The sequence below is a fragment of the Psittacula echo genome, assembly GCF_963264785.1.
Source record: "Psittacula echo genome assembly, chromosome: 3".
Lineage (NCBI taxonomy): Eukaryota > Metazoa > Chordata > Aves > Psittaciformes > Psittacidae > Psittacula > Psittacula echo.
In genome coordinates, this window is record NC_137736.1 from 55,489,649 (window position 1) to 55,778,006 (window position 288,358).

Below are 288,358 nucleotides of genomic sequence, written 5' to 3' on the forward strand. Positions count from 1 at the left end.
TCCTTACATATAAGTAATAATAAACCATTTTAATGAAAAGTTCATAGGAAGCCTTATCGTATTCCCATCTTCATACAGACTTTGCTTGTGCAGGGTACTGTGCAAGCCTCATTTTCTCTGATGAACAGTGCAGATCTGCAGCAGTGCATCTGCCTAACAAATGCTCCCTGAGGAATCGTGAAGATCCTGACTGTGTTTGCGCAGGCATCTTGTTAACTTGCACACATCGTCTGTGCCCTCAGTGACCAATTCATGGCCATAACCTGCTTTCAGCTTGGTCGAAGCTGCAGAAGCAGGCGTCTGGCTCTGGAGGTCTGCCCCACAGTCTTCCTACTGTGGACAGGAAGCTATCTGTCACACATGGTCATTAGCTACTTGTCCCTCCCCAGCCTGGTAACGGGACCTAAGAAACAAGACATGCCTTTGAATTGCCTTTGAGCCAAAGTGAGAAGATGGATAACAAAGTGCAGAGTGTTCCTGGCTTTGCTAAAAATGTTTTGCTTACCAAATGGCGTGGCCTTGATGGGCTGAGAGACCTTTAGCAGAGAGGAACTGTGGAACAGGAAATCTGGGCTAGTTTCGCTGTGCATGTCAGGCTGCAGCCAAAACCAGAGTAGCTGTGCTAACATGTGAAGAGTCATCTGATAAAAGGCTGCTGCCAAAGAGGCACAACTCAGAGGAGGAATAGCCTCAATACATTTTTTTTCTTGGTTTTGGTTCCAGAAGATGCCTCTATCTCATGACTAATAATATTCAATCATCGTGCTATAATTAAGGGCTTTTCGTGTAATCAGCTGTAGAACTGGTTACTTTGGGCTATACCCTGCTCATGCAGAGCTTCCTGGCAAAATTCCCACTGACATCAGTAAGAGAAGGATCGGACCTTTCCTCAGCAGTTTGCCACTATTGTTTGACAATACCACGCTTTTCATATGGCTCACAGTGGAGACTAAATATTTAGACTGTTTTGGAACATTAAAATGGCAGTGTGGAGATAACACGCTCTTTCTCAGAAGACTGAGTTTGTTCTGGTCATTATTGCTTCCAAAGAGTACAACACCAAAGCAAGGGAGGAAAAGGTATGAAAAAGATTTTATCTAAGAGGCTGAAAATGATAGACTCCCAAGGCATGAAAAATAGGAAGGAAGATGAAAGATTTTATATTGCAGATGATATAGCAACATTCACTTGCTTTTGTTACAGTAAAAACACAATCAAGCGATCAAACCCACTAGATCTTCAAAAGATAATACACCCACAGGTTTAATAATTATTTATAAAAAATGTACTTCACCCTTTTTGCCAGGTTTTGCCGTTAACTCTGATGAGACCAGGATTCCTAGGAGATTACTAGGAGCTGAAAAAGCATTGGACATTTATAGGCATAGTCAGAACATAGAAGACATGAGCTCTATAAGCTCTTGTTTGTAAAGGTTAAGAGCTTGCTTTTCAAAGTACTGAATGTGTGTAATTCATTTTGACTTGAGCTGGAGTTCAGGGCATGCAGCAGTGTTAGAGAACAAACCTTAATTTCCTGTCACAAGGGCCAAGTGTCTCTATTCGCATATTCTCGCTTTTCATAATTTGCTCTGCAGTAGCAATTAAGGGATACCGTTATAGACAATGATCCCATTGTACTAGAAATAACAGTGGTTCATTACTCCAGAGGCCTTCAACTTTGAAGCCAAGGCAATTACTGGAGACAGTTTACTGAAAAGAAAAGTGAAGAGCAAATTCCAGCAGTGCCTGTCTTAGGGCACTGAGCGCAGGTGCCTGGATGTGGAGTCTGCTCTCTTGAAACCCTCTGCCTGGTGAACATGCAGGCAGGTCACTCAAGGCAGAGGTGTCTTGAGTGTTGCACGAGGAGACACTACAGCTTTCCCTCTAGGGACCATGTGGGTCAGGGCTGGGGAGCCCAGCTTGCTCATGAGGGGTCAGGGTGAGCACCGCACTGTGGAACTGTGGCTCTCGCCACAGGTTGGGTAAGAGACATATCATTGCCAAACGTTATTTCTCCCTTCTTCTGGCAATGCTTTTGATGCAGTTCCCTGTCAGAAGGATAACAGCAGATTATTCTGTGCTGCAGCTTGAGTTGTCAGTGAGCTAGGTATCTGTGAGCTGGTTGCCTCCTCATTCAGATGAGGCATTCCCCATGAGGGCGTCACAGAAGATACCCTGCACCGGTACACAGTTTCCAGCCATGGAGGTGATGAAGGGGTTACAGAGATGGGTCAGGGAGTGTGGGAGCACGTTTCTACCTCCCAGTGTAAGTATTGCTATACTGCTTGTATATTTCCAGTGTCTTAAACACATTTCTTAAGGATTGTGCTTCACAAATGCTTTCAAAAAGGTCTAATCTTAAGTAATAGTTACAAATAAGGTGGATGGCATGGATTTTTATGGCTATGTCTGCACTAGCTCAGCAGAAACAAACTGAAGGAGAAAGGAGCTGGTACTCCCAAGGAGTTTTACTTTGGCCCAGTTTGATAGCATAGACTGAATACCTGCACACCCTAGGAGTGCCTCATGGAAGGCCTCTTCTACTGAAGCGTAAATGGCTGCAGGGTACATTCCAGGCAGGCTGCTGGAAGGACAAACAGAAACTCACCCTCAAGAATAGCACTCCTTGATCAGAACTAAGACTCATGAAGGTGTACCACCTGCCAACTATACTCCCAAGTGCATGAATTGTGTGGTCAGAAACGCACTGAAAATCTGTTTTTATGCCTGGCACTTCAGCTGGCCAGTCTTTTCTGTGAGCTGATGCGCTGAGCCATTTACAAGAGGCACGACAGTCTGAAGCACAGTGTAAGACCCAGGGCTACACTCTAATCCTAGGTCTGCCCTTAAATGTGCACCTCTCTTTGTCCAGCTTTTTATCTGTTTCCTTGTATTGCTTGAATTTTATAAGGATTCAATTTTGCACCTAAGTCCAGAGATGTGAAGGTTTCCATATAAGTAGGCACTGTAAAAAAAAAATCCAAATACAGTAATAAAGCTACTTTGTCATCACACTAATGTAAAGGAAGAGAGAAAGAAAGAAAGAAGGGAAGGAAGGAAGCAAGAAGGAAAGACAAACCGTATGATCAGGATATTGTCAAATAGAAGAAGTGGTGAAAGGTGTCAAAACTTTACTGCTAGTAAAACTGCTAGTAAACTGCTAGTAAACTAAAACTGCTAGTAAAACAGCTGTGTTTGAAAAAGTATACTGTCAGCAAAAAAGTCTTGTTTTTTTTTTTCCAAAATGCAAACATTTCCACAGTGCTGAAAATCTCACCCCCAAATCCTTGTTTAACCTCAGACTACTGAGCTTTGTGAATTGGAAGTGTTTAACTTTCCTATTCCTTTCATGTTGACTTTGTAATCATGTTGACTTTGTAATCATACTGGAATAGCAAATTAAATATTACAATATGTTCTTACTAGATGCTGCAGATACTGATATATGTAGGACAGTGCTTTGACAGAATCATAGAATCATAGAATAGTTAGGGTTGGAAAGGACCTTAAGATCATCAAGTTCCAACCCCCCTGCCGTGGGCAGGGACACCCCACACTAAACCATGCCACCCAAGGCCTCATCCAACCTGGCTTTGAACACCGCCAGGGATGGAGCACTCACAACCTCCCTGGGCAACCCATTCCAGTGCCTCACCACCCCCTCAGTAAAGAATTTCTTCCTTATATCCAATCTAAACTTCCCCTGTTTCAGTTTGAACCCGTTACCCCTTGTCCTGTCACTACAGTCCCTGATGAAGAGTCCCTCCCCAGCATCCTTGTAGGCCCCCCCTTCAGATACTGGAAGGCTGCTATGAGGTCTCCACGCAGCCTTCTCTTCTCCAGGCTGAACAGCCCCAACTTTCTCAGCCTGTCTCCATACGGGAGGTGCTCCAGTCCCCTGATCATCCTCGTGGCCCTCCTCTGGACTTGTTCCAACAGTTCCATGTCCTTTTTATGTTGAGGACACCAGAACTGCACACAATACTCCAAGTGAGGTCTCACGAGGGCAGAGTAGAGGGGCAGGATCACCTCCTTTGACCTGCTGGTCACGCGCCTCTTGATGCAGCCCAGGATACAGTTGGCTTTCTGGGCTGCGAGCGCACACTGAAGCCAGCTCATGTTCATTTTCTCATCGACCAACACCCCCAAGTCCTTCTCTGCAGGGCTGCTCTGAATCTCTTCTCTGCCCAAACTGTAGCTGTGCCTGGGATTGCTCCGACCCAGGTGTGGAACCTTGCACTTGGCATGGTTAAACTTCATAAGGTTGGCATGTATAAACTTCATGAGGTTGGCATCTATATTTGATACCTAAGAACCACAATTTTTCACATTTTTTTGAGAGGAATTTAATTTTTTAAATTCTGATTCAGCATGAAAACAAATGTTGAAATGCTAATGCTGAAATTCTTACGAGCTGTAATTATAATTATCCTAAATAATTTTGTGTCTGAAGCCAAACAGAGCAATGGCAGCTAGACTATGCAAGCCTATATATTGTAGTCTATTGATATTCATAGCTTATGCTTTTCATTTGAGCAATTTTCCTTACGTTTTATTTTCTTCTTGTGCATGTGACTTATACAAGGCACATTTATTCTAAAACAGCTTTCAGTCATTTCAATCTTTTTCGCCATTGTTTCTAACATCAGACATCTCAGCACTGGGGTCTTAGCAAAGCATAAAATGTGTTGTCTAATCTTATAAGCTAACATTTGTTTGGTCTGTTTCCTTCTTGGTTAGGTTATGAGAGCAGAGAAAAACAGACTATTGATATTCAAAGAAAACTGTGTGGGAAGTTTAAGATTTTTCCAGTAAACTGTTCAAGTATGAGCTCAAAGCCTTGTATGCAAGATTTTTTTTCTTCAGTATTGCCTCTCTTTGCATGACAATGTCCAGAGATATTCACATCCCCAGGTGAGAGCTGAGAGATTTAAGGGGAAGAACACACCATCTGGAACATTTATTTTTTCACCTTATACATTTACAAAGTGATTTAGCCGTACCTGCCAGCTCCTCAGCTTGGCTCAGGCTTACAAGTCAAGTTGACTGGCATTTTTCTAGCTGCTGTCCCATGGGATTTACAGTTCTGCAAGCCAAATCTGCCTTCCAGTTACACCTCTGCAACCCCGCTGACAGTTAATGGCATTGTATGAGGGTAACTTGAGGATATCACTTGGCCTGCAGTTATGTGGAATTACATGATGCTTTTATTTCAGTTTTTCTTCCTCAGGTCACTTTCTAGAGCAAAACCACAGCTTAATGACAGGGCAAGAAGCAAGGCCTTTTCACTAAGGTCAATGGACAGAAACATGTTTGTGTTGGGAAGTGATTTTGGCTGCTGTTTGGTTTTCTGTTTGTCATCTATTGTTCCAGTCCTGAAAGGGTGCTGGGCATTTCTAGATAGCACTCCCTCACCAGCCACCCTTCTTCAATGTTCTTGAATAATCTGCGCAGCTCTGCCCTTTTTTTCCCATTTTGCTGTTGGGTAATGTGGCCAAAGAGAACCAAAGCCTACTGAGATGTCTTTCACTGGACTTGCTGGGCTTTGAGTCCTGCCCTTTATGTGTTACCAGGGAAAAATCTCAGCCTGAGCATTTCACGTACTTCTTGTAAAGATACTAAGAGCTCCAGGTCAGATTTTGACAGAAGGTTTGCAGTCTGGCCGTAGCACCAGGACTTTCATGGTGCTGGCAGTATGGGCCATGAGACTGTGCAGCCCCTCTCCTTCCTTGAGCCAGACTTTATCACTGCTAGGGTTTTACCTGTCTGTGACACAGAAAATGACAGCTGAAGCTGAATCTTTATTTAAGCCTTTAACTTTTCATGTTGCTTGATTATACCATCTGAGGAAAGTGATTTATGATATTGGCTTTGCCCTCTTTGCTCTGCTAGGAAATGAAGCAATGCCTGACAGGGGGTATCCATCTTCATTGCTGCTAGTTTGATTGGAATTGGTAGATACTAAAGATGGAAGAGACAGTAATGATGCCTTTCAGAATATTAGGAGATGAAGAAATAGGCTTGAGGAATTGGCAGATTATCAGAGGGGAAAAAATTAATCAGAAAAAAAATCTCTGTTAGGAAACCAATGTTTGTTTGCTGATGCTGCTAATTAGTCCATCAGGGTTTTGTCATGTAATTGTCACTGATCTTAACAAATACATTAATTTTGAGATACATACTAGGGCTTATTTCTTAATTTGAATATTTTCAATGATTTTATTCTATAAGCAAATAAAAAAGGACACTGACAAATAGGCAAAGCCTAAAATTTTGCAAATCCACTAAGTAACACAAAGTTACTATGGGAGAATTTCTGTGCTTTCCAGATGGCCAGTGATACTGCCAGAGCTGGCTGGCAATCAGGAGTGCTTGGTATGCTGGTAGGGACCCTCCTCCCTCCCCAGCCAGCCCCTTGTAAGAGTCCCTGCGTGGAGACATGGAGCATGGGTTCAGGTTTCTCTGTAGAGATGTCAGAGGCATCAGCCTTATGCCTGAAGTGCAGGTAGAAGACAAAGAAAGATAAACAAAAACCTTGCAGGGAGCGGGTTGAAGCAAGGAAACAGTATAATAAATAAATGACTGGGTAGATGAGGTGCATGCTTCTTTCTCATTTCCAAGCCCTGCCTAGGAAGGCTGGTAAATAAAACCAGTCCATCCATGGAGCGAATCCTAGGCAAGAAAATGAGTTAAATGTGCGGCAGAGCTTGGAGCTGTTGGAAGGAGGCTGCATGAGCCATCGCTACCTGATTGCTCATTTTCCCCTGAAATAAATATTTCCTATCATCATTAATGCTAATTTCTGGAGATGCTGGACAGAGGTGATTAAATGACGTCATCTACCTGGACTTGTGCAAAGTGTTCGACACTGTCCCACATGACATCCTTGTCTCTAAATTGGAGAGACATCAATTTGATGGGTGGACCACTCGGTGGATAAAGAACTGGCTGGATGGCCGCATGCAAAGAGTTGTGGTCAATGGCTCCATGCCCGGCTGGAGATCGGTAACGAGTGGTGTCCCTCAGGGATCGGTGTTGGGACCGGTCTTGTTCAACATCTTTGTCAGTGACTTAGGCAGTGGGATTGAGTGTGCCCTCAGCAAGTTTGCTGATGACACCAAGCTGTGTGGTTTGGTTGATACGCTGGAGGGAAGAGATGCCATCCAGAGGGACCTCGACACGCTTGTGAGGTGGGCTGATGCCAACCTGATGAAGTTTAACCATGCCAAGTGCAAGGTCCTGCACCTGGGTCAGAGCAATCCCAGGCACAGCTACAGTTTGGGCAGAGAAGAGATTCACAGCAGCCCTGCAGAGAGGGACTTGGGGGTGTTGGTCGATGAGAAAATGAACATGAGCTGGCTTCAGTGTGCACTCGCAGCCCAGAAAGCCAACCGTATCCTGGGCTGCATCAAGAGGAGCGTGACCAGCAGGTCGAAGGAGGTGATCCTGCCCCTCTGCTCTGCTCTCGTGAGACCTCACTTGGAGTATTGTGTGCAGTTCTGGTGTCCTCAACATAAAAAGGACATGGAACTGTTGGAACAAGTCCTGAGGAGGGCCACGAGGATGATCAGGGGACTGGAGCACCTCCCATATGGAGACAGGCTGAGAAAGTTGGGGCTGTTCAGCCTGGAGAAGAGAAGGCTGCGTGGAGACCTCATAGCAGCCTTCCAGTATCTGAAGGGGGGGCCTACAAGGATGCTGGGGAGGGACTCTTCATCAGGGACTGTAGTGACAGGACAAGGGGTAACGGGTTCAAACTGAAACAGGGGAAGTTTAGATTGGATCTAAGGAAGAAATTCTTTACTGTTAGGGTGGTGAGGCACTGGAATGGGTTGCCCAGGGAGGTTGTGAGTGCTCCATCCCTGGCGGTGTTCAAAGCCAGGTTGGATGAGGCCTTGGGTGGCATGGTTTAGTGTGGGGTGTCCCTGCCCATGGCAAGGGGGTTGGAACTAGATGATCTTAAGGTCCTTTCCAACCCTAACTATTCTATGATTCTATGACCCCACGCTTCAGATACATGTGGTTTTTAGTCACTAATATTCTGCATTAGTTTTTGATTAGTGACTACCAGTTATCAAGAAATGTATCTTCAGGGTAGTGAAACCTATTCTCTTCTCTCTTGTAAATGTGGAATAAACTTGAAGTCAGTAGTATGCCACTGATGCGTAGCAAGCTTAATTGAAGGTAAAATGATTTCTATTTGTAGGCACAATGCTAATACTGAAAGAAGAGCAAAGTTCCCCTTTGTGCAGGAGGCCTGAATGCACCAAAAAAAAATCATCTCTTGAACACTCAAAATGATATACTTCTTGGTCGTCTCTAAAGGGGAATTTCACTCAAAGGACACAAACCTGCCACATATAAATTCATGCAATTGATTGGCTTTTCTGGTGGTAGTATCTATAAATGGAAACTGTTTGGTCTGGGAAAAAAAAAAAGGCCAACAAGCTGAAGTATATGTATTAAGTAGCACCATCATCCACTGCAACAATCAGAAAAAATAGCTTGAGGTTATTAAGGGAAAATAATTGAAACTATCAGCCTACTGCATAGCAAAAAAGCAAACAATACAATAGGTTGCAATAGATTCCTCTAAGTAAGCAAGAAACAGCAGAGAGCAAATCTGATTCTTAGTATATGGAAAAATACATTTTTCTGGGAAAAAAAGAAGCTACTCAATAAATATACTCAATAAATATACTCAACAGGTGTATTTATTTTAACATATAACATAGCTTGCATTTTATGCATCAATGTGTACATCAAACATTTGCTTTTAGAAAATTATATTGATTTTTTAATTTTTCTTAGAAAAAACATTGTAATACATACTATGAGCATAGAGAATGACACAGCAAAACCAAGATAGAATTAATCAGTGTGGTTTCCCCCCCTCAGCAGGAGTAAATCATTATAACTATAAATCTAACAAGTTATTACAGGGCTCAAACAGCCCTGAAAATTCCAAGTAGCAGCAGCAGGTAATTAAAGAGGAAAAGCTGAGATGAAGTTTTATATTTAAATTGCTTCAAGAATTCATTGCAAATACCTTTATTTTCTTTCTTTTTCCCCTCTTTCACTCCTCCTCTCAAGTGGCAAACAGTAGTAATCAGAAAAAGAAAGTGCAGAAAAGAATATTACTTACAAATATGTCCTTATCATCATAGCGGCCTCATTGCTGATGCAGTCCTGGAGTATGGCTGGAGAATGGCACAGATGGAGAACTGTTGTGTGCTGAGGAGAGAGCAGATGCTATCGAAGGCATTTTGTGGCATTAGATAAGGTTCTGGCTCATCTCCATCAGCAGTACCGATCTCGTTACGCTCAGCATGTGAAGAGATCTCACCCTCTAAAGCCAGGGCTGGATGGCTGTAGTGAGGTGTGCCAGTGCTGGAGGCCAAGAACAGCCAAGAGGGCCTGGGAGCAGAATTTTAGGAAAACATGTAGTGCAGTTGTCATCTGTATTTTCATATGATCTCACAGTTAAAAACAGGGAAGAGCACGGCATGGTATGACTGGCCAATTCTGTGCAGGCCTTAACAAGAACACCTTTTGCCCGTGGCTCACTTAATACTCAGACTTCAGTCTCTTGTCTAGTTTACACTTGCATTTTCGTGCTGTAAATATATGAAATACTCTTTATACCGACACCTCTTTCAGTATATATCAGTCTCAGTTAAATTAATAGACACTCCATAGTACAGTTTGAACAGAAGTTGTCTAAATAAAAGTTAACAGATTGTGTTGTATTGTGAGCTCCCTCTGAAGAGACATAAAAGATCTTTTAAAGTAAACAGGAAAAGACTAAGACAGAAAAAGTAGCATATAAAATAATAAGTGGTTTAAAGATCGACTGGGAATTTTGCTTTCCTGCCTCACAGTATAGAAATAAGGGCTATACAATGAAATTAGAAGGTGGTAAATTATAAAACGTTAAAATGATTTGTCACACAATGTACATACTCATATACATGAAATGCAGCACAATCAGAAGAGGCTTAATAAAATTAATAGTCATTTGGAGAATCATCTACATATAAAATATATCTAAAGAGACAGTGGCAGCAAGACAGAAAATGAATATGAAATTGTCAGAATTTTTGTCTTAACAAGCATTACTAAATGTCAGTATAAAAGGTGGAGATAAGGAAAGTGGAGATTACCATGTAGGAGGTTGTCTGCTGAGATTTTAAACTTCCCTCTGAGATACCTGGTACCGGTAATTTTAACAGATACGTACAAATCTGTGCTGATCTTCTGTCTCATCCAGTGCGGCTGTTCAGTGCTTGATCCCATTCTGGAACTACAGATCACACATTCATTCACACGCATTTCTGAAGCTGAGTAAAATTTTCTTTCATAACATCATGATTTAAATTGACCTTTTGATTAGAACAGGAATAGTTAATAATTAGAGGGAAAACTAGACCTGCATGCAAAAAAAAGCCATTTCCTTGGGCCTAGCTACAGGCAAATGTATGCCCTTTTCTGTAAATAAATCTGTATTTTGATTAAGCAGTCATGTTCTATTTCAGTTTTTACTCTCCCTATTTAATCAACAACAGCAAGAGAGAGAGAATCAGATCCTTGATTGCTATTCATGGCTTATTGTAAAGCGTTGCTTGCAAGACAGTGCAAAACAAGTGTATGATTGATACTGCGACAAACAAAACCCAAGGAAAGCCGAATGCAAAATGTAGTTTTTACCTTGATTCCTGCTTGAATAAAAAAGAAAAAAAAATTAATCACAGTGAATTGGCTGGAAATAATCTCATTATTAGGAAGCAAAACCTCAATAAAACACAAGCTGGCCACAAGACAGGGGTGCAGGTCCTGACAGGCAAGTTGCAGGAAACCCCCTTGTTTTGCAATTAGAAACCCAGTCAGCAAAATCATAAGCATAAAGCTTCTCATCCTGTGCATGGTGTAGGGGTTTGGTTGCTTACTTTTCTTCAATCTGAAAGAGCAGCAAAGGCTCCTGGTTTTACACTTCTGATTGATAAAAACCTGTTTGCTAATGCTTGCAACTTGAGCATGTGGTTACCAGGAGAATGTGCTCTCCACCTATAAGTTTTGTGCAACAAGTGCATGTTATAGCCACTATAACTCTTTTATTCAAAGCAATAATGACGCTGTAATGTGATTTATATAGAAAAAGATCCCTACTCTTTTGAGGAAAATAAACCAAGCCCTTCAAACACTTCCCTATTAAGTCTTGGATGCAGGAAATGCCAACCACCTTCCACATGCTTAATGAAATTTCAAAATGTTATTTTATCTGTCTGTACACGTAAACATTATAATGCATATGTATATTCTGTTTTTTATTATGGGAAGTTGTCTACACTTCCCATAATCTAGACCTCAGATAAATCTGCTTGAAAGGGAAGTCAGGGCACAGGAAAACATCTTCTAACTGAGACTGTAGAATAAAATACTCTGCAGTGCTAATAAAGCAATTTACCTTAAACTCGCCAGCTAACAGTCAGTAACATGGAGTGGATCATGGGGTGATGTTCTATTTTCAAGTTTCTAGAAAAAAAAATACCAAACAGCCAGGTTTTAAGAAGCAGCTTTAAAGATTACAACTCATCACTTGAATTATTGGTTGGATTAAGGCCTTTTACTACCTATGCACCTTTATAATCTCATGCTTGTACTTAAAAGTATACTCTTACACAAAAAAAAAAGAAAACCCTAAGTAACAGAAAATAAATATATGTATCTAACATGTATACAAGCAGTGATAGCTGAAGCCTTTATGTTAGGCTTATCAGAATTAAATACTGAATGAAAACGGCTGATACTACTGAAACAGCAGCAGCAGATTAGAAAACAATACAAACCCAAGACTGATCTGGACTCTGTAATGCACCGTTTCTAACCTTACCTTGTGAAAATCCAAACATTATCTATCAATCAGGCTTGAGCAGTCTTGACGCTCAGGGCAGCCGGAGGACTGAGAAATACCCACTTTGTTACATAGCTGAAAGTCTCTAGTGAAGGATTTTTAAAATTGGCCGATCCTTCACTCTGTACTGTCTCAGCAGACTGGGATGTGATGATGATGTTGAATTAAAGTGCTTTCTTAATTGACTTGGAAATTAAACTATCCTAACTGATGTATTATATAGAATCAAAATAGTTTATAATCTCAGAAAAATATGGAAAGTAGTATCACACGTATAAGCAGAATCAGACACAGAATCATAGTATATCTCAAGCAGGAAGGGACCCATAAGGATCATTGAGTCCAAGTCCCTGCTCCTCACAGGAGTACCTAAAACTAAACCGTAGGACTAAGAGCATTGTCAAAATGCTCCTTGAACTCTGAGAGGCTTGGTGCTGTGACCACTTCCCTGGGGACCCTGTTCCAGTGACGGATCAAATCTGAAAGTGGATTTTTAACAACTGGATAAGCCCTTGGCTTTCTCCAGCCTTTCAGTTATTATTTTTATCAGCAGAATTAATTGTCTTTGATAATTTTTAGTATACATATTTTAGGGGCTCAAACTACAATTCCGGAACATTTCATGCTTCCTCACAGCTAAATGTTAAGAGGAGAAAGTCTAAGGTCGGGGCCCAGCTGCATCTTCTCTGTAGTTGTTCTTAAGGCAATTCAGCATGATCACGCTATGATTTGCTTTTATACTGAAAAAAATGAGATGAATAATGGAAAATAAAGCTCAGTGTTTACAGGGACTTGGATCACCCCAAGGATAAGGAAGGAGATTTTTCAGATACCTCCTTCTCTTAACTCATCTATGTCACATACAAATTCGTTGTCAAGAATAGCAGGACCTCTTTATTCGTTTGATTAACTTCTCCCTTTAAATTAAAAAATGTTGAGTCTGTTCATTTCTTGGCCTTGCTAGCTTTTTACACAGTTGCTTTGTGCTTAGTAAATTAATGTAATGCTATAGAATAGCCAAAGTCCAAACCATTACTGCACAAGCCAAACAAACAAGTTATACAATGCTGCAATCATTCATTTGTTAAAGTAAGTGGAAAATTCAAGGCGTACGTAATCTTTTTGGACAACTGACAGGCAGGTGTGATCAAATGGATGGGAAATCCAGTGATTGTAGGTAGATAGAGAGACAGGTTTGTCTGGGTGATTAGAAAGTAAAGTGAGATGGAATTGGGAAAAATGGGAGAGAGTGTCAGCTGTCTCAGGACAAAGAGAAGTTACAGTGCAGAGACAGCTGGGGGGTTTAGAGGAACCAGCTGCAGCAGTAGTGTCTAGGGAGACTCAGGAGCCAGCACACATTGACAAAGAGGAGAGCAAAGCTGTTGTGCCAGAAAAGTGATAAAAGCAAGTGCAGAGCAGGCTTAATGAACTGCCAGATCCTCCCCAGTTCTCAATAATTCCCCAATACATTCAATATAGAAGGGAGAAAGGCTTCAGGCACCTCCCAGCTCAGGTCACTGTACACATCCCTCCTGTTTGTGGTCTACATTCTACACACCCCATGAGCACGCCTTTAAGCAGCTCCAGCCCTGTTGCAGGCTAAATGGTTTTACTGCAAGTGAGCTTTTCAGCTCCACTTGCTTTCAGACATGCTGACCCTACAGACCAGAAAATTGCCCATCTTCATCCTTCCTGCTGCATGCCATGATCTGGGTCAACAGTGAGCTGAACCGTTTTTCATCAAGGTTAAACCAAAGCCAGCCCACCTCTAGCCTTTCTCACAACTCCTATCTTCTGTCATCTGCATTAGTTCCTTTGCTCAGCATTTGCATAGTGTTTGGCCTGATCTTGCCTCCAGCTTGTTCTACTCATCTCTTTACCCATCATTGCATTTGCTCTCATATGCCACAGCCTAGAGACAGGCAGTCGGGAACACCCCAGACAGTCTTTAACAACAACAACAGAAATAAGAGATGCTCTTCCCATGCTGAAGTCACAGAGCGCTGCAGGCAGGACCTACCCCCAAGGAGCCCAGGAAATATGTGCAGTTAAGCACAAAACCAGCATGGGTCCTAAAGACAACATGTATTAGCTCCAATCTAAGAAGTCACTTGGTGAAACAGGAATACATGAGGAAAAGCATCTTCACACTGGCGTGAGGCACACAGACTGTCCGGGGCACAAAGCCAGGTCACTTCAAGCTGTATGAAAAAGTTGTAACAGGCAAGAATTGCCCTCATTTAAGTAGCATGAGTGTTTAAAATGTCAGCCACAGCCATGACTACACATTCATTTCTGTATGGCACAGTCCTTGACATTGCATCCATTTCTGTACTGCTCTGAAGATCCTGATATCCAAACTCCACCTCCCAGCTTCCTTGACCTGGCCACCCATATGTCACCAGTGTGAGGAGACCCTGCTTATGGCATGGAGTCACCTGCTTATCCATAATGTGTGGGATCTAATTCAGCTTGCATGCCCAAAACTAGGGCTCCCACATCTTTGCAGGATTCGATCCCACTGCTTCCCAAGTCCAGCTGGCTGGTTGTGTGACAGCAGTGAGTGCAGTCTTCAGGGAAGTGTCTGCAGACAGCATGGATGAGACCAGTGAACTCTGTTACTGAACCTTGAATACCAACAGCAGTGGTGTTGTCATAGCCCCGTTTGGCTAAGAGGACAGGCAGGGTTACGTGTGCCTGAAAGCTTGCCTGCTTTGTTCTTCCCACAGACTTTTTCTTGCGTACACATTGCTGTACATGGTACTCAAGTATTCTTGCAAGCAGATGTAACAGAAATACAGGTGCAAATTAACTCATGATATCCAGTTTGTGAGGAGTGGTTCTGCTTTTTTATTTCCTTCACATGAGAACGGTGCTAGCAGAGTTTCTGATGAAAGACGTGTTTATCTTACAGCACAGCTAAGAGATCAAAGACACATGGAGGAGCTGGTGTCATGGAAAACACTTGCTTTGGACCGTAATCATCTCCTTGGCTGTTTGCTGAACCCTAACAAAATCCTCTTGGCTGTGGGTTGGGCAGTGTTGCACAGGGTATGCCACAGGTGCTTGCAGACATCACTATACAAACACTGAAACAATCACATGGCAATTATTGACAGTAGATATTTTTTTAAACACAAATAAACTAACTGTCAACAAATCCATTTCTGTAGTGGGCTTAATTAATCCTTTTTTCTCAATAGCATTATTTTATCAGGGTTGGAATACTGCCAGCCTACCTCGCATGTTTAAATCTGTCTGAAATTCCCCTGCTCCTTTCCCACCTTGACTAACAGAAATAACACCATGCCATTTTGGTGCAACAGCTTTTCCCTTACCCCATCCAAGACATTAAGGAACATATTAGTCAGGGTTGCATGTGGTATGGAAGCTTCTCACCCTGCTCTTGTTTTGCTCTGATTTCAGTCACTTTGTTTTGCTCTTGTTTTAGTGTGGGTTTGTTTCTTTTCCTCTGTTTTGTAAATATGGTGGGTCTTATCCCCTGAGTGCTTAGCAGCATCCTTTGTGCACAGCACCTTGTCAAAGGGCTTTTGAAACTTCATCAACGTTAAACAATCAGTTTATCTACTTATGGATGTTTTCACATGAAGTCCTGGAACTGTGTGAGAACTGACTCCTCACTACTGAAATAATGCTGGTTAGTCCCTGCTACATCTAGCATTTCCAGATGGTTTGTTATTCTTTCAGCCAATTCACCAAGACAGGTGATGAGTACAGTTTACAGGCTGCTAATGCCCCTACTTAATTCTAAATAGATTCACTATTTTGAAGTGTTCGATGACAGAAGGATTTTCTTAACAAAAGCCTGTGTGTGTTTTTCAGGCAGCTCACCTGCTTTATACTTGTGTTCCTGAAGAAGGTTTGTATGTAAATCCACGGTTGGGGATCTTATTTTTATTTTTGCAAACCCAGCCCCAACTACTCTTGCTCCAGGTTTTCCAGACCAGATAGATACATCCTGAAAGTGTGGCATACGCTGAATACTCAGATGCGCAAATACAATAGCTGCTGCAGGGACAATCACTTTGAAAAAACTCAGAGGCAGTAATAAGCACACTATGCCTGTTGCCTGATAGCTGAATGGTGTGACCATTTAGTTGAAGAGAGGAAGCTGTCCCTATTCCAGGACTCTATTTGCGATTATTAGTAGATATTTCACCCTGTTCTTCTCTAGCTTAAAAAGCGTAGGCTTTTCAGGGGACACGAACTGGAACTCTGTCCCCTTGTTCCCATGAACTTAAATACTAGGCTGAAAAACATCAGATTTCTTTTCTGTAATATGTTCCTGGGCTTTCCATCCTTCTTGAGTACAGCCATACTGGCAAGGGTCAGTTTTTCCCAATGAGATTATTTTCTTGAGAAGTGAAATATCTGAAGAAGACTGACATGGATCAAAAGCCATCCGCCTTCATGGGCAAATGCTGTAGCACTGTTTCTGTTACATGGAAGGTCGGTATTACACCCATCTTCTATCTCTCCCAGCATTACTAAAGAATAAATGTATCCTGTGAGATGACAGCTCACAGCAGAGTAAGCCTGCTGTCAGCCCCGGGGACTTCCTACTGCATTGCTTGCAGATACCTCTCCCCTTGGCAAAGTTTCTTTCCCCTTCCAGATAATTGATCCTCGCCAAGCTACTACGGAGAGTGCCCAAGAGCTTACTCTTCCATAGGGTCCTGCTGTGCTTACATGAGCTGATGCCTCATTTTGGGGTACCTAAACTCACTTTCTTTTTTCATAGAGGGGGAAAAAAAGCATATGCAGCCTGTCAGGATTGTCTGCAAATGCTCAGAACCCCACATGAATTCCAGATGCAATCCCAACTGACTGTTTCCCAGCACTGCCTAATCTTGTGAGCACCCGCCTCCTGAACCTGAAAGCTCCTCGAGCATTTAACTTTATTCACCCACACATGTTAAGGAGATACTGTTTTGGGAAGATAGGCACTTATCTCTTGCCTCAAGTCCCACTGCAATCCAGCTTAGGAAGACAGGCATTTAAATCCTTTTTAGAAGCCTGAAAAATTAGCAGCAGTCAGAATTATGTCTGGCTTCTTCCGGCGTGGGCCATCAGCTTTAGCATACGTGCAAAATGCAGAGTGCACGTCTTAAGCTAAGCAGGAGAGTGGAAGTGTTCATTTTACTGTTTGACAGGGATTGATGTGACACTGTTGACATCTTACGAGACTGCAGCAATTATTACACCACGCTTGGGCAAAAAGCATTGCCCTCTCCTACTGAACTTCTTGGACCGCTGTGTGGTGACTACTAGGAGTTGTTGGCTCCAGTTCTCGTCTCCAGGGGAGCAAAACCAAGGGGAGCAAATTCACACACCTGGAAAAGATGTCTTGTACAGGAGATTGTCATGGAACAAGCAAGCAAAATAGGGCATAATTTCATAACCCTCCACGCCAGGCCTGAGAGCATCTGAAGTGCAAGGCTAACCTTGGGTTTGCTTTTGTCTGCTCTGATGTGGCTCTGTGCCTCGCACGTTCCAGGCTGCACAGGCTCTCAGCTGCAATACCTACCGTCCCTGCTACCCGATGGTTGCTGATTATGCCATTCTGCTGAGCAGTTTGAGCTCAGGGCTTAATTAGAATCTAGAAACATCACCTACTTCCTTTCTTATGGCTTTATGCATCTTTATGCAAAATGTGGGTGAAAGCACTGTGATCATCTACTGCTTCATTAGTGCCAGTCCTGCAGGAGGGACAGAGAAGCTGGATCATGTGTAGATGGAGAGTTTCCGACTTTCCAAGAGGATATCTGTGTTCTAACTACAGGCCGGTTTTGCCCACTGGAGCTGTGAGTTCTCTTGCAATTGATGGAAAGAAGGAAGCACTGTAAGCACCTCAGAGGAAGCAATCATCTTCTGCAGGTCTTCAGAAGTGCCCCTCTCTGTCCACTGCCTGTACAGAAAAGCTGCAGCAATTAGATTACTCCTTTTGTCCCTTCCAGGGCTTCAGACAACTACAATTTCATTGAGGTAGTAACATCTCAGTGAGGGATCTAAAGTAGGTGGACGAAATTCCAGCCCAAATATTCAAGACCTCACAGTTAATGATTGCAAGAAAAACAAAGTATCACTCAGAAGATGGTGACTACTGAAAACCAAAAATAAAGGAAGTATCATGTAAAATTTTGATATATTGTATTTGAAAAGAATCAGACGTACAGGCTTTTGTTAATATTTTCATTTTTCCTCCATGCCTCATCAGCTTTTAGAAGAAATAATTTAATCTAGGGTTAAAACAAATTTTCTTCATCCTTTCTGTGAATCCGTACTCAGGAACCATGGAGGGCTAAAAATCAGTTAAACACCTTGAGAAAAAATAGCAGGACCACTAAGATCCTAATGTTAACCTATTGTTTGTTCCCCACTTAGTCTAATTCTTTGGATAGCGTAGTGTGAAAAAAGACAGAGTATTTATTGCTGTAGCTTGAATATGCATCAATCGATTTTATTATACTAGAAACCCTGAGAAAGCATAATATATTTATATACAGATCGTGTAAATACACTGTAGGCAAGTTCCACAGTTTAATGTTGCAAAGTGCTTTCATTAATGCTGTAGTTCTGAGAAAAGGTTGTAAGAGAACATAAAGGAGTCAATATTTGATTTTTACTGAGATAAGTTGAAAGCATAATTCACCTTTACTAAACGTCAGTTCTTCTTTCATGTCTTTTATGTGATGCTCTTTCTACCACTCCATGCATGGCTGAGAATGATATACATTAAGAATGAATCCTTCATTGATGTGACTTCGTGATGTTCTGTTTATTATTTATGTTTTCATAATTTCATGTGTGAATAAAAAACCCTGTAATTCACCGGAGATACATACAGTTAAATGGTTGGGCTTGTCCTGGAGCAATTGCACACTATGGTTTTACTTGATGTGTATTTCCGACAGAACAGAGAAAGTCAGTTCTGCTGAGCAATCTGATCTGGCATTGAAAAAGTATATTGTTAATTTTATTTTTTCTAGAAAGCTTTTTTTTTTTTTTTTTTTTTTTTAAAGAGGAGGATATTACATTTCAAATGCTCTTCCAAACTTCATATGGCTCCCCATCATCCTCAAAATGTTACCAAAGGGCCTTATATTGAATATAGAGGTCAACCTCTCCTCTTGTGAAAGGACTATTTTTTTTGTTTTGTATTGATATTGAGGCTCATCTGCCATTACAAAACCCGGCGGTTTGTGAATGAAAACCACAATGTCAGGGCTAAGCGCTCTTTTTCCTGTAGCTGAAAACTGCTGCCTACCAGAAGGACTGGTAGGTAGGCACTACTCTGTTCCAAGTAGTTGGAATCTTAAAAATAAGGCTGAGAATTTATAACTTGACAAAACTTTAGATGTAAACCATATTACACAGTAGGTATCACTGTAAAGAATGTGTTCGTCAGGCTTGTATAAAATTCAGGCTGTTGATTCAGGAAGGCTTTGAGCATAAAGCTGCATTTGGAGAAATGTCACTATCCCTGGAAGTGTTCACCAACAGTGCAGATCAGTGACATTGTTTAGTGGTGACGTTGGCAATCCTGGGGTAGAGGTTGGACTTGATGAACTTACAGGTCTTTTCCAACAAAGCTGATTCTATGAATCTAAATTGTATCTGCAACTGCCAGAGCCGCGACCTCGAAGGGGTGGAAGCCTGACGGATGCCCGAGGTGGCAGGGATCGTGCCGAGGCAGAGCGACGCCCATGGGATTCAGCAGCAGGAGCGGCCCTTCACCTGTGCCGGAGAGAACGGAAATCATGAGACAGCTCAGTGATCCCCTTCAGCCACGGGGTCTGAGACAGAGCCTCACCCCCGCGCGGCGCTCCGGCTGCCGGTAGCTGTAACAGCCGCGGCAGCCAGCGCCGCTGCGCCCAGACCGGCGGCCTCACGGGCGGCTGTCACACCGCCTCCCCGCTGCTGACTCACACCGTCGCGCGGCTCCCCTCACCCCGTCCCCAGCTCCCCGGGCGCTGCGGCGGGGGCCGAGCCGCCGCCCCGCCGTTGCCAGCGGCCGGTCTCCCCGCCGCCGCCCCTTCCCTCCCCGCGCCGGCCGCGGCCCTTCCCCCGCCGCACATGCCCAGAAGGGCAGGAGCCGCGGCGCACCCGGACGCTGCTCTGACAGCGGCGGCGCTTTCCCTTCCGCTGGGCGGGGGCCGCGCCGCCCCCCCCCCGGCCCTGCCCGGCCCGGCGGCGGCGGCCAGCCACCGCGCCGCTCACAGGCCGCCTGCTCGCCTGCCGAGCTCCTTCCGCACCTCGCCCCGAGCCGGCCGCCGCGGGGCGGGAGGCGGCCATGTCGCTATTGTCTGCGCCGGTGCCCTTGCTCCGGGTGTATTGGATCGGCCTCCTCGTCATCCTCCACCAGCTGCGCCACCGCCTCTTCCCGCGTTGCCCCCCGGCCCCAGGTGAGTACCGCAGCCGACGCCGCGGGAAGGGGCGGCTGCGGGACTGGGGGCGCCGGGCCCCTCTGCAGAGAAGGGAAAGTTTGCCGTGCCTTGCACCGCAGGGAGGGCGGCAGCGCCGGGGCCCAGGGAGCACGGGGCCGCAACCCGGCGGCCCAGCGGGGGCCGTCAGACGGCCAGCACGGGAAAGGATAGGATACGACAGGACGGCTGCGACCTTGGCCGCATCGGCAGGTATGCCCGTTCGCTCCACTTCCTTCGCAGCGGGGCAGAGGCTGAAGCAGCGCGGCAGCCCCACATCAGGCACCGCCACCGGGCTCCTCCCCATTTCCCCTCTGAGGGCCGGGCCAGGCCCACCGCGCCGCCGGAGGGCAGCGGCCCGGAGGGGAGCCGCGGCTGGCGGAGCGCCCTCCCCGCCCCCGCCGAGCCGGGCCCCGCCCTCGCCGCCGCCGGCGGGCGGCGGGTTCGGGCCCCGTCCGGCCCCCGGGCCGCGGCCGCCCAGGACGCGGGGCGGGGCGGGGGGCTGGGCCCGGGACGGGCGGCTGGCTGTACGCCGGCCTTACTGCGGCCTTGGGAGGTGGCGTGGGGGCTCTGCGGGCCGGGGGTCCCCGCTTCTCCTCTCCCTCTTTTGCGCTTTCTGACAGTTTCGCCTCAGACCTAGGCTCAGAGCCGCGCGGGCGCAGCCTCCCTCTGCCCAGGTAGGTGCTTGGAAAGCAGGTAGCAGCCGGCAGCCTCCTGCCGGCTCGGCAGCGGAGCTGGGCTCGCCTGCCGCCGACGACTGTTGTGCCCCCGCCGCGCGAACAGCCCCGGCCCCACAGACCGTGGGCTGTTCGGGAGCGGAACATAACCCGCGCTCCGAAAGCTTAGGCTTTAGCAGCGTCTGTCACTCGCTGACAGCCTTTGAGCTGAGAAGAGAATGACACCTGTAGTTTTCTCCAAGGGACTTCAGATTAGTCATTTTTTGGAGAAGTCATGGTTTGCGCTTTTCCGATTTGGGTCAACAGCATGGTTAATAGTGACTAGGGGAAACTTTGAGTTTGACAGAGAACAGAGTTCTGAATTTCCTCTTTCCTCGCATTACTCTTCAAGACTTTAAAATGCTTCTGAGTTTATAAACTTAGAGCAAACTGTGAGTCTGAACGGACGTGTAGGGTATCATCAGAGCTGAGCATACAACTCCATGCAAGTCAGTGCCTTTAACTTTCTCTGCTCAGCAGCAAGTGAAACTTTGTGGCTCTGACAGTAGTTTTAACCAGAACAGTTAAAAAAACCCAACAAACCCTATATTGAGAAGGCATAGTGTTTTGGTAAGAAGATAGGGCAGATGAGGAAATTGTTTTAGAGAATATCTGAAGTGGCAGGGAGATGGGACAAGCACACCACATAGTAAGAGTGTATTAGTATATTTCATCACATGTGGCATCCTTGGGTAGCATTTTGTCTACTCTTTATTAATTCCGACCCTTCTGCAATAGGCTGGGATCCTTCTTTCTCATTCCCGAAAGACAGTGACAGAATCCCCAAACAGATGAGAGCGCCTTGGTGACCGAAAAGGCAGATATGCATACAGTTTGAAGTCATCTGAGCATTTTTCTAGCATTAGTTTTTCTTGGCAGAGCAAAGCTGGGTATTGTGCCTGGGGAGTGTAACACTTTCCAAATCTTTTTTGAACGGCAGAGAAGCAGCATGACGAAAATGTGACACAACTGTTTTGTTGCAGTCTGTTCTTTGCTGCTATTCCAAAAAGTAAAAGTGTTGAATTTGGAAATGCTGGAGGAAGGCAGTGAAGATCAACCTGGAAATGTCAGCTGCCTAAGTAGGACCACGACAGATTTGACAGATGTAAAGTTTTCTTTCATCCCTAACTCATGGTGGTTTCTTCCAAGGACTGTTAGTTTCCTCCTCAGATAGCTGTTTGCGCGCATTTGCCTTTTGGCAGTTACCTGCTGCCTCGCTTCAATACGCTGTGTCCAGCTGTTGCTTAGAAAAGTGAATCAGCTTGTCAACGGGAACTTTTTTACCCAGATTAACCCTGTTTCCATAATAACTTCAAAATAGTGACTGCAGTGCAACAAAAAGCAAAAGTGTCGGTTAGAACATGCTTTATTAAAGCTTGGATCAGTAAAATACTCTTGCTGTAGAAAAACACGAAGTGACTTTTCCAGACAGTAATCTAGTAAGGTAGTAAGGTGCTTAAGTAATCCAGAAAGGTGCTCAGGTTCAAAGTTTTCTACATCTTTTCAAGGGGCTGTCTGTAACTCTCACAAGAACGGGTGCTTTATTGCCAGGGTGCCTTCCCAGGGAGAGCCTGGATGGGGGCAGTGGGGCTGGGAAGGGTAGGACAACCTCTGATAATCTGTTTCCCTGGCCCCAGTCCCCCTGTCAAGAGTTCCCACTCTTCATGTGGCTGTGGTGCAGCTCTCCCCTGGACGGTTTAGAACAGAGGCTCGTCCTTGAGCTCCATGGGTAAGCAAAGGGATCTGGAGTCAGTGCAGCCTTTCTGCCTCTGAATTTTCCAAGAAATGCTTGCTTTCTTGGACTTGCGGAAAAGAAGTGTTCAGGATTTCAATCCAAGTAAACCAAACTAATTTTGTTTTCTTTTTCTTTACCGTAACTTAGAGTTGCATGCTCTTGGCATGTGTGCTTTCACATGGCTTTTAAAAGTGACCATCTGTTCTGTCACATCCTGCTGGGGTTCCTCTTAATTTTTATAGATGAGATCAAGACAGGTTTGGATGGGGAGAGGGAAAGGGCAGTTTGAGCTCTGAAATCTAGATCCCATGCAAAAACTTGGTAATTGTTTTGAGCTGCAAACTGAAAAGATGCTAAAATTTGCTATTGAAGTGAGCCTTCCTCCCCAGTCCCAGTACAGAGTGGGGAGGCTGGCCTGAAATTCTGATCTTGGAGCGCAGGAAAGGGAGATACAGAGCTGCGAGGATAAACAGGGCACACTGAGTGGTTGCTTTGCTAACTGAAAAATCAGTGTGCAGAGGTAAAGGGGAACTTATGTTTAACTTATGTTAGAACATTTTTCCAAGTACTAGTTGCATAAATGTTATAACTGCTAATATGCAGTGTGAAGTTTGTTAGCGTTCAGTGATCTAAACAATTAAAAGTCTTATTAGAAATTACTTCTTGGATGGGTTTTTTTACAGTGCTTACTCTTAATTAATTGGAAGGGGGGGAAAAAACCCTTCATGACTTAAGGTCTTGGTATAAGTACCTTTTAAAAAAGAAAAATCAAATCAGTGGATTGATTAAAGACAAACTAGTCTTAATTGTGACACCAGGATATTAAGACTGGAAATCCGGTCACTGAAATCATGAAAGTCATCCTACCAATAACAAAAAAAGTTTAAATAATATACTACTACTGCTACTATCTTTTGATGTTTTAAAAGCCTATGAAGAAATTTATTTGGCATTTTCTTCCTGCATTTTCTCTTCTACTGTATGTGTTTCATTGAAATTTGATAGGGAACTACTAAATGCTGAATATTTTCTAGTTTAATCTGGTGCCTGTGATGTGTAGAAAAATGGCTCTGAAAAAGGTGGTAGTGTGGCTGAAGTTCAGAAGACCTTAAAGATGACCCCTGTTCATCTTAAAAGTGGTTGAAATTTCATATGTTTTCATTTGGTCCCAATTTCTAGTTATTCAGTATCATGATTTGTTCTGAGCTTCTTTACAATTAATCGTGAAATACTAATTTGGGAACATGAACCTCTTAATTTTGATTCATGTACTGAGGGCTTTTACTTTATATGAGCAAAGCATAATGATAGACCGAGCACTTCCTGCTCAAAGCTGTGTGAGCTCTAGGTTGTAAAACATCCAGAGGTGGGTAGAGAACCAACCAGGTAGGAAGGATTGATGGCAGGCAAAAATAAAGTAGCATCTAACAATTAATCCCTCCTTCCCCCCTGCCATGCACCTTCCTAAGAGAGTTCTTTAGGTAATTTCAGAAGTGAGGAAACACTCGTTTTGGTTGCGGGTTCACTGGATGAGGCAAGGGATGCGTGACAGTGATACCTGCCGTGTAATTAGAGAGGGTGCCATGGCTGTGCCTGCACGAGGGGGCAGAGCAAAGGTTGCAGGGTGGCTGCACACCCCACGTTTCCTCACATCCCCATGCTTTCTTTCACAATAAGAGTAACTCTTACGTGGGGAGACATGTGTTTGCATTAGGAGAGTTAGAGGGGTGTGGGAGGTGAGAGGTGAGGCAGCACAGGCCACTCCATGGAGGAAGGCAGCGGTGAGATAGTAGGGCCAGGAGACCTGGGCCCTTCCTCCTCCCCCTGTGGCAGCTGAGTCTGCAGTGAGGCGAGCAGGGGATCCTGTCTGCAGGCTTTTAAAAGCCTCAGCCCTGCTACTAGTTGGTGGTATTGGCCAGCTGCATGGAGAAGGTGAGGAAAAGAGCAGCTTCTCTGAAGGTGTGCTCTGTTTCAATGTGGGTGGGAATTCCAGGGAGAAAGGAAAAGGCACGTTGGTAGCCTGGAGGCTTCCGTGTGTGGAAGGGTTTTCAGCAAACTAAAGTGGCACTTTTTTTTTTTTTCATCATAGAAAGCTCACCAAGCTTTAAGAGACCATTTCCATCAGCTGCCCTTGTAACAAGCTGCGACACTCCCCACAGGCAATGAGGTGTTTCATTCCCAATGGATTTCCTTCTGTGAGGTGCTGGTGTCTTCAGTTTGGCTCAGGATTGAAGCTGCTCTAGTTTTGCCAAGCCAACGCTATGAGCACTGTTTCACTGAAAGAGGAAAAAAAAATACCTCTTCTTAAAGAAAAATGAGAGATGTGGGCTTTTTCCTTCTGTTTTTTTTCTTTGTGTGTGTTTTTTTTTTTTTTTAACCTCATAATGCCAGTTATGCTGTGTAACACTTGAGGACAGGCAGGGACGATTAGCAGTTTATATTCCAAACTATTTTGACAGCTGAAGTGTGGTTTACAGCATTATAATAAAGGTTGTGTTACACTGCCATATCCCTAACTGTGGCAATGCTATTCTGTGCCACTGTTACCAAGTGCCAGATCCATTTCAACATGATGGCAGAGCTGAAACATACATAAGAATAAAGGGTGGGGTGAGTCTGTAACACTCCCTTTCTCTAAAATAACTTGTATTTTATCAGTCTTTGATGAACTTTTTATGATCCAAGGTGTGTCATGCTAATTTTAAATCTTAAAGTGGGATCAACTCCTTTATAACAGTGCCTTCCTCCTTGCTTTCAGGAATTGACACATAAATGCAAAGAAAACAGTAAGATGTAATGAAATAACCAAGAGCCTCTCTATTTCCTTGAGACACCATATCATGAATTGAAATAGAGGGATGTGAAAGTAATAATAATGCATACTGATACAATATGTGTCTTGTCAGTACACAGTGATGCTATTGCAGGGTTACATCATTATACATTACACCGCTTTGTCTTTCAAAATCATAATTTTTTGTGGGATTGCAAGCCTTGGTGCTGTTGATATGCGCCATCTCTTTGGAATCACACAGCATTACCATGTTGAATCAATAGTTTATCCTGGCCACTTAAAAGTTGAATGAATCACAGTATAGGGCATGCAAGGAGTGAGAATATTGTCCCCCATAGGGGACTAAAAAAAAGGAAAACAGAAGTCTACTCCCAGAAGTAAATCTTCAGATCCAATAAGGTACTTGCTCTGCACTTCTCATTCTGCTTCTAAGCCAACAGCTGTGTTTAAATAAGTATGTTTAGCCTTGGCAAACCGATCTTTGTTTTTTCATTCAAGACATTCAAAAAGTGCTTCAAAATACCAGCCTTAGCTCAGAGAGGAAAGATGTTTTCTTGGGAATGTTCATCAACAGCAGAAAGCACACCGGAGAAGCTTGTACACATACATTTTTGAGCTATTCCTTTGCAGCAGTGTGAAAGTCAGTTTTTCCCTCCCACAGCCAGCCAGGTTGCCAACTGGGGATTTCCGGGCTTGGGTGCAAGTGCAGCTCCTGACCAGCAGAGAAGGAGCAATGCTATCACTTTTAGGATTGCTGTAAGCATGTTCCTGATATTCGTGTCCTGCTCTCTTCCCCTAGATTTTTGTGGAGGAGGTTGCATCTGTGTTTAACTTGTGGCTTCCTTCTCCCTCCCAGTCCTTGCCAGGCTCCTGGTGAAGGGCTTCTTGCTGTCAACAGTGGCTCAGCTGGTGGTGTGGAAGAAATGAGGAATCATCAGTGTGCAGCCATGCTGTGCTGTGGCTTGGCTCTTTGGTGTAGCAAAATCAGCTCCAGTGGGTGCCAGCTGCCAGCAATGTGCATAGAGACACTCTGGGCCTCAAGTAGTGCTTGCATATGACTGCACAAGAAGCATTTTCCTGTGCACATACTGAGGTACAGATTGCCAGGTCTTGCCTTATCGCCACACTCATCTCTAAAGTGTCACCCCTTCCTGACTTCTGTAGCCTTTTGAAGAAAATACAGCAAAATTATTTTCCAGCTGATGTGGATAATAACATTTATTAGTGTTTCCATGTCTGCTTTTCCTGTAATTATAATGCACTGTTATTCCAGGAACCACAATTGTGAACTAGTAGTTCAGGAGATGGCTTTGATTTCAGAAAGAGGACAGGAAAGGTGTCAGATGTGTATTGTTGATCTGCATGTAGGTTCACATTCCTTTTCCTTTTATTTTAGTCAGAAAACATCTTTACATTTCAGAAGAGCAGATAAATGCCATAATTTACATCACAGATTTTTTTAATTAAGTATTTTTTTTTTTAAAGCAAATGCTGGAATAGTTAGATCGAGCTAACAAAACTTCTTTCAGAATAAACAAACAATAAACCCTTTGCTCCTTCAGTATCAGCTTTCAGTTGAAATAAATGTTATAAGTGAAGCTCAGTAACACTTGGGCAAGAGGATGTTTGTCTAGCCTTAACTATTACTGAAGAGGCAGGAAAACGCTGTAGCAGGTGACCTCTTTGTGTGACAGTAATGTATCAGCTCTGTGGTGTAACTGTGTAATTCCAGAAATGGGACTTACTGAGGTCTTCTAGCTCAGTTTCACAGCAGAATGCGAGGCATTAAAATCCTTTTTATTTTTTGACATTCTGATTGGCTTCTCGTAGATCACACTTCCTGCAAATCTCATCTTTAAATTTGCAAATGTAATTAGTAAGGTAGGTTTCTTGATACGTTCACAGAAGCATTGATTTCACATAGTTAAGCGTGGTCAAACTTGTGCTTTCTCATTGTATCTTTATCTTACTGCCTTTATCAGGTACTCATTAATGAGTGAAGGATCAAAAGGTGGGACGGTGGCCAAGAAGCAATGGAGAATAAAAGTTTAGAAGGTTCCCCATCAGACCTAAAGTTAGTGGCTCACCCGAGAGCAAAGAGTAAAGTGTGGAAGTACTTTGGGTTTGATACCAATGCAGAAGGATGCATATTGCAGTGGAAGAAGATCTACTGCCGTATTTGCATGGCACAGATCGCCTATTCAGGAAACACGTCCAACCTTTCCTACCACCTTGAGAAAAACCACCCTGACGAATTCTGTGAGTTTGTGAAAAGCAACACTGAGCAGATGAGGGAAGCCTTTGCCACCGCCTTTTCAAAAATCAAGCCAGAGTCATCACAGCAGGTTGTTCAAGATAGTCTCATCATGAAGACCTACCAGAACTATGAAAACAAAAAGCATCAGGAACTGACATCCGCAGTCATCAGCTTAATTTGCGAGGGCATGTATCCGGCCTCTATCGTTGATGAGCCCACCTTCAAGGCCCTCTTGAGAACAGCAGACCCCAGGTATGAGCTTCCAAGCCGGAAGTACTTCTGTGCAAAAGCTATTCCTGAAAAATACAATGCCATTAGAGAAATTGTGCTGAAAGAGCTCACTGAGGTTCTGTGGTGTGGCATATCCACGGACATGTGGAGGAGCGAAAACCAGAACAGGTCGTACGTAACGGTCGCTGTTCACTTTCTCAGCAGCAGTCCTGCCAACTGCCTGGCTGTGAACTCACGGTGTTTAAAAACATTTGAAGTACCGGAGGAGAATACTGCAGAGACTATTACACGAGTCCTTTATGAAACGTTCATTGAGTGGGGGATCAATACAAAAGTCTTTGGTGCTACAACAGATTACAGTAAAGACATTGTGAAGGCTTGTTCTCTCCTAGATATTCCCATACAGATGCCTTGTTTGGGGCACACTTTTAATGCAGGAATACAACAAGCTTTTCAGCTCCCCAAACTCTGCAGCCTTCTTGCCAGGTGCCGAAAACTGGTGGAGTATTTTCAGCAGTCTGCAGTCGCAATGTACATGCTGAGTGAGAAGCAGAAGCAGCAGAACGTTCTCCACTGCATGCTGGTAAGTGACCGTGTTTCCTGGTGGGGAAGCACGCTCGCTATGCTGCAGCGCCTCAAGGAGCAGCAGTTTGTCATTGCGGCTGTTCTCGTGGAGGACAGCAACAACCACCACCTCATGCTGGAATCCAGTGAGTGGAATACAATCGAAGGGTTGGTGGAGCTGCTGCAGCCTTTCAAGCAGGTTGCGGAGATGATGTCTGCTTCAAAGTACCCGACAATAAGTATGGTGAAGCCACTTCTCCACATGCTTCTAAATACTACCCTGAACATCAAAGAGAATGATTTGAAAGAAATCAGCATGGCAAAGGAGGTGATTGCTAAAGAGCTGTCAACCACCTACCAGCACACGCCTGAGATAGACATGTTTCTCAACGTTGCAACTTTCTTGGATCCCCGCTACAAAAAACTGCCTTTTCTTTCAGCCTTTGAACGGCAGCAGGTTGAAAACAGAGTGGTGGAAGAAGCAAAAAGCCTTCTGGAGAAAGTAAAAGAAAATACTTTCAGGACTGAAGAGAAGTTCTTTGCTGTTTCGGAAGAGCCCCCTGTGAAAAAAATCATCATCTCCTCTACTCCTCCTCCTACAAGTGTCATCAACAACATGCTGGCAGAGATCTTTTGCCAGACGGGAGGCGTGGAAGACCAGGAGGAATGGCATGCTCAGATCGTTGAGGAATTGAGCAACTTCAAGTCACAAAAGGTCCTGGGTTTGAATGAAGACCCGCTAAAGTGGTGGTCTGACAGACTAGCGCTGTTTCCAGTTTTACCAAAGGTTCTTCAAAAATACTGGTGTATTCTGGCCACACGGGTCTTCCCTGAACGCCTTTTTGGTTCTTCTGCTAATGTTGTAAGTGCAAAGAGAAACCGGTTAGCCCCAGCTCATGTGGATGAGCAGATCTTTTTGTACGAAAACAGTCGGAATGGGTCCGAGGCAGAACTGGAGGATGAAGACGAAGGAGAGTGGGGTTTGGAACAGGAACAGATTTTTAATTTAAATGACTCGGTAAATGTAAACAACAATTTCTTTAATATCCGAGACAGTGGGTTTGTTTAACAGGACTGCTGCAGTACATTTAATAGCAAAGAAAATAAGGTATTTGTCTTAAGTTGCCAAAAATACTTTGGTTTTATGCTATGAATGCTGTAAATATTGAACAGTTGTAACAAACTTGATTTAGCTTCCATTGTCTTATGTTTTTCCCACTGTCTTAAAACATGAATGACTTATGATTAAACAGCACTGAAATGAATGAGGAAATAAATTCTGCAAAGACTGTGATTTGTGACTGTGGCCCAGATTTCAGAAAGCACTTATCCATGTGCTTCCTTTCCACTTGCTTCAGTGGGAGACAAGCACATGATTATGTGCTTTCTATCATAAAAATGTTTTCCTGAATTAGGACCCTGAGCAAGGGCGTTTTTAAGATTTATGCCTCCATTTGTAAATCCTGTGTGACTCAGGATATTAGCTTTAAATACTGGATTTTAAAACATTTTTAAAATCCATAAATCTGAGCAGTGAATATTTTTAGAGTGTATCAATGCTATGGAATGAAAAAAGATCTTGAGCCTGATTTTCTTTTTCACTACCTCATGTCTTAGGCCTGGTCTATGCTAGAAAAGTTCAGCTGGTATCATTCTGTCAATTAGGAGACTGATGTATTATTATTTTAACTGTTACTGTGCTGGCATAGGCTGTAGTGTGGATGCACTTATACTGGGATAATTTATTTTCCTTTCCAGTGTGGTATAAATGGTATAAACACTTGTAAACTGGTATTGCTGCGTCCACATTAGTCTGGTTTTACCATTTAACTGCAGCAGCTAAATGGCAAAATCTTTTTTTTTTTTTTTTTTTTTTAATATCTAGGCAAGCCCTGATTGTAGCCTCTCATGCTTTTACAAAGCAGTAACAAAGTGTGCAGGGTCGAGGTGGCGTTGTGTTACCTTTGCTTTGTGCCTACATTATGGCTAATGCCATGTGGTGCAAAGCAGGCAAGGCATCAGCCCCGTCAGGTCAAGGGGGAGAGGGAAGGAAGGAGAGGGCAGAGAGACGTGTACGGGCCATGGGTCTTAACAGTCTGTCTATGTTATAAAGTCCTTAACCTCTTAATTTAAATGGGGACTTTGCCCAGGGTAGCTAGAAAATTTTGTTGGCATGAAAAGCAAAATAAAAAGCTTTAATATTCTGTAAATATATTTAAAAGAAGGGGACCCCTCTGTTTCCCCACATGTATTTAGTCAGTCTTTAAAATTGTTTCTTATTACATTAGCACCTAAAAACTCTTCTTTTTTTTTTTAACTTCTGTCTCTTTTTGATTCAGTTTGTAGAGTGGACTTTAGTCCTGTCCAGTCTAATGTTTGACTAGTTTCAGATTAATTGTTGTGTATTGTAATCTCTCGCTTTGTGTCTCTACACCTGAGTGTTTTAAGCCCTTTTGAGAACTTGGCAAACAAGAAAAAATTAAAAAAACTGGTACCAAATTCCCCATCTCTTATGAAATACTGCACGTCATAAACAGGATTAGAATTCATGGTTGGCACAGAGTGGGATGGCAGCCAGCATTTTTCCCTGAGGTGCAAAGGAGGACTCTTGGTATTGTCTAGTTACAGTCAAGGTTTGCTTGGGATTTTACTTTTGTTACTGGTGTCTCACCCCCCCCCACCGAACCCCCCCCCCCGCTTTAGTCTATGGCACTGTTGAGCACAATCTTTCTGGAGAGAGGCCTGTTGAAGACTGGCCCTTGCTGTTCTGGAGGAAGTTGAGGGGTTTTGTCACAGTGATACCCGTGGACATCTGGTTGTGGAAAGAGCCCAGCCAGGAGGACCATACAAACATGCGAATTGTGGTGGAATTGAATCTATTGCCAAACTGCTTGTTTATGTTTTGGTTTAATAGTTTCTGGAAGCTGAAGACCTCTGTGTTCTTTGTAGGTGGACGGAAGGGGCGGGTGGGTGGGGAGGAAGGACAGGGTTTAGAGTAAATGCGTGAAGTAAATAGCAGTGAAATACCTGGCACATTTAAGCCCAGTAAAAATGCACTTAACAGGTGGTGTGGCCTGTGTTGGGCTGTCAGTAAGCCTGGGTTTTCACACTCCAGTTCTGTGAAAATTAATTTGCACTTTTACAAAGTACATGCAAAGTTCATCCCGTTGAATGTTGCTACTTGCCATGTCCACTGAAGAGGTGTATGTGATTGCCCAAGCTGCAAAACACAGGGTTGGCCTAAACTCCCACAGGTATGCAGGCTATCTGCGAGGGTAGTGAAACCAAATTATGGAAGGGAGTGAGGTACAGCAGGTCCCTTATTGATGTTACCTGAGCTCCTGTGACACGTCCGCACTCTGCCAGGAAGACCCCTTGGGTTTTACATTCATTGAGTGCCAGCTGGTGTTGATTGCGTCCTCTTTTACCACCTCTACCTGCTACCGCAACTGCTGGCCCTTGGGGAGCTGTGCAAATGCTAGCACAAGGTATGCAGATCCCTTCTTACACGAGCATAATTCAAAGCCATGCCCTGGCAACCAAGGCAGAGAGCACTGAGCACCAGTCCCCTGGTCTGTGTTCATTCTGCCCGCTTTGACAGCGTTTGTCTCCTGTTTCCATCTTTGTTCTTCTAGGGCTAAATGTATGCAGTGTTGCAGGCAGTTTTACTGCACTTTTTCAATGCACTACTCTCTTCCTTCCAACTTCTTTTTAGTTTTTGGTATCCAAAATAAAACTGTAGTTGGTTCAATTGATATGTTTCAGCATTCTTTTAAAAAAGGAGAAGGAAAAAAGAAAAGAAAAAAAAAGAAGAACAAAGCCATTGTTAGTCCTACCCATTGTTTGTGAGATTTTTATTTAATGTTCTAAACCTGGAATATTGTTAAATAAACCAGAAAAATAAGTTAGTTACTAGATTATTTGTCTGATGTGTGTTCGTATCGGTAGCACTTTACCACTTTGAACTCTTCCGCAACAAGGGGAGGTTACATTCTAAGGTTTTGAAGCTATGCATTTATTTTCCTTTGATCCTGTAAGTTATTAAGAAACCCATGCTGTACAAATCTTTTGGATTAAAAAAGAAAAAAAATGAACAATGTCAGAAGTTTAGATGGTTTCTCTCACTTAAATATGTGTGGTGTTTGTCATTTAATGACACGATTTTCTGTTGTTTTGCTGGGTGGAGAACCAAAGTTGCAAAGCTGTTTTAAATATTGCTACAACGTGAGTTAAATCCTGGCACTATTGCCAAGGGTGGGCCCAGAACACATTTCCAAATTACGCTATTAATTCAGATTCATGTTTGTGTTTCTTGACAGCTCTTTTGAATCCATAGCCTAATGTTTCCTTTTTGGTACAGCTAAAACATCTTTTTGGAGGGGCAATAGAGGAACTTCAGCTTTTGAGTGTTTTTATGCTGGGAAAGTGAATTTTTAAACAGGCTCTCAAAGTACGTTCTTGATGTCAAAAGAAGAAGAATTGCCTTTTGCCACCGGCTAAGTATTTCCAATTCAGGATTAAAATTCAGTGAGCTAGGCAAGGTTTCCTAGGGTTAACAATGTAACTTAAGGCAATTTTGTGTGACTGACCAACCTTTGCAAGCATTTCACCTCTCACATCAGGTATTACTGTGAGGACAAAAGGAAAACCCCGAACCAAACTGAAGCTGAAGAGGTGAATTACTCCAGCAAACCATATGTGAGATGCCTCGGTTTAAATGAAGGGAATAAAGTTCTGGGATATTTGGAAAGGACATATTATTTTAAATTTCTGTCACTGCAGTGCATTAGATTAATTTGGAGGGTTTTCTTTAACTAATGTCATGATGTTCCAGTTAGCTTTATGGGAGCATTTGTACGCAGGGACACAGGGATATTAAAAGCCAAAGAAATACTAGCTGGCAATTTGTATTTTGTAGGACTTTTGAAAAAAGTTAAAGGTGATGTGGAGTTCCTGATTTTGTGATTTTCATGTGATAGCTTAAAAAGAAGGGGCGGCCTCAGGACCTCGTTTCTGGAGGAGGGGACGTGTATGGATTTGAACCCAGAAGTAGTGTATTTTACATATTCCATGACAATTGGGTAGAAGAAACTTTATGTTGGAAAAACTGCATTTTAGTCTCTGCACACCATAGTCCTTTTGGTGGTTTCCATTTCTGAAGTTCTGGTGATCCTGTTTCTGGTGATGCAGTGTTATCTATCCAGTGTGGGCTGTCTTTTTGGCTGTGCTGAGGAGACTGTCTTATATTGGCTCCTGGTCTGTTAATGTTTTGTGTCTTTTTTTCTTTCTCTTTTTTTTACCCCATGCCAAGACTATATGGTCTACCTCACCATATTTCCTCCAAATTACTAGCCTTCTGCTACATTCAGGGTGTGTTTTATTTTTAGGGGGTGTAGGGAAATTATGGAAATTGGGCTAGCTTTCTTAACAGTATTTGGTGCTGTGGAGAGAAAAGGCACAGTGTAATTTTACATCAGCTTAAAAGCACGTCAGTAAAGCATGTCTAATGACTTGATACTATTTAAACTGGAATTTCAGAACATTACTACAGTTGCTGTATAATGCTGTCATTTTTACATGCAAATGCATTCCCTTGAGGTTGAACAAGAAAAATCTATTAAATAGATTTTTTCTACTTCTACAGTAATTTTCAGTGCCCCTGCAGTTGGGTTAAAATATCACAAGGGAATTGACTTTACTGCAAAAAAACCAAAACACTGTCTGTAAGCTTACCTGGTTTTGTAAAAGCCTTTTTAGTGATAAAATTTGATTTACAGTTTTTTAGAAATGCAAAGGCTGTTGGAGAAACTATTTTCAAATGAGAGGCCCTCAGACTCCTAAGTGTTAACATTATGCTTTTTGAGCATTTTTATTGACATTTCCACACAGGGTGGTATTGATTTCCCTTGCTGCCAGAAGAAAACATAAAGTGTTCACAAAAGCAGTCCTGCCATTTGCAATGCGTTGAAGTGGTGATCAGATGTACCTTTTTGAGAGGTGCTGAAAAGGTTGTTACCTTCTACACATGTGTGCTGGTTTCCATGCATTACAAATAGTCCTTACTTCCAGTGACTTGAATTTGCAAAATCCTTACTCCTCTGTCCTGCCTCTTCTTTCTGGCTCTGCCTGGGCAGAGCACTGGGTGGGAGAACAGCAGGGAGAAGTCCTGCGCACCAGTGTGTTTTTCTTCCCTTACAGAGAGGCTGTTATTTGAGAGCAGGTAAACTCGGTTTAAAGACTTTAAACTAGGTCCTTGTTCTGGCCCACTGGGGCTACAGCACCTATGTCATGCTGCAAAAAGGCAGAGCCAGTGATTCCTCCCCCTAGAGTGTTGTACATTGCTCACTTGAATACATTGCTTAATTGGACCAAAATCACCTGCTTAAGGGGTCAACACAGCTAGAAAAATATGATCTGAGTGAAAGGCATAATAAGCAGTAATAGTCCTTATTGCGTTCAAGCCCAGGTTGGACAGGGCCTTGAGCAACCTCATCTAGTGGGAGGTGTTGGAACTAGATGATCTTAAGGTCCCTTCCAACCCAAACCATTCTGTGATTCTGGGGTAGAAGCAGATTGTGCTGCTCTGGTTGGTTGGGTTTTTAAGAAATATCTTAACATACCAGTTTGCGCTGTAGGCTGAAGCTGTGCCTGGGAAATTTTGTCCTTATTCAAGTAGTTAAGTGCTTAATACTGACACAGAAGAGCAGTGTTCTTTGGCATTCAAATAAAGATTTTTATATAGAGGGTAAAGCTACAGTTCCTATTCAATAGCTATTTTGGGGCTAACATTTACAGTAGTTTTACTGGTATAAATACCATTGGCCAGAGTTACGCACACATTCAGAAGCAATAGGTTAGCCTTGTTTTAAAAAGAGGCAGGAGAGGATACTTTCATTTGGAATAAATTAAGAAATGTCTATTTTAACATTCTTCGGTAGAAGACTAATTAAAATGCATCTCTAAATGTTTGTGGTAGTAAAATAATTTATGTAGATATATCTATAGAGAGTTAATCCCTTTGGTTAACTTAGTACACTGAAAGTATGAGTGTATTTGTCCATGTCTCCATGTGCATGATGTCATGTTCAACAGCGATTCCCCAGACAATGCAGAATAAGGTAATCTTTAAAAAGGCAGTGTCTTTGATTGCATACACTTTTCTGAGAATGTTGTTGTCCCAAGTATTTGCAATCAGGAATGAGGAATGAATAATCTTTTATTTCTCAATGGATGCTGCTTTGCTTTGAAATTTGAGACACTTTGTGTCTCTGTATATCACTGTCTTTATAGACACTGTAATTGAAAGGGTTTGATTCTTTTTTTTTCCTTTTTTTTTTTTTTTTTAATGTGCTTTTTCAGCATGAGTCATCAGTGAGGTTTACAGTGTTAGGAATTTACAGTCATAACAAGGAAGATGTCAAATCAGCATCAGGAAAGCTCATGCCAGAAACATCCCATCCCATGTCATGAATGCTGTGCTCCAAGGGAAACCTTCGTCTTCTCAAACATGGCTTTCTGATGTGTGCGCGAGAAAGAGAAAAATGGAGCGCTTTTGCGAACAGTGATAGCTCTGGTTTATAGGTGGTAGTCCAGTTCGCTGTGAGTTTGTGCTCTGGGATGCACTCAGTGGTTTGGCACCAAATTTCAGTTTCTTGAGCATGCAGCAGAACTTAATATGAACAGAAGGAATTTAAAAACAATTAAATCTGCAAAAATCAGTTACTTCATTGATGAGGCCAACTAGGAAGTGGTTCCATCTCGGAAAAATACAGAAATTGTAATAGGAGCCTGGAATTCCTGTCTGAAATCCTGACACTATTTAAAAATACTAAATGGCTAACTTCCCTGTAATCTGACATTTCATAACTCTAAACAACAGCTGTTTTACACACTTCTTCGGTGTCTTCATGCTGCCAGCAGTGAGCTCTTTTTGCTTCAAAACCCTGTACTCCCAGATGTCCAGGCAGCAGTTTTAGGTAATAAGGTAATGGAGAAGAAGGGAAGAACAAGCCCTTACTGTAATCTGTCCTCTAGTGTGCAGGAGCCTGGGCTGGAATGGCCGTTTCTGAATGATTTTTTGACACGGTCTCTGGTCTACTACAGATGCCCATTCATATGCAATACAGGAACTTGCCACTGATCATAAATCTGGCAGGTCCCAATGGAATGAGTGCTGTGGTGAGAAAGAGCCAGTCTTGTGGATGAGTGAAGCCTTCTATGTGTGGTATGTATCTCTTTTTGTCCCCGGTTTTAAGCCCTTTTTATTTCCTTTGCTGGTAGTGTTTCCTTTGCTGGTAGTATTTCCTTTGCTGTGTTATTTGCTGTGTGGGTTTTGCATTCAAAGTGTAAGAACAGGAGAACGTTACCTGTGTGCTTTCAAGACACAGTGAAAGTAGGCAGAGGTTCACCTTCGCTGTTTGCATGAGCACTAGGTTGAGAATGATGTTTAATTTATCCTGTAGGGTCGTGAACACGAGACTGGCATTGCTGCTAGAAGATTTCTGCATGCCTGATCAGAGAAGTGAGCTGAGAAAAGAGCAATCTTATGCATGTTGTATCAGAAGGTATGATGCAATCCCCATGTGAACTTAAAACAAAGAACTTAAAATAGAGCTACACATGAAGTAGTTCTGTAGTCCTGCAAACAGACTAACCACCTTGTTCATGCCCTGCGCACTCCACCCCACCACCCCTTCATTACTTCGGCTGATATTTACAAAAGATTTCACAGTTCTTTTTGGACAGATAAATTCACAGATAATACAAGAAACAATTTGTCATTTGTGAAACTATTGCATATACTTTTTGTGCTTTTTTTGGCAATGCATATTAGAGCTGATGGAAGATAAAGTTATTTTTTTAACCCAGAGATGGGATCCACACTCATCTAAAGTAGGTTGTCATACACAGAGACTGATATGCTCTTCCTGCAGGTCTGTCTGCAGCGCTGGTCTATTGGCTGTACTTCTACCCTTTCTCTAGGCTGCTTTGGAAAGTTGCTGTGCTCTGCAGAGGGGAATAAAGATTCCTCCGGAGTGTTTCCCCAGTGTTTTAGTGTTGCTGGGACTGCTTTCTGGTCTGCACATGCCTGAAGGAAGGGATAGGCTAGGGCTTTTCCCATGATCCCACTTATTCCCTTGGCGGGTTGACCACCTGAGAAGAGGATTGGGTGGAAGGTAATCCTGCTGGGTGATAAGTTTGCAAACACCGAGACTACAGAATGATTATTTCATTTTATATTTATTTTTAGGATAAGATTAAATTGATACAAAATGTGGCCTAAAAAAGAGACTTAAGACCTTTTGCACTAGCTCCTTGAGACAGATGTCCACATATAGATTTAGGGATTTAATATCTGAAAGCTATCCATTTTGCATGCTTTGCCTTCAGAACCACTAGAAATGTGAGCATCACAAGTGTATATCTCTATCTTTTAAATAAATTTTGAGGTGGGCTGTGTCTGCGATGCTTTTTTAAATACAAACCACAAGTTTTCATTTTCCATGTATCCATTTTCTCTTCCATTGTGCTTCAAAGGTTAGTATTCATAACATCATTCTGTCTCAAGTGAGCTATTCAGACACTTCAGGTCGCAAGCACAGGTGATGTTCAGAAGTAAAAGAAATGTTTTCCCCCCTGACTCATAGGCTAGAAGTCTTAATTACTCCGTTGCTGAGGGAGGCAAATGCAACTGTGTTTTTCCAAAATAAGGGAGAACATGAAATGTAAATAATTACATTTTTTTTTAGTTAAAATTCTGAGAATAAAAGCCTTAAGTGTAAGCACTCCATTTTTGCCCTGTTACCTGCATCATAGCCGTATGCTCTCGACCTATGGTATTCTGTTGAACATATAAGTGAAATCTTCTATTTAATCATTATTTTACTTGTGAGGATGTTTCAGTTTACATGATTTAATCTTAAGAATCTTAAAATCAGGAGTTTCAGCAGATGTGAATGAGCATTTCTGTTGCTTGGTCCTTCCTTGAAAACCAGGAACTTTTGCTCCTTGTTAATGTAGAACAAAGAAGGCTAATTTCCTAAGTCCAATATTGTAAGTGGAAGAGTGGGTGTTTGCTTCATTCTCATGTAGCTGAAGCACTGATGGATTTCGGAGCCGGGTGATGGGCTTGCTTGTGTTGGTAGGGCATCTGGGTCTAAAGATGGACAGATGGTACCTTGCAAAGGATACATGGCCTTTGCTTCCATGTCATTCCTATGCCAATAAATGTGATCCTTCATCCCAAGAACTAGCTGGTCATGCAATTAGGAACTTCTGCATTCAGTCAGTGTCTCTGCCTTTTTGAGGGCTGTTTGGAGCAGGATCTGCTTGTTTAGGTGATGGAGCAAACTCTGTTAGCATTAGAGACACTGCAACTCAAGAAAATGAGCTATAAAATGTAATTGTTCCTTTACATCGTAAAAAGAGTTGTTTATCCAAGTTCCGCGCAGTCACGCTGAAGGCACTGGAGATTGTAGAAGTTAAGCCGAGGAACGTAGAGCTTTACTGCAGGGCACTGGCGTAAGTGGAGGTCTTGAGTCACGCAGGAACTCGTGTGGACTCTACCATGAGTCTTCCTTGTGTGGGACAAGTTGCACAACCAGAAATCTTATTTGGCTTAGATGGTGAGCACTGAAACAACCTCAAAAAGTTTTGCAAGGCTGGAAGGCAGGAGGAAGTGTCCATGGACCCTGTGATGTTATTTTTAGAGATTTTTTTGTAGTTGAGTCATAATATGTCAGTTTGCTTAGACCATGCAGATACTGTTCCACCACAAAGGCTTTACACAGGCCTCCCTTGCTCAGTGCTGGAGTAGCATTGAAGTTACACGGGCACTTATGTATAATGTTGATTCAGCTCAGTTATGGTAAAGCTTTTAGTGCGTTGAGCAAATAGAGTCTTATGAAATATTTTGATAATCTGTGTCACCAAGATTATGTGCCATGCCTTGCAGACAGGGCAAGATTCAAGATTTGGCCAGTTAATGGTATAATGGTATAATTACGACATAAAAATGTCATATATATACACACACAGAGCCCTATCTTGGTGTTCTCAGAACCTGTTGCCTGCCAGTTTCAGGCTTTCCATCCTTGCAGTTTCTAAATTACAGATGTCATTACAGACACATTGATTTTGGGTTCGTGGCTTTATCATAGAGTATGAATGACTGTATTAAAGCTGCAGATGTGATGGATTATGGGAAGGTTTAAATAGGGTTATTGCCAGCAAGGAAAGAAAATATTTAACAGCTACTATTCCCAGAGCAAATAACAAAAAAAGCAGTGACATTTTGCTTCATGTCAGGGTTGCTTTTAAGAAAAAAGAAAGTGCCATAGTTTTGTAATAAAATTACAACATTTGCTTTCTGTACACAATATTTGTGCTATGCTAGGAGAGGTTTGATGCTTCACAGCAAATTCATTTGGTAAAGAAAACTACATCCCCCGTTCTACCCAAAACACCCTCTGACTTGTATAAGGCTGAGTAAGAATGCTTTGCACTGATGCGCTCCTGCTTTTTGTAGTGTGACTGTTTCCCGCCAGAGTCTGCTTTCTGAGACATGGACATTTTGCCATCTGAGGGAATGTATAACCGTGATTGTTAACATTGCTCAATATTTTAAATTAGCCTTGAGAAAACAAAAAAGGAAAGTTTGACCTAAAAAATGCACTGAACTTGTTTCTGAAGGAGGACCTTGAGGGAACTGTTAAAACCCTTTTTTTTTCTTGTTGACACATTGGTAACATGGTGATGTAACTAAACATTTCCGACTCTATGAGGAAATACTCATCTCCTGTAAGCTCTGCGCTGGGTTATCCTCTGTGACATTAGCTTCACCAGCATGAGAAAACGAAGTCACACCACACTAAAGCAAAGTTCGGTCACCTCCTGACCTCGCATTTCACACCCGCGTTTCTCACATGCACAAACCAGGGATTTGAAGTTAATGAGCCTTGTGAGTGTTCAATGAATTTGGGATTAAGTTTTTAATCTTCTGTGCTGCAGGCAAGGGTTTGATTGCCACCTCTGGCTTCCTGGGCATGGTGTGCTGTAGTGGGAAGAGGGTGATGCTGTGTGTTAGCTATTTGTACCAAAACAACTGATGCTAGAGCCCATATGCCAAATGCCTTAAAGAGCCAACCCAGAAGATGCTCTCTGCCCTAGGCAGGTTATTTTTAAAAGAGAAACAGATAGTTCTGTATAACAGTATTTTAACAAACTTGTCAATTTAAGAAGTTACAGATGAGTTGGCATCAGACCTTGTTCTCAAAAAAAGTTCAGTGATACTATTGCAAATGGCTTATAAAGTATGCAGCAGTCTGCGTATTACACCGAATGAAAGCAATTTTCTAAATACAACTTCACTGACACTACACTTTCTGCAAATCAGGACTGAGAGAGTGAAGAGATGAGTTTCTAAGTTTTCTACTGACTGCATCCCAGTGAACAGAGTGCCTGCAGAGCAGTAAGTGCTGGCTTTTTGGCAATTGGATATAACCTGGTTCACTGGAAATGAAATGCTTGTGCTATGAAATGTTTTTGCAATGAAATACTTCTTGCAGCAGATACACAAGAGCTTCTTGGATGTATTTTTTTCAAAATAACATCTTGTTAATGAATAAAGCCATCCAGTGTGAATACAGATATAATCTAATCTGCTTGCTGGAGTGCTTTCATGCTAATTAATGCCACCACCTATATCCCAGTCTTACTTGTGCATTCATAACTGGATTTGCTGCATTGCACAGCATGCAATTTTAACATTAGATAGTCTGTTGGAAATTAGTAAGAAAAAGGTCAAGAAATGCAAAAGCCATATTCTCTTGATGATGCTGTATTTCCTAATTATAAAGTACAGATATTTAAAGAGCAACTAACCTGAGTCAGAAGGAAGTTTCAAGAGCTGTAGACACTGCGATTAAAAGTGACTAGGAGAGTTCTTTGCACTTGGTTGTAGGCACATAACTTAATTCCTCCTGTAGTTTCTCGTGTGTTCACTTTTGTAGCTGATCTTTTAAATTCATTACATGTAATGACCCAGCATGGCAAGTACGAAAGGGACATTTGAAGATACAGGGAAGAGCTTGTAAAACAGCAAAATAGGTGGGCAACATAGCAGCTTGGGTTTGAGTTATGCTAGAGTGGCATATGGTCTTATTTGTTTATGCACTAATTTAATGACATTTAGTGGGGGTTTTACTATTAAGTGTAGCATATCTTCTATCCATCTTTTCCACCTCCATTTTTAAAGTCATGTAAAGAAACATATTTTTCTCAATATTTGTTCATTAAAACTAGTCATGAAATATTCTAGAGAGGCACAGGTGGAAGCCATATTTTTTTCCCAGCCTTCCAATCCAATTTTTGAAGTATTATTTTTCTTCCTTAAAAGAAAAAGCATGTGCATACCTATATATGTATGCAGAAGTTCATTGTAATTCTGCAATGAGGTCCAGTTTATTCAGTTCAGATTCTTCCAAGCTGCTACTCTCTGCTGCAAAGGACAAAGTCATCTTTACAAATGTTCTCCATCTGACAGCTGGCACATGGTTTTGCTGAGGTCTATAGTGTTGTGGACTGATGGTGGTAGCCACAGGAGCCACCATGGCCACCACATGGCCAGTGTGGCTGTTCTGCTGGCAACATCTCTGTGTGCATGATCTGTTGCTTCCAAATGCACTGTGTAAGAGTGAGTTTGCAAGGTGCTTCTCTGGCTTTGGTGGTGGTGGTTTGGAAGGGGAGATGCTGAGACTTCTTTGTCGTGGTGTGTGGAACAGGAAAAGGATCCAGAAAGTGCAGGGCTGGCAAAATGTCTATGCTCCCTGGAGAAATGTCACTGCCATCACAAGATTGTAGGTGGTGTGGTCCTGGTGAGTTGTTCTGGGTGTCCCTTTTCATATTGACATTGCTTCTGTCTGCCTCAGGTTTGGCTGTAACTACTGCTTTTTTACGTGAACACTTGTCTTCTCCAGGCTAAACCTGCATTGGGCTGGCTTTGCTAGTGTACTGCAGTGCTGGGCAAAGCACTCCTATGTAAAGATGCCACATACATCACCCGGGCAACCCTTGCAGGAGCTTATTCAGTACAACACTGTTTTCCTGTTTCCCCAGGTGAAAGAGGGAATGCCGGTAGCTGTGTCTGGGGCAGAGCGTGAGCTTTTGCTGGTACTGCAGCACTGGTCACAGACTGCATCAGGACACAGACACGTTAGACAGATGCCTTAGCGTGCCTTGGGAGGGAGGCGGTACTGTGGCCAAAATGAAGGTGTTGTAACCCTCAGCACTGATGGGTTCTTTGTATGGAAAGGTGCGAAGCTTCAAATGCCATAAACCAAAATAAATGCTGAGGTAAGGACTCTAGTAGCTGCTTACAGAGACAGGAGGGGCTCACTTTGGTCTCCCTGCAAGGAGCTGCACACCTTTTACCTTCTGTATCAGCACCATTTCTTCTCAGAGAGGTCCTAACTGGTGGCAAAGCCCCACTTAGAGAACCAAGTGTGAGTGTGCTGGCATTTCAGGCTGTGTGTTACAGACGGCTGACGGAGGTGTAAGGCTGGAGTCTGGAACTGCGACTGCATTTTGGGGTTGCATCTTCCAAACCACCAAGAAGTCGACACGCAGCATAAGGCGTGTGTTTGAAATGCAGGCCTTGTGTGCTCGTGGAAAAAGCCCTAGAGAAAGGAATATCAGAAACAGCAGAGAGCTGCTGAACAAGCCAGTGCAAGCTCTTCGGCTTTTATTCCTCAAGCTGGTTTTTTCCTCCCCTTGATATGTTTAAATTGCTAAATTCCTCTATGCTTCTCAAACAAAAAAGCTTAATTCAAATTATTTTAATTGTTTAGCATCAAACAGAAATTTAACGTAGGAGTAACTTTTTTCTGTTTAATGTGAGGTGTAGTGTGAATGCTGTAGATAGGTAACTGCCATCCATCAGCTTGGCAAGGTCCATCCTGCAGGCCTATCAGCTGCATTGGGAGTTGTTTATCAGCTTGGTGTGGTGAAAATGAGACTGTAAGACCTGTCATAATAAACAAAGTATCTTTTTCCCAAGAAAGGAAAGGAGTCATGCCATAAAAGAATATTTCACACCAAATGGGCTGCTACAAAGCAATGCAGTGATTTGAGCTAGATCCTCTGGTCGAATGAAACAGAAAGCAGGCATGAAACCTCTTTGTGCTAGCACTGATGCTTGAAAAGTGCTGGTATTTCTGCCTGAGGTTGTTAGAAGGACTGACAGGGTGCATTGTGATGTATCAGCCTGTTTGAACTGCTGGTGAGATTGAATAGTTGGGAAGTGAGGTCATGGCCTGGCCATGCAGAAGGACCAGTGTGGTCCCTGCAGCCTTTGCCTCCCTGCTTAGAAGCAGGATGTTTGGGAGGTTTCAGTCAACAAAGACAAGTGTTTCTGTATGAAACGAGCTTTTCTCTTAAAAATTTTGAAAACTATTTATCAGAGGTACAAAATGTAGGAATGAAAATAAGACGTTTGTGTCATAGTCCTGACGCGTTATCAGTAACGGGACTCATTTTATGATTAGTTGCATTTCTTCAGAGGAGCGTGTGATACTCTGTAATTGAAACATTAATAGCAGATAATGATGCTATGGAATGATGACCTTTTGTATGGAGACACACTTTGAGAGTTTTTAATCTGTGTGGTAACTCTGCATATAAAAAATTTTTTATAATTTTGATGAAGAGCAATTATAAAGCTTGCACAGTAGCTGCTTTTTTAAGTTAACTAATTCCCTGAGTTCTGGGGATCTGCATTAGATTAATGGCCTATAAAATTTCATTCAAAAGTAAGTCTTTCACTGAGGAATAAAAACATCTAATCTTTAAAAAAAAATCTTTCCTAACAATTTGCTGTGTCTGTTGCAAAGCAGCTGACTTCCTTGTGAAAACTTTGGTGCATGTTTTATGAGGAACAAGAAAGATGAAAATTGAAAGAAAGTGTGTGAGTATGATATCACTTCAGCATGTGTTCAGAAAGAGGGGTCTGTAAAGAAATCAGTCTTTTCCTAGAAAAGAACTGTCTTGAGAGAGTTAGGAAATTATGTATGGTATAGTTGAGACCTTTCTGTACTTGCGCTTTTATTTTCCATTTGAAACCCTGACCTGCTAGTGTTAGCAAAGAGAAGAATGAATGAAACTCCATCTTGAGAAAACAAATCATAGAATCATAGAGTCATAGAATAGTTAGGGTTGGAAAGGACCTTAAGATCATCTAGTTCCAACCCCCCTGCCATGGGCAGGGACACCCCACACTAAACCATGTCACCCAAGGCCTCATCCAACCTGGCCTTGAACACTGCCAAGGATGGAACATTCACAACCTCCCTGGGCAACCCATTCCAGTGCCTCACCACCCTCTCAGTAAAGAATTTCTTCCTTATATCCAATCTAAACTTCCCCTGTTTCAGTTTGAACCCGCTACCCCTTGTCCTGTCACTACAGTCCCTGATGAAGAGTCCATCCCCAGCATCCTTGTAGGCCCCCTTCAGATACTGGAAGGCTGCTATGAGGTCTCCACGCAGCCTTCTCTTCTCCAGGCTGAACAGCCCCAACTTTCTCAGCCTGTCTCCATACGGGAGGTGCTCCAGTCCCCTGATCATCCTCGTGGCCCTCCTCTGGACTTGTTCCAACAGTTCCATGTCCTTTTTATGTTGAGGACACCAGAACTGCACACAATACTCCAAGTGAGGTTTCACGAGAGCAGAGCAGAGGGGCAGGATCACCTCCTTCGACCTGCTGGTCACGCTCTTTTTGATGCAGCCCAGGATACGGTTGGCTTTCTGGGCTGCGAGCGCACACTGAAGCCGGCTCATGTTCATTTTCTCATCGACCAACACCCCCAAGTCCTTCTCTGCAGGGCTGCTCTGAATCTCTTCTCTGTCCAACCTGTAGCTGTGCCTGGGATTGCTCCGACCCAGGTGTAGGACCTTGCACTTGGCATGGTTAAACTTCATAAGGTTGGCATCAGCCCATCTCACAAGCGTGTCGAGGTCCCTCTGGATGGCATCCCTTCCCTCCGGCATATCAACCGAACCACACAGCTTGGTGTCATCGGCAAACTTGCTGAGGGCGCACTCAATCCCACTGTCCATGTCACCGACAAAGATGTTGAACAAGACCGGTCCCAACACCGATCCCTGAGGGACACCACTCGTTACCGGTCTCCAGCCGGGCATGGAGCCATTGACCACAACTCTTTGCGTGCGGCCATCCAGCCAGTTCTTTATCCACCGAGTGGTGCACCCATCAAATTGATGTCTCTCCAATTTAGAGACAAGGATGTCATGTGGGACAGTGTTGAACACAATGTAGCTGTCTTGAAGACAAAACATGTACATGCCCTTTGTACTTTCTCATTTCAAGTTAGAATGGATTTTTAAGCAGTTTTGTGTGCAGAAAATAGTTTCATCCAGAGGCTCAGGGGGCTTTAGTGAAACTCCCATCTTTATAAAGGAAATAATGAACACTCCCCCTAATGCTATCTTCCATCATGAATTTGTGCTTCTGGAGGCTGGATTGTGGCCCTGGGAGGTGGCATGTGGCAGTGGAGCACTGAACAGCTCACAGCCCTGGACCACTGGGGCATCAAGCTCAGGCATCACCCCAGGCTGGGCAGCTACCTCTATGTTGAGGCTATTTTCCATCTTTCTTATTAAGCCAGTAACACCTGAAGGTTATCTCACATTAATGTCGATGCTGTAATGACTTCTGATCGTTAGTTGCTTCTGAAGACTTTAATAATATGGAAATGTGATTTTTAACATTTTGTATTTTAATTAATTGCAGATATCTCAGGGTAGCTTTAAGTAACGATTGGTTCATGTGCTGCGCTTCCTGTTAACAAAATTTTTCCCAATAATCTCTAATCACCTTGTACCGCTCTTCCTGATTCTAATTACTGGAGCTTTATATATAATAATAATAATCACTTCAGTTCACAAGTGATTACACCGTTTTCTGAAGTGAGGTACTCCAGAAACTTTCAAATACCTTTTAAGTTCTGTATATCAACTCATGACTTCTGCTTGCTTCTTTGTGTTAGATGGAAATACTGTCACGCTGAAGCCATGGGAGGCAAAGGGGTCTGTTAAGTGGCAGCAGAGCATTTTGTCGGCTGGAAGATTCAGATCTGAATGTGACCTTCATCTGGATGCTCTTAATCTTGATTGGGATATGGAAATTACATTCTGTGTCTCTGGAAAGAGAGGAGATGCAGTTTAAACTACTCTTAATGATCTTGCCGACTTGGTTTTTTCCTTCCCCCCCTTCCCTCTGAATCTAATATAGTAAGGGAATATTTAAAGAATCGACTTTTCTGATTGCCCGGCTGTATCTCTCCGTCTGCTCTCTGAGCAAGGAAGTGATGGAATGATTAATTCAATCTTTTAATAGCATGTGGTCAGAGTAAGACGTGTTGAAATTTACAAGCAGTAAAAGTAGAAGCTGTAAAGATAATATTGGGGTTGTGGTGCAATATCCTGTTTTGTCTAGGAATATGCTAATACTGCAGATACTGTCTTGAAAATTAAAAATAAAACATTTGGTCTTTTGAAAAGTAGAGCTCATAGTGCAAAGTATAAATTGTTTTCTGTTGGCTTTTTAAGTCCTGGGGTGCGATGCTAAAAAGCAGATAGCCATGTTTTGCTTTTTATTTGGGTTTCCAGTTTGACCAGAAGTAAAGAGATCAGTCTTTGCTTCAGTTTCTGCATATGAAAGAGCTGATGAATCATAGAACTATAGAATGAAAAAGACCTTTAAGATCATCTACACATCTTTTAAATACCTCCAGGGGTGGTGACTCAACCGCTTTCCTGGGCAGCCTGGTCCAATGCTTGACTACCCTTTTGGTGAAAAGATTTTTCCTAATACCCAATCTAAACCTCCCTTGAAGCAGCTTGAGGCCATTTCCTCTTGTCTTAGTGCTTGTTACATGGGAGAAGAGACCAACCCCCATCTCACTACAACCTCCTTTCAGATAGCTGTAGGGAGCAATAAGGACCCCCTGAAGCTGCTTTTCTCAAGACTAAACACCCCAGTTCCCTCAGTTGTTCCTCATAAGACTTGTGCTCCAGACTCTTCACCAGCTTCATTGCCCTTCTCTGGGCCCACTCCAGCACCTCAATGTCTCTCTTGTAGTGAGGGGCCCAGAACTGAACACAAGATTCAAGGTGTAGCCTTACCAGTGCCCGGTACAGGGGGATGATCCCTGCCCTACTTCTGTTGGCCACATCATTGCTGATACAGGCCAGGATGCTGTTGGCCTTCTTGGCCGCCTGGGCACAAGTTGGCTCATGTTCAGCTGGCTGCTGACCAACAACCCTGGGTCCTTTTCCACTGAGCAGCTTTCCAGTTTGGAGAGTGGACAATCTTTGGTTCTTGATACAGAATGAAAAAAAAAATGTCTGATGTCTCTTAACTTCTGCAGGATGGGAAGATTCATTCTGCAGGTACTAGACTATGCAGAGCAATTTCCATTACCCCAATTTAAATCTCCTGGGATGAGCTCCTCTTTTTCATCTCTTATTTCACAACAGGAAAAAAATATAATTACAAGGTGACATGACTTGAAGAGCATTGGGAAGTTTTACATAAAATGACATTGCCTGAGGTATTGCGCAGTTACATTTGCCCAGAGGGAGGGAGTATGGGAGTAAGTATCTGTAAATCTGTTCAAAAGATAAGCAGATGCTTCTTTTTTTGATTTAAAGATACACCTGTATATGACTTCCCTATCTTAACTGTGACTGGAGTGAAAGAGAAGAAAGCCACAGAGTAAGATTTAATAGGTAAATATATAAAAAGAATGAAAGATAAGCAGGGAAGAGAATACATGGCAAATGGAAATAGGTCCTTCTTTATTCTTGTGATAGTATTTTCCCATGTAAGAAGTCATATGGGTAAATGGATCCTTTAAATATATGCATATGTAGGGAATAGTTACGTTCTTCTTGGAGCTAGTGTTAAGCTTCTCCTGGTATTTTTAACAAATCCAGTAATCAGGCTGTGGCTATCCAGTATATAGGGAGTTATTGTGATTTCTTCATATTATGGCAACAACCGTCTTGCCCTTATTTCACAGATGCCTGTGTTACATTTTTGAGAAGTGCTTTTATGAGTGAAGCCAGGACTGCTCATGAATAGATCACTTCGACTGAGCCAAACAAGCACCATGCCCTTCAACTGCTGCTCCTTTCAGAGTGCAGTGATGTCCCACGTGCACTGTTATACAGTATGAGAGCTGTATGGCAGCAAAGCCCTCCCTTCCAAGTGAAGGTGGCCTTCCATGGCCTCATCCGAGTCCCTAGTTGGCATCTGTCCCCAAGGCAAAATGATTGCTTAGTGGAGCAAAATATGCCATGTGTGGTGCAAGGCTAGTGAGTAGTCCAGTGCCAAATACTCTTTCACAAGTTTGTCAATATGTGGTATCAGCCTTTGGCTGAAATACTCTTGTTCCTTGAGACTAGTGTTTCTCCAGCAAAAAATCTGGCTCAAACCAGGAATAACAAGGATGTTTAAGGTAAGGACTAGCCTGTGATGGCAGAAATTGCTTGATGCCTGTTTGGAACTTGGAGAGTTGTAATTTCACTAATAAAATTTGTACTTGTAGATCTAAGGCAACTTTTCCATCTCTTATTTCTTCCTGCCTCTCTGTCTTCCTTCTCCTGCCTCATCCCCTCCCAGGGTTTGAATGCTCTCCTATTCCTACACATTCGGTAGGGAGCCTTGCTCCCGGAGCAGGCTGTGGGCAAACATGGATTCCTGATGAATTTTTAGCAGATTTTAATAGTGCACTGTGGTATTTCCCAACTGTCTGATTTGTGTAATGATGTGTTCAATCTATCCATTTGGCATTCGTAAAAATTAGATTCAAATCTCTTACCTTTAGATGAGTTTTGGCTAAAGGAACAAAGTACCTGAGAATGGCAAACATGGCTAGAAGTGAGATTTAGGACTTGGGAACTGCACCCTCCCTTCTACTTTTGCTTTCTTTTACCCTAGGGCAGCTCCATATTTGTTGGGATCAAATTTCCTAATATCTCTCTATCAAAATCAGCCTGAACTTATATTGTAAAAAGCTCTGATATATGGTTCATCAAACTGTTTTTCAGTGCAGCCTTGTTTCCCATTATCTTAGAGAAAGCCAATTCAGAAATGGAAAGAAAACTTCCCAAATTAACCATCCTCTTCAGTTTGCTCCATTCTCAGCCTCTTCCTTCTTGTGGGGGCAACATTCAGCTGCTTTTGGTGTGATCAATGAGCCTGATGCAGAAGGTCTATGTAGTCAGAGCGAAGACAGCATAAATCAGTTTAGAAAATTGCCATCTATATTGTTTCTGTTATCTTTTTCTCTGTGCAGCCTTTCTGCCAAGTCTAGCAGCGTCACAAAATCCAGGTTCAATATTACTGAGGATCCTGTTTGACAAAGAAACCAAAACCACTCAGGCTCCAATTGAAAGATGTGTGAAAATGCAACTTCCCTTGGCTCGTAAACAAGGCAGGACTTCTTAACTTGCAAGCACTCCAGTCATACACTCTAGAAAACAGGGGAATGAAAATATGTGTGCAAGTGCAGAGAAAATGTGATTTTTTTTGTTACTTTGGCAATAGCTGTCGCTTACCTTTGTACCAATCTGTGGTTACAGTACCTTGACTTACACCATCTTCCCCCCCTCAAGAAACCATGGTTAATTTGAATCTGTATGTAGCAGGAGACAAAGGTGTCTGTGCTGGTTTCCTTGGTGGACCTTTTTTGCCTTGAGGACAACGTGGCAATGTCCTCAACAAATGGTCCATGCAGAGATTTATGATTATTATTAATTGATATTAATTTGTTTGGAGATGTCAGCTAAATACTTGCAAGTAGGGGGGAAGGTGAAGGCAGGGGAAACGGGTTTGAAGCACTCTAAAATGACCTTTTCTTGACCAAAAAAACTTCTTCCTGTGTCTTTGAGAGTCTAACACTCACTTCTGCTTCCCTTCCCATACCCTACCTTCAACACACACTTCTCCCTTTATCTATATTTATCCTGTCTTTCCAAGAATCACTAGAAGAAATACAGGTAGGTGTGTCATGCAAATGGAATTTCTAGTGCAGCTTCCCACCCCCCTTGCCATTGTTGCTAGAGAGATCTCTTATCAAAGGACTTTGATTTCTGAGTGCCAACAAATGTTGCTCTAAAAAGCTGACTTATTTAGGGTATTGTTATTTTTCTTTAGGCCTCTCCGCCCTCACCCCCCAAAAGAAAGTTTCTTTCAGTACTATAATGATGGCATCATAACTTTCTTCTTACTACCGCACCAGTTTGTCTTGCATTTTTCATAAAATGTGGGTTCGTTTCACTATAGTTAAGTCTTGCTGTGGATACGGAGGCTCCAAGCTTGTGATATTGAACTCTCATAATGGTTGTTGCTGTGTAATTCCTCCCAAGGCTCCCCAATGTGTTCATGAGATGAAAAACAAGGGGAGGAGGAGCTATTCTGCTTATTAATCCTTTGTGGTACAGCTTTTCCATGTGTTAAATGAGATCTCTGGGGATGAGTCCTGGAATCAGTTTTGGGAAATTGTATCTCTGGCTTCTGTGAAGGGCTTGTCATCTTGCTTGCAAATGTTACCATTTCGTATTTCTAAGCAAGCTGGCCTGCTTGTCAATAAGCTAAACAAATGTTATAAACTTACAGCAGGATTAAATTGGGGTAGGGTTTATTTTAGTTATTTTTACTGGCAATTAAAAAAAACTTCATTAGTCTGGCTCAGCAGATGTTTGCAGCTAACCCTGAAGTGATACCACTTGTTCCGTTGTTGAAGAGGTCAGAAAAGGATGGGGATGCACATTAGCTCCTTAGCTGGGTGAGCACGCTGCTTTTCTGGTTGGTGTAGCTGCTGACTCTTCTGCTTTTGTGTCATTTGCTGCCTTGCTACACCTGGCCATTTGTCCAGGCTTGCTGGGTATGTGGTGCCTTGGCTTGAGTTACGGCACTGGTTGGGTTCTCAGGTGTCCAGGCAGCCCAGATAACCTGCTGCTACTAGTCCAGGGACTGCCCATGCTGTGTGTGTGCGAGAGCTCTGCTGTATTGTGGAAACGTCTGCTTCAAAGGGCAGGGCTGTGCACACATTCCCATGTTGGATATCCCAGCCTGAAATACAAGGGATGGAGCTATGAATCTCATAGGTATTTTGTAGCTATTCTGTGAATTTCCATCATTGGTAAGTTACTGTTTGTTGGCTCATTGTCATGCAGCATTTTAGGATCCGTGTGCGCCTCATGCAGTGGTTAAACAAGAAACTTGGTCTTACAGATGCCAGGGGTTTGCTGTGGTTTAGTGAGCCATTGTTAACAATCCATCTTCCCTATTGGTGGCTGTGTGGGAGGCTTCTTAAATTAGGTCTTCCCTTGGCTGCTGAAATTCTTACAGCCATCTGGCTGCAGCTGTTCCATTAATAGCACCTCGAGATCCTATGTGTTTGTAGGGTAAGGGACAGATTTCCATGGTTTGTTTCTCCTGCTGTTCTGGTTCTTCAACACCTTTCACTTCCCATGAGTAACTCCAGGGACAGCCTGTCTCCAGTACCTCCATTTCCTCATGATTACTGATTTTCACTTCTGCAGAAGTAAAGTAAGACAAAAACCAGGAGGCTTATTGCCGGGCTGGTGCAGAATTCCAGTTGTGCTTGGAAATAGATGCTCTCCCTGACAAAATAAATCTTCCTTATACAATGCATCCATTGAGTCAAGGTACGCTGGAGCAGTTGGTCATGTGCCAGTGGATCTGCATGTGTGCATGACAGTTGTTCAGCAGCAGAAGGTCTGATGACCTCAGCTGTTGAAACCAGCAGGATACCTTTTCACAGAAGGACAAGTCAGGCTGGTTACCACCTACCTGTTTTCCATACTGAAAGGCCTTCAATCTTGACTGCATATCGATATTCCTTAGGAACATGGTAGGAAGCAGCACAGGCAAAAAAGATTTTGGTGTGCAAATTTGGGAAGGCCATTTGCATTTGAAAGATCATCTGCACAGGCTTTGGACATACAACCTTTCTGCTGGTGAAGGTAAAGAAAACAAATAGAAAGATTGCCTGGTTTATTCCTCAGGACTTGAGTGCCCGAAATTGTCTTCTATTAGGATAGTCCTGGAGTGACTTTTTGAGTCTGGACCCTGTTTGCTTGCCAAAACAGAAGTTTATGGAGATGTTGCTTTAAGGCTCACACAAAAGGCTACTTCTGAAAGCTGCATGGATCCTCCAGCGGTCTACTGATTGCCTCTCAGAGTAGCAAATGAATTACTTTTGTATGTCTGCTTTGAAAGGGATCTTAATATCTATAATCTCAGTATTACCACAGTATAAATCAGGGAAAAAGAGCCAAGAGTATTTTGGGACAGGAAAAATGACTCAGTAATTCAATGGTAGACAGAGCTATATGAATTCTTTAGCTAACTAGAAGAACTCGATTGTGCCTTGTCCTATGGCATTCGATGAGGACTGACAATTACAGTTTGCCCTCTTTTTCTCACTCAGTGTTGCTATACAGGAACAGCTCCAAACTTGGCTCTTGTTATTCTATCATCAAACTATATTCATTGGGGCTGCTTTTTTTTTTTTTTTCTCTCTCTCTATTTTTTTTTTCCATCTGTGGTTCTGCCAGTTCCCTTCGGGTGTCAAATTTGCATGCAAATTATTCAGCTATAGGAGGAGGGAAAAAAAATCTGTTAGGATTTGTCTGCTGAGGTCTCTTCAGCACAAATAGCACCAAAGTCTCAGCACCGAGTGCCCAGTTCAGGAGGTGCTAGCAGGTCCCAGCGTGGCATCTCTTGGGTGGCCCCTCTGACCAGCTCTTCAGATGCCTTTGGTGGTGCTCATCTTTCTTGCCTGGAGACTGATTCAGATAATCCAATTCTGCCTTTTGCCTTTAATGTCATAAAAAGAGGGTTTAATGAAGAGACTAATATAAAGATATTATATTTTAATGTCCACAACTCGTAATGTTCCACAATGCAGATGTTCAATTTATAGGGTAGGAGATGCAGCTTTGAAAAAAATTGCATGGAATTTTAATTTCTTTTAATAAACTTTTAATACTTCTTTTTTTGTTGTTTTTTGGCCTCAAGCTGTGTTGTACAGATCACAGAATACCAAAGCAAGCAACTGTAAGGGGAGTTCTGAGGTTTTTATTGTCTGTGTTCATACTCAATGCATTTCTGCGAAGAAGAAAGTTTAACACCTCTGTTTTGATTTGGCTACTTTACTTATGCCCATCCCTACCCCGGAGCTGAGATTTTGCCAGCAGCAACTGGTCATTGATATGGCAGTGGTCGTTGATACGGGTCTTCAGTCTGTTTTATTTCTCTGTGGTCTTGGCAGTTGCAGAGACAGCTTGACTGCTGACAGTATTTTCAAAAACTACAGAATTGCCTTAAATTCTTAGTGGCTTTGTGTAAAGATGTCTCTGTACATGGAAGCTATTTCAGATTAAGTAGAAGTATATTTAAAAAGGCAATAATTATTTTAAAATAGCTTCATATCTGGACATATTTATTACAGAATAAATCTGCCTTATTTTTCTGCTTCAGCTTAACCCGTTTGCAAACTAGACAGGCTTATTTCTTCCAAATACATTTGAATGCAGGTAGAACCTGCAGCCTGGGAGTAGCCTCTCTCAGACTTTGGCCTGATAAAGCAGCATCGAAGGGCTGCAGGCTGGTTTCTTTGAACACAAAGGGAAATTAACAGCTAGTGCTTGGTCAGGGGAATTTCATTAGCACCACGGCTGTACAGTTCTCATGTCCCACAGTGAGATCATTGGCATTATGCCTCTGTAGCTGAGATCAGTATCTACCTACTTACCAGGAGCAGATGCAGAGAGGGAGCTGGGGTGTTTTAAACGAGGTGCAAGAAGCGCCAGAGGGAGCCTCCCCAGTGTTGCAGAGCCGGTGGGTCCCCACTGCCTCCTACCTGGGAGCTCCCAGCCTCCAGCCATGCTCCACTCAACCTCTTGCACCAAATAAACCAGTATCTGCTGGAAATCCGGGCTGAGCCCGGGTCTGCTTTGAAAGTTTGATGTTGGGCTTCATCATGGGAGAGGTGTTTTCACACTGAAAAGGTGGGTGTTTCACAAACTCTACCCAGAGTTGGAGTTCTAGTGAGAACAGGGCACCGGTAAACTGCCTTTCACTGTGGTTGTCACTGGCTTACACAGCCAGCCTGGATTAGATCCTGCCACTTTTATTGATGTAAGAACTAGCAGTGAGAATCATGAAGGTTCATTTTACATTAAGGTATCTGTCTTGCTGGAAACAGTGCACCTTTTCTGATGCTTAGAATTAATTTAAGAGTAGTAAAAATAAAAACTAAGAATTAACTGAGGGTTGGGTTTTTTTGGTTGGTTGGTTTTTGTCTCTCCCCCCAAAAAAAAGATGTTTTCCTTTTTGTGTTTCTCGCTGTGGCTGAAGCGAGCCGATATACTGAGATGTGACATGCAGTGTTGTGTCTATTCAAAATCATGCTATGTGGAAGCTGTGGACTGTAAATAAAATATGTTGTAAGTAAAATAGATACTGACCATTTTCCATGTGTCTGCAGCACTCATTTCTCCCTACCTGGGTGCTTGCTTAGGTCCTTGGAGCTAGCTGCTCAAACAGCTGTTTTAAAACTCTGTAATGCAAGATCTCAGTGAGTGCATTTCTGCAGTGGAGTCTGGCCATCTGTCATGCTCTTCGTTGCAGGTTGTTAATGTACATGATTTGAGTGGCCACTGGGACCAGAAATTATCCTTTTCTTTACAGCTCCCATGGACAGGATAGGACCGGGCATTTTCTTTCACTGTCGTCTGCTAAGCACTATTTCATTGCAGTGATACCTGTTATCGCTTCGCTTTTCTGACTTCCCCTTTTTCCTTCATGTTATTTTCCCTTCCCCAGTCCTGACTTCTTTTTCTCATTTTCTTGCATTCGTTTTCTTCTATGCAAATTAATTTTGCACTGAAATGTCGCTTCTTATTCAATAGGTAGGTAGAGTGGTGCAGAAATGGAAATGAGTGGCAGCACCTGTATGCAACATGTGAAATCCAAATGTCAGGTTGGCGATGTGATGAGAGGGGAGGAAACAAGAGGAGGAGAGAGTGCTCAGCCCAAAGGAAAGCAATTTCTCTTAAGGAATTCTTTTTGTTGGGGTATGTTTTTTTCAGCTGTATAGAAATAAACAAAAATTGAAATGACTTTGTTTCATTTTTTCTATGGTTTCTATGCCCAAGTGCCCAGGTGAAATGGGATGAAAGATAAATGGGGAGGGAGGACACTGGGGAGGAAGCAAATTGTGCAAGTGTTACCACGTCAGCAGAATTTTCAATGTAGTTTATGATTGGATTAATTAAATTTTAAAATAAAATTACTTAGTGGACTTTAGCTGATGTTTTTGCCTTCTAGATGACATTTTCTTTACAAGGACATATGTAGTTGCCACATGCAAAGTTCACACATATATCTGATGTGGCCAGAAACGGCCTTTCATGCTTTAACACCAAGGCAATGCCAGTGCTCCTTGTGTGGATTTAAAGCTGTTCCACCCCTCAGGAGAAGCCTCAGAATATCTCTTGCAGCATGGACTCAGCTGAATGAAGAGATATTTGTTTTGCAAGAGTTCATTTTTCAGAGTCTTGAACTTTTTGAGCTAACTAAACCTCAAAAAGCTGTTTGTTTCAGTTTATCTGCCATCTTGCAAAGAGTATTGCCCTCTTCCTGGTTGAGGCCTGTCTCCTCTCAGCACATCTTTGGTACAAGGCAGTGGGTTCGTATTTTCATATGGTCTAAAATGCTGAACAGTGGGCACATACTGCTTCCCCTTTACATGAATGCTGTGATAAACACATAAATGTATTGGCTTTCGCGAATCATAAGTGTGGTTATGTGGATATAACTGTAGGAGTTCACAATAACAGAAACAAAGCTCGCTAAAGACACAAGATTAGACAAGAAGTTAAAGAAAGACCGGAACTCTTGAGCAAAACGGAGTCACATAGCAAAAGAAATTGTAAAGGTAAAAGAAAGAAATGGGGGGGGTGGGGTGGTGGTATAAGAAAAGCTAGTGCCTGGAAAATACGGAGTTAATGTACTTTTTAGCTTAACTTAGGTTGTGGAAAGAGAACAATGTTTATGTTTTAAGTCTGTGGAATTTAGTGGCCCCACTAAACATGAGTTAATTGTTTCACACTAGTTTTCTAAAGTATCTTTAGCTTCAAAGAACAATGTTTGTGTTGTAGGTCTGTGTTGAGATAACAGGACTTAGTGACCCCACTAAACCTAAATGAGTTATTTTCACACCATCCTTCTACTTTTCAGTTAGTTTAGAGACAGAGCCTCCTAAACATCTGCTAGCTCGGGATACTCCTTTTCTGCCCATCCTGCAATAAATGTTGCAGGAAGGTCACACTGTTTTTCAAATCTTTGCTAGTTATCAGAAGAATTGTAGATATGACTGGTTTCAGCTGATTTGTGATTACTGGGGCGTCCAACTGTGCCAAAGGTGAAAAGTACACTGTGAGAAAGACTGCTTACTTCATCTTGAAGACCCCTACTCACAAGAGGAAGACTGCTTACTTCATCCTCAAGACCTCTGCCCGCAATCACCGGAGAGCAGTGCGCAGACGCCAAGAGGAGGAGACTTAAAGTATATAAACCTGTAACAAATACTAATCACTTGCACCTCTGGCTACGGTCATGAGCTTTTGCTTTATTGACTTCGTCCCTCAATAAAACCTTGTTATCTTGTTTAGAGGAGTGAGTTCATATTTAACAATGCAAATCATTCAGGCAGTGATTTTTCACTCCGTGGTTGAAAGGAATTGAGATTATATGTCCTTGCCAAATTTCAAGTGTATCTGGTCACGATGAAGCACAAGGGCTCTTCACGTAGAAATGACAACAACTTGTTTTACACTAAGAACATCCTCTTCAAAATCTTTTATTTCCTGTCTGCATTTTCAAAATCTGCAAAAACTTTTTTTTTCTTTCTTTTTTTTTTTTTTTCCTCCTTCACTGACAGAGGACAGACCAGGAAAACATAATCTAAAAATGCCAAGACTGATAAAGTAATAAGCAATTAAAAATACTACCCAGAGCGGACAATTTACCCAAGTAATTACTGTCAGGTCTAGCTTCAATTTCTAGGTTTAACTCTTGAAGAAAATTAGGACATTTTACTTTGAGTTTGTTACGAGAAATATTTTTGGTGGAAATTGCAGCACTGCTTATAACCAAACTGATGTTCTTTAACAAAGCTCTCAGTGATGTTTTATTTAGCTCGAATTATATATATTAGGACACCTACATGCGTGAATATTGCTGTAATAGGAATGTAATAGGAATAACTTTCAAATACTTGCAAACAATTCTCACTGCATGGATGGGAAGAATCCTGTTGTTACCTGAAGAAAACAGAAATTCATGTTGAATCGTGCTGGAAAGAACTATGTATTTCAAAAAGGTAAAATCTGGGTCCTTTTTGAAGTTGCTGTGAAGAAAGCAGCTTGTATCAGCACTAGTTCTGTGTTTTATAAAACAATATAAAATATGAGCTAGTGTTGTACAACAAAGCAATCCCCTAAAAACCTAGAAATCAAAATAGAAAGTCCTTTGATAGATGAAAGCTGACATCTTTTTAACATTTGTTATTTATAACATTGCCTATGGACAACGCACCACGGTAAAGTGAAATACTCGGCGCCGTTTTCCTTGTCCAAATACCTAGCAGCTTCTTCTAAAAAGCAAACAGAAATTCACCTTGGACACCTGAAAACAGTGCTTCACATGAAAGATTCACCCCCTCATCAGAAGATCATTTTTGATATTTGACCTAATTCATGCCTCCCCCGAGCAGTTATATTGAAATGCTTTTGCTCTCCTCTTACGGGGGTGCTGCCTCAGTCTTGGAGGGATGCATTGGGCAGCCTGCAGTCGGGATGGTGGCCATTCTGCCAGGACTGTCCCAGCCGCTTTATAGCTCACTTGGGGGTCCAAGGGCTGGTTGGGGATTCAGGACACATAAGCTATAGCCCCTAGCAGAGGGAGCTTGGGGAGTGTGCCCTGCCCACTGGCTGTGTGTTGCCCTGGGCCAGGGGGTGCTTGTTGGGACACTGGGGATGCTAGCTTTTGTGGGAGAGAGCTGAGGTGGTTGGGAAAAGCAGATGGGGTTTTTCATGCAAAAAATTGCCCCCTCCTTTCTCTGGGGACCAGGACTGAACTTGGTGATCCTAAAGGTCTTTTCCAACCCAGTTGATTCCATTATTCTATGATTTTCTACAGAGAGAGCGCTCAGTTACGCAGGTAAATTACAGCATTTGGCTCCTGCCCTTTAGATACATCATCTTTGACTGAGCTCTTTGCTGTTTCTCCTGTGTTACTGGTAGATGCCTCTCCTGCATCTTTCCTCATTCAAGAAGTTTTCAGGGTATCATGCTGCTGATTGAGGTTGTTTCCCTGTGCTCATGGAGTAAACCATCTCTGAGCTGACTTGTATCAGCAGTCACCTTGCTCTGTACCAAAATTAAGGTGAACATTTTAAAGGGCATGTTACTGCAGGATGATGAAATTCATGCAAATAGAAACAAGAAACTTTCTGATCTGAGTGTTTGTCTTTCGTGTTGTCTTTCCCAAACTCGAGTCTTTCCTGAACTGTTAATACTGGAACATCATAGTGCAGTAAATAATGGCGGATGCTCACTAGTTTTTATTTCTATGCAGAGTTTCTTTCTGACATTGTTTACTAGCCCGGCTTGAGTGGTCTGCTAAGTGTATGCCTCTTTAAAATACATCTTAGCTTCTTTATAGTGTTACTATTGTGAACTAACTTGTGTTATTTCTTTTTCTTCATACAGTTTTCCCTACGCAAAATGGAAAGGTTGCTATAGTGACTGGAGGTGCTAAAGGAATTGGTTACCAAACTGTGAAGCATTTGGCAAGGCTTGGCATGCACGTTATAATAGGTAAAGTAATTGGTTTATTAATATATTTTTTGTTTCAGAAAGTAACTTTTTTTCTCTTAGGAAGTATTTTCTTTCCAGCATAAGTAAAGATATGGCAGGGTAAGTGAGGGATTTGCTAGCATTTAGATCAAATAAAGATTTGATTTATGTTTTGTTTTGCAAGGTCTTGAAGAAAAGTAGATGGTTTTTGTTGTTTGCTTTTTTTTCCCTGCTGAACTTGGAAGAGATGGACTACATTACTTATATAAGAAGTAAGCAATAAGGTCATGAAAAAAATCTTTAAAATATGGGTATTTAAAAAATATTTATTATCTTGTTACTGAGGATGGACTACAGTGTTAGGGTCCATATGTTCATTAAGAGGAAAACTAATGAAAGCCTTGAATATTCCAGTCGTAGTGGGGGATGATTTGTGTTATAAGAGCAGAAGAAGCCCTGAGAATTTCTTCCATGTACAAATTGAACATTTACATCTCAGTTTGTCACTGTTGGTGGCCTTTGTAGGGAAGGCAAGGAAATAAATACCCTTGGCAGTTAATTTGTGTCAGTCTGAGGTGGGCTGGACAACTCAACCTTCTGGGGGTGCCTGTTTCTCTCCATTGATAATAATGAGTTTATAAGGTGACTATGTTAGACCGAGACATCTGAAGTTACATTAGGTGAGTTTCTGTAGAAGCTCCAAAAATGTCCTGAGTGCACAATTTCTTCTCTGTATTACAGACAGTATTCGTGAGACTTTTTCCCTGTTTTTTAAAGCTTTCTATACTATATATATATGCACTAAAATATCTAGTAAGTCTGCATGTAACATCTTGAATACTCACATTTAAAATGCTACCTTTTGCTGTCTTCATCTTTCTTTAACTAGATTTTTACCTAAAACATTGTAATGTTTGCACTGTAAGGTCACTGACGGTTGGTATTTCATAAAGCATTAGCAAGCTGGTGATGCTGTTTTATTTAGCTTTTATACAGAATTTATACAGAATGTGCTCTCTCTAAGGTTTTGTATACATGTCTTTAAAAAAAACCACTACACACCAAACAAGAAACAAGAGCACAGTGCACATGTATTTTTAGTCTAGTGCATCAGTAACTCTAATGGAGTTGCCCTGGAATTATACAGATGTAATGCAAAATGCCACTTGTTTTAATAGATGTGTCAAAACCAAGCATCTACAAAATGAAAGCAGATGCTGCTCTATGTAGCTAGATGCTAGATGTAGCTAACGTAGTTAGATGTAGCTAATGATGTCAGTATTAATATTTCACTAAAGAAGTGTCTTCTCATGTTTAAGGTGGACTGCAAAAATGTACTTGTTGGGAAAACAAAAAGGCCAATTTTCTTCTCTTTGCATATGGTCATGGGAGCATAGAACACTGCTGCTTTTTTTAACACTTCTTTTATACCAGTTAGGGTTTAGGGTATTTCATGTTACAAAATCAAATGTGAGATCTTTAGGAAAGGAAAAGTGACATTTAATTACAAAATCTCTGAATAAGCTGATATTTTTTTTTCTACTCACTATCACCCCTGCATAGATCACATTCACTCATACTCACACCTATACTCCCTTGTGTGCAGCATGGGAAAAGGTACAACAGCTACCGAGTTCTTATCCTGTCTCTGAGGTTCTTCCTGATTGGAAATGGCAGGCTAGTTTATGGACAGATTTTTTATAGTTTTTAGGAGTCATCAGCTCTTGGTGTATTTTTCCCTATCTGGAGTATGTAGGCTATGTCTGTAGCCTATTTTCTGGGTGGTTTAACAGGAAAAGTAATGGCATGGGTGATATTCCAGAACCTGGATGTTATCCTCTGGGTGGCAGAGCGCATAGTCATCTGCTGACAAGCCCTCCATTCTGTAGCCTGAAAACATGTCCTTTATTTTCAATAAGGGGCATTCTTTTAGCTCTTTGCTCTGCTTTTTCTTCTGGTGCTTACAGATACACACACTTCCATTCACTCTTCAATTGTACCAACCTTAATATTTGCATTACAGATCTCTACAGATGTCGATTGCTGAAACTAATTATGGGAAGCACTTGATGAGTAAGATTTTCAACTGATTCAATTTTTCCAGGCAAACTCTGACCTAAACACTGAGACCTGTGAGTCACAGCCATCTTCTTTGCCTGTGAAATTCTTCAGAGCAAAGAAGCCCTGTCAGTAGAATGGATAGTCTCAGGCTTTGTTCCAGTTGCAAGATTAAAAGAGTCTCAAAAGCACATTAAATGCAATGACCTTCCATCCTTGTTGCTAACTGTTGGCCTTAAGTGTCCAGAGTATGCTTAAAATACCTGCTGGCACATTGGCATGCATTAACACATTCAGCTTGAGGCCATGCAAACAAAGATTTAAGCCTCAAATAAGACAGGAAGTGTTCGCAAGCTTTCTACCCTAGAAGCGTTTTCACCCTGTGTTTGTATATAGACATGAACTTATGTGAAAGCGTGGATGTTAGGAGAATTTGGGCTTGCAAGGGAGACTAGCGTCGCTCATAGTCAGTCTTGGCCATTTGCTGAGTGTTTCTTTCTCACTAAAGGGACTTTAGCAATAAAGAATGATATCCCTGCATCAGGCAAATGAGTCAGACCTGAATGTCTGATGTGAAGATGATTCACCATCTATGATGTCAAAGTCCATTTGACATTTTAGAGGAGTAAATGTTTGAAGTAACTTACTTTTAAATCCAGTCTGCCAATGGAATGAGGAAAAGAGCCAAATAAAAAGCATGTTACCTTGTGGAACATGAATGGGCAGTGTATGAAAAGGCAGTGTGCTCACTTTTTTAGCAAGCAGTTGCACAGTGCTTTTACAGCTTCTTTGTTTCCAGTCCCAGCACTGGTGCGTAAGATACCATTCTTGCACCTCTGCGAGTTCTGCTTGCCCTGCCTTCAGCCTGTCGCTGGGAAAAAGGTTGGCATGAATGCTGAAATGATGAAAGTAATTTTCTAGGGGTTTGTTTGAGGTATTTCATTGAGACTTTTTGTCAGGCTGTGGTAACATTATGGGCAGTCAGAAAGACCTTTGCTTTAGGAAAATCTTATGATATACAGTTGGACCCCTGATAGAGAAAGCTACTGCCAGTGGTGAGTCTTTGGAGTCAAGCCACACGAGGAGCTCCTGCTCCCTCCTGTTCAATTTACTACTTGATAAATAATCTTGCAATTTTATTTTCAGAGAGAGAAGGTAAATGACACACAGGTTTTGGTGCCTACTGGCTAGTGACTGATATTGAAGATGGTGTTTTGTGTGGACTTATAAGTAAATATGACATTGAAAATCAAGAGATCCTTCTCATAAAACCCAGTAGGTTCAGCTCTGGTTCACAGTGCTGGCCACAGTTTTGTGAGTCTGAATTTAAACTGATTAGAAGTGTAAACTCTTCATATTCCTTCCATCCTTCATCACTGGGGTTTAATTTTAAGAGGATTCTGTGAGTGCATGTTAAAATTGTTGACTCTAAAAAACAAAGCTTCTGTTTGTTTTTTTCTTTTTTTTTCTTCTCAGTACATTAATAAAGAAGTCTGGAAAAAATGTCTGAGAATATCTAATATTGGAGCTTTGATAATACTGTCTGATAATGGTGAATGAAAAATGCCAGCTTGACAGTGTTACACATACGCTGCTTGTTATAAAACACCAGGTTCAGGACAGTGTAATCAATTTTTTTGTCTGAGTATATCAGCGTCACGATTTTCTAAGACAGGCTCACATTCTGAAGGAAGCAGTGCCATTATATGTATATATATGTATATACATATTCAAGTGACTTATTTGAGACATGCAGTTTTGGCATAACTAAATGTAGTTCCGTCACCAGAGTCAGCACTGCTGTGTGACCTCTGTAAGCCCTGCAGGAGACCAACAGTAGATATTTCTGTCATCTCTTTCATTCACATTAGTTTCCAATTTTCAAGCTGGACTCTCCGCACTATAAATCAGACAATTCTTATATTGTTTAATACTACAAAGTGAGTTTAGAAGGATAATTAAGCCCTATCAAGATGGTGCAATTGTTCATTGTCAAAGACAGTTTGATTTAATTTCAATTACTGACAATTTATCTGAGACACTTTAATAGTTTTTCTCACTGTACATAGATGTGTGAGATGCTTGAGTTATATTTTTTCTAGAAAAGTATTTATCTTCATAATTTAAGCTTTGTTAGGTCTGAATGAGTCATAGAGTTATTCAGGAGGTGTCAAAATGTTACCAGCCTTTTAAAACTGGGTGATGATTTCCTTTTGCTGGTACGAACATTAAGAAAATGCATGCAGGTTGTCTTATAATTGTCATTTGGGTCAGTTTTTAACGTATCAGTACACTGTAATCAGGGTTATGAGAACTCTGCTTACAGTGCTGTTTGTTATTTAGACACTATGCATGCACACACAGCCACACGCAGCATTCCAAATCTGTTAGAATTTTGTCACTCTAGTCCCTAATTTCTGCTCTAAGGAGCTTGGAAGAACTGGAAAAAATAAGAGAAGGACAGTGAGGAGGGTGAGATGGCCCTGTGCAAGGTGGGGCTGGTGGGGCTAATAAACAGAGGTTCTTCAACTTGGAAGCAGATGACTGAGGTGTGATGTTACGAATGGTATAAAGAAAGCGGATGAGAAGTGGTTATTCCCTGTCTTATTGTACACAAAATATAGAACATCAAACAAATTAAAACAAATACATTAAAAACAAACAAACAAAAGCAAAACCAACCCAAACCCAAATGAAAACAAACTACTGAAGTACAACATTTTCATGTAATTGTGTCATTAAGTCACAGAGCCTGTTGTCCCAGACCCCTTTGGCAGCCAAGCGCTTGAATGAATTGGAAGTTCAATTAGATGAAGCAGTGGAGGATAGGTTCATTGAGAGGCTAGGTATGACTTTTGATTCAGGAAATCTCTGCAACTTCTTGCTACTGGCAGGGGGGGTGTATTGGAAAATGCCACTCCTATGCTTAATGCTGTCACACCTTCCCTTTAAGCACCTGCTCCAGGTTATTGTTGGGAACAGGGCACTTGTATAGGTGTATCTTGGGTTTGATAAACAGGGTCATTCTCAACTTCTCGTTGGAACAAGTGGGTTGCCAAAACCTAGGGCAAGAATGATAATTTATTTTCTCTTTGCAAACTGACAAAAGATGTGTGGTATCTGTAGATATAAAGAAGCTCTGTATCACTTTCTCAGTTTTTTTTATACCAGGTCACATCCTTATACCTAGCTTTATTGCATAACTAATGGCTTGAAAGTTTTATAGATAAACCCCAAGATTTATATTTCTTTTGTTCTAAACAAGGGTTTTTTTCTTCTTTTTTATTGAAGACATTACAGATTTCTTTAGAAAATACTCGTTGTACTGAGTTCAAATTTCTCATCCTCAGAGCTTTCTGGGAGCGGTCATTCTTCTCTCAGACATATGCTATTTGTTGTGCCACACGCACTCGCAAAATCATAATCCTCATAACACCAACTGATGGGATTTTGGTTTTCTCTTGAGGCTTTGGGTGCCTTTGCAAGTCCTGTCTTCAGGCTGGCATACCGATGAAATCAGTTCCCCTTCAATTGTAATGAGGATTATGCTACGCTGAGGAGGTACCTTAATTCAGATTTCCAGTTGGAGTCTCCTTTATATTCTGTTGCATAAAGACACCTAACCATTACCCTCTGCAACTCCTTAATCAAATGGTATAAATTTATACAGGATTTATTATCATACCACCAAGCTTCTCCTGGTAATGCACCTATGCATTAGCATTTATAGGCATCAGTTCTAAGCTTGTGTTACTTTAAGTGATCAGGGAGAGTGGGGAATGCCATGGGGCAGGCTGTGAACCCTGGAAAGTGGTTCATCATTTCAGAGATTGCCTGATATGTAATTATAGCTAAATAAGTCAAGAGATGAGTGTTTGTCTCAGGTAGAGTTCCCCAGGTGAATGAGGGGGTTGCACTTGCCAGAGGCTGGGGAGAGGGAGGGACTGGGAGGCAATGTGCCTGCACGGCTGACCTGCCACCAGGCAGATCACCCCGTCCTCCCTTTCCTGGGTCACCTGTAGTGTGGTTTATTGCAGCTGAGGGGTGCTTCAGTGCTCAGTGTGGCTCTTGGGTTCCAGGCTGGAGGGGTTGTGTTTGTCTCTGGACGATTGCAACCTGACTGGTTTGCATCTTCTTGGTGTTCTTTACTGTGAGGGTGGTGAGACACTGGCAAAGGTTGCACAGAGAAGCTGTGGCTGCCCCATTCCTGGCAGTGTTCAAGGCCAGGCTGGAGGGGGCTTTGAGCAACCTGGTCTAGTGGAAGGTGTCCCTGCCCATGGTAGGGGGTTGGAACTGGATGAACTTTAAGGTCTTTTCAAATCCAAACGATTCTGTGATTCTATGGTCTCAAAAAGGTTTTATTTGTGTTTCGCTTTTATGTTATTTAGCTGAAAGTCAGGAAATTCTCCACCTGCTACCTTTGGTAAGCTAAGGCTTTTTGGATTTGTGGGTTTATTCTCTCCAGACAACCTGCAGCTTTGCAGGCTGTATCATTCTTCATAGACTGTTATAAATTTCTTTATAATGCCCTGCAGTATGTTCCCTTGAAACATCAAGATTGCAAATCCTTATTTTTGCAAAACAGCAATTGGAAAAGATCTTGATTTTTTTATCAGGAAATTTTGAGCATGAGTATCAATTACTCTTTTGGAGAGATTTTCACATTCAAAGAAACGAAAAATGCTGTATAAAGAATGCAACACAGATGTATCAGGACCCCTTAACTAGTGATAGTGTGAATGTTTCCCAGCTGTGCTGGATTTCTAGGAGCTGTGTTTTTGCCATCCTTATTCAGGGTGAGCAATCCTCTGTGATAATTCTGTTGAAATCCCTGAAATAACGTTCAGAGTTAGGATCTACTTAAGTGATTAAGACGGCAGAGCCTGACCTTTAGGGTAAGATCCAAAGCCTATTGCTGCTGCTAAGAATTTTTCTGTATACTTTTGTGGTGGCTTTAGATTGACATGCTTTGATGTGCGGTGTTTGTGTAGATGAATGTTGAAGAGGAGAGTCAATGTTTTTCACTAAAAGCTCTATTGAATCTATTTTCCATCTTTTTGTTTGTTTGTTTTCAACATGAGTTTCAGGATTTTACTAAGAATTAGGTTTTTTTCATGCCATTAAAATGACATTTTATGCAAGTGCATCCCTTCAGACTTGAATGTTATTAGTTTTATTTTCAGAATTGATTGTATTCAGTAATGTTATTGAATCAGTCTCACCTTACTTTTTCACTATTCTGTAGGGACTAAAAAGAAAAACATCAGAGAGGGCACTGAACAGCTTGCATAAACAGTTCTTGAGACAACTGTATCTATTTTGTGTACCCAATAGACACTTTAAAGTAGCAGGAAAAGCAAGATTATTATGGTTGTGGGTACTTTGATGATCTAAACTCTCAAGACATTGAATCCCTTTTTCTCAAAGGTTTTGTTCAGATTCCCTTACTGCATAAAACACATGGTCTGTCTTCCCATTCCTATTTATCCATCCAAACCACTTGAATCCAGAGTAGGCAAATCTTATGCTACAGATGCTATAGCATTTAAAATTGGTAAATTCTGGCGTTTTGAACCTACGAAAATTATGGTGAATCGTTGTCAAAAATCCAGTCCGAGGAGTCTCCTGTGCATCACGAAGTTTTTTAAAGAATCACTACAAATGTGCTATTGAGGATCTAAACCAGCTGATGGTGGTAAGAATTTAATCCTCGTATAGTAAACTGTCCCCTTCCTTAGTTTTGAGTTCTGTGCTCCAGTGTACTTGAAGGTTGTGCCATTTTGACCCATCTTCATCAAGAAGACACAAACTATTTTTCATTTTTCCCAACCTAAACCTGATTGTGTTAGTTTGGTGACTTAAAAGTATTTTTTTTTTAATTTTTAATAAAAAAGAGGGTTTTTTTTAATTTTGAATAAAAGGAGGTTGTTCTTTTTCATGCCTGCCACTCACTTTTCATAGAGGATCCCAGATGGATGTACCAGAAGAGAGGCAGTACAACAGTGCAATGTCCGTTTCTTCTCCCACCCATCCTCAGCAAGGGGATGCTGGTTTCCTTAAGCTAACTTAGAAGCATAGATTACTCTCACAGTCTTATGGTATCTTTCTAATATATGTGTCTTTGAACTTTATGTAAGGATTTTGGTCATATGTTCAGTGTTCAGTGTCATTTGTTCATTTATTCTTTCTTACAGGATTTTCTTTGAAAGAAGTATTTCAAAAGCCTCTATTACCATAGCAGCTTTCACTGAGGCTGTTTCAATTCTGAGATACTCCAGGTTTCAAAATCTACTTTTCAAACTCTCTTGAATCAGTCTGGAAACAGACAACTGAAGTGACTGTTCAGCAAAATAATTATTTTTTCCCAGTGGTCTAGAGTGAAAAATATGCTCTTTTGGAAAGCACTGAGCTTTAATGAATAACAATTTATAAACAGCAAAATAAAACAAATTAAAATTTGTTCTGAACACAAGCTCTTTTAAAAGAACAAATTAAGTGAGCATACTGAGAGTTAAATCAAGACACTGGAGGCTTTAATAAGCCCATTGTCTGCATCAAGAGCACTGAATGAAAGAGGAATCAAGTAAGACCTTCTGTCCTGGGTTCAGCAGTAGCAGTCATTTTTCCTCCTTCTTAGTAGCTGCTGCAGCACTGTGTTTTTGACTTTCAGCCTGGGAACAAAGCTGATAACACCGATGTTTAGACTGACCAAGGACTTTGTGAGTCTCATGCTCTGCCAGGGAGGAGGAGAAGGTGGGAGGAAGCAGGGACAGGACACCTGACCCAAACTAGCCAAAGAGGTATTCCATACCACAGCACGTCATGCCCAGGAGGTAGAACTGAGAGTTCCCAGAAGGGCGAGATCACTGCGGGGTGGGGGTGAGGTACCGGTCGGTGAGCGGTTGTATTCTCTTCCCTTGTTATTTCCTTTATCATTATTATTATTGGTGGTAGCAGTAGTGATTTGTGTTATACCTTAGTTATTAAACTGTTCTTATCTCAACCCATGGGAGTTGCATTCTTTTGATTCTCCTCCCCGTCCCTCCAGAAGCGGAGGGAAGAAAGGTGGGGGGGGCAGTAGACTGCGTGGTTCTGATTTACGGCCTGGGCTTAAACCACGACACCTTCATAGAATTGGCACTTAAGTGTTTTTGTTTCTACGCTAACTCTATCTGGTGTAATAGCACACTGAGCTTGAAATCTTACTCTAGTACATCACTTGAGGTGAAACAATGAGGAAAACTGATCTCTTGCCCACAAACCCCTGTGCACAAATTTCCCCAGAAATGGCAGTTTCACTGGAAGGTTTGTTTGTGGATGCTGCATCTATATGTAGAAATTAGCATCAAGCTGAATGTTTCTGTTCTGTACAAGCCTGGATGGATTTAAAGGGGAAAATAAACAACAGCAAGAGAAAATACTGCAAATGTCTCCTTGGTATTGGTTGGTTGGTTGCTTGGTTGGTTGGTTGGTTGGTTGGTTGGTTTGGGGAGTTTTGTGTGTTTGGTTGGGGTTTTTTTTCCTTTTCTTTCTTTCTTGGTCAGTCTGACCAACATAATTCCCTAGTTAATGGAATTCATAGAGAACAGTTATAGACAGTATGAGTCTAGGTTTTATGTGAGGATTATTTTCTGTCCAGTATCTGAAATGTTGAATGTCTTTATTTTGGCTACATTTATGCAAATATTGAGTGTTCTTGCATATCATGAAAACAAAGACGTGTTGCAAATCATCTTTTTTTTACTGCAGAAGCAGAGCAAAAACTCCATCCTCAAAAGAATATTAACCTATCTCCTCAAAGTGGTCAGGTTGTCCCAGAAATCTCCATTCACTGCTCTGAGCCTTTATCTAGTGCAACTAATGGATGGCATGATCCATCTCAAAGGGCTTATTCCCACTTTTTGAATATATTCTCTGTGAAATCGAATTAATCCAGTTTAATAGCCCTATAAGGCATGTTCTAACATCTTAAAGCAAATACAAGCAGATACCAACTACTATGAGCAGGAAGCTGAACTAGACCTCCTGAGGTCCCTTCCAAATTCAGCTTACTCTGTGATGTGATTCTTTCCTTCTCTTAGATAGAGCTGATTCACTGTTACTAAAAAAAAAAAAAGTGAGAAAAAATGTGGAAAACCTGAAATTGCAGCTGCATAGCTAACAAGTGAATGAGAGGACAGAACGCTTGTAAAGTGGCATAAGATAAAGCCTGTATAGAAACTGTCCTGGTTTCTGCTTGGATAGTTAATATTTTCTTAGTAGCTGATACGGTGTCATAAAATCATAGAATACCAGGTTGGAAGGGACCTTTATATGTTCCAGCCTTTATAGGCAAGCATCACCTAGACTAGATGTCCGAGCATGCTGTCGAGCCAAATCTTGAAAGTGTCCGGGGTTGGCTTCAGTCTGAGAACAATGCTGATAACACACTGATGTTTCAGTTGTTGCTAAGTATGCTTACCCCAATCAAGGACTTTTCAGTCTCTCATGCTCTGCCATTGAGGAGGGGTACAGGAAGTGGGGACAGGAAGCAGAGACAGGATACCTGACCAAAATTAGCCAAAGGGGTATTCCATACCACCGCATGTCATGCCCAGTATATAAACTGGGGGGAGTTGGCCAGCACAGACTGATCACTGCTCGGGTCAGGCTGAGCATTGGCCAGTGGATGGTGAGCAGTTGTACTGTGCATCACTTGTGTTTCTTGGGTTTTATTTATCTCTCTCTTTTTCCTCTTGTTATTATTGTAATATTTTATTTTTATTTACATTATTAAACCCTGTTTTTATCTCAACCTGAGGGTTTTAACTTTATCCAATTCTCTCCCCATCCCACAGTGGGTTGAGAGGAGTGAGTGAGCAGCTGCATGGTACTTAGTTACTGGCTGGGGTTAAACTATGACAGAAACCAAGGCAGGGTTTATATAATCAGGAAAAGAAAAAGGCACCTTCATGAAGTTCATAAGAGGTATCACTCTTTATATTGAATTTGGATAATAAACAATAGGTATTTTGATGTGTCATGCTATGGAAAATGTTTGTGGATGGATAAATAGAATGTGAAACTTCTTTTTAAAAAGTTAACTTGTACTACCAAGCACAGTATTTTGTTTGTGCTTCTGTTTTTTCCTTTGATATAAGTTATTATAAAAATGGCCAAACAAATGTCACCATTCACCTAAGCTGAATGTCACAAAAGCTGGTCCTATCTTATATAAATAAATGAGATAAGGAAGCAGAACTCGTGTGAACAGGAGTGCATTTGTACAGCCTTTGTCAAAACCTCTTCTACCTGACAGTGCCTTTTCACCTAAAACTTCATACTGGTTTTACTCTGTGGTTAGCACTTCATAGCAGCATGCTTATATTTGCTGTCCTTAGGTTGATTGCATCACTGATTTTCCATTTTCTGTATTCTAACAGCTGGAAACAGTGAGAGTGAGGGCCAAGAAGCAGTGAGGAAAATACAAGAAGAAACTTTGTCTGGAAAAGGTACCATACTTTATCCTTTTCTTTAAGGAACACTTTATTCCTCTCTTTCAGCTGGCACCTTTTCTTACATTATCCCGCTTTCTGTATTGTTAAAACATCTTTTACTTTGGGGAAGCTAATCCTTAAAGTAAACCTGACACAAAGGGTAAAATGAGTGGGATGTATTTAAAAAACGTTTTCAGTTTTGTTTGACTTCTTCACCGTGTGTCATTGCAAAAGGGCTGCCTGCAAGTTACAGGCTGCCTGCATGTGTGTATGGGCACAATGATTTAATAGCTGGGCAGAAAATCAGAATACTAGTCATTTCTGCTAAGGAGAGGATGAGAGTAGGTAAGAGTGGGTGTGCTCTTTTTCATTGCTGGTCTTGCCTCCATTGTGTATAATCCCATAAGAAAGTGTTTGGATTTTCTTTTTTGGAGGGAGGGTGGTAAAACGTTTCTAAAAGAACAACATTGCCCAATTGGGATATTTGACACATGTTGAGAGCTTATAATCCTTCACAAAATGAAACTGTTTTCTTAAAAATAGCTGGGTCTTTCATATCAAGCCAAAATTCCTATATTTTTGCAGTTCTTCCATTTGTTCTCTTAATCCCATGAGCAGTCATGTTGGGGAGGCATAAGGAGAGCGTAGCTTGATAACTATGAGAAAAGGCATATTGCGCATTATCTGATGTGTGATTATAATTTGCAGTTTATGGTGGAGGTTAGTGCATCTAATGTTTCCATCTCAGATTCACTGGGTGTAGTTCCTATTAGCGTATGATGATTCACTGATGCCACTTTGATGTATCATTTCTTGGCAAAATAATAAGGCAGTGCTGTTAGTCCATCCTGTTTAGGATCTTCATGGCTTCTTCTGAGATCTGATTCTGGTTTTGTGCCTCTAATAATTACTGTTATGATGATCAAAATATGTTAATTATTGTATTAAAACCCCCTTTCATTAAGATTTATCTTTTGACTTAAATGTGCACCCATCATAGCCTCAGGATACATGTATGCTAGTTAAAAGCATCATAAATTAAGGTATAGTCAGAAGGATCATGAAAGGAAAAAGGTAATTATTACATTGTTTAAGTCTTTTGCTGGAAGTTTCTGTACAGAGACCAAAACCATTTGGAGTTAATTATCTCACGTGACATGCATGAAGCTGAATAAAGCAGGGTCTGTCTTATTTTCTCATAGCCATGTGATCACAGGCTTTTCTAGCACCCTGGTCTTGGTTTTTCTGCTCTAACTCTCAGTTATAAACTTTGTCAAGATACAGCTGGCAGTTTGAGGAAGCTGAAAGTGTATCTGAAGTTGACTGAAGTTTATTATAATGACTGAGGCTTTAGTAGTCTCAGGTCCTGGTAGATTTGGCCCTAAAACAAATGGAAAGAGAGTTTCAAGAATTTCCTTAAAACAAATTTCAAGAATTGTTTCCTGATTGAGGGATGTTTGTACTTACAAATGCATTGTCCTGTACAAAGGACTCACTTGAGTCTGAGCAGCAGTCCTGTGTGAAGAAAACTGCTTACAGAAACTGTTCCTATCTGAAATACTGGACTCTTGAAGGAGAGCTACAATATAGTTGTCCTTCCTTTACTCTGGACAAACTATATGAGTGGGTGCCAACAGTTTGCTATACAGACCTCAGATCTCTAGTAACAAAGAAAATCTCCTTGTTTGTTAGCAGGTTAGACAGCAAAAGGGAGCAAGAGACCTCGTCCTCTTCTTGTTTCCTGGCTGAGCCATAGAATCATAGAATAGTTAGGGTTGGAAAGGACCTTAAGATCATCTAGTTCCAACCCCCATGCCGTGGGCAGGGACACCGCATACATTGCACAAACGTCCCTAGAAACAGCTCTGGGAAAAGGCCAGGCTTGTTGAATGCACAATGTAATGTAATTGCAGAGTTTTTAAGGCAATATGGTCCTTCTTTGTCTTGGCCACTGTCTGTCTGGGGTTCTGTCTGCTATCTAAGGATAAGTAGTTTTGCTTGACATAATGTACACTTCTGGGACATGTGAGTTTCAAAGCGGGTACATAAGTGATTCTTACGAAGCAGCTGATGAGCTGTTAACAGTTTCAGAGGAGAATAACGACTAATAATCAAAAGGCTATGCATACAGGTGATGCTTTTTTTTTTTGCAGCAGCAGCATAGCAAGACATGAAGAAATGGCTGACAACATTTTTGAATACAGGGTGGCAGGAAACTTCTTTTCCCGTGCTGGAGGCATTCAAACCAGCGTCAATGCCAAAAGATGGTAGGGTATTGGAGAGGAAAGCAGTTGCAGCCATCTCCCTACAAGGCAGTTATGCTAAAGGACACAAAAAAATCTAAGCAATGTGTCACATCACCTCCTCTTACCACCCATCCTCTCTCATAGTGCTATGCCACAAACCTCTTTGGTTCCTCTCCTTCCTGATTCCAGACTGTTTAGGTGTCCTTCTTGGTTTTGGGTGTCTGTGCTGAGTTACCTGTTGCTAAGTGTAAAGAGTGAAGAAGGACATGGGTTCATAAGAGTGGAAGAGAATAAATTGTAGGTAACTGGGGAAATGATGGATCCAGTTCACTCGAACATCAGAACTTCTTCCATGATAAAGCACTCAAAGCCCTCAGATATTCAGAGCAGACCAGAAGAAGTGCTGCATTGTCATTGAAATTATCAAATGGCCACTATTTCCAAAAGACCAAGGGCAACAGATTACTACGCTCTGAATCATAAAGCTGGGAGAAGCCAGAATGATGTGGGCATTTATCTTGCTTCCATTTGTTAAATTGGGAACTTGTGTTGTTAATAGTAGCAATTATATGGCTGGGAAAATTGTTGATGGCTAGAGATTGCCACAGAGATATTCTAATTGTGTAAGTCTCTGTAATTCACCCAGGGTGTGTCTATGCTAGTGTGTTCATTAGTTAGATCAGGAGAGTGCTTTCCAGGCAATGCTCAACGGTTGCCTGCTTGCTGAGCACAGGTTCGCATCAGGAAGGGCACGGCAAGTCCTGACCTGGGTTCTGTTTAGACAGAACTAGCCTGAGAGGTGACCTGCCGCAGGCTGACTTCTATTGATCAATTGGGAAGTTTCTGTGATAAACTCAACTTTCAATGATACTACAAAAAATCTTTCTGTGTACATAATATAGCTTATCTCCTCAGTTACCCTCAGTTTACATCTCTGCAAATGAAAGCTGGTTTTAACCCAATGATTACAAGCATACAAATGTTGGAAACTAATATATAAACATGAATGAAAGCTACATTCATTCCAGCATAAACTCATGAATGCCATTGGAATCAGCAATTAGCAAAAGTTTATGCATAAATATCACTTAGCATAGTACTGAGGAAAGGCTCTCACAAGAGCAGTGTAGGAGCTGGAGTTGCAGCTACACTCAAAGGAGAAAAAAATTAAAAGTTAGTGAGAAAACAGGGTGTAAAAGTCATATTAAGCACAGACCTCTTCAAAAGGAGAAGCTTGTGTTTAATTTCACCCAATGTTTTTGTGGCAATTCAAATAAAACCACAATTATAAAACTAAGCACTAAATCCACAGCATTCATGAGGCTTCCATTTGAAGCCAGGTGAGAAAGGAAGGAGAGACTTTCTCCCTCGGAGTCAGAGGAATGCAGAGGTTAGCACGGTGGCAACCAAATCGTGTCATTTACAGTCTGACCCACATCAAGACAGCGTGGGCCAAGCAGTAGGAGGAATAACAGCACCTTAGAAACACTGCAATTCGCGTACATTCAACAAGCCTGGCTTTTTCCCAGAGCTTTCTCTTGGGACGGTTGTGCTACGTGTTCCTCAGCCAGGGAATAAGGAGATAACAAGGTTGTTTGCTCCCTTTTGCAGTATAACCTGCTAACGAGCAAGATCTTCCTTGTTATTAGAGGTCTGAGATCGAAGAGTTTACCCAAAGAAGGGGTGATCTAGCTGATAGGTACCAAGTGTAATTGCAGAATAATTCATGGGTGATAACTCCACTAATGCTGGCTGCATATCAGGCACCAATTTTAACAGAACAATTCACGTTTCTCTGCTCTGTACCACACTGTCATTGGCTTTCCCTGCAGGCTAGAGTAAACCAGCTGCTGAGAGTTCCCAAACTCCCAAACTTTTAGATTTGCTTTGGATCAAGAGTCAGTGGTGATATTCCCAGCACATGGGCCAGCATTGTGAAAGCTATTCAGCAAAGCCAGTGCCTTCTTAAAATGTTCCAAATTGTCTCCTCGGACTTTTTTTTTCTGACATGGTGTCCTGGGTTCAGCAGCAGCAGTCAGTTTTTCTCCTTCTTAGTAGCTGTTGCAGCGCTGTGGTTTTGACTTTCGGCCTGGGAACAAAGCTGATAACACTGATGTTTAGACTGACCAAGGACTTTGTGTGTCTCATGCTCTGCCAGGGAGGAGGGGGGGCTGGGAGGAAGCAGGGACAGGACACCTGACCCAAACTAGCCAAAGAGGTATTCCATACCACAGCACGTCATGCTGGGGGATGTAACTGGGAGCTACCCGGAAGGGCACGTCCTCTTTTGGGTTGGGCTCTCTTTTCCGGCGAGCGGTATCATATTCTCTTCCCTTGTTATTTCTCTTATCATTATTATTATTGGTGGCAGCAGTAGTGATTTGTGTTATACCTGAGTTACTGGACTGTTCTTATCTCAACCCATGGGAGTTACATTCTTTCGATTCTCCTCCCCATCCCTCTGGGGAGTGTGGGGGGGGAAGTAGACTGCGTGGTTCTAATTTACAGCCGGGGCTTAAACCATGACACATGGTATGTCAAAGGTGTTGTTACAGAAATGATCACCCAAATGGTCAAAAATAGTAGAAAATATTTGTGGTGGAGAAGTGTTTTCTATATGTGTACGTATGTATGTGTGGGTTTATCCTTGCTTGGGTCAGACTTGCTTTCATGGTGTAGTTTTGAGGTGTAAAAGCGTAACATCCTGAGCTTGTGGCAAGACCTGGCATGGCTTCTTTGTTTTACCACATCCTGCCATTGGCGTATCCTTTCTTTAGCACTGCTAATGCTGAAAGACCCATAGAATTGGTTTAAAGAGTTTCCTAGAAATAATAGTGCAGTTTCCATCTACACGGCTTCTTTTTTCATGCTGGTGTGTTATTTCCAGTGCTTAGGTTTGGCAGGTCAGGGAGGTCAGGGACTGCCCTCAGAGTTGTTCAACTGAATGCCAGGCTTATGAAGACATCTTGAAAGACAGGGTGGTGATATGGGTGAGGAGTAAAGAGGTCTCAATCTGACAGTGTGCCACTTCGCAGGTCTCTGCATGGAACTGCAGAGCACTTCTGCTTTGTCTCTTGGTGATGGGTATAAGAACCTTGCCTGAACATTAAGATTTCTTTTCCTTCTGTAGCCTCAACTATGATTATATCAGGTATATTCAAGCCCTATGAAAATATTTGAATCTTGAAAAATATTGGATGTGTTAATCTAAGTCTATAAGGACTGGATCCTCCACATGCTCAAGGGATGGAAGACCCCTTTCTAGAGTCTAAGAAAGTAATGCAGGGGCTAATACAGTTTCTCTGTGCTCATAGCACTTACGCTCAGCCCTCTTATAAAATCATTTAGGTGATAGTTTGCAAATCAATTGTCCTACTTTTCTGTTGATTTTACGTAATAATTTGATGCAAAAACATGGTTAAATTCATTAAGCCTGCTTACTCATGGTTTTTTTATTCTCCTTTTGACTTTCAGGGTAACATGTTGCAAGATTTTTTCCCCTTGGTGCTTATAGACATTTAAAACAATAGAGAATCCCTAATTTTTTGTGTATCTTATGACACCTTAGAAATTGAGTTGTCATGTTAACAAGGTGGTAATTCAGGCATTAAGAGCAATATGAATGTGGTTCACAGAGTTAAAGATGAGCTGCAGATCTGGATAGTGAGATAAAGTCCTTCCAATATAAAATGTATTCATAATGAGGCACAAGCTCTGCCTGTTGTTTTCCTGAATTCCCATTTCCACTGGAAATGTGAAATGTACTTCATTAACAGGCTGTGTCACTAGGAAACATGATTTTCTCATATTTAAATTATTTCTAATTGAAATTTAGAGACAAAGAAGTGCACAGGTGTAGCTGTAGGCAGAATAACAAAATCCTTTTGGATGTCTTGAAGTGATTCTCTGACTGTAAATCACCAAAGCTGTGTGTGACTAATGGAACGGGAGCTCCGAGGTTAGGATTTTGCTGATTGGGGTGCTCTATTGCAGGCAATCGGGAGAAAGGGAATTTCAAAATTAAATTGCCTCAGCAAGGCCTGAAAATCTCCCATTTCACCCTTTCACATGATTTTAATCCTCTTTGATGTACCTATAGAGCCATGATGTCAAGCAGTGGCTGGATAAAGGTGCTCCTGGGTTTGACACCTCCCATAGCATGCCATTATTTTTTCTGGCTCTAGCAGTAGTTGCAAACAGGTTGCGTGAGCTATTTCCAGACCTTGTCTGCTCTCAAGGAAACGACCAGCGAACACTGAAAGACGAAGCCAAGAAGAAGGCAATTTGTTTTCTCTCTGGAATGCTTTCATATCTCCCTTCCAAGATCTACTTTATATAGTCCTAACTTCTGTGGGTTACATGTAGGGCTTTAGAAGTTAAATTGCTTATAACGAGTGTTGTATTTTCTGTGGAAATGCTATTGGCTTCTTCACTAGGGATCCAGCTACTGGGAGCAAGGAGAACTTGTGGCCTGGAGTAGACATGGGAAAAGCAGAGCCTGTATTTGAAGCACTTAACAGGCTGTGTGCATAACCTGGATGTGAACTGACAGATTGTGGTCTACTTGAGCACACAGGCAGTGCTCGTCTTTCCTTGCCAGCTCCATCCTTGTGGCAGTATGGCGAGGCTCCAGAGGGAGAACACCAGAGAGGAGCCTCTGCACCTCTGAAGGGCCAACACTAGTGTGTCCATGCTTAACTTGTGTTTTGAGGGCCAATTTTCAATGGCAAAGAACCAAAGCTCTGACTAGATATCCCAGTTCTTAAACGAGATGTGGTGCCCAGTGACAGGATCAGAGGCAATGAGCACAAACTGAAATGGAAGAAATCCCATTTAAAATTAGGAAAATTCTTTCTTTTTTAGCATAAGGGCTATTGGATATTGGCACAATTTGCTGAGTTTGTAGAGTCTCCATCCTGAGAGATACTCAAAAGGCATCTGGACAGAGGCTGGGACTGTACAATCTCCAGAGCTGTCTTCCAGCCTCAGCCACCCTGTAACTGTGAGTCTGTGAAATTTTAACAGCCAAATCCACATGAAACCATGAAACATGTCCAGCCATACTGTAACATACACAGATTCCTGTGTATGACTGCGTAAGACTGCTGTCTCCTCAAGGAATTGTATTGGTTCATACACTGCCCATAAAAAGACTCTTAGGCACAGAATGTGATGAAAACAGCAATAATTTGTCCATAATGCAGTCTTAGGAGATGGGTATTTGAGAAGAATTTTGGAGCCATGTAAAAGAAACCCCATTCTATGGAAACAAAGGGATGGATTGTAGGAACACTGAGCAATAATCTGTGTGAAAAGGCCAGAAAATATTGCCTGTAAATCTGGATCAGCTTGCCCTTCTTGTTATTTTTATCTAGGCAGGGCATATGCTAATATGTTTTATATTGAGACCTAGATTTTAAAATCTAAGTTTCAAATAAATGTTTTCAAAATTACTTGATGACATCTCTGCCACATTTCCACAATCTGAATGGAAATTAGCAAACAAATGTGTACTTTGAAATCCTTCTCACCCTATTTAAAGGCTTGCAGGAAACATATAGTGCCAGAGCATTTTTTATAGTCTTTTCTGGTACTTGGTGCTAGAAAATCTTGCTTGTAAGAAGAAATAGATATACTCCTAAGGAGACTGGTAAACTCTTGAATTAAGCAAAACATCTAACATGAGAAACATTAGATGTCTGATAATCATGTCTGGATTTGGATATTTTTTTTAATTGAGACTATTTCTGGACAAGGTGATGTGAACGATTTCCACATGATAGAGGTCAGCTGTGTTTTAGTCCTTATTTAGACTTAACACTATGTCTGCCACTGTCTCCTCTGACTAAGATTACTGCTGATTTCAGGCTGCTTGGAAGGAGTAGCTCTACACGACTGATGTGACTTGAGGAGACAAAATAAATCAAATCATCTTTACAACATTTAGTTTGACCTAGTTGAAAAATAATCCTTGCCTCCCAAGCACATAAAATGTGTGGGACTGTGGTGGGAGAGATATCTCCATGGCTCTGGGCAAGATTTGCTGTTGTTCTACATTCCCTCTTATTCTACTCCAGTCACACTTATGCTCATGCACTTGAGCTTTTTTCAGTAATTTACAGCTACTAAGCTTCCTGGAACATGGATCTCATTTAAATTGTACAGTGTCTGTAATTCCGTCTCCTTCAGAACTTGATGGCATATCAGGGGGGAAAAAAAGAAGATATATGCATGTATTAGAGGAAAAAATAATATAAGGGAAAAAAACCCAGTTTCTCCTGTTCAAAACTTTGTCATGACTGCTGGGGCTTCTGAACTGGTAGTTTGTGAAAAGTTCGTTTTGCAGTCTTTCCCCTGCAGGCTTTCCCCTAGATTATATTTTACACTTGAAAGTCAATCCATGCAAAAATCCCATTTTTATATTATTATAAAAATTTTATAAAATATATATAAAAATAAAGCTCTAATTGGAAAAATTTTCATGATGACAGGACGTTTCCTAAAGAGTGGTGGGTGTGTCTATTGGCAAAAGAGAGAGAGAAACACTGCACTTAATGGCTGCAAAATAAAGCAGGGAAAGCGTTCCTGCCTGTAGAATGGATTAACTCCAAATGTGGTAGTTTGTGTTCAGATCAATCCAGAAAAAAGGCTTTTCATCCAACTCACGCTGGGTTTCTTATGACCCAGACTGCAGTACTATCAAAGATAATATTTGTTTTCAAATCTAGACCTTAAAATCTTCTTGAATCAATAAGCTTCTGCTTATCAATGCTTTGTGTTGATTTGCAAATCCATGCTATATAGGAATTTCTTTCTTTTTAGAGAGAATTTTGCAAAGATTTTGTTTAAAAACAGATTTATTTTTTTTTTAAATTGCCAGAAAATTGAAATGTCTTATGGAAAACACTTCTTTCATGTGAGCCCGAGCCTATCTTCCATCAGTCTGTTTTGGGATTTTTGTGCTTTGAGATGATGCAAAATTTAATCTTCAGTCCCAGTTTAAATGCAGTCTTCAAATTTCCTTCAAGACCGTGTTTCTGTATGCAGAATTCAAAGCACATCTCCAGTGTCATGAAGGCCTTATGCTTTGTAAACATAGGCCATAGATAATAGAGAAAGATATCAAAAAGTGTGTTTATTTGGTATATAACTGTTTCATGTCTTACAAGGCTGATGTAGTGAGCAGTTCTCCTGAGAATCTTACTCAGGCTTATCCTCCAGATAAGATGACCTCAAATGGCTGGCTGAAGACTGCTATCTTAGAAGATATATGAAATGATATTTTAGTCTGGAATCATAATCCTATAGTTACCTTGACAACTACCAGTGATACATACCTACATTGTGTTTGCCTCTCCAGATGCACTTTCAGCTGGTGCTGCAGACAGAATATAGATTTTTCTCTCTTTTTTTTATTTGCTTGAATTATATCTTTAGAAACATGCTATTCAGAAAGCAGTATCTTTTTCTGTGTCCTCTCAGTGGCATAAAATAGTGATTTGCCTTTGGTTGCAAAAGAGAACAGTTTGTGGCAGCATTCATGTATTATACTGCTGAACAGTGACTTTTTGTATAAATCTCAGATTCAAATCTGTGTGTTAGTGTTAACCAAGCTGGTAATATGTAGAGATTAAGTCTGAATAAGTCTTGAGTTTCAAGTAATGAAAATGACATCATTGAGGTTATAATTCTGCGTGTTCCCTCTTCAAGTGTCATGCATGAACAGAGCATACGGTGTATACTGCATGGTGGAAGAAGAGCATGCCAGAGGAAGGGCATCAGAGAGTAGCAACTTGTGAGCAGAGCAGAGCTGCCTGGACCCTTTTTTCATCTAAATGCAGTCAAAAGTAGAGAATTTAGACTCGTTTGCGTTTACTGGTGGGAATTTGGGCCCCAAGGTGCATTAGGGACCCAGTAACTCTGCTAAGTCAAACTGGCTATTCTAGCTGTGTATGTGTATGGAGGCGGGTAGGACAACGTAGCTGCAACAGCTCCGGGGAGCTGGCTGGAGCTGAGCTGAGAAGTCCTTCATCCCCTCTGAATTCCCAGGTCTGCCTTCTGCCTCCTCATGGGCCGGCTGTCCAGGCAGGTGCTGAGGGTACACAGCCTTTAGAGGGTGTCTGCAGTGCAGATGTTACCTAGTCATTTTTTTGTTTAAATGAAGAACTCCTCTTCAGGTGATGTAAATTGCTGGCACCAAAGTTAACTTCACGAGGCTAGTTCAGAAATACTGTTCTTAGGCTGTGCGAAAATCTAGCACCTGTATCTGTTCTGCTGACAGGCAGGGTACACCACAAAGTGACCACACACTAGCTGTATAATATGCAGAGTTTAATAAACAAGCACACTAAAGCAAATAAGCACACTAAAGCAATCACACTAATGTAAGTTAGGTAAGTGTCCATATATAGTGAATAAGTACAATAAAGCAAATCAGGGATATATAAGCAAAGTACTGAAGGAAGTTAGCAATGCAGTAAATCATTACTGCATAGAAAGAACAGAGATTAAGAAGAAATACATCACCAATTACCACTGAATCATCATCCAGGCACAGACTTCCAGCTGGGAAGCCCTGCTGTAGCTGATACCAGGAATCCCAGGTAATTAGGAAAATTCCTACACGGTGAGTCCACCCATAGGTGAGGCTTCTGTCATGGCCACAAGAGGGTCCCGCTTTTACACCCTTATCAAAACAACTGGCTTTATGCCAGATCTCTAATTGTTTACTCATGGGACTGTGCAGTTTCTCATGATCTTGCCGTTGTCCACTCTGAGTCATAGAACAGCTGCACACCTATGTTTTCCTGTCTCTTTCTGACAAACAGTCACAATGAACATAAACATATATAGTCTACCGAATACTGTGGCAGGCAACATTCTTTATTATGTCTCTCAGTCATGAGAGGGAATCAACTCTCAGGTAGGTTCCCATCCATTACAATATCCTTAGTCTGTTGAATATAATTTTACCTTCTTATCTGAAGATAACATGTTGAAATAAAGCCATGCTTTTGTACTTCCGAAGTGTTTGTATGGTGGCTATTTTCAGAAGCTGGATGTTAAAGTGCTAATCCTTCACTTAAGCTAGAGGAATTCTACCCACCAGCCCCAAGTTTGGGGAATTTGTAAGGCAGCAAAGTGAGCCCTGGATGAGGGATTTAATTAATTTCCTTCAGCCCATGGTAAGAAGCATATGCTGTGGGGAGTTTGGATCCAGTGCAGCATGGTGATCTGGGGGGGACAGTTGTGTAAGGAGCAGGTTGGAGCTGAAAGGAAAGAGGCATTATGAGTCTGTTCCCTGTCCTGTGCAGCCCAGCAGGGACTGACCTGAGTGGTGCTCGCCCTGCTGCCTGGCTTCACTAACCCTTTCCGCAAGCTGCCATCATAACCACCCAGAGAGACCTTTTGAAACACACCATCTCCTGGTAGTCACAGAGGATAACAATTAGTGCTGGTTTTCTTTCAGTTTCCTTTTAGCACCAGGCAAGATTATATGTAACTGATGATATAAGGAGAATTCGATCTCAAAGGGATTGTATAAATTTACACTACCGACAGTAAACTGTTCATTGACTTGAAAAATACTCTAAATGGTCCTTTTTATTTTTAAAACAATATGATAGTTTCTCTTTTTTGCCAGGTTAATTTCAGATTTTGTAGATTAATTTCAGATAGTAATTTTTCTATATAGTTTACTGTTTAATTTTGTAGTGGTTTAAGCCCAGCCTGTCACTCAGAAACCACGCAGCCGTTCGCTCACTCCCCCCTTTCCTCCCCCCACTCCTGGAGGGATGGGGAGGAGAATTGAAAGAATGTAACTCCCACGGGTTGAGATAAGAGCAGTCCAGTAACTAAGGTATAACACAAACCACTGCTGCTGCCACCAATAATAATAATGATAAGGGAAATAACAAGGGAAGAGAATACAACCGCTCACCATCCATTGACCAATACCTAGCCCGACCCAAGCAGTGATCTAGCCCTTCCAGGTAACTGCCCCCAGTTTATATACTGGGCATGGCATGCTGTGGTATGGAATACCTCTTTGGTTAGTTTGGGTCAGGTGTCCTGTCTCTGCTTCCTCCCGTCTTCCCCTCCTCCCTGGCAGAACATGAGACTCAGAAAGTCCTTGGTCAGAGTAAACATTACTGAGCAACAACTAAAACATTGGTGTTATCAGCACTGTTCCGAAGCTGAAAGTCAAAAACACAGCACTGCACCAGCTACTAAGAAAGAGAAAAATGACTGCTACTGCTGGACCCAGGAAAAAGTTAAATAAAAATCCTACTAAAATCATCCTACTGCAATGGATACTGTAAAAAGGAATATATATATATGTGTTCAAAGAGCAACTGGACAGGTAAAATGGGAGAAAACAGGTAAAAAAAAAGGAAAATAGAGGGGACAGAGTGATGGAAGGAAAAATTGCAACATAAATACCACATTCCATATTACATTTTGGTTTTGAATAATTGTATTTTTTGAATAGTTACATTTTTTTTAGTTTAGTTTTAAGTTTTGTCCCAAATACACAGTTGAGACACTCATGCAAGTTAATAAGCCGGATGAAACTGAGAGATACTAAAGAGTGAGAGGAAAGGGAGACTAAAGAGAAAAGCAACACAAGGAGTAGAAAAGGGTGAAGAAGCATGTGAAGGGAGAGGGAAAAGAACCTGAAAAGAGGTTGCAGCCACATAAGTTTGAAGGACAATAAGATTATATCCGAAAAATACGATGCGCAGGGGCTGGCTGGTTGTTTACTGTATATGCTTAAGCAGACTTTGAGTAGATGAGTCCCTGAGGAAAGAACTAGAATGACTCCATACTTCAGGATTTTGCTGTTGGGAATTGCATTCTTTGCACTAACATGGTAGAGGAACTCTTGGAGAGTCACGTCCCACTTACCAGTGGCGCAGCTTTCACAGCCGTGCCTGTTTCCAGGGCATGAGCTGGGCTAGCACAGTGCACGCAAGGCAAACGCTTTGCTTTCAGTCTTGTTTATATCCCCCAGGCACTATGGAAGAGGGTATTGGCTCTGTTCTAGCCTTCAGATTATGTATTTTCCTCTATCAAGAAAAACTGGTATTTTCCTTTCCTTTCTGTGTACTTTATTTCCTTGTCTTCTTCGAAGGTCTTCCAAAGCATTCAGCATTCCTGGCATCGTTATGTTTCCATTTCTGTCTCTCTCCCTCTTCTCCCTTTCTCTTTTCCTGTTTCTTTTTCCTTTCTTCCCTCCCTCCTTTTCTCTCTCCTTCTTTATCCCTGTCCGTCTCTCTTTTATTTTTTAAGGAATGAGAAATAGAGCTTTGTAACATGATCTTGCTGTATAAGATAGTATTTGTGTTCTCATAGGAGTTGCTTTCCATTCGCTGGTTTGTGTACTGCAAGCAAGCAGTATGTATCAGTGGGAACAACCTGTACTTTTATTGTGCCTTTTCATTTTCAACTTCTGAAATTATCCCAGGTTAATGGTGCTTGCAGAGTCAGAAAAAGTGGTACATTTTTTAAAGGAACAGTGTTATTTGCTATTTTGCATATTTCATCCACTATGCTAAGTTTTGTTTAGTTTCTCTTTAGCCGGCTTCTGAGATGGAGACATAAACCTACTGCCCAACCAGGAAAAACAAGCTCCTTCATGGATTTTATATAGGATTGGAAGAGTACACATGCATGATATGGGTTCAATGGTATTTTTTCTCTGGCAGCTATTCTGTTACATTAGTTTCAAAGCTGTCAATTTAAAACACACAAGATAAGAGTGACATGTCCACTGGGTGTTTGTGTCCTAGGACAAGGTATCATGCCAGCCCTGGGAAAAGCCTAAAAGATAAATTACATTATTATTCAGCTGAAAAACAGAAAAATAATGGCGGAATCATTTAGCTCATCTCTTGGGATGAATGGGGTGAAATAACTCCTGATGGGTGAAACCAGGACAATGACCGTGCTCTTCTTGCTGCGCCATTTTGTCCCAGTGTCTTTCTGGCTTCTCCATTGCCAGTGAACCGTCACTCCGTCCTTTTCCCCAGCCTTTCTTCTAACTGTTTCTGGATTCCTTTTATTTAATATCTCAGAGCTGAGCTGGATTGCCAAAGGCAAGCCAGAAATAGGTGTCAGTGAGTAAACACAGCAATTTAAAGGTATGAACTTAACCCTAAGTTATCCCTCTATGTCTTTTCATCACTGCCTCAAACCAGTTCCTTGGCAATATGGATCTCTTTTCCTTTGATAAGAGAGCTCTTTGCTCATCCCTTGACATCTGTCTGGACTGGCACTAATACAGGCAGGCATTTTCTTCTCTAAGTTATCAGGGAGAGCCCTTGAGCAGTGCTGCAAAAATGTAGAAGCAGGAAGGCTGGCTTGACTGGAGGCCTTGTGTTTTGAAGCCCCTGAACCCTGTGTGTGCTGGCTGTGCTTGGAGAAGCTGCACTCTGCACAGATTGCTGTGTGAGAGCTGCGCTCTGCAGCTGCCGAGGAAATGCTGATGTATGCATTGCCTAGCCCAAGTGCAGCCAGGTGGCTATGTTAACAGCTGATGATAAAGGCCATCGGTTTAGGTAGAGGGTGTCCCAGCTCCCAGAAAGGCTGAAGCATCTTAAAAGAGCAGAGGACTGGCAGAAGGAGTCTTAAGAACCTCCTCAAAGCCTTGATTCTGGACCTCTAGAGGCAGTTGTGGCTCTGTGCCATGGGACAGAGGTCCCCCCTGCTACCTGGGGACTGGAGACTCACACCACTCAATGTATTTTGTAAAATCAGATGATTACAGATCACCACTACTGAAGTTTTGAAGCCCAGTTCATTCTCTCCCCTCTGTGGCAGGTACTGGTGTATGCATTTGAAGTGCTTCTTTCAGCATTGACCCTGTTCTCAAGCACTGTTAAAATCTGGGAAGGTCTTTTGATGATTTTATGTTCATGCTGAACATGAACAGCAAACAGGTAGAAACCTGTGAAACCACTCTGGAATGCTAGGAAGACAGAACGAAAAAAATTCCTTCCTGTCACAGTTCCTTTCTTAAGAAAGTTGACCTGTATCCCTCCCTGCTAGGGGACAAGCAGCTCAAAAGTACCTCCTTAGAAAGTGAACATTAAAGGAAGGTAAATATAATATTATGACCAGAGCAGAACTTGGTATTTATGCACGACTGAGAAGAAATATCAAGAATTCTGTACCTAACAGTTTGTACAATTACAGTCGATAAACACGAATCACAAAGCTACTTGATTATTGCATCCAAATATTTCTAACCCTTTTTTGGGGGAACTGCTATAGCCTTCTAAGTAATAGCTTTTGGGGCTGTCATTTCATCTCCTCTTGAAAACAATGGTAAACTTTCCATTGACTTGAACACAGTCAGGGATTCTACCCCATAATTTCTAACAGTGCAATGTATTTTGTTTCTTTCTGTGAATTGCCTTAACTAGAAGTTTGCCACAGATTTATCAGTAAAGTGACAATTTCAACAATTCACCTGGACAATTACTCAGAGGTAGTCCAGGCAGGCAGGAATTTTGGTCCCAGCTGGCCATCAATTTGTGCTGCGGGGTATAGAGACTCATGGCTCTTCAGATCTGAATCACAACAGGGGTGCATTCAGGTGCTGTTCCCATCCATATATGCTAAAAACCCCACACAAGATGTATCTTTTTCTTCAGTCAATAAGAAATGCAATTCAGCTACACATTTTAAAATGCATACCTTGTAACATTTTTGGTTTCAATGAATTTACATATGAATAGCAAGGAATTTTTGAATCTAAACCCTCACTCAGCCTGAATAGCACCAAATAGTGGTGTGATTTCTGTGTATGCTAAAGTTCATATACTCTAATCAGTCTGACTGCTTGGAAAACACCACATAGCACTGGGCTCAAATTTGCAGAATAACCGGTAAAGGTCAGCCATTAGCTGAATTCAGTCACCTTTCATCTACACATTGCCTGACAAAGAGCTGTATCTTGCATTCCCAGTGCAGTGAGACTGAACCAGGCTTTTTTGTACTAAGAATGAATTCAAAGCAAAAATGCATGGTAGTTACAGACAAGAAGATCTTAGTTGCTTTATACTACCCCCCCTCTCCCCTCCCCACACACCCAATTGCAGACATTTTGCAGCCTTTCCGTTAATGAGCTTCTTATTTTGAAGAGGTCACACTCATCCAGAATGTTATTTATTTTTCTCTGGTCTTGTGCAACACCGTACACTTATCTGCAGTCATTCCTCTGCTAAGTGTTGCTTAATGGTGCACTTTTGCTTGGTCTTTCAGGAAATTCCTAATGATCCTCCCAAGCCTTGCTGCAGCTAAATGCTTCTGTGTTGTCAGCAGCTTTCACCACCTGTCTATTCAGCCTGATTTACAGAAAATTCATAACACCTGACACCTATCACTTGTTTGGGTACAAAGCAAATGAACCTGTGTTTCTCTGGGGTGTGCTCAGAATTAATAGCAGGCAGAGGCAAAGACTGTGCTCCTGATGAATAGGGTTATTAGCCAGCTCTTAGACTCAGGGAAGAGTTCTCCTTAGGGCCCAAACAATCCTGACACTGAAAGCTTAGGAAGGTTTTATTTTGTTGGGGCTTCTTTTTCCAGTGGTACGTGTGCAGAACAGCAAATGCTCAAATGAAACAAACAAGTGTGATTTGGAAATGGCCAGTGCCTTTGCCTCAAATCAAACCCATCTTTAATAGTTGTACTGAACTTTGTGGAACTGAAGAGCATAGCTTCTGCATTCCAAAAGCAAGGCACTGAAGATACCAAGAAGGTAGTACATTAGGGATGCAAGCTGCTGCTGTGTAGCATCTTTGGACAGAGGGTATTTTATTCAGGAGCCCTCCTGTGTTACCTACCTCAGTATGTGTGTGTCAAGTTCAGTAAGAAGATGGAAAATGAAGTGGTTAGATGCAGAGCAATGGGAGTGCTGTGCAGACTGATCAGATACATTGTCTGGAAAGTAAGGCTATTTTTAAGTGAACACAGTAAGGAAATATGTGGGGAAAAGATGGATAAATCAGGATAATATTTTTTTCCTTTTTGTTGGAGTTAAAGAAGGAGTCAGGGAAACATGGATTGCCAGCAAGATCATCTGGAAGGCTTTGTAAAGGTGTTTGTGAACACGGTGACATGTGTCTTTAACCTAGATATGTTGAACTGAAAGAGACGCAGATACTTGCATGAACTTAGAAAACTAGATAAATGCAAGATTTTTGAGTTGCTCTTTCATGAGAATTTGATTTTTATCTCACAAGGGAGATTTTCTAGAAACAGACCCAAGCCTTGAGAGGCAGTACTGATGGAAAAGCTAGCAATAGCTGAATGGCTGGGATGCCAACTGCAGCTGGAGTGCTGCTGGCTATATTGAACATGTTAACGGTATAAACACAGATCCTTCACCTTTTTTAGTATGGTAAATGAACAATAATTTGTATTGAATCTCCATATTCAGCCTCAAGAGTGTTTTAAATTGTTGACTAAAAGGTCACTTCAGTGTCCTGCTGCGTTTTGTGAAGGACTCAGAAAGAAGAGTGGGTGAGATACAGGATCAGTTTCTAAAGATGGGCAAATGTTGGACTTCTTAACTACAGTCACTTCAGCCTCTGAATTCATGAGTATGTTTTATTCTTTGGATTTTTTTTTAATATACCGTTTATTGTTACAGTGGAGATCTAAAAGCTTCATTCCATTATGTGACTCAGAACTATACTCAGAACTATAAATCAAGATTTATTTTGGATAGAAATTAATATTTTCTTATGTAAGCTGAAAGTAAAGATTCATGAAGTTAATAATGTTTTGTTTCTGCAGTAACATGGCAGTAACAGCTTGTCTTTGGGAATTTCAGCCTTTCCAAATTCAATTTCAGCAGCCTGATGTATTTACTTACCTGTTTTAATTAAGAATTGGCAGGAATAAAATAAAAAAAAAAATTGACTTCTTTCTGAGCTGATAGGATCTTAATTGAGAATGCCTGGCTCTCACATTGTCATTGATCACTTATTTTTGTGAATTATATCAGGGCATGCCTAAGGAATATGTAATAAACCCCTGAGGCAATATCTAGCAGAAGGAGCTGAGAGAGCCCAGGTGTTTTAACACAGTGGCTTGAAAAGGCTCCAAAAATAGTATGTGGTTTTGGAATCCTTGGAAGAGGCAGGGGACAGCTTTCCAAACACCTGGACTCATTGATCCACCTGTAGGATAAGCTGTTCCTCCCTGAGACGTTGCAGCATATTAACCGTCTTTGCCATGCTTGAACAATGCCCGTTTCTTTGTTGTGAAGCTGTGAAAGAAAGATGCAATGTTTCTACACAACCGTGTTCCCCAGAAAACTTAGTCTTCTCTACCTTGTTTCCTTTAGATTTGCAGAAAACCTTTAAAAGGCAGTTGTCTGGAGGACATGGGAAATAAGAGGCTTTAATGTGCTTGAGAGCTTCTATGTCATTATATATACTACCTCCAATGACACACACAGAGGGAAAAGTACAGATACTTACCTAAGTAATGGTTTGATTTTCAACTCAAATGTAGTTCCTAAGTGTGCAATAGTAATAGATAAGGTGACATTAAAATACATAGTAACAGAAGTGGGGATTTAGCGTCATTTTTACTGCTTTCTCACTCAGCAATACCTAATAAATAAATTGTGACAGGATACTGAGCCATGTAAAGACAAGTAGCCTAAAAGACCAATGGGTACAGCTGTGTAGGAAGGGAAAAATTGGCATCAGCAAAGAGTCGGAAAAAAATGCATGTGTCAGTGAAATAGTTTCATAATAAATGCATGGTTTGAGCTGTTTCTTTCAACTTTCATCTACATCATAAACAAACTAATAAATGTTAAGAGTATTTAAGAAAAAAAAAGTCGTTAAAATATCCTGAAAAACTTTAACCCAGTGAGATGCAAGGTAAGACAAGATTTCAGCAGATCTTTCTGAAAAATAGAAATAACTAAAAAAAAAGCCCCAAAAATTTGTCTGATGCAGCTTAGGAAGAATCTGTCATGGGCATTGTTAAGTGGTTATTTGTTACCACTCTTAAAAATTCGCCTGCTGTTGCCGGGCCTAGCTTCAGCTTTTGCAGTGCCTAACTTCCATTTCTGAATCGTGTTGTTCTTTTATCTCCTAGATCAAAGCACCTTCGACCTATTTAGGAATATTCACACGGTATTAGACTCAGTTAAGGTGCCTTTTGTGTAGTACCTGCCCATGTTGGGATTTTGGGTGATAAATCCACTTGGTCTTTTTGAGGCTGAGAAATGTAATCTGTCCCAAATTTTTTTTGGAGAGCTATGTGTAAACTAACTGACCTTGGAGGTGCTTCTGCCTGGTGGCATCCTCACCCCATACTGAGATGAGACAGAGGCGCACGTCAGTGCTGACTGTTGCTTTTGTTTTTGCAGGGAAGAAATCCGGATACTCTGGAAGGTTAAGTTTTACTGAATTCTGGATAATTAGGAAAATGGACAGTGTGCTTCCACCAAATTACTTGAATTGGAAGGCGTCATCAAGTCCAACCTATTAGGTGTTTTTTTTTAATTGTTCTACAGGAAACAGGGTAGGATAATTAATATATATTTATATATAATATAAAGGTAGGATAATTAATATATATTGTATGAAATATTGTTGAGATCCGTGTTTTTCTGAAATGTCAAGCTGGTAATGGAGGAGGAAAAATATTGAATATCAGTATTGTGATAGTTGGGGTTTTCTAGGACTAGCAAGGTGGTTTTAGAGGGAAATATATGTTCTAGAGGTTTGTACAAGGCATCTCGTCCACCCTCTGCCTCAAAACCACAGTCTCATATGGTGTAAAGACTAAACAAGATCTTCCAGATACAGCTTTTAGGTACTTTGTTCCCAAGACTTCAGGAGAGAGATAGCATGGATCTCCTTCCCAGACTCTATGCCATTCATTTAGCAACAGGTCCTTTTGAGAGGGAGGAACTCAAGCGTATTTCATGCAATTTTTATTCCTTAAAAGAAGCAGGGACTTTCATTACTCAGCATGGTATCTCCTTTATAAGAGTCAGTCCTTTGGGATAGCTAATGCTGAGCACACTGTGGTTCAGTCTGTCTAACCTCATCTACACTGTTGCTTAAACTCAGTGACTGAGAACGCCTTGTGGACTGCGTTGAGTAACTTGTGGTTTTCTCACTTGCTCAAATGTCTCTGAGGCATAGCTTGGACAGTTAGCATCTCTAAACCACCGGTGGCTGGGAGCTTATGGGAAATGCTGCAGGAAGCAGCAATAACTTTATCTGGGAGTTAGGACCTGCAGTGAAGCTCTAAACTTTTACACTTTATAGTTGTGTCTTGAGGCCAGGCATGAACAACTGCTAATTTTCCCCCTTTAGTGCCTCTGTATGTGTACTGTTGTTTAAGCTACAGACAGAGTAAAATCTTTGAACTCCCAAACTCCTTCTTGATGTGCCAAATAGTAGCTAGTCATCAATGAGTTACTTTTCTATAGGACTTTAGATTAGTGCTTGTAGGTAAACTGAAGAAGAAAGGCAAAAATCTTAGGATTTACTTTTGTGGTTGATCTGTTCATCTACATGTTATCTATGAATATGCCTAGTCATACCTTATGTATCAATATATTGTGTGCTTGCTTTGGGCAGTGGGATTTTCCTTACTGTCTCAAGAAGAAGCTTTCACCTCTGTGAAAGACTGCTGGGGTGATGACCATGGCTCCATGTGGGTATAATATCTATACATATTAGGTACAGCCATTCATTCTATAATCTTCAAAAATGTGATTTCCAGGCTAGCACAACACTGTAAGTTCTCTGACACCAAGAGCAAAGGCCAAGTCTTTGTTTCCTGAAATCACAGAATCCCAGAATGGTTAGGGTTGGAAAGGACATTAAGATCATCCAGTTCCAACCCCCTGCCATGGACAGGGACACCTTCCACTAGACCTGGTTGCTCAAAGCCCCATCCAGTCTGGCCTTGAACACTTCAGCAATGGGGCAGCCACAGCTTCTCTGGGCAACCTGTGCCAGGGCCTCACCACCCTCATAGTGAAGAATTTCTTCCTTATACCTAAGCTGAATCTCCCCTGTTTAAGTTTGAACCCATTACACTTTGTCCTATAACTGCAATCCCTGATGAAGAGTCCCCTTCCAACATCCTTGTAGGCCCCTTCGGATATTCAAAAAAATGTAAGTTTTGTCTGTTCTGCAGAGGTTTTCACAGTGCTGTGTGTCTCTCTACTTACTGGTGAGGTGCCTGCAAGCAGCATCAGTGTAACATAGATATGCTTCATCTTTCTCACTCCCTATTTTATGCAGATGCTTCATGGAGGACCCTTTGCAGAAATATTCCTTCCTACATAAAGGTTGCAGTCTGCCACCACCATGAGCAGTGCCTTCATCTGTGTGTAGTTCAGCTGAAGCCATCTTTAAGCCAGACAGAAAAATAAATCGCTCATAGTGCGAAGAGCTCTTCAGCATGATCCAGATTGCCTCAGTGTAGCCCCTTGGGACTATTCATGCACCGAGATGCTTTTCACTGTGAATAGGAGTGACAAAATCTGGCCCAGAGTTAGTTTGCTAAAATGTAAATTTAGAAACTGCCACAGAAACATGTGCAGGGGCACAGAAATCTTTTTTTCCACTCATAATCATCCCAGCTAGGTTTTTTTCTTAGAGGGTGACTGTGGCAGTTCTAAGCTTCATAACGTTGTGGGTTGACAAGGGGAAACATTGCTGATCCAGCTCAGAGAAGCAGGCAATTTGCTTCTATAAAATTACTCTTAGTAAAGCTTTTGGGAGTTTGTGTCAGGCATGTCTGAATCATATCTCAAATGTTCTCAGTCATGAGAGGAAGAGGGGGTCATATGAGGATGAAAAGCTATATAGACGTACAGAGTAACCTCTGATGAAGTGCACAAGCCATAGAAAGGGAAGCTGTCTGCAGCTCTGTGCAGTAATCTGGAAGCACTGACTGCTAGTGTTACTGTATTTCATAGAGATTCTGAAAACAATCAAACCCAGAACGCATGCCTTTGCATTACTATATAGGTGCCGAACACCTGGTACCTAGTGTGGAAGGATGATCCAGGCCCCCTTTTGTACAAGGGGCATAGCCTTGGCAGGCTGGTTTCACCTTCCAGGGCTCTGCTCATTGCACATTGTGTATTCTCAGGCAGGTCACCTTCCTGCTTGCGCTTCTCTCCATGCCAAGTAAGTGCTTGTGAGCAGGCAGAAGAAATTAGGCTGAGATTTTCTGCAAGTGGAGAGTTGGATTCCCTTGTCATAATGCTTGAAGCCACTGACTCAGCCTTAAAAAACAGGCACTCATCCCCGCAGCATGAATTAGCCATGGTAATCTTTGAAAGTGGGGCATTACATAACACAACTGGTGGTCAAATGTGGTCACACAGTGTAGCTTTTAGCAATATTAGTGTGTTTCTCTAATAGTTTCATTGTGTTACACTCATTTTCCAGGGCTTATTTCACTTTTCATTTGTGTACTGTGTTCAGGCAGTGCATAGGTGATCAATCTTCATTTTTGCCTGCAACAAAATTTCTTTAGAAATACCTCTAATGTTGGGGGAGAGAAATGAATTTTGTTGTCGTCGTTGTTAGCCTCACATAATTCTTCATTTCTTTACCCCCTTTTTTTATTATTATTAGTAGTAGTATTTTTCTTTTTAATGCCAGTTACAGATCCCAGATGTCAAATGGCAGCAGCAGCTGACTGCATGGCAGATCCCTTAGGCTGCAGCTGGGTAAGCACTCCTGGACTTATTCTAGCTGTGTCATATAGATGGTCTGCAGATTATTTCTCTGAACTGTCATGCTCTTCAAATGCCTCTAGGTTTTTTCTTCCCTTCTCTTACTCTGGTAATACATGGGGGCTGAAAATTCACTCTTGGAGAAATCTCTCATGTATTGTGTACAAGGTCTGTGGATCAAAAAGGTGGCCATGTGTGCATTATTCCTTTTACATAGCTAAATGATTCAATTAATAAATAATACCAAATATTCCCAATAAATACAGTATTAGATTAGGGCTGACTCTGTCCTTGCATACCCTGTATCTAGGACAATAGCACTCTTGTATGAAAATGAAAGGAGAAACATTAATTCAGAAAGTCTGATTTCTCTTTTTAAAATTATATGCCCAAATGAACTTAGTGTCCAAATTGCTTGAATGGTACTTTTCTGTTCATGAAGTCAATGTGAAGTAGACTGATTGGATGTGAATGACAGAATAGAGCTTCAGATTTCAACAAAAGAAACAAGCTGAAATTAGATTAAATTTTCGGTAGAAGACTGCATGCACAATATACTGTATTATCTGCAGAGGAGAGTTACAAGCAAATTAAAATCTATTCTTTGCCATGCTGGATGTATTTTCAGAATCACTTGTGCTAGTGAATTTTCTTTACTAGTTGTGCTGTACTTTTCTTTTAACCAAATCCTTTCAGTAATGTGCTGCAGAGCTGCCAAAATTGCCTCTAACATTAATGAAATCATAACAAAGTTATGCTTTTGCTTTTAATTGCAACATAAGTTTTGTTAAAGCAGTATAATTTGAAAGTAAAGTATAGTTTAGGTATTCTTATTAAACGTGACTATTCTTACTCAGGATCAATAGCACCCCGATAGCTGAATGATTTCATCGCAGATTCTTGAGGCATATACTTAAAGGCAATTATTTCTAAATATCATTTACTAATAATTTACCTCTCCAGTACTGTCAAGGGTATTAACCTACTTGAAATAGCTTATTCCAGAAACAGAATTTCTGGTTGACTCATCCCTTTTCTTTCCTTTTGGGTAGCATCAAGAAAACAGGTTTCACCAAGCGAGACAAATACGCATTCTCTATTTTAATCTCACTTTTGTTTTCCTAGAATATTACCTGCAGCTAAAATGGAGGTGATTGCTGTAGGCATTTGAGTCCCATTCCTATTGTATCTTTTAAGAATTATTGATTGTGCTTGCAGACACAGAGCGCAGAATCCAGCTCAGAGCTCAGGGAAATTGCAGAAATGCCATGCAGAAGTAACAGTAAGCCCACAGAATTTTCACATCAGTAAAAGCAACTCCACTGTAATTTATTTTAAATCTGAAGTAGTGTTACGTGTTTCTGCTTTAGTCACTGAATTACGTTGCGTGTGCATTATCTCTGAGTTGCGCACTCATATAGCCTTCACTTACGTGTCTTCCTCCAGCTGCGCCTGCGTAACTCTTTGTTCATCTTGCTACTTTCTACTCCCAACTTTCAGCTTTCTCGACACGATTCAAATTTTTAGCTCTCCAAAAGACATTGCAGGCTGGGTGTCAGTACACGCCATTCTCACTAAGTTAATAATTCTTCTCTTGCTAGAGCAAAGATGCTTTTATTCTCCCGTCCTAAAGGAAATGTGAGGTATTGAGCAATGTTGATTCTTACTCTTGATGAAATCATGTGCAGTAGGCCTGCTGTGCTACTTCCTAATAAGAGACAAGTCTGAGTGCATTCTTGATTTCTCTTCCTTGCTAGTCCAAAACAAAATCTGTTTTTCTCTTGTCTCCCCAGCAGCTTTTCTTCCTCTGTTACAATTCTGAAGGAGGCACTTGATGCAATTGTTCAGATCCTTTAATCTCATTTTTGTTCTTGTCAGTAGAGTTCCTGCTGGTCCTTTGTTGTGCTTCCAGTTGGTTGGATTTCTCATTCTCCGTCTCACATGACTGACTGACAAGACAGAGTGGTGAAACATCTCAACTGCTCTGAAACAGACTATTTGAAGCCTACAGAAACATTATCTGGTAAATGTTTCTCCACGCTCTGTTTCATGTCTTTCAGCAGGAGGCTTTGTTCCAAAAGGTCTTCCAAAATATCTATCTTATTTTGGGATATTTTATCAGTTTCTTTCTGATTTGGCTACATTTAGGAGGTGCACTTATATCTGAAAACACATTCTAGAAGCTTTTTCAACAGTTGAAGTATTCTGCTTAGAAATTGGGTGATAGGAAACTTCTCTGTTCTTTTTTGTTCCCCTCCCCCCAATCCCTCTTGTTTTTTCACCTGCTTCAGATATCAGTCATTTTGTCTCCACACCTTACACTTCATCTTGCTTTCAGCTTCTCTGAATTGCAGACCATCACCGCCATCTTTTTTCACCCAAGTTTCTGATCGTATTTGCCTCTGCTTTAAGCTTTTGTGATATAAATTGTTCTGTTAATTCCTTTCAATGATCGTTTCTTCCATCTGCCTGCTTCATCTTCTCCTTCTATTCAACTCTTTCCTTAAGCCCTAGTTTCTTACATCATGTTATGTTACCTAGCCTTAGTCGAGCTCAGTAAGCACAACTTCCCCTGTGATTTCAGTGGTCCTGATCACTGTCCTTTCTTTTTCATTTTGTTTCTCTAAAGCCTCCCACTGAAGTAAGTGTACTTTTAGTTATTGACTTAAGCACAAAGAATGTCAAGCTCCACATGCATCACTGCAAGACTGTTATATATGTGATACTGAACTAATTTGTGCTTTGCTTTGTAAATAGTTCTGATCAAGCAGGCTAATTCTGTCCTGAACTTACTCATGAAAACTCAGTACCAAGAGGATAGATCACCTTATGTCAGTGAAAATTTATAAAATAATGAAAATGTATAACATAAAGCTTATTTTTTTTTACCATGAAGCATCACTGTAACCCCATGAAATATTAGTGAGAATTTGAATTTTATTATGAAAGAAATTATGGTATGCCAGAGATGCAGGATTGGCAGTTTAGATGTGATCTATAAACTGTTGAAATAATTCTTCTGAAATAATTCCCTACCACTTCTAGCTAGAAATGTGGAGGAGATCAGACCTGGGGAACATGTAGGACAAACTGTGGTATTCCTGCTTTTGTGTTGTCACATGAAGGAAGATGGTGGTTTGCATTAAATGCTTGCAGAGAGATAAGTGAGTTCTTCTGCCTGTGAATGTGTATTTGTTTAATGATGCCAATAATGCACAAAATCATAAAAGAAATGGCATAGAATTTTCTGTTTGAAGAGGAAATGTAAGTCACAGTAAGAAAAAAAGCCAGGTAAGAAGACACATGTCAGTAAGAAACAGCATTGAGCTTACTGATGTATTCTTTTCTCAGTGAGAAAAAGCTACTTTTCCCTTTAAATCTTCTTTAAGATAGGGCTTAAAGGAAAACATATCAAGTAAAAACATAGTACTTCTATTCAAGTGATAACAACTGTATTTAAACACTGTATTAAAAAGCTTGAATTGGGAAGATACTGTGGTGCCATGGTGTGGCATGTCTGTTTCCATAAAATAGATTTTAACCTGGGTTTGTGCCTTAGATAATGCATCGCACCTCTTCAGCTTGTTGCAGAGTTCAGCCCGTGTGTACCTGAAACGTTCTCTTTTCATGGTCTATGGATGTATTTCATGTAGTAGATCATGATGAAATACTGCTCTAACCACAAAACCAAAAGTATCTGCAGCTCAAGAGAGTATCTCTTGACTGATGAGGGGAAAAGAAAATAAAGAAAGTATTACAATATTTCTGTACATGACAGAACCAGTCATTCATGTGGCAGATACCACATTATTTATTCAATGTATATTTTGATTGCCTGGTGGGGTTCAGGAATCCTGTGAGTGACATTACCTGGGCAACAACTGACTGCTGCATCATAATTCTCCACAAGGATAAAGCCACAAAGCAAGGAAAAGCCTGAAGTTAATTTGAATAAAAGATAGAGAGAGGCATGTACTCGGGAGCTGCATTCTGTGACAGAGTCTTAATGTTGTGGAAAAATGCTAATTTAATCTGTTCAGTAATGTTGGTGAGCTTTCTAATGTCATTCAATATCGCTTTATGTTAGCATTTTATCCATTTGAATTCTCTTCATACATAATTATATATTTTCAGGTTCTTTGGTCAGAGAGGTGACACAAATAGAGTGGGAATATGAATGACTGCAAGATGTACTGTGCACAGTAAATGATGATGTCAGCCATTTTTAAAAAGATGATAAATATGAAAACCCCTAGGCAAACTGGTTTTTCTATTCTAAATTCTGAGATGATTCTGCATGAAACCACAGTGTTGTATTGTAATTGCTTTCCTTTTCCTGTATTTTCCTTTTTAATTTTTCAGGAAACGATAAATCCAGTTACTGATTTCATATTTAATAATTTTCATAGAGATCAAAATCCCTTGGAATATGAAGTACTCTTTAGTATGTACTTTGTAATTAGCTGTAAAAATTTACATAATGAATTAAGTAGTTCATTTATGAATGTGATCTGTGTCTGTGTATATGAACCATGGACCCATGCCGTATGCCTGTGATAAGAAATTCTCAGTTAATCAATTCCTGTTCTGGAGCCTTCGAGCCTTCCAGTTAGCTCTAGTCAATCATCTGGACAAATTTACCATGGTTAAGAGGTTTCTAAGTGCTACAAATTAAAATATCATTTTTCTTTTGCATGTACTGTCCATACTCACAACTACTAGGGCAAAAATACAAAACTGTCTTGTCAAAAATGTAATGCAGAATACTCTGAGTACATTCATGCCCAGGTATGGTATAATCTAAGGAGAACAGTATTTCTCATTTTGAAATTGTTGCCTCCAAATCTGTGTATCTGAGTTTTTTTAACTTTTATGGTGTTAAGCAGCATTCAGTACTCACAGGCCACAGTGTGATAGTGGTTGCCTCACAAGCAAATTGGAGCCATCACAGTTGTTTCCTGCAACTGACAACTCAGTGGAAAAAGCCTGTAGCGTCTGAGATGGCACAGTTCGAGGATGACACAGTTGTTGACCAGCTTACATGGGCAACTTCTCCAAGTTGTACTGGAGTGGAAAGAAAATACATGGAGGGAATAGTTTTTATTACAGGTAGTTTCCACTGACTAACGATATTATTCTAAATCTTCCTTTAGAGCCGTATTTACTTACATCTTAGGAGCTTCTGAAGTACTTAGGGCTTTCTAGAAGGGGAAGTGAAAGAAACCACCCTGTCATTTGAAAAGCCCAGGTGAACATCAAGTCACTATAACTGTGGTTCCTCCTGTCCTGCAAAGGGTGATGTCATCAGATAACCACAAAAACTCTGCTAGGTAGCAAAGTAAGACTAAAAGTTATGGGCGTAGGAGTGAAAAGTCCACAGTGAATTCCTGTTGTAGTGGATTTGCTTCTCTGAGCACTGGGCCTGAAACTGAGGCTATGCCCTGCCCTGCCTAAACAGCACAAACAAGGCCTTATTTCTCTCATTTAGAAGATGGGTGTTCTTTATTAAGGCATGTTTGCTCATCTTAATAAGCTGTGTGAATCTGTTTAAGTAGGAAGGCTTGACTTGAATTGATTTGCTTTGTTTAAACATGCTCTAGCTTTTGCTCATGTATATAGCTCATAAAAAAGAAACCTGTTTGAGTTTAGTGCAGTATCCCATGGTGATTACTTAGATGTGCTGTCATAGCCAAGAGCTTTGAGTCTAGGATTTTGTTGGCAACAGTGCAGCTGCAGTAATTACAATGATATGGAAAACTGAACCACAGCTTGAAAACCAAAAAGACTATTGCAACTCTTACAGTTCAGAGACTTCTGAGTAATGTCCATTCAATATATGTAGGTAAAATTCATGATGCTTTATTATTTTAAGTAATTAATGTGGATCAAATCTATTTCAGAAGGCATCCTCTGGTTTAAGCATGCAGGTAGGAGGTTTATTTGGCTGTTTTGTTTAACCAACCACTTAAGGGTCAAGTAGAATTTTTAGTGAAATTAATTTTGGCTAGTTAGTGTTTACAAAAGCCTTTGAAGATATTTATTGCCATATATTTGTTAGATTTTATTCATACAGGTTGAGGAACGACATCCTTTTGTCTCATAAGCAACTTCTCTTTGAAAAGTATTTCAACAACTTTTTTGACCTGTCAGCAGTATTTTTTTCTTGATCAGAGCCTACGAAGGCAGATTTATGGCTTGGATTTCCAATAGTTTTTGCCAGAGCAAGATACTGAATCCCCCTGAACGCCATGTGCCATGAATTCCAATCCTGCATGTTGACTAAAGCTGTCAAATGTAATACTAAAGTGTGAATTTGGCATTAAGAACATTGGCCATGATTCACTCAGTGGGGATAAGAAAAAGTTTTTGACCCGGCTCTGGTTGGAAGGCAGAGTGTTGTATTCAGCACCTTCTCTGAGGGTGAATTCAGATTTCTTAGTTGGGATTTCTTTCAATAGAAAAGCAGTTAATTTGCTTAATTCAAACGTTTTAGTTGTAGGATATTATTTGCCTACCTCTTAAATAGTTCTTCTTATTCCTGTGGTGACAACTAGAAGTTGAAAACATCAGCCTTCCGTTAGGAAGTCTGCCTGTGAGTTTACCAAACTTGATTCCATTTCTGCAATTTATACTCCGCTCTTACTATAAATACTTATTTAATACTTGGTTTGGATGGTGTTGACTTTGAGACAATGCTGGCAGTGCAGGAGAAATTAATATCATTTGAAAACTGGATCTTTTTGTGGTTGGTTGTAATGTATGAACAGAAGAAAACTGATGTGCAGTGGTAATCTGCAATCTTATGAAGGAAGCAGTTGAAAAGCAAAACGAAGACTGAGAATGCATCTTTTCTGGCAGAAATGCGGCTTCTATGGCTGGTATGTTTTTCTTCACACAACTGTATATTTGATGTAATTAAAGAATAAAAAGAATCAAAAATGACATTGCTGAATAACTTCTGGTAATTAGCTTAAACAGAGACAGATTTATGGAGGTGCATGCTATTTTGAGCAACCAGTAATTGTATTATCTACACCTCAGAGATGAACTTTGTCTTCTGTTTAACAGCAGGTTCCCCATCCTGCCTAACTAGGTTGTTCAGTAACCTTGAAGAGATGGTTTTCTGCTTTTGAGAGAATGTTTGAAAGCTGTGGATATGATTTTTGTGTATTTGGGCAATCAATCAATTTTATTGCTTGGCTTCTTTCCCAGCTCCTGGTTCTTTTTACTACTTAATTTTGCATCGAACAAGCAAATAAGTGTTCTAATCATATATAAAGAGAACTGTTTTCATGGTTGTGTTTTGAATTCTTAACAACAGCTTAAAGTGTTACAGCCATATCCTGTCAGCATATTGTGGCAAGTCTTGTGAATTAATTTTGGTAACGAGTATGAGGAAAATGCCACTAAAACCCTGCAGTAGAGCTCTGACATTTTTCATTGCTATTTCCTTGTAGTTCTCATCTAACAAGGATCTGTTTTCGTAGCAAATTAGTTTCTCCCTCTGTTTCATAACAGAGCAGCATTTCCAAAAAGTGTTGGTTTGATCTGCGCTACAGCTTCTGCTGGTCTTCCACAGTTTGTGTATCTTAAGGGCAAAGGAGGCTGTTGACATGTTTGATACCTACTGACGCAAGGAGCAAAGGGTCCTTCACAGCAGAAAGAGGGTGCTTGGTCTATGCAGCACCTGGCAAACGGGTGAGCAGTGCGGGATGCAGCTGCGCAGGGCAGTGCAGCAGGCTCATGTTCCCAAGCAGACAGTGAGCATCTTCAGTATGGGCTGAGACTTCCCCAGGGAGAAACCATGCAATATATGGTATCCCTAGCCTCACTAGGCCAGGTGTGGAAGGAGGTATCATCCAGGTGCTCCAAACTCCAATTTGGTACAGCCCCCTGAGACACCTCCCCAGAGCAGCTAATGCTGGTTTGTTTGCCATTTGAATCTGTCACCTCCTCTTCATTTCAGTTGCTTCTTGTGTTCTTTGTGCTTGATTCCATGCCAAGGTCTATTACTTGGAAAAGCTCAATAAAAATCTGATCAGCTGCTTCTGAGCTGCATGGATGGTGTTGGTGCAAAATGCTAGTGAGGAAATAGTCTCTCCTGATGTTTCACTGGAAGTGGTTGGCTCCTGGGGGGACAGGAAGGTGGCTCCAGTTGGCAGAGTTACAGTTTGGCCTTGAAAAGAAAGAAAAAAATCTCATCCCCCCAATGTTAAATTGCTTGCTTTGCATTAGAATAATTTCACTGGTAACCTTAATAAATTGGGATAGCCCATAGGTTACACAAAAGTAAAGTAGGCAACTCAAGGACTTGTCTTAATTCTTTTTCTATGTACACCTGTTAATTGTATGCATCGATCTCTTTTTTCCTAGAAAACAAAAACCCAACCCTAAAACAGTATCAGATAAAAAAAAAACAAAAAAAAACCTGAAACAAAAAATGACCCAGAGATTAAGGACATAAAGAACGCATTCATTGAGCATTGCTGTGCAAAATCAAAAGAATGAGCAGCACATTAAAAACCTTAACTGTGAATATAAATACCTTTTAATGGCATTCTGAAAATCAGATGTGATGCAACAAAATATATATGTGTGTACATGCGTGTGTACATACATGTAAGTTATTGGAGAAAACTGGGGAAAGTGTAAGGGTGGATCAAGGAAATGACTGAACAACTGGAGAAAGTGCCTTAGAGGGAAACTTAGGTGTTACTCAAGTACGTGCCAAGTGTATTTGCTTATGCACAGCTCTATATCAAATTCCAGACCAGAGCCAGCTTGCAGCCTGCTAGTTTATACCCCAGGCAAAAAATCTCTGTTCAGTTTTTGTCTGACCCTGTAGATTTTTCCTGGACTAGCACAGTCCATTTTCATAAATTTTAAGTGAAGAAATGCAAAAGCTACTAAAACTAAAGGTCTGTAGCAGCAGCAGCAGTAGAGGAAAAAAAACCAAAAGGTGTAACAAAAGCAGTTATAGTATCATAGAATCATAGAATAGTTAGGGTTGGAAAGGACCTTAAGATCGTCAAGTTCCAACCCCCCTGCCATGGGCAGGGACACGTCACACTAAACCATGTCACCCAAGACCTCAAGTTCCAACCTGGCCTGGAACACCGCCAAGGATGGAGCATTCACAACTTCCCTGGGCAACCCATTCCAGTGCCTCAACAACCTTACAGTAAATAACTTCTTCCTTATATCCAATCTAAACTTCCCCTGTTTAAGTTTTAACCCGCTACCCCTTGTCCTGTCACTACAGTCCCTGATGAAGAGTCCCTCCCCAGCATCCTTGTAGGCCCCCTTCAGATCCTGGAAGGCTGCTATGAGGTCTCCACGCAGCCTTCTCTTCTCCAGGCTGAACAGCCCCAACTTTCTCAGCCTGTCTTCATACAGGAGCTGCTCCAGTCCCCTGATCATCCTCGTGGCCCTCCTCTGGACTTGTTCCAACAGCTCCATGTCATTTTTATGTTGAGGAAACCAGAACTGTACAAGTACTCAAACCTGTCTCACGAGAGCTGAAAACTAACAAGGCCTAATACAACATTTCTAATGGTTATAACGTGGTTCTATGATGTGTGGTGTCCTGTGAAGACTATAATTAGATTTCAAAACCTGGGGCGGGGAGGGTATTATCTCACCTATGTCCCTCAGTTAAAGGCAGGCAAAGTCAAACGAGAAATCAGCTTTAATAACTAAGGTGATAAGACATTAAATAGAATAAATAGAATAAGAATTTACAGAAGAAATGGATTTTTCATCTTGTCTAGGCTTAGTTCAAAATAGCCTATGTTTCTGAAAGAGGACTTCTAGTTCTGAAATGTAAACTAATGAGCTTACTCAGTCTCTGAGAGAGCTGTTATGATGGGAATAAGAAAATAGGTAGATGGGTCAGTGACTTTTTAGGAAAAGAACAAAACCTGGGATGGATGAGCAGGTAAATCAGTTTAATTTTTCAGCATTGTAGTAGAAGTAGAATGACAGCCACAAAGCATGCAGTCTCTCATGGATAATTTTCATTATATCTACAGCCACTTTTACAGGAAGCAGTAACATCAGTAGCTATCACTCTTCAAGATATCTCTGACAAATGTAAAACTGGGTAACTTACTTTCGTAGTACTAACAAATTCTACATAACTTCTAGAAATTACGATCAAAAAAAGAAGGAATAGAAATGTTTTTATTTTCTTTATTTTCTACCATCTAGGTAAATATTCAGATTCCCATAGTGAAGGAAGGTCACCTTCCAGAACTTCCTTTGAAAGAACCCACAGTCTTCTTTTGACCACCAGGAAAACAAAGTGCCTGGTGTGATTGGGTGTGTAGACTTCTCTTTAGAGAACAAAGTGGGGGTCTCTTCCAGATTTCCTTGCCATTTTTCTTATCCTGTCCATATCTGTGCATTCTATCCTGTAAAATATCTGTTCATTTTTGTACAGAGTTAGGCCCTCACTGTCTGCATTGGGAATGTACTCCAAATGAAATAGAGTGGGAGACAGAAGCTATCTAATGCTAATACCCCACTGACTTATACCTATTAATAAGCAAGTCAATTCCTGCTTTTATACAACTCTAAGAAGGACCAAAAGCATTTTGGTTTGGTTTTATCGTTAAGGTTCTGATGATAAATGTGTTAAATACTGTGTTCAGACCATTATATACAAGACTTGCAGTTAATGTATAATTAACTAATTTTCAAGCAACTTCTGCTTGCTTCCTGTATGCATTTCATTAAAATGCTTTCCAACATATTGTAATTTCATTAAGGGCAAAATAGAAAACAAAAAGCACACATAGCCTACTTGCTGTTCATCTAAACATGCCACGCATTTTCAAATTCATAAGCATTGTACCAGAGTAAAAATATGTTTACAAGTGGCAGCACTGGTGTATAGTGAGTCCTGTAAGATATCAGGATTGATCCATAAGCTTTCAGGATGGAGGGTTAGAACAAGCTTGTCTCTCCTGACCAGCAGTCACAGGTTTGGTGGGATGCAGATGACCTCTTTAATGTTCCACCGACTGCTGTGAGATCCCCTAGGTCTGGCAAATGCTGGAGAAGGAATGTATAGTAAGATGTTGGATCTAGATGATCTTTAAGTTCCCTTTCCAGCCCGAACCATTCTATATGTGTTTAAATAATAGAACAGAGACTGGGTCCAAAAGAGGGTCATCTGATCTCACAGGTAGCTGGAGGAAGTAGGACACAAGCTAGCAAGCTGTTGGTGCAGATGTAGCCGTCAGTCATCAGCCATCAATTACCCACCACAGGTAAGACCAAGCAATCTCTTGCACAGAGCACCAGTGCAGGAACTGAGCACTGGGGAAAAAAAAATACTTCAGTAGCAGGTGCAAAATATGAAGGAATAATAACAGAGAAGCTTTGAACTGCCAATTCACATTGTAAATGAGAGTGTGGTAGAGAAAGATGTGATGAAACACTATAAAAAGGTATCAATGGAAATTGTGATAGGACATACATGTTGGTAGGACAATGTACAATAATAAAAAAGAAATACTAAAAAAAAAAAAAGTAGTAATTTCATATAGGCTTGTGTTAATGTGGTTTACCAAAAAGGAATGCAGGAATAATATCAAATATTAAAGAGGTTTGCAGTCAGGAGAGTGAAGTTTATTCTTACGGCTACGTAGTTCCGGGACCGAGTCTGCTGCCAGGAACTTGGCTAGGCCAGAGCTGTTACAGCCCTGCAGCGTGCCAGCTGTGGCTGGGACAGTGCATCTAGGGCACTTTGATTCCTCTAATTAGAATGCAAGTAAAATGCAAGAGACACAGCCCTTTGAGAGCTAGGTACTGTTTACATGACAAAGCTTGAAAGAAATTTTAAAATCATTTATTACCATTTAAATAAAAAGAAGAAAAAAAAACCCCAAACAACCCATACAAGGCAACAACCAAACAGATAAAGAAGGAAACCTCTATTACACACAAATCCAGGCCAAAAGAAAAAAATCACAAACCCTAACCCCACCCCTCTGTGTGGTTGTCGTTTCCAATAGTTCCTCATGGCCGCTGAAGCATTTTCAGGAAAAGTTTTCAAAACTTTTTTGTCTAATATATCTTCTTCCAACTAATTCAAGTCCAAGTAACGGGTGCTGTTGTAGATTTGCATTGTTGTAGCATATTTTATATTGTCAAAGCTGTCTTCATTTTTGTTTGCATTCTTGACATGTTTTATCTGTTGTGTTTTTTTCTTGGTTTTAATTTTGTTTTTTTCCATTTGGTAAGATCAGCAACCATTACCTCAAAATACTGCCCTTTTTACTGCCCTCCCCTTTTGCTTCCTATATTCCTCCAAAGAAGAAAGGGTAGCATGTTAAAAAAGTCACTGTGATGTTTGGTACTGACTTTCTCTATATGCCCTGTATGGAGGACAAAGAGCATTATTTAAATGTGAACTTTTCTAAGCCTGTCATAGTTGATTTTTTTTCCCTGGGTTTGTGTGATGAGACTTAAAAGAATTTTAATAGCAGATTTTCCAGCATGGCTCAGTTGAATGTCTTGATATTAAATTTTAATAATTTCAAATGAAGCTCTGTGTGGTGCAGTGGAATTCAGCAGAAGTGTGCTGTGCTAATAAGCTGCAAACTGTTAATACTGAGATCCTTTTTTGTCTGTCTCTCTGGTAGCAAAAGGCTTCCCTGAGCCATAACATAAAATAAGTTTTGAGCTATAAACTTGAAGTTCATCTGTTAAAAATAACTGAGGGAAAGGAGGACATCAGTGGATTCACTGTTATTAGGATGACTAAAGGTGACAAAGATAAGCCACTGCTATAGCAGCTTAGGCTTTCATATATCTGTGAAAAAGATAAATGATCCTAAGATGTATTTGGTGGTTAGGATATTAGGAAATATCAGTTACAATTTATGTTGAATTCCATCTAAAATACAGAGTACTGTCCTGCTCTTCATATCCAATAAAGGGGACACAAACTGAATTAGAGAAAGCTTTCTGAGGTAAACAAAGAGTCTGCTTTAACAAAAAGAGACTAAATGAGCTTGGCTGGTTTTGTCAAAAAATAATTAAACATGGCAGAGGATACTCTTGCTGCTTGTGGATATGTCAATGCAGCAAATAATAAAGTACAAATAAATTTACAGTAAGACAATTTCAAAAGGCAGTGAGTTATAAACTAGCCATAAATAGGTTTTGATTAGAAGTTAGTTTCCCAGCAGCTGGAGAAGCGAGATTATTGATCAGGCTTTTCATAGTTACCAGAGAAAAGACATATTTCACATAGAAGCTGATGAATTTATGAAGGGATATTACATAGTGCATGTGGATATAGCTATGATTTGTGAAAGCCTGATTACTCCATGCTTCCTAACTTTAACTGCAAATAGGCTGGTTGTACATAACCCTATGCAGTAAAATAAAAATGAGGGTCTTCCAGCTCTTTTGCCCTCTTTTCCACAAACCCAGACAAAACCATAAGGATTAGATAACAACTTCTGTTGTTTATTATTGAAGTGATTTCTATAGCTCCACCAAGATTGGGGCTCCTTTATGTAAAAAGAAGGTGATTAAAGAACTTTCAATAAATAATTTACCACTAATTAAAGTAAGTCAACCATTAAATTAATTTAGAAAATTGCCATTGTATTTTCACTCTTAAGAGTTCATGATAATTATTTGTCACAGATCAATTTTTGCGTTTCAATAGAGAAAGAATTAATTACAAATGTATATAATTATTTTGCTGTATTTTACCCTTCTTGATAAACTCTAGCAATTTTGCTTACAAACCCATTTGAAAACTTCAGTTCAAGCAGCTCTGAAACACTTGTAAAGCACTGAATACTTTCCCCAGCTAATCCTACATTTTAATGGATTGAGGACCGAGACTGCTAGAATAAATTTGATAAGTGGCCAGGAAATAACTCATAGGTTACAGAGAAGTCTTCTGCATGGTGTGATGAATTTTTAATGCTTTTCTAAAATTCATTATGGCTTTTCCCACTGCATTCTTTTCAGGTGCATCGCGTAATGTGATATGAACTCTGAATTAGACATTTTTCAGTTCCACGCATTGTTGTGGATCTGTTAGTCTTGCCATTTGTTATCATCATGGACCAAGTGTTCCTATCTGTCAGACCATCCCTGTACACATTGGTATGCTCTCCACCTTGCCTCACAGAAACACAGAGTTGTGAACACATAACTGAAAGTCACAGCACGTGCTACACTAATGTGTTGTTATTTGCCTGCTTTGATGTTCTCGCACATAATAGCTCATCCTTTTGCTTCAAAGGGATCACACTAAACTGTAACTGCAGTAAGAGCCTATGGGAATCTCACTATTTGTAGAAAACAATCACACCTTTTTCTATGGCCCTTCTAATCTTATGACGTTTTAAATATATAAGCCTTGTTGCATGGTAATCTTTTTTGACTCACATGCCTACTTAGATCAGGGTTTTTCATGATGAGTGGCTTTTCTAGAATTGTGTCTTATAAGGCTCTGCAGCCTGTTTTTCTTTCTGAGTGAATGGAGCAAGATCTGCTCAAAATGTGAAACTTAAAAGTTTTGATCACTTGGGCTATATTAGAGCTTTTCATAGTGTTTGTAGAAGAAGTTGAGTGATGATGAGAAAAGTACATTTTAAAACCTTATTTATTTGTGTCCTAAGGGAATTAGGTCGGAATATCCATGTATGTTCCAGTGTACTTCTAACGTTCCACTAAACCAGGCATTGTGTTTGATCTGCATTTGATTTTGGAGCTCCATTGTTAGAACATTATATTAAGCCATTGGCTTTTCATTCCAGATTAAAGTTTCCTTCTTCCACCTTGTGTGTTCTTTTGCAAAGGACCTTAGCTTTTTACTCACGGTGCGTTGCAGAATTAATACCACTTGTACTGACTTTCTTTTTCTTTTACAAAGAGTATCTCTAAACATTCTTGGATTCCAAGTCTGGCTGTTACTGCTGGGTGGCTTTATCACAAGCTGACCACAGTATAACAGAAGTATTCAGATAACCTCTGAGAGAGCACAAAAGATACATTCTTTGAATTCAGTTAGTACCAGCTGTAAGTTTCTCTCTCGTGTCAATCATCAGTTTCGTTACTTCCCAACAAATATCTTGGTCTCATTTCCCCTCATGTAATTAAAACCAAAACTTATAGTTTCAAGTGACAGATTAGATGTTTCTGCCAGAAATTAATGCACAACACATATTCTTCTTAAGGTGTATATTTCCAGTCACTAGAAGAATTGCTCCCACTATTTTGTAAGTACATCTTCTTCACCCTCCTTTCAGTGAAAAACTCCAGAAGACAGAGTTCAGTTGGAAGGAGGGATGTGTAATTTATGCCCTCCTTTACCTGAGCAAAACCAGATTTTAAAAGGGACTGAAAGAATGCAAGAATGCAGCTGCAGTAGAGGGAAACAGAGAAGTGACACAAACTAGGAAAGATGTAGTGCTGGATTTCTGCTTCAGGTTCTGAAGTATTACAGAAAACGCACCATGATCCTCCTCCAAGGAAAAAAAGGAGCAGCACAAACTGGCCCTTCCTAAGAGTGGATTCCCTTCAGGTGCAAAGCTTGGTAGTCAGGAAACCAAGGGCAAAGGGGAATAAGAAGCTGCTCTCTTTGTGAGCAAACTGTCAATCTGGAAGAGCATGGAAAGACTCCCTGCTCTTGACATGGAGTACAAATGTCTTTTACTCAGCTTCATGGGTGAAACATAGCCTGTAACTTTTAAAATGTCATCAGCAGTCACTCACACCTTGATTGCACTCTGTTTGGCTTGCAATGGCTTCTGTTCACTCCAACTGAGGTAAAAAAGTTATTGGCTGGATATTGCAGCCACAGTTGTCAGTAATAAAATAGGTGTCAGTGTTGGTAATTCTGGGGAAGAAAATCTTTGCTAATGTGCTATTTGCACACACAGGTTTTATTTTGAGAGAGTTTTGAAAACAGTCCTACATTAAAGTAGTGTAAAATCATAGCTGTGAGTCATAGTTTATGCAAAGACAATGTAGCGTCTGTTTATGTTGAGAAAATATATCTTAAAAGAGCAATGATCAAAACCGGGTTGATTAGAGCTAAAGAATGTAGTAATCTGGAACAATGCAAGTCAAGCATTTTAAAGCGTTTGTTTTCTACTAGAAATTTAAATCTCCTAAAAAGCATTGCCAAGCTGTAGCAAGTCCTTTATTCCACAAAAACAAAATTACGTGGAAAGTGCATATTGCCTTCCAGCAAAATTACATTCCAGGTTGCCCAAATGTCTTAAATTATTCTCTGTTCTCTCTGGCTCGGGCTTCCCTTTCTTCCTCATTGACTTAGTTGTGCCAACAGCAAAAAGATGTTTTCAGAGAACAAGAATGCAGTTGTTTCCAAAATAGGGACAGGAAATATTCGCTATCAATTTACCTCATGACATTCAGAACAGTTTAATAGAGGATGGGTGTTAGGAGCCTGAAGTCTTTCTGCTTCTCCTCGTTCTGTTTGGGAAGGTATTTTAAGACAGAAATAAAGGCTGAATACTGTGGCAAGTCAGCCATGCAGACTGTTTGGATGTGTATTATAGATACCTATGCCTATCAAAAAGGAGCCAATTAGAACTTTTTCATTGTGAATTCGAGAAACTTTGAAGGTAGATTATTACAGATATACTGAACTGTTCAGATAAAGACAGATGAAATTCTGCCTGGATAATATCAAGTGGATCTCTGCTTAAGAAATACCAATAAATTTGCCATTTATGAATCTAAATATTTATCCAAGGAGATAAAGAAGGGAACAAAGAAATTCTCTAGTGGTGTCATGAACAACTCTCTACCCCGTTGGTTATACACAAGATAACCACCATTGTCCTCCTTTGTCACCAGAGGACAGGAAGATGCAACCGTGGCCACACAGGTTTTCCATGTATCAAGATGACTAGCCTTGTGGAGAAGTAGCATCTTTGTTTCTTGCTAGCTTCTCTCTGCTGTAACTCATTGAGAAATTATGTTTGACTCAGGAATGAGTAACTGCAGGGTCAGGTCCTGTATCATGCGGGAGTTCAGAAAGATGGTCTTGCCAGTGCTGATCTGTGAAACATCAAGCATGGGTCAAGGCTTCATCTTCTTGGCAAGAGCTCTGTGCTACAAATGTGGGCATACTTCAGCCATTCCCATGTTTTCTTTCCACCTCACTGTCTGTAGGCTATGTTGAGCTTTATAGAAAGTTTTTAGGGTAATTTCTAACTAAAATACAATCATCCCTCTTTAATTCAGTTCAAGATTTGTATTGTTTCCAGGCTCTCTGGAGAGGGGATAATGCTTCCCATCTCTTCCATGCAGCAGCACCTTGCATTGCTGTGTTATGCCTGCAGCCTGTGGAGAGCTGCTGCCAGCAGCTGGAAGTAGAATGGAATATATTTCTCAGGGAAGCAGAACTTGATTGTTTGCTGTAAGCAGAAACCTCCTGAAAGGTTTCTTCTAGAAAGCATGAAGGCTGGGAGGAGAGGGTAAGTGAAGATGAGGGAAGTGAAGCGAGTGTGTATGAATGATAACTGGATGGGGATTAGTTCCTCCTTTGATGATTTTGAAGGCTGGGCAAACTAAATACTTAGTTTCCTGCATCCATTAAAGCTGTTGGGACAAACAATATGAGAAGTCGAGTACAGGGTGGAGAGGTCCCTTGGGACACTACCCTAATGTTTTTGAGAGGCTGATATTTGGAGGGTGTTTCCAATCCAAACACCATTTGTCTATTAAAGCTGTTTCAGAGCACAAGTGACATCTGGACATTTGCCTCTTTGCATCCACTAGCTACCACCACTGTTACAGTGCAGATGGCAATATGTCTGCCTTGGGGTATAACTCATAACAGGGAGTGAAGGTCTGCAGTTGCCAGAAATTGAATTACCAACAGCTAAGGGTTTGAAAAAGTGGAAAAATTAAACAGAGATAAATCACAGAGCATTGGTGGCTGCCATCCAAGTAGTCTGAAAGAACCAAACAACAAAGCAGTCACGCTGCTAACCCAAATATATAATTTACCCTTACATTAGCACTCTACCTGGCCATTAAAAATGTGGTTTCCAGAATTCTATTCACAACTAACCGAATTTACTTTGGCCACAAAAATAGTGATTGAGAGGCTCTATGTCACTTCTATGAAATAACTGGAGGAAGCACATGGCCCCTGTGCCAGCATGGGATGCCAGGGATGAGTGGTCGTAGAATCATAGAATCCAAGAATCAGCTAGGTTGGAAAAGAGCTTTAAGATCATAGAGTTAAACCGTTACCCCAGGGCTGCCAAGTCCACTACTAAACCATGTCACTGAGGGCCTTGGCTATGCGGTTTCTGAACACTTCCAGGGATAGTGATTCCACCACTTCCCTGGGCAGCCTGTGCCAATGCCTGACCACCCTTTCGGTGAGGAAATTCTTCCTAATATCCAGTCTAAACCTCCCATTGTGCAGCTTGAGGCTGTTTCCTCTTGTCCTATCACTTGTTACTTGGGAGAAGAGACCAGCCACCTCCATCCTCTCCATCCTCCTTTCGGGTAGTTGTAGAGAGCAATAAAGTGCCCCACTTTCCCGGTTGCTCCGAGTCTCACTGCAGCCCTGCTCTCCACTTTCTCCCAGGAAGAGCTGACACATTTTTCCAGGCGGGCGCTGGCTCTTCTGCACTGCCCGTTCCAGGATGAGGGAAAAAAGGGGAGGCGGGAAGGACACCCACCACCCTACCCAGCACCAGGGTAGGTTGTACAATGCACACCATGGTGTTAGAGGGCATATTCAGCCCTCTACAAATGTGACTTGAGCTCAGCCCTAAACAGAGACTTAAGGAGGCACTATAGTGGGTGAGAATCTGCTAAAAACAGGCAGTGTGGTTTTTATATGTTGCGGCATGCTGCACCAAGATTTTGCTTCAGAGCCTTTTGATCTTGCAGCGCTGCTAATCTGGGGCTCTGCAGCAATTCAAAAAGGTAGAATTCAGATCCAGACCTGCTGTTAAAGGTAGTCTGCTAGAATAGCATGCTTGATTGTGTTGAAGTTATTATCTGGTTTCTTTCCCAGTATGTGAGGGCGGTTATCTTTCCCAAAAATGCTAGTTTGGCATTAAGCAGAAATCAAAAACCTTTGAAAGTCCTCAGATCCAGTGTCTGGCCAGTTGCAGTTCTCTACTTCTGTTCTTCATAGTGTCAGGATCACAGATGTCACCATCTTAGAAACAATAATCTCTGGTGGGGAGAATTCATGGTTTTTTCAAGAACCAAATGCCGCTAATATATCAGAACATGTAAGAAAAATCATTTCATACATTATTAATTTCCTGCAGAGGATGAAAAATTTAAGAGAGTTTTGTCTTTCTGAGTTTATTTTTCTTAGGAAAATTTAAGAAAATCCAGTTTGCCTATAATTTGAGTTGTATTTGGGTATGAACAGACTAACAAGAATCTGTTTTCTTCCTACCCTCTCTTAAAGGCTTGTCCTTGAAGGGTATGCACCAAAGGAAAAACAATGCTGTGACTATTGACTCAAGAAAGACCCTTCTACCTACTGCTAACCACTAACCCACTAACCAGAGAGCAGCGGTACACAGAAATAGATTCATGCACTGGTATACTCTTAGCAATGCTACACATCTCTTTACACGAATTCAGCAAGCTCAGCTGCCATGATTGTAGTACAGCTGACACGTTGCTCCGTCCCTCGCACCCCTTCTGCAGGTGAGAAATTCAGACGTAGAGGAGTATCTCACCAACACTTCTGTAAAATTAGTTTAGCTGATGAAAGTATCTCCAGGAAGTCCAAATTTTGAATGGGAATGCAAAGACTTACCTGTACAGGTAGTTCTGTCTCTAGAGCTGGAGTAAAGGGAAGTGGCAAAGTCTGTTATGCACAAGCCAGATTTTTGAACAGGGCAAAGGCTCAAATATCCATTTTTTGTTCACCTGGAACCTTCCCCAGGCTGTACCTTTAGAAAAAAAAAAAAAAAAAAAAAGTTTGTTGTTTTCTTGGAAGAAAGGGTTTATGCAGTTAAAAATACCTGTTTCTTTCCTAACTAGTCACCAAATGAGAGTATATGCTTTCCAGCTGGACATAGCCTTCCCTAACATTCTTTTTCTAATGAAAGGGGGAATTTCCACAAGCTGTCTAATGAAAATGCTTATCAGCATGATTCAATACTGGAAAATACATAGGATGCACATTCCTAAGAGGAAGAATTACTCATATGTTCAAAAATAAGTTTGCTTTCAAGATGAATGAAAGTAACAGAAGCATCAAATGTTGTGATGGAGGAGAAGAGCCCTGTGGCTCATTGCTCAGCAGCTCTGGCTTGCATTGTCTGAAATTCCAGGTCGGCATTAGCCGGGAACTGCTATGAAAGATAATTGCTTTAAAGCCCCATCACTGAATAGGGACACTACATTAGAGTGATCATGCTAAAAGTTCTGGAGGACCAGCAAGGGAGGTGAGATGAGAAGAACAGCAAAGTAACAAAACAGGATTGGGGTCGGGAGGAGAGATCTGTAGTTTCCTAAAGATGAATCCATCTCAAAGAAGAAAAAACCGAACTTTTCTGATGTTAATACATCCCTAGAAATAATATGAAATACCTATTTGTATTGAAGTAAAAGAGAAAGGAGGTTGCATCCAGTGTACAGGGCAGCCTGTGAAGCAGCAATCAAGAGGCTCTATCGGTATTCTATTCGTCTGCACTTCTTTTTCCTATCACTTTTCTTGCTAGTAAGATCTCTGCCACAGATTAGTAGCTGCAAGAGCTGTGTGATTTATAGAGCAGCAGCAAAACTGCCAGTTCTCACCTGGGATGTGTAGCTATACTGTCGTTATTTTAGAAATGATAATGTCTTGCAGTTTGCTTAAGCTCAGTCTCAGTTATGTGCATGTATAGACATAGCAATACCAAACCCAACCACTACAATGATCTTTACCTTCTTTGACTGTCAGGATGTGTGCATCAATTAGATTGTGCAACTCTATCTCAGTTTTTCTGCTGAGAAGTCACAGTTATTTCAGAGACATTCACAATACGAAAAGAATTTAAACACTCCCTGCAAGACTCCTTATCTTTTTCCAGCATGAATTTTCTTTGTGCTATCCAGCTGTCTGTGAGCCTTTGGCAAGATCCTCCTGGACGTTCTCACTCTCTTCTTCCCCCTCTCCTCATCCCCCCAAATCTTAAGTATGGTGAATAACATTGAGTCATCTGTGTGCATGCCCAATTCTCTCATTTTTCTCTCATTCTCTGTTTGTTCATTATCAGCTGAAACTGAACACTGGGATTCAAATCACCTAATTTTTGAGGTTTATAATGCAGAGGTTTAAATCTGAGTCAGTGTCCCCAAGCTCCTTTGTAGGACATGATTCATCTCATCTTAGACTAGATTAGTGAAAGAGGTGAGATGAATCCCATCTTAGATGCCCTCTACAGATCTAAGCTTGCTTAAGCATGAAAGCAAAACAGCCTAATGTCAGATCTGGAAGAAAGGACAAAGTAAGCCTATGCATCCTGATTCTTGGATGAGTGGGAAAAGACAATGACATTGCTACTCAAGGTTATTTATGTTTCCTTAAGTAATCCATATAAGATACCAGGTATCGCTTGACATGAGCCAGGAGAGGCAGTTGCACCAGCAGACCTGTACGGATGAAGAGGGGCAGGGATGTGAGGGGACAGCAGCCACCCTGCCGGGTGATCAGAAACCAGGTTACCTATGACTACTTGGCCTTAAAGCTGTACAACTGGTGGAAGGGGCAGCCCTAACCTCCCGCATCGCTCACCCCGGCTGCCTGCCCCACTGCCTCCCCTCCATCAGCTCTGTGGCCTCTGCTGCCACAGGAAAAGAGTGTGACTCGCTGATCGATGTGAAGGCTGTTTCCAAAAAGAAAGAGGAAAAGGAGGAAAAAAAGTCTTTTGAAGCTGGGTCTGAGAGCTGCTCAACCTTGCCGCATGGGTGCTAGAACTGACACAGGGTGAAAAAGCAGAAAACTTCTGGGGAAAAGAAAGGTAGTCTTTGCAGAAGTATGTGTTATGGATAGTTCTCATGACTATAGCAAAAGTTGTTGTATTCTGGACAACTCAAAGTTATTCTTGCCTGGAGCTTGGACGTATTATTCCCTTCTTCTTTGTTTTGTTTCCTTTGACTCTGCAAGGTTTTTGTCCTTGAAGTAGTACAAAGCAGAGACACTATCAACCTCTCTGTGTTACCTCAGAGGGTGTGGAGCAGAATATTTGCTGAGGTGTTTTCATGGCAATACCAAAGCTTATTACAAATGTAAGTCTTTGCAGTGGAGGTTTTTATTTTGGTGGTTTTGAAATGGAAAGCAGCTGTACGCAGAAAATGCATTCTCTTTTCGGAAATGTAGCCAATGAGAGAGTTGTTTCACCATCATGTAATGATTCTCTGGTATTAAATCTGGCTATGAATTGAAAGTTGATTTCAAGTATGAAATATCTAGACAGTGTACTGAGAAACGGTCCTGCTGGAACTTTTGTTGGGTTTGGGTTTGGTTTTTTTTTTCCTAGATCTCCAAGTATGTATTTGATACTGGCTTATGGAAAGCAGCTGCTGCATGGCAGACTAGGACATGCTGGTTTTGACTGAAACCTTTGATATTTGCCATAAAATAGCCCAGAAGGTCTTAATCTATTTTTAAAAATCAGTAATAGAAAGGTAAATTTTTTAAAGACTGAAGGTTACAAGCCACTTCCCATCTCTTGAAAATTACATCAATGAGAGGACAGAAAAAGCCAGACCTGCACTGACAGACAAGAAGTTCTGGGCCACTGGGAATTGGGCTGCTATCAGCTCTGACCTATTTCAGTCCACAAGCAGGCTAATTGAATTTGGAGGTTCTTAACTGTAGCAACTAAAACCAAAAAAATCCGTTCTATGGATAAATGTGAGAGCTTCTTTTCTTTTCTTTTTTTTTTTTTTTTTATTTTATAAGGTGACAAAAGTAGAATTTCATGTTAAAAAACAAATAAATTAGGGAGGCAAGCAAGATTTAGGGGTGTAAAGATATGAGCAAGGTAGCTAATTTGAAACTAAATTGAATTTGGTAGCTTGGAGAAAATCTTTTGAATAAAGAAACTATATTTGCTTTTGCACAGTAAGCTGTTCATATAGGAAAGAAATTCTACAATTCAAGAGAGGAACAGCTCAAGATGAGTTCTGATGCATGTTTTGGTCAGGGTGCATGTCTAATAAAATATTCTGAAGGGTAAAGCTGCCAGTAAAAGATCACTGGGCCTTTTCTTGTCCTCTCTGGGACTCTTCCATATGCATGTGTGTGTCCTTGATCATCAAATTATACAAGTGATTCAATATCTTAACTTTTAAGCTATGCAACCCAAGATGCATTGGGAATGTGCAAGTCCAGAGCAGAGAAACTGGAAATAAATGATAGCTCCATATACTTTGCAGAACTGCAGCAGTTTAAATCAGTTGAGGACTCAGCTTCATTTCTAGGAAGACTCATGCTCCTAGCTTGCTCTGAAGTACATTTTCATTTTGTTGTCTTGTGAAAGCCTTGCTGACTTTTATATTCTTTAATAGCTTGACTATGTATTACTTCCAAAAAGCTCTTTACCTAAGTTTCATTCCTGATGGAAAGTGTCAATATGAGAATATGGTAATGTGTTTGTCACATATGTGCTTTATATTTTGAGGTTTTAAATGAGATGTAAGTCACAGTGTAGAGCTAAGCCACTATAAAAAGTAAATGTCAACCAAGAAGCAAAAGAAACATATCTGAAATTCACAAAATATAGCAATGAAACTTAATATAAAAATCTGTTCACCAGCAAGGAAGAAGAAAATACATCTAAAAGTAAATAGAATCATAGAATAGTTTGAGTTGAAAGGGACCTTTAAAGGCCATCTATCTCTGCCTCCTGCACCTGCAATGAGGGTAATAATTGTAATGAGGATATTCTAAGCAATTTTCTTTTCTGTTCATAAATGAATCTTCGGATGCTCACTGTGAATTCTGTCCCCATGAGGCAGAAGGAATTTACCTGGACCTGTCCTCTTGTTTCTGGTCCCCCTAGAGGGAAGAAAACATACTTAGCTGGGAATGGGATGAAGGTTGCCTTCCTTAACACTCAAAAAGAGATATGAAAAGCATTTCCACTGCAACATGTTTGGGTTTTTTTCCAAATATCAACCCTAGGGTGAAGCTGGTGTGGTCATGTCATTTCGCACCATTTCTCTACAGGGCTCTAAATGGCCCTTACGAAGATCCAAAATCATATTTCCTTTCAACCTATATGAAGGCACACCCTTACATACGAAAAATAATGACAGAAGAGGTTCCCCAAGCTGTTGTTTAGTGGGGTAAAAACAAAGTCTTCCCATACCAACAAGGCAGGATATTAGAGGACATTGTCTCTCTGCAGCCAGGAACCTGGGTGATGAATACCTGAACTCATGAGGAGGAGATGGAATCTAATTTCCAGCAAGCGTATGAGGATATGTATCTGTTATTGTATTTGCTATTCTTAAAAAAATAAAGCGTCCCCAGTCAATAATCTGGAGGAAATTTTACCCACGGGAAGCTAAGATAACCTTTCTCACCCTTAAAGCTGGCTGTGCATCCCACTGCTTGTGTCCTGCTGCCACCACCTCCTGAGGTTACTCTTCTGACAAGTTGATGGCAGATTATTTCTTTTCAAGTCCTGTCCCTGCTGAACAGAAAATGTCAAATACTATACAGCAAAGCATGTTTGGAAAAGCCAAAGCATGCTTTGTCTGTAGGAATTGTGCTTAAATGGTAGCATATTTAATACCTGGTGGTGCAATTTGCAGAGTCATGCATGGACATTTCTGTTGCTTTACATGGAATGCCTCCTCTTTGTACTACTGTTACGTCCCAGTGCTCTGGCAGCATGATCTGTGAAGCTGTTCTGGGGGGCTTCCTGTGATGAGCTGGTATTTTGACAGTAATGGGAGCTGCTGGTAGCTACAGAACTGAAACACTGTTCTTACCCTGTATTTTTGCTTATTTTGATTAACCAGTACACAAGAGCTACCAGGAGTTTAACATGTTAAAGGATCACTGGACAAAGCCACACTTCTGTTGTGGAAGTTGAAAGTAGTTAGGAGAGACTACTCAGTTTCTGAGAGCAAATTTTTATTTTACTTTTCCACTTCTGAGAGAGAGAGTGTCTCTCAGCTGAAGACTTTTTTCCCCCATTTCTCTTAGTCCAGTAGGTTAAAGCTACATGGTTAAGAAATGGCACCATGAAATGCCTTTTTTTACTATAGCTGTTTGAGCAGTGTTCAAACCATCCCAAGGAAGGAAAAAAAAGCACAAATTTCTAATATTTGCCCAATGCGGATTTTTGTTTATGTCATGAACACTGATGCAGAGCTCTTTCTTCACTGAATAGGCTGGAGGATGACACACAGAGTCTGTTCACAAAGCCTAACGTAGGCACAGAAAACTAATCTCTTCAGACTGCCTTTAAAGTTAGTGGCACTAGAATGAATGACTCAGAGAAGTAGCAGCTGAATTTAGGTGCTCTTGCTTGCCTGATGAAAAGCTGTAGACAAACTAGGCTAACTCAAGTTGTGAGTGTATCTTTTAATGACTGTACCCAAACCGTATGTCTTTAAATATGCTCACTATTTTGATCCGTGGCACTACACTCACACACTTTGCTAGATGGATGTGTTCCATCTGTCTTTTTCTTCAGTGGCATATCACAAGCATCAGCTTGAACAGTAAATCTGTGGTAGAGTTAGCCATGGTTTATTATTTCTATTAATAGTGTATGAAAGATCAGTGATCTAAAAGAGTGCCACAAAATTATACATACTAATAAAGAAGAGAGGAGAAGACTGGGGAGAAAATTGTAAGATGACCAACAGGCAATAGTGAACATTTTAGTCTATAGTCACATGGTTAAAATAGTCTGAAGGATTAGGAGCCAAAGCTCTGCAAATTGTCACCATAACCACAGCTGGAATTAAGGGGCCAACAAGTGTTGCAGCTATGATTGCACATACTAGGATTTTCTGTGCATGAATCAATTAATTATTTAGTTCCTGAGAATCTTGGATGCAAATGAAGAATGAGTGCTTGTGTATGGAGTGCTTGTGGTGTGGAGCCCAGAGCAGTCATCAAGTGCACAACAGCAGGAGCACAGCATAAATAAGGGAAGCTGTGCTTGCTGCATTTATGATGACCGTCTCTCATTGTGCTCAGTATGCAATTGGCTGGTACACACCTTATTTTCCTGTAGGATTTTGTTTGTTTTTGTTTACGTATGAGTCCTTCTATAGTAAGCATTTTCTAGTCCTGGATAGCATGCCTGGTTATGTCATCATGCAGGTCTGAGCAGAACTTACATCACAGTCCTTGCGTTAGTCCTGGGCAGTGTAGAAAAATTCTCTTAACAGGAGCTACATTCTGTAGGTGGGGGCTTGTGTGCTTCTACACATACCCATTTGGTAGAATGATAAACCACAGGTTTGTGCTAGCATCCTAGAAATGCTTTTGCATTTTTCCACTCACAGTGTTGTCATATAGCAGCCACAGTTTTGACCTTAGGTGGTCAGAATTTCCAGCTGGCGAGAAATTCATTCCCTTCCCCTGGCAGCCCTGATTTGATTGAGAACAGCTTTTGTTTTGTCTGGAAGATGTGTAAGCAGATGAGCAGAATCATGCTGACAATGATGAGTTGATTCTGGGACACCTTACTTTGGGGAGAGAGAACCACAGAGGAAGGGAGATAACAGGCTTGTCTCTGAAGACTGGACCAGCCAAAGCCACTATTAGTGTCAGCAAGGACAGTGCTGTAACAGAAGAGAGGGAGGCTCCAGTCAGTACTGCTTTATGTCTTCTCCTCCTTCTAGTTCATGCTTTTCTCTCCTGGGGTTTGCTCCACTTCATTTTCACCTGCTACCTTGCTGACAGAGCTTCTCTAGCTCTGCAATGCAGCATGTATCAGATACTAGGTATTTGCCTCATAAAGAGTGCTTTCTGGTAAACAATATTTTTGGCTCTGTCCAGGTGCTCAGAAGTATACTCAGTTCTTTCGTGAGCAGGGCAGCATTTCTCCTTGCTGCTGTGCAGATAACAAAGTGAGGCAGAATAGCAGATGAATGGTCAAATTCCTCAGTGCCCTCTGTAGAGATATGGCAGCCAGAGAACATGCAGATTTTTTGCAACACATTTTTGAGCATGAGTATGTGACTACTACTGACCATTTTTTTAATTATTCTTGTCTAAGAACCATTTCTTGTTCCTTGCTAGATAAGAAAGTCTTCCTGCTGGTATCTTCAGACACTGAATAGATGGGTGGCAAGCAGGAAGAGGCAAAGAAATCCCTTCTATAGTCCTCTTTCCACCATGTTCTCAGCTCCATGCTGTGCTGGGCAGGATTGCAGCTTTCCCTAGAATCCATCCCCTGCTTGTATTTTAGCACAAAGGCAGTGAAAGCATGATGGAAAACTGCTTTGGTGTAAGTAATAAAAGAAAGTCTACTGTGACTTATGATTTCTTCTGAAGTGGAGCTGTAGCTTCAAGATGATGAGTTAAAGCTGAATACAGAATGTGGTGGTAGTTGGTAGGTGGCCTCCGTCTCTAAATCAAACCTAAGTGACATAGTCTTTGCAGGAGCCCAGACATTACACTTTCCTGTGTTCAGCTGATCAGCGAGTATCTCACAAGTTACACTCCCTGATAATTCACTGAAATATCTGTCTATTATTTTTGCTTCTGAATTTTCCTTCCGTAGTAGACCAGAATTCCCATTTCATGGTTTTCATGCCCTTTGATACAGACACTGAAGAAATGTGCAACCAGCACAGAAAGCAAGGAATAGTGTTAAGAGAAAGAAAGATGAAATGGGATAGAGTTAGAAATTAAAGTATTTCGGTAGCATTAGCTGCAGATACTCTGTATGTAGATTCTACTCCCCAATTTTTTTTTTAATAGCATACAGAAAATCGAAGGAACCGGTTAGTTTTGAAACCTATTATTAAACTCAAAAGCAGAATAATCACTGTCGTCAGTTATTAGGTACTTGAATAATTTGAAGTCTGGCGGGAGACAAATCAAAAAGATGAGTAACATATCTAAATATTAATTTTGGCATGTTTCAGTTTGCTTGCTGTTACTGCACATCTTTTTCATCATATCTATTCTATACAGACAACCTTTCGTATCTATTCTATACAGACAACCTTTTGCCACTTGTTTCTGAAAAGTGGTTCAAGTCACATTGTTAGTTCAAGTTCAGATTTGGCCATTTGCTCACTTTAATATTAAACACTGGTCTTTATTAATGACATTTTAAAAATTGGCATGCTTAGTACATTAGTGAATGCTTCAAAATATCCTAGAAACTAGCCACTGTCCTTAGCTTCTAACTGTGTAATTCTTTAGTACACTGATTAAAACAATTAAATACTCGGATCATTGAACAAAGAAGAAACCCGGTTTCTGTTCAAGGCCGGGCCACTGAGTCAGCATACGACCTGGAGATGTGTTTTGGCACTCTTTCTTGAGTGGAACAGCACTTCGGTTGGTGCAGCAGCACTCACGCCAGTGAAACCGCCTCTTGGCAAAGAGCTGCCGTGCACGAATAAGCATGAACAAGGACTCTGGCCATTAATGTTTCTGCTCTGTGAGCAAAAAGAAAAGTTTGGGGGTTGATTTGTTTGTTTGTTTTCCTTTCCAAAGCATGTTCTGATCTTTTGATGCAAGTACTTTACAAACAGTCAATATGATGACACGCTTCCCAAGTAAGCAAGTAAATAAGCTTAGTAATGATAGGCTTGGCCTAGTATGCCATTAATCTAGGCGATGTATAGTCATAACAAAGGACAGCATTTGCTCTGCAAAACTGTGAAATTAAGGGAAGGGAGATCAGACAGATGTAGCAAAAAGTTAATTCCTAGGAAGGGTGAGATTGAACTGGTGAGGCTGAAAAGTTCTCACCTTGGCACACTGGTTATCTAACTACTGTTGTTGCAGTGCAGAAAAGAACAATTTCAAGGTCAAATGAGGGGAGATATTAAAATTTGGCTTAGGGAATGTTCTCAGGGGCCTGCTTTTCTTGCACATAATAGAGGCATTAGCAAAATCCAGGCGAGTCAGTAATATTGCCACAGTCCGTATGGGTGGTTGAAGAACTGTTTGGACCCTGTGCTGTGCCACAAAATACTGCAGCTAATGAAAGTCCAATGCCTTCTGTACCATGATGAATATTTTGTATTGAAAGGGACTCTTCCATTGGCAGTGTGAGTGGCTGCCGTCTAAGAAGCTGATCATGCTTTCCTTAATCTCTCTCCTTGATGAGCTGCCTGGAGAAGCAGAACAACAGCAGAGTCAGCATAAAGCTTCGCCTGGGTCTTTACTCCATTCCTTGTTGTATGAGTTACTAATAGGTTAGTACAACCAGGTTTTGTGTATCTGAGCAATTACAGTGCCGTTCTTGTGGTTTTATGTAGCTGCCAGGCCACAAGAGGGATGACCTGAACAAGTCTCTTCTTTTACAAGCGTGAATAACTTTTGCATTTCCTTACCACGTCCAGATGCAGGACATCAGTGAAATTAAACAAATAGCAGACCTCCTAAAGGTCTGCAGGGAGCTTAAGAAATTGTCCAGTGTTATTCATGGGTCAGAGTTATTGAAATGGCAGGACTTTACAGCTATTTTGAAGAAATGTATTTACACTAGTTTAAAACTGTGATCTTTAGTGTTTTGTTTTGTTTCAAATGAGGAAAAGGGCATTGGGTAATTTATAAATTCACTAAGAAAATTTTATTGGACTAATACTGTCTATGTTGAAAATACATAAGGATTATTGAAGCCCCATCCTGTAAAACTGAAGGAACCATTCTCCTATAAAGGATTTTAGTAACAGCTGTGATTATCTTGTTATTTATCTTGCTGTTGTGCCTTCAGGCCTTCTTAAACTCTTATTGTACAGACATGCTATAAAGAGGCATTATAGCTTGCAGCCTCGGTTGTGATAGGATGAAACCGTTTGGTGAATAGCACAGATGGCCCAAGGAAAAGAGTAAGAGGAAAGGTCTAGTAGGTATAGCTACTGCTATTGGGGGTGAGAGAGTGGAGACCACTTGTTTCCACTTCATAACCCTGGCCATGGCTGTCATGCAAGGCAAGGCAACCAATGAAGCCGTGCTGTGAGAGAAAGGGGTGAAAGCTGAACAACTGCAAGAGGAAGAGAATTTTCAGACTTGAGGAGTTTAAAGTTATTAGGGTATTTAAATTATTATTAATAATAATAATTAATTTCGTAGTGAAGGTCAGTGGCTGACTAATGCTTTGGACAAAGGATGCTTTTGTTAGAGACATGTTTTCTCAGAAATAAAAACATACCAGTGTTAAATATGCTTTGAGACACTGACACCCTGCTTCCTTATCTACATTAGCAGGGTGCTGCCCACAGTAACCATGTGAGGTGTGATCCTCTCAAATCACACTGCTGTTGCTGGAGCCAAGGGGTGGCATGACTGCTGCCTACATTAGGCATACATACAGGCATGACTGGTTGTTGCTGCCAGGTGACTCAGATACCAAGTGTCCCTGATGTCCATTGGAGCTGTGGCATCACTTACGATGCCATGTTTGCTATCAGTGATTGGATGAGTCGCTGCATGGGCACACTGTTGCTCATCTTTGCTACTGCCTCAAAAGCTTTGTTTTATAACGTGCTGTCAGGCTCCATCACTCTTTGGACCACAGACATTCAGGAGATAATTGCAAAAAAATACAGGGCAGCCTATTTGGCATTGTGAACACAGGGAAACATGGTGCCTGATGTGGCTTCTCCTTTCCCCTTTTGATTTCCAGCTGCCATATCTTGTTCATTTCAACACCGAAGAGCTGTAGCCCCTCTTCCTAAATGGTAGCAGTAGAAAACTCAGTAGGACTGAGACATATTTGCTCTGCTTGATACCCTTCTTCACCTCCTGGCAGGAGCATTTCTCATATTTGCTCTGTGAGGAATCAGTACTTTAAAAATAGAAATGAAAAAAGGGAGGAGAAAAAAGGAACCTTCTGAGACCAGCTTCAGCTATAAATTTGAAAAGCCCGGTGTATTTTTAAAATCTTTACTTTCCTGTTGACATTATCATAAAAGCCCTTATTGATGTCTGTAATTGTGTTTTTATCTCATTGTGACTGACCTAACTCTGTTTTTGTTTGTCTCCTTTTCTCTCCCAGTGGAGTTTTTATACTGTGATTTGGCTTCCATGAAGTCTATACGGCAATTTGTGCAGCAGTTTAGAGCAAAGAATTGTCCACTCCATGTCCTGGTGAATAATGGTGAGTTCTGTTTTATTTCTTCACATGTCTGCAGGAGAAGATATGACAAATGAGTCTCTCATCTATCACTTCACATTTCAAATCAATTGTCTGAACCATACAGCAGGTTAAAATATGGCTGCATTAACAGGGATGTTTTTCTAGGACTTAAATTTTACTTTTTGGAGAGACTGTCAGCTAAGCAGACCAAACACTTCAGTGCCACCCCTGCTTGTGACGTTATTGCAAGTCTTGTTCCTTTGCTGTGTTTTTCAGCCCTCCAGCACTAAAAATCATGCAACTGCACAAGATAAATATAAGATAATACAAGATAAATATAAATACAAGATAAATATAAAGATACAAGATAAATGCAAAATAAATATATTTATCTGCACCCGCAATAAATATAAAAAAGGAAAGGAAAACTGTACCGCATGGGTGTAGAAAACCTGTCTTTAAACCTTTATTTACTTTCTTTCCCCTTATATTTTCCCTGTAGGAACACATGCATTCACTGTGGCTGCCTGGTGAGCTGGGTTGGGGGATTAATCCGTATGAAATGTAATCTAGCAAATTATCCAGTGACCTCGGAGCAGTCACTGCTTAGATCAAGGCACTACTGGAAAGTTGTCCATAAAGCTGTGTCCTCAGTGGTCAGAGAACAAATTAAAAGGACAACATTTATCTTGCATTCGTGCAATTATCAAATGAATCTCATTACTGTTAGGGATTTTAACTTTTGTTATTCACATACTTGCCATTTAATTATGTTTTTTAGCCACAGCATTTTTGGAAACAAGCCCATACAATAATTTTCCTCCAAAAACTATGCATGCTCTGCATGCACTTTCCTAAAGGGGAATTTTCACCTGTCTATTTAACTAGGGGAAAATCCCGCCAGCAACAATTTAGGCTTCTTTTAGAAGTTTTTTTTTTTTTGCTTTTACATGCTGCTGTTCTTGCTTTCCCAATTATTTGCATATATTTTTATTAAGACATCCCAAAGAACATTTTCAGTTTTCCTGTGCACCCTTCAGTCCTAGTGAGGGCAAACGTACTGTAAATAAATGGGTTTGTTACAATTCGTTGATGCCTTAAAGAGCTCTCAGTAACGCAAGCAAATATTGCAATAAAAATTTGGGAGTATTTGAGTTCCTGATTGATATGAAACATTCATGAAACGTTCAGTTAGATGTTCATTTTTTATTTGACTAGTCAAAACAGCCTACCATTATTATTCTAATTGTGCAATAATTAAAGGTAGTGGATATTTAATCCTGTTTACAAAATCATTCCAGTTTTGCATGCCTACTCCAGCAGTTTTCCAGGTCACTGGTGATCTTTTAAAGAAATGTATCTCCATCACTTGCTCTCCATCCTTTGCCTAGCTCAAGAATCTAACTGAGAATTAGATTAATACTAAAATCCTGAGTTTCAAAGTATTTTCCTAGAGCTAGACACCAGGTACCACAAAAATTTCAGTGATGTTTAGGTATCCAGCTAATTCAGACACCTTAAGAAGCCTTACATGAACATATAGGGTGTTCAAAATGGAGATTAGTGGGCTAGTCACCTCCTCTCTTTTTGTTATAGTTGATTTTAGCATATGCATTTAACTTTCTAATTTCTAATTTAAAAGGAAAAATTTGGTCGAATGCACACATTATTTCAGCTGACAAATAAAGGCCTGTTGTTCCATTACTATGCTTTCTGCATCTGTAATGTGCATGCTCAGCTCTTGGTTTTTAAAATAAACAAAACATGTTAAAGATGCAAATAGACTATTACATAAAACATTTTAAAAAAATATGATGTGCTAGTGCTAAAAAGAGAAAAATGTGTGACACAGAAAACAAATTAATTTTCTGTGAAAAAATAAAGTAATCTATGTAGCTGAACTATGAGGCACAGAAAGATGGATTCAGGACAAGTAGTTTAGAAAGCTTAATCTGACAGGTCAGAAGAATGTCTTCTACTCTGCTGATTAGCAATTGGGTGCCAGTTTTTGGTTTTGTTTTTGAAAAGAACTGTATCTTTGTACATTTGAAAAGTACTTAGTAAATTACAGCATGTACACTACTGTAATTGTTTAACACATTCATTAAAATATATGCTGTTAAGATACGTAAGAAAGTCTGCTATTTTCCTGTGGTTGCGGAAGGGACAGATAGTAAAACACTTCATAAAATTCCACAAGCAGTAGTCACTGTTTCATGCCAGAGAGGGTTTTTTCTAACTTCCAGTCAGTCATTTTCTGTGTACTCTAGAAATATTTCTCAGCACCTCGTAGTTAATGTTTTTACTTATACATTGTTTTACAGTACTTAATGATTCTAACCAAGAGAGCTACCACCAAAATCACATAATCTTTAATGATAACATAATACCTATGGATACCAAACATAGATAGTCTAACTTATTAACAAAGACATACTAACTACTTTCTATGTTGCAGTTCATTGAATGGTTTGTGATTCTGGCTAGAGGTTAGAAAAGGAGGGGGAGAAAACAATGAAAACAGCTGGCATACTCCTTGGCATGCACACCAAAACAAAAAAAGAACTTAGAGATTTTAGAATATTATTAGCATGCTATACACAGATTACAGTTAATATATTTCAGGTCGGAGCCTATCTAAGCCAATTTAAAATCAGTATTTCTGAGCTGCTGGCTGATTCAGACCTGCATATTTCGTACTTCATGAGTCATCTAAGAAATCTCAGTCTCCTGATAGAACGGATATATCTCTATAAGCTTCCCTCTTTAGTTCCCAGGGAATAATAAAATCTTTATCAGCAGGTACCTATGTGAAATATATATATTTCTTTGTGTTACTGTAAAGTAACAGCCACAGTTCAGCCACATGCAACCCAGCCATAATGCATTGCAGGGAGACATCCTAGTCCCGTTGATTACATGTTAAATTATTCTTGTCTTTGAATATTTGCGGGACCAGATTGTCAGAAGTGAGATTTGAAGGGTAGGAACAAGTGGATATATCACAGAATCACAGTGTTTTATGAATACTTACTTATTCATAAGTATTATTGATTAGTTAGGTTTAACAATAGTTATTTACGTTCCATGTGAAAAGATCCTGTCCCACTGGATTAGGTAAGAGCCAGCTCCCCTCTCTGTAGCAGCTGCAGTTTACTCAGGCTGTCTTATAGTCTTATGAAAAGGAGAGAAACTCAAGAGAAGTGGAGATTCACTAGAAAAGAGAAAGTTAGCTAGGAGGGTTGCTGTTGACTCCGGTGGATGTTGGACTTCATAAAAAGTAATGCGTCTCCTCCAGCCACGTAAGAAGGCTCATTCATTCAGTGAATCTTGTTGCAGCATCTTGCTTACAGCATCATGTTTCATCTTTGTCTTTGCTTGAAGACAAATCAGAGCAATACATCAGCAAAGCTGAGATGAAGAAGGTATAGAGGGACAGAGAAAAAAAGAGGAGGACAAGCAGAAGGGCGAGTGTCCCTTCACCTTTGTATAATTGATGATAGATTGTAGACATCATGGGAGAGATGGGCCTTTGGGAGATGTTTAAAGCTGGAAGAGGTAATTTGAAGTGGTGGGGGAGTTGTTTTTAAATGGATATTCCACGGGTGATGGGCAAAACTAGAAGATTCATAAGGACACTATCATGCAGCATGAATGTGTTCTAAAATGAGAAGATATTCTCAGGGCTATGTTTTTCTGAAGAAACTGTGTGCACAGCAGATACCATTTACTCAGATTTTTCAGAAGAGGTTATCTAAGAGAGATGACTGGAAAGTACGAGGAGGCTGGCTCATCACACACTGCTCTTTACAGGTATTAAGCGCCTTGGGTACTGGAAGTAACTTGTCTGGGCACATGTATCAGAGCACCATGATACTTCTGACGGGATTCAACCCAACTTGTTCAGAATGATTGAGGGTTATACAGTGCCAAAATTGCCTAGCGCCGAGATTTTTAGCAGTAGTCATCAGCTAGAGCTTTTATTATACTTGAATAGCACTGTTGTCTGCTAGAATGTTTTGTATCCTATATAAAGATACCAGATTTCTTATAAATGATTGTTTCTCATTAAAAGAACTGGCAATTTAAAAGAGTAACTTCAGGCTACTACTGACTTTCAAACTGTAAGATTTCATTCATGAAAATCCTGTCTTCTGTTTGATACTTTGTCTTTCTAATTATTTCCAAAGCTTTTTCTGTGTCTGTGGTATCAAACACTTTGTGAAAAGGGAAATATCTCAGGCTCCACATGCTGTAGGTTCTTGACACATTTGCTTTTATGTTCTCAATATGAATGTTTTATCAGTGGAAGACAGATACAAAATTCAGCTATTGATGGATTAGGAAACCCAGCCAGTTCTACTGAAGTGTGTGGAACATTTGCCATTGGCTTTCCTCAGAGGCGAGAGTGAGCCATGTCTTATTCTTACCTAATCCTATCATAGCTTTTAGGTAAAAATATTTTTATACGAAGTGCAAAACAAGGTATTGTACTTTTAAGAGAAATTCCTATTCAATTAGAAAGCTGTGACTGACTTTCCTGTTTTCTGATTGTGAGTGGGATAACCCACCATTGTGCCAACTCAAGCAACCAAGTTACTGAGCATATTTTTAGGAAACAAAGTGTTAGGGTTTTTTTCCCAGCCAGACTCAATTATGAATGCTCTGATTTATTTTAGTATAAAAGCAAAATGTCAGTTATGGATCATATTTTAGTTTTTTAACCTACGCATTTTCCAAGGAACTAGCCTGTGTTTTCTGCGTTTGCTGTGTAGCAGCATGACACTGAATCAGAAAGTGAATCTGTTATTAAGGAGGTATTGCAGCCTGTTCTGTTTTATGCTGAACCTACCAAGATTTGGTTGTTCTCACAGTCCTTGAATGTGGCTTGTCTGCAATTTTATTTATTTATTTATTTTACTTTAAACTGCTTATAAACTAAGAGCTTGTCTTTGCTGGAAAGATGCATTGCTTTATCTTCTTTGGCACTGCTGATGCAGTCCACTTTTCTCTTGTGGGCACTGTATGTGGGTCTGGGAGCACTACCAGTAGACTTTACTCAATTTTCAGTTCCTCACTAGTTAGACAAACTTTCAATGTTTGGGCTAAGGGTTTCCATGCCAAGTATTTGACTTAGGCTAGGAGGGAGTGTTAATTAATTATTTATTTATTTTTGAATGCCAGATGAAAGAGTTTATCCGTTTCCAACAGTGATAAGAAAAACATCTTAGGGATTTTTAATGTCAAAAATTATGACAAGTTTCTTTATAAAGTCTCTGGTGTTATCAGTGGAATAGGGATTTGAATGCAGGCAAAATGCTGTCTTTGTGTCAGAGGTGGCTGCACCTTTCACCACCTATGAAATATTCCATGGTGGGCCAAGACAGAAGCCTGTAAAGTGCTGTGGTTTGAAAACCACCTTTAATGTTTTAATCCTAAAGATTTTGCCTGTACCAAACATGTCCTGCGTTGAGACTGAGCAGGTCTTCCTGCTGGAATCACAGCCCTGAGCCATAGTGGGAAGTGCAGGCAAGTTCACTGGCACTGAGGCTGGGCACCAAGGTCCTCTCTGCTCCCTGTGGCTGCCTCTGAGCTGCGGTGGAGATGGGCACTGTGGCTTACTTCAGGCTCCTCCTGGTCTCTGTGCTGTCTAGACTTGGGGCTTGGGTCCTCTATGATCTCTGTGACAAGTTTCTGTCCTGTTAAAAGAAAACTACTGGATGGGGAGAAGTTAGTGGGGGGTGCTGTGTGTCTGGGTTTTACCTTGATATACAGTTGGAACACGACTGTGGAGCTGGGATGTGATTTCAGCACTCTCAGGATGTAAACATCTTCCTAGTCATGGCTGATGAACTGATGTAGAAGGTGACGTCAGTTAGCTAGTGACCACATCTTTCTGGAAGTGCTCTTTCTTGCATATATAGGCATGATTAGCATGTAAGAGGAAGAAGCCTGGTTTGAATGCAGATAGGACAAGACCATAGCTTCCAAGAGAGGCAGATCTATATGAGAAGCCTGGGAGTGGAGAACTGAACTAGAACACGTAGTTAAGGCTGGGAGGTTATAAGGGAGAGACAGCAGAAGATGGAGTGAAGATTTGGTGGGAGGAAACAGGGCTGTCAGGTGGGAACCATTAGGATGGAGGAAAAGTTGATGGCAATACATTTGAGTTTGCTGACTGAAAGACTTTTAAATAGAATTAAACTATGAATGTAGCATATATTCTTGTTCAATATCAAGATATTCATAAGGCAACAAGCATGGTGAGAGGGAGCTGGGGTGGGTAGGAAGGATGAAGAGAGCCGTTAGGTCTGAACTGTAGGAGAGGTCTAGGTCAGAATTTGCAGGTACTTAGACACCACATAGTTCACAAAGATTAAGTCCTTATCTGGAGGACTAGCATCTCTGTTCCTGTAAAGAAACCAGCCTCAAAAGCAAGAGGAGAGCCAGCCAGGCATGTGACTGACAGACGCCTGTAGGATGCAGAGTGAAATTTGTGAGATTCAGACACAAAGGAGCTAGAGTGGCTGGCTAAGAAAATTAGGGAGAAACAACTAACTGTTTTCAGGGAAGCAGAGAGGCAGATGAAGCTGATATGCAAGACTGGGGCTGAGCCTCTCCCCTCCTTCCCACATACATGCTGTTCCTTGATAAGATCAGTGTTGGGTCACTGGATTCTGGGGCTAAGGGGGAGAGGGGAGCGCAGCCCGGAGCTTTGGCTAGGAAGCAGCATGCAGTGCTTGGCTTAGGCAGGGCCATGCATTTTGACTGGCACAGGAAGGCAGCATGCATGTTCTGGGAAGAGGCAGGAGAGACCGAACCCTCTGGAGACAGCTCTCCTCTGCAGCCTGAAGCTGGGTCCTGATGCTGCTCTCCTCTATCAAACTGCTCATCATGGACAGCCTCCTTCAGGGAAGATCCATGTACAGGACACTGTCCTGCCGCTGATGGCGGTGGATCTTCCCAAAGGTCAAATGCATTGATGTGGACTCTAAGTGTCATCTAGGTACCATCAATATGTCATGGGGTAAAATTTCTTGTTTGCTTCAGTTTCCTACCAGTTTGCTTTAGAAAACTGCGCATACAGAGTTCAGAAGATAGTGGGAAGTGCAAGAGTCTGAATTCCTACTGGGGAGACAGGAAATAGCATCAGAGAGCTGTATCGAGATTCATTTGTATTTTTGTGTTTTTCTTCTTTTCTTCTTAACTGTTTGGGTTTTTGCCTTTTCAGCTTCCATACACTGAAAAGCTGGCGTCTGTATGTGGTCCTGTCTAGACTCAGAACATTTTTTGGGGGATACCAGTAGATGTGCAGCATGCCTGTAGCACTGGACTCTGGGTTACATATGAAGTTTGGCAAGCAGTGTGTCTCAGTGGTGCTGTAAATTCATCTCTCTGCAGCCCAGATGAGGCATACCTGTAAAAACCAGTTATATGGGTACAGCTGTGTCTCCGATAGGCACTCCTGGAAGCAGTTCTTCTAATAAGGCATTGTACCTTCTCATTGCTCACTAACTGGGAGAGATCTGCAGGGTGAGCATATTCTGGGATAGCACAGCCCAATAGAATGATGTGGAACAAGCAATCTAATATAGGCAGCCTAGCCAGAGGATGCTGCTATATGGTCATTGAGGTGTTCACTCCACTACAGATGGCCCTATTCAGGAGAGAAGTGGGTTACACTATTTTATATGTAGATAGATCCACCCATAGATCTTCCGGAGTATGGATGTGCAGAGCAGAGTGGTTTGGACACTGTTAAGTGAGGTGGGTCACCTCGTGGCTGCACTCATGAGATGGAAAATGCTGATAAGTCAGTCAGCTATACCAATATAAAACCTATATGGAGAAAAGGCTTTGTGCTTTTACTTGGAGTTACTGTCTCTAGTTATTTTCCCCCTTAGGAACTTTTTTGGTACAGTATGTGTCTCTTTCTCGTACGTAACAGTAATTGCATGGATGAGATTATATAGGTTCACTTCCTGCTGTGAAGGTGCTACATGTAAGCGTATGTGACTAACCTCTTGCATTTTCTGCCCAGCCTTTGGGCTGCTGGAAATGAAAGGACTTGCATGTGGAGGCGCTGCCTCCAAACCCACTTCCATGAACCTGTCTGGCAAGAAAGACGTTTTGTTCTTCATATGAAGAGATTTTAAATCTTTCTTCTTTAGTGAGTTCGAGAGAACTACCTCTAAAAACCTCCAAGTAACTCACTGTAAATAAATCTAGATGAGCAAAATACTTTTATTTTTAAACCTCTTAAAACATGTGGAGCTGAATGATGGGAAGTACAGGAATTATAGCAATGTCTACCATCATCTGCAGTACAGGCAGGCATGGTAGAAATTCTCCTATATATTCCAATAAAAATACAGTATGCCTGGCCTATAGTGTTAACAACTGTCATAAAGTTTTTGTTTATGCTGTAAGCAGTATCAGACCATTATGCTGCTAAAATCACCTAAGACTGATTCACTGATGGATCCCAAGAGTTTCATTAGAAACTTCTATAGAAAATAATTATAAATATCTATTTGCAAAGACAGTGCTCTTGAGGTTTATTCAGTCTTTGAGAGAAAAATGCAACTATTGCCTAGTCATAAAAGTAAAAAAGGATAGATTTTTTTTTTATTCATTATAGCTAATAAAAATGTGTGTAATTTGAACTTATTACAAAAAATGCGTAACTGGAGCACATTGGAATGTATTACTGGATGTATAAGAACGGTTTTCCACCATAGTTATACAGCAAAGTATTTTCCTTATTTTAGTTTATTTCTATACTTGCAAAATCACACATCTGTGCATCATTTCATCAGTTTTTGGCATACATATTGTCAGCCTTTTGCCTGAATATTTCAGTAACAGCTAATCAAAGTAAAATCTTGTGTTCATCTTACTTATTCACCAATTTTCTAATGCTTTGCTGATATCAGTGACATTTTTAAAAATAAATCTGGAAAAAATGCAACTGAATCAGAGGGAAAAACGTTCAAGAAAGTTAAATAGGAGCTGAGGCGTTTGGCATTGGTGTCTATGTGCTGCCACTTCAGATTTCACATGTACTCCAAAACACTGAGGAGACTGACGATTGATAATTAAGACCAAAACGATGGTGGGTTGTATGTATTCCATAGCAGAAGAATAAGAAAACTCATTCTTACTTTACAATGAAGAGGTAAGGTAAACAAACTAAGAAAGGTTGCTTTTTTTTTTTTTTTAATGTTTCAAATAGTACTGGATTAATTGAAAGACTTAAAAATAGAAGCAGCTTTCATTCTTTGAGTTACCATTTGGGGCCCCTGAGTAAAGCTGATGATGTTTCAGGACCAAAGAAAATCAATAGTGTGCCACTTTCAGTACCTATTGAATGCTACACAGTTAATAATGTAAAAAAGAGAGCTTGCTGCTACACTTCCAAGGTTTTCCCTTTTGTCAGATAAGCAGCCAGGTTCAGTTGCCTGTTGGGTATTCCTTTGTACACTTGCCCTCTGTGAATTAAAATGGCTTCTCCTCAAACAAAAGAAAAAACCCTCAAATTGCAGGGCAAGATTTTTTGATAGCCTTGATATGAACCACCTCAAAGATGAGAGTCTTCTTTAAAAAAAAAGAAAAAGGAATAAAGTATTTCAAAGGTGTTTTGGATTAATATTATTTGACCTTGAAGACAAAAAGGGAGTTCTGGTAGTGACAAATGCAAGCAGCGATGATTGTGCGTGCTCAAGGACTTGACCACAATTTCTACTCAGAGGAAGCTCCTGAAGAACGAGAAAAGTAATTTCTGGAAACATGTATCTTAACAGTTGTGCATTGCAGGAATGAAATTTTTTTTCCATCTCCTGATCTGGGCTCAAATCTCTGTTTGCTTCCAGAACATGCAGCACAGATGGTGGAGACTAATTGGGGTGGAGGGCAAAGCCTGTATGTGCTCTTGAAATCCTGTGGCTTGTCCAAAGGTCAAGGGGGCAGTTGCTGTAGCACAAGCATCCTCAGGGCTGATGTGAGTGGTGACAGCCTCCCCGGGTTTGCCTGCTGGTCGTGATGCGAAGCTGAATGGCTGTAGCTGCCGTCTAACATACTTCTCTCCAGCCAAATCCCTCTAGCCCTCTGTCTGACTCAGCCGACAGTGTGTGTGTTTGTGAGGATGTCCTATAGTGAGCCCTGCAGCAGCCCCGACAGATGCAGAAGCAGCATTTAGGGTTTACATCAGCTTTGCTGTGCCAAGGCAGTTTTCTGTTGGCTGCCATTTCATGGGCTTGGATTTTGATCATAGAATCATAGAACGGTTTGTGTTGAAAGGGACCATAAGATCATCTAATTCCAGCCCCCTGCAATGGGCAGGGATACCTTCCACTAGACCAGGTTGCTCAAAGCCACATCCAGCCTGGCCTTGAACACTGCCAGTTTTGTGTTTGTTTACCAGTGTTGCTGCAAATACAAGTCCAGTAAACTGCTTCCTCCTGACTTTTCCCAGTGTCAGAACTTTGGAGGGCAGATTGGTCCTCAGGGAAATGGAGACTGTTTCCTTGCACCAGCCTTGGTGCTCAGAGCTGTAGTAAGGTAGCAAAGAAAAAGTCTCAGCAGGGCTTGTCTCAGTGCTCAGTCCCAGCCACTGTTCTGGATGTCATTATGTGCAGATTAGGGAGGAAATGGAAACCTGTTTACAATTCTGTGAGCAGTTGCACCATGCATCAGAATAAGTGATGCTGAGGAAGGGGAATACAACAGGACATCTGACCAGACACCCTCTAATCTGTCTTCCCATTGTTAAAGATGAGATGTGACATAAAGAGAAACCACACTCGGCAGCTGGGTTTTCCTGTCGTTCTGAGGGATCTGGGAAAGTGGCTGCAATGACAGAGAGAGATGCCAATCAGAGCTATTGTAGAGCCTCATCATGTAATTTGTGTTGTGTTTCTATCATTGGACCATCAACAGGCATCGCTCATGTTCAGTCTTATGTTCTCCATACGCAGGTACACTGTCTAATAACCAGCCCTTTTGTTTGCTCTGTCATCTTCTCTTATTTCTTACCCTCATTCTGCTTCTCCAGTTAAGCAGTAGGCAGCCATAGGTGAATTGCTAAGGGTGTTGGCCATGCTAAAAGTATCCTGAAAATACCTCCTTTTCATCCTGAGCAGCAGTAACGAAGCAGAACTGTCATGTGGCATGACCTCTCAAAGAAGGAGTGCTGTAGATGAACAGCATGTGCTATTTAAAATGGTCATTTAATATTCCATCATTGGGCTAACTGACATCAAGAAGTGGGATGTTAAAGGCTTTTTAATGGACATGTGAAGAAGCACAAGGATTAAGCTGACATTTTCTCATGTCTATGAGCAGAGGTGGCCTTTTTGCTGTATCATATTCATGTGTTGTAAACAGAAGACAAATGGCCTACAATGTTACTCTCCTTGCACCACGTCCATCTACATTTTAATTACAAAGGTCAGGTCCACTTGTATGATAATTAAATTTTAATAAAATAAGAATAATATATAACATTCAAGTCCACTTGTAGTTGAGCAGGATAGCTATCCCCTACATAGTCTCGGTTGCAATATAATTTATGCATGAGCTCAGTATTTTCTGCAAGATGCTGAAATCAACATTGTGTGTTAGGGATGTGGATACTTATTTTAGGCACTGAATTTGAAAATTGCGGCTTGTAGAAATATATGCAAAAATATTGCCAAAATAAGCATTCAAAACCTCATTTCAATATGCAGCTGCTTGTAAGCACAGTAATTAAGATATATTGGGTAAATTTACTGCATCTTTTCTTACCCACACCAGTGAGATAGAAGTTGCAGATTTCAGATGAAGACTCAACAGATCTTTAAACTCCAGCCAGGACACAGCAGAAATCCATCTGGGAGAGCAGGTCTACTGCTTAGCCCAATCTTGTCTCCACTGCTCTGAGTTCTTTGATGGAGGGAATGTTGTTGGGATCACGCAGCTCCCACCTATTGCAGATGGATTAATTATGGTTGTGTATCTGCAGCATTGCATTCTGGCATGTCAGCAATGGGTTGACTCAACTTTTAATGTCTTTAGAGCACTTTTAACAAATGAACTCATTTATCCTCACAATCCTACAGGGAGAGAGGAAGGGAGGGGGAGAGTCAGTTTGACTGTTTTCTGGATAAAGGAACCAAACTGGGGGTTTCGACATTTTTCTCGGCAGGAATCAATCATTGTCTGCTTTATACTTCACATGACATCACCAGTCACTTACTGCTCTAAATGTCGTGTTTATACTGCAGCAGGAGATCTATGTTCCTTCTAGCTTGCTGCTTCTCTGAAATAAATCATCAGGGTTTACCTCTACTTTCTCCTCCAGCTGGGGTGATGCTGGTCCCTGAAAGGAAGACGGAGGATGGATTTGAAGAGCACTTCGGCTTGAACTACTTGGGACACTTCCTGTTGACTAACCTCCTCTTGGATAAGCTGAGGCAATCAGGAACGCACAGTCACAATGCTAGGATCATCACTGTCTCATCAGCCACCCATTATGTAGGCAAATTGCACCTGAGCAACTTACAAAGCAGGTACTGATTCATTTTTGGTGTTCACTGATCTGTAGTGAGAGTGTGCAGATTAATCTCCAAGAGAATTGTTACTGAATACTCAATGTGGGTTTTCTTTTGTTGCCTTTTTTTTTTTTTTTTCTTAATTAATGAGGATTTTCAAGGAATTCCTTAATATCTTTCAAGCTTGAACAAAGCTTTCAGCCTTCAGTCAAAGATACAAGTAATTTAGAAGCCTGTGAACTGAGTCTTTTATTCTGAACCTTAAAAGACCACTTTCCTTTCTGATGCTTATACTGCAATGATGGTTGTGGTGCAGAGCCTGAACTCGTCACTGCCTAATCAGGGAAACTCAGTAACTGGGATGTTTTAAAATGGCTTGGCCAAATGCTGATAGACTTCATCCTTAAGTGAATGCATAGGTAGAGGTCCTGATCCTGCCCTCATATGCTTGTGGCTGCTTGCTCCCTGCCTGCTGCCCATGAGGCTGCTGACTTGGCTCTGGGGGGGCAACTTCACCTGGCCCACATGCTGCCTGCTACTCCTTCCTCCCTGCCAGCTCTGCCCCTGGCTTGTGACTCCTGGCACACTGTTGTCTCTTCCCTCTGCCTCTGGCCTCTGCCTTGTCCTGCACTGTTCCTGACATCCTGGTCCTCCCTATTGGCCTCCCTCATAGCCCTTCTGCAGCTTCCACCACCTGCCTTCCAGCCACAGGCCGTGTCATCCCTCCCACCTATGGTGCTTGCTTGCTCACACATCAGCCCTGTGGTTCACTGCGAATGCTGGAGCCCTGGCTCTCTTGTCTGTGTCACTCAAGAGCTTACTGGGATCCAAGTGCACAGCCAGTCTGGTTTTTTAACCCAGTAAGATGGGTTAAATGCATGGCTGTTTTCTGACTGACTACTTTAGGAAAACTGCGTGTCAAAGTCTGTGGGATGCATCTAACATTAGGAAGATATTGAATGATGCGGTAAATGTGTCTGGTGTCATACAGGAGCTGTGTGGTGTTGTTCAATTAATTGAGGAACGGGCAGGATAACCAAGACGTGTTTCAAAAGTTCCATTTCAAATACAGATACATTTCAAAAGTTCCCCGTGAAGTCACATGTGGCAATTATGCACCTACTAACAGGCTCCAACAGAGCCTATCTTCTGAGGGGCTCCAGGGTGTTTCTGCCTGCATGGGTCCAGTCTGAGTTTTGCATCATTTCCAGAGAGAAATTCTGTCCCTGTCCTTTGACAGGGACTTTCACACATGTTCATGGGCACCTGGCCTAAGGTTTCATTTTGGAACAAAGACTGAAATTAGAGGGCTGGGCTGTTCCCACTGCAGACATTTTACACGTGAATGCTGTATTAAGCATGTCAAACTTTCTGTTTGACTTCTGATTACATACTATGGTATCAATTTTATTACAAGCACATTGTTTAAACTCTGCAGGGTAGTCACAGCTTAATCTCTTGCTTGTAAAACAGCCACAGGAAATTACCCTACTCTTCACTTGATGTATGTATTCATTGTTTCTGATGGGCATATGCTGGATACCACCATGCAAGGGGGCTAAAAGGAGTGTAATTAGTCTTTCTTTGGTCTAAAGTGCAGAATGAAAAATTAAATATGGATGTTCTATGTCTCTAGATTACAGTAGTTTCCTTGATTATAGCAAAGCCTTGTGTTGTGCCTCTTTAATTTAGGATCATCCTTACCTTTCATTCACCGTTATTAACTCATATTCTAAAGGAACCAGAAATGTTTCAGTTAGGAGAGTTATGGTTGGGTATGAACATGATCAATCTGATTTAAAAAATAAAAACATACCAATGAGATTGACGTTCAGCTTTTGCACCCAAACCTGCCCTTTACATTTCAACTTTACTGGTGTAAGAAGAGCCATAAAGAATGACAGACTTTGGCTGACTTTGCTTGTTCTTTCCCACGTGGATGCTCTGAATCATGCAGGGGCAGCAGTGGTGCCTGCTTTCCAAGCACACAGACACACTAGTGGAACCCAGAAGGGGCTGCAGATTCAGATCAAAACTTTTTTCATTGTTCAGGTGGAAGAAGATACTCCTGGTGGGATTTTTAGCCTATTGTCAATAAGCCCCCAGTCAGTTAATAGTTAATTATTGCTTAAATGGTGCTGATAAAAACAGTGAGATCCCTTCCACATTTGAGTGTGTGCCTACAGTATGAGTGGGCAGTTTAGCAGCCAACCCTGGAGTACTGTTGTGGGGTAGCATACACAGGCATTGCCTGCATCACAGGGCCTTGGAGACGCCTGGTGATTCAGAGCAGTGCTGAAGAGCTTTAATGGATGTGGTAAAGACATCCATGGTAAGCACTGTGGTATGATAACATTCCACAAATTGCCACTGTTTCCCAGTGATGCCATCCCTCATTTTTGCCGCTTGTGTGAATGGGAAATCTTTCTAAAAACTTTATAACGGCTTTTTCCTTATTTTGAATTGCACTAGTTGGCCATAATTTGTTTAACAACTTCACTGTATTTTCCCAGATTAGCTGGTCCTGACCTTGCAGGAAGTCAGCAAAACAATATGGAGTCATTTTTCTCACAGTGGAGAAAGGGGACCATATTCTCTGGTGGAAAATATACTGGTGGCTGCAGACTGAATTGTTTACCATGCTCTTGTCCCATTATTCCTAGGTTTTGGTTGGACTAGTGTCCAAACTGGAGATGAGTGATAGTGGCCAAGGAGAGATTCATCCATCAAATATGTCAGAGAAGGAAAGGCAGAAGACTTTCTTGACATAAAGTAGACAGTAAACTGAGGTTCTCTTCTCTGCTTTACCACAGATTTTTCTATGGGATCATTCTCCCACTTGGGAGATTCTGGGTTGTCAGTCACAGTTGTAGCCATTGCTCCCTATTGCTTGTACTTGCTACTCAGAGATCTGCTCTAAAGTCAGATGTCACCCATATCACAGTGACCACAGGGCAGCAGCGTAGCAAATAATTGTTGGAAGGTCTGTCCCATGAACAGTATTAAATGAAGGTCTGTCCCATGAGCAATATTAAATGTGTTACTGTCTTCCACGTTTCCTCTTTGGCTTGTTTTCTGCTATCTTACCAATCTGATTTATCCCGTGATTCTCTTCTCAGCTCCTATTGGGCAGGATGGTTAATTTAATTTTTTTAATTTCTTTTCTTTGCATTTTACATTATTTTTCTTTGTTATGTCTGTCTTTATGCCTAACTACTCAATTTCTCTGTTCACAGTTTTATCTTCACCTGTGTCTTTTGAGCTTTTTTGTCTCCATTGCCTTTTGCCTCCCTATGTCATCGTTTTTTTCCTTTTTGGGGGGAGGAAGGGATGTAGTGTCTTATGTCTGCTCACCTCTTAATTTCCTCTTCTTCATCTATCTTCATCTTCTTCCCTAGCCCCAGTCCTATTTCTCCCCTGAGAATGTAATTTCTTCCCCTTGTTGCCCATCCACTTCACCCTCACCAGTAAAAGAGACACAGCATGGGTACTTCAAGGCAGGACAGAGCTTGTTCCAAACTGCCAGGGCATAGCTTGTTTCATGTGTGTTACTGAAAATGCAAACTCACAAGAGCAATGACTGTTCTCCCAGTTCTTTTGCTGAAGGATATATGAAGAACATCAAACACCTTTGTGGTCTTTTAGATCCAGACCATTTTCAACAGCAATCACATGAGTCGACAAGGGGATCCCTAAGGCAAATCATTCTCCTTCATCCCTACTTTGAGTATGACTGTTTTCAAGGAGGTGAAAGTTTAACAGAATCGCTATCTATCTGCAAGCGTTTCGACAATGATGATTTCAGCAGTTACATGATGAGGGTAGTACACTGTGGACTCTAACAGCATAGTTGGGATGTCTTTTTTTCTTCTTTTGCCTGACTTAAATAATACTTTCTAAAGTGAGAGAAGAATAAAATATGGTCATGAGAGAATTATGGCTGTCTGGTTTTAAGCTTGAAGAACATTGTGCCATCCCTTTGTGTTGAGATAGACTTGAACCCTGCACTGGGGTTCATGGTGCTCCTACAAGGCTGGGATGGAGGGTACTCCTTTGAGTCCTCTACCACCAAATGAAGAAGAGATTTTAGGAAAATGGAGAAAAAAAAGACCTTATTCCTTTTCCCAGCCTGTCGGTCACACCTGAATATTCTCCCTTTCTCAGAGGTTAGCATCTTTCTGTGTTCTGTCTAGCTTTTTCTCCATGACTAACTATTCTTTTCATCATCCTCTCTTTATGCATGACAAATGGACCCTGTAATACTATGAATCACAGATCTATGAACTCCCCAGCTGCAGTAAAACAGCTCCTTCTCTGGTTCATGTCTCCTGTATATTCAAGACCAGTTAGTCACACTTTTCTTTCTCCTGAAAAGCTGGTATTTTTTGTAACTTTCCAAGCTTGTACAGTCCCTCGATAATTTCTGGATTTTTTCCCTGTAGCCCTAGTGCATGAATCATGTCAGAGACAATAGAGATTGAAAGAGAGGAATTACAAAAATCCCAGCTGCCACATCTGCATCCCAGCTGGTGTAAAATCGGGTAAATATCTCTGCCCAGGACCTGGGAGGATGATGGGGAGACCAGGCAGCTCCAGTTAATCTCCTCTGGTAGACAGTTCATAAAGACTGTAACTGGAGGTGTTACGTACTGATGGGAAAATCTGTCCAGCAAAGTGTCTGGAGTTCTCCTGTTCTTGGATGGGTAGTGTCCTTCGTCTTCACTTCTTGCACATTTGTTGGTAAATGAAAGATTAAATTTGCACAGAAAATTGAGGATTTTGTCCCATTAATATTGCTGAGATTTTGAAAATATTGCCCACAAATAGCAATGAAAAGTTAAAATATCAAATTACTTTTGGAAAATATGAATCCATTTTTCAGACTAAATCCTTTGATTTCAGTGATTAGTGATTATTTTATTTCTAATCTATTTGTAATTATCCTTATGAGTAGATTGCCATTTGTATTTAGAAGCATAACGTTGATGAAACCGAAACTCCAAACCTTTAATTTCTAAGTCACCCTACTGAGGTAAGATATCTCCATCAGTTTCAAATTAATTTAAAAAAAAAGCGCCAAACAAAAAAACCAAGACAAGACTCTGGACATTTGTTTAAAATCCATTTTTTCACTAGGCATGGTTTGATAAGCCAATATTTTTTTCAATGAAAAGGGTTTTTTAAAAAAAATTCCCAGTTGGTTCCTCCGGTGCCTTTTTATTCTTCAACTCAAGCAAAACGAAACATGCAGCTGATGTAGCATAGCACTATTGTTTTATTTCCAGACTTTCAAATAATAAAGGAAAATTTGTAAAAGAAAGTAGGAGGCATTTCACGTATTATCCTTTTATTTTAGTCAGTACTGAGTCTTTCACAGTTAAATATAAAGAGCTGTGTCATTGGTCTGTTCTTAATAAAATGCTGTAAAACCTACAGAAATTGTAACCATAACAGATTTTTCTAGACCATAAGAGAGATACATGTTATAGATTTTATTTTTACTCAAGGAATATAAGGTTTTATTTGAGTTGTATTGTGTAAGCAGCTCCCTCACAATGACTGCTATTGTATATTCTGGTTCTGTTTGCAAGATAAATCATGTTCCCTCGACAGGACCAAATGCCAGCTGCAGCACACTGCTGTTTTCAGTTAAGTATGCCTTTTCTGCAGCAGATCACTGAGTTTTCCTGTATATAGTTAGATGATAAGTATTCAAATGCTTAATACACACATGTAAGTGTACTTCAGCCTTTCTTTACAAAATGCTTTCTGTATGCAAAAGTATTTGCTGTGTTTGCAGCAATTAGCATTAATTTCAAAAATCCACTTGGCCTGGAAAATGAGTGTATTAGGGAAGGCACTATATTACATGAATTAATTAAATTATTAATTAACTAAATTATATAAATTAATTAAAAAGTATGGGCCTTTATGTCAGCAGACCAATTCATCAATCCAGTTTTATGTTCATATGCAGCAAGTGTTTTGTCCATGTTGCAGGCCACAGGTGATCCGTGTCCATTTCTGCAGCCACTAATGGAGAAATATGCAAGTCAGGATGCCAATTTTACAAAGTTTTGATTTTACATTTATTGGTGTATTTTCATTCTGTCTAATCAAAATACTTTTAGGGCTCATTGGTTTCTGAAGAGCAATAGCAATTGGCACTGCTCTCACAAAGGTAGCTCCAGACTTTAATGTATTCAGGAAAATTAAATGTAGATTCTTTGGGTGTCACAATGTTAAATTCCTTCTTGTCTAAAAGGAGTTAATGGTCTTAACAAAGGATTATTAATAGTGATTAATGATTTCATAGGACACAGTTTCACAGTAATTCAAAATTGCAGAATATTGGGAGCTATGTGGTATATGGGTGTTCCTGCTGCTCAGCCTCTGCCTGCACAGTGGGTTGAGTGGGAAAAGTCAGCCCTGCCTGGCACACAGGATAGTGGATCTCTGTTGTAGTTTAGCTTCAGCTGGCAACTAAGTACCACACAACTGCTTGTTCACCCACCAGGTGGGATAGGGAGAAGAATCAGAAAAAGGTAAAACCCTTGAGTTGAGATAAAAACAGTTTAATAATTGAAATAATAAATATAATTTATTATTAATAATAAATAACAAATAAATAAATAATGAAAAAGAGAGAAAACACAAGTGATGCACAATACAGTTGCTCACAACCCGCTGACTGATACCCAGCTGGACCCAAGCAGCAGGCAGTCCCTTCTGGGTAACTCCCCTCAGTTTATATACCAAGCACAATGTGCTGTGATATGGAATATCCCTTTGGCTGTTTCGGATTAGGTGTCCTGCCTCCGCTCTCTCTCAGCTTCTTGTGCCCCTCCTCACTGGCAGACCATGAGAAACTGAAAAGTGCTTGATCAGGGTATGTGCTACTGAGCAACAACTAAAACACTGGTGTGTTATCAGCATTGTTCTCAAACTAAAGCCAAAACACAACACTATGCTAGCTACTAAGAAAAAATTAACTGTATCCTAGCCAAAGCCAGGACAATCTTGTAGATGCACTGTTTTCCAAAATGGCAGACTGGTTCAGTGGTAATTTGAAAGTTAATGTACTGCACTGTGTGAGAGAGAAGGCAAATGAGACTTGAGGAGAATACAGACTAAAGGTAGTTTGTCAGCCTTGAGAGGGGAAGGTTAGCTTAACATCTTCCAGTCAGTAAAAAGACTCATTAAGGCTGAGTGAACCTTAAAAGCTTTGGAGTTCTCAGGTTCTGTGTGATTATTCAAATCATTTTAGCATTCCTTTCAATTGCTTGACCAACCGCCATCCTCACAGTACCTTTTCAGTGGAGTTCTTCCAGCTGCATGGTGTAGCTGGGGAAACCTGGCACACATGGCAGTAAATCCCTGGAATAACATGTTAAGAGAAACAGTCCAAGTGATCGGCTCACCTTCCACACATCCCCTCTGGGTTCAGTCTGCTGTTACTCTTGGTTCTTCACAACCACACATCCCTGATCTTGCCATGTGTATTAAGGATTACGAGGTGCAGTGGAGGGAGGCAAAGGCAGATTTCTGCCTTATGCATCAAATGATAACCTTTTCTCTGCTCCCCATCCTAAACCTCTTCTTTTAGTGAAGGAGAACTTCACCTGTTCAAAAGCAGACCAAATATCTGAATACTGAAACCTGTGAAGAAAACTTGGTCTTTTGATTAAATCAAGTTCATTGTAAAAAAAAGTGAGTTTTATGAAAAACATACTTTTGAATAAAATAAATCACTATAAAAGTAAACTATTTTAGCCCCCAGGAGTTTTTATGTAGCTGTAATCTCATTGCTCCGTTTCTTCTCTTCTCATTATATGTCAGGTGCTGTGGTTAACCTGGTTTCTTGTCATGGGAGGTGGAGAGGGGCTGTATACAGCACTGTTTCAACCTCCCAAGAAGGACATAGACCAAGGAGCATTGTTACTCACAGTAGCTTTCTGAGAAACTCAAGAGCTTTTAACAGTGATGCTAGCTATAATACGGCTCTGCAGAAGTGCCCAAATGAAAATGTTATGAGTTTTGCTTGAAATCTTTTGGTTCTCAGCATAAAGGGGTGAGAGGGTGTTCAGTAGCTGAATTGCCACCAGTTTCACCACCAATCAACCAGTTTGCCAAAGCAACAGTATCTTTTAATTAATTTTTGTCAGTGAGGTCTGGGGCAAGGCAGGTCTGTGGTTGCGTGTTAGCTTTTTAGGGTTTGGACATGAAATTTCCGGTCGTTTCCTGTAAAGCCAAACCTGCTGGACTTCACTTGCTTCTGATGTATTTGCAAGTGTCAGGTATCTCACGTGCTCTGGCTCCAGGCTATGCCATGCTCCTTCTCAGGAAACACTTGGTGTGCCATTACAGACCTCTGTTTACAGTGTTGCAAGTTGACAAGAAATCTATAAAACAGAACCAAAAACCATCTGTAAGGCTAAACAGTAGAGAAAGTGATAGCTGTCAGTGTCCTTATGGTACTTTGAAATAATCACTTTGCAATGCTGGCTGTTGGACCACTTTTTATGTTACTTGTTTCTTGCAGGTTTTTCTTGTTTGCTGAAGTTGGCTTTTTGTATTCCTTAAGTAAGACACCCCTCTCTTCACAGAGCCCTTTCATACACTTACTTAGATCCTGCGTCTTTTCTGACAGCAGCTAAGGGCCACTGTTGATGTACGGTCTCACACAAACAAAAGCCTTTCCTGCCATGTCTGGACTATGAGTCATTTCATAGGTGCAGAAAATGTCCACATTTTAATCTCTTCTGTACCTGCTGGCATTTCAGCTGTTTTTCTTCTTTACCTGGAGAGGTCTTCCAGCAGAGGGAAAGGATTCTCGTGACTGTTTTTAACAAATAGATGGCTTTAAGAGCTTGTTCCTCGTCTTAACCCATGTACTGGGATTTAGTCACTTCTACCTCTCATTCTGAAGCTGTGGTATTCATAGTCTCACTATAGAAGAAAAGTTTGAAAAAGCCGAAATTGTTAGATTCTCTCAACAAACAAAACCTGATTTTCAGCATTGTTTTGTTGTGCCAGACTTGATAATCTTGCCTTGCTTCTGTGAACAGGGAGAGATGGCACAGGATTTTCTGCACAGTATTTATAGACATCTTGGAGGAAAAAAGATTTTCCAGTCTGTGTGTGTATTCAAGCCATGCTTCCTCTGGCAAGACAGACCAGTCCTTCAATATGGTGAACAATTTGCACTTACAGAACACATTCAGTGCCTCCTCAACTCCAGGGCAGTGCAGTGGGTTCAGTCCACCACAAAATGAAACTTTACATTATCTTCACATATACACCAACACATGTCAATGTGTCTGCTGACATACCAGTAGTCTACTGGAAATCTGCTAATCACATTTGGTGCACCGCGATGGATTTGAAATGGCAGTACTTTATTATGCATAACCAGACCGTATACTTCCCTTTCAGTCCCAGAATGAAAAGTCCAGAATTTCTGCAGTTGATCTGCAAAAGTCTACACCAGTTTTAAGATGTTTTTATCAAAACAGAAATAGGGTTTGGGATTGTTCAAGTTATTACTGGACCATTTTTATGGCCCTGTGTGCATTCTGGTGGAAGGGAAGAAACTGTAAGAAGACCCATTACTTCCTTCAACTTGAAAGCTCTATTGCAGGAGAGTTAGGAGGATTTCCACAAGTGGGTGGAGAGCGTCCCAGAGCTATTCTTATTGTCCAAGAGATAATCTTAGGAGACACGTGACAAACTTCAATAACCTCAGATCCAGACTATCCAAGAGGCAATATGAAAAGATATGGGACTATGATGTTTCCCCATCAGTCAAACGGGTCACGAGGACACAGAATGTAGGTCTTGGAGCTTTGATCTGTTTCTTGGCTGCAGCGATGCAAAACCTTGCTTGCTTCTATTTATTTACTCATTAGTTTGATGGAGATTTTTAATTGAATGAAGGGATACCGTTATGCTTAAATACCACTTCAAATATTAGCAGGCACTTAACACATCATATGAACCGACCGTAGAAAAATGATGCTTCAACAGAGGCAATTTATGTCATTCTTTATGAAGAGATATATTTCCTGGCAGAATGGAATTACAGGAATTACAACTTGAACTTGCCATCAATATTTCAAAATCATCAAAACCATTTGAAATTAACACCGATTGTACACAAACTGAAAAATTAGACTTTTTCTTAAAGATATGGATTGTGGTGAGACTTTGAAAAGACCAGCCTTTGAGTCCTTTTACAGCTGTGCTGGGTATACAGCAATGGAGCTGCACACAGCAAGGCAATCAGTAGAGCTGGAGGGCTCTTGATATCCCACCTCCTGCCATTAGTAGGAGGGATCAGCCTAATGACAAATGATGCGTTGATTCCATCTGGATGACAGCAATGCCGAGGGTGACAAGACCCTGCTTATTTTGCTTTCATAAATATTTTTATAATCAAGGCGTTCCAGGTTCTTTCACTAAATATAGTCCTCCAATGACAGTGAGTTAATTTTTGTTCCCTCTGCATTTCCTACAAACTGTAACAAAGGGCTAGTCACTGAATGTATTTCTACAGTGCAGTGCTGAAAGTTGGGAAGCATGGCTTTAAAAAAACCCAACCAACCAACAACAGAGATAACCCATCTTCCAGCTTGTGGCTCCTACTGAATTGCAGAATAAGCACAAGGCAAGAGTCACTGACTTGCAGAGAAATCAGCTACTGAGACTGACATTTTGCGTTTTAGAGAGGGAGTATCCCCCAGCTCTGAACTCCTTCCCTTTTGCTCAACTTCTAATTTTAAGAAGAATGTTTTTTACCACTGTTGAAAGATGTCAGATAAATCCCAGTTTTGTCCAGAGCTCTGTGTGAGTGCCAGGGCACTCACTGCAGGGAGAGTGGAAAACTCTGGGATGCGGTCTTTGTCCAAGACTCAGAACAAAAGGGCAAGGTGGGCTGCTCTCGAAGTGCCACCTGCCTCTGGCTGCTCAAGTAAACCCCGTGTGACCAATTAGGACGTGAAAGATTTGCTCTTCAGCTTGTGTTGAACCACTAATTTAATTTATCAGTCTTGTAGCCTTCCTTTCTAACATGTCAATCACAGGATCGCAAGGGTGCTTCAGGAGTCCCTGATGCTTGAGTCCTTATTCACTCACATTGCAGCTGCCAGTGTATTCCAGTTCAAATACATGGGGGTATGCCACAGCCACTTTGACTATTATGTGTGTATATTTACAATATTTTTTTAAAAGGCTACATATCAAGTATATGAAAGAAATGTACATGAAGAAATATGTTCAATGAACACCCAAAATGGGTGACTGTACTGTAGCCTGTAGTAGTAGTTGGTAACAGGACAGCTACTGTACAAAACATAAAATATTTACTTATTCAGATAGAATAGCATTTCCAGATTTTAGTTTTGTTTTACTAATGAATATGCTTGTTTCTTTCAATTGGCAAAATACTAGTTTTCAGTGGTAATACATGTTTTCTAATTTATCGAACTCTGTCTTTTCTCCATCTCTGTATTTCCTTTTTGTAGTGAGGGGAAGATCACTACTGATGAGACTTTACAACTGTATTCATGGGATAACTATATGTAGTACTGTCAGGAAGTCTGTTTAAATCTAACAAGCAATATTTAGGTACCAGGCTTGGGTTTACCCCAGGAAAAGAGAAAGAAACTGTTTAGAATAACCAGAAAATATATACCTGTATTCTGCAATATATGTCTGTAGCTGCTTCAAAAGAAACTGCAAAATCTACCAGAAATCTTGAAAAAATCTGCTGCTGCATTCCCTGGGCAATGAAAATTTAAGACTGTGAAAGCTTCATGGGTGTTTAATAATAGTTTTTTATGGTCTCGACTAAGCAATGGTGATGATGCATTGCAAGATTAATACATAAATCATTAGGAAACTTTAGTCATTTTAATACAGCAAGTCTGTGTTTTGCTTAATTCACTGATTCATCCTAAGGCATATATTGAAATTTTGTGTGGCCTTTCATTAAAAACCCCAGTGTGTCACCCACGTTTTGCATCACTTGTCTTTTAATGGAGCACATAGCAATCAGGTTGTTCTGCAGTTTGATCTTGATGCACTCTGCCCTCCAGGCAAATTAACACGCTGGAAATTGGGGAGCGTGGTGATGGGTGAGAGGAGGATGACACGCGCAAGGCAAGTGTGGTGTGAAAGAGGTCCACATCAGGAAAACTTCACTGCTAGTACCAGCCAGGTTAAATGTAGCTCTGTGTCAGTCAGTATGGTCACAGGTCCTCTGAGCCTTGTGTTGAAGCAGGATGTGGTGGGGAAGGGAAAGGGTGCTGTCCCTGCACCCTTATTTCAGTCTGTCTGTATCCACTTCCTCCACGTGTGTGCATAATGCAAAAGCAACTGCTAATGAAAGAGAAAGAGCTGAAAGCAGCTCGAAAGCCTGTGCACAGAAGGTGTGCAGGAAGTGGTCTGTGCGAAGCAGCAATTTTGTTTCCCCTGTTACTCAGTGGGTGCCCTGAGCAGGCTTAATGCCCTTTACTAAACACAGTATCACTGGATGTAAATGGAAGACCTCTACAGCACACAGCCAAGCCAAAGCCAGCCAAAAAAGAAACCAGAGTAAGACTGGCTGCCAAGGGAAGTGCTAAACATGGATCCAGTTTTCAAACTTGGATAGCAGCTGAGTCCATATTTAAACACCTAATTAGACACTGCAGGCTCCAGTTTCAAATTTGGCTTCTCATTATGTTTTACAAATGCATTGCCCCAGCACGCTAGGGAGACTGCTGCTGGAGACAGCACCTCGGAGATTGGTGGTAAAAATCAGCTTCTGGTGAAAAAAGAAAAAAAAAATAATCAGCAAACCACAAAGCACTCGCTCCAGAATTGAATATTTGCTTATTTTGTTTTGGTAAAAGTCCAGAACATCCCTTTCTCTTCTCCCTAATTTTTGCAACGACAATGCAAACAATTCAGTCAATGTTGCAAAGATTCTTAAGCCAAAAGTAAGAATTTCTGCTAAAAATTATTTGAACAAAAAATGCAGAACCTGCCTTACCCTACTCATTATTCATCAGTATAGAATCAATAAAACATTTTCAAAAGAAGGAGAAGGTCTTGTATATCACTGGTGTCTTGGCTGGATTTCAAAGCAGCTAATTAAATTTTGTTTGCCTTAACTCCTCCTGTAGTTTCCATCTAGTGAGATGTGCATTGCCCTATTTTATCAGCACCACCTCGGCAAAATGCTATGGAAGGGCACTCCCTGGGGGAGACTGTTTTCCATGCTAGGAATAGTGGTCCATAGAGAGCCCCACTCAAATAAGTGAGTGAGCATGGACTTTCCAAACTACCACTGCCAGGCACACCACTCCTTCCCACTGGGCTTCTTCCCACCAAGTTTTTGCTCTGCTTTTCCTAGCTGCTGACTGTGCACAGGCTTGCTATACCACAGCACATGCTGCCTGGTGTAGCTCAGTCCTGCTGGACAGTATTTGTTAGGATGGATCCCTGGGCAGTCAAACACGAGTAACTCCTAGCTCTCTGACTTGCCAGCATGTGTGCGTGTATGTACCAGTTGGGAGCTGAGAGCTAGCAGTCTTTTGCCTGGATGGCCATCTAGTTAGGAAGCAGTTTCTCTGCTTGAGAGTCTGCCTGCCTTGCTGTGAAGCATAGATGCCTTGTGTCCTCAAGGGTTGAAGAATCACAGGCACTGCGCATGCACTGGTATGCCAGCACAGTTTGCTGGTAAGCTGTGTTCTGCTTTGGGCTCTTATGTGCACATTCATTTCAGAAAGCTTTTAGAACCTTCAGAAAATGAAAGCAATGTGGAAATGCGTAATGTCAATATTATTTAGTATACAATTATACTTGCATTCAGTGCAGAAAATGTACATAAAGTTCCAAGAAAGGCTAGATTTAGATGAACAGGCTTTCAAGCCACATAATTCCATGTGTAAGAGGAACGCATTTTATGGTTTTAAACTGAAAGAGGGTAGATTTAGATTAGATATTAGAAAAAAGTTCTTCACTATGAGGGTGATGAGACACTGGCACAGGTTGCCCAGAGAAGCTGTGGCTGCCCCATCCCTGGCAGTGTTCAAGGCCAGGTTGGATGGGGCTTGGAGCAACCTGGTCTAGTGGAAGGTGTCCCTGCCTGTGGCAGGGGGGTTGAAACTAGATGATCTTTAAGGTCTCTTCCAGCCCAAACTATTCTGTGATTCTACATGTACATGCATGTAGATGCAATCCTGGTAAAGGCACAGGAGGCTATGTGCTCATATTTCTCTCATATGTAAATTCAAGACTGGATGTAATGAAATCAAGTAACCACTGTTGATTTTTTTTCCCAACATGGCATTTAAACAACGTGATTCTAGTAAGATGGGGTCTCACAAACAAACCGTAACTGTTGTTCAGCAAAAATCCATTTGTGTCACAGGTCATTCTTCTGTCTTATGTAGTCCATTGATGTCAGATTCCTGGAAAGCAAAAAGCACAGAGAAAATGGGAAGATAGCAGGTGATCATTGCAGAGGTTCTGCCAAAAGCATCTGTTCTGTGTATCCAATTTTATGTCCTTTATATCTATAGTGTGTTATTGAAGTCTGATTCCCCACTGCCTTGCAAATCTTTTGCATCTCTGCACTGTGATATAAAAGGCTTCCTCCTTGATTGGATAGCTTTTTATATCTTCTCAGCACTCGTGTTTCTCTGACATAGATACCTATGCAAAGTACAAGGCTTTTGAGGATCCAGCCCTTGCAGTTCATGCTTCATTGCCATAAGGTAAGTCAAAACAGCACTCACACAAAATGTGGGAATGGGAAGTCATGGGAAGCATTCACCATCCTCCCGCCTGGCATCTGACGGTTACTGAAGGCCAGACTAGACCCAGGCAGAACAAGCCATAGTCGTCAGTCACCAGCTCTACTTCCTTGCAAGCCGCTTGCCAGACAAGATTGCTCTAATTCAATTGGGGAAGTTTGTCCTGTGCCCCAGCTTCTGTGTTTCACTGGTGAGGGAATGGTGGCACTGATGGAGCAGTGCCAGGGTTGGCTGCCAGCTGGCTACTGGAGGCGGCTTTGGATGAGTGCTTCTTCCCATGGGTGGCGTGAGCTCTGCCCCACACTGCTGCGCAAGAGAAGCTCATAGTGGCTGAGGATCTCGTCCTTCAAGTTAAAAGGATTGAAATATGCATGAAGCATAAGGTGACATTTTGAGTGTCTCAGATCAGAGCACGGACGTTACTGGATTTAAAATGTAACTGCAATTTCCTGACTAATGCCAAATCACTTTTATATTCATGCAGTGATTGTTCTTTATTCTTAAAATAGCCTATTTTACCCTGAGGCGGAGGTGATATCTTTATGATGATGGAACTATGTTATTCAGCATGTTACAGCTCAGGCCGCTGGTTGGTGCAAGGGCCGTTCATGGTCAGGTGTCCTTTTTTATTCTCTCTCAATTTATATAATGCATTTGTGGCCTGTTTGTTATTTGTTTGCTTGAACAAGAATACAGCAGGTGAAAAAAAGAAGAATTAAAAAAAGAGATGCACTGGAGATTCAGTGGTGTTTTATTTCCTGTACTTGAGCTGTACAATTTGCCATTATGTCTCCAAGTTTCTGAGTCCATTCAGACAACATGAACAGTTAAATTGCTTCAGTAGCCCTATATCTCTGCAGAGGGGCAGCTTGTTTGCTATCATCCAGGTCTTTCTGTGGTGAAGTGTACTGGATATTATAAATAAAGTATTCAATGAGAATGAGACAACAGAGCTCTGAGACATACTTGCTGTTCATTCAAAATAAAAACCTTGTACTTAGTAGCAACCACAGAAATTGAAGGCAAGCTTTTCAGCAGAGTAGGTGCATTCCCAGCCTAGGCATTTGCTGCACTAAGGATGGAGGTGTAGAGGCTGAAGCTGCATCTGGCACAAAGGCATGACAACAACTAGGAGGATGGGGAGAGATGGGAAAAAGAGACCTGCTCCTGGGTGAGTGCCCCTGTATCTCTCTCCACAAGCAATAGCTGCTGATCCAGGGACCCCAACCCCTGGCTCCACATCATCATCATCATCAAGCAGTGCCCCTTCTCCAGGCTCTGGCAGACACAAAGGGGATGGGGACTATAGCTCTTTTGCTGCCTCCAGGAGCCTGTTGCTTTAGGCTCCCTCCTGCTTTGCTTATGAGCGATCTGTAATGCCAGGAATTACCTCTGGTTCCGCTAAGCACAAAAAAGGTTAGATGAGAGGCTCTCGTAATTACAAGAGTGAATTTTCATGGCTTAGGAATTTGTGGAAGTGATGCTGATGTCCCAGTCAGGAGAAGCATTTGAAGTGACATTCCTGTTAATTTGCCTGGAACTAGCCTGCTTATTTTTTTAAAAAATACTGCTGCCTGCATGCAGTGAATCCCAGCTAATCCCAGCTCCTTGGAAGTTTGACTGAAAGAAAGGCAGATTCAGCATCCAGATGAGAAAGGCACAAAGGAGTCTCAACAGGTTATGTTTTTGGTAATTCCTGGTATTTGTGAGCCTTCGTCGCGCATCATGTTTGGTAGAGACCCAGCCAGCTGCCTTTGCTGTACATGGCATAACTCTGGTTACACTTGCAGCCACTCTCCTTGCCCCATCTTTTTATCTGTCTCTTTAGCTGTGTGTAATCTGGTGTGTCACTGGGGTAGGGACAATGAGTACCTTGCTCATCTGTACTGTGCCCAACACAGGAGCCATTGTCAGAAAGTAGCAGGTCCTACTGCAATACAAATAATAAATAACCAAGAGTAGTATGAGCAGACACAGATTTACTGTGGGAACAGGGTATGTATGTGTGAGAAAAGAGCTGTGAGGAAGGGGAGAGTAGTTTGTGGGCCTCTAGGTGATGACACCCTGGAGACTGGTGCCTGAGCATTTCTAGCTTAAATGTTTTGACATAGAGATTCTGGCAGGTACTGTGTCATTTTATTTTCATTTTTCTCCCCACCATAAAGAAGACTTGGTGTCTGACAGAATAATCACCAGAACTCCAGCAAACAGCACACCTGCCAGTGATAAGCTGCTGCTTCTGAGGACTCAATGTACAGCTGTTTGTTTGCTGGATATTGCAAAATGCAGGACATTTGATGTTTGTGCAATTCTGTTTTCCTTATGACTATTTTTATGTGCATCTCCCTCTCTCTTTCTCTTCTGTAACAGATGTTCTTATTCACCCCATGGAGCCTATGCCCAAAGCAAACTTGCCCTTGTGTTATTTACCTATCAACTACAGCATCTTCTGACTGCAAATGGAAGCCATGTGACTGCTAACGTAGTAGACCCTGGAGTCGTGAATACTGAGCTCTACAAGCATGTCTTTTGGGTTGTAAAAGTGGCTAAATGGATGACAGCCTGGCTGTTCTTCAAGGTATGCAGGTTTTAAATCATTTTGTTGCTGTTCCCCTGCATTGTGAGAGCTGTAGTCAGTGGAAGGAGTTTCAGAGTTTATGATTATATATGGAATTGATTGCATTTCTCTGTCCTCATGAGAAGGACAAAGTTGATAAAGACAGGACTTCCCCAGAGCAAACACTCTCACAGTAAGGGAAGGGAATGCCTTTCACATTCTGAGTCTGTGCACTGATTATCTCCGCTCTGATCTATCGGTGTGTTTTCATGTGTGCATGGGGGGCAAAACATCATCCTAACACAGAGCCAGAATATGCAGCATGTTCCTTGGAAATGTCTTGTATGTCCTCCTAACGAAAAGCAAACATGATCTGGCATGGTGTACGTGTACACAGCACGTTATAGAGAAGAGGGCAGAGGAAAGAAGCTGTACAAAAATGGTGGTGGAAAGTGGCCATACCCTAGGCTGTGTGGGTCCAGACACTCGCGCTCTCACACTAGCACATACTTGTAATGGTACCTGATTTTCTGTTACCTGTTCCTGGTCTGTGTTAGGAAACTTACAGCTGCTTGACCAAACTGATCCAGAAATGGGGCAGACCCAGTTACAGTTAACTTCAGTAACATTTTGAAGTGGTGTAAGTAGATCGATCTGTTTAGCTGTGTAGGTACAATCTCCTCATGCGGACAAGCCTTAGGAGGACTTGTGCTGAGAAAATGTACTTTCAGAAGGTAGTTTTGGATTAAGTGAATTGAACCTGATTCCATTAGGGAAAATTAAATGTCCTAATTAAAATGAAGTATTTTAGATCAAGGGGCATGTCCCACAAAGCAAATTAATTTTAAACTTTGATATGGAAATATCAGTAGCTTTAATTTTAGAAATTAAACTGGAGGCTTGAAGAGTGGCTGTAAAATAAGATGCAAACAAATAAACCCATATTAAAAAAAAGTAATAGTATCTTCTGAGTACACTCTGAATATTGCAATACAATTGTAATAGGAATGCTCATACTATGTAATGCATTCTTAAAGAAGCAAAATGCAGCTTTGCCAGACTGTATATACTAAACTTGTTTTGCCTCTTGTGATTGACATTTTAAATATCACTCTCAGGTGGCGGTGTTTTTTCATTGGACTTACTTCACCTTGCTAACGTAACAGTTTCATGCAGATGTTTAGGTTGTGCTCAGCTTTTCCTCTCAAGCCACAAAATTCTGACAAAATTCCCATGTCTGAGAGTGAGAATTTAGTCTCTTGCTGTTTACAGCCCTCAGTTTCATTTGTGTGCCCAAGGAGATATTTTTATATTATACTGACCAGGTTTAGACACTGAATGAGATGTAACTGAGCACACATAAAATGACTGGATTTATCACAAGAGGGAGTCCCATGCAGCTCTAGTAGTAATGCGCTGATAGTTCCTGATCACTTCCTATTCTTTGGATGAGATACCGCTCTAAAAGAATTCTGCCTTGGAACAGGTGATGGACACAGACATACTGACAGGCATGGAAGTGTACTTCCAAAGTGCGTGGAAGTGTGTACTGCCGAAAAGCAAATGCATCAATTGCTTTTAAAATAAGAATAACTTCAGGTTTGGATGACTGTGTGCTTCAGTTATTGAGGTTGAGATTTTCATAGTTTTATATAGCATTCAATGTGTTTTTCCTATGAACCAAAGGAGAGGGAAACTCCTACTATCACTCTTCCCGTCCTTCCTTAGGTTTCTGAATCACTGCTCTGACTTCTACTTCTTGCTTATTGCTTAATGCTTAAGATATGTTTATGTATTCGGGACTGACTTTGCCTTCCTTTCTCACACTCAGGAGCACTTTGTCACATAGATACGTCTTGTTCAGTTCCAGCAGAATGGCATCACAAGGCAATGCTTAGCTCCATGGCAAGCTCACATCAAAAGCCTGCCTGACAATTTTAATAGTGCTGTACCAAAGGCTGTAGTATCCAGCGTTCAAACCTGCGTGGTTCTTCTGTTGGTCTTGTGCACTAGGGTAAATTTCTCTGGAGGAAAGTAAGGAAGCAAGTATAAGAAAATTCAGTTGTCTGATGGTGTTAGCTGATAGTTGGTAGTAAGGGTTTCTTCTACTCTGGAATTTCATTCTGAAGTGCACATATATAAATCTTCCTTCTATGATTATGGCAGTAATGCAGTGAAAATGAGGTGATAGCTCTCTAATCATATTGGCTCAACTAACTTTTATCACCCTGAAGTATTCTGGAGCAGTTTCTAAATGCATGCAGGAAATTGCTTCACCCATTGCAACCTGGCACTTACGAGAGCCAACATAACCCAGATAGCTCTGGTGAGAAAATACATTTTGGATTTATCACATTGCGTTCCCTCAGGAGAGAGTCAACATGTTGTTTGATTTAATTCCAAACTACTGTGGCAGAGCCTCCTCTGCCTTTAAATGCATTTCTGCCAGCACTGGTCCCAGTTGCATTCAAGCGAAATACCTCCCAGGTATTGCAGCCTGGCCCCCGCTCTCACTGGGCTGCTCATATTTGGGGCAGCTTAGTTGGCAGGCAAGGCTGTTGGCTCAACACCCGCATCAGAGCCACCTCAAGATATTTAGGTACAAATAAACCTACGGGTTTGTAAATAGGCTATGATACAAGGTATTAACAGCTTGAGTTTCTCAGAACTGTGAAACATTGTCTTCTGGTCTTCATACTTTGCTCGCTAAAATCTCTACCAAATCAGCCGCAGTGAGAGGCACCACTGTAGAAATAAGATAGGCTAAGCTCAAAGATCCACTGATGGTAATAAAATTTGTGAAATTAATGCCTGCCCTTTAGAAGTGATAGTTTCACTCTTTCTGTGTTTGATTCTTTCTCAGGAAAGTTATTGTCTGCTGTTGGACTTGTTCTTTAAATGTCCATTTTGCAAATGTTTTCTCTACATTTTTAATAAACACATAAGAGAGAAATGATGTTTATTCCTCAAAAAAAAAAAAAGAAAAAAAAGAATTGATTTCTACCCCTGTGACTTCTCAGTAAATAAAAGCTGACAAGCAGTCTCAGTCTTTTGCAGAGCGCAGTGAAAGTCCCTTAAGAATTTTTGACATAAAGTGATATTTTTTTTTAAGATATAAACTCCAAACTAGTAAACTATAAATAATAAGATAATAATAGCCTAAAAAGACTTTCATTGGGGATCAAATTGCAATTTAGCCAACTGTGAAACACACCAGATTTAGTAATGGGTACTGTCCAAGCTAGAAGCCAGGAAGGTACCATTTCCCTCTGATGTACTTCTAGTTCTGCTAGAGATAGTGAATATTCATTCTCAGCCAGATGGCCTCTGCTTGTGATACAATTAAAATGCCTTAGAGCTAAAAATAAAATGTTGACTCTCATTAATGTCCAATAGCAGAGACCATTCTGCTTTGTATGACTTCATTATGCCATCTAGGTAGAGATGTTTCCTGCACAGCAATGTTGTAAACTTGCCCAAATCCTTCCTTATGAGCAGCTTGGTGAACAGGGCATTTTCAGATATAGGGTATTCTGTCCTTTCAGCCACCTCAGACCAGTATTTAGAAAGGTATTGTGGAAGCAAGACTGTGCATCAGATCTTGTCTCAGCTGTCAGTTTCAAAGACATAGTGCCACATAAGTTATTATTGACTGACAAACTGAAAATGAGTAGAATTAGTGATCCGACCAGCCTGTAAAAGCAAAGGGAAGGGCTTCAGCAGCACAGGCTAGAAATCAGCCAATATAAACCAGTTAATTTCTTTCATCTGTCAAAATAGGCTTAACTTTAGTGTAATTTTCCAATAACATTTTTAAAGAAATGCTTCCAGTCTGTAAGTGCTGCTAGAAAACAAGATCTAAAACCCCTGGATTCATCATTCATGCCAGAGGACATAGTCACGCAGGTCATATTGCAGCATTTCTTATTCAAACTGTCCCTTTGGCACTGTGAATGTAGAAAATTCATTTCATCCTTCCCCCACCCTGAGGTGTCAGGAGACAAACACATCACCACACAATAATGCCAGCTGTAGAGAATGAGAATAATTAAATTCTACAGCTGAAAGCAGCAATTCATCAGCATCAACATCTACTGTCCATGTGAGTGTGAGGTCCTCATGTAAAGCTGTTCTGGAATTTTCTCACAAAACGAAAACTCCTTGAAGAAACATGTCATTTATGGTTAATTTTTACAAAAGGCTTTTCAGATCAAAAGTGGGATTCCGGTCAAAATCAGAGAGAAGGAAATGGCCTTACTAATTCTATTCTATAACTAGAGTTACTACTCTAGTCTTTAAACAGGTCTCATTTCTGTACACATAGGGACAGGGGTTTACGCTTTAGAACCATGGGGCTTCTTTTATTTTATGAAATAAAGATTTGATTTTTCATACAGCCATAGAGTGGTTCTAGAGAGAAAGATGGATGGACCCTCCTGAGAAGTCTAATGAGCAACTCTTCAAGCTCTCAAATGCTTGTGATTTTTCTTGCATGTGAATCCCCGGACAAGGGTAGGCATCCAGGCCCTTCTGCCTGTTATGGGGTCTGTGGATGCAGTTTAGCTGCTTTATTTGTTCTAACTGCTGAGCAAGAAGGCTTTGGAGCACAGAGTCTTTTGTGTCTGTCCTAATTAGGATCAGACTTCTCTAAAGTAGGCTGACTCTCAGTGCCCACCTAAATAGCGTTGGACCCTGGTCTCCACTCTACCCATTGTTCCCCTTGTCTCAAGTTATTGTTATTTTTGTGCATGTTTTCTCAGGTCTAAGTAGTCAAAACATTTATTCTGAGACACATTGAGAATTGTTGGAGAATGTTTAGATGGCAAGAAAGTGAAGGATTTGTGTTGCGTGCATTGGTGTGTGGCATTCAAAAGGGGAAGGATGCTGTATGGGACAGCACAAAATGGGTGGGAATTCAATGTGTTGGAGTGCATCAGAGGTGAGTAAAAGCTGTTGAAGTTCTTGTTTATAACTGTTATTTGGAACAGCTACTGGCATGATCCATCCCCAAACCACACCCAGGCTTCCTCTTGGAGAGTGCTAGTTGGAACAGGCCGAAACACAGCCATGGAGCTAGAAAATAACAAAGCAGTGTGTACGGTCAGAGATCCATTTTGTGCCTTGTCCTACAGTTTTAGTTGTTTAGTTAAAATAGGAAAAGTATCCCCTTTTTTTTTCCTGACAGTGTAAAATAGGAAGACTATCTTCCATCTTTCAAACAAGTTCACAAGACTAGAAAACTGTCTTAATGCTGCCTGCAGGATTGATCCTTTGTAGCTTGGAAAATGGTCTAAAGAAACACAGGTTAAACCTACACTCTGCACTGTGTAGAAACTTATGCTTGTCCTGTGTGAAATTGTTTTGGAGTGGAACTTTCAGACTGGTAAGTGTCTGAAATGTTGTGATATCATTTTCCTGGCATGCCAGAAGCTTACTGAAAACAGGTAATATCTTTGTGGTAGAGGACTGCATGGTAGAGGATTGTTAATTTAACTTGAGACCTTGGGCAGATTGTTTCATTCTGTCTGAAAGGTATTCAATTTGTATCCAAAAGAGTAAAAAAATAGTCTCTGTATTGCTGTAGTGTGGACAGAGTAAGTAAACAGTTAAGAAATTGTGAAAATACAAGAGCCTAACCAGTGTTAGCACATCAGCACTTACCATCTTGTAATCTGTAACTATTTTCATATTCGGAACCCAGAGGGTTAGTTAGGAAACACATTTTCCATCAATCGGTTTATTACTTGCTAACATTTCTCAGTGATACTTTACTGTGTATTTGGTTAATTCGTTTATATGGTAATCTATTCCCAGTCAGACATGTTCAAAATGGAGGAAACACAACAGGAAGATAATTTGCTATGGACCGAAAATACATGCCAGGGACTAGGTTCTGATTCCTGTCAGTTTTAAAGAAGGTAACCACAATGCCTCTAATGTAAAGGTCTCAATAAAGAGCTTGAAAGGTTGGGGAATTAAATGAAATCCTGAAATTTCAACTAGACCATTAGCCTTTCACTTTTAATCCTTAGTCTTTATAGTTAGGAGTTATAGCATCACAGTACAGTAATTCTCCCTCGTGCACCTGGGAATTTCTACCTCCATCATCACATAATTAAAATACCATTTTCTTTAAGTCAGGTAACACAGCGCTGTTGGAAACTTGAACCCACTGGCAGCGGAATACAGAGCAGCCACTATTTTTTCTCATCAGCATGTCTCTCAGATATCTTTTTGAAAGAGAGAGAGAACAAAAGAGAAAGGAGTCCACCCCAGCCCCACAGAAATGACCTATTCAGCAAGGGTAGGAACAGGAGCTACAGGCAGTTTCTCTCTTAGAATCATAGAATAGTTAGGGTTGGAAAGGACCTTGAGATCATCTAGTTCCAACCCCCCTAACATGGGCAGGGACACCTCACACTAAACCATGTCACCCAAGGCCTCATCCAACCTGGCCTTGAACACCGCCAAGGATGGAGCATTCACAACCTCCCTGGGCAACCCATTCCAGTGCCTCACCACCCTCACAGTAAAGAATTTCTTCCTTATATCCAATCTACACTTCCCCTGTTTAAGTTTGAACCTGTTACCCCTTGTCCTGTCACTACAGTGCCTGATGAAGAGTCCCTCCATCCTTATAGGCCCCCTTCAGATACTGGAAGGCTGCTATGAGATCTCCACGCAGCCTTCTCTTCTCCAGGCTGAACAGCCCCAACTTTCTCAGCCTGTCTTCATACGGGAGGTGCTCCAGTCCCCTGATCATCCTCGTGGCCCTCCTCTGGACTTGTTCCAACAGTTCCATGTCCTTTTTATGTTGAGGACACCAGAACTGTACACAGTACTCCATGTGAAAAAGTCATAACACTGAGTTAAGGAGAAAAACCACCATCTTCCCCTATGAAATCCTGCTCCCAAGCTCACAGGTGAGCAGCAGTTTGGAATTAGATCACTAAAATAAGGAGATGCAGAGAAGGAGGTTGTGGGAGTGCATATTAATATATATATGTGTATATATATGCACACACATCACATGGACAAGGTTGCGATCAGGTGTGGTGTGCATTATATATCAATTAGTAGTTCTCTGGAGATGACCTACCTAAATTTCTTGTTGTTTTGTAACTTGTAATGCATCTGTAACAACACAATGCTGATAAAATTTATATTGCAGAGCCCCCTCACCTAAAGCCCCTACTCACTACAGAGAAATTAATTTTAAGAGGTTTCAGAGATTTACAGGCATTCCTTTCCCCCTCTCTGAATGTGACTGTCCTGAATTTACCAGTAATCCAAGGAGACTGAAAAACCTTTCAATGTGAGGTAAGGAAATTCTTCATGCTGCAAACATCCCCTTTTCTAGTGATCTAAGGCATCTATGCCTGGAAGCCACCTCTGACAGGTCTCCTAGTTCATAAATGTCTGCAATATGAATGCCCACACCAGATCTGTTCATCCAGTGATCTCCTCATGGTCACTGCTAGTACTGGATCTGTCTTATTCTAAGATAAATATCTGCAGTTGGCCAGATGAATCAACTCCTTCAAGTGCCAGTTTACCACTGTGAACGACAAAGGAGTCCTGTGGTGATTAGCTCAGCTGTAGACATCTGTACTGTATAAAGTTACTTAAGATTAATTCCATACCAACGTACAGGACATTTTAAAAAACAGCGATGCTAGTGAAGAAATGAAGATATCATGGTTTTGGATGTGCACAGGAGAGAGTAGGAACTGGAAAGTTGTGTTCACATGTCTGGGGCACGAGTTTGTGATCAGTCTGGTTTTTCAAATGGCAGCTCTAGGTGTTCGGAGTAACCGACCACTTCTTGTGTAAGTGGGAAATGTGCTGCTCATGAGCATGATGAGGAAATACCAGTTATTTATGAAATGTATTTCTCATATATGTTTATAATCCACTGTGTGCCTCCACTGTTTATCACATAGATATTGCCATGCATTTACATGGGTAGTTATGACTATGTATGTATTTATGATAGTGTGATGTATGTAACAAGAACCACAGAAAGCAAACACCACCCACTATTTGAGGAAGAACTGGAAAGAGTATATACATTTTTTAAAATAACAGGATCATCGAGTGCTCAATTTGTGAGTTTTGACAAGTTTCAATTCAGAAGTCGCTTGGATAACTCTGGCTTTAGTAATGACTATAACAATTAGGATTGCCAGCCCCAAAGAATTTGTGTTTGCATTTTAGAGAGGGTACGAGAGCTGCAAGGCATCGTTCACATGGTTTGCTGTGGTTTTATTATCTTCTCAGCTAAATACATGGGATTTGGAGGATTTTAGTAGCTTCACATGAGAAGGGAATTTGGTGCAGTGGCCCTAGCTCCCATTTTTCTAGAAGGAACATGATCCTGTATGTGGCACAAACACGAGTCATTAATACAATCTGTCCAGAGTTAGTGGTTCCTATAAGTTAATGCATATTTAAACATTCTCTTTAAATTGAATCTGCAAGTCTCTTCAGGGCGAATGACTACATTTGGATGTTGCCATCTCAGTGCTGGAAAGGGAAAGTAACCACAGGAGTCATGTTACTGCAGACAGGCGCTCTGCAGGGAATACAGTACGTGTGCAGAAGAGGATTTGGATGGAACCTGAGAAATGTGCAATAAAACAAGAATGAACTTGGACAGCTTATCAGTCATGGGATTTATACTGGTATTTGTTTGGCCTCACCATGCTGCCCTACTTTTATGTCGCTGGAATAGGAATGACATGCTACTACTGGTCTTAGGCTCAGGCATGGTCTGAAAAGATGAGTTGCTCCCAATGTCTCTTAATTGCTCATCATAGTCTTGGAGCTAGCCACCCACAACTTACAAGCTTAAGTTACCATCTTATCAGCTGTTTATCCAATGTAGTATATATGTTACTTTTTGAATAAACAGCAGGGGCCAGAGTTGGTGCCCTATGCTGGCAGCCCTGTGTTCCCATGGCTTTGTTGCAAGTGGTGTTCTGCAATGGCTCCCCGTCTTGCATCCCTGCAGCAGGCAGCAGTATGCTGATGCTGAATGTGTAACAGGAAGAGTGGTACTGATTGACTTACTCAATATTTTTCCTGACAAGCTCTTGAGATGCTAAATGCAGTCTTCCATAGCGTCTGCCACTTGTCACATACTATCCTATGATGATTAAAAATGTAGAAAGAGAAAAGCTGTCCCATTGTTTCTAGAGCTGAGAGTGTTGAAAATAAAATTACATGCTATGGGTATATTTTGACAGGTTGTTCTGTTCTAAAAATGGTGTAGAAAAGGCAATATGAGGCAGTATGCTTGTTGGTTTTTTTTCTGTCAGGGTTGTACATTGTCCAGGTGCAAAGGCTATTTTTATGACTGCCCAAGCTGTGAATGTAGATTGGTCAATTCTCAGAGAGGAGTTCAGTTATTACTATTTTTATACACCATGACTAGTGATGACAACTTAGGTCCCCATTTTCCTTTGCATATATATTTACAACTTCCATCATCATGAAACTTCTGGTACTTCATCAGCGGCTTTGCACAAGCATAGCTGATCAGGACCTGCTAAATGAGGAAACAAGACCCGAACCTAAAAGCATTCAGGTCCCAATCTTATTGTGTATTCTTGTAGCAAGGATTATCTGATCTGACTTTGCATCTTCTAGGTGGAGTATGGTCCCTATGAAAAGCGTTTTACATGTCTGATCCTGCTTCTTAGAGGTTCTTCTTGTTCTGTGGATGGCCTTTTATTTTTCTTGCCTGGTTTAGGTTTGTGGCCCATATGTCCTATTTTATATGCCTATTATCTGGAGAAGTGGATTAAGGCTGTCACAGATGCACCAAACCTTAATCGCCTTAGAGGGCCTGCAGATATCTAGAGGTAGTAAATACTTCAAATGCTTATAATACTGGATTCAGCTAATGTTGCTTGAAATCCATTCAAGAAGCAGATCTTGAAGGCACCAAACAGGGAGTTTTATATAGTTTGTTTTGGTTTGGTTTTGTTTTTTTTTTCCCTAAATATAATTGCCCTGTCAGTACTATTGTATATACACTCGGTGCTCAGTTTTGGTTTTGTGGTATGGTGGGCTTTTTTCCCCTTATATTGAGGCAAGCCTGTTTCATATGTACCACTGTTTTCACTGCAAAATATAACCATCACCAGTATCTTGCTGTATAACTTCTCCTATGAGATTTTCAACCCTCTCATGATAGTACTGGGTCAGAGGCAGATTGCTGGTGAGTCATCTGTTTCCAGCTTTTTGAAGACGTGATAAAATATAAAACGTGTTTGTGCTCAGGTACCTGGATTTGTCATCTCCAGGTCACTACACAGCAGCTTACTCAGAGGAGCCAAAGGGATTATAAAGCACCTCCAGTGCTCAGAAGTAGCTCTCGTACGTGTGATGTGAAATCTGTCCCATGCTTTCCTGGTTGGGAAGAAAACATTTGCAATGTTAGAGTCATTAGCCTTCATAGATGTGGGAAGGTACCATCCTGCGTAAGGGTGGTACCATTGCTGTTGCTGTTACCATAAAGATAACACATCTTTTGTGTGTTGGTTTCAGTTTGACTCCGTGGAAACTTTAGGCAACAACTTTTTTAGTTATATCATGGTATCTAGCAATAGCTTTTAATCAAAATAAACAGGAGTGAGGTTGCTTTCAGGGCAACAATGGTCAAGACAAGAATGAATTGAAGCAAGCTGACTGGAAATGTATTTACTTTAAGAAAGTGAGAAAGAAATAAGAAAAAAGCAGTAAGAAACTTGTCTCTAATCGTTGGAATCAGACTCTGGTAAAGGCTTCCACAAAGTGGTAGCTATAAGAAAACTGTTGGATTTAAGACGGAATATAAATACATTTATAGAGAAGTTCAACAGATACACTGTCTACAAAATTAAGAGATCAGATATGTCCCAAGAGGCCCCTCCAGTTCCCTATTCCTTTTGAATTCCTTTTGCATTTGGAATCCGTTTTTTCCCCTTCAGGTTTATCAGGTTTACTCCCATGCTGAAAAAAAAGAAGAAATCCAGTATAAAGGTGCATAAGCAAAGATTTCCCAACAAACATTCATTTTGATTGAGAGCATGTTGGGTACCCAGCAAATCCTTCTTTAGCAAAACCTTTAGTGAAGATGTGCCACTTCTTGCACTCACCTCCATCCTTGCCTTTCTAGACAATAGTCCTTTTACTTGTTTGCTGATGAGCTGTATTGAACTGTGCCCCCAGCAATGCAGTTACAGGACAAAATTGAAGATGGGGCTATAGGTCAGACTGAAAAGTCTTCGATGAAAATGAGATCTTTTATTGTCCTGCTCAAGAAATCTGTGCATGCTATTAAAAAATAAATTAGCCAACATAAATGGAAAATTCAGCTGTAGCGATAGTTGGCATAGCTATCTAGTTAATCTGTAATCATGGCTACAGCAGTGGTCTTCTTGAAGTTGGTCAGTGCTCAAGAGACCCCTTCCAGCAGAGAGGCCAGGCAGCCAGGAGCAGCGCATTGTGCAAGAAACCATGGCTTCCCCTGTGTTTCCACAAGCAGCTCAAGGCCACCATCTTCCGTGCTGGAAGTCAGCTGTGGAGCTCCAACTGAGTAGACTAGTGTGGGTTTGCACAATGAAGATTTCCATTCTTAAAATGTTCAGGTGCCGAATTTCGTCTGAGGGGAAGAAAGGTACGAGGTGAAGAAAGAAATATTCCTGAACAAGCCCAACTCAGCCTATCTCCATAGGAGAGGTGCTCCAGCCCTCTGATCATCTTTGTGGCCCTCCTCTGGACTCGCTCCAACAGACTCATGTCCCTCTTATGTTGGGTGTCCCAGAGCTGAACACAGTACTTCACGTGTGGTCTCATGAGATCAGAGTAGAGGGGCAGGATCACTGGTCACGCTGCTCTTGATGCAGCCCAGGATATGATGGGAATATCTGTCTATGAATAATGTCACTGTAATGCATGTGTTTTTCCACTTCGAGAAATTAGTAAACAGTGTCTAATTCCTCTGGTAAAGAGCACCGCATTGCTGCGTCATTTTTACCAGTAGTTATTTCTTCATGTAAACAGTTTTCTTGCATAAAAAATTCCTTATTTTCATGTGGGGCAGGTGAAAGGTATTTTCATTCAGTAAGTGCACATATCTTCCTTTCTTGTTTTTCCATATTTTCACTGTAATGTGTATTTCTGTAAAACTTGTGTTGACAGTAGATATTTATTAACAGACTTTTGCAAGTATTTTCTTATTGCAGTTATATAGTGCCTTTATGATAAAAAAGTAGATAAATCTAAAATGCAGGAGCCTGGCATACCTTTTATGTTTTGGAGTCCCTTTGCTAAAATCTGTGGAGACTAGGTAGTTTTCATGTTAAAATATCACTTTCCTTCAAGTATAGAATTTTTTCATATACAAAATTATATTAATAAAAGAAATTCCTTTTTAATCCTATAGTAAACAAAAATGTAGCCTACTGTAGCTTTGCAACTTAAACATAAATTATTAAGTAGTTTTCAATAATGTTCTTTCACTCTTAATTTCAATCACCTGCAATACCTAAGAATATTTAGGAATAATAGATAAATAGCTCTAAGAAAAAGCAAAACACTGCATATTTTGGAAGACTGCAAGATCCTTTCCATTTGGTCTGCTGTTTGTTATTGTCACTGTAGATTATGAATGAGAACACCTGCAATTATCCTCCGGTTAATACACTTTTGAATTAGAAGAAAGGGCAGAGCTTCGGTGCAGCTGGCAAGTAGTCGGCTAACGTCCATTGCAAGCATTTAAAACACCTCTTCAGTGGGCTTAATGATAAAATATGTAGAGCTGGCTCTTCTGACAACCCGTGGAACATGATAGATGATAGTAACCTTTTCTCTAAATTAAACCAGAAAACTGGGAGCCGGCAGGGCAGTGTGATCAGACACACAAGCTTTGGGATGGCAGCTTCCTTTTCTGTTTCTCACTCCATAGATACATTTTTAATGTTTATTTCAAGATTATGTCAATATATTCCGGGATATATTCTCATTTCCACTTCCTTCTGCCTCCTTCTCGCTTTATAGTTTCAAACTAGGTATATTTGTACTTCTTTAATGTAGCAGCAGTTAGCACAGGCCAGAGCACTGTCTGGATTTTATTCCCTCTTCTACACAAAAGCAAACTCTATGAGTGTAAGCAGCTCTCTACTACTTGCAGATGAGGTGTAGGCTGAGAATATTTTCATTCTCATTTTGTAATTTCTCATACTTGCCTAAATAAAAGGAAAAAACACTAAGTGAGCTTTTTTTGAAATGAGTTTACATTACGTAGAAGGAGCTAAAGAGCTTACTTGGCTCAGGCATCTATTTTTTTGCTTAAGGAAACATCTTCTCTAAGAATGTGTACCACGGTGCTATTTTCTCTTCAAATTTCTCTTTGTGGTTATGTTTTGTTTGTTTGTTTGTTTTCTGCTGTGGTCAGCTACAGCTGTTTGTAAATTCTTCAAAATATTAATTTACACCAGAAGATAGGAATCTCTCTGATTTCTCAAGAACCAACTACTTTCCTACATTTTACTATAGCAGTGATTAAAAAAATACTACTGTTTTCTTCTGTAAGACACCCAAATCTGGTTATTTCTAGTTGCAGCTAGGTTTTTATTCTTTTGAGTATCTCTCCCTCCTGTCAGATGCTACTGGTAACTGTTGTCAGGTGTTTGAGTAGCTGTTCTCTAATGACAGGAGGGAAGTCGTCTATTTGTTTTCTAAGCAAAGACCAGATGGGTTCTGAGGTAAGCAGACTGATTTTTAGTTAAAACCTAAACTAAAGGAACATCATTTTGAGCTATAAACCAGCCACATCTTAAGCTTCATGTAACTCAAAAAGAAAAATGTGAGACTCAGAGGTAATCAGCTTCTTCACTGCGATGTACATCTGGGGTATTTGCTTATACAAGTGAAGAGAACAATGGGTTATTTTCTTCCCTGTGCTAACAGAGTAGAATTCAGATTTGTACCTTAGACTAGTTCACTCTTGCTCTACACAGACATGGTGATAAAAAGAAGGCAAAGGGCTATATTTAGAGAATTAGGTCAATGGGAACTCATCGGTTCAGTTTAGGGGCCAGTGATAAATCCATCTCCGGGAAAGACTTCAGCAGGTGTTGAGGCACATCACCTCCAGCTCTGGCCACCTAGCATATTTCCAGTTACTCTTAGCAGTAAATGCTGAAAAATATACTAAGAAGATTGAAAATCTGAAGTCCTGCAGGGTTATACCGGGCCCATAAGAGGTGAGGTCATTTTGTGACTGACAGTACAAGAGCTTTGCACAGAGTCCCATGACTGCAGCACTCCAGTTATAGTCGTAGCACTGCTAGCTGTTAGACTATCAGAAGTCTAGCTTTTGCATTTTATTCTAGTGTCTTTAAAATATTCACACTAACCTTTAATATATTCACAGTATTACAGGCAGGAAAAATTACACTGGGATGAAGGAACAAAGACAAATATTTCTGAAGAAATTTTAAATAATGTGCAGATCCCTTGTGGGCATTGAGTCCTGTGCTTCATGGTGTCAGTAATAGTGAATTGCAGCTATCTTTTTCCTCTGAATAGAGCATTACTCCTGAAATGTAGTCATTACCTATTGATTAGCTCTATTGTCATTGTCATGCATCAGTAGTTCCGATAAAGAAAAAGTACCACTTATTTTACAGCAGTATAAGATAGCTAAAAGGAGTCTTTAAAATGTTTTTTGGGGTTAGTTTTGTTTTGTTTTGTTTCATTTTGTTTTGTTTCAGAGACCACATTGTCATTTTCAATAGCCATAAGTCTCAGGATAAACAGAAAAGACTCAAGGGCTTTTTTTGTTTGTTTGTTTAGGGTTTTGATTTGGTTATTTTTTTGATGGAGCAGTTTTAAATGTTCTGCTGTCTCAGGACAGGGCTGCCATAAGGACATATTTGTCACTCCTTGGTGCTAATGTAATTTCCTGATTTTCCGACTATATAACTTTCCATTTAATCCCAGTTGTCAGTAATGTGCTATTTTTTGATTAAATTATGAGACCTGAGATTCAGCAAGAGCAGTAATTAAAACTATTTGTTTCACAGACTGTCAGCAGCTATTAGGGATTAAACAAATATAAATTAAGATTTTTTTTCCCCAGGCCATGTTACAGACTTTGCAAAGTTCACAAACAATTGTAATCCTCTTTTATTGAACACAGATTTTAAAGTAAAGGTCAGTTACATTTTGGTCACTAAGGAGTTTATATAATAGGCAAAACCCAAACATTTACGTTAATTTTATCTAAAAAGTATGCTGCTTGGGAAACTCTTGCTTCTCGATTGTGGCTCCCTTGCAGAGCTGAGGGACTAAATATCAGCCACATGAGCTCAGCAGACATTTGCAGAGCAGAAGGGGCTTTGCAGCTTGTCCCTCCAGACGTAGCAGTGGCTCATACCCCAGGAAGGGCTGAGCAGTAGCAAGAATTGTGGCTGATGCTGGTGGCTTCTGCACCCTGAGACTGGCCCCACTCGCACTCATTTCTTGCAGCCCTCTGCGTCATCAGTGCAACATTGCTGTCACACCACCTTTGCCCCTTGTGATTTTGCTGCAAGAGAAGCTTTGTTTTGTGCCCTGGCTTGGAATTTCTTGTGGACCTACCACTTTTCCTGTCTTCTGAGATTTGGTTGGATCAATGTATTGATGATGTTTCACATAATATTTCACTCTTCTTTCTCTAATATCAAAAAGCTTGTGCTTCTCTTTGCTCCAGAGATGGTAAGAGCCATCTGCCCTAAGAGCTTATGCTTTCAAGGCTGCTGTCTACCCCTTTGTGGTTTCTGAAGGGGATCAGTGACACATATAGGTGATCTGAAGAGGGTAAGTTTCATGGCGGCACTGGGAACCCTCCTACCCTGAGCTCCTGAGGACACCCTCCTCCACATCACATACAGGCTGCAAAAAGGGATCTGACCCAATGGGGCAAATGCCTGGCATGTTCTTGTAGGAGCCACACTTGGTAAGGATGCAGTGAGGCATTTAGGGATTCGAGAAGAAAAGGGTATGAAGAAGAGCTGAAACTATCTGTGAGATTGTCATGGGGCATGATGAAAAGGCAGGCAGAGAAGCGGGTGAAAGTTTACACTGCAGGCATGCTTTGCATACCACATAGAGAACTGGAGTCCTAATCTTGATTAGAACAATTCAGTTCTTCTGTGAAGTACATATTAAATAACAATAGGCTGCTGCAGAGCTGTGCAGACTTGCAGGTGAAGAGTAGAATTTTAAGCAAGCAGCCAGGCGGGCAGGAGGAGCAGCAGGGAGGGATGGAATGGGCAGGCTGTGCTGGCATTCCAGCCTCTGCTCAGACCTCAGCCTATACTTTCATGAGTTAAAAGCAGTTACTAAACCACAGCATAGTTCTGCATTAATTCCACTGGAATTTTTCCCGGAACGCAGAAGTTTAATCATCTGGAGCATCACTGCGTACAGTGTATCACCTCGAGCAAGTGAGTGGGGAGGGCTCATTGATTGAACTCTCAAAGCGAATGTATGTGTGTAGCAAAATGGCATTACCAAAAAGCACAGTTCAATACAAGCTCCCTAACACAGCAAATTGTTTCAGCACCAGATGAGTCTGTAACATGCCTTTATCAAACCGCAAAACTTCACGGTATTTGTTTCCCATTCTGAGCAACTGCTCTAACCTTTTAGTCAAAACACCCTATGAATACAAGTGCAACAGAAACTCTCCTGGGCACTTAATAAAAATAAAAGGTTAATTCATAATTTTGTCTATTGATAGTTCTGCATGTGTAAGTCTCTTGCTCATAGTTACCCATGCCCTTAATCGGTATCAAAACCCAAGTCAGAAGCACTCTGCAGGAGCAATCTGAGAATGAAGTAAAAGGCACATAAGATTTTCTGGAAGAAACTCAGCTTTTTTCTTTTTTTAATAACAGATTGGGGAAAGACATTGGTTGTAGAAGGGATTAAACGTTTTTCTCCTTTCCAGTTTTTCATGTCTTCCTTCAAGTAATGAGATTTGACTGTCACTATGGATCTCAGTTTTGGAATTTGAACCAATTCTTCCTGCGACACAAGGCAGGACAGTTGGCTTAGTCATTGACACAGGACTGGGGTGTACTGTGTCATCTCTACAGAAACATGACACTTCTGCTCTGACTTCTGTCATCCGGCAGAGGAAATAGGAACATAGGAAAGACCACATCTGCCACCAAATCCAGTCCTGGACTTTGCAGGGGAGGCATTTTGACAAATGAATGGCTCCATCTGCTACCTTAATGAAGGTTTAAAAAAACACCGTAGAAATAAGCCTGGATATTAAAATTAACAACTTCAGTAGGTAGGAAATCTGAGCCTTGCTACTTATTTGTTTTTCAGTGCATCGCAGTCCCCTGCTTTCCTTTGTCTGTTCCACTGTCAACAAGTGTCACCTTTGTTTTTCTCTCTCTTCCACCTTGCAAACTAACAATATTATCACCTCTCCCCAGGCTAATATTCCCCTCTGCACCACCAACCTGCCCTTCTTTCAGACCTTTCAGGTGATTAAACGTGATGAATTTAAGCTCACAAGTAACTGTTTTCAAGATGGAATTTTTTTGCGGCCATTTCAGACCTCGGGAAGCATTTGTGTTGCTGAGAGTTTGCCTTGTTTGCTGTCTCTATTATGAGCCTTGCAGTGAAAGATATGACGCCTAAGATCTTGTCTGACGTAATTTTGAAAGCATGATGAATGACAATGAAATCAGTGGCACTGTTTGCCTGTCTAATGTTACACATGTTCTTTGGGTTCTTCTGAATTTAAGTCATCGATAGGTTCTTTGTCAGACAGTAAAGAGCCCCAAGGTTGATTGATTCAAACAAAAGGATTTAAGTTACCAAACTTAAACTCGTTTTCAGTCCACACAACAAAAAGCTTGATTTGAATAATCACATTCGGTCCTCCTTTGCATTTGCATTTTTAGTTATTTTGTTAAAACCAAGTTGATTCTGGTGGGTTAGTAAGCATTCAGATACATCAGTTTGCAACTGAATATAGCCTTTGCCTTTAAATTTAGTCCTTCTTTTGGGTAACTTAGAGGATAAGCTACGTAGACAGCTCCATAATTGTATGGTTTCAGAAATAATCTGTGATTTCATGACTTTAGCATTCTGTTTGATAGAAAATAGGAAGCAGTATTGTTTACAGGATGACTAATTTTTTTCTTTAATTTTTTATAAGCTGGCCCTCGGTGAAATATGTGTTTTATTAAAATGAAGAGAACTGTCATGTTGAAAGGGTTTTAAACAGAAATAGCTTGAACTTATTTGGCACATTTTTCTTATCAAAACTGAGGATATATAATGTGTAATTACTGACTTGAACGAACTAATTCTTTCTACTGCATCTGTCAGAAAAATAGAAAATCTGAGTCACTCTCACCTATTTCATTCTTTCACTAAAATAACTGTATATAATTAGCCTTCTCTTCTTATTTTCCATCTTTGGAGTATGACACTAGGGACAGATCTAAATTAACCCCCTTGTTATTATTTTTTTTGATTTATCATTCAAGATCAAATGCTGAAATTGCCAGCAACTGGAAGTACAGGAAACATAGATTTGTAGAATAAGATTCCTTCCATCCCTGCCACTTTTATCTGTCTTCCAGTTTGGGCTTTCTCCTCTCAGCTTTTGGAGATATTGCAAAACTGTAATTTAAACACAGTAACTACATAGAAAACAGAAACTCAGACCAGTTGTGTCATGGACAGTGCTAAATGGTATTCGGTGATCTGCTTGAAACTTCTTCCAGCCAGCATCTTCAGGACTATCATGTTTCAGTCCTGCAGAAAGGCTCAGAGTCAGTAAAAGGGAAAAGGAGACGAACGCTGAGGTCCAGGGTGAGGATAAGCGCTGCGAGATGGCATGTCTTTTTCAATGTAGAAGCTTTGTGTAGAGCAGACCCATCTGAAGCCCAGCTAGCATGCTGCTGCAACATAGACATGAGAAATTTGGGGAAAAGTGTATTTTCACTTTCATCTCTCCCATCTTCCTGGGCATATTTTCACCTTGCCTGCTATTAACACAGGTAGCAAGCACCCTGTAGTCATTTTTGGTTAGTTTGTGTGCTTTGCTATTTCTGGTCCTCATCTTCGCTGGCACAGGTACATGGCCTGCATGAGTCCTGGTGGAGAAGTGTCCTCCGCTGACCTTACCTAGTGATCCAGGCGGGATTTGCACCCTCTCACCTGAGCCATCTGGTTTAAGCAAGTGCCTCCAGCAGGCAGGTGAGAAACCTGGGCTGGCAGCCAGCCTCTCCCAGCCCCACCGCCGGGCTGAGCCCAGGGGTGGGAATAGCCCCACTGCTATTTGGGGTGCAAAATGATGGTTGTAGCAATTTAAAATAGAAGAGGCTGTGAAATAGCCTCTGGCCTATGTAATTTGGGGTTATTTCATTTTGTCTGTGTTCTGTACAGTCTTTATGGTTTTTGATCTCTTCGTAGTTTGTAAAGGTTTTCTATATTGTGGTTATCTTTTAATATTTAGGAGTTTCATGCCTGTCCTGAGTGCTTACAAGCATTAAATAGAAAATAAAAGTCCTTACAAGAAAGTTGTGAAGTTGGAGATGTGTCAGTTCCCATTTTCTGAGAAACAAAAACAAGATGAGTGACTTGTCAAATGTTAAATGCTTAGTAAAAGAGTAGAGATCACAATAGGGAGTTACAGGTCAGAAGTCACCATATATCTTATCCCTGAAGCCAGCAAGGCGTTCTAATTTGTGTGAGCAGGCAGCAGATAAAATTAATTGTTCAGAGGTATATGCACTCAGGATCGTTTTCTTCAGCAGTTAGAGCTTTGCTGGTTTTCATGCTCTCTGGGGCTGGTAAAAATGCAGATAACATTTCAAATACAAAAACTTGTGCGTGCTCTTCTGTGTTGTTTTATTTTAATTGCCAAAATCAGGCATCATTTGAAAGCAAAGATGAGCCATGTACTGTTACAATGTAATGCATAGAGAATGAAAGCTCTAAAGCTTTTGTGGTTGTTTGTTGGTTTAAGTCTTCTTTAATTTTGATCCATTCACATTTTGATTCATATTTAAATGGTGTTTTCAACTAAAGAAATGGGCATGCATTATAAAATGATGCAGATGTTCCAGCCACTACCTATCAAAGAGGTTGCCTCTCTAAGAACTTTGTTGGAGGGAGGAGTAGTCTTATGCTTTTATTCATATTTCTCAGACAGTAATAGTTCAAAACTCAGTAGAATTAAAGCCTTGTGTAGTTAGTGAAAATAACAGGATGGTTCTTTAGCATATATCCAGCATGAATACTAAGCTGCAATTAAGTATTCTCACTTAATGATAGATGAGCCTGCATCTTGGAATGAAGAAGATTATATTGAATTGCTCACATGATACTGTAATTATGGGCATAGAGCTGGTAATAAACAAATAAATTGTGTGTTTTCCTTTGCAAACACAGAAAAGGAGTGACAGCCTAGTGTGCAAGGCATCAGGATTAGGATTTATGAGGCTCATTCTTTCCTCATCTATTCTCCTCACCTGTGCATTTGTTTCAGTAGGTCACTTGCCTGTCTGTGAATGCAGGTGTTGCAGAAAATCCCAGGTTATAAGAAGATACCCAAGATAATTGTGAGCGATTCAAGTCAGGCATCCTTAGCAAGAGGTAGCTGTGGGACATCACCATTTTCCAGAGGGCTAGTTAACCAGTGTCACTCTCCCAGAAAAGGCTTAAGCTTTTTGTGAAGTGTGTGTACTGTCTCAGCTCTCTCCTCCTGTTACTGCCTGCCTTATTTCCTAGAGACTGGATGTTCTTCCAGCAAGTGACTGTCCCTAGCTGGATGTTTATGCAATGTCTGGGGCAGCAGGCTCCTATCTGTCAAATTTTGCATACTACTACTGGGTGAGGTAACAAGCGTAATGTAATTTGAGTGGCTACAGCAATATCTCCGTTCTTACATTGAAGACATCACTGTCTGCTGCAAAGCAAGTTTAGGGATCAACCTTCAGGCAAAGTAATCTTCCTCAGTGCACTTGACAAAATGAACAAAGGACTCGGTTATGATTAATGACTTTGACACAAAGTTTTAAGACTCTGCTAAAATTCAATCATGTAAAGTTGGGTTCTTGTTTCCATGTTGAAAATTGCTTAAAACTAAACATCGTTTTTCTAGTCCTCCATTTCAACAGCTTAGAAAATGAAGAGTATGGATCCAGAAACACTCCTGCTTAAATCACAGGTTATATTGCACTTCTCAGTGAGACAGACTCAGTTTGAAATTAAGACACGTAAGTTGTGTTTTGTAGTATCTGCAAGTTCACTGTTGAATGTACTATTTGAAGTCAATGGAGATGTCTTCAGTGTGGCTCAGAAAGCTGACCAGCTGAGAGGGGCTTTGTTCAGCTGCCTGGTAGCATAGGCAACTGATGCTACTTGAGATGACCCATGGTGTCCTGTTTAGTCTGAAGCAGCTCCTTTGAAATGGGAGAGTTCAGAGCTGCAGCTATTGTCTTCCTCAGTAAACATTTGCTCATTGAGTCTGAAAGAAGAGCCATCCCAGGGCTTCAGAATAGAGCAGTTCCTCAGGTTTCCAGCAAAACGGATTTCTCAGAAGGCATTGCTCTGACACAAAACAAAATGAACCTTCCACCATGGACTCCATTATGGGAAATCAGACATTCAGGCCTGTGTGCATGCTTGCTCCTTGGGCTCCTTGAGCAGCAGGCTGACCCTGGCAGCCTTTTGAGGACAGTTCCTTTCTTCCATGGTCTGGTTTGTTTACAGGTTTCGCAGCCACCTATGCAGGGGCTGATGTGAAGATGAGGTGGGTTTTTTCAGTGTACCTGGACTTTTCTGAAACTTTTTTCCAGAAAATTTGGTTTCAAATAAAATGGAAGGGAGAGATTCAGGATTTAATGCTCTTTGTGTCTGTTTGCCAGCTGTCTCTGCTTCTGTTCTTTACAGCGTCTTCTGCTAGGAGGCTCAGGGATAACACTCTTTTTCCCAGAATAGGCATGAATTATTCATATTATAAAAGATCCTTTCCTTCAACATTTTGGGTGAGTTTTTTTTAGTTTGAATATTGTCTTGTGTTATTAATTCAGCAGTGTTTTGTCTAATATTATACAAGTTGCCTGTGTGAAACTTATGAAGTTCAACAAGGGCAAGTGCAAGGTCCTGCGCATGGGTTGGGGCAATCCCAAGCACAAATACAGCCTGTGTGGAGACCCGATTGAGAGCAGCCCTGAGGAGAAGGACTTCAGGGTAGCTGATTTGAAACTCAACATGACCCAGTAGTGTGCACTTGAAGCCCAGAAAGCCAACTGTGCCCTGGGCTTCATCAAAAGGAATGTGACCAGCAGGTCAAGGGAGGTGATTGTGCCCCTCTACTCTGCTGGGTGACACCCCACCTGCAGTACTGCATCCAGCTCTGGGGCCACAAACACAAGAAGGATGTAGGCCTGTTGGAGCAAGTCCAGAGGAGGACAATGAAGATGGTCAGGGGGCTGGAGCACCTCTCCTGTGAGGAGAGGCTGAGAGAGCTGGGCTTGTTCAGCTTGAAGAGAAGGCTCCAGGGAGACCTTATAGCAGCTCCAGTGCCTCCAAGAAATCTGGAGAGGGGCTTTTTACAAAGCCTATAGTGATAGGACAATGGGGAATGGCTTTATACTTACAGAGGGGAGGTTTAGAATCGATACAAGGACCTTCTGAGGGTGGTGAAGCACTGGCACAGGTTGCCCAGAGAAGCTGTGGCTGCCCAAGCCCTAGTGGTGTTCAAGGCCAGGTTGAATGGGGCTTGGAGCAACCTGGTCTAGTGGAAGGTGTCCCAGCCCATGGCAGGGTGTTGGAACTGGATGATCGTAAAGGTCCCTTCCAACCCAAATCATTCTGTGATTCTATGATTCATATATTTGATTCAGAAGTTGTTTCTCCATAGCCACAACATTGTTAGGAGCAAGGCTTCACATTTTAACTTAGCCATTTCTGTCTGTAGCTGCTGTTTCTTTTAAAGGTGAAATCTAAAGATTTTTATTATGGAGTGAATTTATTAAAGAATTCTCTTTGCTGTGAGTTGGGGATTGAAAAGAAATTAATTTGATGGTGCTGACTGGAACTCTAGGGTGAACTGTATGTTCAATAAAACTTCTCTATCTCTTTCTGGTCTATAATCAAGGTAGAAATTGGATAAAAAAAGAATAATAGTGAGCTACCTAGAAAAGAATAGAAGGAGAGAGAATGCAGATGGAAACCAGGGCTTTTGAGTGAAGGCAGAGATCTCTGAAAAGCTGTGCTGCCAGACAGGTCTGGCAGCTTTGGCTTCCTAAGGATCTGACAGTTGGCCCTGGCCACCTGTCTCACCAGGACTTGCAGTCAGTTGTTACAGCCTTATTGATCAAAGGTTGCTGAACACATCCTTACACCTGCGTCATGGTTTCCTTTTGAGGCTTTGTTTTCATACTTAGTGTTTCAGCCAATTACTTTCTGGCAGAAATCTTCAAAGCAATGATCACGGTAGGAGGTCTAGACGCTGCAAAAGTTACACAACAAGAATTGAGTGCACGTGGTCCTTGTCTTCACCAGGAGGCTGTGACACTACAGCAGCTGTTGTTATTTTACCTCAGAGTCTTGCACCAGAAAGTAACCTGGTTTTGAAATAATTTGGTAATTCACAGATCATAGTAATCAGTGCTTCCTGGAACATGGGTATCTTTTTCTTACAAATTTGCTATTATATTTGTGGGAATGCAATCCCAGCTATTTAATTTCTGCCAAACTATTCTGTGTTGCTATGGCTTTGTGCTTGCCTGTGTCTTTAGAGTCAAGCAGTGCATTGAGGGTGACTGGGTGTCACCCCACCATTAGCTGCCAGCAAGTAGATAAACAACTTTGCTGTACCAAGTAAGAGTAATGTCATATTCTCATTCTTGTTGCTCAGCCCCACTGTGCACGTGTAGTACTGTTCAGACATCCCGAATCTTCCTTGTCTTTCCTGAAGAAAGGCGGGCAGAAAACTGATTTTTACAAGCACATCAGTAAAATACTGCTGGAGTAGTATTTTACATTTACAAAACAAGTATTTTGCAAAATGCAAGTATTTTGCATTTGTAAAACAGTAACAGAATAATTAATGTTGAGGAAAGTAAATGAACACTGTCAGAAGTGCCTGGGTACCCAAACTGAGAAGATGTGCTTGCTATGTCTTCCTAGCTAGAACCTGGGAAACATGTTGCTAGCCAGAGACATGCCTTTTTGTTACCCAAGGAATGGCCTGATGGAAACTCACCCATTTAAGAAATCAAGGTCACAGAGCACCCAAAAAAACCCCCTGAAAGCTCCTTTAACCCATTAGCCCATGAATAGATTTCCCATATGAACTGAAAAGTGCATGACATAATGGATGTAAGTACATGAGGTAAGACCATCATTATAAAACCAGTACTGGAGTGTTCCTACAGCAGTCTATTTAATGTTGCTGATAAGGGGCATTCCACCAATACTTAATGTATTCAGTGTTCTTCCTCAGCATTAAGCCATTTGCCAGCGTGCCAGGCAGTCCTGGGTGCACATCTGTCTGGCCCCTCATTTGTGTTCCTTAAAATGCAACTGAGATGTCAGTCATTGAGCTTGCTAGTTGCTTCCTGCTGTCTGTCCTCTTTGCCCAACCTTCTCACCTACCATCTCTCAAGTTGGCAGCATCTTGAAATCAGAAAATGCAAACCAAGTACAATTAGCTAATTAACTAGGACAAGGGGAGGCTATTCAAGAATAAGTACTCCTCTGATATCATGGGTTGTGTCGTTAATGCTTTTTCAATCATAATCATTGTCAGGCAATACCATTTGAAGTACATGCGTGCTGCCTGTTCAAACTGTTCGTCACAGTGTTTCAGACACATAGAAAAGGTTCTTAATGTTTGCTGGTAGTTACTTAAAATAGTCCTGGGAAAAGTAATGGATTCCAGACTAGGAATAACAGAAGCTTATTATTTTTTTAGCCCATCCAATTTTCTGTGGTTTCCAATGGATACACCATACTGTCTGCCCAGAACTCTTGAGCTATGGATTCTTGAACTATTGAGCTATGTGAAGGTGGAACTGGATGAGTACATGGATTAAGAAGGAAAGCACCACGAAGCCATCATGTATAACTGATGCAGGCACACAATTTCTTAGAGTTAAGATGTTGTAGACAAATAAAGAGGATGTGACATTTCATGGCAATATGGCTCTAGCAACTAACTGTAGTCAGCTAACACATTTTGCAAGCATTAGCACCTAGTATTGACAAGGTTATATGGTACTGACAAATGCATTAATCAAAACGAATTGTGAGTCTTGAGAATTGGTGAGTCTTAAAAAACCAAAACTAAACCATGAACCCCCTTAGTATATGTCCCAGTTTTCATAGAACAGAATATTCAGTTTCATGCTGAGGGAAAATTATTCTATGTTTATGACTTACTATGAATGAATATTTACAAAAAGAAATATCAGAACTTCTGTAAAAAAACCATCTTTTGTTTGAGAATAAATAGTGCCAAAATAATTCAGTTTTGTGAATCTAGACTGTATTTTGCTTAAATAAGCTGGTGACATGCTATCTTTTCTCTCCTTATTCTACAGCCTACTCATGCAATGATCAATACAAAGATAGGTCATTTCAATCAGACCTTTATTTACTGTTGAAGGCATACTGCAAACAGATCTTTAATTGTGAAAGTAAAAAATGTGTTCAATACTGGAACAAGCAAAAGGAATTGCAGATGCAGAACCTGATGAGGAAAAGTTAGGCAGAAATCAGTTTTATTTGGATATGACAAAGAGATTACAGTTGCTTGGATACGAATCATACAATAATTTGTAAACAAACAAAAAAAAGTTCAGCACAAAAAAGTTGGTAACTGAAGAAGCATTGTGCAGTTTTTAGGAATGCCTTGTCTTGTCTTATGACAAGTCCAGCCCATTCATGAACAAGATGTTACTGATCCTTAATGTATGTGTGTTATTCTGTTACTGTTTGGTGGTTGGGTTCTTTTTTAATTCTGGCAGTGTGTTGAGTATCTTCCCCATGAATTGAATGGTACTTATTATTACTGCCTGTCTACCTGCAACTTTTGGCATAACACTTCAGAGTCCCAAAGACAGAAACTTCCTGTTTGTATAGAGCATTATGACAAATATCCTGGAGTTTGCAGATCAAGGTATTCAGCCACTGGCTGATGATTTCTCTTGCCTGTTATCAGGTGCTCTTCTTCCTAGAAGGCCATTGGCATCAAAGGAAGGGTCAGATGTGTTGCTTTGATTGTAGTCTCCTGCTTGTGGTGATTTTCTTTTCCAAGGGCTTTAATGTTCCTTCTCATCTTTTGATGAGCTATCATGTGTTAAGAGCTGTGGGACACCCAGGAAAGGTGGCAACCAGGAGTGTGGCTGCCACTGATGGAACAATTCATCCTGCTCCCTGTACAGATACTCATTAATTTTTCCTGTGGTTGCAAGTAGCTGCCAGCTTCTTCCTTTCCAAGAGGTGTTCCCAAGTGCTAGTACACAGGCAGTACGTGTGCATGTGTCTGTGTGTGTTGCAGTTGATGTATGGGTGTGTAGTAGACCAAACACTTTGTGAAAGAGTCTTGATTTTGTGTGGGCAGGTGGATGTACCGTGCTTTCATGGTAGGTATGGGCATGATCCAAAGGTGGAATTACAGCATTGTGCTTTTCTTCCAGATTCTCAAAGCAGGTAGGTCATCCACCCAGCTGGAAGGCCAGGGCACTCCTCATGTAGAGTTTCCTCTTTACTTTCAGTAAAACAGAAAACATGCCAAAACAATGAAGAGATCCTCAAGTAAGGGAATATTAAAGCTTTCAGCATTAATTAAGCACACAGAGAATGGAATAAAATGATTAATAAATCATACATATGCAAGTCTGCTCCCCATTGCACTGCAAAAATTGTTTTTCTTTTACTTAAATTAGTATACACTAATTGCTTGATGTGTTATAGTATTTTTTTCCTTAGGTGTCTAGATAATCACTTTTAGCAACAGGTGGTAGAAAATAAATAGGAATCTTGCACAGAACCTTCTGATCAGCATATTAAATATGGTGGACGTGGTGAAAGACAAATTAAATCTTGTGAAAAGGTACATCAGCTGACCTTAATGGATGGTGACAACGTGACTGTGCTTATAGACTCATCACAGTGTGGCCATGTAAGCGCATTTATTATTGTCTGAGCAAGCTGAACATTTTCTTTGCATTGAAAAATAGGAAACAATTTGCCATATAAAATGGTTTGGTAATGATATACTAGGGCTGCATGAATAAAACCAAAAATGAACTTTAAGCTTATACATAGCCTTTGTTTAAATTATTTTATATTATTTAGAGCAGAAGAGAGCGAAATAGAGCAGAACAGAGCAAAACAGAACAGAGTATTTCAATTGGAAGGGATCATATAGTCTAACTGCTGACCACTTCAGGGATGACCAAAAGTAAAAGCATATTGTTAAGGGCCTGGCTCAAATATCTCTGTAAACACTGACAGATTTGGAGCATTGATCGCCTCCTTAGGAAGCCTGTTCCACTGTTTGAACACCCTCTCAGTAAAGATTCCCTCTGGTAGGGAACTTACACGACATATCATATCATCAAAAAATAAAAATCTTGATAAACCCTGCATATCCCTTCCCATAGAATCAGCAAAGGCACGTGGTATTTCTGATAGTGTAGCAAGGTCCATACATACCAGTCTCTGAGGCTATAGAAAGCCCTGCTCATAAGCACATAATGACATAAATTCCACTCACAGACAATTCTTTTAAAAGCATTTTAGTTTTGAGCTGTTGTCATTAAGATTTGGGAGTCATCGACATTGACTTTTATAATTGTTTGTGCAGGAGAGCTGAGGAACTCAGGAACATAACATCCAGTGAACCATCGCATGAAGTAACGGTTTTTTCTGTGTCACTAAATTTTTTAAAAAAAATTGTGATTTCTCTCTGTCATCCAGAATAAGTCATGTAAAATGTGAATGCTCATATTCGTAATTTGTTCTGTTACTTTACAGTATTAAGATACTTTATATCACATCATAGCTGATCATGATTGTAGCCTGTATGTGAGAACATGGACTCCAACTGTTTGGAGTCATCCTGATACTGCAAAGAATTATACATGCACATAGTTTTATATTGTTTACATAATTTGCTAGATGTGAATAGCACTATTTTCCATGAGAGAAAGAAGGTTGAAGAAGTAGTAGTAAAGTACTAAACTAGGGTAGATAAGCCCTTTGTAAGTGTTTCTGGATAGTATCTCACAGTACAATCATCTTCTTAAAAATAAACAACAAAAACTTTCAAATTACTTAGATTTATATTTTTTTTTAATAAGGCACTGAGTAACATAGTCAATACTATTTTGTTCTTCAGGTGAGTTCTTCAGGAAAAGACATCCTGTCAGGTGCAGCAGACCAAGCTATGAGCAGTGTTAGTGCCGTTAGTGACTCAGAGAATGACTGCAAGGATTGTAAAATGACACATTATTATCTAGCAGGCATTGATCATAATTATATCACTGATAAAGACAAAGCATATAAAATGTTGTGGTATAAATATGCCTTTCAATGAAATAAAAGAAATGCCATGGGAATAATTTCAGTGATAGCTGTGTGATCCTTCTGAATGCAAAATGGAAACATTTTGCCTATCCTCAGGATAAAAGGCATTACTGCTCTAAGCTATTCACTTATTAATTTTCATTTAATACTCATAGTATATCAGACATTATAGATCTTTCACTATTTTGCTTTATGACACTGTAGGACCCTAGTAACTATGCTCCATGTAAAATGTAATTTCCTCATTTACCTGCCTGCTTGGATTGAGCTGGGGGTTCTTAATTTGCTGTTGTGGTTTCCATGATCCTTTGTCATATTGTTACGATGAACACATTGCACATAGAGCATAGCCTTCTTCTTCCTAAGACAGAGTACAGATCCCTTCATCCTTGCAAAATTAATAATTAAACTAGGATTTTAATATTTGTGTTTGCTTTTGGGGTTATTATCTCTAACTGTGACTTTATTTTGTATGCTCCGTCTGACTAGCTCTTGAAAAAATGGGCCAGAGTTTTCAATATATCTGTTCTGTGGCTTAAAGCTACCTCAAACTAGCACTGTTGTAGAGATGGAGTGTACTATGCTGATTGAATAGGTGGCATTTTTGTCCTTACCAGCTTGAGGTTTGCACAAGGAACACAAATGTGATGCAAAATTAGAGAAGCTGATTGTTACTGGTAAGGTCTATGGTGTAATGTAATTCTTCTGTTGTATCTGCCTTGCTTGAATTTGTTGGGGTTTTTGTTTCTGCAGACTCCAGAGGAAGGAGCCTCTACAACCATCTATGCAGCAGTATCATCCGAGATGGAAGGAGTTGGTGGCTGCTACCTTTACAATGAGGAAAGAACAAAATCGGCTGACGTAGCATATGATGAGGAGCTGCAGAGAAGGCTCTGGACAGAAAGCTGCAAGATGGTTGGGATTTCTGATGAATCCAGCAGGGTTCCCTAGAAGATGCCACTTCCAGCTGGGTAAATGAAATTGCATTGACAAGCATCTTAGGTGAATTCTTGCAGCATCAGTCATCATCCTGGAAATCACTGTTCAGTCCCAAAGGCAAACATGAACAGCTCTGTTCTTCACTTGAACCCCTAGTCTGCTAGGGTGTGGGGGGAAATATTCCCACAGAAAGATATAGTGGTTGGTTTTAAATCTAACCATCAGTTTTGTAAATCATGATGTTTCAGTCTGTGATTAAAATACAGTCTTTAACCTTGTGCGGAGTTGAGTTTTCATTTTTTGTTAAACAAAATACCCCACTTTCATTGATGAGTGTGTGGTACCTGTGACATGTTGAAATTAAGCCACCTTTGTACATATAACTTACTCTTATTTAATCAGTTTTAAAAGTTGCAGCCTTTTTTCCTTAAGCTTCATTAATCTTTAAGAAACTATTTAATGAATACCTCCCTGGTTTAGCGCAGGCAATTTGCATTCATGATTATGATGTTGTTTCATCATAACGTTACATGTCAGATTTTATCCAGAGGTATGAACTGAAGATCAGAAGCAAAAAAAAAGATAAATAAAAACATCACATGGATATTGAATTCAGTTGCTTTCAGTTCAAGTTCAGCTCTCCTTTAAACATGAGCCTACGAACAAGGGAGAGATGAAACATAATAATAGCAACACTGGTATTGGCAGAAGACGCAATTGGCCTGTTGTCTTGGCAGTGGGCTAAGATTACTCATCTCCTTTATATCCTGAACCCATGTAAGCTTGCATCTACAACTTCTTACATTTTCTTTGGTGAGGAGATTCACTCGTCCACTACCTGTTGCTCGAAGAATTGCTTCCTTTCACTGGTTTTGAACCTAGTTCATATGAGTTTCAAAACTAGAGTTCATGGTTTGGAAGAGACAGAAAATTAATGCCAGTCCACTTTTTCTACATTGCTACAGGTTTCAGAGACTTCGAAGATGTCCCCCTAAACTGCCTCTTCGCCATACTGAAGACTGGCCTCTACCTACTCGTCAGACTTGCATAGCAGCAACAGGATATTTTACCTTTTGTCATGTATTCCTTTCCTAAACATTCCTGATAGCTGTGATATTTTTAATTTTATTTGACTGTCTCTGAGTGTGGAGCTGATATTTTTCATTAAACCATTTTTGGTAAATCCCAAGATTTTTCTTTTGAGTCAGTTCAGAATAATTTACACAGAAACTTCCAGTGGAAGTTTCAGTCAAGATTAGAAGTCTCCTCAAAACATCTAGAAGGCTCCAGGGAGGCTTTATAGAATGGCAGGGGGTTGCAACTGGATGATCTTTAAGATCCCTTCCAACCCAAACCGTTTTGTCATTCTATGATCTCTCCTGAGTGAGAGAATATTCCAAGCATAGACTGACTAGGGAGCCTGAATTCTTGCTGTTTAATGGAGTAAGCTCTACCCTACTCCCATCTCATTCATTTTAGGTGTCATCTGAAAAAGCAGTATAATCTTACATTTCCTGTTTTTAAGATATACACAGCAAAAGAGACCAATAGGTGGACATAAAGCTTATATTCATTTTGGGGCACTGGAAATCACTGCATGGCAGAACTAAGTGGAAACGCAGTGTTGTGTTCTCATTTGCAGCAGACTAGAAACAGTATGAATGTGTTCCTATGCACTGAACCCAGGAATAATTATCCTCTTGGCCTTTTTAGCTCAAACCTGTTACTTCACTGACCATCTTGCCAGCCTTTGGTTCAGAGAGGGATCACATCTAACTGAAAGAAAGCAGCCTAATATGTCTAGCAAGGAGATGAGAACAAAAATAATAAACTGAATGAGAGCATATTTCCCTTCTGAATTAAGTCATGCATTATTTATTCCTAGCTTCTTAGTATATACAAGGTTAGCAGCAGGAAATATATCACTCAGTCGCTATAACACTTTCTCTGTATGACTGGCGGACTTTGGGGTTTTTTTGGTAAGTGAAAGTAGTGCTTGTGAAATGTGCCAGACTGACACTCTGGAGACTAAATACCTCTGTTTATTCACGGATCATGCACAGGATGCAGTAAGCCTGCTAGACAGCCAACATTTTGATGTTGCCATAGCATTCCTACTGAACATCGTTGCTGCTAGAACACATCCAGGATTACTCAAACTAGATGGCACCAAATTACTTTCATTTTTAACTCTCTCAAAACTCCACAGTATTTGCACAACCCATTTCAAGAAGCATAGGGACTGGTAAAATAACAAACAGTAAAGAGAGCTAGTCACACTCTCAGTGTAATCTGAACCACTTCGTGAGCAGTCTCAGTCCAATGCAATCTGTTTCAAACAAGACTGAAAACGTGGTTTGTGAGAACCAAGAACACAGATTGTGCCTCTATGGGGGAAAAGAAAGAGTCCTAAAGCCAGGGATTTCTAGAACACTGCAATGCCATAAAGATATAGTTGAGCTAGTTGCAAAAGAGTTATCTGAGGAACTAAAAGCAGAAAACTGTCAGCTCTGTAATGTCACATAAGCACAAGAGCTTGTTTTGAGCAAAATCCAGTGTTGTCATAAGGTGCTATGTGTTACTGGGAACACACACTTGTGATACCATTCCAAAAATCCCAAATAATCCTTAGCATATCTGTTTAGGAAAAAAAGAGGACATTTATTTTACTTCTGTACATGGAAATGTTAAGAACAGATTTGTTTTGTTTGTGTTTCAATGACATGGAATTTCTGGAGATCTGAGGAACCTGTGTTTCACTTCACAGAAGACATGGCTGAAAAATGGCTTGAGTCCTTGAAGCAGGTATGTACATATAGAAAAAATACCAAAGAGCTTTTTAACCTTGCAGAGAAAGGCAAAACAAGCTCCAGTAATTGCAAATTGAAGTTAGACAAATTAACCTTCCAACATGATATCAGATTGTGTCTCTGTGAGAGTAATTACGTATTGGAACACATAGATCTGATATCTGAAGATAATGAAAAGATGCCTCTGAAAAGATATCTGGCAAGGAGGCCAGGTTGGCTTCTACGCAAAGTAGATCAGTCACAGTGAAGTCAGACTTAGATTATTCCTCACATCCAAAGTGATAGCACTTATTTTGATTAGTATGAGAATGACCCATTGCTCACAACTTCTAAAATGGATATTTTCGTGCTAGAACTCCACCAGGCTAATGTTAAATACAAAATCTAGGTGCATTTTCCTCGTCTCAAAAAGGCACACAAAATCTTCTGTCCAGTTCAAGTGTGAGATCAACAGAAGCATCATCTAAGGGCCACCTTGCCCTTGACTGAGGGAGTGAAAGCATTTCAAATTAATATTTTATTCCTATTTAAAAAGAGGTTGCTTTTCTTTTTCAGCTCCTGTGGGGACAAAGAAAATCCTTAAAAGGGACAAAAAGATGAACAAGGATAGTTCAAATAAATATTATAGATCTTACTGCAATGAATGCAGTTATCTAGAAATTTGATAAGACAATATTATTTAAACAATGAACTTACCAAGGAAAGAAATAATGTGCTGACAAAGAGCCCTAAGTTTCTTAGGAAAAATGTTAACTTTTTCGTTAATTAACTAGTTTATTCATAAACTGTGAGGAAATTAATTATGTGCTGAAAGAATAAGTGCTGTAATTCGTGTGTGAATACACTGTTATTCACACATAATAAAGTAGCTGCATCCTTCCTTCCAGTTCAGAATTAATTTTAGGCCCTAAATATGAAACCTCTAGCCACTTTCACAATGATGTTTTATAAATATTTAAACTTTATCGTTCTTTTTTTGCACAACTAGCAATTACTTCAGTACACAGTGAGAAGTGGTATAGCATGGAAACAGAAGGTCGTCAGGCTTGCTCCTGCCTCTTCCAAATGCATGGTAGTGTTTGCCCTAAATGTAACAATACATGGCAGATACTTAAATCCCCATACTAAAGAAGCTATCTGTGCGGAAGCTGTGGCTCTTGTACAGTTCTGGTGTTAGACTGTCCTTGTTCATTATATGAAATGGTTTATGCTCCAGCTGCCTCCATGAAAAGACAAAACCAGATTCCAGTGAAGTTAACATGAAATCTGTCACAGATAAGATAAAACCACACGATTTTAAGAGAGTGAAGGCTGAGGTCATTGACCAGTCTGCAATAGCTGGAGAAGTCAGTGCAAAAGTGAAATGTATTGCACAACATCAGGCCAGGCAAGACAGATAAGCCATTATTATGAACATTTTTTCAAGGGAGTTGTATCCCTTTTTAAAACAAAACCACCGTTTTTCAGCTGCCCACAGTGGTAACATTGACAATGCTGTGATCATTGTCAGGAAGAAAACAGACTGGTGACCAAGAGTGCCGTTTCTAGATACATGTAGTCAATTCTATACCCATAGCCCTTGTTAGCATCTCTCCCTTTGGAAATGGACCTAAGCCATGAATTCCTTTCACAGAAGCAATCAAGAAGAGTCAAAAAATAGCAGTGACCATCATTTATTTAGATAAATGCTGTCTAGATTGAAACCAATCACTCTAAAATGAAAGACTTCCTAATCCCAGAAAGGCAAAAGCAAAAGCGGGGGGAGAAAGGGTGAAAGAAGGGAGGGGGAAATCAGGCTATGGCACTTTTTGAGTGCTATTAAACCATGTAACCTCTTCACAGACAGAATGCAAGACACATTAAGGTAGTAAGCAGGCTTATGTCCTTTCCAGAACACAGAACAACAAACATGGTCTTCCTCTCTATTATCCTATCACTTGAACTCTCAAACTGAGCTCAAGTAACACCAAGCAGACCCATGTAATCTATTATTTAAATTTGCATTTCTGAAACTAGTAACAAGATTTTTTCCAGCTTTCCCACAGTTATGGAATTCATTATTTAGTCCATATTGGTCTGCATATATCCAAGATCTGTGGTATATCTAAGGCTTTTTTAACAACACTGAAGGGAAAAAAAAAAACAACAATTTTTTTTTTTTAAGAATTCCAGCACAGGTAAGGGCCAAATCCTGCATTCTTTTCTCGGATAAACTTCCCTTTAAGGCAATGTCAGTTCTTTACAAGAAAAATAAGATTGTGCTCAAGAAAGTTAATGTAAAATATTTACACAGAACTTTTCCCTTAAATCCATTGTACAGCTCTGCTGAGGTTAATGAGACATCCTGGAATGACTGTTGAAAGATACATAACTTAATAGCAGAAGAAGCTATAAAAACCTTGTATTATTTAAATTTGATAATGTCTCAGAATATTATCTCTGGAGTGAAAGCACCTTCATGCTTCTATTGGCATATTAAAGCCCATATTTTGTCTCAGATTAATGTAAAAAACATGTGCAATCTAAAAATTCCACTGTTATAGTATATTGAGAGAAGAGAGTACCATTCATCCCACTTAAAATAAATCACCTAAAAGCAGGATAGTTTAGGCCAGTCAGTTAGGCTCCATCTATGGTCAGTGAGTGTAATGCTTCTAAGGGACAACTCCTCTGACCTATTTGAGTGTGAAATGAGTTATGACACCATCTCTCTGACTAGCTAGAGAGGGAAAATAGACAAGCAGTCTAGAGGTTTACTAACCGTTGAGCTCTTGTTGGTTCAGCCAGCTCTACTTGCAGTCACACTGCCTAAGAATAAAGGCTTCCTTCTCTGGGATTTCTTTTTTTTTTTTCTTGTTTGTTTTCATAGTTTTTTAGCTCAGTAGCTAAGGCAGCATAGCAATCTTACAGTTTGATCTTCTGCACAACAAAGATGAACTAATTCTGATTTGAACTGAATCGTCTGTTCTCAATAGTCATCAGTTCATGGTTGAAATTTTCCAGCTAGCATAGAGCACATTGGATATATTCTTTACACCCATAAATTGCCCTCAGCTTAAAAACCTGAGCTTTATTTCACATCCGAATTGAAGCAACTTTTCATGTCCCAGCTGTTTGGTCTAGTTACGCTTTCACCTGCTGGTTTGAAGAACCCATGATCTGATCCTGGTGAAGACAGCCAGGAAGGGACAAAGTTATCTCTTGACATATTTTTGATAACCTAGCTTAATTAAGCTCTTTGAATCTTTACATCCTGTAATCATTTTCTTTTCTGTTTGTGAATCTTATCTGATTTTTCAACTTCCCTCCTGTTTTTGAGATCTCAACAGCAGATTTTGATATACACAGGTAACATAACCTCACTAGTCAGCTAATTTTTTTATCTGTTCCTACACACCATAAAGCCATATGGACCTTCTTTCCTGAAGCATCACAGGAGAGCTCAGATTCAGAGAGTCTATAACCCTTTTTCATACTCACAAAGTTTTATCCCATAAATGCAGTCCACGTTGTTTGTTTCAAGATGTATGATCTAATAGAACTCTGAATGCTTCTTTTATTGTGATTTATTTCCACTGTTAAAGCCCTAAATCTGCACTAAAGAGTGTCTGAGAGGATCTTGGAGCTGTTGAGTCAGGCGGTGCAGCAGGGACCAAGAGTTGACTACTGACGTCATGAAGAAGTGCCATAGTTCAGCAATTAAAGCCATAGATAAAATAGCACGCAGTGACCTGCCTTATCTGGAACATAAATAATTTCACCAAATAAATAATTTCATTTGTTTTAGAAATTATTTCTGTTATTTATTTCTGGCAGAATCTCCTAGAAGATATTTCTCTCTCATTGCAGCCACGATTAGCTCTATAAATGCACATTGCTCCACACCTGTGAGATGAAGAGATCCTTGGTAATTACACAATACTTCAGGACAGTGCTGAAGCTTCATCAAGTTTGCTCCAAACCTTGGCTCTAGCAGATTTAGAAAAGCAGATTAGGCCCTCAGAGATCTTTTTTTTTTTTTTTAAACCTAATACTAATTCTTCATCTTCATTTTTAACCCCTCTTTTCCTCTCAGAAGCAACTTCTTTATGCAAACCTCTGTGCAGGAGGGAGATTTCTCCCAGAGCTGATGGAAATGTGTTTTGTTCCATGCATCTGCTTGGCACACTAGTTGTGCTCACAACATCATAACTCCCTCTTGCCCTGCTGGGTCTTATTCCTAGACATCAAATTCAACCCACAAATTCAAGACTTCTCTGCTTTTTAGGATGAGAATCATTACTATCTGTTTTATGGGACTCTAAACCACATTTCATACTGCATTTATTTAATCCACAATTGCTGCTACTGCATTTATCAGCAGCCTTCTTGCAGAACAGAAAGCATTTTACCACAAGCTCATTTTCCAGGAAATACTGAAAAATACAGCTGTCATCCTGCTTCTGAACAAAAAAGCAAGATGTGGGTATTTCCTGCAGAACACAGTTCCTGAAATATTTCGTTTAGAAAATCAAAATGGTTTAATAAAAAGGTTTAACATAAATGACATTAAAAAGGTGATGGAAATATCAATATTAAAAACTTAAAATACTCAGTTTTCCAGAACATGAAAAATAGCAGCAAACTAAGGGGTTTTTTTAATACCTTGTAAACAGAAAAATTGTATTCAAGTTTGAAGTGATCTGGACCAATATGGCTGTGTTTCTCATGCTATTTCACTTTAGACAGTGCAGCATTTTGCAGTGAAGTAGTTTCTTTAAACAAGCTCAGGGAAGAGGCCTTTAGTGAAAGACATGTCTTTCATTCTGTTCAGAAAATAAAGTTCTACCTCTGTAGCAGTTGCATTTTGAAGAGATTTTTCTGTTGACGAAGATGAGTTGATGACTTGAACTGTACGAAAGGATTCATTGCACAGAAATTTTCTTTCCACATCACACTGATGGGCCTGTGAAGACCCAGAAATGAAGATACAGCACATATGTTTTATTTTTTTTATCTTCTCCCCCTCTATCACTTGTTTCAGCTGTGAAGTCTGCATAAAAATAAAACAGGAGAAGGAAATTAACAGCAATGTGCTTCCATTGGAAAAGTGCAAAAACGAAAGAGCTGCTATCTGAATTTTGTTATCAGGCTTCATATCCCTGATGTGTTCTTTGGGGTTTTTAAGATCGGATATTAGGAAAAAATTTCTTCACTGGAAGGGTTGTCAAGCATTGGAACAGGCTGCCCAGGGAAGTGTTTGAGTCACCACTCCTGGAGGCACTTACAGGATGTGTAGACGTGGCACTTCTGGACATGCTTTAGCGATGGACTTGGCCCTGCTGAATTAATGGTTGGACTCAATCATCTGAAAGGTCTTGTCCAGCCAAAATGATTCTGTGATTCTATATCTCAGTTTTGAATATGCCCTTGAAAAGTAGCTCTCAGAGCCACAGGACTTGGGAAATCTGGTCCCATCTGTTAGGGGGTGTGACTTACCTCCTTCTGAAATGAAAGACTTGTAGTTTCTGTTTGTGTTCAACCTTCATTTCACAATAGCTGCTAATACAAAGTGCCTGCTGTTTTCAGTACAGCTGAAAAGGTCAAATTCTGGGTGTTGCTCTGTTTTGAAATATCCTCTTAATTCATTGACAAAATCATGCAAAATGATTTTATTTTATTTCAGAGGCTTCAAGGTCAGGAGGGAGTACTGTGGTCAGCCGAAAAACAACTTTCAGACTTGAATATCTGCAAAGCAATTTTATGATTGTTTTTCAAATACCTTCCTATCTTGCATTCTTCTAAGGCAAGTGAAAAGGTCTGGGTAATAGGTTAGACTGAATTTGCAATTTTTTCCTTTCCCTAAATTTCTGTAAAGCTACATGACCTAATTCTCCTGAGAGCAGATGTTTTGGGACACTGCAGTTAGACTATTCATCACATCAGTTCAGCAAAACACATAACTATAAAAGCGTGTGCTTGAGCATATTCTAAATTGCTTTTAAGCGTGTGCTCAAATTTCTGCGTGTGCTTTACTGACTCGGAGCTACAGCGCATTGTGCTACAGATACGGGACAGGTGACAAAAGGGTTTTGGAATCACATAACAGTAGATACAATGCACAGCACAAGCTGGAGGGCTAACTTTTATCTGTAATAAAGACCAAGCAAATGGTCTCCATGTTTAAAAGTTTGTCATAAGCACCAACACTCGCCCAAAGATATGTTTAAACTTAATGCTTTTTAATTAAATGCATTTTAATCAGAAAATCTTTGTGTCTGCATAAGGTCTAAAGGAAAATAATAGAGATGTTAAGGTATATTTTTAAAATAGAAACCCCAAACTATCCCTGTATTGCTATACCACTCACAAGTCATATACCACAAATTCAAACCATACATCAAAATGATGATAAGGCATAGAGTTTTGGGAGAAGACGTGGGAATGAGCCCCGTGTCAGAGTATTATAAATACAGAAATTATTATTTTCAAGCACTTGATTATGTACAGTGCTACAAGACAACTCAAAGCTCTGTGCTTCTTTACAGGCACATAAACCAGAGTGGTAACTGTATGTCAGTGTAAAATTGTTTATTTTCATGAATGGGAAATAAAGAAATTCAGAACCACTTAGATTTCATATGTTCAAAAAGTAGGTGCTTTGCTGAATACAGATGAACTTGTACTTCTTCCTATTTTTCTTGTGTCCTCTTTCATTTTTAATAAGTCTTTTGTTAGATGTGATAAAAAGCTTTAGATCAAACCTCTTGAGGTAAAATCCAAAACTCTGGGGAAAAATAAGGAAGGTGAATTTGTTTAGCTTCTAAAAACATGACCACTTTGCCAAGAACCTCCAGCTGGCAGAGGACACGAAAAACGTCTCTGCCGATTGCAAATTGCCCATTCTAAAATGGCACAGCAGCAGTTTTCCACCCTGATTACCTACAGCTGGCCTGCCTTTCACCTCCCCTCTGTCAGGCAAAACAATAGCTTCCTCTTGCCATCTCTTCCATCTGCCTTCCCCAAGATGCACAGAGTTATGAAACACAGTTGACAATTACTTGTGTATTTGAGATGTACTGTGGCTGTCAGGAGCTCACAAACAGGAGTGAGATGAAGTCCATGTTATTCTCCACACCAGGTGATATAGCTGTGGGAAGAAACAGGCAGTCTTGTGGCTCATAAGCCAAAAATGCAAGTACTGATCTTGAGACTAATGGCTCTCAGTTTAACTTCATTACGTTGATGAGTTAGGTAGCTCCAGAGAAAGGCTGACTGACAGCTATGGGCCTGAGGGAGTCTTCTTAGCCAAAGAAAGCATTAGCTTTCAATCCCAGAGGATGAAGATAGTTGTGCAGAGGAAACTGGGGGTGAGATATGTTATATTTCATGGATTTGGGTGGCCTGGATGCTACTCGAGATGAAACAAAAATAGAAGAAGCTGCTCTGTAGATGTTCTAAACCATGGTGAAGTGGATGGGGCAAGATGTGGGTAATGTAGTGTGCAAGTGCTCTTAGTAACAATGAAAGTAAGCACAGGTTTAAATTAAACATGGGCTGAGATGATGCTCTGGACTGGAGGAGAGAGCAGGGCTGGCACTTCTCTGCTTCAGGTGAGTGTGTATTCAGAAGAAGGCTGCAGAGGCTCAGGCTTACTGCTTTGATTTTCTCCTGGATCTGTGTCTCTGCAGCTTGGCAGAGCTTCAGTGCTGGGTGTGAAAGCAGAGGCTGCCTACCCAGAACAGCTAATCCCTCTGCCTGTGCTATGCACCTGGAAAGAAGGAGATTAATTAGGGGAGGGCGCAGCACAGACACCTGACTTATTCCCTTAGCACTGAAAAGCTTGGTATTTTACAAACAAAACAGTCCCAGTGCCTGCTGTGGGGGTCCCAACCCTACAAGAAGGTCTTATAAGAACTCGGAGTACAGAATACAGTTCAGATTGTGTGATGATTTAAGCATGCATCTGCTTAGTTCCTAGGTGAGAGAGTTCAAATATGAGCAAAGTACCAACTGTCAAGATGAAGGTCCCAGTTGTGCACAGCAGCAGATTTCTGTGCACCTGAGGTGAGACAGGGAGGCTTTCAGTGAATTGAAGCACTACTAAAGTTGGGCAGGTCCTGAGCAGGAGTATTTTTGGCGGGATATTTTGATATTCTGGTCTTCATCCCTGTCTTATTTTAGAGGTTTTGGTTGTTTGGTTTGGTTTCAAATCTGAACCTTGCTAATTCATATTCATTAGGAAGAAGACCAGGAAATGTCCCGCTAGAGGACTCTGCTGGAGCAGCCAGATCGGAGATAATCTGTTCATCCGTGGGAAAGCAGCACAGAGCAGTGGCTGGTCAAGGGCTGCATGGCACCTGCCTGCCCTGAGCATTAGGAATCCTCCCTATTGCGCTGAGCAAGGAAAGGAACACCAGGAGACAACAAGAGCAATCAGAAGTGATAGAAATACAAACACAGCATAAACATTAAACTCATACATAAGCTAAATACTGTTGCAAGGGATGGCTACTGCACTCCTTTGTGTGCTGCTTCTCCTCCCTTCTCCTCCAACAGGAGACAGCTATAATTACAAACACCACCATGTTAGTTGTCTAAATACATCCCAAGCCTGTGGGTACAGGAATGTCTCTGTAAAACACTTCAGGTTCTGTTTCTCTCAAGAGTGACTCTATTACTTCTCTATAAACACTGTGGGAAAAATGCACTGTTGAGCTGAAAGACAGTGGTTTTGGCACAGAGAGGAATAATTCAGTGATTAATGAATTAGGCTGGTCAGAAATCGAAATTTTCTTATCATTGGGTTATGTCCAATGAATATTTTTAGCAGGCTTAGGGGGATTCAAGAAGTTGAAGTATTTTAAAACTGGAGCCCCATTAGAGCAGGGACAGGTATATACGCAGCAGTAGACCTGAGCTTGATGACCTAAGTGGCTCCTTGGAAACCTAAATTCCTTGACACATTTAGCATCATGCGTTTCTACAGAGTGTAGTTTGTGTTCTGGTGAATGCTGGTTACTTATGAAGACTGTTGAAGGGTTTTTAGGAATGACAGCCCTAGGCAAGCCTGCCACTAGCAAAGACTTCTTGCACTGTCTACAATTGCAAAAGAAACGAGAAAATAATCAAGGCTCCTATAATAAATGTAATTCAGGAAGCAATTAAGACACTAACTTTAAACCACAGTAAAGGCTTGTGCTGTAGCTCAGCATCCAAGTATAATGAGGGAACAGAGGAATCCCCCACTGCTGCTTTGGAAATCCCTCTCTTTCCAAAGGAACTTGATTTCTGGCATACTAAAAGGCTGCTCTCAAACTGTCTAGCCTTTCTCTGCAGTGATTTTTCATTCCTTACACCTGTATGCAGTCAGTAAACAGATAAGTGATAAATGATAGGTGTCTGGATTAATCTTCCTTGCAGTGTTCCCAGCACGGATAGCTGCTCTTACTTAAAAGACAAGAAGGGGTTTTAAGGGGGTGAGGTGGGGGGGAGGGCAGGGGGAGTAGAGTTTGGTTTCACATCACAGAGTCACAGTCATTAGGGTTGGAAGGCACCTCTGGAGATCACCTGGTCCAGCTCCCCTTCCAAGGCAGGGCCACTTAGAGCAGGTTATTCAGGAATTCATCCAGATAGGTTTTGAATGTCTCCAGACTCCATGAACCCCCTGGGCAGCCTGCTCCAGTGCTCTGCTAGCCTCATCGTAAAGAAGTTCTTCCTCATGTTGAGGTGAAACTTCTTGTGTTTTAGTTTATGGCCACTGCTCCTTGTCCTATCTCTGGGCACCACTGAGAAGAGTCTGACACCATCCTCTTGGCACATGCCTTTCAGATATTTGTGTTCATTAATGAGATCTTCTCTCATCCTGGTTTTGAGTGCTTTAAATCCATGTCCACATGACACAGGTTTTGATATATTTGTCTTGACCACATCACAGGTGATTCTTTCAGGGCTAGAAGCTCCCCAGCAGAGACATACGTGATGCTGTGCATGCCTGGTGCGCTTTTTAGCAAGAACTGGGGAAACCTCTCATGGTTAAACTCCTTCAGCTTTCCTACTGACTTCAGTCAAGCAGATCAGAGGACTTTTTTTGGCTAATTTTAACTAAAAATACATCTTCTCCTCCCACACTTCCTGATATGTGGTAGATTATTTTGTTGATACTGTGTTCTCAGAAATGGCTGATGAGATGCAGATAGCAGTGAGCAAGTTGTGCTGCAAGCAGGGACTCTGGGAACCTTGGGCTGACAGGGAGCTCCTAGTGTCTGTCCCTGATCACCTTCATCAGGTTTGTGTGCAAGAATGAGGGTAGAGAGTGATAAGCTGCTGTTTGTCAGCACAGGTCATATGAGTTCAGACAAGAGGATATTTTTTGGAGATAGCCTCTGCCTTTTTAAGCTTTGCTGTGAGTGGATGCAGAACAAGAAAACATGTCTGCAGGCATAAGCTCAAAAATAGCTTCAGGAGTAGACATGGGAGTTTGGATCATTCTTAAAGCTGGGCAAAATAGATGTCATTTGGCAGAGGGAAAATCAATGGAGCAGCCTTTTTTTACATAAAGGCTTCACTTCTGTATCTGACTTTTACATGAACCTGGGAAGACTAAAAGATGCTCTTGCTGCATCCAGGTTACATTTCCAATGTGGGAAGTGTAGCACAGAGTACAGAGTCTGCAGTGTCCCAGAATTGCTGCAGGGCCAGAGATGTAGCTCTCAAACAGAAATGCTACAAAGAAAGAAGGCATTTTGTTCGAATGTGGGGTGTTTAAACCAACCCAAGTTTGAGAGGGCCTTTGCTGTCTGTGCAGGCTTAAAAGGATGTAAGAACTGTAAGAGGAAAAGATCTGGAGAAAGCCAGAGGATACAACTGGAAGAGAGTAGTATGAAGGGATTAAACTTCAGAAAATCTGTAAGAGAAGAAATACTAGTCCTACTCACCCAGCTTGCTTCTAAATATTAGGGTCCTAGTGGAACCATCCTCTGAAGTTCAGTAACTCTGTTACTCACCATAGAGTCTTTGCAGTGTCCCGGAGGGAGATCTCTGGCTATGTTTAGGTGCAGTTGTCAGGTAGGCAGGAGTTCATCAAGGGCAAATTGCAATAGGAAAGTGGGAAAAGGCAGAGCAGAAAACAAGCAGTAAAGAAAGAACATTGCAAGAGATAGGACAGAGCAATTTCTAACAGAAAGTGGGACAATGAAATATGAATGAGGCAAGCTATGAAGGAGAAAGGAAATCCTCAGGGAAAAGACTGACTGTGGAGAAGGCAGCTGCAGAAGAAAACTGAATATAATCCCAGCTAAGCAGCTTGAAGAGAACGGAGTAAACAAACAGAAACCTTGTATTTGTTTTGAAAGGCCGCTTTAAACATTGCTACCTGGAGAGCAACACCTTCTGCTTCTCACTATTTTAATGCAAGAAAGTGAGAAGTTCTGATTATTCCTGACATCTGGTTTGTCTTGGAAGCAAACTCCTCCTCACATACTCTGTTTGCTTGATGCATTTGTAAATTACTATCCTGATCTTAGCATAATCTTTGATAGAAAGAACGGAAGCAAACTTTCTCTCTGGACCTGCACCTCTAAGACAGAGAGAAAAAAATGCAGCTTCAGTGACCAACAGTTATTTAGTTAAACATGGTGAAGCAAACTACAGCTCAACACTGGGTCAGTGGGGTCTTTTTTCAAATATCAATTTTAGTTTAGAACTGTGATCCTGAGAGCCTTCCTTCCAATTTGCTGTCAATTTGCTCCACTGAAATAGCTTAGAAGTTCCTCAGCCACCTTGAATTATGTCTCTGCCCACATTCTGCTCTCAAGCAAACTGAAGTCCTTGGTGTCTTCCTCTCAGTTGGCCTAGGTCAAAACCCGTGAACCTGGGAAAGGAGCTCTCCTCAAAGAGTTAAATAGCAACTCTGCTAGCTGTTACCTCTATAATCATGGGAGAGAGTGGCACACAATTCACTTTTACGGGCACCTATTTCTTTGTCACAGATTGAAGGTTTCTGAGCTCAAGATCACGCATCCAGCTTTAGGCAGGATGAATCTCCCCAAGGAGGCAGGCAGGCAGTCCCAGAACAGACTTAGTGTATCTTGACAGGGCCAAGAAGTATGTGACTTTCTGAGATGGACCCGCCTGCCCAGAGAGGCTCGGAGCTACTCTAACCTGGGATGGGCAAAGCCTGAGCAACCTTGATCAGAAGTTCACCCTGCTTTGAGCAGAGGGTTAGATGAGAAGACCTGCAGAGGTCTCTTCCACTCTGAAGTGCCCACGGAGACTATGAAGTCCACATGTCTCTGCAAATTACTCTGATAGTAGGCTGCCATTAAGGAAAGGAGAGAAGAAGAAAGGAGGAAGGAGGAGAGGGGAGGAAAGGGGAGGGGAGGGATGGGAGGAAGAGGAGTGGACAGCTTGCAGCTGAAGACACAGAACTCAAAACTTCTGTTGGCCAGGGAAAGTGTGGCTTTGGGTCCGCTCATTCAAGAAGAGAAATCATGGATTCTAACTTACCATAACACTTTTTGTATCCTATCTTCAATTGGTCATTAAATCCAGAGCAAGGAGGGGAAAAGTATGCTATGAACAGTCAAAACTTAGACGATGTTTTTTGAGTTTTGTGTTAATAATACAACAGCAGATCTATCCTGCCTAACCTTTAGTCTAGATGAGACATTCCAGAGTCAAGGCTATAAGGACCCCAGCATTATAAAAAAAAATTAGAGATTAGCCTTGCACTGCATTCACCACATAAAAGAAATCTAGCACTGTGCCTTTCTCATCATTTTGAAGTAAAGGGTAACAACATTCAACCTCAGGACAGTCTTCTGCTCTGCGTATCTGGAATAGAGACATCTCAATGCAGAGCTGAATGAAGTATCTGGGAGATGAGGCTCAACATTTCATTCATGCAGACTTTTAGACAGCTCCTGGCTCAAGCAAACTGTTCTTTTTGGTTCCTTTTGTAAGGTACCAAATTTTCCCCATAACAGAAGCTTACTCAAAGTCCTGGATTCAGCTCTGGAGGACCAAGATCCTCAAAACAGATGATGAGGCACCAGGGTCTTTGCTCAGACCTGGGCCTTCGATCTTGACTTCATGTTCTCTATTCAAAACCTCAGAGGTTTCTGTTAATCCTCTCCCTGTGGAAAGTGCTTCAGTGTCAATTGCACCAGTCCTGCTTCTTTTTCCCATGTGTCACCTTTCCATGCTATTGCAATACAACCCATAGTGTATCTGACCAAAAGCAAGTTCACATTTGAATCTTATGCTGCAGGATGGAAAAAAATGTAGGAAAAAGGAAAATAAATTAATGAACACAGTATTACAAATTTTATAAGCAGAATCAGATCCTTTTGCTTCTGCAAAAAGGGAAAAATCCGTTTTCTTCAGAAAGAATTTTTGATGATTAAAGTGTTGTTGGCAATCAATCCACAGAGGCTAATTACGAATTCTCTGTTGCATTTCTTGTCTCTCTCTCAGATAGTTGGCCAGCACCATGAAAACACTGTAACATTTTAAATTGGGAAGGAAAAGATTTAAAGCAGAGTTTGACCTGTCTTACCATTTTATAAACGGCAAGTCCTGCCATGGAAGTGAGTGGAGCTATACCAGTGCATAATCTGTTACTGCGATACCTCATTCTGTTTATATAGCATGTACAAGCCGAGGAACATATATCTCAAATGACACAAAAAATGTAATGGTTCTTTAATAATGGATGTCTATGAGTGTCACAAAGGGACTTCTGATATCTGCAAGCTTATCCTTTTCTTCCTTCTCAAAGCCATAAAGAGTATTTACAGATGTAAATAACATAAAACTACACAGTTATCTTCCCTACAGACACACTGGTTTTGCAAGAAGGTATCTATGTCATGTTCCAGGCTATATGTTAACCATTCCGTGCCTAAAACACGATGGATCCTTTTTCCCCCACAGCAGGTTTGATGCTCAAAAAAAGGTTTTTGTTCTATTACAGCCATGTGTGACAGTAAGACTTTCTATTCTGAAGCTCTTTAAAAGGTGTATTGCTTCTCATTTATGAATTCATAGCACAGACAGAAGGGATGAGACTGGATAAAATATGTGCCCAAAATGGAAGCATTCTGGCATAGCAACAATAGGCTTGTGAAAGAGCTGAGCTGCCTTAAAGTTCCAGTCTCATGAGAATAACAACCTTCAGCCTTTGAGAAACAGTGGTTTGTTCAGGGTTTCGTCTCTGTTTCTCCTTTTATGAATGTTCCCAAACCTACTGGTTTTGCCTTAGAAATAAAATGCAGGGAGAGCACAGGGTATTTCACTGTTGGAAGAAAGGCTGAACACCTATCTCTGTGTGGATGCCAAACAATGAGGACAGCCATGTCTGTATTCCAGTCATGTTTCCTTATTGTCTGTGCTGTCCTGCTCATCTCCAGAGCACAGGAAACTGCTTAGGGGAATGTAATTCTCTTTAGAAGTCTGTCACTGTGAATTACTGAAGGGAAAAGGCAAATCACAGGGTACTGTAGCAGTACTTCGGTGCCAAAATAATCCTAGACCTTTGCAGTGTCAAAAAAGAATTTGCAGTGAATATCCAAGTTCCCCTGTATCTTTTTCTTGAGGCTAGACACAAGCTAATGTCTTCTATATAGAGAAACACAGACCTCATGTTAAAGGCACATTTGGAAAGAAGACAATTTCTACCACTGCCAGATTTTAGTCCTTAGACCCTGCATGTAAACAATTTCCTTGTGTTTCACATGATCAGGTCTGTTTTGTGTAAGGTTTCCTCCAGTAGCTGCATCTGCAGCTTGCCTCAATGTTTTTTTTTTCATCCTGGTTCAAAAATTGAATAACTATGTTGTCTTCTAGAAACAGGGTGTTTATAATGTAAAAGCAGATGAGCCTAGGGTGCTCTGGGAGACTGTAGGTCACATTTCAAATAACTTGCATGTAAAATTATTCAGCAAAAAGTAGTAGCCTGAAGTGAGTCAGTGGTTCAGATACTCTCTAGTGCAGTTAAGCAGCCTAGAATAATTTGCTACTGGTCTTTCTTGAGTTGTCGTTGATTCTTGAAATGAGACTGTTCCTGCTTGTATTTTCAAAAGTTTGATTCAGGAAAGTTGTCCCTAAGGAAAAGATCAGTAGAAAGCCAATGCATCAACAAAATTTTATACTAATCATCAGATGAAGGCAGGAGAAGAATGGAAGTCAAGAATATGAAGTAAGGAATATACCTTATGTTGTCTCTCTGCACAGCAGATTTCATTTCTACTGAAGCCTTAGAAAAGGAAAAACACCCAAACAACACCATCCTCCCCCTCCCCCCATTAACTGAATAATGACTACAACTGAAAGTCAGCTCGAGTCAGTAGAGATTGTCCAGAAAATACCAATGCCAAGTCTGTTCAGACAGACAGACTTGACGAAGACCCACAGATTACTCAGATTCCTCATGACCATTAGAGTCCCTGAAAATTTTGAAAAATAAGCTACAAACTCATTAAAGAGAATTTTTTTTTTTCTTTAGGTAAGGTTAGTAATGGTGACAGAACATCACCCATTTACAAGTGTTACAATATCACTCAAAAGCAGAATCTCCCATTTCAAGTAAACTGGTGCTACATCATGTGAATGTATTTTTAGAAACAGACAGGATAGACACAATGATTTGCTTCTTGTTTTTAAGTGTAAAGTTTAATTTGGAGGAAGTTCTTTATCTCCATGTAATATAAGCATGACTGCTCCATCCTAATATTCAACAGAACCCAAATTGGATTAATATTAAATGATTAAATTTGACAGTGAGAGGGTTGCCCTTGAATTGCCTGCTGGGACTGTCTCTAAAGACTTGTATTTTGCCCTTCTTATGTCCTTTCTGTCCAATCTGGAAAAAAAACCCACCTTATTTTACTGTAAAATTTACAAATTAAACAACTTTTCCACAACGCATGCAGTGCCTGGCTGAATAGGGCTCTGATTAGCTGGCTGTGTCAGGGCTCACCACTACAGCACAAAGAAAAGAAGATAGTTTAAAAAGTCTGCTTCTTGCACCATTTGAATAGGAATTAAAAAAAATTAATTAAAAAATGGCTTTCCTAAAAATTTGTAAAAAATTTTATGAAGCGGAAATTTTGCAGTTCCTTAATATTTTTCTAAACCATTCAATCAAAAAATTGATTTTTTTTAAATCATTTTTTGGTCTGCATGCTCATGGTTCAAGTATTGGGAAAGGAGGCAGGATTTGTTGTGGGAGAGTCATTTTTAACAGCTTTTTAATATTGCCTTCCTGTTTTTTCATGCTTTTCATGTTTTTGTCCCTGAATTTTACTTTCTTGAAGGGAGTAAAGAGTGAATACAGAAAGAGGGCAAAACTCAAAGACAAACATGTTTTAAAATCTTAGTTTTATAAAAACAGAAACAAAAAGAAAGTTTTATATATACATATATATATATATATATATATGAAGGCAGCATTTTAAAAAATAACCCCACCTTTGCAAATGCACTGACAGGAATGGGCCATCCTTTTGCGAGCCCTTTTCATTAATATTTGCTATACCTGAAACCATCTGGGAATGTTCTTTTGCTCTTTTTCAAGTTATTACAGAAATCACTTTATTCCATAAAGATGACTTTCCTTTGTCATTTCAGCTTTCCATTTTAGTTGCTTTTACTGATTTTATATAAATCATCAGCTTCACGGTTTTCAGTGAAATCAATACTACCCACAACAACTAAACATCTATTGCAGTTTTCTGATGGCCACATCTAATAATGTTTTATTTGTTAACATGTTTTGAGCAAAAGCCAAAATGCTTTTGCAGGGCTGTTTGAAGATGAGAAGCTTTATAAATAACTTTATAGGAATGTTGCATAGAATTGAAAAACATTAGACACATGAAAGGCGGAAAGAGAAAATTATTTTGATTTGTGTCTCAAAAAATAATTTCAGGCCTCTGGAAGCAGAAATTTTTCTCCATCTCAGAAACTGGCTGCAGCATTTGGAGAAAAGAGCAAGACTGCAGTCTAATTATAAAGGAGAGTGCTTGTACCATTTTCATCATTTGTTACCATCAAAACTATTACACTGAATTAATTTTGCATTGTGCCATTCAGTCTTCTTAAAGCCTACATCAAGGGAATAAGCAATAGAATGAAGTAATTTGCTCCCATACCTTAGAAAGATGTTGCAGTGGTATTTCATGTGATGCAGAAGTCTCTGGCTTAGCGACAAGAGACCGCAGTGTTCTGGGTGGCTGCAAACTGCAGATAGCCCATTAATTTCTAGGGTCTGAGGGACACAGACATGTTCGTGCTCTGTGAAGTGCTCAACAGTTGCATCATGCAGCCGGGAAAGTGACATGCCCCTCACCCAGGTGTACAATGCATTTATGGTTCTGCTGCTGGACATCCCTCCTTGGGCTTTTCTTTCAGCAAAGTAGTGAGGGCCTGGCACAGCAGCTGCTTTCTGATGGGTAAGGTATCACTGTGCACTCCCCATGAGCCACAAAAGCAAGCTGAAGTGTCTAACAGGAGCATCGGGATGGGGGAACAGGCAGAAAACAGGTGATGAAAACTGAGGGCAATGGAATATTTTATTTCTGCACCTTTCTCCTGTCTCTTTAGGCTGTACAGAGACATGGCTGCCCCAAGGTATAGATAGGAAAGGAGCTGCCTTGAGCCTCCAGGGTTCCCAGAGGGTTCCCACCTTCTCTGCCCCCAGGGGTGGGAAGCTGGGGAACAGCATGTCCTGATCTAACGCTATTGTTGCTAGACTATTGCATGAGAAGCAGCCATGGTTATTTTTCACATCTGCCTTTTCACAGAGTCAGCTGCATGTCGACAACTCTTTCTGCTCTGCTGACCCCTCTCCCAAACCCCCAGTATTCAAAGAGATGGATTACAGGGGAGGTTGCAAATTTGCAGTTTCTCACAGATGTCCACCTTAGGTTGGCAGGGGAGCACTGATGTCCTGAAGAGAGGCCCATCCCTCCCTTTGCTCCCAGTGACCAGATACAGATCCCATTCTTAAGCCCCTGTTGGAGGCTCTGACTTTATCGTAGGAAGACAAGAGCTTCAGGGTCTCCTTCTTGACCCAACATAAGTGGCATTTGTCCCTTATTTCCATGCTGGGCATCAAAAGGCTAAATCATCTTTTCTGTTTGCACCATCCCTCTGGTCACATCAGGCTGATACTCAGTTAGCTGTACAGTCCTCAGTTGCCTGTGCAACCAGCCTCCTGTTCTCTCTTTTACAGCTGCAAAGCAGGCTGGTAGCTCTGGAATTTTTACAAGGTTAATTTGTCCACTGAGACAGCCTCTTAAACTACAGGCATTCTATATTTAATCATCATGTTTAAATATCTTTAAGCCACCCATGCACACACATTTTTCATTACATTTTCAATGGGCTAATAACCGTTCAGAGTCTGTGCCCTATTTGTGCACATTTTGCCAACTAAAATGCCAACTGGCATGATTTGGACATTTTCAAATGTAAAGCCAGATGTCTGCTCTTGTAGGCAACATGACCAGGATGGTTTATGTTTGTGGGGGGTGTGTGCATAACCATCCTTTTTCATTGACATAGAAGTGGTTTTTTGAAAAGACGTTTGGCTTCCCAGCTTTCATGAGCTCTCTTTCCTAAGAAAGCAAAAGGATTCCTCATGGAAGACACCAAGCTTGTGTAACTATAGAAGCAAGATGTTGGGATTTAATTTTCACTTTTCCATTTGGTCTGCCAGAAGGAATATTTTTGTCCATTCTCCTATCACCAAAGATGCTTGTACCAGGTGGTCTGTATGTCACCCAATTTCATTGTATTATTTAATTAGTGTGTGATTGATGGTCATAGCAGACATTTATTCTTTTTGTCTGAACCTTTAAGTATTGCTCCAAGAAATCTGAGCTCAGCATTCCCAGTTTGTTGCCCCACTGCGCTGGCAGTATTCAGTGGCTTTGAACTCTTGAGAAGTGTGAGGAATAGAAGCCCCTTCTCCACAATAGCAGGAATGGGGATCATCATCCGGGAAGTAACACATCTACTAGTGCAGCCTATAGGTCTTCTTCCATCTATACGGGATGGATGGGGCTTCCCTATCCTGTGAGACCAGCTGCTGGGATCTGGTCCTGTTCCTACCTACTCCTCTTCACCATCACCTTTTGCTTCTTTCCCATCAGCTTTTCGTTGACCTGATTTCATGGCTTCTCCCCTCTTACTGTGAGTCCTATGCCCACAAACAAGGCTGACACAGGTGACATCTACACACAGCTTTAATCGGACCATAACTAAGATTTCATATTACATATTTTAATACAACATACACATAGATGTATATTTATTTGTCATATTACCTTGACATGTAAAATAAACAAAAGGGACCTCAGGAACCTTTTTGTGTAGCCATTATTCTTCCATTTTCCTTATCCCTTTCTCATCTATCATATGTAAACATGAATTATAAGATTTTTGGACAAAGAGTGCTCCATACCTTTTGCCTATTGGCAACAGCAGTTTTCTGCATAAGGAATTAATAATTTATTTATTTAAGAATGAGCAATGTAGGGTGTTTTTTTCTTTTTTTTCTTCAGAATACAAACAATCACATAGAAAAAAAACCAACCTCCTTTGCTTCCTGTAATACCTCTGGAGAGCTCCTTCAGGTTTAATTCCAATTTGTGGGAACCTTTAGTAGAGGGTGTTTTTCCTTACCACTTCAAGAAAAAAAATATTGTTGTCATACAGAGATCTCTCCTCTGCAATTAGAAAAACATATCATAAAGAGTAAACATATATTTAAAAAAAACCCTGTTGTGAGTGGAATTGAAGATAAGTTAATTATCCTGTATTCTCTGTCTTTCCTGCCTTGTTCTAAGAACTTCATCTCCCTCTAGATTAATAACAAGACAAGAGTTAGACATGAGATAATTTACCACATCATTTATTTACACATTTTAATGAAGGAAAGATCATAGAAGCATAACAGAGCTGAAGTTTGTTGTCAGTTGGGCTGGGAAATGTATATAAATTCCAGGAACAACTTAGTCAGTACCGACACTATTTTAAATTTTAAATGGAAATTATGCAGCTAACAAGTCGCATCCTGTCTTCTCACTGCTGTTGATTTGCAAAGCAAGAATCCTAGAGGGCATAATGGAAGATCTCACAAAAAGTACTTCTGAGAAATAAAATCTGATGTGTGATTCTCCTGTTTTAGTTTCAACTGCTGCAGTAACGTGAAAAAATTTGAAAGAGATTTTAATGTGCCTTGAAGTTTTAATTTTCTTATTTTGCAATCAAATAGCACAGACCATAATCTTGATTGATATCAAGATTGATATCACCAATTAATTGGAAATATCATCAGTCAAGTATTTGCTACACACTTGACAGCAACAGCTTCAGTTTGGAGTAAATTTGTGCTGACCCGGAGTTGCCTTTGCAATGTTTATCTATAAGGATGGGTTATTATTTAAACAGAGATATTTATTCTACAGAACCAAACTGAGAGAAGGATGCAGGAGCCAGGTATTGATGAGCAAATGAGATGAGAGATGTAGATCTTGGAAATGTTTTGCACAGTCCAGCCATGGAGGAGTAGAACACAGAAACACAGATATCCTGCCACCAGCTTCCAGCATTGCTTCTCTGTTGCACAATAAACAGTCACACACACATACACACATACAAACAATAAATAAATACATAAATAAAATATATATCTGTTGGAGCAGAGAGTAAGCAAGTGCCCAAACTGGTAGGCTGGGGGCCATCTCTTCCTTGTGTGGTTGGATGAGCCTTGGATCCTTGTCTGCAGGATGAAACAGCCCAGAAGAGCACACAGCCTTCTGATATCAGTGTTCTCCTGGAAGGAGGCCAAGATGGCCTGGAAACCACTCAGAATGGGGTGGGAACTGCTTCAAGGCATTTTGTAAGACTGCTGTGTTATGACAGAGATCAGGTGGGGCATGAGTCATCCTCTTTCCCTTTGCATCAAAAAGCATACCTGTAGCTGCACTGGATGCAGACCTACTGTGGGGATATGATTTGGGAACACTTATGGGACCAATCCTACCAGAATTACGGATTAGAGGAATGCCTGCTTTCTATATTATAATTAAGTTTAGTCATGAGCATGGTGTTGAGGTGACCAGTCCCATCAAAACTGGGGCTTTTCTAGACATGTAATAAGTCATAACTCTGAAACACACAAGGTGCCTCTAGGGTTACCTGGTGTTTCTCAAGATCACAAGTTTGGATGGCACTGTGCATCTCGTCTCCACATTCTTGTGTTCAGGGAAGTGCGGTTGAACCAGCCAAGATGTCTGTACCTAAGCGTAGACATGCCCTTGTGTACCTGGGGAATGAAAAATCAACAGGTAGCATCTGAGAAAGCTACCGAGAAAGCATCTGAGAAAGCTTCAGAGTACATAGCTGGGTGTTTGGTGCCAATGTTCTCCTGTGCATATTGTTAAAACCCCTGTGTTTACTGAGGACCTTTTTTTTTTGTGAATCCCTGGTGCAAAGTAGGTCCCCTTTAAGCTTCTTCCCTCTCCTTTTGATTCCTCCAGGGACCTTCTTCTGTGACAAGCTACCTCTCATGGTGATATAAATGAAGAAATGAAAAAGATATAACTGAAACCTATGTACTATTCTAGACTTGTAAATCATAGAATAGTTTGGGTTGGAAACGACTTTAAGATTATCTAGCTCCAGCATCCCTCATCTAGTTCCAACCTCTCTGCCATGTTCAGGGACACCTCACCCTAGATTATGTCACCCAAGACTCCATCCAACCCGGCTTTGAACACTGCCAGGGATGGAGCATTTGCCACTTCTTTGGGCAACCCATTCCAGTGCCTAACCACCCTCACAGTAAAGAACTTCTTCCTTATATCTAACCTGAACTTCCCCAGTTTAAGTTTGAACCCATTACCTCTTGTCTTATCGCTACAGTACATGATGAAGAGTCACTCTCCAGCATCCTTGTAGGTCCCCTCCAGATACTGGAAGACAGATAATTCTATCTATTCTCTATTTTCTCTACAAGGAGTCAAAGATTAATCCACCTCCTTGATCATGTCCTTAATTTGCATTTCTATTTTCTTATTAGTAACCAAACAAAAATTTCAGCTTTTTTTTTTCTTTTTGTTATTCCGGTGGGAAAGGGAGATATGAAGATACTCAAAAGATTACGGTTTAGTTATTTCAGTCTATATCATCAACTTACATGATGTCAGGAGAAATCCTGAAGCTTGCTCTTTCAATTCTCCAGAGGAAAAGTTTACGTTTAAAAGGAACAAGTGTAGGTCTTCCATGATACTTATGATTTATCATTTCATATTTCCCCTGAAGTCATCTGTCTGAATCTTTGCAACCCTGCCAAAAAATCCTTTTCATGACCTGAGTTTGCTTTCCCACATTTATAATCTGCATTTCTTGCTGTCATTTCTTTCTTAAACCTGCTGAAAAATCTCATCATTCCCTTGCCCCATTTATGACATCATAATTAGACTTAGGAGCCTGGATCATATGGGCTCCTTGAATTTTTTGAATCCTTGCTGTCTGTCATATTGAATATCTTTCTGAAACTGAGATCATGCTACTAAGAAATTATTGTTGTGAAATGTGTCACGTTTTTTCTTGCAGTTTGCTCCCTATACATGGCAGAAAACTCTATCTGTAAAGTGACTTCATTGTCCATATGCAAGTTTCTCTCAAAACTTGTCTCAATTGCAATGCCAAAAGTCTGATAGACAGCTGGCATGTTGTAACTGCTGCTTTTCGTTACCTTCCAGACTGCTTCTTATGTATTTTCCCCATCTGTGCTTGAAACTACCTTTGGTACTCTTGTTATTGATCATAGGACAGACACTGTCTATTTACACATAAAATTCACAGTAGACCTCTGGTTCCTATACTAGTGCCTAGCAGTATTTTTTCCTGGTAGAAATATCTGAACTGAGTTCAAAGCGAACTGCAACAGGATTACAGAAATGCAAGCAACAGATACATTGCTTCTTATAAAAGTGTATGTGAAATGATGTACTCATGATCCTATTTTATGAGTATCTGATGAGCTGATTGCTCTGGTGCCTAGAAGCCCTCTGTTGTAGTAGGTGACATTCAACCCTTTTCTTTCTCTTAAGTGCTGGTACTAATAAATCAAACATAATCTGAAAGAAAGAAGGTGTTATATACTACAAACCTGCATATACCAACATTTTCATTATTTCAGATACCATAGTATTATTTTGGTCTCATTTCTTCTGCTCCATATGTAAATATCACACATTTCATTAGTGGAGTTCCATTTGACAAAGTTGTCCCTTACTGATACTTAACCAGAAGGAAAAGCTCCAGTTCTACAGTTGCAGACACAGATAATGTGCAGGTTTAATGTGGTTTAATAGGTGATGAAGATGTGACAGTTTTAAAGTCTGAGAGATGAATGAAGCAGATGGAATTACACCCTGAAAGCACAGCTATAACTAGGGGCCTTCATAAGGGTAGCTGTTACAAATGCACATGGATATGAAAAGCAGCTACCATTAATGGTCAGAAATGACATCAAAGAATCAATAAGTATTTATTATTTCAGTTAATGTAAGTCTAATATTAGATCACACACGACAAATCCAATGAACAAGCAAAACATGTTTTTCTGCTTTCCATGGAAATTAAGCAAATATGGATAAAGAAATAATGCCAGTAGGAGATGACGAGAAAAACAATCCTACCATTTGGAGTCAGTGTTCCGAGCAGAAGCAGAAATTCCTTGCTAGCAAATAAAATTTCCCGTGCATTTAAAATTCCCTAATGTTCAGCTGTCATTCCCCTCAGCCTTCAAGTCTGGCATCCCCTGAAATGTCTTCTAACTCCGTGCTCAACATAGCTCTTATCAGGCAGCTCTCCTTGAGCCATCAGCTAAAAGTCTGACTATGTAGTCATTTGGCAGAGAAAACTCTGCTACCTCTCTGGTTTAGTTCAACTTTTCTAAAGAACCAACAAATGTGGGTAAAAGACCCCTGGGCAAAGAGGCCAGTCAGTCCCTTTACACATGCCCTGTGCTTCCCTGCCTTTAAATGTGTTGAGGCGAAGGTTCATTTGGGGATGAGCAATACACTTCTTTAGTTGTCTACAAACCCTTCTGACAGATTTGGCAATTAGAGCTGGGTGATAAAGTTTTGACAACAAGCAAAGAAAATGCTGACTTATTCAAGCTTCTAATGGGAACATAGGGTTATAATTAAATGTTTTCAGAAAGATTCCTTAGGGCAGGATGGACTTCTGATAACAGATGGTGACAAACGGTTAGGGTACTTACTTGAGGTAAGGAAACTGAGGGTCCAAGGCCTCATGTTGCTCTACATGTGGGGCAGAACCTGAAACTGCTGCCTGGTCTGATTTGATCTGATGGCTGCATACTCCTTAAAGACTTTTTCTATTGTATAGCCTGGAGGAAAGTGAGGCTTTTTCCACCTTCAAAGCTTGAAAAAACTCAAAATGAATCTGCATCAGCTGACAACACTATATGTAGGACAGAAGATTCGCTCTCTATCCAAGTCTCCCAGCACTTCAAAGGGTACAGTAATTTGTCAGTGATTTCTCTCCATGTCTTTCTAAAGCATGAACAGTTCTTTAGAGCTATATCTTTCTGTGGCAGTTTTTCAATGGCTTTGAAATTATTAAGAGTTATTTCATCTTTATCCTTTCCTAATTTCTCAGAAAAGACTGTTTTAATTACAGTTTCCACCTCACTATGTAATATATTGTGCAGAAGAGCTTTTCTTTCAGCAGTTTGGTATTGTTCTTCACTGAGCGCCACTGTATAATCACTCCAGTGGTTCCCAATACCTTTCTCATTACCTATGCCCAATAATCCCCACAAAACCAAGAGGGAGAGGACTATACGGCATAGCTAGATTGTAGGCAGCTTCTTCTCCAGTGGAGGGCCAGCTGCCTCACCCAAATTTAAACACTGCACTACAAACATTCACAGAAAGGGGTAAGGAAACAGTAAAGGGCAGTGGGCAGAGAGGGCTAGGAAACACTGGCTGCCATTAAACAGGCAAAATATCCAACTCTGAAATCAGTATCGGTTTACCATGCTAACATCAATGAATGCAAATTAATGAGTGACATATCCGTGGAACCTTGCACAGTTCACTTGTGACTTTGATTCCTGATTTATGCGCAAAATTGATTAACCATCACCAAAATGAGATGGAGCACAACAGATAGCAGAATGACAGCCTCAAGAAGTTGTGTTCAGATGCCTTTTTCTGAATTGTAATACCGATATGTATGTTTGACAGGTGTTACCTTTCTTCTAAAATCCACCACTGGCATAGCCAGAACAGATGATTTCATCAGAAACAAAATGGGAGCTAATTCTGCAAACTCTAGAAAACATTTCAAAAGATCACAAAACCCATGGATGTTGATTAATGTCATAGAATCATATAATCATAGAACGGTTTGGGTTGGAAAGGACCTTAAGATCATCTAGTTCCAACCCCCCTAACATGGGCAGGGACACCTCACACTAAACCATTTCACCCAAGGCCTCATCCAACCTGGCCTTGAACACCGCCAAAAGGATGGAGCATTCACAGCCTCCCTGGGCAACCCATTCCAGTGCCTCACCACCCTCTCAGTAAAGAATTTCTTCCTTATATCCTATCTAAACTTCCCCTGTTTAAGTCTGAACCCATTACCCCTTGTCCTGTCACTACAGCCCCTGATGAAGAGTCCCTCCCCAGCATCCTTGTAGGCCCCCTTCAGATACTGGAAGGCTGCTATGAGGTCTCCACGCAGCCTTCTCTTCTCCAGGCTGAACAGCCCCAACTTTCTCAGCCTCTCTTCATACGGGAGGTGTTCCAGTGCCCTGATCATCCTCATGGCCCTCCTCTGGACTTGTTCCAACAGTTCCATGTCCTTTTTATGTTGAGGACACCAGAACTGCACACAATACTCCAAGTGAGGTTTCACGAGGGCAGAGCAGAGGGGCAGGATCACCTCCTTCGACCTGCTGGTCACGCTCCTCTTGATGCAGCCCAAGATACAGTTGGCTTTCTGGGCTGCGAGCGCACACTGAAGCCAGCTCATGTTCATTTTCTCATTGACCAACACCCCCAAGTCCTTCTCTGCAGGGCTGCTCTGAATCTCTTCTCTGCCCAACCTGTAGGTGTGCCTGGCATTGCTCCCACCCAGGTGTAGAACCTTGCACTTGGCATGGTTAAACTTCATCAGGTTGGCATCAGCCCACCTCACAAGCGTGTCAAGGTCCCTCTGGATGGCATCTCTTCCCTCCGGCGTATCAACCGAACCACACAGCTTGGTGTCATCGGCAAACTTGCTGAGGGCGCACTCAATCCCACTGTCCATGTCACCGACAAAGATGTTGAACAAGACCGGTCCCAACACCGATCCCTGAGGGACACCACTCGTTACCGGTCTCCAGCCGGACATCGAGCCATTGACCACAACTCTTTGCATGCGGCCATCCAGCCAGTTATTTATCCACCGAGTGGTCCACCCATCAAATTGATGTCTCTCCAATTTAGAGACAAGGATGTCATGTGGGACAGTGTCAAATGCTTTGCACAAGTCCAGGTAGATGACGTCAACTTCTCTGCCCCTGTTCATCAGTTCCGTAGCCCCATCATAGAAGGCCACCAAATTGGTCAGGCAGGATTTCCCCTTAGTGAAGCCATGCTGGCTGTCACCAAGCACCTTCTTGTTTTTCATGTGCCTTAGCATGCCTTCCAGGAGAATCTGCTCCAAGAGTTTGCCAGGCACAGAGGTGAGACTGACTGGTCTGTAATTCCCCGGGTCATCCATTTTCCCCTTCTTGAAAATGGGGGTTATATTTCCCTTTTTCCAGTTGTCAGGAACTTCACCTGACTGCCATGATTTTTCAAATATGATGGCCAGTGGCTTAACAACTTCATTCACCAGCTCCTTCAGGACCCGCGGATGGATTCCGTCAGGTCCCATGGACTTGTGTACGTTTAGGTTTTTAAGACGGTCTCAAACCAGATCCTCTCCCAGAGTGGGCCTAGGGTCTTCATTCTCACAGTCCCTGCGTTCGCCTTCCAAGACTTGGGTGGTGTGGTCAGAGCCTTTGCCAGTGAAGACCGAGGCAAAGAAGTCATTAAGAACCTCAGCCTTCTCCAAATCCAGGGTAGCCAGTTCTCCCGATATCTTCTGAAGGGGAACTGCGGTGTCCCTAGTCTGTCTTTTACTCGCTAAGTACCTATAGAATCCCTTCCTATTATCCTTAACATCCCTAGCCAAGTTCAATTCTAACTGGGTCTTAGCCTTCCTCACCTGGTCCCTAGCTTCCCGGACAGCATCCCTGTATTCTTCCCAGGCCGCCTGTCCCTGCTTCCATCTTCTATAAGCCTCTTTTTTCCTTTGAATTTTCCTGAGCAGCTCCTTATCCATCCAAGGAGGTCTCCTGGCCCTCCTGCTGCACTTCCTTCTAGTTGGGATGCAACACTCCTGAGCTTGGAGCAGGTGATCCTTGAATAACAACCAGACTTTCATTTACAAACATCACTGCACTTTCTTTTTGCCAGTTGAACAAGGACTTCTGAGGTCACAGCGAAACACCATCCTATCTTATAACTGTATTTCACTTGGCCCAGTATCAGTGTTTTCAAAGTCCTACTCTATCACAGCCCTTTGATGTGTAATGCCACATTGAAGTATATATTCTATAGCTATGCCTTGAGCTGTTGTGTCTAATAGGCTTTCTGGTGGCTTTTTAAAAACATTAAACGTATGTAACGTTTAAGAAGATTCGCAGGCAAGAAAGCCAGTATGCACATCCATCTACTGCCAGCCTCAGCATGGGAGCATGAGACAACTTCAAAGCTACCAAATGCAAAACTCAAAAGGCTCAAGAAACCTTTTGTCTGAAAACAAACTTCTGATCAAGCACTTTCCTTGAATCTTCTGAAGTAGGGTGATATCCATAAAAGCAAAATCAGCACAATAGTGCTCAATCACATTTCTCTGGAATTTGTTTTTTTCTCTGATTTCATATACATTAGTGCTTCTTTGCACTTGAAAGCTGAATCACATTCAAAAAACTACGAATACAAAGCACAGTTACTGCTTCTGAATCATACCATAGGTGGATGCTGCTGTTTTGGAGTGACTGAATTGCTTCTGCTCAGTTGGAAACTGCACCAAGCCCAGACAAAGTAAGGCTCTCCAGAAGATACGACTAGAGGGGTTTTTTTGTACAGCTTGAGTCTGTATGTACCATCAGGCAAACGGAAGTTGTACTCCCTTTGTTTCAGATATCAACAAAATGATGACAGCTTTTTCTTTGTCTTGTAGCTGATTTATGGAAAACTAGTGGAGGGGAGAGAATTCTGCCTCCACAGTTTAGGTCCCTAACTGAGGTTCCCTAGCAGCCACAGTCACAGAAGTAATGGGGTGAGGAAGATAACTTTGTGTTCTTCATAGACAGCTCTAGTCTGCATCACTTAGCCTTCCTTGACTGCATAGAGAACTCAGTCACCTTCAGAGGGTAACGTAGTCTATTGGACTCCAATAACATCCACGGAGAGTTTACAAAATCCACTAGGCAATACTGACATCCATAGACCCAGCATTTGTTCTGCCTAGCCCTGTTCCAAGATAGAGGGGAAAAAGTAATGCAAAAAAGAACGAAAGGAGGGATTTGGCGGGGTTGCTTCTTTCTTTGCTTCTTTGTTGTTAGGGGGTTTGTTTGTTTGTGGGTCTTTTGTTTTATTTTGTTTTGTTTTTTAACAATCTATGGCTATCATGTCACATCCCTTTCAATGATACCGAACTGTACTACTAGGACACAAGCATATCTGGTGCCTATATCCTAGTCCTTCCTCTGAGAACTTCTAGTTGTCAGTCCTTGATGGTCAAATATATGCAGCCTCAAAAGTGTTGGGTCTGGAGGTTTGGAAGCACAGTTTGTGTCCAGCCTGAACCTTGGCCAAGATCTCAAATTTCCATGTTTGCTTGTTTGTTTGTTTCTTTTTCCTCTGGGACTCTTGAATCCCCATCTGCACAGTGGATTGGTTTCTGCTGGAGGTGTGAAAAATGTGCCTCATGGCCTGCTGGCTGGGTGTATTAGAGAAGTGACCTTAGTACTCTTTCAACAGAGTAAAATCTAGAACTTACAATCAGTCAAGGTGGGCTGCGCTACTGCTGACTACCCAATTATTTACACTACCACTTGCATTTAGCATTTCATTCCTTTCTAGTGGATTTTATGTGCGTTCCAGAAGCATACTCATCTAAATGTAGATTACAAGAGAACTTTTGACATGAAAGTAATGGACTTACCACCAGAGTAGGCATCAAAGTTTGGTGATGAAAGTCAACATTCAAGAAACTTCTAGCATAAGAAAAGAAGTATTAATTGAATTAAAATTCTCTAGCATTAGGAAATCCTAGAAAAATTGTATGACTTTCTTGAAACTCACACAGGGACACAGGTATGTGAGCTCTACAAAGGTAATATGGAGCTTTTCAGAATCCTACTGGAACTACTTCAATATACCTTCAATATACCAGAAATCAGGTATGAAAGATTAGCTTTCATCCATTACATTTCTGTCAAAAATATAATGTATTGATTTCTAGCTTGTAGATTTCTATAATTATAGATTTTTTTCTTTTATTTAAGGTAATACTTGATGAAAATAGATCTTTTGCGATTTTCAAGTTTTAGGCTTCATAGCTATATTTTATAATAAATTACAGAACATAGAGATAGGGAAAAAACACTCAGTAGATAGCATGGAACAGGGGTTTGGATGGAAACCAGGTTAAATTTAGTTTTGAATTATTTCATCCTTTTAGTTTTTTTATGCTAGTTGATTCTGTGTTCTTTTTGTTTTGCTAACTAAAGCAAAAAGAACAGGGTGATGCAAAGTCCAACTAAATAGTTTTTGCAGATTTTTAGATATGAAAATAATCTGCAGTCAGGAGGAACACATTTGTAACTGGTGGCTGAGCATTTCAATTTACAATTCTGTGCTTTCTTCAAATTATTTCCACTGAGTAACCAAGACCATGACAATGATATTGATCTCTAACTAAAAAAACCAACCCCAACCAACACTTACTTCTTTCTTTTGTTTTCTTCCCTTATGTTTGTTTCTCTTCTTATCCCATTTCTTATCTATGGCTCTGCATTCTTTTAATGCTACTGAGGTTAACATTGAAGTACCTGAGCCTCTTGACAAGACCTTTTCTCAAATAAAAGCAAGTGTTTATGAAGGTGGATGATGTGTCAAAACAAATGTACTTGTAGAAGCATGTTGGTTGTGATGAGCTTTGAACAGAGCAGAGGTATAAGTTTGATGGACAGGCTTTTTTTTCTCCATGCTCTGCATTTTGGAGAGGTCAGGCTTTCCCTGTGACACTGTGAAGCCTTTCTTATAGGTCACAGCAAATTGGAGCTTGTACGCTTTCTAAATCTTCCTTCTGCTGAAAGGCCCAAAACATAAATTTTTACTTCTAAACTAAGAAAATCTTTTCAGATTTCTTTTTTCCAAAGTGGGAATTCAACATTTAAATCACCTCCATTTCAGACACTGCAAACTCCTTTTCCTCTACCATTCATGTCTGTATGTTCCTATGGCAGAGCTAATACATATTTCACTGATCAGTCTGGAAAAAAAAAAAGAGTAGAGGAAATGCTGATTGACTCTGGTTTTCTGTGATTAAGAATTATATTTATACACTAAGACAATAACTTAAATCCTCATATGGAGAGGCAAATGGAAAAAAAAAATAAACTCTATTCTAATGCCCCCAAAACTATGAAATTAAATGACAACAGATCTTACTAAAATTTTAAAAATCCATTGGCCGTTTGCTTTAGAATTAAAAGGGGAAACAGTTATCTTAAACAGAAAATCTATTCCTGTTCTATCATGCACTGGAGCAAGAGAAAACTAACAAAAAACCCCAGTGAGAATATTTCAAAATATCTCTTCTTTTTTTTTTTTTTTTTTTTTTTTTTAATAAGGTAATACTAAACCACACTTTTTTCCTTTCATCTTTGTTCCAAGATACCACTTACTCATAGGATATATCTGGTCAATGTCTGTTTGTCTTAATATGATGATCCTGTTTTGTTGTTGTTTTTTTTTTCTTTTCCCAAAAAGTCTCTTGAATTAATTGTGACAGCCAAAGGAACGAAATAAATGGGTACAAAATATCCAAAATAAATGATTTAGAGATTTTCAATTTAATTAACTGACTGGATATCTTATGCATTAATAAATAATGTATTGGTCCTGGGCTTAGTCCAAGAATTTGTGTTGCTGTGCCTTGGAAGAAAACATAATACTTATTCTTTCCAGACTGTTTGTTTTAGGAAAAAAAACAAACAAGCATTGTTTAGCCTCCAGAGCCCTGAGTAATATCACTTTAACTAGGAAGAAAACACTGGAATTATATAGATTTTTTTATAATTGTTTGCTCTGAAAAACAAAACAACCAAGTATACCCTCTGTTTTCAAGTGTCTGCAGGAAGTTGTCCTGCACACTGCTTCCCATTGGGCTGGGTCTTACCTGTAGGCCTGCTGCATCTTTTATACCTATCCCCCCCTACACACAGCTAAGTCTGTGCAAACCATCCACAGTTTACAGAGTACCACACAGACCCCTCCAGTGCCTGAAAGTCTGTTCCAAATAATTTCTAACCTGATGGGACTCTCCCTGCTTCCACTACTTCTACTACTAAAAGCATTTGCAAAGTTGTGTTGTAAAGTGGAGACAGACAGCTGCATGGGATGTATCCAGACTTTGACCCAAAAATGGCAAAGCATTTACTCCCATCCCTTCCTGCAGTGAAACATAACCTGTTGATAGCAAAACCAGAGATGTCCTGATGCACTTTTCTCTCCTCCATGGGCAGAACCAGGGAGAGAAGTGCCATGAGCCAGTAAAAAATAAAAGCTGCTCACAGAAACAACCAAACGTCAGGTTTAGTCAACATCACCTGATAACTCTGAAGAACAGGTGATCAATAATCATCAACATCACAGTTCTCCTGCTAGTGATAGTTAATGGGCTGATAATGCCATCCTCCTTGTTGCCAAATCCCATCAGAGACCAGACAGCTGGAGCTAAAGGGAAAAACTTATCAGATCTGGCAGGAGACAGTTTAGGAGGCTAAAATTAACCTTGGACCATTCACAGAAAGAGCTAATTGTTTGTGACTGCTAGATTCCTGCCCCTGGCAAAGGTTTATTGCTGCATAGATCTTAACCCGATACTAGTTTTTCTGCAGCAGGAAAAAAGAAAGAACATAAAGCGGTGGAAAAATAACAATCCAGGGTTCTTTTTAACCGCTCTCCCAAAATAAATATATAGTTGCACACGTATAGTGAGAATCAAAGCTAAAGCTTTTGTGCTATAATGTTTCAAGACCCTACAACATATTGTGAATTCATGAGCTTGACAGAGCCTTCATTAAGGAAAAAAGAAAAAAGAAAAACCTGCCAGAAAAGTCCAAGTCTGCTGAATTACTTTATTAAAACCTCCGCTGACATAATTTCCTCCTCTTCACCTGCCTGCCAGCAGTACACAAGCTGGAAGCTGGTTTTGGCTGAAGAGTCATCAGCTGAAACTCGTGAAAAGGAGTCAAATAAACAAGTGGTATAACCAAAGGTGGTGGTAGACTTGACTTCAGGATATGAGGATGTGCAAGAGAGGGAATATGCAACACTTGGCGACATGCTAGAGATCTCTTGACTTTCAGGCATAGTGATGCTCAGTGAATGTACTGCATAACAGAATTAAACAGCAAACTCCAGTACAAGAAAGTGAACCTGGAAACATGTGCCTGTGAAGCCTTCACAGTTTTCTCTTTGCAGGAAAAGAGGGAACATTGAGCTGGAGAACAGATTTGCTTCAGAGAAGAAGAAAAAGAATTGGAGACAGAACAAGGTAAGTTGGCACATTTAGTCCAATAAAGAGAGGAATGGACAGTCAAGGAGCTTTTGGTAGCTTGAACAGAGAAAACTAGAACTTGTACCGGGAAGAGGCTCTTATTAAAGAAAATTAATATCATGCCACAGGAGCTGATGTAGAGAAAAAGGAACTGACGAATATGATTGGAACTTAGAGGATCTTGAAAATAACAGGGAAGACCCTACTGACTGTTCTTGGCATCTGGATAAGAAGTTACAATGGAGTAGGTCAAGGCTGTCTACACTAAGCTAGAATGATCAAAGAAAAGAAGGTTTAAGTCATATCTCTGGAATTCATACCATTCCAAATAGAGGAATGTAAATGCATAGCAAGAAAAATTGAAAACAAGCAACAGGGATTAGTTATGATAAGATTTGACTTCCAGTCATAGATATGCAATCAGGAAAAACTTTTTTTCTTGAAGGATTGACACCATGCAGGTTTCTGGGATACTTAGGCACGGTATGGATAACTTTAAAGTGAAAAACGAAAGAGTGGAGAAGTGATCTGGAGGCACTTCTGAATCACCATAGTGTTAAAACCTAGCTGAGTAAGACTTAGGTGAACGAGGCTTCAGTAGAAGATTAGACGTTGAAGTGCTTATAGAAAAGGATGGTAAAAAGTTCTCCTGAGACAATTTGATGAACCACTAACAAACCCTGAGGATTAAATGCATATGTGGATCAAGGATTTCTGCAACCTTACTTTAGAGGTGAATAAATACTGAAACTTGTACCCATAAAAAGCTTTAAATTTGAAGATGTATATCACCTGGGACTGAGAAATGTGAGAACTGCCAAAAGTTGAGCTGAATTACATATCATGAAAGATATTCACACAAGTAGAATAAGTTGTCCATCCATGAGAAGTAAGAAAGATGATGGAAATTATTGGTGTCATTTGTTTCGTTCTAGAAGAGGGGATACGAATATTTTAAAGAAAGTAAACTGTTAGGTGCATTTCCTTGTCTTGCCCAGGGAGCATGTCTGATACCTGATTTCTTTCATATTTCTCCCAGGAGATCTTTGTTTGCTGGAAAAAAGAATAAATTGATGACCGAGTCACTTAGCAATGCAACTTTCAGTGTTAAGCAAAATCACTTCCAAAAGTGGTATTATCTCCCTATCAGAAGAGGCTTGGGCAGATTTGCAACAAGCCAAATTTGAAAACAAGTGTTCAACTCTGTATGTGAATGATAGAGGCTGCGTAAGACAGATTGACTTCTATTTCTTCAATGTCTCTCACTTGTAAAGCCCACTAAAAATAAGCAGAAAAGCAAAACTTCAGGATATTAGTTTGGGGATAAATATGCATTTGAGACTGTTTCTCTGCCAGCACAAACATCTCAACTGGAAGGAACTTGACTGGAATAATTCCTTCTATGTCCCAGTCAGCACCAACAAGGTTACCTGGCAGAGAAAGGTGACCATGCATTTATTTTCTTTGGCATACCTCCAAGAACCCAGTATTTTGGCCCCTTTCAGCGCTATTATTACTTCTTTCCATTACAAGCCACAGCACAAAGACCATACTAAAAGGTGTTGCAATAATAACAATAATTCCCTGCCCAGAAAGGAGTATTATTATTTGTAGTAGTATCATATAATGATGGTAGTACATGCATTAGGTAATAATTAAGGAAAGTTAAATAGCTATATTACGGAAACACTTAAACTCTTTAACACTAGTGTGCAAAACAGAGATAATAATGGTAAGCTGTGGAGTTAATTAAGGTATTGATAAGTCAGAAGCAGAGATATTAAAAATACCACCCTCCATTCAAGATATGGGTAAAAAGCATTTCATTTATGGATAATAACAAACATTAAGTTTCCATCTAAACAGAAGACAGAGACTAAGCCATACAGAAAAGCTTCCTTAAGTGTTAGTATGGGAGTGAGATACAGAGAATGAAATTGGTCTAAAATACTATAGACAAACATCAAGAAGGCAGACAGAAAACAGCTGGAAAGCTTGGGAATCAATCAAACTTGGCCATGAACATGATAGATACAAAAGTCCTCTACCATCCTTCCCAGCTAATAAAATCAGTATTTCCAACTGTTGTGGTTTAAGCCCAGCCAATAACTCAGAACCACACAGCCACTTGTTCACTCCCCACCTTCAGCTGCTCTACACCACCTGAAGATGATCAAATAACCACTTGTTCCCCAAAATACAACCACTCCTTCCACAAAATACATCACTTAATGAAAGCAAAGTTAATTGGAAATATTTTTGTTTAAAATTATCTAAATAAAATTACTTCAAATTCATGATTCTGATGGAGAAATGTCCATTAACCACTTTGAAATATTCTGAGGAAAAAACTCAAAATAACGTGAGAAAGCCCACTGATACTAAAAACAACCATTCTTCCTTTGACCAATAAATATTTAGTTTTTTTTCCCTGAATCTTGCCTCCGGATTTGTCTAACTAACATTGAAATTTTTTTGAGATATTTTCTGAAAAAAACATGTGATGGTTTCTTTCAAAATTTCTGATATGTCATTTTATTTGTGCAAAACCATTTGGAAAATCTTATTAGAATTTTAAACTTTCTTTAAACCAACCCATACAGTACCTTTATATCAAATTTTAAAATCATGCCGTTCTGCATATGACAACTCATTTTCGCTACTTATGTTATTTTCAATATCACATCCAAAAATTTCACAGCTGTTCCTGAAGGGGAACAGAACCAAAATAACTCTAACAAGTTAATTTTGAAATGCTCCTCCCAGAAGTCTATGTACTTAAACAGTCGAAACAGACTATATAGCTACATAACAGTAGGAACAAAAAATGACTGCAAAACCAACGAAGAACAGACGGTTTTCACAGTATGTTGCTCATTGGAATGACTTTCCTAATTTTTACTGTCTGCTGATTCCTGCTGGCTGCACTCTACCTGTGCTAAACAACAAAACTAATGGCAAGCAACTTAAGACATTCAAAGGCCAAAGTGCTAAGAACAGGTTGCCTCCATTTTCTTTATCATTCATTATTCAAGTGCCTGCTTGTAATATTTAAATGGGTCAGCCAAGTCATATCATTCAAGGCAGAAACTCATGAGTGCTCATTAGCTTATGACCGATACTCTATCAGGCAGGGCAAGCAGCATGTGCAAGGTACGAAGGAGGATGGGTTAAGTGACAGAGACAGCAAAAAACGGGAAGAAGCTCTTTATTTCTCAAGGAAAATTGCTCCTTTCATCCTACCAGCACCTTCAGAGTTGCCCATAGGTCTTCTACTATTAGAATCATCTAAGGCTCATTTCAGGAAATAAACACATAATATGGGGACTTTCCCTGTTTTTAGAATCCTGAGCTGGAAAACAGCATGGTTTGCTCAGCAGCAGCAGTGTCTGCATGAGTACTCATCCTGATATCACAGAACTCTGAGATGTTCTGTTTGTATACTAGTTCAGGCTTGCAGTCCTGTTCCTCCTACACTCTAGAACTAGACAAATAGAAAGCAGCCCAGCAACAACGAAAGAGAACGCCTCCATGGCAATTATTTGCCTTTTACTAGGCATGTTATTATATTTGAGCAAATATAAAGTTACTGAGCATTACTGGCAATTCAGAGGGACACTAAACCAGCCAAATATTTTGTAAGAACTTAAGCACTCTTTTGTGTCTTGAGCATCCCCAGCTATTTGAGCAAACACAGACAGACAGGGCAAGGGCTGATAGCTACAGCTGGGCACAAAATTGATCAGAGCTACTGCATGGCACCTGGCTCCCGGCCTTTAGCCTCTAATTACAGCTTGGCACTTAAACTTACAAGTATTGATTGGTGAAACATTTTGTGATAATCATGTGGAAACGTTTAGCTGCTTGCTCCTTAATGATATTACTGGAAACATTTTGTAGCTCATTTGGCCATTCTTTCATCTAGGCACTCAGGAGCTTCACCTTTCTACAAAGAAGCTCACCCTCTACAAAGGACTTCACACCTAGGCTGACAGCCACCAGCCATTTACACAGATGCCTAATGTTCTGCAGAGAGCTTGTTTTTTTCTGGCAAATAGAATGATTTAAGCTGTTGAGGCTGGAGAAGAGAAGGTCATGTGGAAACTTCATAGCAGCCTTCCAGTATCTGAAGGGGGCCTACAAGGATGCTGGAGAGTGGCTCTTCATCAGGGGCTGTAATGATAGTACTATCATTAGGGGTAGTGATAAAATAGTTGGAAAACGTAGGTCCTTTCCAACCACAACAATTCTATGATTCTGTGATTCTAAGAGTGTAGAAAGATAACTGTATGCTTAAACACATAGGTATACACGTAACTGGGCTCCTACACATGTACACTAGGCATAAAAAATGAAATGCAGGTTATGAATACAAAGAACAGAGAGTGACAGCAAAACATAAAAATAAATAAGCACATTCTAATTTTATAGTGCTTTAACTTAGAACCACACATGCTTTTCCTTTTTTATTTTCTTTTTGTCATCTAGGAGAATTGTATACAAAATCTTTCATCATACTGGAGACATTAACACGCTTCAGTACAAAGTCTGTTACTTCTAGAATAGTCTTATTCATGTTGGTTTAAAATCCTCCTGGGAAAGTTTGAATCCCACAACAACATACTGGAGAATTAACAATATTTCTGTGATATTTATACGCTGATAACAGCAAGGGAGCACAATAATAAGAAAGGATTTATTGTGCTGGAAGCCCTAGCAACAGTGTTCCAATCTCTAAAAGGTTAATCCAGTTTCATCGCATCCTGATGCCTTGCTGATAGTCCCCACTGAAAGTGCTCATGTACAGCCTTCTGCAATTTCCTAAGGACAGAGTGAGTCTGATTTTGAGGTCAGCGAATGTTTCCTTAATTCAAATGAGCAAGAAAAAAAAAATCAATTGATACAGTAAAAATCAAAGGAATTCTACAGCACAATACCCCTTTTTTTGTGAGTGAAATGAATTTCACTAGAACAATGCAAAAAGCCATACAGCAATCTGCAAAAGATGGCTGTGGTTAAAGAAAGGTTTGAAGCTCTTCACCTGAAATGATCAGCAAAGACTACTGAATAGTGGATTTTTATGATATATTAAAGAAGTAGATGAGCTCTGAGATGCTTTTTTTTTTTTTTGCAGAACTTTTCTAATATGTCTTCACTTTTTCTGTTCTATTTTATATTGCAAATAAAATAATGAGTTTTTTCTTAATTGCATATTAAGCTAATGAGTGTCAGGAAAGCATGCATTGTGTCATGTTACTCAAATGTGAAATATGAGTTTTCTTTGCAGTTTTGCTTTAGTGTTAAGCACTTACAGAAAATGTCTGGAATATTGAGATCCAGGGTCACAACTGGGAAATGGCTGCAGAAAACCTGAATGGATCTTCACTGAATAACCATGGAAACCACGTAGATCTTTCTGCTTGATTTTTCATAGCTAGAAGTGTTACTTACATCCCTATTTTAGGCATCTAAGCCACCCTTCCTTTTTTGCTACAGAAAGCAGCTGTATGGAAATTCAGGCCATCAAAGCAAAATGGTTGAAGGAAGGTTTCTCTCTTTCTCTCTGGCTGGAGATGGAAACCTATCCTAACACTGGATATTCACAGTATGGTGTGTAAGTTGTTGACAGAGAATACTTAATTAAATCAGTCGAGATTTTAGTGTTGTTAGTGATGCAGGATGCTATTAATAGACTGCAAGATATCAGGGAAGCTGAGAGGAAGCAGGACTGCCTCCTCCAGGCCCAAACTGTGCAGGGGCCTCAAGTGTCCCCTGAAGCTCATGAAGGAGTGGAGGAGGCTGTCAGCCCAGGAAGCTGGGAAATAGTAACAACAAAAAACAACAAAAAAAAGAGGAAGAGGACAATTAAAAACAAGGGGCTTCCTCCTAAAGCTGTTGTCCCCACCCAGAACTGCTTTGCTGTCCTCCAGGGGGCTAAGAAGGAAGGGCACTTGCACTAGAAACAACCAGCAGTTGCGCTGGTAAAGAAGATCACTACTGGTGCTGCCAGGAAAAAGAGACGGGTCATAGTGGTAGGGGACTCTACTTTGAAAGGGACAGAGGCACTCATCTGTCGGCCTGACCCAGTCTCGAGGGAGGTGTGTTGCCTACCTGAGGCACGGATCAGGGATGTTGCAGAGAGGCTGCCTGCTCTAGTGAGTCCCACGGACTATTACCCACTTCTGGTGATCCATGTGGGTGCTAGTGATGTTGATAGCAGTAGGCTGGAGAACATAAAGAAGGACTACAGGGCCCTGGAAGAGGTGGTTAGGGGCTCTGGAGCTCAGATTGTCTTTTCATCAGTTCTCCAGGATACATGGGAAGACCTTAAAAAAGCTAGGAGGATTGGCCAAGTTAATAAATGGTTAAAAGGATGGTGCCATAGTCAGGGTTTGGGTGTTTTGAATACGGAACCCAAGTTAGTAGGCCAGGTCTACTGGGGGCTGGTAGAGCTGATCTGACAAAGAAGAGGAAGAGAGGTTTTGGTAGGACGCTTGCCAGGCTGGTCAAGGTTTCTTTAAACTAGATGTGTTGGGGAAGGGGGGCAGAGATATTCCAGCTGCTCCAGCCAATGAGTCGGCTTCATTTGGAGCTCGGCTCAGATGCCTCTATACAAATGCTCGCAGCATGGGGAAGAAACAAGAGGAATTAGAGATGTGTGCACGACTACAGGAGTATGATATAATAGACATCACAGAAACATGGTGGGATGGCTCCTACGACTGGAGTGTTGGAATGGAAGGTTACAGGCTCTTTAGAAAAGACAGGCATGGCAGGCGAGGAGGGGAGTTGCTATTTATGTTAGGGATAGGCTGGAGAGTGTGGAACTCTGTCTGGGGATGGGTGAGCAGTCGACAGAGAGTTTGTGGGTCAAGGTTAAAGGGAGAACAGCGATGGGGGACATTACTGTGGGGATCTGTTACAGACCGCCTGACCAAGAGAACTCTGTGGATGAAGTGTTCTATAGGCAGATAGGAACAGCCTCATGCTCACAGGCCCTTGTTCTCATGGGAGACTTCAACCACCCTGATATCTGTTGGAGTGAAGGTACAGCCCGGCACAAGCAATCCAGGAGGTTCCTCGATTGTGTGGAAGACAACTTCCTTCTGCAAGTAATAGAGGAGCCGACAAGGAGAGGTGCCATGCTTGACCTCGTGCTCACCAACAGAGAAGGGCTGGTTGGAAATGTGACGCTCCAGGACAGCCTTGGTTGCAGCGATCATGAGATGGTCGAGTTCGAGATCCTCAGGACAGTGAGAAGAGCGTGCAGCAAGCTCACTGCCCTGGACTTCAAGAGAGCAGACTTTGGCCTCTTCAGGAACCTGCTTAGTTAAGGTTCCATGGGATACAGTCCTAGAGGGCAGGGGGGCCCAAGACTCTTGGTTGTTATTCAAGGATCACCTGCTCCAAGCTCAGGAGTGTTGCATTCCAACTAGAAGGAAGTGCAGCAGGAGGGCCAGGAGACCTCCTTGGATGGATAAGGAGCTGCTCAGGAAAATTCAAAGGAAAAAAGAGGCTTATAGAAGGTGGAAGCAGGGACAGGCGGCCTGGGAAGAATACAGGGATGTTGTCTGGGAAGCTAGGGACCAGGTGAGGAAGGCTAAGGCCCAGTTAGAATTGAACTTGGCTAGGGATGTTAAGGATAATAGGAAGGGATTCTATAGGTACTTAGCGAGTAAAAGACAGACTGGGGACACCGCAGGCCCCCTTCAGAAGCTATCAGGAGAACTAGCTACCCTGGATTTGGAGAAGGCTGAGGTTCTTAATGACTTCTTTGCCTCGGTCTTCACTGGCAAAGGCTCTGACCACACCACCCAAGTCTTGGAAGGCGAACGCAGGGACTGTGAGAATGAAGACCCTAGGCCCACTGTAGGAGAGGATCTGGTTTGAGACCATCTTAAAAACCTAAACGTACACAAGTCCATGGGACCTGGTGAAATCCATCCGTGAGTCCTGAAGGAGCTGGCGAATGAAGTTGTTAAGCCACTGGCCATCATATTTGAAAAATCATGGCAGTCAGGTGAAGTTCCCGATGACTGGAAAAAGGGAAATATAACCTCCATTTTCAAGAAGGGGAAAATGGATGACCCGGGGAATTACAGACCAGTCAGTCTCACCTCTATGCCTGGCAAACTCTTGGAGCAGATTCTCCTGGAAGGCATGCTAAAGGCACATGAAAAACAAGGAGGTGCTTGGAGACAGCCAGCATGGCTTCACTAAGGGGAAATCCTGCCTGACCAATTTGGTGGCCTTCTATGATGGGGCTACGGAACTGATGAACAGGGGCAGAGAAGTTGACGTCATCTACCTGGATTTGTGCAAAGCGTTTGACACTGTCCCACAAGACATCCTTGTCTCGAAATTGGAGAGACATCAATTTGATGGGTGGACCACTCGGTGGATAAAGAACTGGCTGGATGGCCGCATGCAAAGAGTTGTGGTCAATGGCTCGATGTCCAGCTGGAGACCGGTAACGAGTGTTGTCCCTCAGGGATCGGTGTTGGGACCGGTCTTGTTCAACATCTTTGTCGCTGACATGGACAGTGAGATTGAGTGCGCCCTCAGCAAGTTTGCCGATGACACCAAGCTGTGTGGTTCGGTTGATATGCCGGAGGGAAGGGATGCCATCCAGAGGGACCTTGACACACTTGTGAGGTGGGCTGATGCCAACCTGATGAAGTTTAACCATGCCAAGTGCAAGGTTCTACACCTGGGTGGGAGCAATGCCAGGCACACCTACAGGTTGGGCAGAGAAGAGATTCAGAGCAGCCCTGCAGAGAAGGACTTGGGGGTGTTGGTCAATGAGAAAATGAACATGAGCTGGCTTCAGTGTGCGCTGACAGCCCAGAAAGCCAACCGTATCCTGGGCTGCATCAAGAGGAGCGTGACCAGCAGGTCGAAGGAGGTGATCCTGCCCCTCTACTCTGCTCTCGTGAGACCTCACTTGGAGTATTGTGTGCAGTTCTGGTGTCCTCAACATAAAAAGGACATGGAACTGTTGGAACAAGTCCAGAGGAGGGCCACGAGGATGATCAGGGGACTGGAGCAACTCCCGTATGGAGACAGGCTGAGAAAGTTGGGGCTGTTCAGCCTGGAGAAGAGAAGGCTGCGTGGAGACCTCATAGCAGCCTTCCAGTATCTGAATGGGGCCTACACGGATGCTCGTCCTCAGAGACCTTCTCCTTCTGCTTCTCCAAACAGGAGTTTTGCCAAGGCATCCTGGCAGCATTAGCTATTTACGTCTTTACCCTTAGTCGGTTCACTGATGGATGACAAAACAGGCAGCTCAAAGAAGTCACCCTGTCAACCAAAGGCACATGCACACACATTTCTTGCTGAGGTGGAAAGCAGAGTATTTTTTTTTCCATCAGTTCTGTCTGCACAATCAGTAAACAACAGGCTCTGGCAGCCAGTATCCCTGTGCTGATTTGGATGGCCCTGGAGACAAGCAGAGGAAAAGCAAAAAGTGCCAGGGTAGACTGCAGGTTCATACTTGCTCTAATTTGCTCCCCTGAGTTTCACAACAATTTCAGTAACAATGACTAGGAAAGCTGCACAAACATCTTACTAAGTTATGTTTCGATTGGCCTTTAAGCTTCGCAAATCTTAACCAGCCCTTAGTAAGTCATCCATATACAGCAAACATCTAACATTGTGTATATACAGATTGCCTCTCGCATCTCCAAAGAAACTGTGTGTTGACATTTAGATGAATGCTCAGATTCTTTTCTCTTGAGCATGAAGCAAAACTAAAGAGCCCCATCATAACGGAGTTGGTCTTTTGTGGTTTTTTTTGGTTTCGGGATTTTTCCCCCAAAAAACCCTGTTCAAACTGTATCCTTTGAATACTCAGTGCATTAGAGCTGATCTTTCTTTCAAGTAAATCTGTTGCTTTAAGAAAAATAAAGTGCTGTAAAACTTACTTGCAGTTTGTAGAACGATTTCTCTCATTCTCTAGAAATCAAAGTCTGTTTTCAAATTTGGACATGAGGCATGCCATAATTATAGATATTGCTGTTAGGTCCAAAGGGAACTGACAAATAACAAAACATGTTTTAAAGATATCTTCATTAGAACATTTCTTGTAACCAGAATTGGGGAAAAAATGTAACAAGAGAGCAAGAGGTTTTTGGTTTTGGTTTGTTGTTATATTTTACTGCTAACAATGAAGACTCAGTGTTTTGTTTCAGGTATCCAGAGTCGAGTTCCCCCTTGGAAACATCTAAGACCCTGTATCCTGTGTAGCCCTAGACCCCTGCTGACCAAAACTCAGGTCAATGAAACATATACTGTGCTGGGCCTGGGAAGAACAATGTCTTCGACATGACTGTTATGTTACAGACTAATGTTGATATGAATGTGGCACACAGTGAAGACATCTAGCCAGTTGCATGTCGTCTAAATTAACACATAGACTCCCCGTTAGGTCTGTTGGGTGTATCTGGAGGTGTGTACCAGCTCTGGGGATGCCTACCATGTCAGCAGATAACAGAAGGAGCCTGATCGACTCTTGGAGAAGATGTCCAACTCTTACAGCAACATATGCTGGTGGAAATTATAATGATGCTAAGATAGTAATTGACATGGAAGTATGAAGTCAGGGAGCTGAGTTGTGAATAGCAAGAGAGAAGCTTGCAAGTTTCAGTGTGTTGAACATGTCTAATCAATAAACTAGTGCTCAATTTCTTTTTACAAGATTTGTCTCTCAGTGCATAGGAAAAAGAAATATGCACTCATTTGCATGAATAGCTTTTTTTCAACTGCAGAATGATACACAAAGGCCACCTATATGTGGATATGTACAGGTGTTATGGCAGTTACTCCCTAATGGTTTGGAGGGCAGGACAAATCCAAACATCAGTATGCAGGAAGAGGCTCCAGACATGATTCGTTCATGATACCAGAGGTTTCTGGAATCTGTTTCTACCACTAAAACCAACGGCATTTATACTTCCATGTCCTGGGAAAGAAACGTCAAGGCAGTAAGAGGAAGTATCAGTGAGAGGATCTGCTGGTAGTGGTAGAGGATCTTGCCATTTATCTTTGGTGTTAGACCATTTTTGAAGACAGGAACTGAGCAGTGGTTCTGGTCTCCTGTCTCAGCATCTGCTAGTGCCTGTTAGCTGCATTTCTCCATCAGGTATAACATGTTTCAGCAGTTACTGACCAATTACTGACATTTTGGTGACTATAAATGCTGATGTACCTTTTCTCCACAGCTCAGCTTTTTGTTTTCATAGAATCATAGAATACTTAGGGTTGGAAAGGATCTTAAGATCATCTAGTTCCAATCCCCCTGCCATGGGCATGGACACCTCCCACTAAACCATGTCACCCATAGCTGTGAGAAGTATAATCAAGTGAAATACAGCTTATTTGACATTAATAGCACTGCTTGACCCAAAACACACCTTTACCAGAAAAGCTGTCCTTACTAACCAAGTTTGTATTATCAGCGGGATTTAATGGGTACTAGACATGTACCCTTAGAACATAATATGTAATGGGCATGTGGGTTTCCTGTGCCACTGGTGACTGTTCTAGTATGTGTGTTCTGGATTAAATGTCATTAAGCAAACCCAATAAAATGAAATGATTCTTTATGTGACAAGATAATGGAGTTTGTGGGAATTTTCAGACATAATTAATTAAAGGACTAGAAAGTTATTTGGGTTCTTTGAGCCTTTGATAGTGGATTTCACAACAGGCTCCATTGTGAGCATGTCCTTTTATCTGTTAAACCACACCTTTACATATCCTATCATTCCTGTTCTTCTTGATTTCAAGGCCTTGAAGACATTCGCTGAGTACAACATCTCAAATGTGTCTTTTAGACCCTCTATGTTCATGGATTTTTCCATCATTTTTCCTAGATACAACTCCCAACACTTTGATTATCTATATACCTCAGATAAGATTTTTTTTTTCCAGTTACATAGAATTTATTTCTTTGTTACGTCTTCCCTCCAGAACAACCTCCCAGGTAGAACAGCTATGATAAGACATCAACTATGGAAGTTGTTTCTTCTCTACTGTACAAAGGAACACTGCAACTTTTTGAGTTGTAGAGATATCTGAGCTAGTTTGAAACATCCTGCACAAATACCTGCTTTGGAATCTTGGAATCCTATAGTCTGTCCTTAGCTTCTTGTCATCTTGTCTTCACTGTTGTCAAGACCCAAGCTGGCAAGTTTAAAAGTCTCTATGATATGTAATTTATCTTCTAAGTTCTGGCATAGACATAACCTTAAAAATAAGGGTCTGTCTGTGCCTATTCAATCCTTAGTCTATTTACAGAAAGGCTCAGTTCCTAGCTGATGCAGTTGTGACTTATGTGACATGCCTGACTACTGGAATGGAAGAGAGAACATGAAATGTAATTTTCCATTATTAGACAAATAAGTACCACATTGTTATAGCATACAATGGACAAGGGAGTCAAGTCCTGGTAAACAGCAGGTAGCATAAGAAAGAGCTTAACTAGTCAATACAAGTGGAGGTGACCGAACATTCTAGGACCATTTTTACTCTACACTGCAGTCTGCCTTTATGCTTGGTTTACATGCTTTAACATGGAAAGAACAGAAGTGGCTAAAAACATAAAGAAAGCAGGATGTAACTCAAGTAGTAGTTTGTAGAAATATACTGGTTCTGGCTGGGATGGAGTTAACATTTTACTTGGAAGCCTGTATAGTGCTATTTGGGATCTGGGACCAAAACAGGTTTGATAACATAGCAATATTTTATCTGTTGCTGATCAGTGCTTGCACATTGTCAGGGCTTTCTCTGTTTCTCCCTCTACTTCCCCAGTGAATAGGTTAGGGCAAGAGGCTGGGAGAAGACACAGCCAGGACAGCTGACCACATCTGACCAAAGGGATAACCCATACTATAGGGTATCATGCTCATCAGTAATAACTGGGTGGTGGTGTAAATTTTCCGAGGTAGCTGCTGCTCCAAGACTAGGTGGGCATCAGTCTGAGTTAGTGAGTGATGGGCTTTGTGTCACTTGATTGTGTCTTCTCCCCTCTTCACTTCAATTGTCTTTCAAGCCTTGAGGGTTTTTTGCTTTTGCTCTCCTGGTTGTCTCCCTGATCCCTCTGGGGGAGAAAGAGTAAGTGAGTGGCTGGTCAGTGATCAGTTGCTGCCAGGGTTAATGTCAACCCTCTACAGCATGTCAGTTCCTTGTTTTAGAGAAGTAAAAAATAAGAGACAACAGCCTGATTATAAATCTGATCTTTTGACTGTTAAAGGTGTCATGTTTGTTGTGGCATAATGCCATCTTAATTGCTTAGTGTAAATGTCAAATACATTTAAAAATAAAGGCTTTTCAGTCTTCTTCTAAACCAAAATGATATAACTGTTTGCCACTGAACTATAGTGGCAAACAGTATTACCTTATATAAAGAAGGGCATTTTATGAGACAACGCGGTATGTGACGATCATGTGTACGCATCAACTTTATCCACTTATATAAAGCTTTAATTTATATTCCATCTAGTATATTACCAAAATAATGAATCCCATGCACTCAGCTTAACACCTTTGACACCTCTTACTCCCTTGGCATTATTCAAGTTGGAAATCTCTTTATAGAGATCCCTTCCTTTAAATTGCACAAAGTTAACAATCATGTGTCAATGAACCCAAGACTTTCTGCCAGAGGCAGAGAGCAAGTGCAGCAGCAAAACCTATTTCAGAATACAACTCTTAGCATCATTACAGGGAGTGGCAAAGTTAGCAAAGGAATGAGAAACAGACACCAAACCTGTCTCCAAAATCCTTGCTGTTTTTCAGATTTCTCTCTCTTAACTTCAAGTCTTCCTCCTCCCACAGCTTTCACAATAAAAAGGGCAAACCTCAGAAGAATCTGATAAATACTTAAGTATTTTGAGATTCATTCTCATCTGAATGAGTAGTCCCCCAGAATGAAGGTCTAAAACTATACCTCCTACATAATTATACAACCTGAAGAAAATTCCCAGAACTTAAAAAGTAATCTAAATCAAAGACTATTCATCCCTTTCATATTTCTGAATTAATTGATCTGAATATAATAAAAAAATTGTGCATATTTGTTTTTATTTTATCCAAATCAGTTGAGCATCCCTAATTCATACCACAGAGGATGAAGCTGATGGGGAAACAACAGCTGGATTGATTACTTTGCTTCATTCATAATGTGGTTTTCTTCTCCTCCCGACATATGAAACATCTCAGTGATTTTGTGTTCTCACTCCCTTATTCTAAAAGTACCAATAAAAATATTTCCTCCTGACTGAGCAGATAGTTAATCTTGAATTAAACAGCTGTGTCCAGGCACGACACGCATATCTCTTGCGTAGAGAATGACTTGTTGCTGGAATTACCAACATTTTGGGTTTCGACCTCCAAACAGCTAATTAACATCTATTTTAAGTGGGTAATATGAGACTGATACTCCTGGTGATACTACAAAAAGGTTTGTCCGTTTGAATCCAGTTCTCAGTACGCGAGGATGGCAATACTGACCACTGTTTAAAGGAGCTGAGAACATTGTCAGAGGTTGCAGCAGAGAGGAGACCCTGGGAGGTGTGAAGTAGCTGAGTGTGCTCTACTTAGCCTTTTGGGATGCAAGAGACATTGCTCTCCTGGATCAATAATTGTTGACAAACTTAAAAGATGAAAGCTAAAAAGTTATTTAGTGAGTCAGACAGGACAAGACTTAAAATATGAGATACACTCCATGGTGATAAATCAACACTGAAAATGGTGAGATCCATGCTCAGACAAATAACAAGGGACAGAAATATTAGGCTCAGTGGAAAGTATCCTCCTGATGTGCTTCAGTTCCCTTGGTGCAAGGGAGAAAGATGCACCTCCCAAGGTCTCATCTCCTCAGTTGAGACAACTAAGTAAGTCAGCCCAGATATCCCTCTGGAGACTTCATCATCTCTTCACATGCAAACAAGAAAAGATTGGAAGACACTGCCACTGGACTGCAAAATGCTGGTGAAAGTTAGATACCTGAGGGGAACAGGCTAATTCCTGCCTTTCTGCCTTCCTTGCTAGCCTGTTGTATTCATTCCTACAGTTATTTTCCGTAAATTACTCAAGAAGCCAGTAGATCAAGCATGTCATCCAGCTCTCTTCTAGCCACATGCAAGTTAAGTTTACCTTTAATTCACCTGTGTGTAGTGTACTTGCACAATGACTGGCCACTAAACAGTACTTAATGCAGCCGTGCTGAACTGCAAATCAAAAGAACAATGAATCACCATTTATGTAAACCAGAAAATCTAGCTCTGTGCTAAAAATTATTCAATCTGTTTATAAAAAGGATTGTCCACAAATAGCTTCTCTCTTCTAAAAAGTTTCTACTTGGTTAGAGTTCTCCAAGAACTGGTTCTTTTCCTTCAACTTTTGAAAGTTCAGTGACAGAAAAGTCAAAAGTGCTAGCGGCAGTCCAAATGGTAAAAAAGGCTTTGTTGTGTCCTTCATTTGTATATGTTATCTTTTTCGAACTGTTCTCCAAAACAATGTATTTCTCTGAAAGGAGTTATAGGAACATGCTTATGCATTTGATTACTCTCTGACCTCATTTCTATTTTCAAAATTTCACTTTAGGGTTGAGTTTCACTTAGGGTTGAAAACCAATTTCAAGCAGAAGTGCATTCTTTTGTGAAAGGATGAGTGGCATGTGCCTTTATATTCAAAATGATTTCTCATTTATTGGCAGATTAGTTAGCAACGGGATGGCCTAAAGAATGTCAGGTGTAAGGCTTTTCCTTCTTTCCTGCCTTCCTTCCTTCCTGACTTCCTTTCTTCTTGTCTTCCTTCCTTCTTGCCTTCCTGTCTGCCTGTCTGCCTGCCTTCCTTGTTCCTTTGTAGAGGCACTAGCTTTTGGTCTATTGTGTTTTTCTTTAAGTCTCTTGTCTAATTGAATCTTGCTTAGCTTCGAGTTGCCACACCTAATGGGTCTTCATCTCTGGTAGGCCCTTCGTCACATCTGTGAAACGTGCTTTGGTGTTTTGGGTATTGGACAACACTTCATATGGCACTAGACACCCATTCAGGCAGCTGAGTTTTACCTGGAGTGTGCCTACATAAAGTTCATCAGTTAATGCATACATCCACATCATGTTAACTCCTGATTGTAATATTGCATAAGAAAGTATATTCATCTACATATTTCTCTGTTTTTATCCAGAGTCATTTCTTCCTAGGCTAGCAGCTGTTATTCTGCTTGTCCTACGGTCTTATTCTTTTGCTTGTCTTTATTAGCACACTTCAGTTGGTACTGAAATTTCCACTTTGCTGAGCAAATTAGAATACCCCCAAACCATGTTCTCATGATGGTTCCAATTTTCTCGGTCTTTGAATACCAGAAAGCTGTATAATAATATAAGAAAATTGTTTTTATGTTGTCTTCTGAAAGCTAGAAGGATGTCATTTTAAAAAAAATGTCACTTTAAAGTGATGTACTCCTTATGATTATAGGTACAGATATACCTATCAACCCACTAATGAAAGGTATGCTTCCTTCATATAATTCAGTTTCCTAAATGATTTAGTGCAGAATAACATTTCAGATGCCTTACAGAAATCTAAATACGTCAACACTTTGTGTAATCTTAGTCTGTTTTGTTTTCTGTTCTGCAGTTAGTATTATAGAGTTGCCTGTTTACTGTACGTTTTGTCCTTTGGCTTTAATTTTGCATGCACTTAAGGAAAGGTACATCAGCATTAAGACTGTCAGACTGATGAAGTCATACAGATGCAAGAGATTTATTTAAATGAAAGTAAAAGTGGATTTTATCCTTGCTGATGCTAATGGGCCAGTACATCTTCATGAATCATAAAAAAACAAAGTGCAGTCATCTATACAAATATTTAGCTAAGGTCTAGCAGGATGGCACCCTAAGTATAGCTTGAGGACAAGGAGAAAATGGTGACTGAAGGAGAAAGAGAAGTCAGACACTGCTTGAGCTGCACCATCCCAGTGTTTACTCTCACAGAATAGGAAGCTGAAGATGATTCAGAAATTATATGAAACTCCTGAAAAGATATCCATGTTTGAGACCAATCTCAGGATTCCTACTAGGAAAAGGGAGGGAAAGACTATATTCTTCTGCTTAGTGGGTCTGACTTCTGGTTTCTGTGGACTTGGCAGAAGATGCAGAGCAGTTCTGAGCTTAGGGAATATTTGTCTGTACCTTGTGTGCTTTTTGTGGGTCAGTGGGGACAAGTCAGTGGAAGGCAACATATGAATATTGTCAAGTGGGACTTTGCCCTCCATTCATGTGGTAGATGGCTGTTTGGTTCACCCCTCTCCTCAGTATTTGTTTTATACCAGAGAGTTAATATTAAACTCTTAAATTCATTGAATCATAGAAGGGTGAGGATACATCACCAACACTCCTCAAAGGTGTAATATGCTTGCGCATGAAATTCCTGAACCCCACTGTTTTGGGGTAAAAAAAACCCCAAAACAAAACTGAAACACCCTCCCCATTCCCCCCTCCAATTTCAAAACCATTACAAATAGAAACAATATGCATTTTACAGAAAATATTCACTTCAGATTTCAGTTTCAAAAGTGTTGTAATGTTTGGTTATCTCTGAATATCTGAAAAGTCCCACCTAGATGCCCCAAAACAGGGACTTAAAACTGATGAGGAACAGAAATCATTCCTTGAGATCTATAAGCACAATTAGTTCTACTCTATCTTTTATGATGGAAGTTTGATGGTAAAATGAAATGTAAAGGTAATTTCACATACAAATACATGTCCATCTTTTACACATATCCATTAAAATGTATCTATTTCTATATACTTAAGATAGAACACTCTACTACATTTCTCCCATTCATTAAATTTATTCAGTAATGAAACAATAGTGTTACTTTAAACTATTCTCTGGGTACAAATATCTGGTGGGAGTGGGGACAGGATCCAGACAACTTAAGCTAGAGTACTGTTGGATGAAGGAAGCGTGAAGAGGACAGATGCATAATTCCTCCAACAGCACTGAGCTGCTCTTTCCCTCTCAGTGTAAAAATTGCAGTAGCTCTTCTAGCCAGCTTATTATTTTAATTCTTTTTTTTTCCCCCAGAATATCTTATTCAGCTAAGTAGGTGTTTTTCTTTAGTCCTACTGTACAATCAACCTGCATGAGTAACTGTCTAAGAATGTTTACAGGACATTTAATCAGCAGGAGATTCTTACATTTATGGAGGTAATAGGAAATCCCCTGTGGTTTGTACCTAATTTAGTCATCTTTCAAGCTCAGTATATTTACTGTTGCAGCTGGGGACTGATGCTGTCAAAAAATACTTAGCACAGACAGAAAATTCAGTACCTCATCTGCCTAAAGTGAAATATACCAGGTTTCAGGAAGACCTAACTGTTCTGCTAGATCAGGGAATTATAGTCCCTGAAAGTTTTAAGTGAAATTCATCCACCAAAAAATAATAATAAAAAAAAGACCCCAGAAAATTTGAAGATTATTTTTCTTTGTGGATGGAGAATAATGAGAAGGGTGACCTTTAATACTTGATACTAAAAATCAAACCTACAGAAAGTCCTCCCAAACTCAAGAAACCAGAATCAACCCTGAGAAAGCGGTTGACAAGACCCCCTTGCTATATCCTTCAAAAAATACCAGATCAGATATGGCATGGCCAGCTGCAACCCATTAGTACCACTACCATGTTCAGTCACTGTCTCTTCTATCTCTCATGCTGAAATTCCCCTTATTCCACCCTTATAGAGATGAGAAATGTGTACCTGAAAGCATTAATCAAACTGAAATAAAAATTATGTTCTCTGGGATTAGCCAGCATATTTTGAATATTCATTTTCTTCCAGCTCATGTTGGAATTAATTCTTCTTAGGGGAAAACGGGAACTTAAATGTTGTTCTCAACTTTTGATTAAAATTTGAGATATTATATAAGGATTTGTGGTAAATTAAGAGAGGTGCTCTAGCATTATGTAATGCCACAGGAGCTGATGCAGTGCAATGAAGCACAGTCTGAATGACATTCTTCCTGGTATTTAAGCAGTTTTTTTCTCCTTGTTCTTTTAATTTTTGCATACTATGCCCAGCTGCTTTGGACTGAACATTTTCCCTTGATGCTCTGGTACAGCTCAGTAGATTTCATTGCTACTTCTGCTTGCAGGCAGATTCCATCTCTGGTGATATACCACATTTTGTTTGACAGAATGAAGAAGAGATGAGAATGTTTGGTAAAACTAAGAAATGGAGAAAATTTGGCTTGTAATACCTATTTCAACAACTATGAAAATATCGACAAAGTACTTAAGCACACGCATAAGGCTACTGGTGCCATTCTAAGAAACTTAGTGGTAACGCTTGCTGGAGTCTCTGTTGGGCAAAACCTCCTGTATTGTCAGTAGTGGCAGAAGGGGAAAAAGGGAACCGGTGAAGAAACAATGTAGTGAAGATCTTCACAACCTAAAGCACAAATTGCAGGATCATCTAGTGGGGGGGGGGGAAAGGCCATGTAGTATTTTCTGTATCTAAAGACAGATTGTATCACCAAAAGCAGATACATCTGTACAGTTCTCTTGCTTTGATGTTATATGTGAGAAAAGAAATATTTATGACTAAGAATCACAAAATGGAAGACCAAGAAAAAGGAAAGCTGATCCTCATTAAAGAGGGATATAGGGCTCAGTTAATTTTCCATTCACAACACACAAAAAAAAAATGGGAAGCAGAAACTTTGAAAAAGTCAGCCAAAGAAGCAACTTGTCAGAAAACCAGCTCTGACATATGGCATCTTCCACTTACAAAAAGGACTAGAAAATTATCCATTATAAATTAACTCCCTCACAGATGTCTCAAAGGAAACAACTATAATGATCATGATGCTTAAAAATAATTAATTCTTTTTGCAAGCTCCCAGATTCTGGATTTAAACCTCCTTTCACATGCCCTGGTCCTGAGATTGGCTTCTAACCAAGTTCTGGATGAAATTCAGAGCATCTTAACGGCTGGCTTGATTAATGTCAAAGCAGAGGACAGGGTTGTTTGATGTAACTTTACATCTACAGTGTAAAAAACATTCTTGTCGATTCATTAAGCTCTCTCACTCTAAGACCCAAATGTCTTATTGATCCCACATTACTTGCTATGCTGTATGTACCTGTTGGGGTCTTTTTATGAAAACTTACTGTGCTGGTTTTGGAAATGGTAGAGTTAATTTTCTTCATAGTAGCTGGTATGGGGCTGGTTTGGATTTATGCTGGAAACAGTGCTGATATCACAGGGATGTTTCCATTACTGCTGAGCAGCTTTTACTCAGAATCAAGGCTTTTTCTGCTCCTCATCCACCAGTGAGTAGGCTGGGGGTGCACAGGGAACTGGAAAGGAATACAACCAGGACAGCCGACCCCAATTGACCCAAGGGATATTCCATAACATTATGATATCATGCTCACATGGGGGATTAAGGAGAAAGGTGGGGGGAAGTTCAGAGTGATGATGTTTGTCTTCCCAAGTAACATTTACATGTGATGGATCCCTGCTTTCCTGGGGATGGTTGGACACCTGCCTGCACATGGGAAATTGAATGGATTTCTTGCTTTGCTTTGCTTGTGTGCGTGGCTTTTGCTTTACCTTTTTAACTGTCTATCTCAGCCCATGAGTTTTCTCACTTTTGCCCTTCTGATTCTCTCATCATCTCACTCAGAGGGGAGTGAGCGAGTGGCTGGAGAGGGGGGACTTAGTTGCTGGGGTCAAACCACAACATTTACATTTCATGTTTGTAGCCCTAGACTAGAGACTTATATATCACAAAAGCTGCTACAGTGGGCACAAGCAGGCATTCCCCTCCTTGTGACTGGTCCGTTGCAGCATTGGCAGGACCATGCCACCCTGGTTACCCATCCCCAACTGCAGGGCTCCCTAACATTGCATTGGCTTGGTCAGAGGATGCTCAAGCTTGTCTGTAAAACACCCTTGTATGTGCTCTCCCTGGCTCTAGAAAGGCCGCTTCAAGCTGAGCCATGGCACAAACAACAGCAGAAAGTCAAGGATGTTCCTTACTTAGACAGGGGAAGTGATGAGGAATGAGACTATTACTTCTTTTTTAAACAGGTGAAGGATGTTCCTTATAAAGCATATAGAGCTCTGTTTTCTGTGATGCACAGAAAGGGTGGAGCAGAGCACAGAGAGAGAACACTAAAAGTCACCCTACAGCCAGCTTCTCATTATGCAATGCTGCAGTGCTTGTGCCATAAGGGTGACTGAGCAATCTTCTAGAAGAAAATCAGCTGTGAAAAATAAAATGCCAGCATGATCTTCTGATGTTTGGTTTTCAGTGCTCCCTCTGTTCGTATTTCTGTTCTTTACAAATACTCTATACTTACTTGGTGCATTACTGGGCTTATTGATAGAGGTGAATGTGAGGCCAGAGAGGCAGGGAAGGAGTTAATTGATGTGCTGCTACTGTGTTTGGTTGCCCATTTCTTAGCCAAGGGTTATCTTGCATGAGTTTAACTGATGTGATAAGACACACCTGTCAAAAACCTTTGAAAGGTGGCTGGTGACTTAGAGTGCTGCCATGGAAAGGCAGTAAATTAGAGTGATGAGGTCTGAGAAACAAAATTATTCCAAGTTCTCCAGCTGTGCATGCAAAAAGACTGAGGTACCCATTTGAATCACTTTGAAAATAAATATACATAAGATTAGAGCTATGGTTTAATCATAGTATGGCTGATTTCTAGGCACTGCACAGATTTGCTTCCCTCTGAACCGCTGTTTTCCACTTTCCAGGATGTACCTCTGTAAAACGAGTGTGGTCTGACTTCCTTACCTCAGTCTGTACTGTATTATTCTGCCTGAATGCACTGAGAACCATGCTGTGCAAACTCTCAGGGTATAACATAGTATCAGAGATAAGATGGCAAAACAAATAGATTGCAAAGAATTACTGTGACTATGTTTGAAACTGAAGCTGCTACAAATCTAGCAGTCCATGAAGACTGGTATGGATAACTGTCTTTTTCTGGGGATAAATGAGGATGGAGAAAGACAAGACCAAGGCAGGTTCTGGATGTGATCCTATAAGCATGATCCTATGAACCGTACAACAATATCTCTGGGGGTAGCAGATTCATGCAACTGGATGCCTGTTCATATTAAAGTTTCTTGCATTAAATGTTTTGTAGGTAATTTTCTGGAAAAGGCCAAGCCTAGATTTTTGGAGTCAGAAATACTTTTTTTTCTCTCCTCCCTCATAGTATCAATAACAGAGTTACATTTCTAGTCCAGTATCCCTGCATTTGTTGAAATAGTCAGAGGACAAATACTTAGCAACTTTTAGGGACCTGTGATCCAGCAATCCATTCCTAATGCTGTGGCACCATGGTCCTTCCCTGGCCCCTGCCCATGCGTCCAGATACGCAACGGACATATGCACAGTTCTTCTTGAGAAGGTTTCAGAATGTAGCCCTTCCACTGACCTTCATAAGGGAACAAGGGAGGGATCTAGTCTGAAATTTTCAGATACTAATGGTTTGGTGGTTGGTTGGGGTTCAATGTTTGGTTTTGTTTGAATTTTTTTTAAGAGGCCAAATGATAAAAGTCTGGTGAAATGATAAATGATAAAAGTTTTGCGAAAAGCCAACTCTGGTAAAAGATTAGATTTTAAAGAAACATCTTTTGAACACATTTTTCTCTTTTGTTTGTATTAGAATAACACTATTGTTAACCATGTGGCAACTGTGAAGAAAGAGCAGTGCGTGCAGTGTGTTTGCCTTATGTTAGTATCTGCTCAGCATTAGATGTGATTCATGTCTTCTCTGGGCCAGGAGAGTGAAAGTCAGTATGCTGACTGGATTGTGTTCTTACCTGTCTAAAGGTATGAACCTACTGGAAACTGATAAGGTAAGTTGCTCTCTCAGAGATAACCATGACAGTGAACAACTGGACATTAACTTCTAAACAACTGTCAGCCAAGGGGACAGAACATGTGCAAATGCTATGACTAGAGCTTCAAATCAAGGTCTGAGGTCTCTGTATGCTTTAGTAGGAAGTTTGGTGCAGGGAGTGAATGAGTCCTGGAGGTGGTGAGCCAGAGAAGTGAGTAATGATGTCAGTATGGATGTGTGTGCGTGTTTTGCTTTCTGCATTTAAAGCTGAAGGGACTCTTAATAACTAATACCTTGTTTTAGACGTTACTGCAGATGTGACTTGTCCTGACTGCATAAAAAGTCAGGCTGTGCTGCGGCTGCTGAGTCGCTGTGCTTAGGAGAGAAGTCAGGGTTAAGCAATAAGTGGGCACATCCTGGGTAACAGGCAGAGGTTACTTTGCTCCTTGGACCTGATGAGAAACTGAAACACTTTGTTTTCACTTCTCAAAGTGAAACAAATCTTATCAGCCTACAAATAATTGTAAAAGTTACAGGGAGTTTCTAGAAGCTTTATTTCCATTCTGGAGTGGAAGAAATTTTGACATCATGGGAATGAATCACTTCCATCCCTTCCTTCATCACTGAAAGTATCATTCTGCACAGGCACCTTGGGTGACCATCTTTCGCTTTTTAAAAGAGTGGCTCATAATAATGGCCTTGTGGACTAGAAAAGGCATGATTTGTTAATCACTGCTGCCTACTTCATTCTTGTGCTATGTGAGTTGTCAGAAGGCAAGAATGAGTTTTAAGCGGTAAAATGCATTGAACTATGTAGTCTGCTGAATTTTTCCAATACAGATGAATGCCTTTTCTTGTTTTTTTAAGCAGCTGTCATGTACACAGCAAGCAAGATGAATCTTCCTATTTTCTGTGTGTTTTGATCAGCACATCTGCAAGGCTAACATCTGCTATTGTTTTTGGATGATATTTTACAGCCATGTTACAGGAATATTTTTGAATAGAAAATAATAATTAAAACCACATCATAATAAAGGAAAATTTAGTACCCATTAAAAATAAAAATGCCATTTTTTCTTTTTTTTTTTTTGTTTATATTTTAAAGAGTGAAAGAGAGAAGAAATATTGTGTTTGTATTATAAACTTCTTTACCTACTCCTAACAGCAGGCATGCACCTCTTTGCGAGCTTCATATAGCTTTTTGTTTTTCTTGTTAAGAAAATCAACAAAATGGTCATGCAGTAAAAATAAATGGCAGTAAAAATAAATTTAAAGATGGATGTTTGCTGAGTAAAACTACTGAAGACACAGGAATGAAGAATAGACACATGAAGTTACAGGTGTTCTCTTCCATTTGAATCTTCATTCAGCTCTGACTGCAGTGTACACGACTGTGCATTCAAGCAAGAGGGACTGCACCTCCACTTTACTAGGCATATGTTAGGCATCGAGTCAAAGTTAGTTTCTAGGCTCCCCCTACAGTCAATGGAGAAAAATAGTTATGTATGAAGGGCAGGTAACCTTATTTTGTTTGGACATATATTTTTCAGACTTCAAGATGACCTAGTGCAGATTTGTGAACAATGAAGTGACTTGTCTGCATACTTAAGCACCTTAACAGTAAAGGTAGGAGCAGGCAAATGTCCATCTCTGCTTATACTTTTCCATTAATCACTTAACAGTTACCTGTGTTTATTGAATAGAAAAAAACCCCTAAGTATTTTTAAGTATCTGTGCAGATGTTTTCTATCCTCTATGACAAAATAAGACCTTTGGCCAGTTTCAGCAATGTATGATTTTTTTATATAGGTAATACTTCTTCTTCATTAATTCTAAGGTTTAATGAAGATTCATATATAGGTTTTGAATTATTTTATGTAAATCTATTGAGTACAGCCAAGCTCCTCCTCATCCACAACCTCCATAGGAGATCTGTCATTTGAGAATTTATCATTGTCATTAGCATAGAGCAATTTATGTCCTTTATGGTGCTATCTTCTCCACTGCACTAACAACCATATATGGAGAATACACCAGGCTTCTGTAAGTTTTATTCATCATAGAATAAATCCTCTGCAGACTCAGCAAGTCTGGTTCTGTCACATTCTTAAGCTAGTCTCGGCTGTGACCTCATCTCTATTGAATGGTAAGATTTTGTTCTGTTTTTCTCTTTTGTTTAATTATTTTTTTAAAAATGGACACTGCTGAAATCAGTCTTTCCTCCTGTTAAGGACTATTTTGTAGAAGGAGATCTTCAAGGAGATCTAAGTCCTATATTCATACAATAGACAAGAACAAGTTGTTCCAGCAACAAACACAAAAGATGAACGATAGGATAACCTTTGTGGTACAGACTCTGTGTGAATTTAAATAAGAACTAAAAAAGGATAAGGGTCAGACAAAAGGCAATGAGATAAATTTACTCATGTCAAAACATGAAAAACTGATTCTTCTTTGGAGGTCTAAATGAATATGGCTGTTGAAAACGCAGTAACCAACTGCAAAAAGAGGGAAGGAGAAAGAAGCTATTTCTGCCTTCTAAAATGGATACAGCCAAAGTTATGGTGCCAACAGATGTAAGTACCTCCTGACTCAGTATTTATTGCTCCTAATTCCAGGTGCTAAGCTCTGCTAGCAGACACTGATAAACACAGAAAAATGGACCTTATTAACAGTTGCAGACAATCTCAAAATCCAAAATATTAATAGTTATAGCGCTCCAGATTTTTTCTAGTTTTGATTAGTTCTCTAGCAGAGAACTAGTACTCTTGCAGCATACTTATATTAAAACTACATACTGAACAAAAGTTAATAAATAATTGTGAAATAGAGATTTGTTTTAATAAGTTGCAGTGATTAATGCTCCATTGCATTTTCCCACCACAGCCTCTGTGTTTTAATTAAAAATACCATGCTACAATGGTATTTGAAAACATGGATGTTTAAGCTATTCTGGTTTCTTCCATACTCTCGCCCTTAAATTAAAGGAACAATAAACCCCCTCCATTATTGGGCTTGAAGGAATGATGTATCTCTGTACCCAGTTTTGAAAAGGCAATTTTTCTTGATATTGTGAACACTAGATCCCAGCTTCATTGTTGGAGCCAAATTTTCTGACAGTGGAAAGGCAAGCGTTGAGCTAATACATCAAGAACATTACAGTTTCTTGGTAAGATCCCCAAATAGTAAAATACCCAAGAAAGCTGTAATTGCTTTTCTCCTCCTGTTTAAGTTTTGGTTTTATTTCAAAGATGTAAATACCGAAAGATTAAGCTTTTCAAATATGATACAGAGTAAAAATTTAAGGGAGAACTTTGTTTGAAATACCACATAAGCTAGGAATAATTTGAGAATTCTTATAAAAAATGCATTGTATTAATAAATAAAGACAAAGAATACAGTACCGTAAAAATTTCATAGGAGCACTTGAAAATATGGAAACCACACTGATATTTCAAGTGCCTGTGTGAAAACTGTATGATGTGCAGGAGAAAAGAACTTGAATTTTACTCAATGCCACCAGCAGCCATGCTCAGCTTTTACACTACTATACACATATGCTCTGAAAGTGTAATAAAATGGGTAGCGTGGTCTACAGCTGCCCTGCACATCCAAATAAGCAAGCTTGCTCTTCTCCTCTTCCACATGCATCCTGACAGGTTTGCCTTGCACTAGAGTCAGGACAAAAACCTGTTGGGGGAAACCTGGTGAGGCCACAGCAGTCCTCAAATCAAAACATTATGCCTCCAGGTGAGCTGGGTACCCATGGTTGCTTAATGATTAAGCACATCATTTTCTGGGAAGGAGACTGGAGTCAGTCCTTCTTTATAACTCAGCTTTTTCAGGGGCACGTGCAGGTGTAACACAACACAGATGATCCGTGTATAAGGTTATAAAACCAGTAAGCTGTTTATGCTTACAACAGGGTCCCCCAAGCAGTGACCCTGGCTGATGGGGACACCCCATAGCTTCTCTGGTTGCACCAACACTGCTGCTTGTGGAGCTGGGATATGAAATCTTGTTGGTGAGCTGGTCTGTGTGTGCATTTTCAGTCAACCCAGATGTCACTGAAAAGGTCCTCAGAAAGTCCCCATAAAGAGGTGAATACAGCACAGGGGGCTGCCTGGAGAAGGACTGAACAGAGAGAGCTAATAAGGGCAGGGGAAAAGCTCCTTGAACTAGCTGTGCTATTGTGATGCCAGTGGTAAAGAGTCTGCCTTGCTATCAGCTCTCTTGGGGGGTCACAGCTTCAGCTCTTCTAATCCAATCTCTTTCTTCCCATGGTTTTATAGATGCCCAATTTGTGTGTATACAGACATAAACTGAATGCAAATATATGTGCACTAACTTTCCAAATTCCATTTGTACCATCATTTAGAGGGGAATAATTTTATCTTTCTAAAAATGTGATTGCTTCAGATTGTCTATCTGCTTTTAATATTGCTATTTTTGATCTAAATCTTTGGTAAGGTCACCAGGTGCCCCAGTTTCATAAGTGTCCCGTTTTCATAATGAAAGTCACAGAGATGGTAAGGTGTCCTAGTTTTTAAACTGTTGGAGAGCCTTCTTTTGCCTTGGGTGAGTAATTATTAAGCCTTTGTGAAAGAGGAAAATAGGATTGTCACAGGAAAGAAAAGCATTTTAAAGTGACAGCAAAATAAAATACTAATTTTGGTTTCCTGCTGAAACTGTGTCAATCTCTCCCTGATCTTCTACTGTTATGTTTTTCTGCCATGCGAGTTTGCTCATATTCATAAATATTTCAACAAAAATTAAGATTTAAATGAACTGTACTTTTATACACTATCAAGATTGGTAGTTACAGCTGTCAAGAAAGGTACCAGATTTTATTCCACCTGATTTTTTTTCCTAATGCTACTGTAGAAACGGAAAACAGATCCCTGATCCAATACATCTTTTGTTTTGCAACCCAAGTACTTTGCTAATATTTTTTTTAATTAGTAGTTAATTTAGATTGCAATGCTAAGCCAAAGTATTGTTTTTTCTTCTCTAATTTCATCTGAAAGGTGAGTGAATCTGAAGTAGCCAGGAAATGGTCTCAAGGCAAGTGACTGATAGTGTCATTCCCCATTTTCCAGAGCTAGCTCTGGGACTGACTGCTGAAAGTTCCTCCTTCAGGTGGAGGTTTTCTTCCTGCCCATAGTTAAGTTCATAAAAATGAAAACTAAAGGGACATCAAGAAGGAAACAAGTTACAAATATAAAAGGCTGAAAAAGGCTATCTGTTCTGGAAATAGCAACAAGCTCTACTTTGTCATTGCTGGATCTAAATACCTGTTTAGATGACTATCATGCTTCTATTCAAATGTCTTCATCAAAGCTATGAAGCAAAGCATTTGAGCCCAGCAAGGAAGGTAACATCTGGCATTGAAATATTCAAGTATCCTTGTAATTATATACAACAGCAAAACTCATTCCTTCCTTTGGCCTTTTCTTTGTATTTGTTTAACGCTTTCCCTGCCAGTCAAGGACAGTAACTATTAGTTTAGGGGATTCTTCACTGAATCCCTTCAGTCAGTTCTTTTGACTTGGTGTGCTTTTACTGTCTCCAGTTATATTGAGGTAATAAAGCAAAATTCAGTCCTTTTCTGCCAAAGCCATGCTTTTATATCACTTTGATCAAGTCAAAGCCCAATGGAGAAAGAAAAAATAGACAAAAATCTGCCATTCTTTTTCTTTTTTCTTAATTAGAGAATGCACCAATGATGATATGATCTCTTAAAATGCACAATATGCTATAACCCCACACTTAAATAAAGCTACATGGCTCTAGTATGTTTCATTTGTACATCTTATTTCTTAATTTCAGCTCTCAATTGGTCCTGTACGTCTGTTCTTCTGAGCCAAGCTCTCTGAATGCTTTCTAAAGGGAATTTGATTAGATCCTCACATTGCAAAACGGCTACTCGTGCATGTCCAGGAGTCCTGCAAGCAGAGCATAAGCTCTATAAGTGTGTTTCTTTAGATTAAAAGGAAAAAAGAAAAAAAAGGCAGATCAGTCCATGGCTGTTGCCCTGAAAGGGAACAGTGGTGTTCTGCTAGTATCCATTATAGCTCTCTCTGCACTGGCTGTTTCATTAAAACCTTTCATCCTCCTGAAGAGGGTGGGAAAACCGAATCTAAGAGATAAAAAGCCCACAATAACTGCACACAATTTAGCTCCCAAATGGGGCCTAACATAATTAAAATAATAAGCATCACACTGTGCTCAACAGCACTTCAACTAGTGTAACTAGGGTATAAAACATTAAACATGTCTCCAGTGCAAAACACTTTCAATTAAAACTGCAACAGCAAGTCTAAGAAATCATTATGGTGAGACTTCTGTCAGTTTAACTGTGCTAATAAAGGTGGGGAAAGTTCACTGACATGGCCAAGAACTGGCCAAAAATACAGTCTATGCCTTTCTCCAGCGAAAAATATGTGATGGAAAGGATGATCCCTTCAGCGATGTCCAGATCACTGAAAACCTGCCAACCGAATTTTATGAGTCTTCCACCAAGTCCTAAATCCTGAATTTTTAATGATACTATTCGTTAGATCCTTGCCCAAATACTGAGATGGATACAGCCTGTGGCTCCAATAAAGTGTTTGATGTCCCCTAGGCCGTCTTGCAACACCAGGTCAGCAGGCAGCAGTTTTTGGAAGGTGCACCAGGTGTTGCAAAATCTTAGGAAAAGAGAAGAGGCAAAAGCAGAGGCAAAACAACATCATTACCACGGAACAGTATAGATCTACAGGGTGCTTGCACCTTGAATACTAAATAGAGAACTTAGGTCTCTGTTTCTGAGGAGATAAAGTGGAAAAGATCCAGTGAAGGCAACGAGAAGGGCCAAAGGAGGAGGGTGGTTTTAAATAGACTAAGGGCTCACCAACTGGGAAATTGAGGGGGACAAAACACAGGTAGTATGCTGACTGACACGAATGTTGGCAGGAAATAAATTTTCCCCATCTCTTTCAGTGCAGGAAACAAGGGGGACCACTAGCAAGTGGCAGATTTAAAACAAGAAAAAAAAGACTGTTTTTCAAATATGTAAACTGTGACTCTTACAAATTGATGTGGTGGAGTTTAAAGTTTGCATGAGGTCAAGAAGCAGCTGGACAAAACAAGGGGGGAAAAAAATGCATTAGTAACTACCAAAGACAAAGACCATGTTCCTGCTCAAGAAGTCTCTGAGCCACAAGTTGCAGAAGACTGGAAGAGTATTTTGAGAAAGTATTTCTGCAGATGTGACTATTGCTGAATAATTTCAATTGTTAAAATTTTGTACTGCCTTTATGTTGCCTGTCCTCCTGGGTACTGCTGGATAACACACTGGCTAGACTTCTCTTGGCTGGTTAGCCAAGAAATCTTATGATTTTATGTTGAATACTTTAAAAATGGAACTGGAAACATGTAATAAAGAAGCTCAAAATTTAAAATATGAGGAAGACACCCTAGGAGATTTTTTGTTGTTGTTTAAATTATATCCTAATGTGGGTCTTTGTGAAACTAATTTTTCATGGTTTCAATCGTCCTGGGGCAGCAAAAATATATAACTCTTTTGCCGTCAGTAAGTGCTGTAAATAATTTTCCCCAGATGACTGGCTCTCTGGAACACTCACTATTGCCTTTGACAATTCACTGGTCTCTTTGGGAAAAGAAACAATTTCTGACATAGTAAACTTTGATAAAAGGGCTCCCATGGTTTTCCATCATATGTCACTTTTGACTTCTCTGGCAAAATGGAAATCTATTGATTAACAGCAAAATCACCCATAATACATGGAATGCACAGTATAATACTTGGAAATACCAGGAAATACTTGTTTTAGAAAGTCATCAGAAATAATGCTATTTCACCGGATGTAGTTGGTCCCTCTGGTTAGAGAAAAATAGTATGTGTCATGTGAAAAATGCAAATGTGCTCACTCTTGTCAGGTTATATTAGTGTGATATAATGACAATAGGCTTCACAGCCCACACACCAGACCTGCAATGACAAGCAATCTCCACCTATCTTCTGTTGTGATTTTGAGAATGGAAATATTAATTTTAAAGGTCTGAGTGTTACCTGGACTTAAGTGGAAATATATTTTCTGTAGCAGAATTCATTCTTCTGGTTTATGGCATAGATTCAGGCCTTTGAGCCTTTCAAAATACTTGAATGTACTTCTTTACATTGCACTTCAAACTGTGTAGCTACATTGCCCATAGCTACATAAGCTTTGGGTTGATTTTTATAAATTTTCTTGTTTCCTATAATAGGAATAGGTTAATAGCATTTGAAACAGTTCAAGTTACTGCATTTCTGAGCTGAAATAATCTATACTTGGCCACAACGTAATCTTCATGCAGTCAATAACTTTTATGACAACATCTGTCTATTGAATCTGAAAGAAAGAAGCAGAGTATAGTTGGCTGTAATTACCATTGAGCAGTACATTAAATAGACTGAGATTAATCTTCTGATATCTATTTTTCCACTGTCATTTAGGAACATCTGAATCTCCAATGTGAAAAAGTTGCTGGAAAGAGGTAAAAAAAGAAAAATTTAAAAAAATCCAGCTGTCTCATTTGTTTACTTTTGCTTTGTGTCACTGAGGAACAGTATGCACCAAATGCTTTCTACACTTTTACACTGTCTTTACGTGATGTGAATTGTTTTTCTTCCATTTAAGAAAACCAAAGTCTACTGTAGAAAAGGGAACTAAAACAATTTCATCCACTAATGAACTTTTTAGGGCTTTTTTCCCTTGGAAATATTATGCCCATTTCTACAGAAGGCAAAAGTTATGTATGAAGCAACTGATACTCAGAAAAAAACCAATCATTTTTTTCAGAGACTAGCTCTCTATTTTCCTTGGCATGGATGGGTTGTTGGTTTGTTTTTTTGTTTTAGTACTCTTATGAGTAAAACTTTCTGGAGAAGAAGAAGAATTAGCCAATTAATTTGTATCCAGGTAAAAGAAAAATCTAATGGGAAAGCAAAAAAAATATAGACTTACAGTTTCTCCTCCAGCTGCAAAGTACATTTTTCTTTTAGTGATCATACTTCAGAAAGACACATTTTCATTGGCCGTATCAAGCTCTTTCATTTCTGAAGATGTGGAAGATTCTGTATTTTTTATCTAAAATCATTAACTGTACTGATATCAGAAACCAAGTAGAGAAGACGAGGAATGGGTACTACGATCCCACTTTTATAATCATTTTCAGATTAGAGGTATTTGAGGAGATCCAGAAAGCCGCTAAAGTTGCTGACTTCTGCAATCAATATAAGCCATTCCAAAGAATAATTTTCACTTTGTAAAAATATTGTTAAGAACAACTATCCAGAAAAAAACAATTTCCTGAACTTCTGCTGAAGCATAAACAATATAGCCGTCTTCAAAAATTAAATCAACTTTTGCTTCGGTGGATTGGAATTTATTGTTAATCTCAGTGGGATCTGGACTGCAAACATAACCTTCATGAATCTAATATCAGACTTCTTGAAGACAAGGGTGTTTAGCATACTCAGTAATTTTTCTGACACGCACCTATTTGTTTTGGTTTTTTTTTGTCTAGCTCTTGATGTCTGTTCCCATTCTTCTTGCATGGGATTCTTTGATACATAGTGTGGTCTGCACTTGACAAGTGTCAGCTAATTGGGCTGCATCAAAAGGAACGTGACCAGCAGGTCGAAGGAGGTGATCCTGCCCCTCTACTCTGCTCTCGTGAGACCTCACTTGGAGTATTGTGTGCAGTTCTGGTGTCCTCAACATAAAAAGGACATGGAACTGTTGGAACAAGTCCAGAGGAGGGCCACGAGGATGATCAGGGGACTGGAGCAACTCCCGTATGGAGACAGGCTGAGAAAGTTGGGGCTGTTCAGCCTGGAGAAGAGAAGGCTGCATGGAGACCTCATAGCAGCCTTCCAGTATCTGAAGGGGACCTACAAGGATGCTGGGGAGGGACTGTTCATCAGGGACTGTAGTGACAGGACAAGGGGTAACGGGTTCAAACTTAAACAGGGGAAGTTTAGATTGGATATAAGGAGGAAGTTCTTTACTGTAAGGTTGCTGAGGCACTGGAATGGGTTGCCCAGGGAGGTTGTGAGTGCTCCATCCTTTTGGCGGTGTTCGAGGCCAGGTTGGATGAGGCCTTGGGTGACATGGTTTAGCGTGAGGTGTCCCTGCCCATGTTAGGGGGGTTGGAACTAGATGATCTTAAGGTCCTTTCTAACCTTAACTATTCTATGATTCTATGATTGTATTTGCAAGTAAATTATAATGTCTCACAGTTTAATGAAGTATAACATTTAAACATTTATAGGAAGAGATAGACAAAGTCATAAGGAAGAAGAAGAGTGTGTGTGGAGAGTGGGCTGGCTGGTATGACTGTTTCAACTGCCATAGGAAAATCAAGGCACCGAGGTACAGACAGACAAGGCTTTGGAGCTCAGAAGATGAGTCATGTTCTGCTGAATGGGGACCTAGACACAGAGAGGACAATGAACAGTAGTCAGCAAGTCATTGGCCACCAGAGACCAGAGGCAGAGGCTGCATTGGAAGTCTGTAAGGTCCACCATCTCCCACTGCTAAGAAACGAATAGGAGTGTTGTGGGGTCTTGTTTTAAATTGGCACCAAAACATGAGGATTTTCCCATGGCACCCCTTGAAAAGCTGATGTGTCTTTCCCAGCCCCCACTGCTGCTGTGCTTCATCAAAAAGGATCCTTGAGGGTGTCTCACTTCTGCAGCAGAATCACAGCCGTCGTACTACAGTAGTGGTCAGCAGAAGATTTGCTGATTTTGCACAATCTCTATATGTGTGTATGCATATGAGTATACAGATATGCATATATACATATATATGTGTATATATACATATATATATGAAATAATCTATTTCTCATTCTTTTAAACCAGCTAGCTCAATCTAATGCACTGTCATAGCATAACTTAAGGCAAGTCAACAACAACTTTTGCTTTGCCTAGAAATTAAGACACGCCTGATGAACTTTTGTGGCCTGTGAGGGGCTGAGGCATTAGCAGATCTGTGTTGTTAGGCTTCCTCACATGACTGAAAGTGCTTCTGGTTCTTATTAAGCTAGTTCTGTGCAGCACTTATCACAGAGATCTAATGAGGAATTTTTGCTTATCATTACACAGAGGCAATGGCAAAGGGCTGAATTCTTCCTCTGCCACAAAGGACTCAGCCTCATCAGCTGGGCTTCTCAGTCGTATGGATTACTGGGGAATACTGCAGGTATGCATTATTTTTTTTTCCCATTACATGGATTCTGGTGAATGATTTGAGTAACAACCCATTGCCAAGAAACTTTCCAGACATGGTACTTGTTTTGGTTTGAAGTATGTAAAGCGAAATGCAGCTGTCTGAATTTTGCCATACCAGAATGCTTCATGCCTTTGATGAGGAAACCTGGTATAGACCTTTAACTGGATATGAAACATTTGCCTATTTTCCCAGTGGTTTCTGCACAAAAATTTAAATAATTCTTGCCTATCCACCTGTCTACCTGCTTATCATATTTCTAAAACCTGTAACATTCCCATGGAGAAGTTTGTCAACATTAGGATTGAAGAACAAGAGACGTGAAAGCAAACGGGTGGCAAGGCTGTCTTCCTGATGTGCTCAACTGAGACCAAGAGTGCAGTGTCTTATGGGAAGTGCTAGTAGGATGCTATAGTCAATAAAAGTATCTGGACAGCAACAACATAATCATTGCCTATTGATTGCAGACATTTACGTTTCATCCCAGGCCTTGCTAATTATTGTTTTCATCAGCAAAGCCACAGGCATTTTGTAATAGCATTTATTTTTAACACTACATTTTGGAGATAAACCTATAAAGCCTGCAATCTGCTAATGGAGTTTATATCCTGGATTTCCTTTGTGACTTTATGCTATGGCTCAGTGGGAACACAAAACCTGCTTGCTATTCTTTTATTTCTCTCCCCCCGCCCCACTTTTGTTACTATAGCAGCAAAACAAAAGCAACAGTTGGAAGACTAATTATATTTTAAATAAAAGAATGCATTTAATAAAGACAAAGAGCTGAAAATAGTTTCAAGGAGAAGACATTTAATCACGGTAATATCAGGAACTGAAGAATTTTCCATCTTGGTCCCTCCCGTAGAGGAAAAGTGTTTTCCTAATGTCTCACCTCCATAACTCCACCTTTTTAAAGGAAAATTCACACACTGTACACAGACCTTTTGTTTCTTGGGTTTCAAAACGTGAACTTCTAAGAAACCCTCACTGATGTTCAGTTCTTATCTACTTCTTGAATTGTTCTTTAGTGTATCAGATGCAATCCTGCTTCCACTAAATTTCCACTGACCAGTCAGAATAGTGGCTTTGAGTTTCTGTGACCTAGGCCATGAGTAAAAAAGCAGAGAATCAGGCACACAGAGAATTTGCTTAGAGCAGCATCCTCAGCTTTCACACTGAAAGCTACTAGTGCCAAAGTAGGAAACATCTTCAGAAGAAGGTTTTATTTGTGATCTCTTTTCTTACACTAAATTAGACACATTATTAGAGTAGCTGTGATTTTCTTTCCAAAACTGAATTTTCATAAAAAGAATGTTACCAAACTTAATAATATTTTAAATTGTGTCTTGTTTTGGAAAATCTAAAAATTACATTTTTTAATTTTGCAAAATCACTTGAAATTCTATGAAATTGTTTTTATTTTGCTACATGATTTCATTGTGTCATAGAAGTACCAGGAAGTATCTGTGTATGAGTGGTACAAATAAATAGTGGGGCACTGCAATGTGAGTAGAAACTACTTGACTTAAGAAGAAAAATCTAATATTCAAAAATCTATGAAGTAGCAGCTACCTTTGGCTTAAGGTCATATTACAATGTTACTCACTCTTGTAATCATGATTACTTTGACATCCTCTGTCTCCGTACTCAGTACTTTGAAATGAAAAGACTTTCTCAAACAATTCCTACAGGAGTTTTTGAAGTGTCTGTTATTCTGTTTCTGAATTAGGAAAAAAAAATCCAGCAAAATAGAAATTCTGAGGGTCTATCACCACTGGTCATGAGAATGTTATTTAAAATAGGTCTTACACCCTCTGTGTAAATAGAAACGATGCTGTTGTATTAAAGATGCTACTTTATCTCAGAGTAGGCAGTGGAACAGAGACCAAGAAGCCTTGAAAAGAGTCTTGCAATTGTTTGTAACAAATGCAGGAAATGTGAGGAGAATGGAAGTTGTTCTGTTATGTGCCTTAATAGCAAATGTCCAGGTTCCAGTATAGGTTGGGGAATAACCTATTAGAGAGCAGTGAAGGGGAAAGGGACCTGGGGGTCCTGGTGGACAGCAGGATGACCATGAGCCAGCACTGTGCCCTTGTGGCCAGGAAGGCCAATGGCATCCTGGGGTGTATCAGAAGGGGGGTGGTCAGTAGGTCAAGAGAGGTTCTCCTTCCCCTCTACTCTGCCCTGGTGAGACTGCATCTGGAATATTGTGTCCAGTTCTGGGCCCCTCAGTTCAAGAAGGACAGGGACCTGCTGCAGAGAGTCCAGCGCAGGGCAACTAAGATGATTAAGGGAGTGGAGCATCTCCCTTATGAGGGAACTCTGAGGGAGCTGGGTCTCTATAGTTTGGAAAAGAGGAGACTGAGTGGTGACCTCATTAACGTTTATAAATATATAAAGGGTGAGTGTTATAAGGATGGAGCCAGGCTCTTCTCGGTGGCAACCAATGATAGGACAAGGGGTAATGGGCTCAAACTGGAACACAAGAGGTTCCACTTAAACTTGAGAAGAAACTTCTTCTCAGTGAGGGTGACAGAACACTGGAACAGGCTGCCCAGGGGGGTTGTGGAGTCTCCTTCTCTGGAGACATTCAAAACCCGCCTGGACGCCTTCCTGTGTAACCTCATCTAGGTGTTCCTGCTCCGGCAGGGGGATTGGACTAGATGATCTTTTGAGGTCCCTTCCAATCTCTAGCATACTGTGATTCTGTGATTCTGTGAAATGTCCTCTTTATCCATTGCCTTTATTATGCAGTTAGTAATTAACAGTTTATTATGCTGAGAATGAATTGCTTCTTTCTAACTTCTAACCATTCTAATTAAACCCAGTGATTAATATAAAGACTTTATATGAAAGAGGCGCTTCATACCTGATCAAACAATTATTTTGGAAGGTGCTGATCCTCTTATAACTATTCAGGGTATTTTTCAGTTGATTGGAGATGTGGCAATGGTACAGCATATTAACAAATTAATGGAGATGAATGGTTATAAAGTTTAAAATGGTATTTCTGCTCTGTTGCTTCAATGAAAACTGTGCAAAAACTGTCTTGCAGCGATGACAGGAAATACTTGTAAAATTAGCATGTAATTCGCAGTGCTTCCAATGGAGCTATTAAGTTTTTAATGGGGAAAAAAAAAAAGTCGTTTGAAATTTCACTGTGCATCAGTAAACACTGCAATGCGTGTTAACATTGTATACAGTATATCACTCATTATTACACATCTGCAGCTTTTACGGCTTACTCCTTTTCCTGAAAAGAGAAGAAATCAATCTATTCTGTTGTTTTCTGCATGTACCTGTGGACACATTTGACTAGATTGTTCACTGCTCTATTTCTTATGTATAAAAATTGGTTTGCTTTCAGGCAAACTTGAGCAGTGGGGTGGTTCTCCATATTAGTAACACTGTTCAAGTTGGGTCATAGAATCATAGGATAGGTAGGGTTGGAAAGGACCTTAAGATTATCAAGTTCCAACTCCTCTGCCATGAGCAGGGACACCACACACTAAATCATGTTACCCAAGGCTCTGTCCAACCTGGCCTTCAACACTGACAGGGATGGAACATGCACAGCTTTCTTGGGCAACCCACTCCAGTGCCTCACCACCCTCACAGTAAAGAGCTTCTTCCTTATATCTAATCAAAACTTCACTGTTTGAGTTTTAACCCATTACCCCTTTTCCTATCACTACAGTCCCTGATGAAGAGTGCCTCCCCAGCATCCTAATAGGTCCCCTTCAGATACTGGAAGGGTCCTTATGACTTCTACAGCTGGATGTGACTGGGTGGGAATTAACACTGAGTTTTGCCTGGAGAGGGTGTAGTAGTAGAATTGGTGAGGTGCTATAGTGGATGAGCTGACTGAAAGAAAAGATTTAACAATTGGTGAAAGCAGATAAAAACGTAACTTTCAGAAGAGGTTGGCACTGGCCATAATTTGTCTATGGGAAAAGTTTACCACTCCTTCCAGGGCTTCTGCACAAGCAGCAAGGTTGGCTTCAAACCCGACCCTCCATGCAGCCTGAGGATTTCTCCAGGCATCTCCTTGGGTGCACATTACCCAGAAAAGGAGGAAAACAGGAGAAAGTAGGCAGGGTATGCATATGCAGAGGAAAGTAACCTATGTACCATTTAGGTACTTAGTACATCCCTGCAGCAGGGTTTCATGTCCTATGGTTCCCAGCTATTTCATGCTCAAGGTTGTGCCAGCTGCAGGTTTAGTCTTTAGAATAAGTACTTAGTAGCTAAAGCATTGCCATACTCTTTCACAAGTTGTTTTCTTTCTTTTTCTCTTTCAAGTTAACGAAAAAAACTCACACAAGCAAAGAGAATGATACATAGGTATAGACGCTGCATACCTTTGATAGGGTGAAAGAGCTGCATGCCCAAACATATTATGAACAACCAAACCAAAAACTTAAATAAGGATGTTAATCTTCATGCTTCAGGAGTTAATCAAATACCAGTCAGTAGGAACAGGGAAAGGATTTCCCTTGCGAGTAAATAAAATATCCATGCTGTGGACTTTACTATTGGACCTTCATATAATATGTCTGTTACTGGTCACTGTCAGACCTGATGGTATCAGATAGAAAAAACATGGGGCTAGATTCTGAACAGAAAGTATAAAAAGAATGGTGTTATACATTCTGATAAAAGAAAAACAAATGCACTGTAGGAAACAGTATGAGAAAGCAATCCCTTGACTTCATTTTTGACAAATGAATGGTAATTTTAATTCAGTAAAGTACCAACAGGGATCAAAGTTTTGAGGATATTTTTTTAGGCTTTCTATCCATATCAAGGATTGTCTCTCCATATCAAGGGCACTTTTCAACCAACAATCTTGTCAGCTGTGCATGTATGTTATTTCTAGGTTCTGAATCCAGTCTAGAATAATCCTTTGAAATGCAGGAAAGGATCAGAATAAGTATTGCTTAGATAGGGCAGATGAGATATTCAACAGCTAAGCACTTACCAAAAATAAAGATGACAAATCTGTGTCCAGTCTGAAGCAACCCCAATGCCTGCTAAAAATGAGGAAAGGGTGAGCTGGAAGAGCACAAAAGAGCAAGCTGTAACATGCTGAGTGTTTCAGAAAACACAGAAACCACACACTGGCCAGTAGCTTAGAACACCACTCGTTACATGAGGGGTCCAGATTTACATCTGTCCATCCTGCTCCCCTGGTTTCATGTGCATGCCGTAACTCAAGAGACTGTTTGTTATTTTGTGATTAGACCCATGCCTGTAAAGGATTTCTGTTCTGCTCATGGAAAATCTTAACGTTTCTTGATTTTTTTTTTTTTTTTTTTGGGGGGGGGCTGTGGGAGAATGTGTGATTTGTAAATAAAATCAGAAAAATTCTTCACAAAAGCTTTTCATTTTCATAGGCTATCACATTCTGCCAGAATAAATGATCTGTAAAAAAAATCCATATAAAAGAATAGTTATGTCAGAAATTATGAAAATTTAAGTGGATTAAGTAGAATAAATTCTGTTGAAGATTCATGATGAAACAATGCATGAGTGGCCAAGAATATCAGGGTGAAAGGCTGTAGAACTGTTGTCATGTACGGTATTCTTTACAGATCAAATATATCAGGAAAAGAGTTAGGGCTTAATCCTGGGTTCATACAAGTAAATGTTGAGTTTCTGCTTGCTGAAATAGTTACCAAAGCAACTTCTTTAAATGCATTTTGCCTTCACATTTATTCACAGTCCATTCTAAGCATCATCCAAGATCATTGATATTATCTGAAACAAGAAATGAAAAATGAGATTTTAAATTGTAATGATCGTTTCTACAGCCCCATCTCCATGAGCTACATCCTGCCTGGGTTTCTACACTGTAAGATACAAATGCATCTTTTTTTGTAGAAAGTGTACCTTCACCCTCCCTGAAAGGCAGGTTCATGTGAGCAAAGAGTGTTATGCTTATTTAAGTAATTTGTATTGCTATTCCCATTGTCTGGGTTTCAAGTGTCTTATTTTATAATTTTCTCATCATATTCTCTGCCTCTTATTCTGTGCTTTCTATTATCTGTGAATGAGGTTGGATCCTCCATTTGAGCTGTATCTTGCTGGCTTTCAGTCTTTGCAAATTACAGTTTTCAGGACTTGCAAGTGTACACTGCTGGAAGTTATTCACTGGTGACACCTTCACTTAGGTGTCTAAAACTTCTGAATGTGAGCTAGTCACTGCAGCTTCCGTCTAGAAAACTCATCATCTTGTCATATAGAGTTGGATAGTGGGGAGTCAGAGGGGGCTGTCCCTTAGCGCTGTTAAGTCTCCCATTGATGAGGGCAAGTCCATTTGATCTGACTTACATACAGGTTGGGCAGAGAAGAGATTCAGAGCAGCCCTGCAGAGAGGGACTTGGGGGTGTTGGTCGATGAAAAAATGAACATGAGCCAGCTTCAGTGTGCGCTCGCAGCCCAGAAAGCCAACCATATCCTGGGCTGCATCAAGAGGAGCGTGACCAGCAGGTTGAAGGAGGTGATCCTGCCCCTCTACTCTGCTCTCGTGAGACCTCACTTGGAGTATTGTGTGCAGTTCTGGTGTCCTCAACATAAAAAGGACATGGAACTGTTGGAACAAGTCCAGAGGAGGGCCACGAGGATGGTCAGGGGACTGGAGCAACTCCCGTATGGAGACAGGCTGAGAAAGTTGGGGCTGTTCAGCCTGGAGAAGAGAAGGCTGCGTGGAGACCTCATAGCAGCCTTCCAGTATCTGAAGGGGGCCTACAAGGATGCTGGAGAGGGACTCTTCATCGGGGATTGAAGTGACAGGACAAGGGGTAACGGGTTCAAACTTAAACAGGGGAAGTTTAGACTGGATATAAGGAAGAAATTCTTTACTGTGAGGGTGGTGAGGCACTGGAATGGGTTGCCCAGGGAGGTTGTGAATGCTCCATCCTTGGCTGTGTTCAAGGCCAGGTTGGATGAGGCCTTGGGTGACATGGTTTAGTGTGGAGTGTCCCTGCCCATGTTAGGGGGGTTGGAACTAGATGATCTTAAAGTCCTTTCCAACCCTAACTATTCTATGATTCTATGATTCTATGTGCATTTTCAATGACACAGTCAACTGAGATGAACCTTGCCCCAAAAATTTCTGGAAGAGATTCCTGAACTGAAGAATTTCTTGGTATATTAACCATGTGGTTTGATATAAGGTTTTCGGATCCATTGATTGTGTAACATATTTATGTTCATAATTAAGCGTACCTCATAGACTGGGATTTTCAGTGAGCATACCCTTAATTAAAACATGATAAAAATGTTCTTGCATATTTTGCTATTTATTTACAATCTGCTTTTTCTGGCCAACATTTCTACCATCCTGGGTTTTGGAATGCTCATGCACAAAATAAAAAAGAGGAGTGACACAGCCAAAGCAAATTGATTTGGAAATTAAAACAGACATTTCTGTATGTCTCTTAAGATATCATTCTCTCATTTCTAGGCACACTTTCACTCAGATAATACTGCCTAGAGACAGTTGAGTGCTTAGATATTATGGGAAAACTGAACTGCATGAGATGCTTCTAACAGTGCAGATCCCATTGGATGTCAACTATTTATGTCATAGGGCTGCAGCAGAAACTAAGAATGTGTCCCAAAAGACATCCTCTGCAAGATGAAACCAGAGAAAAATAATTAGAAAATGAAGCTTCTTATGAGCTCAATTAAAAAAGGCTATTTTAATTTTGCAAACCTCATCTTCCTGGCCAGCAGAGCTGATGGAGAGAAACAGCTTCCTCCAGAGAGCAATTCAGAGCATGTAAAACTCGATTCTCACCCAGCAGAGGTTTCTCAGGCAAAAAGACAGGCAGTGATTTTTAGTAACAAAAATCATGTGGAATGACTGTCCTCATGAGAGAAAAAATTGTTTTGGCTCTTGGTTCTGCAGTCCATACTAAACTGTGTAAACTCTGATTTCAGGGATGTGCATTGTCGTGGTGGTTAAAAGTTGCAGAGTTGAATACTAACACTCAAGTCCCTCATCACTCTTAATCGCTAATAATTTCCAACTCTGCTGAGTTATGCAGTGCACGTTTCTAGCTTCATGTTTCTGCTGAGGCTTTAGGAACTACAGTTGTAGTTTGGATCCAGCATTCATAAGAATAATTGGAGGTAGATATTTCCATTGTTTTAATGTCATCTTTAATGCTATATTAGGCTTAGATTTTGGAACATTAGAGTGCTGATGCAGATAATATGTCTTATAGCTGTATGTCATGAGACAAACGTCACCTACAACATGGTCTTCAAATATGCTAATGTCTAGTAGGCATTTCATTTGTTTATATAAAAATACCTTTATAGACAGCAATAACATTTTTTTTATATGAGATAATTACAGCAACATTTATGGGTCCCTTCTGGCAGGCTTCTTAGTCTCCTTTATTAAGGGAATGATTGCCTTCAAAGACCATGCATTCTAATTTACTGAAGTGTTGTTAGATAAAGATTTTACTATGGGGAGTTTAAGAAACAGTTGTTTTGCAGGGTAAGTCAAGCGAAAGGACCATGATTCATTTTCACGTCTGCATGTCTGATTGAACACTCCAAATCCTGTTTCTTACTCATAGCGAAAACCAGAGTGGGTTCAGTCCAGGCATGAAAACTATTTTATATATTGTTCTAATAAGTCAATCGCTACAAAATTAGCTGCTTATAAGTAATCTTACAGAGAGCAGAAAAGCAGTACTGGGAGTTGCATATGATTCATATAGTTCCGGGTAGAAATGGACTGCACAGCCAAATATTACTCTAGAAAAAAAAAAAAATAAATAAAAAATTTAGATGCAAATAACTTATTTTTATCGCCAATTTTGAAATAAACTGTGAATTTATGTAACCTGGAAGTATAAGTAACCATGTCATAATGCAGCCTCTTTCAGCACTTTCAAATGAATTTAATCAATATTGCAAAATATTAGAACATAAGTCAATGGTGTAAAACCAGTGCATTGAAATTCATTGTACGTAGGAATTTAAACATATTAAGGAACATTACAGTGTTATGATGTATATTTCTGTAAGTAAATTTTACTGAGATAAAGTACACCATTAGCAGACATTTCTCAGTCAGGTTCTAAAGGCTTGAACTTGACTGTACATAATGCATTTGAAAATGTGCACTGAATTTTGAGGGGAAAGGGTGCAAAATGTGCACTCCAGTTAAAATTCAACATTATTATTATGACTTCATTGCCACAACATCCTTGGGTTTTAATGTCACTTTTCAGATAAATGCAGGGAGACATTTCTCTGCTCAAAGCACTTACAGAAAGCCTGTGGCCATGATCCTGCCACTGATAGCACCCAGGAGGAATGTTGTCTCTAAATGGAGTGTCCTTGAAGACAAAGGGTAGTTTGAGGATGAATCAATCAGTTCATGAGCTGTCATTTCAAGTACTGTGAGTCTTAGACCTTAGCTTTACTCCTGCTGATCTCTTACTGTTACCTTCAAAGGCTGCAGGTCGAACTTAAAGTCATACAGAGTACAGAGAAAGGAACAGAGGTGAGAGGTAGATAAAACACAGAGGCAGGATTCAACACAGTTCACATCATATCAGTTCTCACCAGAGTCATTCATAATAGAGTATTAATGGTAAGAAATGGAAGAACAGTGAATTATGGGCTAGAGGTGGACTGAGAAGATAATTTTGTTCTCATAGGAAATCTGTTTCAAACCATGTTTCCTCCCTAAATGAAAGCAAAAGTTGAAATTCTAAATTTTTCACAGACCTCTGGGAAATTTCCCAGTAAGACAGAAATTGTAATGTAGAACACAAAAGTTATGTAAATGCATTTTAATGTCTAGTAAAATGCAATAATCTAAATAAAATTAACTAAGCTTAATTAATACAGTTCTAATTTTCAGTTTTATCAGGGAAACATCATGTAACAGAATATTGATGGAGATGGATTTGTGTTTCAATGGATAGCTGTCTGAATAGTGGAGTTTCAATAGTCTTAGGTGTTGTATCAGTCACTGAGGATCTTTTTCTGGGTGCATAAGGGAAAAAAGTAAGACATTTTCATCTCTATTTCTAGTGCCATATTTGACTGTGAGAGCTCTTTGGTTCCTTACAGAGTGGCCAAAAGAAGGTCTGGCTGTGCTGGGAAAGAAGCCAACCTGCGCCTCTGTGGGACATAGCTCAGTGGGCTACCTCCTCTGAACCTGAGAGAGACCAGGGTGCGCTGTGCTCCTTCATGCAACATGTGGCTTTGAAAAATCTTTCTTAGAGACTATGATAATGCAGCCAAGATCATTCCAGCAAAATGACTAAATGCAGGTTTATCTGTAACTACCCTGTTACTCCTGTGTGGCTCAATGGTACTGCTCCTTTTTTACCCTGCAGTAAGTGCTCACTGGTCCTTACAGAGGAGACACTGCTACTGGTAGAGCCAGAAATAAAGCTCAAAACCAGTTTTAATTTATATCTTCATTTATTGTAGAAGGAGTTTGTGAAGATCACCTAATTAGCCTTTGTGCATATTGTTTGCTGGGTGCACATGCATTAGTGTTTCCATTCAAATTGGAATTGAGGTTTGGAAGTGAATCCTCTAATTTCCCTACCTACTGCAGAATAGTTGTTGTCCAAAAACTATTCACAGCACTTAGACTTTTATTCTCAGGTAAAAATAAAACAAAATAGGATCCCAAAGCACACTTCAGTGGGTATTCAGACACCGTAACTGAACTGGAGGTAATCCAAAGAAAAGATGCTCTAGAAATTGGATTGTATTTTGCAACAATACTTGCTACTGGATGCAAGGCTTTTTCCTCGCAGATCTAGCCTGGCAGGGGATTAGACCTACTCTCATTAAAATTCTATCACATATTTTGTGACGGAAGTATGCACCAAATTGTGTAATATACTGCTGTTGCCTAACAAACTGGTTCTCCTCAGCAGTATTTGATGCATATTAATGCTACATCAAGAACACTTGGGGAGCAGGGCACAAGAAAAGACTCCACAATGTGGCTTTTTGAATGAAAATTACAAATTTGTTATTAAATATTTATACAAGTATTGAAACGTTTCTTTCTTCTCAATGTTTGGCATTTTTTCCTACTAGATTAAAGCTTTTCCAAATGTTTTGTTTGGTTTTTCTCTGTGCGTGTGCTAAAATTGCCTATTAGGTTAACATCTTTTGTTTTGACTTTGTGTTCTAATTGCACGATTTATGCCATTCCTTGTTACCAACAGAGTATACAACACGTGCCTGGTAGGTTCAGTAATAGGTAAGTGCTTGCCAAGTGTCAAGTCCGTATTTTTTTGGTAATAAGTCTGAAAAAACATTTGCCTTTCTATATTTGTTTTATAGAACAAACCTTCTATTTAATTTTAGATATTTAAATATATACATAATATATAAATGCATAAGGAAATAACTTTTAGACATTTGTCTTTAAAATTTCAAACATAGGAAAAGCTGTGAGCCTTGTACATGATATGTGCTCTCTGTAAACTTTGCCTTGCTTTTCTCAATTGATACACCTTATTCTTTGTAATGTGCTCGTCATCTCATGAATCCTTTGTAAACAAAACCAGACCTTATTGTACCTGTGTAACTGTCATCTTGATATTGTTTTTAAGAATTCCTTTTGTAATCCCATCTGCTATCTAAGAACTTGCAGAGGAGCTACTGCATGAACTGAAAAAAATGCAGTAGAGCTGTTGAAATTGAGGTGAGTTTGGGGGTCTAGAGGATAAAATCCAATTTTATTTGTGCACACAGAGAATAGGATATGGAAATTTGTAACACCTTGAAGGTGGAAAACTACCATCTTATTTAACAGAGTCCAATTTTATGGCAGAAATGTAATTCCATTGCTGCAGCTGTGGAAGGAAATGTGTCCTTGATAATGATTCCATGATAATTACCAGGGTATATCATCCCAGATAATTTTAACTGTGCAACCTTGAAATTGCAAGGTACAATCATAAAAATCTGAGGCGAGGTTCCTCACACTCACCCAGGGGCACTGTATTCATGATAAGGATGAGGACACCTACAGAAGGTGATTTGCACGTGGATTTCTACAACAGATCAGGTAAATTGCTCTCTAGAAATACTTATGGATGACCCAATAGCCTCCATGAGCATGTGTATGCTGCAGACGACTGCAGCTAGTGGTATGAATCTAATCTTTAAAACTCTGATCCTAACATGGGTTGTGTTGCCCAAGCAATAACTCTTGTGTTAGAAAAAGCTGTAGAATTAACTGTTTAATTTTCAACCTTAATATACAGTTTTGGAATACTGTTTTGGAGGCCTTTTGATGTGAATTTTATTTGAAAGGGAAGGTGTTTTGTTGTTGGTTGGTTTTCGGTTTTGGTTTTGTTTTTGTGTTGGTATTTTTAAGGAGCCTTTTATCAATTTTTGATTATAAGTTTCATATGTAACTTAAACCTTCAATTTGAAATAAATCAGCACTGGGCCTTGGAAAAATGCATATCACATGTTGTGTCTGGAACAAGGTCCAGAATATGCAAAGCACACTGCACTAAATGACCTTCAGACTGGTTCTAAGACAGGTGTATGTCTTGGCAGAATCCAGCTTTACCTGGTCATGTAGTACAGGCATGAAATGATCAACCAAGGAAGTAGGTACCTGTCCCTCTCAAGAAATAAGTTATGTTTGGGTTGGAAGAAAAGCAGTCTTTCTCTGGGTGCAGTGAAACTGGTGAATGAATTTCAGTGTCAGGCAAAGCAAGCTGGCTATACCAGGACAAAGGGCAAAAAACTTTAAGCCATAGGTAAATATCTGAAAAGGCTCAGAGCAAGAGGATAAAGAATCATGGAAGATGACTGATCAAATCCTAAATAATACTTTAGTTATGAATAAAAAGAGATCAAGAACAATTTTCAGATGTTTTGTTACTATTATTATTGTTATTATGATTACTGCTGTTGTTGTTGTTACTGCTGCTGCTGCTGTTACTTTGCCTTCTCCTTATCTGCACAACACATTTTGCATTGAAAACCTCTCTCCACTGCTTAAACCAATTTGCCTTCACTGTTGTCTCCCAGAACAAGCAGCCTCCAAACCAGCCCAGCCTAAGGACAGGGGTGCAGAAAGGAGTATTGCTAAGCCACTAGAGTATTTGAGAGGTGTGGGCATAGTACTTTGGAGGAAGCCCAGGACAAACACAGTCTTGCCAGAAGGCTGTGCGAACCAAGCCAACACAAAAGTTTTGGTATATGCATCATCAAATGCATGGGAGTTTAAAGACCCATACAGAGCTTAAAAAGCCCTTAGAGCTACAAGGAGAGTTTAGTCAGCTTTGTGAAACTTTTTGAAAGAAATACTGAACAGAAAAAAGCACACTGTAATCTCTGAGAATTGGTATCCCAATGCTCAAACGTTGTAGACCTCAGGCTTTCCAGCCTGAAAGATCCCCAGGAGCCATCTACCAATACACACTAGTTTGAAACCAAAACTTCTGCTTTGCGCTTTGCAATGGTTAAAGCAGTCCTGCCTCCCAGCTGCCATCAAGCTAAACACCCAACTCTCAGCCAGTCACTCCCCATTTCTAATCAGTCCTGTTTATGCATTTTAAAAGTTGCATATTCCACCCAAAGCAGATCTCCTAGTGATGCCCAAAGAGATTTTAACAACAAAGCAAGAAGTGTGGATGTACAAGTGGGTGAAAACACACTTGACAAATATTACCTTATATAATGACTAACTGCAGTTTTTCACACACATAGGAAGGAATGGAATGAAACCCACACTGATATTTGGTGGTTCATTTAATAGACACCTACACAGTGTCATAATAAATAAAGATTTCTAATGACAAATCATACTCTGAAGTATGCACCTATTCCTCCCGGAAGTGTCTGTAACCTCATTCAAGACTTTTTTACTTCGGCAATGTCTGTGCTGGTCTTTTCTCTAAGTCAGTGTACACAGAGAGTGAGGGCATCACAGGAATGAGGGCTGCAGTGGAGCCATTTGTTGCTGCAGAAGAATCATAGAATCAGTAGTTTGGGTTGGAAAGGACCTTAAGACCATATAGTTCCAACCTCCCTGCCATGGGCAGGGACACCTCACACTAAACCATGCCACCCAAGGCTCTGTCCAACCTGGCCTTCAACACTGCCAGGGATGGAGCATTCACAACTTCCTTGGGCAACCAATTTCAGTGCCTCACCACCCTCTCAGTAAAGAATTTCTTCCTTAGATCCAATCTAAACTTCCCCTGTTTAAGTTTTAACCCGTTACCCCTTGTCCTATCACTACAGTCCCTAATGAAGAGTGCCTCCCCAGAACCCTTGTAGGCAAGGTGAGAATAACTTGTTATTAGCCGCCCCTCCAGTTTCAGACTGAAAAGAGCACAGCAAAGGAAGAGAGGAAGAAGCAGTAAACAAAGAAACAAAACCCCAACAACCTTCCTTCTTCCAGACAGCACCCTGCTATCTACTTTCCTCAAATACATATACACTGCCTTAATTAGTACTATTATATACTATATTACTCATGGAAAAGCTTCATTTCTTTGGTGGGTCAATCCCCACCTGCTTCACGCCTGGCAAGGCAAGCAATCTATTAATTAAAGATGCCCTGTAGTCTGCTCCTGTTCCAGTGCACTTTGTTTGTGCCATTCTCCAGCTGGTATAGCCATCATGTCACTTTCAAAGATGACTTTAAAATGAGAAAATGTGAACAGCAACAGAGTTAGTGTGATGCTGAAGACAATATTTTAAGCAAACTTCTGAAGTATTGTCTAGTATTACTTCTGCAAGCAAAGGGCAGCTTTGTACCTGTCTCTTAGGAGTCGTTTTCTTTTTCCTTTTCATAGTTACAATCACTCTAAATTTCCTTGTCCAGAATGCTGCAATCCATTAGTTTGCCAATATTACTAATAATGGTATGCTAGCTTTCACATGCTGCTTTTATCTGCTGATCTGAAAACTCTTTGCAAAAGACGTTTGCATCATTATCTTCATTTATGCATTTCTGTTTCCCCCAATCACTTCTTTTACTTAAGATCCTCTGTAGACAGTTTGCAGATAGGAGTGGCAGCATCGTACAATTATCTGCCTCAGTCATTGCTTCAGCCCTTGTATTTGATCATGCAAGGGAAGCAACCTAGTGCCTACAGCATGCCATGTAGCCTCATCTGCTTTTGCTGGTGGGGAATCAGATGTGTGAGGTCGTTCTGTGACACTGGCAGCTTTCAGCAGATTGCTCTATGAAGTCTGTTTTCTGAAGAGATTTCATTTCACTATCTCTCAAGCTACTTATACTAGCTTGTCACTCCAATCTGTCATTTTTATGTGGATGTTATATGTCACTGAAGCCTCATCCTACCAGCCCTGTGATACAGTCTGTAATATCTGTGGAAGGAGAATCTTCAAGACATCCCAAAAGTGAGATCACAATGAGAAGGCTAATGGCTGCTGATTTACCTGTACCACATTTTTTAACTAAAATGAAGTTAAAAAGATATCTTTTTGCCCTTTATCCATTTCTGCTGTTGTTGCTGTCTGTCTCCAGTAGAAGAAAACCTTAAAGGCATGAAGATGCTGAGGAGAGTAGAGGCCCTTCCCTATATTCCTGTCAGCTTTTATTATACCCTGCATTGTTAGATCTACAAGGAAAAAAAGGTCAGGTCTTGTCACACGGATAGAACTGTGGATCTTACAGTTAAATTTGCCTGCACCTTTCATGGCTTTCCTCTTGCATATTAATGTGTGAAACATATGCATGTGAAAGGGGTGGCAGTCTAGGGGTACTATTGTGGGTTAGAAGTAAAGGCTTAAAATATCAGGCAGATTTATCAAAGGTATTCTTTCTGACATCCTGACTGCCACTGAAGGCTGCAGATCTGGTTATATTTGGAGCTGCTGTGCTTGGGTAGAGCTTAGGCTCTTAACTGCGTTGCAGGGTACTACACTACAGATGCTTGATCCACCCAGACTGTGACTGACAGCTTGGGCTTCCTCTACCAGAATTTTCTCCTTCCTGGTTTTGGGTCAACTGTCCTCAGCTTGGGCTTGTGTCTGACCAGCACAGGTGGTATGAACGTTTGGACTCAAACCCACATTTCATCCCCTAGAACAGAGCCAGAGAGTGTCTGCAATGTGGGTCAGGCCTATGGTGACCAGTCAGCAGAAGAGAGAGGAGAAGTGCTTGTGGTGAGATGGCTGAAAGGCTGTGCCTCTGTCTGCCAGAGCAGGACCTGGAGGAAAACCTTTCCGAATACTTACAACTATCCAGCAAACCAATAGTCAAACAGTCCAAGCTAATGTACAGGTTTCCAGATTATGTCTATAGCGGTGGATTAAATGCATGGAACTGTCAAACAACTGGGAAAAGGTGGCCTATATCTATATTATTGAACTCTCTCACTCTATAGAAGAGGGTGGCAACATTCTATCACCTACTAGAAATGCTCTCTGGCCTACGTTAACTCCCCAGCCACACCTGCAGATTGTCTGAGACAAAGATTTCAAGTTTCAGCGTCTGACAATATTTCCTGGCACTATTTAATCTACTAATGTATGGTTTCTTTACATATCCCTTCCATTTCATTTTTTTTTAACCTGTTTATTTTATGGCATAGTAATGCATATATATTGTGAGAACATTATTTCTCTGAGAAGGAACACTCTTTCTCAGCTCTGTGCAAGGACTGACATTGCTCTGACCTTACAAAAATTCTCTTTTCTAAAAACTGCCATATACGAAATTAAAGTCATAGCACCCAGTCAGCAAGCTATGTACCAACAGATCTAAAGGTGACGAAGTAAAAACTCAAACCAAGGTGGAATTGTTTGAGGTAATCAGATATCAGAGCTATAACATAGCTGCATATAACACCAGTCTGATTTTTGAAAAGGGAAATAAAGAGTAGATTACAAAGACCAGGACAAGAAGAGTCATAAAAACCCCACCCCAAACCGAAACAAAAAGCAATTTTTCAGGAGAAGAAACATTCCTCTCTGGAGATTTCCAAGCCCACATTGTGGCTTGTGCAGGTATTTTTGGAGAGAGCAAAACCAATGCTGTTCTTAAAAATACTCAAAGTGCTTCCTTTTTAAGTTTGCTGAACAAAGATGTAATTGCAGAGAGCTGTGCCATTAGTTATTACAGTGTAAAATCAGATGTGAAAGGTCATTCCCTGTCACTAACAGCTCTGGGCACACTTGCTCAATGAACTCTGTTTTCCTGCTGGGTAAATTAATTATATGGTTGTGTCTGCTTAAAATTAACAGAGTCCTACCCTTCTTTACATGAAGAGATCAAATATTTCCACGTGATTTGCAAATTACTCCACTAAATGAGGGTCTCTGTAGAAATAACTAGGTTGCTTCAGTGTGAGATATTAGTATCATGCATTTTTAGTGCAAATATCTGGAAAGTTCTTTTCCATTCCTCCATTTTAAACTGAGGTTTTGTAAACTTAATGCAACAAAATATTTCTGACAATGAAGGCTTGTCAAAACAGCTTAATGCAGAAGTAGAAGACATGTTTTCAGTATTACCTATAAATCTTTAAAATGCAGTGGTTTGGGTGTTGCATATTACATGTGAATCTTACATACTCGTAAAGGATGAGGCCAATGTGGCACATGAAGGTCAAATGAAAAGGACAGTCCAAGGCAGTGGCAGTCTGAAGCCTAATTACATCAAACTCAATTATATGGACAGAAAACTACAAAACCATCTAAATTGTAACCACTGTTGCTATTACCTTTTATTCAGGTTGTTTGCTTCTTTGTTTATCTAGCCCCCATTCTGTGAGTTGGATTAGTAGCATGCAGCAACATCTTATGTGAGCAGCTGCATTTTATATTAGATGTGTGCACTCACTGGTCTCAGAAGCAGCATTGACCCAGATGAGTGATCATTCCTTAACTTTCATAGTTTGCATTTTGGTGAAGAAATTTTATTTCAACATTTTTTGACATGATAGTAAAACATTTGTTTCTGTAGATCAGATTGTTCCTGCCCACAAGAGCAGATAAGAAAGGGGAAAAAAGTTAAATTGCCTGCAGATAGGTATTTTTTTTCCATCTATTTTTCTGAGGATGCTCTTTAACCCATATAGTTATATGAATCCCTGGATGCCTTGGAAGGCCACGGTACTCTCTGCAACCTCACTCTTCTCTAGCTACCTGACACCATCACCCCCATGCTTTTTCCTTCCTTTTTCTTCTCTAAAATGGACTTAGAAAAGGAGAAAACAGAAACAGAAAGTGAGAAGTAGGCCAAAGAGGCAATTGAGACTTCCACATTCAGATTTTAACCATACAAGGTATATGGTATTAAGAGAAAACTCAGACAAGCACTCTGCTGTTAATTATGCTCTTCATTATTATGAAGCAGAATCTTTTCAGGTCAAAATTATCATAAGCTCATCGAAACCTTTGGAATTATTACAGCAAACAAAACTGAATTTTTGTCTGAATGTAAATAGTTTAGTCATTGTTCCCTTACACTTGCTCAAAATTCAGTGTATTCACATTTCTTCTGTTGTCTAAATGGCAGGTGCAACACTCAGTCTCACAGTACCTTTTTTGTTTCAAATGGACTTGTCCAGTACATACCATAAAAAAGAAAGTCTAGCGAACACTAACAGTCCTAATGCTATGCTGCAAATTAACACATTTCTCTGTTTAATGACTACATTACAGGGAATCACTTTTTTTGGCTGTGCTCTTGTAACCCGTAGTTATCTTCTGATTTTGCCTTTAAGAACTTAAAATATCTAACAGTGACTGAATATTTAGCCACTTGATGTTCATTTACTTGCAGGAATGCACATGCCTGTGTAGCTCTGAAGAAGAAATACAGCAGAGAATGTTGAACTGACAGAAAAAATTCCAGTAGTATTAGACAGACAAAGAACACAAATTCTAGGCCTTGACAATAGCAACACTCACTGAAATGGTATAAATATCCTGTTAGCAATAAATAGGAGATTAACATGCTAGTATTTCTGTAACCCAGTCAGTGTTGGAACATGTTAAGCAATGTAAAAGCAGTATAAAGGATTTTCCACCTATTAGTTTGCACGCAGTAAGGAGGTGGAAGTGTCTGCTTGAAGCATAAGTGCAGACACATTACTTAACGCCCAAGTACAGCAAACAGAATTTATAGAATCATAGAATCATAAAATTATAGAATAGTTCGGGTTGGAAAGGACCTTCAAAGGTCGTCTGGTCCAACCCCCCTGCAATGAGCAGAGACATATTCAACTAGATTGGGGAGATCCATGGAGTGAACCTCTTTTGAAAAAATCCTCCTTGAATCAAAATGGAAAATAACAACAATCCTTTCTCACACAGAGGAAAACCTTGGACAAACTCCAAAACCCAAGCATAACTGATCTCTAACTGACGAGTCATCTGCACCCCATGATCATCCCTGTAGCCACCAGTGCATGACTGCCTGCAGGACTGCCAGCGGACCTGGACAGCAGTGCTGGGAGAGGGACTGCAGGGTGACAGACGTTCAGACAACGTGTCAGCTGTGGTCTGGGCTTTGATGTAGGAGCACTGCTGGCACCACTGCCAAGAGAAGTAAGATGAGAAGATTGGGGAAAGTGTGCTATTACTGTTTCCTGCATCCAGCTCGAGATTTTTATGTGCACACAAAGTCCCTGCTGAAGCCACTGACAGCCAATTTGCATCAGGGCAGGAGGAAGTATTAAGGTTGCACTGTGCTCCTTTTGGGAACTGTCTTAATGTAGCCAAACTGATACTCCACCAGGCAGAAGTTTCTATATGTTTGTAAGCACATCTGAGTAACTTTTTTAGACATCTATTGCTCACTCTGAACCAGCTCAAACTTGTGGAAGTGTCCACAGAGAATCAGTGTGCCATTTCAAGATGGACCTTTTTTCTCCCCAGTTGTTTTAACCTAGGGAACTGCTTCAATGGCAAGAGCTGACACTCAAATTAAGGAAATGCCAGAGCTCCGTGTCAGGTTAGTTTCCCCAGGAGTGCATTGTGCTACAGCCTGCTGCACTAATTAAGGTAAGGAGCTGCATGGGGGGCAAGCAGTGTGTGCATGGGTAATGGACATCACTGAGAACTCCTGCACCGAGGTTGCAGAGGCAGCTTCAATATCAGTATCTTCTACCTTCAGCATGTTCCCTTGTCCTGTCTTACTGATCTTTGGAAGCTTCTTTCCTCAGTCGAATAAGCTGTGACACACTCTTGAAAACATACCAGCTCTGGAAACGCAGTGGGAGAACAAGATCTGTCTCATGTCCATGCAGCTGCACTGATCCGCAAGAGCGTGGTATTCATGTGCTACATGAGGGATCAGGCTCATTTTTAAACAATGAGACTGTTTTTGTGCATTTGTCCCTGACAGATAATTTATTTCTGCACCTCGGTGGACATAGGTGTGTTTGTTTAGCTGCCTTCAACTAGAAAACCTACCTGGAATAAATTATTAGTACAATGGAAAATGGGGAGGATTGTCACAAATTCAGGGTAACTTCCAAAACAAAGTTGTAAGTATGTAAATACCTTGGTGCCTTAGCTGTTAGGAGGACTGGCTCCTCTCCCCAGCATTACTAATTACTGTAAAGGCCAGTAAAAATAGCTGCAATTCATATAATCGGTTTGATGTAAAGAGGTCCTCACATTGGTGACAAATGGGTCATACATGTTGCAGCACTGACCTGACTGAGGAAGACAAGTTAAGCAGAAATTGCTTTATCTCCTTTTATTTCACTGGAATATTCTTTGCTCCTGTAAATAATTTATTCTTGAAGGTGTCAGGAAGGATAAGCTTGTCACGCTGCCTTATAACAACAAGAAAAGCTGCAGGAACAGCATAAGCAGTAGATCTGAACAGAGTTTTGGCTGGCCAAGGTATAGCCATAATGATGAATGCTGAGAAGGAAATTTTAGTAAGACGTGCACATCTTACCTCCCGTTTCTCAGGTAATTTCCTAACATCTTGCAAAATTACTAAAGAGCAACTAATATATTCTAATACCGTGACAAGCCTTATCAAGCCAGTACAAAGCAGCATCATTTTCAATTTTGAGTCATATTGACCCTCAATAAACTAAATCCAGTAACTTCATACCAATAGCTAAGAGTATTCATTATTATGCCACCAAGAAAATAAAGCAATATTTTTCTCATGTTTGGCATGAACATTAAGTTGAATCTATACATTCAACATCTACACAAACCATATATATCATTCTTTGTCTACAATATGAAATTTCTTGGAGTTAATTTTCTCAATGTTACTTGTGTTTTAGAAATTATGTTTATATTAAATTAAACCAACAAACTTTCATTTCTGAGTACCCAAATTCTAGCTTTGTATTTTGAGACATTAAAAGTAAACAATATTCTAAAACCTATAATCAGTAGCATCAAAAATACAGAAATATTCTTTTCCCTATCTGGAAGTACTTGAAAAATAAATAAATAAATATATGCAGTGTGTCTTGACACAATTGCTCATAGGTATCATAAGACATTAAGGCTGAGTCTGGATGTAGAACGTCAGCTCCCATGACACGTCTTGCCTCAATAGAGTGCACTTTTCAAATATTATTAGAGATTGAAAATGATCTTATAATTTTCTTACAATTAAGGCTGAGACACTCATGTGGAGGATAGGATAGCTTATCGTTTCTAATCTGAGTCTGTAAAATATTTCTCTAACCTATATTTCTACACATTTTTTAAACAAAAACATTCTGTACCTATAGAGGAAAGAAATAAGAAAAACCCAACAACAAAACCAAAACAGAGCAAGATTTAGTTAAAAACTCAGGAGTTTCATAAAACCAGGAAGAAATCTATCACTGCTTTGAGAAATGTTGCTGCTTTCAAACAATGAACCAGATGAAAAAATAAGAAAAAAAGAAATGCCATGAACCTCTGCTTATATAAGACTTTTGACCTTATACTGCATAGAGTTCCAGTAACAAAACTAACAAATATTTAAATGAAAAAAAAACCAAAAACCAAAATAGTTGCCAAAGTAATAGGAAAACTCTACTTAGGAATTCATTAGCAGTGGCTCATAAGGACTGAATAATGCTCTTCAAGGATCAGTCCTAAGAGAGTGCTGCTATCAGATATTTTCTTTAATGATCTAAGTGATCAAATAGAAAATGTGCTGATTACATTTGAAGATACCAATAAGCTGATAGTGTACATTGGGAAGCAGGATTAGAGTTCAATGGGATCTGACACACAGGGAAATGCTATAAAAAAAAAAGGTGCTGTTTAATAAAGGCAAATGTCAAACCATGAACTTGAGTGAAACAACTGCACAAATATAGAAGGGAATGAAGAGCTAAGTTAGAGCTTTGCAGGAGTATATTTAGAAATGTTGTAAATCATAGCTTCAACAGGAATGAAACGGATTGTGTAAAGGCAAACCCTATACAATTAATCACTTACAATGATTAATAAATTGTCATAGCTAATCAGACATTTAAAGTAATCCTGCTCTTTTCAGCACTGATATCAAGTGCAGAAAGTTTGAGCACTGAGCAATGAAATCCAAGGAAAATAGGAGTTACTTGGATGGCTTCCAGAGGAAAAAAATTCTGAAAAGAGTAGTGAGCATGAAGAGATGTCTGGAAAACAGGAAAAGAGAAAAAATTGGATGAGCCGGAGTATTACTGCTTGCTGCTTCATGACTTTCAAGATGGCAATCATAGGATCATAGAATGGTTTGGGTTGGAATAGACCTTAAAGATCATCTAGTTCCAAGCCTTCTGTGATGTGCAGGGACACCTTCCACTAGACCAGTTTCGTTTCAAACTTTGCATATTGAATCCTCCTGCAGAAAAATTATGCCCCACAAAGTCCTGTCATGGGGATTTAAAGGCTTTTCTCACTTCTCAGAACCACTGTAAATGACAGTGAAACAGCTTACAGTATGGCCAGGTTGCCTATCCCATCTTTTTAACAATTCTCAACTGATCCCCTCGCTTATTGACAATGTTCTTTTTTTTACTTTCTAGCTCTAGAGTCTTTAGGCAATGCTTATTTCACGTTGCAAGCCTTCCACAAGTACAGTACCCAGAAATATTTTATGTGCACTTTTGAATCCAGGACATTGTGTCTTGCATCTCTGGGACTTGTGTCTTTGAGTCCTAGAAAATATGACAGATACTGATAATATAGCCAGGAGTGGTGATCCCTGGTTTCTGACCCAGCGCTGATTGAATGGGCATTCACTGCTGATAAATGGGCATTCAATTGCTTCAAGCTATCCCTGAGCTCAAGCAGTGTGTCTAAATTGCATTAACTTCACACAACAGCCAGAGCTGACTTCTTTGTCTTAAAGGAAGGAAACATGAGAGGCAGAGAATATAAATAAAACCTCCATCTTCAGCTCCTTCTTCATGCTAGTTGCCTTCATTTTGCAAATGGTATTCAATGTCCTGTGAAGCCTCCAGAGATTTAGATACTTATTTAATCTGCAGAGCATATGTAGCACAATTCCACTTGCCTGGTAGGAAAGAGAGAGGACACATCCTAGTTCCTTGGTTGTCATGCCACAGTTTCTAGCTAAAGGGATATCCATCAGAAGAGCTTGACATGGGAAGGGTGATTTCTATGGAATGGACACACATCTGGGAAGAACAGTATTCATTTCCTAGCATAAGAAGAGGCGTTAGTAATCTGCAGTTTTCAGTGGATAGTGTTATGCAAATTACATCACTTTGTTCTGATGTCTCGATTGTCCAAAACAGGGATCTGACAGAAGACATTCACGGCCCAGTTTTCCTCAAGATAAGCAAGGTGTCAGTTGAGAAGGGATGGGGTTAGCTTAACATTGTCCTGACATAGCCTTGGCTTTTGGCCAGTGATTGCACTTGTGTCCATGGGCTGCGCGTTCTCTCAGTTACCACAGTATAGACACACCCACTAAGACCCGAGTTTATCTGGAAATAAATCATTAGGTTGACAAGAAAGTCATAGAAACATAGAATAGTTAGGGTTGGAAAGGACCTTAAGATCATCTAGTTCCAACCACCCTAACATGGGCAGGGACATCTCACACTAAATCATGTCACCCAAGGCCTCATCCAACCTGGCCTTGAACACAGCCAAGGATGGAGCATTCACAACCTCCCTGGGAAACCCATTCCAGTGCCTCACCACCCTCACAGTAAAGAATTTCTTCCTTATATCCAATCTAAACTTCCCCTGCTTAACCCATCACCTCTTGTCCTGTCACTACAGTCCCTGATGAAGAGTCCCTCTCCAGCATCCTTGTAGGCCCCCTTTAGATACTGGAAGGCTGCTATGAGGTCTCCACGCAGCCTTCTCTTTCCCCAGGCTGAACAGCCCCAACTTTCTCAGCCTGTCTCCATACGGGAGGTGCTCCAGTCCCCTGATCATCCTCGTGGCCCTCCTCTGGACTTGTTCCAACAGTTCCATGTCCTTTTTATGTTGAGGACACCAGAACTGCACACAATACTCCAAGTGAGGTCTCACAAGAGCAGAGTAGAGGGGCAGGATCACCTCCTTCGACCTGCTGGTCACGCTCCTCTTGATGCAGCCCAGGATACAGTTGGCTTTCTGGGCTGCGAGTGCACACTGAAGCCGGCTCATGTTCATTTTCTCATCGACCAACACCCCCAAGTCCTTCTCCGCAGGGCTGCTCTGAATCTCTTCTCTGCCCAACCTGTAGCCGTGCCTGGGATTGCTCCTACCCAGGTGCAGGACCTTGCACTTGGCACGGTTAAACTTCATCAGGTTGGCATCAGCCCACCTCACAAGCATGTTGAAGCCCCTCTGGATGGCATCCCTACCCTCCGGTGTATCAACCGAACCACACAGCTTGGTGTCATCGGCAAACTTGCTGAGGGCGCACTCAATCTCACTGTCCATGTCACCGACAAAGATGTTGACCGAGACCGGTCCCAACACCGATCCCTGAGGGACACCACTCGTTACCGGTCTCCAGCTGGACATCGAGCCATTGACCACAACTCTTTGCATGCGGCCATCCAGCCAGTTCTTTATCCACTGAGTGGTCCACCTATCAAATTGATGTCTCTCCAATTTAGAGACAAGGATGTCATGTGGGACAGTGTTGAACGCTTTGCACAAGTTCAGGTAGATGACATCAACTACTCTACCCCTGTCCATCAGTTCTGTAGCCCCATCATAGAAGGTCACCAAATTGGTCAGGCAGGATTTCCCCTTAGTGAAGCCATGCTGGCTGTGTATATAAAAATCACTTTGGGCACCCGAAATTCAGACACCACCAAAATGCATGATATTGTCACTCAGCTGAAGTGTACTCTGGAAAACGTCTTAAGTGCCTGCCTCAACGACTAAATGCCAATAAATGCTATCCTCTACTGCTAACCTTCTATTCCTTGGGATGGGTAAGGGCTGATATACTGGTGACAAGGAAGGGGAAGAGAAGACAAAGGGTGTGCATTTCCCCACTGATAGTCACAGTGTGGTGCACTCTTGTGATTGCTTTCTAGAAGAAAAAGCATGTGCCTATATTGCTCATGTAAGGCTACCTCTGCCTCACACAAATGGTAAGCATCTATGTCCCCTAATATTTGCTCCCATGGCACTTCTAACTGCTCAAAAGTGGTGAAATAAGTATGTTCCCACCACACATAGCTCCTTTATCAATGCTTCAGTTACCATCTCTTTCCTCCAGGGCCATTTTACCATTGTGGTTCTTAACAGACTCAGCTTCCTTCTTTCAACCAGTTATCAGCATAATCTTTATTCAGCTATAATTAAGAAGTCACATCAAATCCTCTTACCAGTGACTAGCCACCATGTCCTAACTCATGTTTTCTCATGACAACAATCTTTCTACAGTGCTTGTCTTTCCATGGTCTCCAGAGTGATTAGGGCTGCCTTCCAAAACCTTGGGTTTTCACATATTCCTTGTAATTTCTTGGCCCACGGTTTTACAGAAATTCATCTGACACATGTTTGCATTCTGTCTTTGCCACTTGCAGCATATTCTACACTGTGAAAAAAGTGGAATAAATCCAGTACTTGGCATCTATATAGCATCTGCATTCCAACTAAAAATTAATTAGGATTAAGGGTTCTTGAAAGTATATCTTATAGCTGAACAAAATAATTGCCAGCTATTAGTTGTATGCCTCTTTCAGGTACTTGAAAACTAATTGTACGTATTTTCCAAATGATCCGAGGATACTTGTGAAACATTTAGATGTCATTATACCCCAGGATCTATTGAGAAATATCCAAGTTTCTCAGAGGCAAACTAATGCTTTAATGCAACATTTATATTTGTCTACTCTTCCTAGTCTTCAAAACACAACCTTTACCTCACAGCACCCCTAAATGTAGTTTAGTGCTGCATAGTAAGGCAAGCAAGCTGTACCAACAGGACATTTTTGTAGATCATAGAACTACACCCCCATGTCAGTGAACAGAAAAGAACACTAGTGTGGGACAGCACTACTGGGGAGGAAAGAGTGGACCAGGATCTCCTGCATCCAGTGTCATCTAAGACACTTGTCAGTGGAGAGGGTTGTCAGGTGAGGCTACAGGCGTTTTAGTTTCTGCTTAATGCCTCGTAGATACATGCCTGATGCTGTTGTGTTGGTGAGAAAGGATGTATTGAAAGAGCATTCCTTCCACAACTCTTCTGTACACTGGCCATTTATATCTTTCAGATTACCTAGATAGAAATTCCCCTCTGGTTTCACATCAAAAGATCAATCATAATGTTTCTGAGAAGTCAGAGATGAAGCTGAGTATCCCTGGTTAGGCCTCCGGGTCTAGGAACATACTGTACTTCAAAAATCAATGTAATGAACCTAAGCATTAACATTTTATACCTCTTAATAATCCTTCTAAATCTGAAGGCTAATTAAATAAACATACCGAACTTGCCTACAACTAGAACTGTTTGTATGTCATTTGAATAGAAAAATTGCAAAAAGTATTTGCATATCCAGAAAAATTAACACCCACAAAAATATTCAATAATAAATAAAGTCTTTAGTTCAAGTACTCAAAGTTTTGAGTACTTGAACTAACACACCAGAATAAAAATAAAAATGCAAATAATAATTATGCAAAACTGATTTTAACTACAGAAGCAGACTTATCAACTACCAAATCTGAAACACCAGAAAAAGAACAAAATACTTCCGGGTGTAGTGTGTGTATTTTGTAGGTTGCTGATATCAGAAGCACATAAAGTAGTGCTGTTGCTGATTCTTTAGGTAGAATGTTTTGTACTCAGAGCATTGATCCAAAATCGTTTTTGTTTTCTATTTTCCAACATGTGTAAAACAGTTTGTCCTTCTCCCCAAACAAGTGTTTTATATGTACAGAATTATTTTAGTGGCCACTTACGATGTCAATTCATTCATAAATGAAAATTGGTTCCATAAGAGAATGACCATCTATTTCTACCTTTTCTTTTCCATAATGAAATTGGAAAATATTAACGATGGAATTTTGAGAGCCAAGTTGTTTCAATTTCTGTAAAAATAGAACCAAATCAAAGCAAAATAGTCTTGAGTCTAAGCTAAGAAATTAAGCTAGAATTTAGTGATTTTATTTATGTTTGCAATATTAAATAGTTAGAATAAGCATACATCAGCTAAGGTTCAATTAGCAGGACAGTGCGATAGGTAAATACAGAATGGGACCACTGCAGTCATTGTTCAGTTGAAAAGAGGTCTGTCCTTGCAGACAATTCACGTGCAGAAACATTGCAAGGAGATGGAGCAGCACTCAGTAATACCCTCTGCTACATTTTTTGCCACAGTTGTCACTATTCAGAAGTTTCATGGTTACTCACTGACACAGATGTTTTTGCTTAAGAAATCTTTATAACATCTGTTGACATTGTATACTGCTGTTGGGGGACTCTGACCAGGAGCTAGATGTTGTTATTTAGATTTAAATACTGATATGGAAAGCTAGATACTGAGAGTCTTGGGTGAGGGTCCTCTGTCTCTTTTCTAAACGTAGACATCTAAAGCAATAAGTTTCCAAGAAAGTCATAAGCTCAGACAAATTTTATCCTTCTGTTTTGAAAGCTTTAAAATCCTAAGAGGACTGCCTCACCAGAAAAGATTAAAAAGTGTGTCTTACAAGCCCCCTAATACGTGTCAGCTTTCAGGCTAACCTTCAAACTAGGCTTGAAGACCATCTTACAGATTCTTCTCCTGAAGCGCTTTGGCAACATATTAAGAATAGCATCCTGCAGTCCTCTGTAGAATCCTTTGGGTTTTCCTTAAAGAAAAACAAAGACTGGTTTGACGATAACAATCAGGAGGCCCAGGAATTGCTGACAAAGAAGAGATCTGCCCATCAAGCACACATCGCTCAGTCATTTTGCCATGTAAGAAAAGCAGCCTTTCATCTTGCATGTAGTAAACTTCAACAGAAACTTTGAGACATCCAGAACAAGTGGTGGCTCAGCCTAGCAGAAAAGACTCAATTATGTGCAGATTTGGGTGACCACAGAGGATTCTATGAGGCCCTGAAAGCAGTGTATGGACCCACATTTCAGGTTCAAAGCCCCTTACATAGTGCAGATGGCCAAACGCTTCTTACAGATAAAAATCTCCATCCTGAATCGCTGGTCTGAACATTTTCAAACACTCTTTAGTGCTAACCATGTAGTCCAAGGCGAAGGAATCCAACACATTTTACAACATCCGGTGAAAAACTAATTGGATATAGCCCCTACCATGCCTACCATACCCCTACTCTTAAGGCTATACAGCAGGTGAAAACAGGCAAGGCAGCTGGGGTCGACGGAATCCCACCCAAAATCTGGAAGCATGGAGGCCAAGCACTTCATGCTAAATTTCATGAGCTAGTTGAGTGCTGTTGGGAACAAGGTAAACTACCATCAGATTTTCGTGACGCAATCTTCATCACTCTGTATAAGAAAAAAGGTGTAAAGTCAGACTGCTCAAGCTACCAAGGTATAACTCTGCTCTCCATTGCTGGAAAAATTCTTGCAAGAATACTCTGAACAGATTAGTACCCGCTATCACAGGAGAACGTCCACCTGAAAGTCAGTGTGGTTTTAGAGCTAATAGAAGTACCACAGACATGGTATTTGTTCTCAGACAACTGCAAGAAAAGTGTAGAGAACAGAATAAGGGGCTCTATGTAACTTTCATTGACCTCACCAAAGCTTTTGACACTATGAGCAGAAAAGGCCTGTGGCTGATCTTGGAACAATTAGGTTGTCCCCCCAGGTTCCTCAAGGTGATTATTCTGTTACATGAGGATCAGCAAGGCCAAGTCAGATATGGCAATGCACTCTCTGAGCCCTTCCCAATAACCAGTGCTGTGAAACAAGGTTGCATTCTCACACCAACTTTATTCACAATCTTCTTCAGCATGATGCTCCAAAGGGCTACTGTAGACCTCGATTAACAAAATGGCATTTATATTCGATATCGTACCGATGGGAGCCTATTCAATCTAAGGTGACTGAAGGTCCATACTAAGACCCTAAATCATCTTGTCCATGAACTGCTTTTTGCTGATGATGCCGCCCTTGTTGCCCACACAGGAGCAGCTCTGCAGGGCTTAACATCTTGCTTTGTGGAGGCGGCTGAGCTTTTTGGGCTGGAAGTCAGCTTGAAGAAGACAGAAGTTCTCTTCCAAACTGCACCACAAGAAGATTATCATCGTCCCCACATTACCATTGGCAAGTCAGAGCTTAAGTCAGTTCAGCAGTTCAGCTATCGGGGAAGCATTATTTCCTCAGATGCCACGATCAACAAAGAGATAGACAACAGAATAGCAAAGGCGTATAGAGCCTTCGGAAAACTCCATAAAAGAGTCTGGTGCAATAAACACCTGAAGAAAAGTGTCTATAGAGCCATTGTACTGTCTACTCTTTTATATGGGTCTGAATCATGGGTTATCTACCGCCATCACCTGTGACTTTGTTGACGTCATCTACCTAGACTTGTGCAAAGTGTTCAACACTGTCCCACATGACATCCTTGTCTCTAAATTGGAGAGACATCAATTTGATGGGTGGACCACTCAGTGGATAAAGAACTGGCTGGATGGCTGCACGCAAAGAGTTGTGGTCAATGGCTCGATGTCCGGCTGGAGACCGGTAACGAGTGGTGTCCCTCAGGGATCGGTGTTGGGACCGGTCTCGGTCAACATCTTTGTCGGTGACATGGACAGTGGGATTGAGTGTGCCCTCAGCAAGTTTGCCAATGACACCAAGCTGTGTGGTTCGATTGATATGCCGGAGGGAAGGGATGCCATCCAGAGGGACCTCGACATGCTTGTGAGGTGGGCTGATGCCAACCTGATGAAGTTTAACCGTGCCAAGTGCAAGGTTCTACACCTGGGTGGGAGCAATCCCAGGCACAGCTACAGGTTGGGCAGAGAAGAGATTCAGAGCAGCCCTGCAGAGAAGGACTTGGGGGTGCTGGTCGATGAGAAAATGAACATGAGCCGGCTTCAGTGTGCGCTGACAGCCCAGAAAGCCAACCGTATCCTGGGCTGCATCAAGAGGAGCGTGACCAGCAGGTCGAAGGAGATGATCCTGCCCCTCTGCTCTGCTCTCGTGAGACCTCACTTGGAGTATTGTGTGCAGTTCTGGTGTTCTCAACATAAAAAGGACATGGAACTGTTGGAACAAGTCCTGAGGAGGGCCACGAGGATGATCAGGGGACTGGAGCACCTCCCGTATGGAGACAGGCTGAGAAAGTTGGGGCTGTTCAGCCTGGAGAAGGGAAGGCTGCGTGGAGACCTCATAGCAGCCTTCCAGTATCTAAAGGGGGCCTACAAGGATGCTGGGGAGGGACTATTTATCAGGGACTGTAGTGACAGGACAAGGGGTAACGGGTTCAAACTTAAACAGGGGAAGATTAGATTGGATATAAGGAAGAAATTCTTTACTGTGAGGGTGGTGAGGCACTGGAATGGGTTTCCCAGGGAGGTTGTGAATGCTCCATCCTTGGCGGTGTTGAACGCCAGGTTGGATGAGGCCTTGGGTGACATGGTTTAGTGTGAGGTGTCCCTGCCCATTGCAGGGGGGTTGGAACTAGATGATCTTAAGGTCCTTTCCAACCCTAACTATTCTATGATTCTATGATTCTATGATTCTATGACTTCTCGAACGCTTCCATCAGCGCTGCCTCCGTACAATTCTAAACATCCATTGGACTGACTATGTGTCAAATGTTACTGTCCTTGAACAGGCAGGGGTCACCAGTATCAAGGCCTTATTGCTGCAATCAGAGCTGCGCTGGGCAGGGCACACCTCTAGGATGAAGGATCACTGCCTCCCTAAGATTGTGTTTTACGGTGAACTCGCCACCGGTTACCGCAAGAGAAGTGCCCCAAAGAAGAGATATAAGGACTCCCTGAAACAATACCTCAGCCTTGGCCATATTGACTACCACCAGTGGTCCAACTTGGCCTCCAATTGGGAGACTTGAAGACACACCATACATAACGTCATTGTCTCCTTTGAGAGCACACGCAGAATTAGTCTCGAGGAGAAAAGACAACGTAGAAAGAATCGCGCCCCGCCTGTACCACCCAAGGAGACCTTTCACTGTGCTTTTTGCAACCAGATTTGCCTGTCCCACATTGGCCTTTTTAGTCATCAGCGCACTTGTAGTAAGCGTGGGTAAAGCCCTTATCAAATCTTCGTTCGCAAAGTCAAGCCATGAATGAATACGTGTCAGGCCACATGAACACATGAAAAGAATTTTTAAAGGTAGTCCCACTCTGAGTCTACACAAAAATCAAATACACTTTAAGAAGGATTTTTAATGCCATAGCATGTTGTGGTTTAACCCTGGTGGGCAGTTCTGTTCTCTCCAGCCCCTCACCCACTCCCCATGGGTGGGATCAGAGTGAGAATAGGAAGGGTAAATTGGGAAGACTCACGGGCTGAGGTAAAGACAGCTTAATAGGAAAAGCTGTGCATGCAAGCAAAACAGAACAAGGAAATTATTTACTGCTTCCCATGTGTGGTCAGGTGTTCAGCCATCTCCAGGAAAGCAGGGCTCCATCCCATGTAAAGGCTATTTGGGAAGAGAAACACCGTAGCTCCAAATGTTCCCCTCATCCTCTTTCTACCTACAAAAATTATTGCTAAGCATGATGCCACATGTTATGGGGTATCCCTTGGGTCAGTTGGGGTCAGCTGTCTTGGCTGTGTTGCCTCCCAACTCCTTGTGCACCCCCAGCCTACTCGCTGGTAGGGTGAGGAGCAGAAAAGGCCTTGGCTCTGTATAAGCACTGCTCAGCTGTAATGAAAACACCCCTGTACTATCAACACTGTTTCCAGCACAAATCTAGAACACAGCCCCATACTAAGCAGCTGTGAAGAAAGTGAACTCCACCCCTGCCAGACACTGTACAGAGAAGTATCCAAACACAAACATGGAGATTTAACTGAAACAGATTCTGCACTGTTCCTTCAAGCACAGATATGTATTAGATACGTTGTGCACTAATACTATGTGGGTATGACAGGAATGGATGTCAAACATAATTAAAACAGATATCTAGATCATTAACTAATAAAACCCCATAATTAATAAAGAAGATGTAATCAAAGTGAAATTATTCATTATGAATTATAAACACTTTAAATGCGATTTAACTTTTCTGCATTTTCTTTGATCAGAATGAGATGAAACTTCTGTCAGGTCTTCTAAAAAATTCGTGTTACTCAGAAGTGATGGCTTGATCTAAATACCGAAATCTCCTTGAGATTTAAATGACAAGTTGAATTAAATTTAATCTGTATTAAAGTGCCTTTAATCTGACACTTGGGTAGCTAAACTTTCTTCATAATCAACATTTTAGAAAGGAATGTTCTGGGAACGTTCTAGCTTTTTCAAAAGCTTGAAAATGATTTATTTAAGGGCATTGTGTCCTGTATATTTTGGGCAAAACAAATATGGTGATGGCTAGTGAGGGCTACTTACGTATGACATGTCTCCAACAAACATGAATTTAGGCAGATCAAAGCCCTTTGAACTCTGTGGTGTTGACTGAGAGACAATTTGCCAAATGGAGAGGTGAAAAGAAATCAAGTGCAGGTCTTTGGTAGTGGCAGAAGGATAAAGCAGAGGGTGGGCAGGCTTGTCCTGGCATCTCAAGTGCAGCACTTCCTAAAATCTGAAATAGGAAAGGTCTGTGATCACCTACACCAGATTTCAGGCTACAGCCCTGGACTGGTGCTACTGTCAGTGGGGATGGACAGAATGTCTCCAGATGCTGGAGACCCAGGCAGGGGCACCTCACCACCTGCAGCTTTCCTTTGGGCTGACTGAAAAGGGAGAGCAGTAACTGGGGCTGAGGGTCACTCTGGCTGGATAGCACTTGACAAGAGCAGCTCTATCATACTCTTTAGGTATGCAAGGTGCCCACCAAGGTGGCATGGAAGTGATTCCTTCTGAACCACTGAGGTGACTTACTGAGGCCAATAACTTGTTGCTGTCAGTGCCAGTGGCAGGATCCCCAGCATCCTCCATGCTCTGGCAAAAGTAAAAGTGAATGATGGCTAGGTTATAAACTCAAACACTTCATTCTCCTTTCAAATTATGAGCAAGGATGTACTACATGCCCC

At 40.6% G+C, this 288,358-nt stretch overlaps 2 protein-coding genes across 2 annotated transcripts; both read left to right on the forward strand.

Moving 5' to 3' along the window:
- Positions 1 to 20,008: 20,008 nt before the first annotated feature.
- Positions 20,009 to 184,888, forward strand: DHRSX (dehydrogenase/reductase X-linked; the record flags this gene model as incomplete). The annotated part of the gene is given in 8 exon segments (XM_080612073.1): positions 20,009 to 20,167; positions 20,169 to 20,337; positions 59,540 to 59,647; positions 71,107 to 71,175; positions 125,349 to 125,450; positions 137,773 to 137,980; positions 155,134 to 155,341; positions 184,691 to 184,888. Coding segments are annotated over 8 exon segments (1,221 nt in total).
- On the forward strand, positions 20,942 to 30,071 carry ZBED1 (zinc finger BED-type containing 1). The gene is made up of 2 exons (XM_080612072.1): positions 20,942 to 21,032; positions 27,583 to 30,071. The coding sequence occupies exon 2, from the start codon at positions 27,634 to 27,636 to the stop codon at positions 29,719 to 29,721; it is 2,088 nt and encodes a 695-aa protein (XP_080468198.1). The 5' UTR covers positions 20,942 to 21,032; positions 27,583 to 27,633; the 3' UTR covers positions 29,722 to 30,071.
- Positions 184,889 to 288,358: the final 103,470 nt, after the last annotated feature.

Bases quoted from the DNA above. Each gene is read 5' to 3' on its own strand.
- ZBED1 (XM_080612072.1), top strand. From the start codon at position 27,634: ATGGAGAATAAAAGTTTAGAAGGTTCCCCATCAGACCTAAAGTTAGTG.